This window comes from Agelaius phoeniceus, chromosome 8, assembly GCF_051311805.1.
Source record: "Agelaius phoeniceus isolate bAgePho1 chromosome 8, bAgePho1.hap1, whole genome shotgun sequence".
Classification (NCBI taxonomy): Eukaryota; Metazoa; Chordata; class Aves; order Passeriformes; family Icteridae; genus Agelaius; species Agelaius phoeniceus.
In genome coordinates, this window is record NC_135272.1 from 29,549,572 (window position 1) to 29,830,411 (window position 280,840).

General features: G+C 48.0%; 12 protein-coding genes across 23 annotated transcripts; 5 read left to right on the plus strand and 7 right to left on the minus strand.

Annotated features, from left to right (window-relative positions):
- Positions 1 to 15,094: 15,094 nt before the first annotated feature.
- MKNK1 (MAPK interacting serine/threonine kinase 1) lies at positions 15,095 to 37,452 on the minus strand. 6 transcript variants are annotated; one of them, XM_054638105.2, is made up of 14 exons: positions 37,352 to 37,452; positions 36,365 to 36,476; positions 33,798 to 33,886; positions 30,640 to 30,738; positions 29,869 to 29,966; positions 28,381 to 28,460; positions 26,888 to 26,961; positions 23,951 to 24,055; positions 20,921 to 20,976; positions 20,270 to 20,365; positions 19,317 to 19,511; positions 18,537 to 18,701; positions 17,901 to 17,941; positions 15,095 to 16,940 (listed from the first exon to the last, which is right to left on the minus strand). In XM_054638105.2, exons 4-14 carry the CDS (start codon positions 30,734 to 30,736, stop codon positions 16,712 to 16,714), a joined length of 1,236 nt encoding a protein of 411 aa, XP_054494080.1. In that variant the 5' UTR covers positions 30,737 to 30,738; positions 33,798 to 33,886; positions 36,365 to 36,476; positions 37,352 to 37,452; the 3' UTR covers positions 15,095 to 16,711. The 6 variants fall into 6 exon arrangements, with proteins under 6 accessions (XP_054494080.1, XP_054494079.1, XP_077038595.1 ...); XM_054638104.2 differs by having other exon boundaries at positions 17,901 to 17,944; XM_077182480.1 differs by having other exon boundaries at positions 17,901 to 17,944; positions 33,798 to 33,892.
- A 7,847-nt stretch (positions 37,453 to 45,299) lies between these two features.
- On the minus strand, positions 45,300 to 67,742 carry MOB3C (MOB kinase activator 3C). 4 transcript variants are annotated; one of them, XM_077182485.1, is made up of 6 exons: positions 67,189 to 67,742; positions 66,517 to 66,572; positions 65,878 to 66,041; positions 59,009 to 59,508; positions 50,019 to 50,221; positions 45,300 to 46,859 (listed from the first exon to the last, which is right to left on the minus strand). In XM_077182485.1, exons 4-6 carry the CDS (start codon positions 59,424 to 59,426, stop codon positions 46,830 to 46,832), a joined length of 651 nt encoding a protein of 216 aa, XP_077038600.1. In that variant the 5' UTR covers positions 59,427 to 59,508; positions 65,878 to 66,041; positions 66,517 to 66,572; positions 67,189 to 67,742; the 3' UTR covers positions 45,300 to 46,829. The 4 variants fall into 4 exon arrangements, with proteins under 4 accessions (XP_077038600.1, XP_077038598.1, XP_077038599.1 ...); XM_077182483.1 differs by having other exon boundaries at positions 65,878 to 66,048; XM_077182484.1 differs by having other exon boundaries at positions 66,517 to 67,742.
- Positions 67,743 to 72,465: 4,723 nt separating this feature from the next.
- Positions 72,466 to 81,353, minus strand: ATPAF1 (ATP synthase mitochondrial F1 complex assembly factor 1). 2 transcript variants are annotated; one of them, XM_054638545.2, is made up of 9 exons: positions 81,103 to 81,352; positions 79,976 to 80,084; positions 79,388 to 79,438; positions 78,633 to 78,695; positions 77,964 to 78,014; positions 76,128 to 76,175; positions 75,140 to 75,235; positions 74,441 to 74,548; positions 72,466 to 73,236 (listed from the first exon to the last, which is right to left on the minus strand). In XM_054638545.2, the coding sequence occupies exons 1-9, from the start codon at positions 81,309 to 81,311 to the stop codon at positions 73,042 to 73,044; spliced, it is 930 nt and encodes a 309-aa protein (XP_054494520.2). In that variant the 5' UTR covers positions 81,312 to 81,352; the 3' UTR covers positions 72,466 to 73,041. The 2 variants fall into 2 exon arrangements, with proteins under 2 accessions (XP_054494520.2, XP_077038601.1); XM_077182486.1 differs by lacking the exon at positions 72,466 to 73,236 and adding an exon at positions 73,450 to 73,533 and having other exon boundaries at positions 81,103 to 81,353.
- Positions 81,354 to 81,596: 243 nt separating this feature from the next.
- Positions 81,597 to 97,583, minus strand: EFCAB14 (EF-hand calcium binding domain 14). The gene is made up of 11 exons (XM_054638325.2): positions 97,188 to 97,583; positions 96,125 to 96,273; positions 93,078 to 93,223; positions 91,357 to 91,455; positions 89,604 to 89,714; positions 88,964 to 89,044; positions 87,900 to 88,091; positions 87,095 to 87,175; positions 86,153 to 86,264; positions 85,206 to 85,337; positions 81,597 to 84,374 (listed from the first exon to the last, which is right to left on the minus strand). Exons 1-11 carry the CDS (start codon positions 97,361 to 97,363, stop codon positions 84,199 to 84,201), a joined length of 1,455 nt encoding a protein of 484 aa, XP_054494300.2. The 5' UTR covers positions 97,364 to 97,583; the 3' UTR covers positions 81,597 to 84,198.
- A 164-nt stretch (positions 97,584 to 97,747) lies between these two features.
- LOC129123623 (cytochrome P450 4B1-like) lies at positions 97,748 to 110,039 on the plus strand. Its single transcript, XM_054638130.2, has 12 exons — positions 97,748 to 98,555; positions 102,423 to 102,567; positions 103,218 to 103,262; positions 103,793 to 103,920; positions 105,421 to 105,545; positions 105,661 to 105,812; positions 106,420 to 106,526; positions 106,975 to 107,165; positions 107,902 to 108,035; positions 108,185 to 108,249; positions 108,457 to 108,539; positions 109,293 to 110,039. Exons 1-12 carry the CDS (start codon positions 98,376 to 98,378, stop codon positions 109,459 to 109,461), a joined length of 1,524 nt encoding a protein of 507 aa, XP_054494105.1. The 5' UTR covers positions 97,748 to 98,375; the 3' UTR covers positions 109,462 to 110,039.
- Positions 110,040 to 116,817: 6,778 nt separating this feature from the next.
- LOC129123673 (cytochrome P450 4A10-like) lies at positions 116,818 to 122,898 on the plus strand. The gene is made up of 12 exons (XM_054638230.2): positions 116,818 to 117,003; positions 117,834 to 117,975; positions 118,660 to 118,704; positions 118,789 to 118,916; positions 119,337 to 119,461; positions 119,556 to 119,707; positions 119,912 to 120,018; positions 120,188 to 120,378; positions 120,677 to 120,810; positions 121,234 to 121,298; positions 121,960 to 122,042; positions 122,730 to 122,898. Exons 1-12 carry the CDS (start codon positions 116,818 to 116,820, stop codon positions 122,896 to 122,898), a joined length of 1,527 nt encoding a protein of 508 aa, XP_054494205.2.
- A 6,576-nt stretch (positions 122,899 to 129,474) lies between these two features.
- PDZK1IP1 (PDZK1 interacting protein 1) lies at positions 129,475 to 136,499 on the minus strand. The gene is made up of 4 exons (XM_054638231.2): positions 136,353 to 136,499; positions 132,502 to 132,610; positions 130,535 to 130,633; positions 129,475 to 130,009 (listed from the first exon to the last, which is right to left on the minus strand). The coding sequence occupies exons 1-4, from the start codon at positions 136,417 to 136,419 to the stop codon at positions 129,937 to 129,939; spliced, it is 348 nt and encodes a 115-aa protein (XP_054494206.1). The 5' UTR covers positions 136,420 to 136,499; the 3' UTR covers positions 129,475 to 129,936.
- A 14,149-nt stretch (positions 136,500 to 150,648) lies between these two features.
- Positions 150,649 to 161,988, minus strand: TAL1 (TAL bHLH transcription factor 1, erythroid differentiation factor). Of its 2 annotated transcripts, XM_054638726.2 has the most exons (5): positions 161,837 to 161,988; positions 160,367 to 160,516; positions 158,697 to 159,125; positions 157,859 to 157,950; positions 150,649 to 153,746 (listed from the first exon to the last, which is right to left on the minus strand). In XM_054638726.2, coding segments are annotated over exons 2-5 (942 nt in total). In that variant the 5' UTR covers positions 160,369 to 160,516; positions 161,837 to 161,988; the 3' UTR covers positions 150,649 to 153,327. The 2 variants fall into 2 exon arrangements, with proteins under 2 accessions (XP_054494701.1, XP_054494700.1); XM_054638725.2 differs by lacking the exon at positions 160,367 to 160,516 and having other exon boundaries at positions 161,837 to 161,980.
- A 3,390-nt stretch (positions 161,989 to 165,378) lies between these two features.
- STIL (STIL centriolar assembly protein) lies at positions 165,379 to 184,533 on the minus strand. Of its 2 annotated transcripts, XM_077182488.1 has the most exons (17): positions 183,848 to 183,928; positions 183,452 to 183,627; positions 182,718 to 182,825; positions 182,276 to 182,391; positions 181,983 to 182,170; positions 180,797 to 181,044; positions 179,885 to 179,968; positions 179,685 to 179,771; positions 177,891 to 178,038; positions 176,654 to 176,763; positions 175,759 to 175,873; positions 173,929 to 174,975; positions 172,524 to 172,674; positions 171,577 to 171,802; positions 169,531 to 169,723; positions 168,686 to 168,936; positions 165,379 to 166,894 (listed from the first exon to the last, which is right to left on the minus strand). In XM_077182488.1, exons 3-17 carry the CDS (start codon positions 182,807 to 182,809, stop codon positions 166,075 to 166,077), a joined length of 3,876 nt encoding a protein of 1,291 aa, XP_077038603.1. In that variant the 5' UTR covers positions 182,810 to 182,825; positions 183,452 to 183,627; positions 183,848 to 183,928; the 3' UTR covers positions 165,379 to 166,074. The 2 variants fall into 2 exon arrangements, with proteins under 2 accessions (XP_077038603.1, XP_054494385.2); XM_054638410.2 differs by lacking the exon at positions 183,452 to 183,627 and having other exon boundaries at positions 183,848 to 184,533.
- On the plus strand, positions 184,524 to 199,189 carry CMPK1 (cytidine/uridine monophosphate kinase 1). The gene is made up of 6 exons (XM_054638798.2): positions 184,524 to 184,721; positions 193,485 to 193,631; positions 194,503 to 194,655; positions 196,154 to 196,230; positions 196,316 to 196,412; positions 196,889 to 199,189. Exons 1-6 carry the CDS (start codon positions 184,647 to 184,649, stop codon positions 196,928 to 196,930), a joined length of 591 nt encoding a protein of 196 aa, XP_054494773.2. The 5' UTR covers positions 184,524 to 184,646; the 3' UTR covers positions 196,931 to 199,189.
- Positions 199,190 to 231,172: 31,983 nt separating this feature from the next.
- Positions 231,173 to 232,339, plus strand: FOXE3 (forkhead box E3). The gene has a single exon (XM_054638592.2). The coding sequence runs from the start codon at positions 231,173 to 231,175 to the stop codon at positions 232,337 to 232,339; it is 1,167 nt and encodes a 388-aa protein (XP_054494567.1).
- Positions 232,340 to 247,808: 15,469 nt separating this feature from the next.
- On the plus strand, positions 247,809 to 250,373 carry FOXD2 (forkhead box D2). The gene is given in 3 exon segments (XM_054638543.2): positions 247,809 to 248,750; positions 248,753 to 248,796; positions 248,798 to 250,373. Coding segments are annotated over 3 exon segments (1,329 nt in total). The 5' UTR covers positions 247,809 to 247,960; the 3' UTR covers positions 249,293 to 250,373.
- Positions 250,374 to 280,840: the final 30,467 nt, after the last annotated feature.

Sequence of the window (280,840 nt, forward strand, 5' to 3'; positions counted from 1 at the left end):
GAGCTGGATGTCCCTGGAAACGGGGAAGATTAGAAAGAGCAACAGTGAGTGTAGCTGCACTAAATCTTTTGGACACTGCTAAGCCAGGGCTGAAAGGGGGAAATGAAAGCAAGGGGCTCTAGTGGTGAGGGAGAACATGCAGGACATCGTAAACACCTTGCTACCTGCTCCCTTGCTTCTGGGGAGCAAGGCCAGCTCTGGGCCCACATTTAGGCCTGGCAAACATTTCTGGGGTGGGCAGGACCCCTGTGGTCAGTGCAGCTGTGTCTGCTCCTCAGGACAGGATCCAGTCCCTCTCAGAGGTGCTGACAGGCAGCTGGGATGTGCCACAAAAAAATCCCCCTGGCCCTGTCTGACATGCTGAAATGAAATGGCTTTTGCCATTTCTCTTCTGCCATTTCTTTTGCCAGGCTCTAGCAGAGCTGAGGACTAAATCTGCTCTTTTCCCAACCATTCTCCCTCACCCAAACCACAGTGATCAGGTTTTTGTCCTCATTTTCTCTCTCTGTAGCAAACCATGTACCAACTGATCGATCTGATTCTGCTGCTTGTAAAGACACAGAACCCTTATTGCATCTAGTGATGTACAAAAGCACATGTGCTGATCCTAACAGTGCACCAAGCTTACCTTGGGGCAGCAGGAAAGGCTTCACTAAGCCTTTTTACCAGTCCCAAAATCTATTTCTACTCTTCCTCCTTAAGTCAGAAGCTGGGAGGGAGCTCAGCAGGTTTTCTCATTCTGGTGAGACAAAGAAGGAGCACCAATCCAAGGCCAGGTGCTGAGGAGAGCAGGCAAACACAGGCACTGCTGACCTGCACACAGCACACACATCTTCCTTCCTGCACCAGCTTTTGACACTTATACAAATGACATTAATTAAAGGAGAGGGTGGTTCTTTTTTTAAGGTTTTACTAGATCTGGCCTCTCCACTTGTTTCCCATTTTGCATTGACTATCCAGATGCCCAGAGCAGAAAAGGACGAGGTTCTCTAACAGCTCACAAGACCCCAGTCAGTTTTGGAGAGAGGTTGTGTTCTTACAAGTTTTTAAGGAATCAGGCTGCTAGGCAGAGGAGGGGGAATGCTTTTGCTGAAGAAAGGGCAAGAGCTAGCCACTGTTAAATGAATCCAGGTGGAAAATGAGATGGTCTAGGCCAGGTCAGAGTGAGGCAGCTCTGCAAATGCTCAGTGCTGAGGCAGCCAGGCTGATGGCATCGGTGGGAGACAGGAGCTGGCACAGGTACCCTGCAGGCAAACCGAGAGCAGGAGAGACAAAGCTTCCTGCAGCCGCCGTAAGGAGCCAGCCAGGGCTCTGCCAGAGCCCTTAACAGCCCATAAATAGAGCTCTTGTGTGGAGAGACAGCTCATTCCTCCCGCTTGGAGCTGCCCTCTCCTCCCAAGGACCTTGCCCTTGGAGATGGAGCCTTGCTTGAGCTCCTGCAGCGGGGCCTGGGGAAGGAGGAACAAGGAACAAACAGTGGTGAGAGCTTTGTCAAACCTACAGCAGTGCTGCCCTTGAAAGGCTCTTGGGGTTTGGGTGAGCTGGAGGGGCTGAAAGGAGGAGAAGCTGCGAGATGGATAAAGAGCACAGCTCATCCCTGAGGCCATGGGGGCCCTGCACAGGCCAGGACTCCCCCAGACCCTACAGAGCTGCACCTCCTTAGTGCTGCCCTGTGATGGTGCTCACAGGGGTCCGAGGATGAGGGAAGAGATGAGGATCTGACCCCATGCTTCAGAAAGCTTGATTTATTATTTTATGATATATATTACATTAAAACTACACTAAAAGAATAGAAGAAAGGATTTCAACAGAAGGCTGGCTAAGAATAGCAAAAGAAGGAATGATAACAAAAGCTTGTGTCTCGGACAGAGAGTCCGAGCCCGCTGACTGTGATTGGCCATTAATTAGAAACATCCACACGAGACCAATCCCAGATGCACCTGTTGCATTCCACAGCAGCAGATAATCATTGTTTACATTTTGTTCCTGAGGCCTCTCAGCTTCTCAGGAGAAAAAAACCCTAAGGAAAGGATTTTTCATAAAAGATGTCTGTGACACTGACATTGCTTTGCTAGAGTGAAAAGGTGACAGTCATGTTGTGTTGGGCTGTGTAAAAACACAGGCTAAGGTGGTGAAGAGAGGATGTCCCAGATAAAACAAGGAGGCAGAGGAAGATTAATTGCTGCACTTCCTTTTTTGAAACTGGAGGTAAACTGAGGCACAAAGCAGTTCCCAGGACAGGCATCCGTGTGCACAGCTCAAGTTAAGGATGCTAGGGAAAGCAAACATTCTTCATGCCTCAAAATCTCAAGGGAATCAATCCAAAAGAAAGGAATTCTGCTTTTGGAGGCTGCATTTTTAAAATACTTTGGGTATTTTGTGACATTTCAGAAACCGCAGCACGTATGTTCTTCACAGACTCGGCCCCTGCCAGGCCTCCAGCTTCTGTCTGGAAATAAAACAATGGGGGAAATCTGCATTCCTCTCTGGAAATGTTCCCACAAACAGCAGCACAACTTTAATTAATATAATTAGCACTCATAATATATTCTGTTCTTACAGCTGTGACAGCACAGGCACCTCGATCTATACTGCTGCCTCTCTGGTGTGAGCTGGGACGTTTTGTCCCTTTTCAGCATGCTATGCCACTGTCCCAAAGGAAGTTCCTCCTAAATGTTTTTCAAGGGAAAGTCAGGAAAACAGAAGATTTGATATTTCACAGGAGCCTCTGGTTCCCCATCCCAGCTTTAGAAGCAGCTTTGTTAGATCCAGCCCTGACCATGGTGCTGAGCAGCCCCAAGATGTTTCCCAGTCTCTGAAGTGGACAAGCAGGTGCCACAATCTGCATCCCTGGAAAAGGCTTCAAGAAACCCTGAGCTGGGCTTCCAGCTGAGGGGGCTGAGCTGTGCTATCAGGCAGGTTCACACATTGCTAGACAGATCAACAGGGATTGATTTTTATGGGCAAGCCAGATACAGAGAGCTGAAGAGTTATTAAACTTATTTTCCACTTCCCCTTTTCAAAAGACCCTGCCAAGTTCTGTGGGTTTTTAGGTTGGTGGGTTGCTCAATCTGTGACTGAACAAGGTACCCGATGTCCTCAAGGGCAGCAGGTTTATTTGGAAGCAGAGGCTTAAAATATGTTTGTTAGGGTGACAGAGACAAAAATGGCAGGGAACAATGGACGGGAAATGTGGGAAGAGTGCAGGCAGAGGCATCCCCAGACCTTCCTCTGTCACCTTTTCATTACAGGCAGGCTCACAGCTGTGCCCTTTGCACTGCAAGACACAGCTTTGGGACCAGTGATAGCTCTGGAATAAATTCTGAGGAAGGACCAAGGGTGCAGATTGAAAGACAACATGAAGATGTGCCCGATGGGCAGGAAGCAGAAGGAGCCATTATCCCTGTGGAGTGTGCAGAAACACAGCAGCCACCATTAACTGCAGCCAAGTGTATCATCTCCTCATGTGCTCCTCTCCTGCAGACCCAGCAATTCATCTCATCCTACACCTCCAAACATCCCATAGCTGGGAGATGCAACAAGTGACATCTCACACCACAAGACATCATTAGTCTGACTGCCTCCACTCAAGGCTGCTCATTTTCTTCAATACAAAGCAGAAACATTTAAAACCTTGATGTGCAGCCATGAGAAAAGTGAACTGAGTGCCCAGCACATCTGACAGTTCCCCTCTTTTGCACACTTTGCTAATTCATGCCCGTTGATGTTATGTGACAATTCTCCCCCTCGTTGGCCATTACTTATTAGCCACAGAACCCACTCAGCATCCTCACTGATGCCCTGTGAGATCCTGGCTGTTCCCTCCCCCAGAGAGGCAAACACCCCTCTCACAGCCTCACTATTCCCTAGGCCAGACTTTGTTCCTCCCTCATCCTCCTGCTCCTTTTGCTGCTGTTGTTTCAAGAAATAAATTGAACCGAAAATTAGATTGTTTCTGCCAAGAGATGGTGTCAGCACCTCTGAAGCTTTTATGAACTCAACGTCAAAGAGGATTCCTGCTGGGAATGGGAAGATATCACTTTGCTGTCATCAGAGGACCTCCTGGGGAGAGCTGAGCCCTGAGTGTCCCAAAAATTAAGAGCACAAATTGATGTGTGCTCCCTTGCTTCACAGAACCCGTGCGTCATATGAAGTAAGGGTAGCTGTTACCACGGTAACTAATCTAATCTTTATTTTAATTTCTGCTGTAGTCAGATCACAACAGATAGGAAATAGCTGTGCTCAGAATTGGGGCGATTGTATGTGCAAACACACACACAGAAAACATACAATTGCATGCCTGGCTGTGACTAAAGGTAAAAAAAAAGACCTTTTACAATGGGGGATACACTTTTTGAGAAAACAGAACCAGATTTGACTTGATCTCAGAGATGCACACAACACAGACAGCTCCATGCACAGCTCTTGTGTGCAGTGTAACTGAGCCTATTGACATCCTAGGAAAAGGACAGGTTACAAATTCCATACCTTCCTTCTGAAGAGGGACCTTAGCCCATCCTAAACTGCCTGTCAGCTCATTCTGCATCCCATTCCAGAAACAAGGCTTCTTTTGTAGAAGAAACCCAGGGAAAACTCAGTTGTGTCCGAATGCAAAGGTCTGATATCATCCCTTGAGCATGTTCCCTGGGATCCAGGTATCTCAGTGATGTCCTGGTTTCAGGACACGCTATCCTCTAGCTGGGATAGAGTTAATTTTCTTCCAAGTAGCTGGTATAGTGCTGTGGTTTGGATTTAATACCAGAATAATGTTGCTAACTGATGTTTTAGTTGTTGCCAAGCACTGCTTACACTAAGCCAAGGCTTTTCTGCTTCTCCTATCACCCCAGCAGTGAGCAGGCTGTGGGTGCACAGCTGGGAGGGGACAGTCAGGACAGCTGAGCACAAGTGGCCAGAGGGATGCTCCACGCCCTGCTCGTGAGTCATGCTCAGCATATAGAGCTGGGGGAACAGGGAGGAAGGAAGGGGAGATGTTTGGGGTGCTGGTGTTTGCCTTTCCCAGTTACCATCACACATGCTGGAGCACCCTGCAACCCTGGGGGTGGCTGAACACCTGCCTGCCCATGGGATGTGGGGAATTAATTCCTTGTTTTGCTTTGTTTGTGTTCATGGCTTTTCTCCTTTGCCTGTTAAACTGTTTTTAACTCAACCCATGAGTTCCCTCACTTTTACCCTGCCAGTTCTGTCTCCTGTCCATCCCACACAGGGGATGTGAGCAGCTGCATGGAGCTGAGCTTCCCACTGGGGCTCAACCATGGCAGTGGTCACCAGTCAGGTGCCACCTTAGGCCACTGTCACCACTACAGGCTTCCAAAATGACAAGCCAGACCCTCTCCCACTCTGAGACAGTTTCCATGACATCATCAACATAGCTCCATTGTTTTACATTAGCTTAGTTTCATCAAAGGGTCCTTTTACAATGACTCTTGAGCTGGCCTTTGGTTTGTTGCTTCCTTTTACCTGGAGGGTAGGATTTCCCATGAAAAGCTCCCAGCCAGAACACCATATTCTGACACCTCTGCTATCAATCCAAACCTAGAGGGCAGCTTGCCAACTTACAACTTCAGGAGACAGCTCACAGCAAAACTCATCACCAGCATCAGAAACATCCCGATTCAAAAACAACATCAGCTGAAATTCAGCCTGTCTTCTGAGCCATGGGGCTGCAGGAGGGCTGTGCCATGGGTGAACCAGACAGCAGGGAAACATGGAATAGGAGGTCTTCTATAAATTTCATAAAGGCAGCTAACATCTCTGCCTTCTCCTGACTGAACAGCACACATTAAGTCCTTAAGCTGCTGCTTGCCAAAGGCTGGGGGTTACCAGCAGGAAAAGCACAGTAATTACATTTCTTCCTTCAACATGTCCTCCTGGCCTCTGACTGAAAAAAGATCCACAGTTACACAGGATTCAGCTTGACCCAGAACAGCTCTTCTAATTCTCAGCATGAAGCCAGGATGTTCCAACATCCAAATTAGAGGATGATGGCATTGTCAGCCTTCCCTGCAGCTATTACCAAGCCATTCCCCTGTCCTGAGGGCCAAATCTCCTGTTAGCTCAGGGGGAGGCAAGTCAGGACTATGCAACAACAGGTTCCCTAAAGATAAAGTTCTGCTTTGAAGCAGTGACTTAATTTGGGCAGAGGAGAGAGGTGTTTAGAGAGAGATGGATGTTTGTGCCTGGAACAAGAACAAGCAGAGGAGCAGCTCAGAAAATGATATGATTTTAGGTATTTTTAGTAAGGTAATGCAGCAGTAAGAAGAAAACAAAGAAAAAAGAGCAAGAAACAACAGAAATCAGTTTGGCTTCAGCCAGCTACAGTGGGATCACACTGATGCATCAAAGCAAGCTCCTGGTCACCACCTCTATGGGCAGGCAGAATAAACCCATTCCTATGATCCCACTGTCCAACAGAAAGCCTAAGCCTGGAGTGGGACTGGGCACACCCCATCCCAGTGGATTTTAATCCCACCCCACCAAGACAAGTCCCTCTTTGCCCATCTGCTCCTGGTTGCTGCTGGGAACCCTCCCATCACCTCTGATTGCAGAAACAGCAGCTGCAATTCAATGATGTGGAGACACTCTCAAATGCTCCTCTTGGCAGCCATCTGGCCTCACATCACACACATCCCTGCCAGGCAAAGCAAAGGGTATTTCATCTCCTGCCTGCAGTAGCTGAAGGATGGGCTAAGACAGGAGCAGGACTGATGTGAAACAGGAGACATTATAACCGAGCAAGAGGCAGGGGGAGCGTGCTCAGCAATACATCCATGCAAACAAAAGGGGCTCTGTCTTCCAGAAGCAACAATTGTGAGTTTGCATTCCCTGAGGGCCCATTTTGAACAATGCTCCGTGAGCTCTCAATCACTCTTTTTGTCTTTTTCCCCCTGTTTTTCCTTACCATCATCATTTTTGCTCATCTCAATTTCCGTTCTCCAGGCTTTGAGTGCAAACACAACAAGTCAGATCTTTAACTGTTCTAATTTGGTGCAATTCCCTGGATGTCCATATAGCAAGGTTGATTTAATTCAGCCTTGTATCTTCAAAGGACCCTTTAATAGCAATTACAGGCCAGATGAGTGGGATTTTATTTTCCAATCAAGCCAGGTTAGCTCAATTCAGAAGTGCCAAATTTTGCCCAGCTGTGCCATTCAGCTCAGAGTTCTGCATTTTGTACAAGTGCTGGCAACATAACAGGAAAGAAAAGAGAGAACAACACTTCCTGAGAGCAGACTCTTTTGGACCCGTGTTTGTACAGTACAACTGGGACCTTGCCATGTGTGAGATTTTTAGATGTATATTTTTAGGTCAGTATTTGTGATAAAATCCCCTTATCAAATTAAGCATCTCGTGCTACATGCGCGGGTGAGAATTTGACCCCAAGAGCTAAGATGGTTATCTTCCCTGTGTGGCAGAAAACATCACAACATTAACAATGTCACACTCGGATGCAGCACTCGGTGTAATTTTAGTTCAGCTGCAGAATTCACTGGGCAGGAATTTGAGATGAGAATTTTGGTGTCAGACAAGCTGCTGGCTCAGGAGAGGCTCATCTGAGCCTCATCAGCTCAACTTTCTGCCTGCTCCCCACTTGTGGCTTTACTGTCCTGCAAAGGAGAGGAGGGACCTTGCAGATGCCCTCCCTAGTGGGACTCTTCAGGCATCCAGAGCTGCTGAGCCCTGGGCATCCAGGCAAGGACAAATGCAGAGAGGACCACAGCTTAAACTGCCTATCTGAAATATGTCAGGGTGTGTCTGTATCTGAACAAACTCAAGGCAAAGTGATGTCAATGTCATTTTAAAGGGGATTCAGCAAAGTGCAAAAAGGCACCACATAATTATTTTTTTTACGTCCCATCTCTATCACATGGACCATAAATCATCCAGCCTTTTAAAAAATAATAAAGTTGGCAAAGAAAATAAAGGGTTTCTATACAAGCCTTTATTCATTAAAACATGGCAAGAAACAGAGCTGCCAACAGCTACACCTACACTCATCCTCTGAATTAGGTCTCTTCAGCAAGTTAACATCCTTCCTCCCATCCAGCTTTCCTGCTTGCAGATATTGAGGCAGAATGAGGTTGCAAAGAGATTTCTATTACCATCACTTCCTTCCATGCACGCTTCACTTTCACACTTTGTTCTTCCAGGCAGGGCTTGGGTTTCTTTTATTTTGTTTATCTTTTCTTGCTCTCCCGCTTAAGTTAAGACAACAACATTTTGTTCTGTATTGCCACGGCTCTTCCATGGTGATTTGTTAATAATGTTGGGTTTGCAGTCAAAGGACTGGAAAGATAAAAAGCTGGCAAGCTGCTTCCCTCATTAGGGAGCAGCTCTCAAGCGCTCCAGTGCCAGCCCATTAGCTGAATTATTCAACAGAAGAAAAAACACACGACAAATAAAAATAATAAAAAGCTACAAGAGTAGGGAGGGAAGGGCAGTTCACCGACTTTGGTGCAGCTGTAAAAGTTTGGCAGCATTCCTCAAAACTCATTTTGGGATTAAACCCATCGAAGGAGCTCCGGCAAGGCTGAGTGGCTGCACAGCAGCAGACAGAGGCTGGCATTCATAACTCAGATATAGGACTGTATTGTTGCTGTCTTGAACTGATAATGAAGAAGCCCAAGGGGGAAATATTTCCAAAACCATAATGTAAGGGATCTGTTTGTGTGCAGTTTGTGAGTAACTGGTGGTGTTGGAAATCTTCCATATCCAGCCACAGGCTTTAAGCGTTGAAACAACTCACCATGAGGAGTCACAGTAATAGTCTGTGTGTGTTCTCATTGTGCAAAAAATACTGTGTAATTCAGGGGAGCTTAACCACCCACGGCAGAGGAGAGGGCTGCCTTGCATGTGCCAGTGGCAGGAGGAGATGACATGTGACATCCTGGGCCACAACAAAGCTGTGAATTGGACCACAAACTGATGAGAAGGTTGAGATTGCCCAGCATCTGTTCTTGTGTAACCTAAAAAGAGAAAGTGCTTGATTCAGGCACAGAATTAAGCAGGGTGGTGAAGACCCTGAGGATCCTCGTGTTGCTGGGAGGCTGCATGGAAATGGGCAAACCTGGGGTCTCCATCTCAACTCTTGAGGGAGATGAGAGGTAAAACAGAGCTGGTAACCTGGAGATGCCTCCAGATCATGGACCAAGTCCTCCCCTGCAGAAGTCAGTACTCAGACTGGAGGGCACAGAACAGCATGGAGAACTGTCCATACTCCAGAAGCAACCTGGACAGGGAGAAGTGTGTGTGTTAAAGATAAATAGGGACTGTGTGACTTAGATATCAACTGGCAATCAAAAGGAGGAGAAATTTGGATTTCTCAAAGGAAAAATACTCAAATATTGGGAAGAAAACAGGAAAAACACAGATGAAATCTCTGACTTTTCTTACAGCTTATATAATTTCCTGTAACTAAGCAAAAGGCATTGAGTTTTATAAAATTTTCATAAGTTATAAACATCTGCTTATTTTAATTGGCATGTGATATTAGGAAGGTAAAACCTGAGTCTAGAGGACAGGAAAGCACATCCTTTAGCTACTGCAGAGCCTGAAAGAGCAGCACTGCTTATGCAGCAGGCTGCCACCCACACACTCATTCCCAGGCAGGTTCTTCCTTTCACCCAGAAACACTGTACAAATAGATTTGTGTATATTTTTGTGAGGAGATTGGTCATACATACATTCTGTGCAAAAGGAACTTCGGTGATGTGAGCCCCTGAGAGGAATCTGCACAGAAGCCAGAATTCCGTGCCATGGTCATGATGACAGGACAGGATCTAACAAATGAGGAGAAAGCAGGAACAATGGAATTCATAGAATTCCATTGGAATGGAAACAATTAAATCACTTTAGCTGATGACCCAGACAGAAAGAGAAGCCAGGCAGTGACATCTGGTGATGACACTGAGCCCTCATTTAGAAGAGGACCTGAATATGACAAGCATGATATTAAAGAGCACCTCAGTAATGTAACAGGGCTGAAAGAGAGCAGCAGGCAGCCCTGCTCTTAGGGAGCAATTAGAATTTTTGCTGGGAAAACTTGACCTCTGGTCTGTTGCTCCCAGAGGCGAGGAAAAGATTGGATAAACAGAAGCAAGCTAGTGGCTGCAGATACCAAGATACCAGAGAAATCTTACACCGTGTGCTGAGAGATTTCTGTGGAGCAGGGAGGCATCAGGGCACTGTGCAAGGCAATGGCTTGCCTTGGTGCACACAGCTGGAACCAGAATGGGGGGGTTCCCACCCAGAGGACTCAGGGTATTTTCCTGGACACGTGAGGGCTCAGATGGAATGTGATTACAAGGAGTCACATTCAGAAAAGAAGACATATTTACAGAGGAAGATGAGGTTATTGCATGGACTAAGGGGTGGAGAGGCTACAAATGTGTTCTGGTGTTCCCTTCAGGCTCTCCTCCAACCTTCACAGACCAAAATTTATGGAACCTTCACAACAGCCCAAACGTTTCATGGCATCTGGACATGGCTTTGAAGGTGGGAAAGGCAAGTAGCCCTGACTCCCAACACACAAGCCCTGTAAAAAAGGGAAGGCATGCCATGAGAAACAGGCTGAAAAGATGGAGCATCTTGGAGAAGCTCTGGTGCCAGCTTAGTGTATTCCCCAGAGATCCCCTAAAATCCCCATCCTTTGGGGTGATAGGTGTGGAAGGAAAGCACCCCAACACCAGCAGGATCACTTTCAGTGACAGTGTTTGCACTGGTACACTGATGATAGCTGATGTCTCCACATCAAGGAGATGAGCCCAAGTTGCCATCAGATCCTAAAGATCCTTTCCTAGAGATCTTCCTCATCACCCCAGTTTTTTTAAGAATCCATAGCAAAATTCAAATTCAAATACTTGGCTGAGACTTTTGCAAATTTCTCCATGGAATCAACAAAGCAGGAGAGGAGCTGCTGGTGCTGAGGAGTGCAATGGCTTTGCCATTGATTGCAGTGGAGGCCTTGCTGCTGCACACACCTCGGGCAATGCTTCTGGCAGGAGGAAGTGTGCTGACATGTTCCAGCCAAGGGTGATTAATCAGCAGCCAGTGTAATTGAACACTCCCACTGCTGCTCAATTAATCTGATCACTCCCCCTATAAATCCCCATCTGCAGCCTGTGACTGCAGCAGAGCTCATTGATATGCCAGCAAGGTTTCCAGTCAGGATCAGACAGACTGTTCTGGCATTTCCAGCCCAAGCCTCAGGACTATGTTCATGCCACCAGCACAGATAGCACTGCTGGCTTCCTGCAATGGGGAAATCAGCTGCTCCAGCAGCACATTTGGTGAAAAATAGTGGGATGAAGGCCTTCAAAGCTATCCAAGTTGTTTGAATCTAAAATGAAAAGAAGTGGGATTGTCAAACCTTTAGGAACCTCATGCTGTTTCCTCCAGAAGTGGGAACCTGCTCTAGTTTCAAGTAAATTTTGAAGTAAATTGCTCAGAACGGGGCAGTTTTACAGCTGCCCTTCCCTTCATTGCAATGGATCTAATAAGAGGTGCAGGGATGGGAGGGAAACACTCTGTGCTGATGAAAAACCCCAAAAATGGCTTTGCAGGGCATCATAGCACTGTGAGGTGCTTGCAGGCCAGTCACAAGGAAAAGCTGCATCCTGATGCTGCTGGAAGAACATGTGGGGGATAAAGTCCATGTCACCTTGCCAAGCCAGGGGTGACATGAACTTTTCACAAAATACAGAAAGAAGTTTGGATGGCGTACTCCTCTTAGCATGGAGACAATTAGGAGATTGCTGTAAACTCAGCTTGAAAATACCCAAAGTAGGTTAAGAATTCTCTGTAGAGCAGCAAGGATATGACACAGCTCAACACAAGAGGAAATCAGCCAGTGTGGGAGCAACCCTTGCTGAAGTCAGTTGGAAGCTTTGTACCAGAGCTTGGTGCTTAGGCTGAGCACAGAAAGCATTTACTCCACAAACGTTTTCCATGGCAGGGAAATACATTTTCCTCTGGAAGCAGGGAAATACATTTTCCTCTGGAAGCAGCACATGCCCATGGATAATGTCACACAGAGCACACCACTCACTTGTGAATTATCCAATGGAGTCCACTCCTGTTCATCCCAGAAGTGCTGAGTGCAGCCTATTCTGCCCTCCCCTCTCCAGTACTACTTGCCTCAACCCCTCTGCTAGAGAACAAAAGCCAATCTGCTTCATCCACCACCACAAGGAGTCCCTGGATTGTTACTGTCACCAACAAAATCCCTTGGGAAAGCTTGGTGACCCTCAGGAGCAGTCCCACAGGTCTCCAGCAAACAACTATGTGGCTCCAGGGCTTGTTTCTCCACCTCATTCCACAGCAGGCTGCAGAGGCCATGGCAGGCTGCTGGAGCATCCCCTGGCTAAGCAAGTGGATCTAGAGCTGCTGCAAGAACATCAGGGTGGGAAATGGGATGAAAAAAGGAGCAGGAAATAGATGAGGCAGCTCTGCCTTCCCCACAAGTAGTCTGGAGCTGGCTGCAGGCACTGCACTTACAAAGGCAGCTGACAAGAAAAGCTCTCAAGTCCTGAGGGTGATGATTTTGGGCAAGGGAACAATGAGAGAAGCAAGATTCCCACCCATATACACACACAGTGCTGTCTCAGAACTGGCCACAGGACTCTGATCAGATGTGGTGCCAGTTAGCTTTGTTCTGGATCAAAGAGAAGGCAAAACCATGAAGCAACTGACTCCAAGCTCCTCTGTACCCTCTGCTCTGCAGTGTCCTTGCCCTTGGCCCTGCTTCTTGCTTAGCAAAACATTCCAGGAGGCCCAATTCCCCCTTCCCTCCCACTCCAGGCTGAATCACAGCAGAGTTGCTGAACTGGGGCTGCTTGTCAGCCTGCCAAACTTTGCTAACCAATCTTAGTGTGAAAGCAGCTGTGACAGACAGCAACAGAAAATCTGGTGTCAAATTAATTAGCTGGAAGGGACCCAGCCAAACACTGGTACTGTGGCTCACAACCACTGGATGAGTCAATTCTCACTCTCCTCAGTATTACAGATGTTGGGCTGGGTGCAGAGCCCAATTTCCCAAAGCAGCCCATGACAGCAAGCTCCCACAAGACAATCTAAAGATGAAGCATTTCTTCTGGAGTTGGGGCTTTTTTTCTACACTGGAAGGGAATTTGTGTCTCAGTGACATCTCCCTCCAGACTTGAAAGAGTTTTCTTTTTTCCCCCAAAACAATGGCAGTGAAATGGCACCACTGGTTTTACAACTTTTTTTGTTCTTCCCAGAGAAGTGAACTTCTATGGTTGGAGAATTTTAAAAGTGCTGATGGAATCTGGCAGGGGTAACTAAACACACATGAGGAAGGGAAGGAAGGGAAGGAAGGGAAGGAAGGGAAGGAAGGGAAGGAAGGGAAGGAAGGGAAGGAAGGGAAGGAAGGGAAGGAAGGGAAGGAAGGGAAGGAAGGGAAGCCTTTCAGTTACCATGGCAGTATGTTTCCATGGAAGCCAAATGATGATGATTTGGAGCCTGTTGCTGCCACTGGAGTGGTCCGAAGAAAATTATTAGTTTTGAAAATTAACAAAGCTACTCAGTACCTTGAAAGCCAGCCCACCCACAGCCCTCCAAATAACAAAGGCATCTTTGCATCCCTGACAAAGGATTCAATAAATATGTGGGGAAGGAAGAGAGAGCAGAAAAAATACCACACAATGAAAAACGGGAGCTTCCTTTTATGCAACCAACAATGCAGAAACCACCCTGGCAAGCACAAGGCTGAGTGTACTTTGTGAAATATTGCACATAAAGGTCAGCAAAATCCTACAGAACATCCTGTAGGATTGGCTCCTGAGGGGACTGCTTTGAGACTAGAGCTGCTTGGTTGCCATTTGTTTGAAATTATTTCCCTATAAATCATGCTGATGGCTCTCCCCCAGTTTGCTCCCCACCTCCCAGAAAAACCTTGGGGATGGAAAGCAAAATTTTCTTGTGGGTTGCCTAATCAATATTAAAGATCAGCTTAGCTGCTCTGATGTTCTCCTTGCTGGTCAGAATATCTTTTTGAATTCTTGAAGGTCACCTTGTGCCTTCCCAACCCAGTTTCCCCACAAGAAGACACTTTTCCATCATTTTTCAGAAGCTGGGGAGCCCACACTAGCAGCCTGGTGTAGTTTATCACATGCAAGTGAAAAAACATGGCACAGATTCAGCCCTTCCCAAAGGGAAGGCACAGGGATTCAGTGATGAAGCATTCAGGTTCCACAGGCTGCCAAACAAGAGATTCACAGGCAACACAAGCAGACCCAGCACTACCTCAAAAGCACAGATCAGAGTGATCTAGTGACCTTCCACGTAGAAGCAAGAACCTCTTCCTCACTGACATGAAAAGAGCATTGTGAAAACCTTCCAAATGAGGCCCTCTGGGGCTAACTCACCTGAAGAAAGCTGAACTCTCAGTGAAAGGTAAAGATCAGAGGGAAAGAGGCACCTGTTGGATCATCAGCTGCATCTGACTTCTCATTTCAGAGCAAAGAAAGATCCAAGACCTGCCCTACTGAAACATCACTCCTGTACCCCTGCCAAAAGGTCTCCTGTGCTCTCTGCTACCTTTCTTATCCAGGAGGAAAAGGGAAGGAGAAGAAGATCATTTTAAAGCACAGTTCAACTACAAGCATTTCCTTTAAAAGAAAGGCAAGTAAACATAAAGGGCCTGGCACCTGGTTTGGGACTCCTGCTCTGCTCAGATTGCACTCAGGGCATGAGCTGCACAGAGCACTGGGGAGTGCTGCATCCCACGCCTCCAGGAAAACAGCCTTCCCCATCCCAGAGCCACAGACCTCCAAAGAAACTAAAAAATGACTCTGCAAGAGGCACTCAGAACTAGACTACACATGAGAGCAGAACAGTTGGCTTAAGTTAACACCTCTTCCCTGCTTGGGGCACTTTTCTCAGTTCCCAAAAAGAAATCTGAGACCACAGACTGATAAATAAAATAAATCAATAGAAGAGGGAGGTATGCCTAGTCCTCAGAGACTTCAACTGTCTTGAATTCAGTGTCACACAAAGAAGCAATTCTCTTTACTGTGTCAAAAATAAAGAGAGGAAAAAACCACAAAAAACTGCCAAATGTGTTAAATACATAACTTAGGGCATTTTAATTTAAAAAAGCAAAATACATTTCATCATTCATCGGCTGTTATGACGTATAAAAACTTTTAAATAACCACTTTAATATTAGTCACAAAATACTGCATGTTTTATAAAAATAGCTATATGCACTGATATTACTGATAATGTAAAACCACTCTGAATAGGCCATGCAAAGACATTCAGCTTTGACCTTTCAACTTCCAAGTGCTTGTTGCATCTGCTACTTTATTCCTTCTCAGTCTGCTTGGGAGGGTTTTGTGCTGGCACTTGGGGCCTCCTCCTTTCCCCCTGCACACAAAGCCCTGGAAAAAGGTTTCAAAAAGGGCTGACAAGTTAAGGTGCATCATGGGCATCTCAGTGGCCCAATTTTCACAGCTTATGTTTCACAAAGTGCTCAACATCTGTGTCCTTCTCCACCGACCTCCCTTTGGTCACTTAAAATCTTCAGCTTTTCAGCCAAAACCCTTCCAAATTATTCTTGGCTCTGTTGCACCACAGTATTGAAACTGAAAGTAAAAATCTAGGCACCCAGCCTGAGATTACTACAGGAGGCAGAATTCTGTGGCTGCAGCACCATTTTTGTACAGCTGTACTCTGCTTGTGGCATTTCTGAATTATTCACACACCAAAATTCACTGATGTCTGTCTGTTCACATTAGGAAGTCCAGGTTGGACACACAAAAGGTCATGGGAGAAATACAATTTTACAGAAAGGAAGGTTTAGCTGAGGATAGCATTAATATAATAAAACCCACATTAGTATTAAAAAGCCTAACAGTAACTGTAAACTGTTACATAAACAGTCTGTTACACTGCAGATCTCAGATTTAAGAATGTAACTGCTTCAAAGGGATATGATGGACATCAAACTCCAGAAAATTAAAAAACAGATGGTATGGAGTACATCAGAGTTAAGGGCAAAGATGTGTCAGATAAAAACCCCACCCCTCCCAGTTTTCACTCCACATGCTGACACACAAATTATCAACGACATAAAAAAAGCTGCAGAGCTCTCTCCACCTCTAGAAACATGAGCACCTTTACAGTCCCATCTCGTTCCATATAAGCCCAATGAATGTACTGGAGACAGAGATCCACCCAGTCATCACCTTCATTCCTGAGTCTACAGAAAGAGAGGAGGGCACTGTTGGTTGAGAACAGCCCCTACTGCTGGCAGTGACAGCAGCACCCTCAACATGTGCCATCAAGGACAGCAGCCATCAGCAGGGACAGGCTTGATGCTCTCCCTGGCAAAGTGTGGGTTTTTCCTGATGTTTTCAAGTTTGCATTTTAAACTGTGCTCTTCTAAGAAGAAAATGAGGAAAACTTAGTGATTTATCACCTCAGATAATAATACAGCAGCAAACTCATCTTCTGTAGTTTGGAAAAAAAACCCAGTTGAATTATCTTAATGCACTACTAAATCTGACAGGCAAAAAACATTCCCATAAAAAGCTGTCCCCTTTAAGTTACAAGTCACATCGCAAGAGCAAGCTCCTAATCAAAGTGTCGGAAGCAGAGCAGCTTTTATCAGCGCTGAAAATCCAAATAAGAACACAGACTCATCCTGCCCCCGCCACAGCAGCACAGAGCTTTAGAAGGCTTTATGGGGAACTGGCTGGAAGTCGCTGGTTTTGGTGGCGTGTGCCAGGGCCCTGCGCCGGGCCAGGCGGGATTTGGAGGGAGGGGACAGCTTCATGGAGCACACGGCGTGGGCGGCGCTCTCCTGCTCCGCGCTCAGCTCGCTCTCGTGCTGGGACAGCTGCCGGTTCAGGGCGATGGCCTCGGCAGCAAACAGGGTCAGGTCCTTCGTGCTGCTGTTCCTGGACAGGGGAAGAAAAGAAGGAAGCAGCTTCAACACAGGCCCTTCACCCACTCGCCCTCACAGCACAGGATCTATTTCCAGGCGTGTTTATTTCTTCTACCAAATCATTGATACAGCAGGCAAAATGACCAGTTAATATTTGCATTTATCGTCACTCAGAGGACCAGCAATGCATGACAAAAATACTCTGGGATTTTGGAAACAGCCACAGTTCTACTCCTCCTTCTGCCAAGGACTTCTGATTATAAACCCAAGAAGCTAACTCAGATGTCATCCTTAATTTCTACCTAAGTTCTCAATTCATCCTAATTTCATCCTCAGTTCTTAAAGGATGGGCATATGAGGCCATTCTGTTGTCTTTCTCCAGAGAACTGCAGTCCCACTACAACTGCACCTGTGCCTTAGGGAAATGCTTCTTTATGGTGATTTCTGCACCTGAAATCACCAGCAGCAGACAGAGACAGAAACAGATGTGTGACTCAGGCTCTCTGGCATACAGACTCTCCCATCAAACCACCTGCAATGAGGCTTGCCCTGCTCACAGTAGGTGGATATTGTGAGTGCCACAACTACAAGGAAAGTCAGATCCAGGTCTGTGTTTATGGTGACTATTCACCCATCAGAAAGCAGTCTCTTTGGGTAACACACTCCTTTATGCCTTTTTCTGCCTCTCCTGGGCAGCAAGCTGACAAAACCATCATTATTTCCTGTCTAAGATGAACACTGCACTGCAGGAATTCCCTCTAATGCTTTTTCCACAAACAAACAAGATTTGATCATAAAGAAAATTCAGAGCTTTAATATTTCTGATGTTCTTAACCAAATTAGTGTGGCACATTTATGAAGCTCCATTCTCAGCCAGGGATGTTACCTCCTAATTTGTCAACTCCTCTCTCCTACCCATTCTTTCAGGAATGATTCTTGGCCAAGTTTACAGATGTTTAGAAATAAATCTTACCTTTGAAGAACTTGAGGGGTGGGCAATCCCCTTTCAGGAGCCTGCTAGAAGAAGCATTGAAGAGAAGTTATTTACATATTAGCAGCTGGGAACCAAGCTTTCCCAAGAGTGACAAAAAATAAGTGACTTCCCCAAATCTTTACAGATATTGCAAATAAACTAATTCACTGTGGGCAAAGCATATTTCATAATCTGTCTCCCCTCACAAGAAGATTTCACAGCTTGCAGGTATAAGACTAAAGCTTTGGAAGCTCTCCAGAGGGTCTATTCCTTCTTTCCTGAACAGGGAACTGAAACATAAGAGGACACTGCTGTTCTTTTATAACCATATTTACCAGCATTCTGCATTACTGTATTAGCACAATAATTTGTGTACTGCAGTACTTGCTATTCACAAGAAAGCCATTTAAAATGCACAAAGCAATAATTAAACAAAACAAAACAAACACTTAAGGGCTGACATATTCATCCAAATATTTACTATGCAGAAAAAAATAAAGCCACTGTGTATCATTTAATTAATCAAGATACAAGCACTGAAACACACAAGGACTCAAATAAAAGTTCAGAGACAGGGAACAGCTTATTTGTCACTCTGGAAGAAGAATAACTCTTTATATAAAGGGGGATACATACTCCTTGAACCCATGAATGCTGCAAAACTTGAGCAGCACTAAGTCGTTCTTTGGCATCACAAACCAGAAGCTTTGAGATGAGATCTTTGGCCTCAGAGGAAATATGTGACCAGTCCTTGTCAGGAAATTCATATTTGCCTTCCTGAATGCTCTCAAAAAGCTTGTTCTGGTAAAGGAAAAATTATTCAATTGAAATACACTGCAACCAGAAGGTTTCTCAGGTGAGACTTCCCACTCACTTTTATCCACCTAATGTGGAGGGCAGGAACTGAAACCATCCAGTGTCCTTATGCAGTCAATGGAGAGTGACAGGCAGCTCCAGAGAGTGGCTCAGTGCAGCCTAAGATGGACACAAAACACTGTCTGCTGAAAACCCTTCCCCCCCTCCCAAGAGGGCAGCTAAAATACTCCATTTTTAGAAAGTAAATTCAGGCCCTGCATGGCAACCCTCCCAGGGCTCAGCTTTTATCTGAGGAATTGCAGTGACTACCATAAACCAGATCAAGGACTACAGAACAAGGGAGGATTCCAGAGTGGGGAAGAGGGTGAGGAAAAGCTCTGAAATCTCACAACAGGAGGAAGGAGAGGCAGTTGCCCAACCTTACTTTAGAAACTGGTATCACTCAACTTCTCTACTGAAGAAGAGTAGTGACAGCTCATCCTCCCAGCCACCTGCCAGCATCAGGCAGAGCTCTCCACTGCTGACACTGCAGCAAGTTCTGCACCCAAAGCTCAGGGGAGAACTCTGCTCTCCCCACACACCCAGGACATGCACACTCACCTGGCAAACCCTGCAGACTTCTCCTCTGTCCCAGCCACAGTCTGTGCCACAGTTGCCCACAAAAGGGGGGTAACCACTGAGCATGATATACAGAATCACCCCCAGGCTCCACAGATCACACCTCTTGTCATAGAATGTGGCCTCCTCCATGAAGACTTCCACCACTTCAGGTGCCATGTATTCTGCAGAGCCACACTAAGAAACCAAATTCCATCAAGTTTACAAAGGGACAGTCACATCAAAACAAGACTCAGGTTTATCATTTTCCACTCTTTATACCAAGTGGCTTGGTGGAAAAGCAGAAATTAGGCATCAGAGAATACTGAAATTCTTTAGCAGCACCACAAGCTGTTCTACATGGCTGTGAACCTTTAATCCAAGGTCAAAACATTAATTTATATCTTTCAGTTTTTTAAGTCTTATCCATTAGTTATCAGACAAGTGTATCAGGGGAATAGATTTCTGTAAGACTTCTGCAACACTGTCAGATTTTTCTTTCACAGTAAATGGCAAAAGCACAGGACTGTACTTTTTCAAACAAATGTGTATTACAGAGCTACACACTGATTAGAGAGCTTGCATTCTCCTTAACTCATGGCTTGGCTACAGAACCAAAATATGGGGAAATGAACACAAAACTAAGGTTCAAAGTCTGTCCACAAGCACACAAAAATGGGCAGAAAAAGTTTCTCCATTTGACTGTATAAGAGATAAGCAGGACCAATGTGTCACATGCTGGCCAACTGGAGAATTAACACTGAGCTCCTGTGCTTTTGTGTATTTGTTCTGTAACTGGGAGAGCAAGACAGCATTTACCACACATACACTTGTTTGAAATGAACTGCCCAGCACTGGCTGTAGTGGCAGTAAGCCCTTTGGAAGGTCTCCTCTGGAAATAAGAAAACTGGTTTATAGTAGAACAAAGAAAGCACAAAGCCACACCAGTCTCTCACCGGCGTTGTTAATTCGGGAGTAGTTATGGGAGTACATGCACTGTTGAGCTTCACCCCACTGCCAAGATCAAAGTCACATATTTTTACTGGTGATATCTAAAAAATATAAGAGGTCAGGAAGACTGGGATTAATGCAAAATCTATGAATATGTACATATGTGAAGTAGAAAACCCCAGGACAGAACACAAATCCCTAGTGAGACCCACTCCCTTACAGCCACCTTCAGGCATTCACCTGCCCTGCCCCAGCTGCACCCACACCACCAGCACCCGATCCTGCTACATTATTCTTTTATTTGGTTAGGCAAGTGCCAGTACACATCAGGGCACTTTGAAAACTGGTCATTTAATGTGACCAGCTGGCCTCTAAATGCTGCTTGTCCATCTGGGTACTGGCTCAGAACAGATGAGGCACTAGGGTGTCACTGCTGTCCCTCTACAAGGCCAGTTGGCTTTTTATCTCTTAGCCAGATGTTCACATTTTCACAGCTCAAAGAAGAATTTAGTCTCTTTCAAGCTTCAGTTCTGTTAAATTTAGTTGAAGTTTCCTAATGGGTTCAAAACTTTTCAAGAAGAAAAATCCACAAGGACTGTTTTTGGGAACCAAGTTAAAAAAATTCAGTTTGGAGAGTTAAGAGACCAGAGTAGCACCTTTTCTGGAGATTCACACAGGATGTTTTCAGGCTTCAGGTCCCTGTGAGCAATACCTAAATAGAGTACAAATGTTCATTAGAAAGGATACTCTGCTGTTTTATTCCTCATAACTTCTCTTTTTTAGAAGGTGGCCTGGGAAATATTCTAGGTCTGAGTCTGTTACACACACCTGCCCCTCTTAGATATAATAATTTAACTGTAAAGTGCAACTGTTAAATGTCACTGTTGCATCCTGCTATACCTTTATCATCCTTAACTGGACAGGAGAGTCTGTCAAGCAAGTAAGAACCTAACATCAGAACATTTTGTTAGCCCAAATTAATTATGTTCCTTAAAACCAGCTTATTGAGATGACTGACCTGTAGGAAAGTTTAATGCTTTACACAGTTTAATGAAATTATTTTGGTGCCTTTTACAGTGAAGTTGTTCTTTCCAGGTGGATCAATTGGCTTGCTGAACTCCTACCAGCACAGACAGTACTTGAGGCACTCTCCTCTGAAAAAAATCCCCTGACTCCCAGATAAAAATATTCCTTTGAGCTACAGACTCATTGCTGAAGCAAATGAAAAATTAAAGTTTAAGTTAGAGATGCTGAAGAAAAGCTAAAGGAAAACAGCCAAAAGGCTTCTTCATTCGACTCCTATCAGAATAGGCAAACCTAACAGGGAAGCACAAAGTTATCTGTGTAATCCACATGCAAGGTGGTTCTCTGTCAAAGTTCTTCAAATGCCTAAAAACACAATTTCTGGAAGTTCTTAATTTAATATGATCAAACTCAAATGGAAGGTAGAAAATGAGAGGCAAAAAAAAAAATCAAATCAAATGAGCAACTTGGCTGTAATTTAACTGCAGTCTAGTCTTGATTTAGAAACTTACACTCCAAGAACACCTTATATTACTTCAGAGTACAGGAAGGAAAATTCCACCAAACTCTAGGCAAGGGAGCTTTTAGTGTCATTTCTTCAGCACACTCCACAAGATGTGGCTTAAAATATAACAGCAGAGCCCCAAGCTAAAGGAATCAGTGTTCATACTGACACAGTGCACATGGCATGGGCACAAATGATGGCACAATGAGCCCACTGAGGTGGCCTGAACTGACCTTTGCAACAAGGCTGACCAAAGTCCCAGCAGTTGGCTTGGCTCACAATGGGAAAGCCAACAGTGTCTTCTTGTATTATTGTGTGAATTCAAATGTCTGATTATGTAACATTTGATTTTGCAGTTGCACAGAGCACTGAGAAAACAACCGCCTTTAAACACCTCTCCAGTAGATTATTAGCAATAAAGCACACACATCCCAAATGGGTGTAAGGCAGGATTATCATCCAGCTGAGTTTTAAACTACTCCTGTCAAAAGAATTAGTTGTCCTCATTCAAATTTTTTTAAAAGCATTTAGCTATAGGACTTCACCATTAAGCTGTGCAATAAAACTGCTTTAATTTCCTGTTTACTTTAGTGTTCTGTACCCTACTTACTAATTATTTTAATGTCACACGGAAGAACCATAAAGAGAACAATAAAATGAAAAGGGGATGTAGCTGATTCTGCAAGCTATATCCCTGCTGTCCCAGCTCACAGCAAACAACAAGAAAGCAGACTGCTGCTCTACAGCTATTCTAATCAATCACCCTCCTCTTGTTTGGGAAAAGGGGAATTAAAACTAAAAGCTGAGAGAGAACTACAGAAAGGTATTAGCTCAGCTGATGTTAAACCTCTTGAGTGGGCTACCTGGACTTGCAGCTGTTAAAAAACCCACTACAGCCTTGCACATCAAAAAAGTTTTTTTCCACATATTCAGCCTAAGTTCCCTGCTTCTTATATGTCCCATATCTCAAAGTCAAAATCTTCTAAACACAGGTATTCAAGAAATACATTCTCTGAAGGTTTAATGTTGAATTATCACATAGACAGGCTATGAAGATTACAAAAACTCTTGATCCAAGCTAAGTTTGGTTTACATTCAAATTCACTTTTTGTAACAGTCACAACATGTGACAAGATCCACATTCATCAGGCTTACCCCTTTTACTCCAAGCATTGCTACAATTTTCTTTTTAATGGGTTCAACTTGTTGAGGTACCAGTGCTGTAATTCTAACTCAGCATATAAACGGTCCTGTGACTTGAAAGTATGGACTACAACTAAACATTTATTGATCCAGGGCCAGTACTAAGCAATTTAGGCAGCAAACCACATCTGCTGAGATCTACCAGGCTAATCAGAATGGCAAAAAGGAAAGAAAAAATGTATCAAAATAAATAACCCATAAACAGTCTCCAATTACATGCCATTCCATTCAGAGCTGGCCACTGTATTTGAAGCTGCAAGGCCAGATAATCACAACCTAGGAAAAACTTCAAAAGTATCCATCATATTCAGCCCAAAAATAAACTCTGGGATGACCATAATGCATAGAAATTTTTGAATTTAAACCAAAGTATTCCCAAGTCAAAAAAGCAGCAGAAAAACACTAACGCAAAAAAAAAATCTCTATAAACATAACTGCTTTAAATCTAAGCAAATTGCAAAGGAATTGAGGACATCTTCAAATAAAGACTATGCTTCACTTAGGTCTCCTCAATTTAACAGTGGGAGTCTAAATGTGGGGGGCCAAAAGCTTCTGCAAAGCAACAGGTCTTGTGACCAGCAGAAATTCTGAGTAATTACAAAAAAGTACCTCTGTTGAAAAGATGAGGAAATTAAAATTTTATTAGAACCCTTTTGAGTAACCCTTACATGGTGGCTTGTGTAAAGGAACAAATAGACTCAACCCTAATGTTAAGTGTCTCTGGGTGATGATTCAAGTGTTCTCCTTGGAAAGCCTGTACCATCTTAACACTCCTAATTACTGAAAATACTGAAATATAAAATATGAAAATAGCATCATAGAGGAAAACAGCTTAAGTCATCTGCCATTGCTGTAAATGGGAATACCAGCAAAAGCTGGCTACTTAGAGATAAATGTGCTTTATAACCCAAGTGTATAGTATTAACTAGTAAAGATGGAGGCAGCCCTCTCTCACCTTTGGTGTGAAGAAAGTCCAGAGCAGAGGCAATGTCTCTCACCACTTTGCTTGCTTCTCGTTCATTGAAGTGCTTCCTCTTTTGAATATGGGCCAGGATTGAACCTGTCAGGGTAACAGGTGAAAGGGAAAACCTCAGTATGAATGCTGAGCTAGCTCCAAGCACCATGAATCCATAATCTCATTTTCACACTTTATAGCAGCCTTTCACAGCAGGCAACTTCTGTGGAGCAAAGAGGGGAATGACTAAGAAGAAAAGGCACAACTGAGCAGCTTCACCACCTAAGTGTGCTAGAACATAGTTTTCAAACAGTGCACCTTCTAGTTTAAGCACAGCATGAGAGACAATCACTTTTTACTGCCCCAGGACATGACTGGCCTGTTTTCCACACACTGGGACAGTAGAGATTTGCCAATAGTACCAGTAAAACTTAAACATCGGCTAAGGAGATCCATAAACACTTCAGCCTACCCCAGGTCATGGATGGTCAAACTCAAATTCCCCTCATTTGCTATAATGTCACCACTGAAACCCTGCACTGAAAGTCAAGGATACATGTTTTGTGCCTCAACATCATCAAAGTAAAAGGAGATCTGACCTTTAAATACACATCAAATTCCCCACAGGCATCAAGACAAGGCTTCTGCACTGACTTAAGGTAAAATTTGCCCAGGGATATAAAATCTGACAAAAGACCTTTAAATTAAAACATACTGAAGGGCTGGAAGCTTGCAGGCAGAGCCTCACTGGTATCCCTTTAACAAAGAATAAAGGGAAGTTTGATTCCTCATTTTCATAAAGTGAATTCAATCATTCATCTCAAAAGATTAAAAATGTCTTTAAAAAAACCATGTAGTCCACAGAGATCCCAGCTCCCTAAGCAGCCTTACTATTGCCTTCTATTTTCTTATTCAGAGAGGTGTATCTGTAAAAGCAATCAGGCAAAGAAACTCAAGTAGTAAAAGCCATTTGTTATTAGCCCCAGTATACTCAATGTTTTCTATCTCAGGTGATTTCACTTTTATGCTCTAGTTCTAAATGTGGAAGGAAATCTCCTACTTGGTAATTCCTATTCTAATACCATCAATGCTACTGGCACTCTTCCACAGTGAGCATTCAGAGAGGGAAGAGAAAGGACATTCAAAAAGAAGAGAGGTATGCTCAGATATGCACAGCCAAGCAGTGTCAGCTGGGTGGAGGAAGGCCACTTTGAACCAGGTTATCAGATTTCAAACACAGACATTTTCCCTTGCTAAAACCAACACCACCTAGTTTGCTACAGATTTCTTGAGCGCACAAAGTTCAAAGGGGTTTCCTGGTGTAGTTGTTCTTTGCACCTTTAGAAAGCAGTGAAAGTTCTTCAATGTTTCCAGCCCTGTGGAAAAGACCCCACACTTTGTAGGAAACAATATTGAGCTACCTGAAGTGCTCATTTCACTCAGCAGGTTTATCTGAAATTACCCTTCTGAATAGAGCTGATGTTCAAACTCTCTCAGATAAGAATTATATCAATATCAATAAAAACACACTTTACTGACTTTACATTCAGCCCACGTAGAGAATTCTCATGAAGAAAGAATAGCAGGGCACTAGTTGTTCCTACCTCTCCAGTACTCAGGGAGAAAGCATCATACAGCACCTCTCAAAATGCATTTCAGAGGAGAAAAAAAAGAGAAAAAACTCTTAAATCATACAAGTTCAATCTAATCAGCTCAATTTTAACTCACTCAATTATAAAATGCTGTCAGACAAGGATACTAAAGGGACTCTGGACATTCACAGTGAACTGAAAACAGATAAAATAGGAGCAGAGCTCCTTCAGTTACCACAGCTACTGGAAGGCGAAGTTGAAAATGGAAAGCCCAAATTATGCTCCAACACTGTAAGAGCAGCCTCTGAGACTGGAGTTACTGAAGTAAGACTTGCATTGAAGATTAATGTTCTCATTCTTGCCAGCCTTGCCACTCACATCAGAATCTGCAGTGCATCAGATCTGACCCTAATTCTCATTCTTTGTCTTCAAACCACATACCTAACCCTTTAAATACTGATTTTTTTTTAAGAGAAAACTAGCATCAACCCTAGCTGAGCCTGTAAAATCAGTAGCTAAGAGGAGAGTATCATTAATATCCTCTCAGCAGCCATGCAGGTACACTGACAAGCAGAGACTTACAAAAAGGGGGTTAACTAATGGAAGAATGTGGAGATGAAAAAAAAGACAAATGCAGATTCATTCAAACAAGCCCTATTACAGCTAATTTGTCAGAGACATCTGTGCATTAAGAAAAAGTTTTATGGGAAAATACAATAAAAAGATGCAGAATTTTGAGAAAAGTTAAACAAAAGCTTTTACTCAAGAAATATACACATCCCTCTCTTTCAAAAATAGTTCTGCATCTATGCAGAAAGAATTTTTATTTCTTGCACATACAGTTTGCTCCTAGAAACCTTCTTGACCAGAGACAATAGATGATGTTCTCTGGGCAGCAGGATACTCCAGAAGCTCAGTTCTCCTTTGAAGGGCTGGCCACACTAACTCCTGGTTTTGCACAGCCATGCAATTAGCAGGTACTGTCATTATACTCCCTGCAGACAAATGTGGGAAAGCTGCAGCAAGCACTTCATGGGCTTTCTCATTCCCCAGGTGAGTGGGAAGTGCAGGAGCCCAGTGACCACTCAGGCTCACTTGATGGGCTCTCAAGCACCCACAAGCACAACTGGCTCTCCATAACAGCAACCCCAGGCACAGGCAAGATGATTTTCATAACAGAGTTCCAGGCAATTAAGTGAATCCTACATCAAAGGAAAATTCTGCCAGGGTACACAGACGCTGCACTAAATTCTCAAGCATTTTAAGTTCTTCAATTATTACTTTAAAACAGAGGCAAATAGGAGCCAAAATGATTCAATGAGCAAAGAGAGTTTCTGCACAGTACCTCCTCGAAGCTTCTCAAAGACCAGGTAGTATCTTGTGTCATCTTCAAAAAATTCTATTAACTCCAAAATGTTCCTTTAAAAAAAGAAACAAAATAGAGAATAAAAGAAACAAGCATGGAGTGCACACACAGCAATGAAGAGTTTCAGCCCAGAGTGGATAACTAGGAAGTGCCAGAAGTAACCAAAAATACAAGTTCCAGTTAATCAAGTTGCTTTGGTTGCCTGTGACATTAAAACCACATTTCCAACTCCCACTGAAATTTAAGCATGGGAAAGAGGCCAAACACCACACTCAGACAAGATTGTGAGAGCTCTGCTACTGCTCAATTGACAGGAAGATAACTGGTAGTAGGTTGTATTTAATAATTTAAAACACTGCATTTGTGCTGCAGGCAGAAATAAAGAAAAAATAATTAAACTGGCGTTCTTTCTCTCTGGAAATCACAAAGCAAAACACAGAGGGCTCAAAGGAGACAGGCATCTGTCAACAAGATATTAAATCCAGCTCCTTAGTTGCCATTTTTAGACCAACTCTTGTTTGGCTCATGTAAATTCTTTGCAGCACAAATACCCCAGGTTGCTTTGAGAATGTCAAATGTGTGAGTCAGAATTTTTTACATTTAATGGTACACTCAACCCCTGAAATTCTGCATGTGGTCATGTGAGTTTGAGTTCATCAGTTGTGCACTGGAAGACTATTTACTCTTAACCTCACAAAAGAGGAAACTTGTGGTCTGCTTCTCTACAGCACAACATAAGCCCATGAGTTTGGTAAACAAGTTGGTTTTGAAATTATTTCTGTATGTTATATTAGGCACTTGTTTGAAAAATTCAATATAAGCTGCACAATTGTAATATATACACCCCATCTGTTGTATATACATTCTAGATTAACAGAGACATCTAAAAGTAGCTCCAGAACTGCCTCAAACCCATCACAAAGTTCCCAGTGCCTGCACAGCTTTTCTTCCTCTTCAGTCATGAGTAGCAGCTTTGCAGTTGCCTCATCCTGTGGCTGCATGAAGTCAGCACACATCCAAATGAGAACTGTTAGCTTTTTGCTGATCTAAGAGTTCCAGTGCAAAAGCAGGAAGGCTGACACGAGGAGGAGGGCAAACCACACATCAGGGAAAGGAATGGTGAGGTTTCCTTTCCACAGCAGCTGGTATCATATCAGCTTTTGCTGATGGTGAAATCACAGGGGAGAGTGTCAAAATGTTAATTTCTCATCTGGACAAAAGCCATGCATCACTGAAGCACAATCAAGCTACATTGACCTGGCTCTAATTGAGTTGTGTAACTATTAATCTGTAAATAGTTCCCCTAAATTTCACAGGTAAAGAAGGGGAAATTCTTAATCTGAGTAAGTCAAGTCTAAATTTCAAAGTGGTTTTAAGGAGACTGCTGCAAAGCTTCTAAACTTGTCACATATAAAAATTTGAAAACAAATAATCAAAACACTCTAAATAAACAAAGACAAGACCATACTTACTTGTTACCCTGGCACTGATACAGAGTTTCTATCTCACGAAAAACCCGACTCCGACTATGCCCAGCATTTTTTTCAATGATCTGTGAAAAAGAGTTTTAAGAACTCATATTTGAAAAATTACTGCAGGAACTATGCATATAGCTCTGGAATTAGGTAACTGTTCCAAGGTTTGAATCTAGGGCATGCCCACTGGAGAACAACACTCCACCTTTGTTTGTTTGTTCAATTTCTCATCTGGCATTTGTTTACAGAGCAGTGTCAGCAGAGCTCTGGAAGGCATTCAGAGGACAAGAGAAATTAGGTCAGGAAGAGAAGAAAGGAACTAAATCCATACATTACACAGCCAGTGACCAGTTACCACAAGCTTTTTCTTGCATAATTTTATCTTTGCAATGTGCAGAACAGGATATCCTCTTGAGTTCTACCAAGAATAGATTTGAGTCACATCAGACACTGAACAATCAAAAAGAACAGATTTGTTATTAGAGGCATTTAAGCAACAAGTACCAAATTCACCATAAAATAAAAGTTCATAGTGTAAACTTTATAGAGACCCAGTAATAGAACCTAAAGAAAACATACATTCAATCTCAGAGCCATGAGAAGTCACCTTCCTTCACACCATCCTCAGGTTGAAAGAGGACAAGAGGCTGAGCCTGAATTATTGCTGCATAAACTGGAAGCTCATGATATCACCATCACCTGTATCCAGGACTGGTTTCTTATTTCTGCAGCCTGAGCTCTCTGGTGCAGAACAGGCAACCATCCATCAGTACTACACAGGCCTCTGCATCTGATCACATCAAATTCCTAATGCAGAGCTTTTTTTATTTCAACCTTTAAACTTCAACAATTTTACAAAGTACAGAAAAAATTCCAGCATCTATAGAACTACTTTTTCAAAGGGGCTTAAAATTTTGTGCCTATTTTTGAATAGAATCAAACATAAAAGTTCCCTATTGCTGTTATTTCTGTTTGTAATTAAATGGGGGACTCAGGATAACAACAAATTTGTCAATGAGCCCAGCTTTTCAGTGATATTACAGAACGAAGACTGGCCTCTATCAAAAATTAAAGACAGCTTTACATGAACCACTGGCAGCACCTGATGCTCTCTGAACAGCACCCAAAAGCTTGCACTGTTTGGGAGGCCATGCTGTATAGTGACTCAGCCTCTTCTTTCATAAGAAGACACAAAGGTAGACTACAACTAAAGCAGGGCATGAGAGGAAAGCTTGCCCTGAGATCCAATCACAGTGATTTACTGTTTGTGATTTCTACCTGCAGCTGATAAACCAGTTCACTCTGGAGGCACAACACTTCAGATGTCAGGTTTTCTCAACAGTTATAAAACAGGCTCATTTCAAGCATCAAAAATTTCCTAGAAGGAGTTGCTATTACCCACTCTATTGCAGGTTTTCCCTGAGATACTCAAAGGGAGAGGACACATCACAGACAGAAGTGATGCTGCTTTTACTCTCTACTTACTTTGACTGCATATTCTTTCCCAGTTTGGAGACTGACAGCACCCTGAACTTTAGCATATGCTCCCTCACCAAGCAGCTCAGCAGTCAGCTTGTACAAGTCTGCCAAAGAAATCCAGAAGAAAGGACACATCCATCAAAGTGAATTTTGAAAGTTATTTTAATGAATAACATCAAGACAAGCTCTATATCTGCTAAGCTTCCCTCAAATTTATGTAGCATTAAAGCAGACATGCCAGTCTTAACTATGCTTCCTTTTTCACCTCCCTCTTTCAAGTTCAAGAAAAATTAGAAGTAAACTTTATCACAGGATCATAATTGCTGAGATATAAACATTTGTAGTATGAACAAATATGTAATCTCTAGGATCTCAGCCACTATACCTGTCTTCATGTAAAACTCAAACTTTTTTTCAGGTGGAAGACAATTATTTGATCAGAAAATGCTGCCATACATAATCTGCTTGCAGAGATGGTGTTTTAAGTATAACAAACTTGAACATTTAAACCTGGAATTTGTTGCTGCTATCATTTTTATTTGAAATGTATCTTCCATTGCTACTTGCCCACTAAGAAGTTTTATACTGCTCAGTTTTCTCACTGAACTGTATTTTACTTACAAAATTTCACAGCATTTGTGCACACATCTATTCAACCAAAACCTTTTGACATCAGCACTGTTCCTACCAAAAAATGCACTGTCTAGCTAAGAAAACAGAAAAATATCAGAAGCAAAGCAGACTGTAACAGTTAAAAGCTTTTCAATTGTCACCAACCTTCAAACTTCCCAGGGACCTGATCTGTGGCTCTGGTTCTTTTCTTCTTTTTCCTTTTCCCACTGTCTGCTATGGGGACAGGCTGGCTGCTGACCATCTCTGTGTGGCAGAACATAGAGGTGACTTTAACAATCAATTACTTCAGGAGAAAATGCACATGCTCTTGTGTGTTTATGTTCTTATCTATCCAAAAGTTTCTCTGCTTTTCTTCATCATAGGCTGCCACCTCTTTTTCAAATATCAGAGGAAACCTAAAAAGGCAATTCAGTTAATAGTTTGGAGGTGTTGATAAATAAATGTAAAAACAGGAGGGAACAACAATGCATCTATTCTGAATCCTTATCTCACAGCACAGTAAGGCAATGCACAGAAATAACCCACAACAGAACATGTGCCCTGATACCAGACAGCACTTGCAGCCCTCACAAGGGCACTCCTCTGAGCTATTCTGCTGTTTTACAAAGAGATTTTTTTTTTACAAATCAGCTCAAGGAAATGAGCCTCCAAAACAGCAGGAACATGTGGGGAAGTTTCAAATCACTCAGTGAAACAAAGCAACCACAGGAGCTAAAGTATCACAAGAGCAATCTAGGTCAGTTGATGCTGCCAAAAGGCCATAAAGAAAACTATTTCTCATGGAACCATAATGCACCTTTCTAAACCACAGATCAGTGGGTAATTTATGCTCCAAAGCAAGAAGTGTTTATGGCATTTATATTTTTTTCCTACATTACTAGCTGCAGATTCTACAGGAGCTTAGTCAGAGGTAACAATTCACTGATGCAAGACAATATGGCAAAAAACCCACCTGCATATTGTTATTGAAGGCCTAAATAAAAACATGGCCATATTTGTACAGCTAACCTATCTCCAAAAAGTTAAATAATTCCACACTGAAGTTCTAGGCAGGAGCACTTCACACCAATCACATCCAGCTAAGTTTGCTTCAACAGTTTAAAATCTCAGCTGAAAATCTTCAAGGCAGTAGCAAAGTGCGCCTAAAACATTTTAAGCCATGAGGAATTCTAACTAAATTTACTTTTAGTCATCTTGTACTACAGAAAAAGCCAAATCAATATAAATAGTGAGAAATAATTATGAGAACACTAGTAATGAAAGAGCAAGTCCCAAAAACTGTTGTCAGTTCTCTTTTAACAGAGATTGTGATGAGCAGTTTTTCTGCCTTTCACTGTTTCTAAAGTACTCAAAACATGGGAGAAGCTCCAAGGCAGAAAACATTCCACAACAATCTACCAATACATTAAATACTTTTTCTTTGCTCCATTACATTTTTCTTGTTCTTATCTGTCAGTAATAGCTACTGTGAGTGTCACTTAGAACCCACATGTCTGAAAATTCAGGGTGAGCGTTATTATAAAAGTCCTTTCTCCTTAACAACTTAGTGAAACACTTCAACATATATCACTCAAAGCCTCAAAACAGTAAATCCTCATGTTCAAGTCTTAGGCAGAATGTGTTCAGAAATCATCATGATGGATGTTCTATGTGACTTCTTAAACACAGTAATACAAAGCAAGTTTTACCAGTTTCTGAAGAAACAGCTTCATTTTAACTCAAACTGAAACACATACAGTTTCAAATTTTAACATAAAAAGAAGGTGAGCCTTTGGCAGCAAATTCCAGTTCTCCTCTTTTTCAATCCAACCTGCATCAGGAGTTATTGAGAACTGGGACTAAAATGACACACCTGAAGCTGCTCAGAGATAGGGCTGCTCTGCTTGAAGGTGGTGCTTGATTTTCACAAGGTGTCAAACAGGCACCTTTAGTGACCTGACCTTCCACAAACTATAGCTAGGCAGATCCTATTCCATTTCAAATATCTCAGCTTCAGAGCTTGAAACTAAAAAATCTAGCTTTGGCTAAAACTCTAAAAATACTAGCTTTGAGTAAAATATTAGCTTTGACTAAAAATCAGCAAAAACTCCAGAATGTGAATCCTGTCTCTCAGCACAGCTGACATCTTCACAAACAGCTCCTGCACTCTACCACCTGGCTCTGATATTTACAGTCAGCTGTTTATTAACTCACTACATTATTTCAATTCCCTTTAGTCTGACTCTATTCCTAAATTACAGAGAATTGCTTCCCTGAAAACAGGAAGTTCAGTAGTTATGTATACAGAAACCAAATTGCTGAAAAGTTGACATTTTTTACCTATAGTCTTGACTAAATTTGGCATCACATTAAAACATGAAGTGTTAGTTGTATTAGATTCTTATTACTGCTCTGGTCTGCTATTTCATATCATTGTGAAGCTCACTCCTGTCAACAGAGCTCATCCTTTAAAGGTATCACAGCTTCTCTCCCATTACTCATTTGTTATAATGAGCCAGTACTTAAGTAACAGCTGGTCCTACAAGAAAATGCCTTTAGTCCAGCCAAACGCTTTAGAGATTTTTCAAGCTTTCAAAGAAATGGGTTTTTTTTTCCTGCAGCTGTACAACCAAAAGAATTTCTGGAGACGCCCAAGGCCAGTGTGCCTCAACCATCCAAGCAATGCTGAGGTGTTCTGCACACTGCAGGAGTGCTCCTGGTGACAGGCACACTGTGGGCTCTGAGGCAGCTCACCCTGCCAGACAGAGCTCGGGGACTGCATGGACTGCTCTGGAGGGAAATGGCCCATGGACACATCAGGTCCAAGGTGAGTGTCTTCAAATTCTGATCTGTCCTTCTACAGTCAGGTTAGGATTATTACTCACAGGCTAATGTTACCAGGAAACTCCACAGTGTAAGTAAAATGAGAGCTGCAGTTTTGTTGAAGCCCCTGAATTTTATTATCATCATAACTCAGCATTGAGGCAATATTTAATACACACACTATTCAGAGCCTGTGTGGGAAGGTAGTTACAGCCTTTCTCTTTTGCTGTAAACGAAACTTGCAAACAAAGCCAAGAGAAGAAGAAAGGGAACAATTACCACAAGTTTCACTTCATTCAGACCTTAAGTAATCTTTCATCTTGCTTCCTGACACTCCATATATGAACATGCCAAAATCCACTACTCAGACCTAACTCCCCTCTCATTCTAATCTGCTTCCCAAAGGAAGGAAGAGTATATTTGGAAAACAAGCACATGTGTGTAACAGGAAGCACTTGGGAACACAGAAGAGGTGCCTTTTTCTATTTAGAAGAAAATACCTTGTTTGTGTGTTTGAACTCAGTGGAAGAAAGCAGAGTCCAGGCACCACCACCTGCTCCAAAACAGGTCCTGCTTGAGCCAAGTTGTTCTGGAGCTGAAAAGAAAGATCATCACGTTACCACTCAGAAATCCTGAAAATGTTTTTCCATACATTTAGGTAGTGCCCAGAGCCTAAAGACATTGCAAGGACCTGTTGTGCTGGGCTTCACGTGAACATGCAGCAAAAGCACACCCCTACAATTTCACTGGAACAAAATGAAAACAGACTTCAGTCCAGTTTTCCTCCTAGCTCAGTGTCTCACATTGTTCCTGGACCCTTCCTCCTCCATCAATGCTGATTCCTACAGATGTGGCTCATAATGAAACTGGACACACTCAGCAGGTGCTGATTCTGCAAAAACCATCTAGTTGCAGGAAGCTCAGAACAACCCAAGCTGCCTTTATATAGCAGCTACATAGTGATTAATTGTGTTTGTAATGTTACACATCAAGAGATACAATTTGAAGAGGAAGAATGTGCAATGATGTATGACAGTTCTGTGTCAAATCAGATTATTTTATACTTGTTCTGTTTTAAGTACATTAATTTCAAATTGTAAGAAGTGAATACTCTTACTTGATTTTTGCACTAGTTTTCCACAATTCATTCTTAGCTGTCAGAGTTACCTTCTCATTCCACCTACAGCACAACTTTTAATTTCGTTTAGTCTGAGTTATCCATGAAGGGAGAGGAACTTAAAAACATTCCATCATCTTCTCAATAGTACACAAGAGCATTAAGATTTTCAAATGAACACCCAAAAGTTCACAGGAAACCCAAGCAATCCAATTTCATGAAAGAGCAAGTCTGACAAAAGTTATTGATCCAGTCTTATCACAGCATTACTGTAACAACCCACAGTGTCACAGCTGACACCACCTGCTTGAAACCCTTCATACTGGGGAAAAGGTTACAGCAACCTTTCTTTCTCTTTATGTCCCTGCTTCCCCCTGTCACACTTCCAGGAGATCAGTGTCACAGCACCTCCTGCTTGAGCAATTTGCAGAGTAACTCTTTGGTACTTTCAGCTAACACTTCCCTTGCAAACTAAGAGGGGTTCTCTGAGGTTCCCAGTCAAACCCTCCAGCCATGGGTGGATCTCACTTTTCAGGATAGCACATCAAGTTATTTCAGACAGATTCCTCCCATCCCATTTTCTCACTTCACCAGGATTACTGCTGGGGAAGCAGGGAGAACCTTGATGGAGAGGAGAGCACGCAGCTCTCCTTTCCCTCTCGTGTTGGGGGAACAGCTCATTTTGACACACATGCTGCAGACATGAGACTTGCTGAAATCAGCCTGTGTTTCCCCAGGCAGACGTGCATTTCTTTAAAAGCAGTAGTTATCACTCAGAATGGCAGCAAAAGAACTGTTATCATCCCCGCTGGAAAGACAAAGGCAAACAAGAGAAGTGTCCTGATCCAGCTAAGACATAACAAGTAAGGAGAACAACTTAGACTGAGCGTGGCTTAAAAACACTGTAATCTTTTTAATTTCTTGTTCAAGGACAACGTGTCTCCAAGGCAGCCACATGGATGGGAGGATATAATAGGGTGTATTTCACAGGGCTAATGAATAACTGTGAATGGTGAGCTCTGCTGGGAACAACATGGCACACACACTGGTTACTGCACTAAAGAACATCCTCTGTCCTTCCACAGCCAGCAGAACAGGCAAACAGAACATTTACTGCTACTAACCACTGGCAGGTAGCTCATATCTAAGACTTGCCATCACAGGGCAGTAAGAACTTAGCAGTAAAGTTATTTTAAACTCCATCACACACACATTCTAAATGAGAAAACTCCTAGCAATAGTGTGTTGACTCAACTACTTAAAGGCTCTCCAACCCCTAGAGCACTTTTAAATTAAGGAGATATCCAATGTAAGTAGGTTCTGAGGGCCCTTTACTAAACAGCAAGCTGTTTACTCTCTTCTACATCTGATGGCATGAACAACTCTCAGATTATCTCTGCATCACCAAGTAGTTCCTCTAATCCCCCTCAGCTCCCTTGTTAGTGTAAACCAAAGATAAAAACTTCTTATAAGACAACTTTTCTTTTCATACAGATACAAGATAAACATTTCCTGCTCTTGCTCCACACCCCACAAATGATCAATCAGATAATCACATTTGTCACTGGAAAAAAAAGCTACACAACATACAACTACATCAGCAAGCAGCTGTGTTTGGATAAGCTAATCTAACTTAATGTTTTTCTAAACCTTGAAGCAAGACTGTTTTTTCTTTATTTTCCCTTCTCTGTGCTTTCAACCCTAAAATTAAGTAATTAAACTCCACTGCATTGTCACATTTGATGTCACATAAGACTTGTACCAATGTCCTAACATTTGTTACCAGGAAGGTACTAGAAGGAGAGAGGACATTCCTCACAGCAGTAAATACTTTTTTTGAAAGCATTACAGAGCACTGGTACCATGAAATAATGTCATAGAAGCCTTTTGGTTGTAAAAGACCTTTAAAGAACCAAGAAAGTTTCAAATGCACAAGGCACCCCACTTTACCTGGAGGGCTGCCAATATAAAACACCTTTAGAACTGAAGTGAAAGAGGTTCAGCTCCACAGGAGTGTTTTGCCTTGCTTCCATCCAGCACCTGGGAGGCATGAAGAGGAGCTCTGTTTAGGTAAAAAAAAAAAAAAAAAAAAAAAAAAAAAAAAAAAAAAGGCAAAAAGGCAAACAGTAGTTCTTTGAAGTTATGAAGTTATCAGAACATACACCAATCTTCCCAAGCCCAACTGTGAGTCATAACACTGGATGATAGAGGGTTGTAGAAGAGGTCAGCTTGTAACCGGGAAAAAAAAAAAAAAAAAAAAGGGCAGTGGCTTATTCCCCAATAAATCTGACAATTCACAGACAAGTGCCAGTGGCGTCAGGGAATGGGCTGATTTTTGGCTATCCCAAGTCCTGCTGATGCCAGCAGCCGAGCTGTCCCGCTGCTTCTCTCGCCTCAGAAGGTCACCCTGCTCGAGCTAATGCCACAAAGTACACATTAGGCAGATTTTCAGTGCTCCTCGGGGCTCACAGCTGTCGTTTTATGCCAGAGGAAAAACACAAGAACGAAAAGATTTCTCGTGATCACACGTAGAAGTTGCTCCGTTCGCCTTTGCCTGTTTTCCCACTCCAGCAATGTCAACCGAAAGCAGCTGCAGTAGGAGAGTACACACTTACCACTCTTTATTGAAAAACGCACTAGGTATGAAACACAGCACTTTAAACCTTCGGGGAACAGATTCTCAGCTCCAGACACGAGGAAACTCCCGCATTCCTCGGGGAGAGCCCCCAGACCCAAAGCTGCCGGCCGGAGGGCTGAGGCACCTTCCAGCCGGGGGCTGCCGCCGCTCCCGCGCCCGAGCGCGCAGCCCGCCCGCACTCCGGACGAGCCGCAGGAGCTCCCGCGGGCTCGGACCGAGCCCCGGGGGCCTCCCCTCCCTGGCCTCCCCTCAGCTGGCCGGGCCGGGAAGCGCCGTGACCGCAGCCCCCCTGCCCTCACCTCCATGGCGGCCGCGGGTCCCTCCTCGGCGGGGCGGCACCACCCGCCCCCGCCCTGAGCCTGAGGAGCGGCGGGAGCGCGCCTGCGCGCGGCACCGCCCCCTCACGGGAGCGCGCCAGGCGGGGCCGCGGCTCCTCTGAGGGGACGGGACGGGGAGCACCAGCGGGGCAGATCAATGGGACGATGTCAATGGGGTACAGCCTGCTCCCCAGGCTGGGCTGGCTGCTCGCCGTCTTCTGCTTCCCCCATGAGCAATATCACAGCATCACTTCGGCTGGAGAACCGAAGATCGCCCAGTCCGGTCTATGAGCGATCACCGCTGTGTCAAGGGAGTGCCGCGTCCCGTCTTTCCTTAAACTCCTCGCCGTCTTTCCTTAAACACCTTCAGGCAGGACAGACTAAGAAGGAAAGGAAGAGTAAAGTGACAACAGCCAAGAGCTTGGATAAAGCTTGGGAGGCACAGCATGGAAACCCTGGTGTTGGACAAAGAGTCCTAAGGACTCCGAGAAGGTGGTGCTGAAAACCTCCTCAGCAGCAGCGCTGTGTCCCACCCTCACTTTCTCCCATCCCTTTTGGGATAATCAAAGTCCTTCTGCATTTTTTCTACTCTTCCCTGAATAATTTAGATGCAGCCTATTTTCCTCCAGCTAATTCCTTACCTCTGCACAGCTGATCTCTTTTTATATTAGCAGTGAAACATATGTTCCCTTTGTGTCCAATACACTACAGAAGAGAGACGGCAGTGTAAGAGCAGTGGAGGAAAGACAAGCATGCCACTCAAATACTTGAAAAAATATTTTTTCACAACTACGATTGAATTAGGCTTTTAGTCTGTCAGTTTTATCCCTTTTTAGGTTGTTATTATTGCCAGAAAATAGATTTGATTGGAAAAACAATCAGGTTTTCTTCTCAGCAGAGACACGAGGCACCTGCTCACCTGCTTTGTATAATAGCTCCAAGAGAAGAAATAATAGCAGAAACCTTACTTTGGAGTTTACAGATGAGTCCAGTCTTTCAGTCTTACAAAGAAAAGTTCTGATTTACTTCACAGGAAGTAAAAAGCACAGAAAGTAGGAGTTTAAAAGGCTGAGGAACAGAGAGCTGTCAGTGCTATTTCCCACTGTAAGGCTGAGCAAGAAGGTGGATTCATTTGTGGAGAGGGTGACAAGAAATAGCTCACTTCCATGTTAACTCAGACTGGCATTTTATAAGATTATTCACAGTTTGGGTGACATTTCAGCTCTCATTTTAGTAGTAATGAAATATGTAGTAAGTGAAAATATGTAAACTTGGTAAATTTAGAGTTTGTGTTAAAAAGAAAAAAAAGAGTAGATGAACTCCTCTGAGATACTAATCACTATCACTTGTTTGTGATATAGTATCGTCTCCATAAGGATTTCAAACATCCATGGAGATGCTAGTTTTGCTGGGAAGTGAGAGATGTTGATGCCTAGAGGCTGCAAGCATTGCACTGTGTGGCTGTAGATATCAGAACAAAAATAGGAAAAATTTGAAGCAGAATCTGAGCATGCCTGGAAAAAAAAATCCAAGTAAATTGCAAGGTTATCAGGACTTTGGAAATCATGTATAGATGTTCTAGCTCATTTTAGTTTGCATTTGTGAAGATCTGGGAATTTTCACACCATGTTACCCCATTTCACCTGGGAGATGGAAATTGTCAAATAGCAAAAAGCCTGTAGGAAAATGGAAATAGTCCTTTACACCTACAGAGCACCAAGAATCACCTTCAAGGTGCCACAAAGTGAGAACAACTTCTTTTAGCTATACTGGCCCAAACCTTTCAACTCTGCTGCCACATATGTGGTTAGTAACTTGTTGATAACAATATTTTTCACCCAAAGCTGTTCAATTCCAGTAGTGTTTGCTGCTGCTGAAATGGCTCAGGCTGAAACACAACATTCAGATTAGTTAATCAATTACAGCTTTAACCCATCACCATCCCAGCACTGCACATTTTCTGGATATGCAGCTTGATATCCTCAACTCTCAGAGCCACCAGCTCAGCAGGTCCAAGGCAAGGTCAGACATGTGTTACCTCCTCTTGCTGCCTTCTCTGCCAAGGGGCCAGGAAGATGCAGCACAGTTTGAGAGAGCTGCCAGTTGCTCCCCTGGCTTCGAAGGACACAGCTCAGAAGCAGAGCAGTGCCTGAGACAGCCAAAGCTCACAGGTCACAGGAGGGGATGGGGTCAGTGCCATCAGTGGCTCCTCTGTGGGATCCTCTCCCAGGATGAAAGCATGCTTTGTTCTTGCCACCAAGCTGGCAGGATAAACAGCAGAACCATTGAAACCTGTTTTCTGAGGGATGCACTCATGCAAGTTGGTGCAGTATCTGATGTCTAAGAATGTGCCAGCCCAGGAATATTTGTGCACAGCAAAGCCAGCGCCAGCAGCTGCTCCCCACAGGAATGTCTGGTTGCCAGTCCAGGCTGAGGATGCTCCTGTTTCCCTCTCTCCCCTCAGGGAAGGGATTAGTAGTCTTTGCTCTCCACTAGCTGCCCACCTATTTCCACAACACCTCAAAACCTTTTATCCTGGTACAGGCCAGGATCAAGTCTGTACAACTTCTCATGTTAATCTCCACTTGAACAGAAGTAAAGGGTAGACTGTGGTAAGACTGTGGAAATAGCTCAAATCCAAGCAACCACATTCAGACTCTCAGCATCTAGAACTGTATCAATTCAGGGGAAGTAATGCCAAACTTTTGTAGAGTATTTTCAAATTTAATTAATTGCGGTTTTTAATTCCCATTCACTGCTTCTCATTCCACCTTTTTCTGCTGGGTTAAAGGGCTCTTACAAAAAACAGCATGTTCTTACTGTGGGAGCAGATGTCTCTTCTCAAAGCAAGGTGTATATACTGGAGTTTTTGTTTTTCTGTCCCTTTTGTTCTTTGAAAAATAACCCAGCTGCACAACACACTTAACCAGAGGGCAAATCTTGTTTCAATCTAGTCTGTTATAAAGCAGGAGGGGAAAATAAAATAAAAAATAAAAAGTGTTTTGGTTTTCATTTTGTTGTTTTTAATAGAATAGGCACGGTATTTCTGGGAAATGTTTATGCTAATATTTTAGGGGTAAGTCTCGTGTAAAGTGAAGAAGAAAGCTCCTCCTCAAATGGTATAATAAACTTATTAGCTACAATAAATTGTTCTTCCACGTGATTTTTCCTTTTATTTTTTAATAGCTTTTCAAGTGCATGGCTGCTTTTTACCCATGCAGCAAATGCAGCAGAGAAGAGCAGGAGCCATCTGTGTTGGCTGTTAGGCAAAATTAAAAGTAATTACCAAACCTACTTTTGATTTAGTAATTTTACAATGGATCACAGTACTCTGGCCTATGTTTTACTGCTGAAATTATTACAAGCCTTGACTAGAATTATTCTGCTCTTATCTGCCCACAGCCAAGCACCTGAATCTATATTTAAGCACCCGCAATCTATTCTGATTTTCGGGACACACAGCATGTACTGTTCTCTCTGCTGTTCAAGGAATCTGTACAGGCTCAGTTTCTCTGAAAATTTAGGCAGTTAAACCAAGAGAGAGGCTTATGCAATCACACTTGCCAGGATCAAGCTTCTGGGTCATTCCTTTGTTGTGAATGTCCCTTCTTCACCTCCACCCCCCAAAAAACACCAGGAAAATAGAGAGAAAGCACTGTTCCTCACAGGAAACCTTAGGATTCACATGTAGTGGATCAATAGCGTGGGATATCTCTACCACCTGAGACCAGGTTTCAGTGTTCCATCTGGCAAAGCTCTTCACATCAGGGGACATGGTAAAATTCTCAAAATGGGCACTAAAAATTTCCATGTGGATGTGAATGCCAGGCTGAAACCTGCTTTTCCTGCAGCCAAATCCATGAGGAGTACTCACAGCTTCACACACTGCCACCCCACTGCCCTCTGGGACAGAGATCCTGAACTGACTCTGTTTAAAGGGACCTGGAAAACATGTGGCCTTCTAGAGAGCAACAAATCAAACCTTTTGGACACAAGCAGCAAAAAGCTCGTGCCCACTGTACAAGCTGGTCATGAGAAGCTGTTACTGTGCAGCCTGAACTGCCCCATCTACCCCCAGCAGCTTCTCAGCGGCAGCAGGGACTTCCATCAGTCCAGACTGCGTTTCATCCTCAACAGTTCCTCACTGGACAAAAGGGTTGAGATCTGGTGATGTTTCATGCAGTGTTTTGATGACATATTCTTATTAGAATGAGCAGGGCTAAGCTGTCTCATGTCCTTGGGCTCCCTGGGATATTACCCAGATGAGTAACAACCTCTTTGGCCAATTTTTTTGGATGCTGCAGTTTTATCCCATGACACTGTACATGCCACATCTCTCTGAGCTGTCCAGAGGTTTAGGCAGTATTTCTACATAGATAGAAGCCTTGAGACCAGGGATGACCAACGGTCCAGAAAGTCCATTTGATAAGGGAGGGTTGATAACTTCACCCTACCCAACTGGGTTCCTCAGATGGGAGAGATGCTGCTGTACAAGTGATCGGCACTGAAGAGGGAAGCTTTCAGAGTCTTCTTTTTTGTGCTTGTGCAGGAGAAGGAGCTTCTTTAATCCTCCTATTGCTATGGGCTTGTTACAAGATAGTGTAATATAAAAGTGTCTGTGAGTTTTAATGAATTTGTAAGTCATAGCACAGAAAGGGTGTCTTGGGGAGAAGATTGTTGTCACTGCTGGAAACAGAAGTGGGAAGATGATTTTCCCTCTGAGTGGTGACATTTTCAAATGCAGAATCCCAGTTTTGTCTCATGTTCCTCATCTATTTAGGTATTTATTTTTGCATCAGAGAGCCGTAATACCCAGCAGATTGCTGCTGGAGGATTACCCAAATAGCAGTGAAGCTTCTCCTTCTAACACAGGCTGAAGAGTCGTAAAAGTTGAAGAATCCTGAAAATACGGATCCTCTCTCCTCATAATTATTGTTCCTGGCAGCAGATTGTTAAATGCATGCCACCACTTGCTAAATATGGAGTAACCTGTGTCCAGCAGACAGCACCTGGACCCAGCTGTTCTGAAAGAAAAGTCCTACATTCCAGGATTCCTACAAAGTCACAACATTTCTTTGGGTTTTCTGCAAAAGACATGATTCAGGAGAATAAGTGCCAAATCCATTAAAAAGCAGCAGTTGTGAAGCTGCTGTACTCAGTATCCAATGGGTATTGCCTGAACAGTGCTCTCCCAGTTATCCTGCTGCTGCTGCTGAGGAAGCTGTGGCTGGCCCCACTGGTGAGCCAGCTTGGATGGCTGTAAGGCTGGGGGAGCTCAGGCGCTGGGAGAGACTGGAGGTGATGGGGCAGTCAAAGTGTGGCCAGCACTGCATGACTACACAGGCAGTGAGTCCTGCCCTGTGGTGTCAGCAGCAGATGACATCACCTGGAATCCCCAGTGGATAAACAGAAGGTGTCTCATTGGAGATGAATGGATTGTGCTCCACTGAAACCTTCAAGAAATTTGCAGGCAGACCACATTTTTGTTTCCCTCACAGCATGAAATTCTCTTGTGTGAAAGACCTCATGGTGCTCTGTTCTCTGTGCAGACATGACATTTTAGGGTCTCTTCACAACAGGGACCTGAACGCTGCACTCTTGCTTCAGGGTTTTCCTGACATTTATGAGTCGTTTGTCCTTCCCTGACCTGCATGAGGGAACCTGGCCAACCAGGCTGTGTTAGCAAAGCCAGCACTCCCCAGAAAGTAAAAGTTGCACACATTCAAGAGAAGCACTCTTGTAGCTAATTATGAAAGTCTTTTGAGTCGTGCTATCTCAGTTCCAAAACAGTGAGCAAGGAATTAGCAGTGTAGTAAGTGGGATTAACCTTACCTAGTGTTATTAACTAATCTTATCCCTTTCTGATCCTGAGTGGATTCCTGGTCATCTTCCAGCATGGACAGATTTTGAACCCTTGGAAACAACAGATTCTAGTTGTCTCCTTTTTTGCTCTTCCCCAGACTTTTCTTACATTTGACAAACTTTTACCAAGAGAGGAATATCTCAGCCTAGATCACGTCGTGGTTATTGTGAGTATTGTCCAGCCTTAAACTCAGGAGCCACCACTCAGACCAGCAAACCCTCCACCACCACCCCATGTCCTGCCAGGGTAGGTCAGCCTTGATCCCTACCTATGCCTGGCCAAAGGCAGTTTGCTTCACTGGCTGAGCCTGAGCCCTCTCCATGCCACATCCCTGTGGCAACTGGGACAGCAGCCATTATGCTCCACAAAGCCCTTTTTCTCCCATCCAAAGCTATTCCTAAATTCCTCAATGTCTGCAGATATTGTCTAGCACAGTCTGCCCCATGCCAGCCTCTACTTGACCTGGTGACCAGCACCACAGCCTTTTGATCAGTTCCAAAGGAAATATTGGCTGCAGAGATGAAAACCAAAATTCTGGCAGTAGCACATCTGCCCTTCCTCAGAGGAATCCAGGAATTCTGCATAGGGACAGGTGAGTCCAAGCATCTGGCAGGCAGCTGAGCAGATGAGTCATTTGAGGAGCTGGGGCTGACAAGTGATATGTGCATATTTAATGTATCCCAGGATTCCTGTCTGCTTTCAAATTGCTCAGGGATGTTTGTTGAGGCTCTGGGGATGTTGGCGCTTCACAGGCACACTTGAGACTCATGAAAGGAGCAGTTTGACTCTGATACTTATCTCAGCACTTTCTGCTTCATAAATATCTCAGGCCTTAAAGTCTCCAGGCTGGGAGGCACTCAGATGGATGAGGACCTGGGGAATAGTTCAGTGTTTTGGGGAGAAATAAAAAGATCTTTCTGGCAGTGAATGATCTCCCTGTCTCCTTTCTAAACTGCTTCCAGAGTTATTGAGGACAGTTGTCACAACATAATCATGAGCTTTATTTCCTTGGGTAAACCAGATTAAAAAGGGAGAGAAATTAAAAAAAAAAAAAAACCGAACACAAGACCTTTGAAATTCTTTGTAAATTAGTGCTTGAGATGGGGCTGTGAGTTGATCTTTCAAAAACAGTGTTTTCTGTTCCCCAGGAATCTATAGGAGCTCCACGGTGTGGAGGAGATAAACAGGAAGCACTCCCAAAGCAGCAAGGTTGAACTCCTCAGGCACAGGCTTGAAGCACACTTCCCTTTTGCAATTCACAGTGAATAAATTACTTGGTGGAACTCATTGCCTCAGGACTATGGGGAGGACAAAAGTAAAAGCTGGCTTCTGTGCTTCATTTATTTATGGAAATTATTTACACCAAGTCTTGTCTAACCAAGGGAGGTTAACACTTTCTCTCTGGGTACCTGTTTGCTGACTGCACCATTCCCTTGGATTTTGTTTTCCATTGTCTACTTTGAACCTCCCAAGCTGCAAATTGTTGCTCTTGGTCACTGTGTCACAATATTCCACTGCTAAGAGCTGGACTTTGTTATCCTTGTACCTCATCTGGAAGTAGGTGTAGGCTGCTATCAGCTCATGCCTTAGACCCTGCTGCTGAAACAGCTTCTCCATAATTCCCAACCTTCCTAGCTCCCAGAGGGTGCTGTGCATTGAGTCCAGCCAGGCTTCACTCCTCAGGAAAGCAGAAGTTTCTTGACAGAGCTGTTGTTGACTCGTGCCACACAAACAATTTGTGCCTGCAGCTCTGATTTATCTGAAGAGGCAGGAACACGGATTCCAGGACCTACATGCCTTTGCAAAAAATAGTGAGTGAAGCTCACCACTGGGGATTGCTGGGCAAAAGCCTTCAGGGAAATTCTGGTGCAGGCCGGCAGGGGGAGGATGCTGGCCAGCACCACTGGCCTGGGTTAAGCTGCTCACTGAGATGCAAGCCAAGGTCTCAGTGTGGCACTGAGATCCATCAGAGCTGCAGCTGTCAGGGGAAAACCACTCTTCAAGTTATCCTTGTTCATTAGGCCTGTTTAATACAGATGGATCAGGGAAGAATGAAGTACAGCAGGCTTATGAATGTTTCTTTAATTAGTAACAGAACAAATATGTTTGGAGTTTGATTATTTTACACAGAGAATATTGGAATGATGCATCAGGTGGTTTTGTGTCCATTTTGCTCTGTTTTATTACCATGTAAAAATATACATCTGGTACACAAGATTAAAAAAATATTTTCACAACAAAATAAGTGCTTTGAGCACTAAAAATTCACTTGTGCACTTTAATGTTGGCCTAAACATTTATATTTTCTAGCCACATCCCCTCCCTACCCCAAAAGTGGGCAAACCCCAGACTATAAATATTATCTGTGTCAGATATAGAAAACTTTCCCAGAAAAAGAACAGGAAATACAAAGATAACAATTCTGTGGCTCAGACGAATTGATTTTCACTCCCCCAAAACAATAAAAAAGGAAAAATAGAAATCTTTTTTGTCAAAATTAAAATGGGAACACAACACTAATTATCAGACACTGCAAGCAGAAGTGGAGGAAATTTTGAGACATGATACCTTTCAGGGGAGTAATGGCACAGACCAGGAAGCAATAGTATGCTTGCAGATGGTCAAAAAGGTTTAAGAATCACAGAATATTAGGTTGAAAGGGGATCTTGAGAGCAGAGTAGGGGAGATATGAGTTCTTCTTCACCTGCTGTAAGGTTGGGTCATGGAAAACCAGCAGTTTCTACAACCAGCATTTGCCCATCTTGAGCCAAGACAGCACCTCAGGAAGTGCTGACGTGTTGAAAATGTTGTTTTCTGGCAAGAGTCTCTTTCCACCAGTTTTTGAGACTTTCTCAGGTAGTGTGTGCTGATCACACTGAATAGTGACCTCGTTCACCTCCTTGGTCATGGGGCACTTGCCATTAGTCCAAGAAGTACTGGATGCATCTTAGAACATCATCAAGTCCCTTCTTCCAAATGTGAAAAATCCCTTGAAGGGAAAAATGGTCCCTCCTTTGGTAAAGCATGAATTAGGGCAGAAGGAGACATTCACAGCTCATGGTTAAAAACAGCACATCAACAACTAACCATGTGAAGGCAGTGGGATGAAATGCCACCAGCTTTGCAGGGCTGATCTCAGGTGTTTCCACAAACCCACTGCCTGTGGGAAAGGTAACACCTGGTAGCCAAGGTCACACCTGCTCACAGGGCAGGAATTGATAATGAAATATCTGGAGATCAATGTAGCTGAGGACAAAACAAGAGGGAAAGTTGCTGAAAGTTTGATGTCAGATTGAGTCTTAGAAATCAGAGTGTGCAAAAGTAAACCAACTTGTCTCATTCTCCAGTAAGTCAGTAGCTTTCTAAAACAGGAACCATACAACAGGGATTGGTATCTATTAAAAGAAGAAAAATCTGTCCAGAGGCTCTTGGAAAACTTAGGATTCAGTCCTGGCCTGAAGAGGCACTTCTGCAGTGTTCATAGGTCAGTGAACTGGAATGCCCAGAGCGAGTCCTAGGGAAGAGGTCTCCCACCACAGGTCTGTCTTGTCCCACCAGACTCTGAGTGAGCCAGCTGAGTTCATCTGCCAGAAGACTTCAGTGGCAAATTCGTTCTGTCATTTCTTTCTGCATTGAAGGGGGAGAGAAAAGAAAGAAACAGTAAGTGCAAAAGACAGGATGGAGTAGTGTGATGTGTCAGGCAGTTTGGGAGATGTCCAAAACCAACCCAGGGAAACAACCGTGGGAGTCCTGGAGAGCCTTCTTGTGTTTCCCATGACAGCCCTCCTGGGAACTCAGCTGCCTCAGCAGCTCCATCCTGGCACTCTCCCCTGCCTCTGTGGCACAAGGTTATTTTGGCTGTGCTCTAGCCTTGAGAGCAGTCCAAGGAAAGAGCTCTGGCTGAGAAATTGAAAGATGAAGGTCCTGCTCCTGGCTCAGCTGCAGAGCAGCCAGACAAGCTGATGACACTCTCAGAGCCCTCTTTGCAGCCTTAGGAGGTGGGACATGGAGCAGCTCCCTGCTGTCACTCCAGGAGCTGACCACAGCTCAGCCAGAGGACCTGTGGTTTCAGTAAGGGATCCCACAGTCACACTGCAATGCAAATGAGTGCTAATAACAGGGCCACAGGAAACCTCCAGCTCTGCTTAGGATTACAGACTTTTCTTTAGCCAGAATGGCATCTTGCCAGCCACATTGGGAAGGTGTCCAGCTTTCAGCTGGTGGAAGATGGTATTTGTCCTTGCCTTGAAAAGCTCAACCAGCATCTTGTAAATCCTGAAGTGAGGAAAGTGTGATTCTGGTTCACTGGGTTCGTGGCTTGTGAATCTGTGTGCCCACAGGTCCCCTTGTGCACCCCACAGGAAGGTTTGCACATTAAAAATAGATTGGAAGGAGGACTGGTCCGTGGAGAAGGAAAAATGCAACTCTGAAAAAAGAGGAACTAGGAAAGGACGATGACCCTTGAGTAACCCTAAAAAGGTCCTTTAGTTATATAACCAAGAGAGACAGAAGCAGCAAACTCTGATTTTCAGTGCTGAGAACTTTGTTTTTCAAATCCATCAGGGACAGTGGCAAAGAGAGGGTTTTCCTGTAGGAGTAACATACAAAATCACTTGAGCACAGAACCTGGCCATCGAATGAAAAGTTGGTGCTCTGCCACAAAATCACATTGCAAACAGGAAATGTTTGCAAACATCTTGAAAGGAAAAGAAGAGGGTGAGAGGACTGTGCACATCCTCTTGCAACAGCATTGCACCCACCCCACTAGCACAACACCAGGCACAAAAGCAGCCATGAACAGGGGGGACTGCAGTGACCAGGGGGCTGATAAGTCACCAGTGAGCTCCTCAAACCAGCCCCAAATGTCCAAGGCTTTCCTCACACCCAGGAAATCCCCACAGCTCTGCTTTAGTGCATAACCAGTGGAGCCCTGCCAGTGCTGCAGCCCAGCACCACGAGCTGCCCTCATGAAGGAAGCAAGTGCATGGATTCTCTCTGGCCCCATCTTCCCTGATTTACTGAGAGAGTGAATCACTGCCTTTTGCTAGTTCTGCTGTACAAAGGATCTCATTCTCAGTTCCCAAGATTTGCAGCTAAGAAATCACATCCCACAGAAGCAGAAACTTGACAAAAGGGAAATTGAAGCAGCAAAGGGAGGTTCAGCCAGGAGAAAGCTTAGAAGTCTGTCATGGGATTCATGGCGACTAACTAAATGCAAGGTTAGGACAGCTGTCTGGGCTGATGGGGCAGCCTGGTTGCAGGACACTCTCATACACACCTAAAGCAGCTCAGTGCCTGAGGGGAGGAGGCCCTTCCTCTTCCCTGGTCCTTCCTCTTAACCCTGTGGTTGGTTCTGCTTGAGGCTTGGATGGCAGGCAATGAGACACAGATAGACCAGGGGCAAATGTGTCTCATTTCCTTGTAGTTTAGCAGAGGTTGCATCACAGGGAAAGAATTTGTTCACCTGAGATTTATGGAGACCCATCAGTCATCTCATGTTGCATGTGAGTCACTGGCATTGAAAGCCTTTTTAGCAAAGTCAGCCTCTGCCTTGGCTGCCAGGTGTTAATTATTTACATTAGCAAGCAGCAGTCCAAGGGGATGACACCACTATGGACTGTATAGCAATGCTGAGGAGGTTTGTCATGAGGAACACTGACAGAGGATAGGCTGATGGCTGAGCTGCCATTTTCTGGAGCTGAGGGCCATTTTGATAATGTATGTTACAACTGAATTCTACAAAATAATTAAAGTCGATAGTATTGTCATTCAAGTCTCCCCTAATTAGACCATCACCTCTGCATCCCCTTAAATCATAATTAGAGCAGATAGGCTGAAAATTGACTGAGACAAATGAAAGCAGAGGAGCAAAGTGCTTAGCACTTAGGGGCAGGGGCATCTCCCCCACCTTCAGATCTTAAGCAAGCAGCTGGGACTCTTCTCAGCTCTTTCTTGGATTATTATATCCTCTTGGTCTTCCCTGACTCTCTGCTGCTGGATATGGCCTTTTCTGCAACCCAGCCCTTATCACAGCATGCAAACTACTGGGTTTCCTATTAATTCTTTCCCCACTGCAACATCCTCCCTAGGTCAGACTACACTCAACCTTGTCTGTGACAAACTTGCTTCTCTTACAAAACCAACTATGTGCATTTTCTGCTTTATGAGCCCTGGGCTGTCTGGCCTCTGCTTCCCACAAATCCTGCTGTTGTCAAGGGCTCTCACCTTCTGCCTGGCTAATTGCTTCCCAAGGGAGGCTGTAGGAAAACTGGGAGATCCAGTGAGGCTGTTGTCTGAAGCTGTGTGTCCTATCAGGGCTTGCCTTTCCTGCAGCCTCAGTGTAATTCACACTAGGATCTCAAGCAGGGAATGCTAAAAGAAAAACTGTGGAGAAGATACTTTGGCTCAAAACTGACTCCTGAAAGCTACTTGGGCACAACTGGCTGGAAACAGTTTGATGTGCAAATTGCATTAGAGCTACCAAGTCACTATGGGGACACTACTCTGCGGTGGTCCTAGGGGTATTGAAGTTCAATTCACAGACATGACAGCAGAGGCAAAGGTTAAGAAAGGATCAGTGGTTTCCTTGGTGCTGCTGGGAATTTCTCTCTCAGAGCACCAAGGTGATGGTCCCAGGACAGAAAACATGACTGTGTGTCTGAGGTAGAGTGGCCAAAAGAGTCCAGAGAGGGTCAGCACTGCTTGGAGTCCAGCCCCAACCTGAACCTACCAGTGCTGTATCCACACCACTCACCCTCCACCTCCCCATGCCAGGGCCATCCTTACCAAAGGCTCCAGCTCCCTGTGGTCAATGAGGCTGAACTCCCTGATGAAATAGTAGAAGTGCTTGTAGCAGGTGTTGACGTGAGCCTCAGCGCCCATGTTGATGATGCTGTCGAAGTGGTGGATGTAGACATGGACAAAGACACGGAAGAGGCGGGTGAGGATCTTGGTGCAAACTTGCTGGAACTGCTTGGGGAAGGGAACACCTGCAAAGCAGAAGCAAATTGGAAGCCATTTGAACATTTTTAAAAAAGAAACCAGTTAGCATTTAAAGTCTCTGTCATGCTTGACAGGCAGTCATAGATGGCAAGGAAGGACACTGTGTAATGCCAAGAGTGACACTGGGGCAGTGTGCCATTGAGCTCTTCCCACACATTCCCTCATTTCCCAGCTAGCAACTTCTCATGGGCATGGGCTCAGGATGTGGAGAGTTGCCATAGGAGAGAAAAAAGAGGGGTTTTTTTGAGGAGGCTGCAACTCTCCACATCTGGCTCAATCCAGAGCAATCTGGCAGAAGATCCTTTTGCCCCCTCTCCCTGCCTTTCCCCTACAAGCCTGCACAGGCACGATGTAAGTCAAATTGTATTTACCCAGGTCCATGAACAAAGCCAAACCATCTGCCACCAGAAAAGATACCTTCCTCTGAACCCAAAAGCATGGCTCCTACTGTTTTCCTTCCTCCTCACACCCTCAGACATCACTTCTGATGCATCAGCAGAAATGGGTGGGGTCTCTACCTTTTTCCTGATCCTTATTTCAATAAAATGTCTCAGGAAGAAAACAGCCCATCTTAATGATGTTTGGGTTGTAATTTCATTGTGCCTGTATAATCCCGAGATATCCTCATAGGATGGGACCCACCACATCTGGCTCTGTACTTTCAGCTTTGTCCTGTACAAGGACACAGTGTGGGATATTTCCATCCTTTTCAAAATACACTGCTATCACAATGAAAATCTCAGGGTGTGATACCATCAGTGCCAGCAACCTTGGGGTAAATCTCTAAAGGGAACATGGCTTTGAAACACTAAACTTTTTGGGTTTTTTTTTTTGTTTTTTTTTTTGGTTTTTTTTTTTTGTTGTTGTTTTGGTTTTGGTTTTTTTGTGAGGAGGAGAATGAAAGAACTGATATTTGTTTTCCTGAGGCTTCTTCCTCTCCCCAGAGCAATTCAATGCAAATACACAAAGAACAAAATAAAAACCTCCCTTCCCACGGTTATACCAGCCTCCTCCCTTAGCTTATTAATGCAGCACATAACCTCTTGAAAATCCTTCCAAACAAACTCTGCTCAACCATAGCCAGCTCACACATTTTGTGCACAGGAAAGCATCAGCAAATCTCTTAGCTAAAAAATTAAAAATGGTAATTTTATCTTTGAATCTTTCTCACCAGCCTTGCTAGGCAATTAAAGCTTTTTTTTTTCCCCAAAGGCTCCTGGCAGTTTTGTTTCCCAGCAGCAGTGCCGAGCCCCTCTCCTCTGTGGGTGGCAAATGCAAAGGTTCCATCCTTCCCACATCACGTGTGGAGCTTGTTTTCAGTCACCAGGGTTGGGCAGGTGTTGGGTTTGGAACTCATAAAATAATAATAAAATAATATTATTTTTGGTCTAAAGCAGAGTCACCCTGAGCACAGCCCAGTCTCCCTTTCCTGCATGCACAGTGTTGAGCAGAGGGCAGGGCTGAAGCATCTGAGCTCGTGCCACATCTGGATGTCCCAGCCACCCCTTGGAGAAGGACACAGATCTTGGCTCAGCATCACACAGAGGTGGTTTTGAGACCGATTTGTGGCCACATCTGCATAACCACAAGCACACTGCAGCCCCAGAGCTGCTCCTGCAGCAGGGACCTCAGCATGACTTGTTTCACCACCAGCTCTGACAGATCCCATTAGGACTTTTCAGGAAAGGTGTTCACATCTGGCAAAGTACAATCCTATGCCAACACCTCAGAGATGTGACTGCAGATCTGCTTCTGCCCAGCACCCTTGGGTACAGAGCTCTCCTTTCCTGCTAGTCTGACACAGGCAGGGATCAGAGAGCTCTCCAGCTTCCCCTGCAGGCAGGAGGGACACAGTGCTTTATCAATGATTTCATTTGAGCTTTCTGCCCTGAGTGAGGATTTGCTGAGCAAATAAAAGCTCAACCCAGCCCTGGGCTGAGAAGGAAACAAGCTCAGAGAGTGAACAGCAGATCAAACAGATCTCAGGCTCCCAGGGCTGACAGCACCTATGGTGCAGATCCTGCTGTCAGATGGGCCACCTCCAGACATGGCAGATGGTGACAAGTGGCTTTCCACAGCTTTTGTCCTGAGGTTAGCCAGGAATTGTCTTGTCTCATACATCTGTCACCAGCAAGTCCTCATGGACATGCTGGCAGCTGAGGGACTTAGAGAAAAGACCTCCAGCTACATCCTAGCTCCTCCAGAAGCAGCTTTTGTATCAGGGAACAGAGATTTAGCTTAAATCACAGAGTCAAAGAATTGAGTTACAACGAATCTTTAAAGGTCAGCTAATTAAAATTTCATGGTCATCAACAATTATGGAAGTTGTTGAACTCCTAAAGTAACGATGTATGGAAAGATGCCATGAGGCTGCCAGGACCTCCAAGCTCACTTCTGGACTACTCAACCACTGTGTTTCACATGAACCAGGAGCATGGGAAGCTCCCCGGAGCTGAGGCTGAGCTGCCCTTCTTTGTGTCCATCACCAGGTGTCAGTGTGCGCCCTCCCCTCCAGGCACGGCCAGGCTGCAGCGGTGGCTGCCTGTCACTAATGGATTTCTACAGCTCCCATGCCAGGACATCCCCCTCACTGGGGTCCTTTGGGACGGCTTGAGTCCGGCTCTGATTCCTTCTCCCCGCAACACCCTCGCTTGCACACCTGCCCAGGGAGGCACAGCAGGGTCCTGCTTCCTGTCCCCATGCTGCAGCCATGTCTGTCTCCTGTGCCAGGACCCTCGATACAGGCCAGAGATGCTTGACTGGACCCTGCATCTGGCACAGGGCTCCGTGCCAGCTGATCAAAGCACTTCCCCTCGGGAAGGAAGCAGGGCGGATATGTGACATGCAGATTGCCTCTGCCAGCAGTGGTGCCTCGCTGCTGATCTCCTTGGACTTGGAAAGAAACTCACAGTAGTCCCAGCAGGCGCTGGCCATGCTGGTGGGGAGCTGGAGAAACACCCCATCCCCTCGCCCAGAGATGAAAGAAGAGGCTCTGCAGTAAAGGTTGCATCTGAGAGCAGCAGAAGGATCTGGCATGGACACAGCTTGCCCTGGGTCAGCGCTGCTGGCGCAGCGGATGTCCAGCAGACAGCACATGTGACATCCTCTCCAGCACGGGAGGGGACACTGCCAGGGCAGGCTGTGCCTTCTCAGCCAGCACATCCCAGCCAGGGGACAGCCATGGCACAGGGATCCCTCCTGCCCGTGCAGGTGCTCAGCCTCACACTGAGCTTGCTGCCATTCCCACCAGGGCTGTTCTGGCTCCTGGGAGGGATCTCTGCAACAGCGACTGTGGAATGATGAGGCCCCTTCCCCACATGTGGAGGGGGGCAGCTGCTCCCCCCAGGGCTCCCACCAAGGTGTGGGGCACTGGTGGCCCTTGCTTAGGGGACTTGCTCCATCTCGAAGGTGGCACATCGTGACACCAACCAGGGACAGTAGCAGATGGATGAGACAGAGGGATGAGTCCAGAGGGGCAGGCCCTGCATGGCTGAGATGTCCTCTTAGCAGAAATACACTAGGCCAGGGGAAAGTCAGGTTGGACCTCCAGGCTGGACAAATCACCCCAACAGGGTGACACTGCTTGGGTTTGTCACCCTCCCCTGCCCTGTGCACATGCAGTGACCCAAAAAACACCATCCTAGCTCATCCCACTGATAGTGGTCTAACTGCCCCAGGGAAGCAGAACATCACAAAACCCACCTGGGCTGATTTAAAAGCACTGAAATTACCTTTACATTTAGTTCCCTAGTGCTCACCATCCACCAACCTTGGAGAAAGCAGCAGCAGCCCACAGTCTGGCAGGCAGCAGCCACCCTTTGACTGCTCTTGCATGATGTTCAGTTTAGATATTAGGAAGAATTTCTGCTCCAAGCCAAGGCAAAAGCTGTGAGTACAGCAGGTACAATTTCACTCCAAGCAGAGTGACTCACAGCCCTGAAATGAATTGGCACCTTTAGTTTGTCTTGGACCTTTTGCTTGAAAATCCCAAGATATTATTTAAAGCTCCAAGGAATCTGTTTTCCCCACTCTGTGCTGATTGCTTCAAAACATAAGGAAAGCATGTGTATAAGGAAATGAAAATGAGAGGTAACAAAGTGCCTGTGCTTAGGGTAAGGGACTGCCAAAGAGTCCTGGATCTTTCCTGCCATCTCCTATCCCCAACACTTGTGCCCCAGCCAATTTAATTTTTTCATGATGAATCAGTACTGGGAAGCTATTTTGCTTCTTGGCAATTGTATTTTTTTTCCTCTGCAAATGCAGTAATTCAGTGAACTTCGTGATGAATTGTTGTTGTTATTTCTCAATTTCATTTTGGCCACCGTGGTGTTCAGTGATTCATTTTTCCTAAAAATAAGTGTTTAAAGCCCTGTTTAAAACTAATGGCATGATGGCAGCTGCAAGCTGGTGTGGTATTAATTTTGGAAGAAAAAAAGCAGGGGAAAAAAACCTCAACAAATTATGTAAAAAAGAGCCAGCTGAGAGAACACCGATAATTAGCTGAATTCTGAACATTTCTCTCCTGTTGTTATGGCAAGAAAGTATCAGATAATTTTGCACCAGGTTTTCTCTGGTTTTTATAATTGCTTTGGGACTATGCTTAAATGACAGGTTTGAGTTTTGAAAAGCTTTCCAAGAACTGTTACAAAACCTCCTGTGGCCGGTGCTCTGTCGAGCCACAGGCAAATCTGGCAGAGAGCACGGGGTGCTTCCGGTGCTGGGGCTGCTCCAAACCCTGTGCCTGCACTCATCTAACAGCAGCACCATGGGGCTTCAGCAGCCACCATGGTGCTGATGGAGCACACCTGGCCTCGTGCAACCAGCCTGATGCTGGCCTGGCCAGCGCAGACACAGCCATGGGGCCTGGAGACCCCACCCTGCCATCCTTCCTCCTGAGTACGGCACTGGGACCAGGCAGCACAGGGCATGATGGTTACTGGGAGGAGAGGATATTTTCCAGGTGGTAATTTGTTCGTGGATGTCCACTCACTGAATAAATCTACTGATATAGTTTTACCAGCTGGTGAAAGTACTCCTGTAGAATCATTTATTCTTCTCCCTGCATGGAGAAAATGCTTATTCTCCATTTAAATGTATTTTTCAGGACAGCTACATTGGTTGGAAGAGTGGAAACAAAGCACTAGCACACACCAAATGATATGGGTTGTCTGGGAAAGCTGCTGCTTCTGTAGATTTATAGCCATCAGGTTGGCAGAGCTCATTCCATGCAGGGATTTGTCTCATCTTAACTGGCTGACAAACAGGTTCCCACTCCAGAGAAAGGATTAGACAGTGGGATGGAGCCTTGCAGGTAGATTTCCCTGGGCATGGGGAAGGCACAGAATCTCTCCCAACCCTTGCTGTGGAATGCAGGGGCCTTGGCAGCCCCCCTAGACCTGCTAATAATCTCCACCACAGGGATTTTCTGCTGGTGCCATCTGAGGGCTGCAGTCCTGCTGGTTAACTCTGCCAGGTCACAAACTCTCTGCTGGTGTCAGGCTCCCTTCCTGCCATGTTGGGTGCCAGCTGTCCCTCTGCCTCACTGCAGAGCTGGCAACAGCTCTGTATCACACAGCTTGGCTAAACCAAAGGTGTTTGGCACTCTGCTCCTCTCCCACCTCTGACTTGTTAGGGAGGAGCAGATGCTTTAATGTGCAAATCAGCCCAGCTCTGCTCTGGTCGCTGCAGCTGTGACCATTTACCCCAGCCAAGGTGTCCCCTGTGGTGCCTAAGGACCCTGTGAACCCACAAGTGAACCATCTCTGCTCATTTCTAGCTGAGCCTCTCACTCTGGGGTGAAAGATTTCCCCCCTCTGACCCATGAGATACCTCTCAAGTGTCAGGAGCCTACCAGCAATCATGAGCTGCTTCAGGCTGTGTAGCTCTTGGATGCAGGAGGATGCTGAGGTTAGCCTCCAGCAATGTTTGTGAGTTTGGGAACATTTGCTGCTTCTAAAAACAAATTTAAAATGAAAAAAGTCTGTTTTGTCTGCGGTCAGGTGGCCTTAGCCAGGGAAATCTTTGTGCTGGGACAGCTTTACTGCACATGGCAAAGAGGGGCCAGGAGGGGAAGCTGAGCTGCACACAGCTCATGAAACACCTGCTGAGACAGTGGGCAGCTGTGCCAGGAACCTCTCCAGCACAAGCAGGAGTGAAAAAAACCTTCAAGCTAAATCCCATCTCTGCTGCTAACATCCAAGAGTCTCACCACAACTCCAAAGCATGACATTTGTAATTTCCCCTCATCACCTCATCAAGCTCATTTCCCCTCCTTAAAACAGATCACATCTCCTCTGTGTCCTCTCAGTGCCTAATTCCCCTTGTCCTGGGTCTTTTCCCAAGGGCTTGCTCTTTAGGAGAGAGGTTAAGCACCTCTGTTTGGTCACCCTGGCCACTGTCCCCGAGCCCCACATCCTGGCCAGCCTCCTCTGTCATCCAGTGCATTTCCCTTCAGCCAAACACTCCATCTTCTGAAATACCAGAGCTGCCAAGCAATTACCAGTGAGCAAGGCAGGCCAGTGAAAGGCAGATAATTGGGGACACACTGATGACAAAGTGCCACCAGCTCCCTCCTACCCATGCCTCCCCCAACAGCCTTTCATGTGTTTTAGAGTGCCACCTCAGCCTGAGTTCCTTTTCGCTTCTGTGAGGCCAAAACCACCAAGACATGCTGACACAGGGCCTGAAATCATTCAGGGGATACAAGGGTCCCCACAACAAAAGGGCTTGGAAAAGGGACCCCAGGTACAGCCTTGGAAGAGAAGAAAATGGATTTGACCCATGTTCATCTACAGTCATCCTGGATCTCACCCAGAACTGCCCCTAAACTGAAATGAAAGGAGAAATGGAAACCAGCCATCCTTCTGCCACAACTCAGAGGGAGAAGTGCCAGAAATGAGGTGAAAACCACCAGGACCATGACTGTATTTGGCTCTTGTACCTCAGAGAGAGAGATGTGGGAGAGCAGGGGGTGCTGCAATGTCCCTCCCATGGCTGGCTGCTTTTTGAGGTGTTAGTACTCCCTGTGCACCTTTACTTCCCAGAGCAGTGTCAAGCAGCATCACATCCCAAATCCTGCCTGAAAGGCCTGAAATTGGATCAGGACACTCCTTTCTGGCTGGAGGGAAAACACAATAAATCCATATCTGTGCCTCTGCTTTTAATGGCATGCAGATCTTCTCCTTGGGGACAAGCCACATCAGGAAGAGGAACACCTCCCCTGCTCCCTGTGGCTGCTGTCTCACCCCTCAGCAGCAGCAAGTCTGAGCAGCCAGAATGACCGGGGACTTTGCTGTCCCCAGCAGGGCTGGGACTGCTGTCCCAGAGTATCCTGCACTGACTGTCAGCCAGCCACACCTCCAGCCTCCTCCGTTCACTGGAGGGCATGGACACCACTGTACCCTCGAGGGAAAGATGCCTGCACAGCACAGTGAATGCCCTGGTGAGTCCCAGGGACTGCATCTCCCACACAGCCCAAAGGCATCATCCTGCCTGCCTCCAGCATGAGCAGCTGGCACTGTGCTCCCTGCCTGCCCCAGACCACCAGTGAGGGGAAGAAGCAGTGAGTGCCTGCTGGCCTTGGTTTCAGGGATTTGTCCCAGCCAAACTCCAGGCAAATCCAGAGCAGTCAGATCAGATCAGGGGTCTGGAGGAGTCATCCCATCCCAAAGCCAAAATAGTTTGGCACAACCAGGCTGCAGGCACTGCCTGCCCTCTTGCTTGCAGAGACTCACGACCCCTCTCAGGCTCCCAGGGCCAGAGACTTTCCTTAAAAAGACACAGAGTTACACGTACAGCACAGCCAAATGGGGCTACAACAGTGAGTAATGCCAGTAATCCCACACAGACCATTTTCCTCAATATTTCCCAGCACATTAATGAAAATCTTGACCATAAGCTGCACTGATTTCATAAAGCTCTGTCTGCTTGGCAAACAAAAAAGGTCAAGCAGACTTGCAAAGCTATGCCTTTCCAGCCCCAAGCCCCTTAAATATTTTTTTTTACACTCAAGTAGTTTCATGTTCCGTCTGAAAAACAACCTCTCCAAGGCATGACCTGAGACTCTGGAAGCCCCATCAGCTCCAACCCTTGAACTCATCTCCCCAAATGACAAAAAACAGCCAAGTAGCAGCTAATATCAGCCTTGGCAGCTGCTGAGCATTGCAGGTCAGCAGGAGAGGAGTTAGTTTGAAAGCTGTGCTACCTTTGGCAGCTCTTTTTGAAGAGGTGTATCATACACCCTGGGCCTTGGCAGTGGCAAGGCCACAGTCTAGGGACATCTCTGCTCAAGCAATGCCTCAGCTACCTAGCAAGATGTGAGGTCAAATCAGGGCTGAGATGGAAAGGGGCTGAGGAGTGAAGCAGCAAGGGTTGGACCTTGAGACCATGAACCTACACGGAAAATCAGAAAGAAACTGAGTTGGTTAGTTGAGAGAAAAGCAGGGATGTGATGACCACCTCTAACCAGCTCTGCAGCTCAGCCTCTTGAGGAAAGGCAAGGAAGCTAATGACCTACCCAGCCTTCATTTCTCCCAAACACAGAATAAGTTCAAGCACAGAAAAGGAGAACATTGTGTTCCACATCCCCTCATAGTAGGGTGAGAAATCCCAAACTCAGTTTGAGCAAAAGGCTGTGACACTGAGAAACACCCGGAAAGGGAAACACCACAATACTTTGAATCACAAAGTTCATCAATACCAACCCTGATGTGCAGCTTGGGAACCTGCACCAGTTACAAGCCCAGCTTTCCTGCAGGGAACCAGAGCCCACTCACCTATCCTGGTGGGGAAGACATCCTCGTTGTTAATGAGCATCTCAATCCAGTCCATCAGCATGCACATGTACTGTGGGGCTGACAGCTTGGTGGGCTTCTTGTACTTGCTGTCATCCTGCCACCTGTACTCGTACTTGAGCCCCCCGGACATGATGGGGCAGCTCCTCTCGGTGCAGTACTCCGACATGGTGCCGTAGATGAGGTTGATGCGGTTGAAGAAATCCACCACGTGCACGGCGATCCAGTCGTTGATGCTCTCACCTGGAGGCAGCTGCACCACTGCCTTCAGGTCCAGCCCGGACTTGAGGGAGGCCTGGGCTTTCTTGTACAGCTCAAAGCGCTGCGTGCCCGGCTCAAACTTCTTTCGGGGACGGAAGGTTTTGTCTTTGTTGAAGACTTGCTTGAGACACAGGGCCATTGTGGGCAGGGCCAGCCAGGGTGAGGGCAGAGGCTCAGAGCAACATGAAACCCAGGCCTGGGGTCTTCAGGGATGGAGGTTTCTGGGAGGAGAAGGAGACACATTTCAGTCACATGTGAAGACAGCAGCATGTGTGGACACACTTGCAGGGGTTCGCAGGGCTGACCCCACTGCTCTGACAGCACGTGGGGACACAGATTTGGAGTGAACTTCTGGCCCCTTCACACCCACCAGGGTGAGCTGGAGCAGCTGCTGCCACCTCACACAGCAGCTCCTGGCACTGGAGAGGGTAAGCCCTGCCACATGCACCCCATGCAAGGTTTGATGGCAGACAGATCCCTTCCTCCCCCCTGAGCACCTCAGGAGCTCACCAGGCTCCAGCCAACTTCTTCCTTCTAGGCTTTTACCAACAAGTGCTGCAATAAAGTGAGAGCCATGATATCAGCAGAGCTCACCAGTTCAGACAGTCCCACTCTGGTGGCCTTTCCCTCTCCTGCTAAAAGGGAAGGATCTCTTTCCCAGGGACTTGTCAGTACAAACAACCCCTGACCCTGCAGCAGTGGCTGGCAAGCGAGGCCCCGGGGACCGCGCTGCGACCGCAGCTGGCTGCTGGTTCACACAGCCCCAGCGCCAGGATCAATGGGAAAAGGGGGGATTATTTTTGTTGTTCTGCCTGGTGTGTTTGTCCAAAAGAACAAAACCCACATCCGAAGGAGGGAAACGCAGCCCAGCACAGCAGAACAACACTGCCAGGATGCCGCCGGCTCTCCCGGCATGCACACAATGCACACGGCAGCCCTCGGGTGGTGCAGCTGATGCTCCGGGGGACTCCAGGGCTCAGCAAAGTGCTGAGCTCACCCCTTCCTGCACAAGAGTAGCAGCACAGATGAGGGCTGTGTTTTCCTTTTCCTCCCTGAAATCCAGTGGAAATCCCATCTGCCCGAGGCTGTCCTGGACAGGCTGGAATTGTTTGTTTTGTTACCTGCATTAATCACCAGTGGTGTTAATGTGAGGCCAAAGCCTCCTTGTGTTAAATGCCTTGCTGAGGCTTAGGAAAGAGAAAGTCTTCCAGCAGCCTCCCCCTGATGGGAAGAGATGGAAAGCAGTTAAGATAAAGGAAGGAAAATATTTATGGGAAAGGGAAGTGACTGACCCAAAGTCACAAGCAGGAGGGAATGGTACAAACCTTGGATGAACATTCATCACTAAAAAGACAGCTTTAGCCAAAAGCTTGCTATTTAAATTCTGTTTTCTAAACTCAGTCTTGAGCCCAAGGCCGGTCCTATTTTGTGATCAGCTAAACATCTCTCAAGTGAAACCCTCTGCTCCCTTTAAGGCTCACCCCAGGGTCATCACTGGAGGGAGCAGCACCTAGTGATCATCCCAATGCCTGCAGGGATTTCTGCACTGCAGCCAGCATGTGTAAAACCCTCTCATGGATGCACACCCTGGTGCTGGTGGGAAGCCCAGCATGAATGCCATTAGTGCACAACCACAGCCTTTCCCACAGGCTGCAGCCAGAGCTTTGCCACGCTTACACAGCTCACAGCACCGTGTGAGCCCCGTTCTGCTGTACCCAGGTACAAAACCTGTGTGGTTTTAGGTGCTTTCTGCCCCCCAGAGAGGGTCACAGCCACCACACAATGTTATGCAGTATGACTTCAACACCAGAGTATCTGCAGACCTTGCCCATCTCATGAGGCTGGGTGGGATTTCAAGGGCCACATCCCTGTCACCCTCATTTATTTTTGGGCAATGACTGGGGGCTGTTTCTTGGATGCTTTTTCTTCCCTGCTCCAAGCAACTGGCTCCAACCATGACAAAGAGTTTATTTCCTACTTCAGAAAAGAGCACAATCTCTCCAAAATGCCAGCCAATGCAGCCAGCATGATATCATGACTCCTGTCTGTCCCTCAGGAATGGCCTGTGCTACAGCAATCCCTATGGATCCCATGGGAGGCCAGGGGACTCTGGGCACAGTGAGGCTCTAAAGAAAAGCCCTTATCCAGGACTTCCTGGATTCCACATATTCAAGCACATCCTGTTGATAACACCTCTAAAAAAAGCCTTCTGGGGAGTTTGCAAACACATAACGCTTTCAAAAACATGTATGCATACATACATATATATTTATATATAACCACTGCAACAGGGCTCCTAATTTGGTAATGTAGGAAGTGCTGGGATACCCTCAGGCACTCAGCAGGCTTTGCCCGTAGTGCAAAGTAGGAATGATGGGGCTGAGCAGTGACTGGCCCTGCAGCCAGGTTTCCCTGGAGTTTCAGCAAGGGAAGTCATGCCAACAAACATTTCTTTATGTCACCATTTCTGCTGGCCTTGGGTCATCTGCTCTGCTTCAGGAGATGCTGCTGTTTGCAGACTCCTCTCTGCAGAGCCTGGGCTGTTCCATGGTGATGAGCAGCCACCCTGGCAGATGACATCCCACCAAACATGTCACTTGCAGGGGCTGACAGCAGTGAAATCAGTTCTCTTTTAGTGCCCACACTGCAAGTCCTCTGCAAATATTGAGCCACTGGGAAATAAACATTTCATCTGCTGAAGTCAGACCTGTAACTCATCTACAACTGCATCCCTGCATCATCCACAGCTGGATCTCTGTGTTACCCTGCAAGCTGCTCTCACTCATCAGGCAGGTGGGAATGTGCTTCGTGGTTCAGCACCATCTGAATAAAACACCAGTTCAAAAAAAAAAAAAAGAGCAACAAGATTGCTAAACATCTGCCAGGTGTTTTTCTACCATTCATCTGTTCAAGTGGGAATGGAGAGTAAAACCCATTGCTGCCCAAGTGCTTGGAGCTGACCTGTCCCTGAGCCTGCAGGATGCCAGCATGGCACCACAGCCTCTCTGCTCCCCAGGCAGCAGTTTTCTTTTCAGGGTCCTCACTACCACCACTATCAAATCACCAAGTTGTTAAAAGACCTTGTTAATCTTCACTGGAGAAAAATGTTCTCCAGAAATTACATTTAGCACAAAGCCAAAACTACACCCTGGGATTTATGACCTGAAGAAGCAGAGAGAGGCACTGAGCCAAAGAACACATTTGTTCTCCACCTCACTTCAGAGCTTTCGCTGCCCAGAGAGATCAATGTAGAGGGAAGCATGGGAGCAGTGGTGGCCAGGACCAGGAGATGAGATCCCAGCTCTGGCCCTTGCAGATGGGACACTGAGATGGGATGCACCAGCTTAGAGCAAACAGGCTTTGCAAAGTCACCAATGCCTCAGATTCCCCTCAGGCAGAAACTCAGCACCCTCCTGTTTGTTGGGAAGAAAAGCAAAATCCTTTGTGAATGGACTCAGACACATCCTGAGTCTAACTGGTGAAAAAGGGCTCCAGCCAATGCAAAATCAGATTTTCCCAGTTTCCACCTTTATGCACACGACTGGTGCTCTTCCACCATTGGCCAAGTATTTGGGGCAGATCCATGTAAAGAGATGGAAAATGGGAACTCTTCCAAGGTTTATGGTGCAAAGTTCAGCTGAGTCTGATGTTCAGGGCTTTCGTGTTCCTAGAAATCATGCTGTGGTCCACTGGGGCTTGGGGTGGGGCAGGACACCCGTCCAAGTCCTAATCTCTGCTCACCCTGCCTGTTTTGGGAAATCCTAAGGGCGAAGTGTTATCCAGTAAGCTTAGGCAGCAACTTCCTACAACATGATCATACAGGTCCCGCCCCGGCCGGCGCCACGGCAGCAGCCTGCAGCTCCCTGCCTTCAGCTCCCACATGCAAAATCAAAGCTTTCCAAGAAGAACCTTGGCAAAGGCTGCAAACCCTCTTCCCCACGCCACAGTTCCCATCACAGGCTGCTGCTGGCACTCCAGGGGTCCACAAATCCCTTTCTGAGGCACCTGCAAACCCCCAAACCAAACCTCATCCTGAGCTTTGAGTGGACAAGGAGTGAAGCAGGTGGAGCTGGAGACTTGCCCTGCTGTCACCCTGTGTCCCCACAGAGGATGGTTGGAAGAGGATGAGCGAAGTTTCTGGGAGGACAGAGACTGGCATTTCCCATGGGACATCCACACTGTGGTGTCCTTAGTGCTCACCCCCCATCCACGCTCCCAAAATAGCCTTGGCTTTGAGGAGCTTGGCTACAAACCCAGCTGAGTGACCACAAATCCCATCCCTGTCCATGAAGGCTGCTGGGCTTCAGTCCTAGCCCTGGTTTTTCTGCTGGCTTCAGTTCTGCTGGTTTTAAAAGCAGCAGCAAAAGCAAAATTCAGTGGGGTTTAGCAAGAATCAGAAAAGCACAGGGTTCAGCTGTGCAAGGACAAGGCAGAACCACTGCTGGGGAGGTAGCAGGCACAGATATCTGAAAAACTGATGTCCTAGATTGCTGGCAAATCCAGAGATGGAAGGAAATTAACTGGATAGGAGGGATGCAAGTTCAGGGTCAGACTTAGGCGCTAATTTCAGGTTTGAGGGCTGGTTTTGTTTTTTATCTAAACTAGCTTGCTTTCTTTCTTACTTTCTTTCTTTCTTATCATTTGAAAACCACAGAGGAACACAACAAGGCAAAGGCTTTGTTGTAAATTAAAAACAACTCTGAAGGATCTGTTTAGAAACGACAAAACAAAAGGGAAGAGCAGGCAGAGCTGTGGGAGTGTGGCTTCCTCCTCACAGTCCTACAGGCACGGGGGCAAGGTCACCAAGCAAAACCTCTGCTTTTCTAAATAAGCTTTAGTCAGAAAACCAGCAGGAAGGATCAGAGATGCACTGTCAGGCTCCAGGATGGTCACAGTGCTGCTCTCTGCCTCAGTGTCCCCAATTTCAAAACTGATCTCCCTCCCCAGGCTCCCTTTAAGGGCCGCAACAGCAAAGGCTTCAGGGGAAAAAGTGCTTTGCAAGTGTCTCTGGGAAGCACTAACAACCATGAAGGGTAAGGAGAGAGGAAAGCTCTGACACCAGCACCTCCCATGCTCCAGAGCCAAGTGCATCCTCCCTGGATCCATCCCTGGCAGAAGCATCTGCCTGGAAACTGCTGTGTTATCAGCACACTCCAACCCCCATGGGCAGTGCCACCAGTGGGGAGCACAACGAGGGGTCCAGCACTGTGGCAGCCTGCAGGGAGACTCCAGCTCCCACTGCTTTGGGAAGAGGCCAAGGAGGCAGAGCACAGACCTGTCCAGCTCCAGGCACCTCAGAGCAAAGTGTGGGTTCATTACCACCAGCTCTGCACATCCCCCTCGGGCTTCCCCAGGGGGTCTTTGGGGCACCCCGATATCTACTTCTTCTCTGCTTTAGGGGATTCCCTTCTCTCCACCACAGGCAGTGTCAAAGTCCCACCCAGCCCTATCCCAGGTGGAGGAGAAGGACAGCATGAGCTCAGCCACCATGTGCCAGAGCCCTGAGACAGACAGCCAGCCTCCAGATGGACAGTCTGCCCAGAGACCTGCAGGCCCCAGCTGGCTTTTCCCTGCTCTAGGAAGCCTCACTGCCCGGCTGGGGAGTCAGCAGCCCTGTCTCTGAGCTTCCCCTCAAGCCCCAAAGAAGTCCAGATGCAGTTTGGTCTTCAGCCTGTCCTAGAGCATCTCTGCAACCAGGGCTGCTCCTTGGAACTCATGTCCCAAAGACTTCTCCCAGGCATGCCTGAACTGCAGACACTGCAGCCCTGACCCAGGGAGGGACTGTGGGCAAATGGTGCTTCCAGGGAAGGGAGCACATTCCCTCTTTTTATAAGCCTTTCCAGCCTTGTCATCATCTAAGGAAGGGGGGCTGCAGAAGGAGGCTGTTGGGGAGCAGAGTCCTGGGGCACTGGCCCCACTCCCTCTGTGCTTCCTGCTGGAGCCAAGCCCCAGCTGGGCTGTCCGTGAGAACGGGGTTATTGGCTGCTGGTCCCAAATATAACCTAAACGATAGAAAATTCCAGGAAATGAGCCAAGACAAGATGCCGGGAGGGGGATCAAGGCCCAGCACATGGGCTGGGGGAGCTTCAGAGAAGCCCTGGGCTCTCAGCAGCATCTCCCTGCTGCCAAACCTTCCTTGTGCAAACTCCCCTGGTGCCACAGAGACCCATGAGAGCATCCATGAGCACAAATCCCTGGAGCAGAGCAGGACTCAGGCCCCACACTCCAGCTGGGGACAGCTGCCAGCGGGAAGCTGTGCTGGTGCTTCCCCTAACTCACATGGTGCTTGGAAATCCCCAGCTCGTGAGAAACGGACCTGGATGGCTTCCAGGAACAGGGCTGCTTACACCCGCCCTACAGATGTCCCCTGCTGTCCCCCTGCTCTGTCCTGCTCCTTGCCCTGCCTCCCTGCCACACCACCAACAGAGCAGCAGCTCTCTGGCCCAAAGGCACCAAAAAAAAAGTTTTTCCCAGATCACACAAGACACTTCCAAGCAGAAAAGCAAAGCAGCATCTCTCCAGGTTAGAGGCAGCATGTCCAGTTCATTTTAGGTGTGATACCCAGTGGGGCTGGGGGCTTGTGGGGGTACCTCATTCCTGGGAGCTGAGATCTCTCTGCTACTAGCAGTAACTTGCTGTGAGCCCTGAAAAGAAGTGTCCAATGGCCTCAGTGGTGTCCAACAGCTCTGGTTCAGTCCCAAGGGTGATTATTCCGTTGTCAGAGCCGCAATTCCAAACATCGGGAGCTCCAGGCCTGCGAGCTCAAGGAAGAAGACGAGAGGAGATAATCCAGCTGCAGAAAACCCATCTCCGCCGCTTGCTCTCACCCAGTTCCCCCGCCCACAACTTTCCACCCTCCCTCCGACACCGACACCGGCAAAACCGCTGCGGGGGCTGTCCCGTTCGGGAAACGCGTGTGCTGCCTTCCCCTGCCTGTCCCCCTGCCCCCGAGGGACCCCTTTCCCTGCGCAGCGCCGGTCATTCGCACGGATCCCTGCCCAGCATCCCCCAAACAGGGGATCCCTGCCTGGTATTTACACACTGGCTGCCGAGCTGGGACACCCCGGAGGAAGGGGAAGAGCCTTCTGCAGGCGTCCATGGCCCGGCTGGGTGAAGAATTGCTCTTTCCTAGGCTAATGCCGACCCCGGTCTTGCCCATTCCGTGCTTAAAAGAACCCCGGGAGCATCCTCAGCAGTGCGGTGCTGGCTTTTCACCTCCCAGGACTCACCTCATTCCCCGGCACGGCGGCTTCCAGTCTCAAATCCCTCCGCTGCACTTTGTGCTCTTATTAAGGAAAAGGAAAAAAAAAATTAAAAAGTTACAAAGTCCAAGCCAGGCTCTCTGTCGGGACTATTGGCAGTTTGGGGATCGCAGCAGCAACAGCAGCAGGGAGAACCGCCTCGCTCCAGCGCTCACGGGGGTTTCGTTAGAGAAGCCGGGGCCGAGGGTTTTTCTCCGGTCAGTGATGTCACATCCTGACCCTGCCGGCAGCTCCAGCTGTCCCTGGAAAACCCGCTTGGAAGCGGGCCTGCCAGCCCCCAGCATCCGCCGCCGTGGGCTCGCCGGCTCCTGGGTGGGCACTCACTCCCACCCGCACCCACGCTCCATTCCTGGATGCTGAGATCCTTCTTGGCGGGCAGCGCCGTGCCGCTGGCTGGCTCCGGCTCTCACAGGACAGCAGGGAGCTGGGGAAAGGAGATGAAATCCCGGAGCGTTTTCCCCTCCTCCCCCCATCTTTTCACAGTCCCTCTCCCTTCATCCTTCCCCGCTCCGCACGCACACACACAAAAACACAGCCGGGGGTTTCCATGCCAAGCCAAGCTGGATGCCATCCAAAACAGAAATGCCGGAGAGGGGAAAAGAAAGAAAGAGAAAAACTTTCTCTGCACAGAGCACTTACTTTCCGTTTCTGTCGGAGGTGGGGTGAGTTCTAAGCGCGCTGCGGTATTTAAATCCTGCTCAGCAAAGGCAAGCCCGAGCCAGCACGCTCGGCGCCGGCAGGAGCGGCCAGCCAGCGTGGGATGGCTTGGCAGGAGCCGGGATCTGCTTTGGGGTCAGAGTCCCGGGTGGGGCTGGAGCAGCGATGTTGATGATGGGTGATGCTGGCGGGTGTCGCGGCAGGGGCAGGCAGAGCGTGGCCCTGACACTCGCGGCTCCCTTCCGGGCACGGTGACGTGTCGCTCCCTGGGGATGAGATGTGTGATGCTCCGGCCTCGCTGAAACGTCCGCGATTGTTTGGCAGCGGGACAGCTCTAGTGAGGGAAACGCTTCTGGCCTTTCTTACGTGTGCGTTAAACTCGGGTCTAGCCAAGCGTTTGCAGGTGATGGGGAGAGCTGGGGAGTGGGGCACAGGGCAAGGAGGATGCGGCTGATGGGCACATTTACATAAAGCTGGAGGGTTTAGGATGAGGGTTTGATTCCCTGGCAGCAGGATGCATCTCTCCAGGATCCACACTCCTTTCCCCAGAACACAGCTTCTCAGCTGCAGGAGATGCCAGGGCTTGCTCTTGAGGCACAATGTTCAGAGGCAGTCTTTGAAAGTAAATTCATTCAGCAGCCTCCCAGACCAGCCAGCCACGAGGGAGCTCAGCCCAGCCCTGCAAGGCATTTGCTCTGCTTTCCTCCCTCTCTCTGTGAGGTTGGTTTGGTGCAGGTGCAATAGGAACTCTTTGGCACCTGCAGTAGCATGTTAGTAGAAGTGAAGACGACACTGCAGGGCCCATTTAATTGGGCAGCAGCCAGTGGTGGATCAATTTTGATTGGAGCTGAAGGGAATTGGAGCTTGCACACCCCAGAAGGCCCTTGCTTTTCTGCCTGTCCTCATCTGGGACGTGGCTGAAGGGCAGATCCTGAACCAGGTGACAGGAGAAGGACACACCAAGGACATGCAGGATTCCTCTGTGCTCTGCATCCACTACAGCATGAGATGGCTGAGGGGTCTCACATCTGCAGAAAAGGTAAAACCTTGAGGTGAAGTGCCCTGCACAGCTCTTGAGGCAGAAGGGAAGCACAAGCTGTGAAATTCATCTGTGCAGCTGCTTCCCACCACCACCATCACCAGCTAACCCAGTACAAGAGCCATAACCTCAGAGCTCAGCTCTGTGTGGGCATCCTTCCTGGACCTGCAGGCTGAGCCTTTTCCATGTCATCCTTGCCCTGCTCATGAGTGAATCTCTCAAAGCCATTGCAGGTAGGTCCAAGTAACATCTGTAAAATCAGGATCAAGCTCAAGTAATCCAGCAGACTCTTCCTGGTCACCAGCAAACCAGCCACATTCCTGACTCTAGCAGGTTCAGGCAAAGTCTTTTCCCATCCCTAGTGCTGGATGCTCATTACAGCCACCCCAAGTCCCAGCAAGGGCTGGGCAATGCTGCTGTCCTCCATCCTGGGGACCTGGGATGCAGGAAACAACAAAATGTCCTCAGACCTTGTGAGTGTGAAGTGGAGGTCTGTGGAGCAGATGTAACTCCCAAGAGCAAATGCCAAGCCAGGAGGAAACTTCCAACTGAAATCCCTGCAGAAAATGGGCAGAAATCCAAAACTGAGGGGGCTTGGCCGAATAGCAAAGATCCCAAAGGCAACTCATAGCCAGGATTTACATCCAGGCAAGATGGAGCCAAAATACTTGGAGGGGAGATGGGGTCCTCCCACCCTCACCAGTCTGGAGCCAAAAGAGAGGGGCCAGGAGAACAGCAGGAGGGCTGGAGTCACATCAGCTGCAGCCCCACGAGTCCACAGGGGTGAGCAGCACCTCCAGCTCAGGGATTTACCCCTCACGTGAGGTTTTGGAAACCTCAAAAAGCAGAGAGCCCACGGTCCCAGAGCCAGCCGGTATCCCAGCTGTGGGGAGGGGAAGCAGGAGTCACTTGGGAGAGAGGAAAAGGTCCGAGGGACAGCTCTGGGGAAGGAGGGATGTGTTATTGTGAAGAGGGCATTTGTCTGCCCTGGAGGAAGGAAGAGGGGAGTGCTGGCCTCGCTCCTGAAGGCAGGTGCATGGCTGGATTTATCGGGGGAAGGAAGCAGGGACGGAAGTGAGCCCGGAGCACTGGGCGGCTCCATAGGAGCTCAGGGGCAGGCACGGGAAGAGGCCCCGGGCAGCGAAGCAGATTCGCAAGGCTTGTCAGGACACAGGAGGGAGGGGGCAGCCCCCTGCCAGCCCCAGCACCGCTCTGGGCCCTCACACAGTGCCCTGATGGCACCTCATGGGCACTGCCACTTCAGCAGCCGGGGAGGTGCTTGTTCCCAGACAGGGCTGCAAGGCTGTGAACGCCTGTGCAGAGCAGAAGACAAAGCAGAGGGAGCAGTGGGTTTGCTCTGGTTATTCCCAGAGGGGAACAGGACGTGTCCAGAAAACAGCTCTGCAGCATCGGGAACAGTCAGTTCCTCTGCTCTGCTCTGCTCCACCGTGTCCTGCACAACCTCAGAAAACAGGGAGTGAGAGCTTCTTCAGCCGTGGGTCAGAGGGCACTGGAGTCTTGCCATTTTCTAAGGCACAGGGAAAAAAAGCCAGGCACAGATGAAAAAGCACTGGAGTCATCATTTTAAGGGAGGGTAAGAACGTCATCCATCAATCTGCACTTCCTTGATTGCTTTGACTGCCACCTCCTCCCTTGGGAGCAGGAGGGCTCTGGGTTTATCTCCCCAGGGTGACAGGGCTGGGTGGGCAAGACAGAGGTTTGGGATGCTGGTAACAAAGAGCCTCTGACACCAAAACTTGCTCCACCACTCCCAGCAGGAACTCCTGCCACATCCCAGGCTCTCCTCCAGCTGGAGGCAGACCACAGCCAGCACTGAGGGGGCTCCTACAGCACCTTGCTGCAGGATGCTGCAGGGGCTGAAACCCTACTAAAACCAGACACACCTATCTTGGGAAGGTGCTGGCCCAAAAGACTGGTAATCAGCAAAACATGCTGGGAAACTACTGCAGGATGCTTGCCCTCCCCAAGGCAGCTCAGGTGGGATCTGGGACATGGGGCTGGTGGAACCATGGGCTGAACTCAGTGCAGCCCAGCTCTATGAACCATACAGCAGCCTGAGCATGTCTATGGTTCTCAGCACTCAACTCACAAAGTTCACAGAGCTGAGCAGACAGGCTCAGGCAAGCTGTGTGAGTGCCCAGAGCTCAGAATCAGGAGACAAACCTTCCCTCTAGTGGCTGGATGGCACATGAACCCAAAGCCACCTTCTCCCTCTCTTACCTCTTCCCCCATGCCAAGCCTAACAGCATTATTTTTCACCAGCCCTAAGGCTCAGCACAGATCCCAAGGGCATCAAATCTTACAAACTCTGTGTGAGCTTTTACTGGCTTAAAACTGGCACAGCTGCTGATTTGCACAAAGCCAGACAGCCCCAGTTCAGGCACAAATGTGTCCCAGGCACTGGAGAAGCCACACAGCCACAAATCACCACTTGTTTCTGCAGCAAGGGTGGTTTGTAGGGCCAGATCTTCAGCTGGGTTTCTCCCCCTTGCAGCAGTCATTCAGTGGAGCAGAGGATTAGATTCTGCTGGACCTTTTTATTATGGGTCTTCATCTAAATTTTAGGCTCATCACTGGCCATTTCTGCCTTTTTTTAAGTCCCGGAAAAGTTCTTATTTTAGGAAAACATCCCACTATGGGTTTTAAAAAACACCACTCAAAATGACAGGTAAATCACTACAGCCTTATACCTGAGAATTTGATCTTTTATGCTCAGAAGGAGGCTGAGGTGTAGATTTGGAAGCCTTAGATTTCACTCTCATGGATGTTACATTATAGCTACATTAAAAATGAACGCAGCAACTCTGACTTTTTCAAAGCTGGAAGTGAATTATTAATCAAAACAGCCCTTCTATCAGCTAAGGAAAAATGATAAATGGAGCATGAACACCATAAACCAGAAGTAGAAATGCTTTTTAATTAAGGTGATTCGCTGTTCAGATTATCACAGTCCTATCCACGCCTCCTCTGATTAATTATTCCCCCGCTCTGCAGACTGCTCTGTGCACACTCAGTGAACAGAAACCAAAAGACATTACCAGGGAGCAAGACCATCTCCTTTCAGCAAGGCCCCAAGAGATTTGTCTCTTCTAGAAACATCTTGCAATTTCCTGAATGGACAGGAGTTCACATCCAACATCTAAGAGTTGGTGGTAAAACAGACCTCAACATAAAACTGCACTGTGTAGCTTTAGTGCTCAGCTGAAGTGTTCATGTCATAAAATCAGAGAATGGCCTGGGTTAGAAGGGACTTTCAAAGGCCATGTAGGGCAAAGAACGGGCTGAGAAAGTACAGAGTGACAGTGGGCATTACAGCAACAGGATCCTACAACTACCCAGCAAAAAGATGCTGCAAGAAACCTTCATTACTCATCACAGCTTCCTATCAGGTTGTGGGTAATGAAGAAAATTGATACCAGGCAAGCCTTCCAACAGAGACAAAGTGCAGATCCTTCTTTCCCCCCTTTCTCTGGCAAAGGAGGGGATGAATGCCTGCCAGCTCCAGCAGGCTGACAAGGTGCAGTGTGGCCCAGAGCTAATTAGTGCTAAGGAGGAGTTAGTGCTGGGGGTCTGATGTAGACATGGAAGGTATTTCAGAGTGGCTCCTGGAAGCTCCTGGCTGTCCCGTGTCCCCCTGTGCAGTGGTGGCAGTGCTGGTAACCCCACCAGGCTGCACATCACACTGCTGCAGTGTCCTTGTCCATGGATGCCTCTGCTGGGAATGACACAAGAGAAGCTCAAAGCATCAGCTTTGGGATTCTTTTGCTGGGGGCAGGTTTAAAACCCCCAACCTGCTGCAGTCTGCAAAGCCAGGCTCTTACCAACACTGCTAAGTTAAAGCAGCTCTGCATTTTCATATCAAGACATTTTTTTCACTTGACAAACAAGAAGCTGGCTGGTGACTCTCTCTGTCACTATGCCAGTCCATCTTTCTTTTATTATAGATAGTGCCTTTCCTGAAGTGGGAACAAGAGTTATTTTTTGCTCCTTCAAATGTCATTTGTGAGTTGGCTGACTAGATGCCAGCCTGAGAAAAAATAATCCTGTAAAACAGGCAATAGTTCCTCTACACAATTAAAAATATACTAAAAAAATAAACCCATGTTCATACTGCGCAAAACCAACATCTTAAATACAGAAACAGCACGACAGGATACAATTAATAAATCAATTAAGAAGCAGAAAATTCCCAGAACAAATCTAGTGACTCTGGTTTTTTAATCCTGAGAAAAGCTTAGACCACAATAGAATCTGTGTAAGAAACTTCACAAAGAAACAAAGAGGTGTCTGTCTTAGACCATTGCTCCTATTCTTTCTTCTTGATGGACAAGCCTGTATGAATTCCACACAGATTAAAAAGCACTGAACCATGCAATTATAATGGTGGAGGGCTTTTAAAATGCATTTACTGAGAAGAAACATTGGTTGTAATTTCTTTCCTGATGTCAGTACAGCCGTTACATAGCTCTCCTTTTGTCACTTTATTTCAGATTTCCACAATCCAGCGGGCAGCAGGAAGTTACAAAACTGGGAAAATGGCTCTTTCTGATGAAGTTACACTGAAGTACTGGGCTCCATTTTTTAGCAATTAGTTACTGTTGTTCAAATGGCCCAAGCCCTCATCTTGCATCAGTGCCAGACAGGCGTGACTGTCACTCTCCCAGGACGTCTGCGACTCCTTCTGTGGCCAAATCCAAGCTGTAAAACAGAAGACACTGGACCACCCCTCCTGGGACCCCCTGCTTGGGCTGGCTCCTTTCACCACAGGCGAGGTTCTATGACTTGTCAGAAGCTTGCCCAGGTCTCAGTTCTCTTCCAAGGCCACTTTGCTCAAGCTCTGCTATAACTGCCATGTATTTGAATTCACTGGATCTGTGGTTGAAGGTCTCCACTAATGCGTAGGTCTCGGAGCGATCCGTGGCGTAGAACAGCTGCACCTGGTTGGCCAAGCACTGGGCATCATGGACCACCTGGCAGTGAGAACAGAGTGTGTCACAAGCACTGGGCATCATGGACCACCTGGCAGTGAGAACACAGCTGTGTCACAAGCACTGGGCATCATGGACCACCTGGCAGTGAGAACAGAGTGTGTCACAAGCACTGGGCATCATGGACCACCTGGCAGTGAGGACAGAGCTGTGTCACAAGCACTGGGCATCACAGACCACCTGGCAGTGAGAACAGAGTGTGTCACAAGCACTGGGCATCATGGACCACCTGGCAGTGAGAACACAGCTGTGTCACAAGCACTGGGCATCATGGACCACCTGGCAGTGAGGACAGAGCTGTCACCATCAGGGTGGGGCTGTGCCCGTGTCCCACTGGAAAAGAAATGCCACACTCCTACTCACCACGTGGCTCAACTCCGAGCCACCTTAGTTCAGCAAATCTCTTAACAAAGCACCTCCCTGTGGCTCCTGACCTACCTAAACACTCCAGCACTGTGTGTTTCAGCAACTCTCCTGCTGTGCATCTGCCTCAGAGGTCAAGTGTGGCTTTTGTGATCCCTGCCCACTCCAAGATGCACCAAATCCTCATTTTTCCCTTCTTACAGCTGACCTACTTGCAAAGATTGATTGTTTGCTCTGAGATCCAACAGGGAAAAAGAAAAGCATTACCAATTACTCCACTCATTGTTTCAGAAGGGGTGTCAGGAGGTCATTTAGAGGAGGGCTATTTTAATCATTCTGTTCCACCACTACAGTGCCCAGTGCCATCAGTGCAGGCACTGGTACAGTTATGCCAACAATGGTGTGCCCACACAGAGGGAAAGAGCACAGGTGTGCACAACCTGAACACTCAATTCTGAAGTCTCCTGCTTTGACAAAGAGGATTAAGCTTTAAACCCTGTTTTAACTTGTTTGCAGATAGCAACAGCTTTCATGTAAATTTGCTTCTGTTAGAAGGAAAAAAACCCAGTAGCTTTGTTCTTTTACAACGATCACCTGTAATACCCAAATTTAAAAAAAAGAATGCATGAACTGAAATCACCAAAGACTGATGATTCCCTTCTGGCTTTCCTCAGCCTTAAGTACATTAGGTTAAAAAAAGACAGTGGGACCATTCTTTGGCAAAGGGTCTTTGAAAGGCTTCACTGTAATTTAATTTTAATTCAAAACTGTAGGAGGAGTTGCAGCATAAAATGAAGGAAGCCAATGAGCAAACTTCTCTTACCAAGAACTTGGAGTCCATTTCTGCTGTCATTAGCACTATCCCTTTCTCCTTCTGCAGATCAGGATAATGGTACAAGACCAACTGGCTTGGAGCAGTTTCACCCTGGGTCTGAAGGAGAGAAAGAAACCTGTCAGTATCCCATAAAAACCTTCACTCCACTGCAGATCTGGGCGCTTGATTACAAAACTTTGAGTATTAACTGCCACAGAGGCAGTTCCTTCCCAGGGCTTAAGGGTCAGTTCTAATTAGAAGTTCATTATTCTTGGTATTTACAGAAAACAAGGGATTTGCAGAGTTAGGTTGTTTTTTTAACTTGACTAAAGACCATTTTGCATTTAAAAGAACCCACCATTTTTAGGAAGGTATTTAATCTTACAGCATCTACTGCTATTTTAAGTAGCTTGCACAAACAATTCTAAAAAGCTTGGCTCTTGCTCATGTTTTGAGTCTACTGAACTTCTACCTCATTATCCTCTACACTACAGAGACACTTAATGCCCATAACTTTACTAATTTACCTGTAAGTAATGTACAATTAAACCATAATTAATAACAGCTATTGTCATGAGAATTCTTTTCAAGTTAAGCTAGACAACCTGTTGGCTAAACTACTGAGTAAATAACATATATTGCAATATATTGATACTATCTATTTCTGGATCCTAAATCAATTTTGAACTTTTTAACTCAAACACTCACCTGAACATTTATCAGGGAAGTGAAGTGTAATTCTGTTCCAGACCACTGCCCCACAAAGAACTCATAGCCTTCTTTTCTTGGCAAAGCATATAGAAACTGCAGAGAAATTATAAAAAAACCAAATTTCCCTTACATAGAACAAAATGATGCCTGTGTCACACTGGCCTCAAGCATTAATGCTTTAGTGAGAGAACCACAATAGAAAAAAGAGTTTCTTTGCCCCACCACATGTGACAGGACAGCAAGAATCAGACTCCAAAGCATACAATAAAGCAGAATTACCCTATCAGTATTAATTCATTAGCAAATATCTTGACAAATATTCTTGTCAGTATTTTGAGACTTAAAAAGAAAGGAGAATGGACAACATTCAGCCTCTGACTTTCTTGTTCTCACCTAGAAAACTAACAGCAGAAATGGTCAAATATAAGGTAAGGAGCAGAGCATTTAATCCTGTCATTTTATCAGCTGCTGCAGAAGAGGCAGCAAGCATCTTCTCTCTGGACACTTACAGCCTATCCAGCTCCACAGGTACAGACCTGCTCGTTCTACCCACCAAGGGAAGGACAACATGGGAGCAGAAAATCTTGCAGGACATCTGACTGAATGCCAGTGCAGTGCACAGAAATGCACCTCAGGCTATAAATAACTTCCCAATCTCCAAGTGGCTCAGGAAGCCAGATACATTTGATTTTCCTCTTGGCAAGTGAAGTAGGTAGGACTAATCCATCAGCCCAGTAAAGTCTCCATTCCCTGGGAGATTCTGTGCTGCTGCTCTCTCAACCCTCCATCTTTTCTATCTAGATCAAACTGTTTCATAAATATGAATAGACACTGCTTTATCTGAGCACCAGGACATGTGTTTGAACACCTGGATTTTACTAATCAGGCTGATACAAGGGGTATCAGCACAGGAAGGTCAAAAGTTAATGGATCAGGCTCTGAAGAGAAGCATTACAGCTCTACAGCCACACACTGCTGTACGTACCGATGGACACTTCTGGGCTCTCCTCCACATCAAATCAAACTTGTCTGCCTTTGGGGAAGGAGAAAGAGAAGTTCAATTTCAGTAACACAAATGTGGATGCAGAGCTGCTCACAATCACTTCATTAACCTTTAGAGGGCACAGCTTCCATCTGGAGAAGGTCCCACTGTGGGGACAGATGGCAACCAGTGCCTGGAAAGCTGCATTTAGTTCTTATTTACCTAAAAGTCATCAGCATCCTGTTTTAACAAGGCTGTCTCTAAGATGCAGCAGCAAAATCCTTGGATCCAGAGCTTCATGCCTTGGATGTGGGGGCCCCAAGCCTGAGGCTTACATCCTCTTTCAGTAATTGCTGCACTGCATCATGTAGTGTCAACAGCTGAGCGAGACAACACATCCCTGGCTCCAAATTGTGGATTTACATCATTGTCATCTGTTCTTAGTATAAAAATGCAGCCCATCTATACACTCAATAACATACTTATTGCTTAGGTTTAAATTAAAACCACAACCCTATTTCAGCCCTGATGAAACCTGGCAATTTCATTCAGTGTTCTCTGTGTTTCCCCAAATCTGTTGCCTAATTTTTTTTTGCTTCCCAGCACTGTATTAATATCTACTCTTATGTGTTCAAGAAAGAAAACATGTGCCATTCATCAAGAAGAAATTCCTTCATGTGTACTTTTGAGCATGGGAGAATTATGCAAGGCCTTTCTTTCAGCCAACAAAAAGCTTCTGGCAAAAGACAAAGGGGTTTTTTTTTCCCTCGATGACACCATGAACTGCTTCCTAATGTGCCTGGGATCTGGTTTGCATTGAAGTCTTAAAAAGCTTCCAACATTCCTCCTAAAACAGTGCAGCAAAGCACAGCGCCAGCCCCACTAATGAAAGACCTACATTTTAGCTGGAGTCCCTGGCTTTGGCCCTCTGCTACAGTAAAAGTGCAAATCAAACTATTTTCACAACATCCACATGTTGGGAAAACTGAAACATGAGGCTGCTTGACTTCAAATCCCACACTTCCACTTTCAGAGCATTCAGCACATCACACATCTAGAACACTCCCTCCCACTGAGTTCAGCTGCAACAGAAAGGGCCAAATACAATCACAAATCAGACCCCAGATCTAAATGAGGTTCCAAGAACTCAAGGAACACACAGTTGTGAAAAGACAGATTTAAGAGATCACAATTACAGAATGACCCTGAAGAAAAAAATAAAGAGAAATCCCCAAAGTGAAAAAAGTCTCCTTCTGCCTAATGCAAACTAAGAACAATTAACATCTGGAAAAGTTATCAGGAGTAAGAAGCATGATCTTATCTCAGGAAACACCCTGCAATCTCAAGAAAGACAGTGCTGCCAATAACTGTAAATGTATGAAATAAGTCCTAAGTGATTAGCCACATGCAAGTTACCAGCCAAGTGCTCTTGGACTGCCACATTAACCTTGAAGCAGCTGCCTGTGCCGTGGGGAAGAGGGAAAAGGAACAAGCAACTCTGAGAAAAAGAACTCTAAAAATACAAATGCTACTTAATAAACTTTAGGGCCTTGCAAAAAGTGTTGGAGGCTTGTATTAAAATAAGCCTGGAAATTCCAGCCAGGTGTGCAGAAAAAGGTCCTTGATTTATTGAGACTCCTCTGAGTGAGAAAAAAAGGGATATGCATTTCTGAAAACAAAAGCCTTTGTTTGGGGCAATAAAATCACTCAGCAAGCAAGTCTGTTCTTGAAACCTCACTTTCCTTTACTGACTGCTTTTAAAAGCAGCAGAATCTCAGTTGGAAAGGAAAGCTTTCTATGCTGGCTTTTCAAGTGCAGAACTATAGCAGAACTACTTACAGGGATAACAGCATAAACTGTGTCTTTTGCAGAAAAATACTGATTCCAAATCTGTAGAAAACAAAGAAGATGAGATACAGTTAAAGTCCAGCATTTAGCAGTAATGTTAAATGCTTTAAAACATCAACTGACCTTTGTAAGCACTTTGGGAAGTCATTTTTCAATCAAGCCTGACTGATTTTCCTGCTAATGCAACATACTTCTGCAAAGGTTCCAGATGTACCAAAGGACAGATTCCAAGCAGGTAACAGAAATCAGCAGTGGGCTCAGAGGTGGCTCAGTATTCATTAACCATCAGAAGCACTTCTCACATCTTTCCCAACAATAACACTAATGACTTTTGGTTGTGTTTTTTGGTGGTGGTGTTTTTTTTTTAATAAAGAACATAGAAAACATTTCCAACAGAAGACAAGTCTTTGCATGATGCTCCTCTGTGTTAACAGTCTTTTTCTTCACCACAGCAGGATGGCTGTACCTGTACCCCCTAGGAGGACTTACCTAGATGGAGAAAACTTTATCTTTTCCTATGGATACCCATGTGAATATGCTTTTTGTAAACATACATCCACAGCTGTGTTTTATTTTTCAGGCTAAGTAAAATTTCCATCCTTACACACAGATTATTAAGCACAGATGTCAAGCAAAGTTTATTCCATTTAAATCCATCACCTGTGTTATTTCCTCTGCTGATTTTTCTTTCACCATCTCAACATTAAGAATTGAATCAAGTGTCTGCAAGAGAAAGCATAAATAATCTGGCATGACGGCTGTTCTCCAACCTTGTAAGAATCCAGAATGAATGGATGCAATTACAGAGAACAAAATCAACCTAGGGGAACTTGATTCCATTTATAGTGTTACTTAGTCCCTCTAATTGCCAAATAAAATACAGCAGCAACACACTGAGAAGTGGATTCACACACTGAGGCAGAACAGATTCTTTCAGGAGTCAGCACATGCTTTGCTCCAGTTGTGCAGATCTCTACTGAAGCTGCAAGAGGAGCAGCTTTTGCCTTCAGCCATCTCAAAGATGTGCTCTTTGGCAGATTTACACTGAAGAGTCATCAAAATACAAGAATGTGAAGTAAAATTCTCTTGTCCCTGGGCTGGCTGATCACTACAAATGTATTTCCATGCTGTAAAAAGAGCTTAACCCTTTCCATTTAATGTTCAGAACAGATGCCTCAACTGGAAGGAATTTCCAGGGTGTCACAGAGAAGCACAGGGCAATAAAAACCCAGAGTGCCAGGAGTTCTAAGGTTGAACGGGGTCCCAACAGTTAACCAAGATCTTACACTCAAATGAAGCATAAGGAACACCAGAATTATGTCAAAGTGTTCTTGACTGAAACTGGCTGTGGCAATGCAAGTTAATCCACACCCTTGCCTTGCCACCCTCCTAACACTTGGGGTCATTTCTCTCACCTTATCCTTTGTGAATCCTCCCTTTGATGTCTTGCTGCCCAAGCCTTCTGCCTGCAAGAAAACATTCTTCTTTAGTTTTACAGCTAATATCATTGATTTGCCTTCCCTGCCACACATAACCTGCCTGCTGACAGAAACTCCTGAGTGGGAGCTCAAGATACTTGAAGATCACTACAGTGTATTTTAATAAAATAAGTGATTGATTAGGTGAAGTAAATAAGATTAGTAACCTAATATGAATTATGAATTTCAAGGCCACAAAGGATTAGTCAAAAGGAAACTATTATGCATTTTGGATCCAATATTATTGAACTGTTTTCTTGCTTTCACTAAAAAAATGATAAATGCAGGATTGTGTCATTCTTCTGACCAAATTAAGCTGGAACTAATCAAACAAGGTTTCAAGCAGGGAATTTACAGTCTAAGAAATAATACAGAGGAGTACAGAGCAATGCTTTTAGCCACCACACAGTGAAATTTCAGAGCTCCTACTGATAGGGATACTTCCAGTTTGTAGCATTACTCTGACCCCATAAAAATAGCATTAGAGCTTCAGTGCATGTGATTTACAAAGAAAATTGTCCTTGCCTTTTCCTCCATGCATCTGATAAACTCTCCTTGTTTGGAATGTCCCACGGGCTGCTTTTTCACTTCACTTCTTTTTTCCATGCGGGATTCAAACACATCTGGATTGGACCTGAATTGGAACAGGGACTGTTAACAGTACAAGAGAGCAACAGAACAGCTCGAGTTGGAAGGGACCCACAAGGATCATCCAAGTCCTCCTCCCTGCTCCTTGTCCAACTGGACATAAATTCATATAACTAAAACATTCCAGTTTGCTTTTAAATAACCTTAAGTTTTTAATTATGATGATAAACAGGAAAAATCAATGCACAGTTAAGAAACTGTGAAAGCTGTTGCACAATATCTCCTATGACCCAAGGCTTTGGATTTGTTTTTGGCACTGCATTCCAACAAGACCCGGTTGGATGAGGCTCTGAGCAACCTGTCCTAGGGGAAGTTGTCTCTGCCCATGGCAGGAGGGTTGGAAGTGGCTGATCTCAAAGGTGTTTTCCAACCCAAGCCATTCCATGGTTCTGTGAGTGAGGCTGTGAAGTCTTTTGCTTCATTGATTTATACTGCTAAGTAAGGTAATCCATCTTTATCAGGATAATTCAAAACCATGATTCTTCTATGAGCTGTTCTCATTGGGCCTTGCCAGCAGATAGACTTACATCTAAAATAAGACTCAACTTCTGCCTACCCACTTTCTGTTCAAATCCTCCTTTATAATAAGACGGAAGGCTATAAATTGGAATACTCTTTGACTGCTCTGACAGTTTCCAAAATTGGAGTGCTCTTTGCCTGTTCCAAAGGTTTACAGGTGGAGAGCACTGCTGGGTGACTAACATCCTTTGGCCTTCTAAAATGTTTACTATGATACTGATTCATGTTCTTAACTTAAAATTTTAATTTAATCTTGGCAAAACTATCTCTAATCAAGCTGACCACGCTAGGAGACAATCCTCACTGACCTGCTGTCAAACACATGTGAATTTCAAGGCAATTGGCCTAAACTAATCGAGTTTCTCAAGAGGGCGAAAAGCTAAAAAAGGACATCTCTCCTTCAGGAGAGCGCTCCCCAGGCCCGCCCGTTCCGCAAAACGCAGCCCGCCCACCCCGGTCCCGCCGCCGCCTCCCTCGGGGCCCACCTCCGCAGCTCCTGGATCTTATGCCGGTACTTCCCGTAGAAGGGGTTCTCCTCCAGCGCCGCCTCTCCCGATCCCGCCGCCGTTCCCGATCCCGCTGCCGACCCCAGCAGCCCCCGTGCCGGCGGTGCCAGCAACCCGAGCGGCCGGAGCGCGGCTCGGCTCCGCAGGGCCACCCCCAGGCCCCAGCCCTGGCACAGCGGGCCCGCCATGGCTCCGCTCCCCTCAGCCCGCCCCGCGCTCCGCCCTCCGCTCCCCTCAGCCCGCCCCGCTCCCCTCAGCCCGCCCCGCGCTCCCCTCAGCCCGCTCCGCCCGCCGCTCTCCCCTCAGCCCGGCCCGCCCTCCGCTCCGCCCTCCGCTCTCCCCTCAGCCCGCCCCGCGCTCCCCTCAGCCCGCCCCGCGCTCCCCTCAGCCCGCTCCGCCCTCCGCTCTCCCCTCAGCCCGGCCCGCCCTCCGCTCCGTCCCACCTCCCCCGCCAGGAACCGGCCGGAGCCGCACACTGGAAAGGAGCTTTTATTGAGAGCAAAGCCGCGTTACATGCTGGAGCGCCGCGGAGCGAACAAGCGCGGTGGGCACGGCCCCGCTCCCGGCTCAGGTGAAGGGACACAGTGGTCACCCAAACCCACAGGTACAGCCCGAAAGCGAACCCAGGAATCACGGCACAACAGCAAATCTCGGCAGGGCAGAGCTCTTTTTGTTACAGTTTGCTCTCACAACTTCATTGGTTTTGATTTCACTCAGATATTGCATTTTTCTCAAGGACTCTCTGCCCAGAGCATCCAGCCGCCCCTCCGGTACCCATCAGCAGCTGCACGAGTTAGGGCAGGGAGGGGATCCAGACGAGTGTATTTACTACACTCACAGCTTTTCATCTGCGCTGTGAATAAACACGGGAGAGAGCCCTGCCCACACCTGGCATCAGGGCTCTGGGAAGCGTGCGGGATGGAGAGCAGTGGCATAGCAGAAACCTCGCTGGGATGGGACCGGTGCCCCCAGGCTGCAGCACAGAACAGACCACGGTACTGAGGGATGCTCGGATTTTGCCCAAGTGACAGCACAAGCCCATCCTACAAGTGACCACAGCAATTAGCCATCGACCGTGCCCTGACATGCAAGTTAAGAAGCAGCCCTGGGCAGCCGTGTCCAAGCAGTGTGACCAGCTGAGCTCCCTGGGCACAGGCAGTGCAACAGCACACATCAGGTCTAGCTGGCATTTTCACTACTGCTGCTTGCTGAATAGCCTTCTAAAAATAAAGCAGACTGCAACAAAACAAAACACTAAAAGATTCACAGGGCGGTACTATAATCTTTTAAATTTTAAGGTAAAGTTAAATTTCATACAAATAAACTTCCAAAAATATTTTGCAAACTCTGGCATATGGCTATGATACAGTATGTACAAATAAAATATCAGAATGGTTACATTTTATTGCTTTTTTTCTTTATTTGGTTAAGGATTTATACAGTAATGTATAAAAGGGTATGGGAAGTGGCAAGAAGCAAGTGCTGGCTTCTTGTCCTCTCTGAAGCCAAGGTTGGTTGGTTTGGTTTTGTTTTTAAATACGGTGTTTTCAAATGTCACATCAAAAGCATTTTGGTAGTGGGTGGCATCTGCATTACTCAAACAGGATAGAAGAGCAACAGTGAAAGAAGCCTAAGAAATGGGTAACAGGGCTCCAATTTATACATTTCTTTGCTGATTCATACTTCCAAAATACAATAATTGATAAAACATCCAGTCTAAAGTAATATAAAAGTCAACAATTATGAACTGACTTCCTCATAAGCTGATGTTTCACAGCGAGGTGGGAAATTTCAACTCACTAAATCATGCAAAAAACTCTTAACAAGATCAGTGATATTTGTGAGCAAAATTACCCAACTTGGCCCTCATCTAGCCTGCAAGAGAATCCCCTCTGCAAAAGTAATTTTTCTATGTTCCAGAAGGTAACAAATACATTCTGAATTTAGATCCACTACTATGAACAGATCTAAGTTCCTCTAGTAAGGAAACCTCACTTACAAACCATGTGTCAGTACAGAATGATGATGGGATTGCACATGCCTACACAGTTTTTTTACATCCTTCTGTTGGCAAGGAGACAAAAAATAAAGGTACCAAGAAGGGATCACGGTCACAACAGCCAGGAAAGAGCTCACAAGTGTTCTCTGGGCCTTCCCACCTGCTCACACTCCTGGAGTGTATCAGAGCACCACTGAGATATGAACTGCTCAGGTGCTGCTCAGCAGGCTGCACTGTAGGCTTTTACCTCTTAAGCATCTATTAAAGCTATTAAATATGTTCATTTAAAAAAAATAAATAGACAGGCTCATCTCACAAAATATAATCTGAATGCAACACAGCAAAGCCTAAACAATGCTGAAGTGAAAACTCAAGCACTCAGCAAGTTAATTGCTCCTGTAGGCTCATGATATAAAAACACTTTCAACTCTTCCCTTTAAAAATACATCCTGCTATAGATGGGCATGACTTACCCCTCCTGCTTTCCTCTGACTGAGGCCAAATTTATTCATGGATATAGTTAGTAAAAATCAGAAATTTAGCTGAATCTCTTAAACCTCCATTCCAGGCTCAGTCTCTCATTATAAACAGATTACTACCAACACAGCCCCTGACACAACTTGTCCTTAAATATGCATAATTTACTCTATCTCAAATATTTACAAGCAGAAGCAGCCCATCTTCACAAGACAGATTTCCCTTCTGCTCTACATAAAGTGCAGCTCTCTAATTTAAGGCAAATTTCAGTGAAATATAAAACCATAGTTTTATTTTAGTATGTACACATTTTAAATTATAAGCAATAACTCCCTTGAAAAGGAAATAATGAGAGGAAAATGTTTCCAAGTTTGGGAATTTTCTTGATTTTAACAAAGTCCCAATATTATGTCCTATCGACATATAAATTTGTAAATTTCTTTTCAATAAATGCAACTGAAAAAGAGGTGGCAATGTGTACAGTAATTTAGCTCCAAAGATCAGTAAAACACTGGGAAAGTGCAGCCATAGTTTTTCATGTCTGTAGCTTCCTTTAGCTACAGTAACATCCACCAATATCACATTCCTAAACATATACCCTATAGACCTAATGCTAATCTCAGTTCTTTTAGTGTGTATTTCTCATCTCCATCTGTGTCAAACTCCTTAAAGCTCTGTGATTCTTGGGCTGTGGAGCCAAACAGCTTTTGAAGGTCTTTGTAAGAGAGTTTTCCATCAGCATCTGCAGGTGCTTTTTCAAACAGTTTCTGAAGATCTGCAAAGAGAACAAGGACTGAGAAACAGCTCCTCTAAGTGCACAGGAATATCCCATAAGGTGCATTCCCAGTTTTACAGCACTGTCTCTTAGTACTCAGTGATTGCAATCATTACAGTGATTACTCCTCCTGAGTGAGGAGTTTGCCTCCTATGTTGCCACAAGCTGCTGGTAACAGTATAGGAGCAAAAAGCATGAATATTTCTGGATTAAATTACACTAAATCTGAAGAAAGTAATCCCCATTTCGGGCTACAACTAACAGCCCATTTTACAACCACTAACTGCATACAGATGCAGTTATCCCCCACAAAAGCAAGCTCTGAATGACTGTTGCTATACCAACAGGACAGATGATATAAAGGGAAAAGTGTCTATTCACTTCCTGATGCAAAGAGCTGCCCTTTCAGGAGCTGAAGAGACTGAACAGCAAGATCCAGAAACCATTCATCTGACCAGGCTTGTTCTCTTGGAAAAAAAATACAGACCAGAAAAAAGCCCCAGAACATACACACTCAGCTACTTCTGTTTCCTTCAGCATGTTAATTCTGCCCTTGACTTTCCTCCCAGTCTCTGGGGCACTCAATGTAATACTCTGGTACTCAAAACAATTATAAAATCGCTAATAATGCACACTCCTGCTTAAATATCACTTTCTTTTCTTTTACATGCTCTTCTTTCAGTTTTTTTCTTAATTGCTTTAAAAAAAAAACCAAACATTATCCTCAAGCTTTTAAAATTGACCTCACACCTCCCAGAATGTTTATACTTATCCTTTCCTAAACATTTACATGAAATACTCAGAAGAAAAGGTCAGCCTAAATGGACATACCTTCGATGCTGGAAATTCCTGGTAAGGACAGATGGCTCAGCTGCCCATTTCCCTCTGTGTTGTCACCAGCTGACCTTGAAGCCACCCTTGAAAGGTCTGTGGGCTTTGCTGTAGTACTCTGACTACTTTCAACTGTTACAAAACAATTCCTGTTAGTCTTACTAATTCCACAAAATTACAGCTACCTAAACCAAATAAAAATCCAATAAAACTGTTTTTTTTTTAATTGCAGCAGCTCTATGGGATAAGAATATTTCAGAATGTAGCAATATTGTAGCTGCAATGCTTCAGAATGTAGCAGTGTTGCCCCTCTTTAATTGAAAGAATCTTCCATTATGTACTAGGAGGTGTTTATTTACTTACTATTTATAAACTCCCATACAAAGAATGACTTGGGAGTGTTTTCTGCTCCCCACTCTGAGGGTGCTGAAGAAGATTCATTAAGCAAATTGCATCTGCCCACCTGGGTTGCTTTCACCTTATCAGCACCAATATTCCCCAACAACAAGGTATAGGTTTCCAAGCACCTGCTTGGAATGAACAAGCAGCACAGTTCTATTGTAATGAAGTATTTAAAAGTCTGATGTTCAGCCAAGTGCAGAACTGAAGTCAGCAGAGGCAGAGACCTTTCCTCTCTGTTACACTTACATTTTGAAAAAGCAAAACCAGATGTTACTGGGAATAAAGTTCTACAGTTAATAACTGCCTGCCCTTAAACATCAGCTATTGATCCATGTGAATCCTGCCATACACCTTTTAAGTCACCTTCAAACTTTTGGAGTCATACACAGTTTTCTGTTTTAGCAACATCAGTTTCCTACCACTTTAACTAAAAAGCCTTCATCATAATCTTAAAGAACAGTCTAATTATCCACCTTAATTAGTAATTCTTTGAATTACACAGGGAAGCTCCAGGTTTATGGATTACTGTTACAAGACATTCTTACCATTCTTTGATGCCTCAATGGGTCTGTCATTTTCTGACTTGCCTGTGAGAGCACTGATCAGCTGAAGAGTCTCTTTTAGTTTTGATACCTGAGGATCTCTAGTTCCTGCTTCCTGCATATGTACCAAAAAAAAAAAAATCTTAAAATGCACCTCTTCAGTAAATGTAGAAGACCAGAAAGTGTAGTAATTTAAAATATGTCAGCACTTCTGACTGACTTTGAGGTATCCAGGCTGATCAAGTTTAAAATTATAAACAAGATTTAAAAACAATAAATAAATAAATAAATAAATAATCTCTAAGAAGATACAATAAATAAATTCACATGGTCTGTAGGAAAACAACAGAATCAGTACCTCAGCCTGAAAAACAGGCAATTATTTTGCATACACTCATTTCAAAAGCATCTGATGTTTACTTTCTGTATTTCCTACAGAAAAGAGCAAGACACTGGAAAGCTGTAATATAAAACAGTCAAGCATACTTGGAGTGAGCACTTATACTTTAACTAAACTGCATCATTGCTTCAAAGGGTCATCTGCAGTAGTGAATACCTCTGTGCAGGAGCCACTGCATCTCTGCTACAATAAAACCCCCATATTTTTCAATCTGCAGGTCCCTCATTGGTACATTCCCAAGGACAGGTTGAGCTCACATCAGTACAAGCCCAGAACTGACAGTGCAGCCTGCTCACTCACCCACCTAACTGGTGGAAACTAAACTCAGCAGCATCCCCTCCTATCCCCAGCCCACAGTTTGGCCATTCAGCTGTACCCACTCCCAGCCAGTGATGGATCATTACTGAGAGGGGCTTTCAGCAAGTCCTTGACTCCACTAGTGCATCTTTGCAGACCTTTGCTCAATTAAGGTCCATTTAAAACATCTTTAGAAAGACAATTACATGCTCTACTAATCCAGTGTAATATTTATTTCCTTACTTTACCTTCAGTTGTTTATTTGACGGAGTTTCACTATCTAGTTGATCTTCATTTTCCACTTTTAGAGAGGTAGTTGCATTATTCCCCTAGAGAAAAAACAGAGCAGAGTTTATTCATGTGCTTTTTATTTTCTACAACAGAGTTTCTTTCCTTCAAATTTGGCAGACATTAAGCAGAGATAAACCAGGGCAGATAGATTATAGAATAAACATGAAGTCATAAAAATGGGTCATATAATTTACCACAGCAACTTCAGCATGTGCCTTTATTGTTAAACATGAACAATAGTACAGAACATGTTCTCACAGACTGACCCCAGTGTGGCAAACAGAAAATACTGGAAGAATTTATGAAAGAGAATTTATGAACTTATTTAGGAGTTTGTTTTTTTTATTATTATTGGGTTTGAGAGGTTTCTTAACAGTTTTTTTTTAGAATTTAACCACTGTTGAACAAATGGAGAGTCCCACTTAGCCTCTCAGTGGGTCTTAACATATCTATGCCAGAGTGATTCCTAAAACATAGCTCAGTTTGTGAATCCTGCCTCTTAAAACAACCACACAACTTTTAAATGTCACAGTATTTTGGACACTTTCCTGTAGATATTGCAGGAAAGACATTAAATACTGCTTCTGAGAACACTCTTAATGCTGGTTATCTGTTCAGGAACAAACTCCAGCCTTTTATAAATGAACTCTTAAATATCTCATATTTCACTTTGATATTTTCTTGAGTTGCACTGCAAAGCTGTATCTGCAGTGTAAGGGAAGTAGCAGCCCAAGGAGACACCCTGAGCCATCAAACTCTTACCACGATGGTGGATGAGTTCTCTCTTTTCTCTGGGTTTTTCACAACCAGGGGAGAGTTTTCCAACAGCGTAACTTTCCAGCTGAGGTTGCCAATGGCTGAATCCACATTTAGAAGCTTGATGTCATTCAACTTTTGGTACATCACTACAGTATTATTTAGCTGTTCCAAAGCTGCATGCAGTGCCTGGCTTTCCTGAAATATAAACAGAGCACATGTCAGTTTACCCAACCTCTGCAGCAACTCCTGCTATTAACAACATGACTGACCCAGTTTAACTGGGCAGACTTCAGGCTGCCTTTACACTGACACCACTGAAAACATCCAACTGGAAGCCTCCAGAAAGTTATTCTAAATTTCTACAAGTTTGAAACTGAGATTCTTCCCCAGGGCTAACCTCTTTGTTGCTAATATAATCACTTCAGCTGTGCAGTGAACACAGAAAGCCTATTCATCCCCTTTTCCAGGTCAAGCTTTGTAAGCACAACAATGATTTTTCCCAAGAAAGCATGTACTGGGCATATTTATATACAGGATTCATTTTTGAGGAAGATATTGACTGTATTAAATGTAAGTAAATGCAGTCATTCTGTTCCAAGCCATTCAGCTAAACACCTACACATTAACCTTTTTTTTTTTTTTTGGTTGCTGAATTACTGTTTTCCACACCTCATTACAGTGAGAGTGACTCAGTACATGCCACTCCCAAGTTTGCTCAGATTAGCAAGTGGCTGCCATAAAATCCACTCCACTAAAAGCCTTTAACTTATTTTCATTTACTTTAGCAAAGCACACCTGTAATTTGTCAGATGTTGGTTTCACTCTTTTTACTACTCACCCAGTCAGAATACAAAATACCTCTCTCTCAGACCAGGGCACTTTCCTGTTTGCACATACACAGGAACAAACTAGAGCAAAATTATCTTATTATTTGCTTTAAAGCATGCTATCTGCATTGTCTTGATAAAAAACATACTTTTTGCACACTGCAGTACTGCAAAACACACGGGTAAGTTACATATCCATGACACTTGTACCAAAATTCCTTATGCAAGGGAGAAAAGTACCTTTTTGCAGTATTCTGTCTGATTTCCCTCAGTCCTTGGTACAACAGTGGAGGGAAGTGAAGGCAGCTGTTTTAATTCCTTCTAAGGAAAGAAGTAGAAAATTGTGTTACAAAATCCCTGTGAATAAGTGTTTAATAAGTGGCAGACTGTAGCCAAGGATGTTACAAGTACAGCCACTCAGTCTGCTGTGCATGCAGTATCTTAAATAGGCTAATAGTTAAACACTTAAGGTCCAAATTTATTTTCATTAAACCCCCCTAATTAACTCTTCCCCATTTAATGAAGTATTATGATACACATTTCACTGGTACATACACACTGCCATATCTGCAATGTTTTTAGAGCACCCACTGACTGAATCAAGCTTAATTATGTGTCTAATTCAGATTTTATCTGCAAGAATTCTTGTATTGCAGTTTAGCTGAAAAACTGTACTTATTAGTTCAGTTTCTTAATGCCAAGTGAGAGGTCAGGATAAACACAGTGAGTAGTTTCTGCTGAAGACAGTCTGTCATTTCATCCTAATATAGATTCTTAATTCAACCAAAAAACTATATCAACACTCTGACATCCCCAAACTTCAACCATTTCTCTAACTTGCTTCATATTGGGCAGTGTGAAAGCAGTGCATTTTTCTTACCACATCATTCTGGAGTATTTCTATGGATTTCTTGTATTCCTCAATAGCTGTCTGTATATTTTCAACATCATGAGCCACACTGGTAAGGGTGCTACCTATGTTGGCTACAGTCTGCAATAAAAAACATGACAGAAAGCTCAGCCTTCCCCAAACTGCACTGTCCCAAACTACCAATCAGCTAAACACAACATTTTGTTGGTGAAACAAAATCAGGCACGTGACTTCAAAGAATTTGGAAAATTTTTGCACCCAAAATTGCAAACTACACCCAATGCAAGCTGTGCCCTGGAGGACCTCAGGACACCTTCAGCACTAGGAACAAAAGCCCAAGAGGAATTCCCTCAGTAATCCCTAAGGATTTTAACACCAGCAGGCATCCTTATTTCCAGGAATGGTACCTACAAGGAAAAAGGCTCAAGAAAACCAAATCCCACATAAGAAAGACAATCTTGACATAGGATCACTTAGGTTGGCAAAGACCTCTAAGACTGAGTCCAGCTGTTAACTCAGCAATGCCAAGTCCACCACTAATCCATGTCCCCAAGCTCTGATCCATGTCCTTTAAACACCCTCAGGGATAGCAACTGCAGCAGCTCCCTGTGCAGCCAGTGTTTGACAAACTCTTCAGTGAAAAAATTTTCCCTGTAATCCAATCTAAACCTCCACTGGCACAGCTTAGGTTATTTCCTCTTGTCCTATCCCTTGTCACTTGAGAGAACAGCCTGACCCCCCCACCTGGCTGCAACCTCCTTTCAGGGAATTGTGGAGAGTGATAAGGTCCCCCCTGAACCTCCTTTTCTCCAAGCTAAACACCCCCAGCTGCTCCTCCTCAGACTTGTGCTCCCTGTCCAGCTCCACTGCCCTTCTCTGGACACGCTCCAGCCCCTCAATGTCCCTCCTGAATTGAGGGGCCCAGAACTGGGCACAGGATTCGAGGTGTGGCCTCAGCAGTGCCCAATACAGGAGGACAATCACTGCCCTGGTCCTGCTGGCCACACTGCTCCTGACAGCAACATGCCTTCAGACTTGCTTCTGACCAGGACACAGTGAAAATCCAGCCTGCTTGTAGCAGCAAATAAGGAGCTTAGGAAGCAGCTTTGTACTCCTCTCAGAAAAAGAAATCCTGGCAGCCCCATCAGCCACACCACACTCATTATACATTAATTATACATTAATTTTGTAGGGGTAGGAAATGAGATGTGGCAACACATAATGCCACAAAGACTGGACTAACATTAGGTGTTAGCCCAACATAAATGTTTATTGCTAAATAAACAGAACAGCCATGGAATAACCAGGCACATTTCAAAAAGCCATTCTTTTAACCTAAATAAACAGGACAGTTCTTTGGTAAAGAATGCTCAGTAAGGCACACAGTCAGACATTGTATTAACAGAAAACATTTCATTTTCTCATTTAAAAAGCTAAACAAACCACCTGTTTGCAAGCAGTTATAAAACTTTTTCCAAGCGTCTCACATGATATTAATATTAGCAACTTGAAGGAAAGTAACCAGAAAGACCAGCTGCAAGGTGCACCTGGGACAGCAGAATACAAACAAATGCATCTCCAAAAGGGATCAACAAGATCTTTAAATTTTTTACCCAGGACCATACAATTTATGAAGTCAAATTTTAAAGACAAATTTTCCTTGCAACTCAGGTAACTCCTGCTGTCAGTGCTGTCCCCAAGAGCCCAGCTGCAGCTTAACACACAGAACACATTTAGTGATAGCCACATTCACAGAACTTACCTTCTGAAGTTTCTCTACTGTGAGGGGAAGAGAAATCAGGTCAGCAGCAGATTTTATATTGTTTTTGAGATGATTTACTGTTGAGGTCAATAGTGATATCTAAAACCAAAGAGGAGTACTTAGAATTAGGCAACACAATCCTGATTCTGACCTCTCCCAATGCTGATGGCTTAATGTGTAACCTTAAAACATAAGGCAATACAAAATTATACAGGTACACACAAAAACCACCCCTGTCTCTAGGTTAGAAATCCTGTCTAGGCTACATTAAAAATATTCTGCCTCTTACAAAAGAGCAAGGCTTTATTTAACTATTTTTTAAAACTAAATGAAAGCCACAGAAAACCCTTCTTTTCAGTAAGGTACCCTCTGCCAGTTTTACATTCATCCTCTTAGAGAGAGGCTATTGCCCAAGAAAGACTTAAAAACTTGTGCAAGCAGTCTTCATGTGTAGGAAACCATCACCCACTTCTGTATTTAGCAATGAAACTTGTCTGGCAAAACCCAGCAAAGCCATGCAACCTCTCCAGCTGAGTGATGGGCAAAGGTGCACCTATCATCCAAACCCTCTGCTACTACACCCATGGAACAGAGACTAAAATTCACTTTCTTCTGGTTAAAAAAAACAAAGTTGTTTTGCAAGTTGAGGAAAAGATCCTAATTTTACATTAGGTCAATGTAAACCAGCTGGCATGCAGACTCTCTAGCTCACAGCTGTGAACACCAGCTGAGATTATTCCCAGCAGCATATCCCAACAATTCACAGATAAAAAAACAGCAAGAAAATTTTGATCCCCTGAAGATCTGGCTCAGAGTGTAACCAGACCCTGAAGTAACCTGAGGGCCTGCAAGAACCACGTGCAAGTATCTTTAACAGCCAGGTGCAGATAAGAGCATTTTAAGTCTCATGAAAAGCCTGAATAACTATAGCTAAAACAGTGAGATGCTAAAGAAAGCAAATCAAATTTTCAGATGTGCCCCAGTAAGGACTTAACCACCACAAGGGACTGAAGAAAAATCAATCTAAGCAGGCACTTCAGTACTCTAACAAATTAAACCAGAGCACCTGGGTCAAGAAGAGTTCCCCCCACACACCTCTTGATACCATTCACTGTGAGCAGCTCTGAGCTTCTACCCTCCAGGGCAGAAATTGCAGTAAAAGCCCTGCTGGATGCTTCATTTGAAGTGTGAGTTAATAGAGCAGCTGAGCAAAGAGCTCTCTGCTAAATGGCTTAGCTCTAGCCCCACCAACAGAGCCAAGATTTACACCAGCTCAGAGGCTGAGTGTGTGTTAGCAGCTTTTATTTTCACAGGACACCAGGCCTTAGTTTGTAGCAACAGGAGCTTGCTCTGAGTCAGGTAACTCTTTTCCACGCTTACAAAACATTCTCAGAAATTTGAAATGTCAAATCTCTCATCATAAACATCACAACTATTTGGCAGGAAAAGTAAGAATTGCACAGTTCTTGGGTTCTTTTAAATTCTGCCTGAACTCCCTCCACCAGTTATGCAATTTCTTCTCTTGTGATCAGTCTCCAGCCCAGCTGGATGCTCAAGCTGTTTTTTCCTTGTTTATAATGAGGTTTATACTCTATTTGAACTTTAAAAATAAAAGCTATGTATATGGCCAGAGAAGTCCTTAGATAAAATTAATTTCTATTAAAAAGAACTGAATGGAATATTTTATTATTTTTCAAAATTAAGGACTGATTCCCTCTCACCTGTTTATTGATCTCTGTGATATTGATCCAAATTTTACTCAGCCCCAGTTCTCCAGTCTCAATTTGTTCTAGCTGCTTTTGGTTCTGCACCAAATCTTCATTCAGTTTAGGAATTTCTTGGAATGATGTCTTTTGATTAGATTCCACTAAAAGAATGAAGAAATAATTAAAAGCAAACCAAAACAAAAATCCAGGCAAACAACACTAAAAGGCATAAAATAAATTACAAACAGCAACATCCACAACACTGAAAGAAAGCAATAACAGTTTCTATATACAGGTTTATTGCCAGTCTGGATTCAGTGTTCGCTCAGAATGACAGCTATTTTTTGTTTTAAGAGTACCAATATCTGCAGAGAGAACCCAGAGAGACTGAACTAAATTTAACACTTTGCATAGTCCTGTCATTCTGGCAAACCTCAGTAGGTCTTTATTTAGTGCAGTTATTTTGCATTACCTCCACAGGGGAACATGAAATAGTAATGGGCCTGTGAATAAAGAGTTGCCAACAGTCCCAGGGCAAAGGAGGCAGGTGAAATGAGCCTCAGTGCCCTTTTCAAGCCTGCAGAGGGGCTGCTGACAATGAAGTGAATTCCAAGGAGATTAATGTAATTAGTTGCTCTGTATGACATAAGAACAACTGAAAAAATAATGTATAAGCTTAGGCACAAATGCCTGTTGGTAAACAAATCAGTAAACAAGGTCCTTGGAAATTAAGTCAGTTATTACTGCAATTAATATTACAGGAAGGGGGAAACATGCAGCTCAAAGCAATTCCAGTGAGCCTCAGAAATGCAGCTCTTCCAGATCTGCAGTGACTAAGCTGTTTAGCTGAGCTGTGAGGCAATCCTAAATCCCTAGGTCTGAGAAACAAATAAGCAAAGGTTTTGAGATGAAGATGACAGAGTTCTCCAAAATCTGCATGTCCACCCTGTAAGGCAGCACTGGAAGGCTCCACAACAATCAGCCCTTGTTCAGAGCAGACTGCCAAGAGCAGAGGCACCTGGCAGATCCCAGAATAAACTTCCAGTGCGACTCATCCAGTCAAAAGGAGAATCCCAAACACACAAAACTGGAAAGCTGTGCATATTCAGAAAGCCACCTCACTTCTCTTTAAGCAAGTTCTAGAAATACTTTCTAGGTGCAAAGAAATCTGCACTGGATCATCCAAGGTCCAAATGCTTCTGGGTAGGTAAGACCTTGAAAGGTGTATTTTAGTCAAAACAGACTGAGACCTAATTTGTGCATTTGACACAAGCAGCTCACACTAAGTCTCATGTATTCATAGGCTCTTGTAGACAAATTATTTTCCATTTTGTCACTCTCACTGGGAACAGTGGGACTCCACTTGAAGAGTTTTTTGGAGCACTAGGAAGGAAGGTTAAATGCCCCATGCTCTTAGCATCATTGCTGACAACTGAAGGGAAAACACTACATGACTTCCTCCTGTTCCAAACATACTTAATGCAAAGACATCTTGTTTATAAAAAGCACTCATCCCATCCTTACTTTGTGCAAAGGATGGCAGAACATACCAAATACTGTCACAAACACCTGCTCTTATAGGGAAAAAAGTCTGGATGAAGATTCAGAGAAAGGTTCCTTTTCCAAACTTGGTGTACGACAGATGGGTCACCTGCCTTTGTTTCTCTGTTCACCCACACATTTCACCAAGGCAAAATGTTACCTTTGAGAACCAGGTTGTTCTTGCTGCCTGCTTTTTTTGTTGTTGTATTTAAATTCTGTGCCTCATCACGAGGCTCCCATCCAGCTCCTAGGCATGGTATTATGATGGCAAGGAAATCTGACACGTTTATCACCAGGCAAAGCATTAAATGCACAGCTTTTCTATCAGAGCTATTAAGAGGGAAACAAGGCCATCTGTAATTGCCAGACAGGGAGAACACGCTCAGGGAGAACAGCTGCTTTAACAAAGAGCTCTGTGTCGAACAGGAATGATGAAACTTAGCTACACCAAAGCCAACAAATGCTGTCCTGGTGCAAAACTTTTACCAGCAGCACACCCTTTAAGGGGAGCAGTTCATGAAGAGCAGCAGGTCCTGAACCAGAACACAGAAAGAGCCACAAAGCAGCACCTGGAACTGAAGGTATCCTGCAGAATGGGGGAACAGCAAGCCTCTCACACCCAGCCAGCCTGTTCCACCTTGGCAGACAGCTCCCACCTCACACGCCTGAACAGCAACACCCAAACACCAACACCAAAGAATTTCTACACACACTTCCTCAATGCCCCTTTTAACACAACCAAGACAACTCCTTGGCTCACCTTTTTCAATCTACACAGGATTTCAAACACTACCAACATAAGGCACCAAAGCAAATCTTGTGCCCAGAGGTGAGTTACAGAGAGCCAAGAGCATACCTTACATGCACATATCACCATTTGTTATACCTCAGCCTACAGAAGTTATTATATTGAAAATGTTGACATGGGAATCTTGACATGGCCAGAGAAAACCTGAGATTTACAGGCAAAACACTTCATCTTAACTCCACACTTCAAAGTATTAAACATATTAACTCCACACCACACATAACCCAATGTAAAAGTTGAACAAGAACAGGTCCGTGCAAGCAAAATAAACATTCAGAGGACACAGAAAGAAAATAGTACTGAAGCAACATTCAAATGGCAGTAATTCCATAGCAAGTATCAGAGGTTTTTTTTAAAGAGTTCAAGACAAGACCATAATTTTTCTTAATTTTTTTTTCAGAATTCCCTAGACTGCTTTGACAGGTCTGATCAGAACTTGTTCTTTGGAAGAGAGCACTCTGAAGACCAAAGTCAGGAATTTTAGAAATGTATCCACAAGCAACTACAGGCCCACCCAGTCCAGTGTCCCTGCTCCTCAGAAGATACAGAGCAGGCAAGAATATCCAGCATTCACCTTAGATTCACCAAGTTTCTGTGTTCTTGGCTCAGAGCACTCCTCAATTCAGATGTTATTTGTCTACTCTGTATTTTCAGACTTTGACTGAGCAAGCAACCAAAGAAAACGTGAAATAGTAGCTACATTCATACTTACTAGTTCGAAACTTCTCCTTTATTGCATCCAAATCCTCCTTGAGAGCCACCTGCATCCAGACTAAGCCAACACACGCGACCACACAAGCAGCAAGAACGACAAACGCGCATAAAGGGTAACAGAACCTGCAGCACCGCAGGTAGTCTCCCCTGCAGAAAACAAAGTAACAGATTGTGAATATACCGCAGTGCCTAGAAATGTGTTATTTTAAATGCTACAAAGTAAAGGACAGCGTTATAAGAGCACACATTTTGGCTGACAAGGGCGAACAAAGAACACTTTCAGGAATAAATAAGGCTATAAGGTCAGGTCAGGGCTGTTACTCTCTATTCAGTTTACCCTCAGCAGGCACATCTAGCATATTTAAAAGCAGCTGTCAGGTTTCCTTTACTAAAATATCCTGCTCTGCTGACATAAAACTTATGCCAGGCACATCTGCTTGATAGCTTGAAAAACACGCTTCAAAACACGGAATTACCATAATGTTACTTCTAGAGCGTTCTAAATTCTGAAAGCCCGGGTTTCCCTGAGACATGCCTACTTTCAGGTATGCACAGAGGCCCATTATTAATGCTGTTACTTAACTGAAAAGCTTATTTACTGGCAAAAGCACAGCACGTCCCCGAGAAAACCAGCACTGTGCCAGCCCGCAGGACGGTGCCATGCTGAGCACACACACACACACGGGTAACTGCGCCCAGCCAGCATCTCCCCCGAGTTTAGTCCACAAGGGCTTGTGCTGCGTAGAGCACAAAACAGGAAAATAATTCAAAAGCCAGAGGATGGTCCAGTGGGAGCTGTCTCTGGCCGTGGCTTGGAACTAGATCTTTAAGGTCCCTTCCAAGCAAAGCCACTCTGCAACCCGATGATACTTTATTCCCAGACAGGCGACCTGCGGGGTCGGACACGCTCAGCGCAGCTCCGGGTGTCCCCTGGCAGTCCCCAGCCTCACACGGCCCCTCAGAGTCCCAGCCGCGATCCCGACCCGCCGAAGGCAGCGCAGCCCCGCCGCGGAGCCGGGGCAGGACCCGTCCGAGCAGGGCCCCGCCGGCCCGGGACTCACTTTCCGCAGCGGCCCCGCGCCCCGGCGAACTCGTCCTCCTCGGAGCTGGACTCGGAGTCGGAGGCGGGCGGCTCGGTGCGCAGCAGTCGGTGGCCCGAGCCCTTCTTGGCGGACTTCTTCCTGCGGCCGTCGGCGGCCAGGCCGATGAGGGCGTTCAGCTCCTTCCGCTTCTTCATCCTCTTGTGGGGCGGCGGCGCGGCCGGCGGCTGGCTCCCGCCCGCCTCCTCCTCCTTCTCCTCGGCCGCCGCCGCCGCCAGCGCGCCCCGGCTCGCCAGCCTGCGGGCCGGCGGCGGCTACAGGCGCTCCGCGGGGCCGCGGCTGTTGCTCCCCCGCCGGCCCCGCGGCGGCTCGCCCGGCCCCGCGGCCGCCGCCCGCCCCGCCCGCGCCATGGCCGCTCGGGCCGCGCCGCGCCCGCCTGCCAGCAAGCCGCGCTCCCACTGGCCGCCGCGGGACCGCCCCGCGCGGGCCGCCGGGCGCGGGCAGGGCCGCGGGTTCGAGTCCCGCCCCCGGCGGGTGGGACGGGCGGGGAAGGGGTCGGTGAGGCGCGGCGGGGTGCGGCCCGGATGGGGCCCACCGGGAGCTGCTGTACGCAGTGATAGCCGTGGCCGGGAAGCGGTGTTGCCCGGCAGCTGCCTGCCCTCCACCTGCCGTGCCAAAGCTGCCACGATACCCATGGCATTGCCAGCCCGGCCCGGCCCGGCGCGGTGCGGCATTCCCCGCGCTCGCTGTCCCGGCCGGCGCTGGAATGAGGCTCACAGTGCCGGCAGCGGGGAGGGAGACAGGGAAGGAGAGCGGGAGCTGTCAGCCGGGATGCGGGATGGGAATGGGTGGAGATGAGGGTGAAAGCTCGTGGGGCAGGATTAGGGGATGAAGACCTCGGGAGGAGCAATCCCAGGGTACGGTCTCTCCCTCTCTCTCCAGCCTGAGGTCCCGGCGCGGAGCCAGCCCGTGCCGCGGCGGGGGCCTCGGGGCCGGCAGGAGCTCCCAGCCGGTGCGGCGGCGAGCGGAGCGTTCCCGCGGGATGCTCCCTTTCCCTGCCTTTCCCTTCCCTCCCAACAAGCGCTGCCGTGATTTGGCAGCCGCTCGGACTCTGGACCTGCCTCTCCGCCCCGCATTGGCTGCCGCGGCCGGTGCCGCCGGGGCGCTGGGGGACACCGGAGGCAGCGGCTGGCGGCTCTCACCGGGACCATGAAGCTCCTGTGGCTGGGCGTGGATGTCTCCAGGGTCCTGCACCTGGCCGCCGTGTTCTGCCTGACCTGTGTGCTGCTGAAAGCCATCCAGCTGTTCCACCGGCGGCGGGAGCTGCTGCGGGCGCTGGCCGACTTCCCCGGGCACCCGACCCACTGGCTCTTCGGCCACGTCCACGAGGTGGGGAAGGGAGAGCCGGGTCTGCGCTGCCGGGAGCGGGAGGAGAGCGGGGAGCAGCTTTCCCGAGGGGCGTGTGGGAGTGATGCTGGTGGGACTCGTCCGGGAAAATTGCTGGGCGGGTGGCATCCCTTTTCCCTGCCAGACCAACGTGCTTTCCCTGCCTGTGATGCCTTGCGAGAGCACGGCTCACGCAGAGCTCCGCAGGCTGCTGCAGACTGCGCGGTGGAAAAGGGTGGTGGCTGGCACGCAAGTAAGGAGAGCGGCAGCACGGTGTGGCATAGGCAAGGTCATGCTCGGCTGGAGGCAGCCGAGCCGCGCTGCTCTGTCCCGGGGCAGGCTCCAGTGTCACCTCCCTGCTCCCCTGACAGCCAGGGCAGGGCCGCTGCCGCTCTCCCTGCGGCGCTGAGCTGATGAGATGCTGGGCAGATGCTCGCTGCTCCCGTTATCCAGAGGCACTTCATCTCCCCTGCCAGCTTGCATCGGCCTCACGGCCAGGTGAACCTGACAATTGATCATTCTGAGCCACTTTTCAGCCACAGAACACATCACAGGCATTGCACCCAGCACAGGAGCCGTGGATCTTCTTACAATTGCGTTAAGGTCATGAGTAACTAAACCCACACAGGCGAGCCTTGTTCTGGTCACTGGTGTCAGGGATGATCATTCCCTGAGCTATGCACTTGCCCACACAGATCACCATGGCTGCCTTGGCAAACAGATTTTCACAACTCAGCAGCAGCCTCATGAGCTTGCCTGATGCAAAAGGCTTTTCCATATGTGCTAAAGGCTGCCTAAAATCACTTTGCCCTCTACTGGGTCCTGCTGATGTCCTGCCGTGGCCACCTCTGTGGCACATTAAATAGCTGGCACCCTGAAAAGCGTCTGGGAAATCAGGAGCAGAACTCACAGGACTTGTCTCTGTGCTGTGGCAGTGCCAGTTTTGCTGTGCTGGACAGGACAAGCAGTCTTTTGGCAATGTAAGCATGAAGATGGGCCAGTTCAGAGCTTTGTTACACTGCCAGTTAGACTTTAAAACTGCAATTAAATAAAGTATGTTCTTCTGTTTGTTAGTTGTGACTATTTGCCCTGGAAGGAAATTTAACCATTTGTGCCAATCACTTGCTGTCATCATGCCTAGGTTGCTCATGCTTCAACTTTTACCTCAGTCAATCTTTGTATGAGAATTCCTTTTTTGAAGATTTAATAATTTGCTGATTAACGCTGCTGAATTCCCCAGAGCCTAACAGTTCACAAAGCCAGCAAAGAAACTGGCAGTGCTCTGGGCACACACTGAATACAAAGTTTGCACACACCTCAAGAAGGACCTGTGAGCTGTATTCAGGGAGAACACTGACATTTCCTGTTCTGCTGATTTAACTGATTATTTCCTTGTTTTGATCCAGGCCAGTTTAAAATCTCAAATGTATTTGTCATGCTCTGGGTGGATCTCCTTTGTTTTAAAGCATTCTCTGGGTATTAGTGTCTGCTTATCCAAATCACTCAGTAGAAATGACATTAAAATATCAGGAAGAGGTTGTGTGTGTGAGCTGTTCAGTCTCACTGCAGCAGCACGATTTAGTTAAACCCAGACTGCCAGCCCTGAGCTGACCAAACTGATCCCCACGGCCGGGGTTGGTGGGAGGCAGAGGAGGGCAGGGTCATTGCCCTGCTGGCCCAGGGAGGGTGTCAGTCGGTCCCTCGGCAGCCCTTTGTCCGCTTGTGCCCTGCGTGGGGAGGAGCCAGCCCCCTCTGGCTGCCCGCAGCACACCCTCATGCTCGGATTTCAGCTCCTGTGTTCTCTCTTTCATTTGCTATCAGTGTGTAGTCATTAAATGTGCCCTTAAGCCTCTTCCTGGATGCTTTTAGTGTTGGATCCATTTCAAAACTTGCATTTCAGCATGAGATCAGGCAATTACCTTCCTTTGTTAGACCCAAGTGGGGTTTATACTTTTCTTTTCAAGCCCCCAGGGGAAGAAGAAGGAGAAGTAATGGTCTTTCATGCAGAGCTGGGTATCTAGAGCTGTGATTAAGGCGTGAGAGCTTTCTGTTCCTCTGCAGCTCACAGAACTTAGCACCCTCTGCTCCAGGAGTGCTTGGTGCAGCAGGTTACTCACCTTGAGGGTAGCCTCTCCTCTCAGATAAACCCATTCAATCCTCTGCCAGCACAGGGGTCGTTCTTGATAGCACAAGCTAAAGTGCTGCTCCAAAACAAGGTTGGGTGCAAAGGCTTCTAGGATTAGGACTTCTGCCAGTGAGATTTGCTCAGCATCTCCCAGTTACTTTCCATTAGGTTTTTTGTGATTCACAAAAAGAGAAGCACAGGCTGCTGTATCAAAGGGACTTTCACATGTTCAGGTGTCACTTTAGCTAAAGGCACTGTGCCAACCACTGCTTCTGCTGGCATTTGTTGAAGAGGTGGGTGCTGAGGAGAGCTGCCTCCTTTTGCCCCAAAACTTGATCCCTGAAGTCAGAGAAATTGATGGTTCTATTCATTAAGTTCAAAATCTTGAACATGAGCGAGGGAAACTGACCTTTCTGTAATAGCTGGTCATAGCTCATAATTCTGCTGAATGTGGGAGACACATGGGATGTGCTGCAGGGACACCCCAGCTTATGAGGAAGGGGGGGCTCAGTCTTGGAGCTGAACCTGGACATGGCCCTGGCAGACACCCCATGGCTCAGGAGTGTCCTCTCCAAGACAAGCCACACATGGCTGGATATTTGATGTGGGTCATTATTTGGGTATGAGCCATGTCCTGGGTTGAGAAATAGCAGCCAGACTAAAAGCAGAGCTAAGATAACTCAGCAGTAAAGCAACTGAGCAAATATTCACTTGATACAGCCAGCAGGGTAACTTTGAGGCTGATTTCTGCACCAGTGTGCTGATTTAATTAATCTTCAAGCTTCAAGTCACAGCAGCAGCAGCAGCTATGTCAGACCCAGCTTACCAAAATCCTTCCCCCTGCATATTGGCCCAGAGTAGTTTCTCTTCAAAGAAAAATTAATCTTACATGGTTTTGTCTCTGTAATTTTCTTCCTCTGCCTGTGATTGTGGATCTTTCCACTTGTTTTTTGTCCATTTCCTGTACACAACAACACTGACTGTAAAAGCAATAAAGCAGAGATTACTTTGGAGTGAACCTGTCATTGCTGCTGCTATGAAAGCTGGTGACAATGCTGCTCCTCAGATTGCATCTTCCAAGGACAGGAGATAAATCTTCCCAGGACCACCAGCTCTTCATTGCCTGTAAAATTCAATTCCCAGAAATCAATGAATTCTTAATGTAATGTTATTAACCAGTGTTCCTTTCTCTGTACTATCCATTGGTGACTTTGGAGTAATTCTGTTCAATTTTTCCTGGACACTGGCCTTCTCCACTGAAATGTCTGGAGGGGGCTGTGGTTTCCCACAGCTGCACTGGGGCTAGCAGAAATGCTGTTGGCTGCTCTGTTTTCTCCCAGCTGCAGGGTGCTAATTGCTCAGCCATGTGCAAGTCAGAATGCAGTTGCATGCCATAAAATGCAGATGCTCTCTGGGGCAAATCTGTCTGCTATGGGCTGGCCATGGAAAAAGAGCTGATGACACATATGAGCTGATAGGCACCACCATGGTGCCCAAGGATGTTCTCTAGCTTAAGATCAAGTGATAAGGAAGAATTATTTTATAGGAGCTTTAAAAGCAGCAAACATCTCTACTTCCCATGCTTTGCAAACAAGGAGGAAAAACACCTTGTTTATCCTTACCTGGTTTTGTACTCAGAAAGACATTGAACTTTTAAGACAGTGTATTGGGAGATTATATATATATATATTTTTTTTTTCCTCCAAATCTGTATATTCTTTCTCTTTTTTATTCTCCTGAACTAGTTTCTCAAGGAGGAAGAGGTGCTGGACAAGGCAGAGCTGTGGACACAGAAGTACCCACTTGCTCACCCTATGTGGTTTGGGAGTTTCTCAGCATTCCTGGTTATCACTGATCCCGACTATGCCAAGGTTCTGTTGGGCAGAGGAGGTGAGAGATTCTGGCTTCAGCTAGGGAGCAGCAACCGCAGCCTGCGGGTTTCCTATGCCAGCCTCAACATTTACAGCAAGGTGGGGTTTCAGAGAGAGGTTTTCTTGCAGAAATCATTTAAAGGTGTGGAGAGATACCGCTCCTTCATGCTGTGCCCTGGGTGCTTCAGGCACAGGGCTGCCGGACTGACCTGACTCCAAATCATTGCTGGAAAATCAGACCTCCTCAAGTGCTCCTTGAAAATTTAACTACTCAGTGCCTGCTCCCAGCAAGGAGAAAACACTTGGGAGCTTTCTTCTAGGTTCAGAGTTTTGGCTCCTACTATAGAGAAGTATCTTTAGTGCATCAAGAAGAAAAGGTGCTGAACAGTGATGTCTGTGAGGGTTAATCATTTATCACACTGCACAGACTTTGGACTACCAGTATCCTTTTTTTTTCCAGTGTGAGCATCTGCTTTTATATGTATTTATTGCTGCTGGCAGAGACAAAGTTATTTTGTGTTGAAATACTGGGAGTTCTGCAGGGATGCCACTGATTTTGCTTCATACCCAAAAATGAGAGCCTAGAGGGAGCTTTCAGCTGCAAACCTGGATTCATGCTATTGAAATATTTACCATTTTATTTTCTCTTTCTTTATTTTTTGTTTACAGATCCCAAGGATAACATCAGCTATAAACACCTTGTCCCATGGATTGGTATGTATTCCCAGGGCTTTGCCTGCAAGGAATGATTCTGAAGTTAGTCAAAAACATGCAATAAATAAACAGCATTGTTCCTGTTCCTTGATGGAGTTATAGGTAAAAGCTTCAGGAAATTATTACATTTACTGGAAAAGGTGCTAAGTAGTTCTATTTATTTTCAAGGAAGGAAAGTTCAGGCATAACATATGTATAAATACTTACATGTCCATAGATAGCAAAGACTGGTGATGGGGGAAGCTTAAATTCATTGGAGAACTAGTGAAAAATGTATCTGCTGTTCTGAATTTCTCTTTTCCAGTAGTGTTGGTGTTTCTTCTCAGAGACACCATTGTGCCATTTTGGTGAGCAGGGCTTTGCTCAGCTCTGGGAACCCTGGGGCTGATGGCAGCATTTGGAAATACCCTCTCACAGCAGCTCAGATAGCAGATTAAATCACACTCTGTGCAGGCTGAGGCTGTGTCTGCAGACAGCTGAGAGCAGCCTGCTTGTGCCCAGCTAAACATGCCTTGCCTGTGTTTCCCCAGGGAATGGGTTGCTGATCTTACATGGGCCCAAGTGGCACCAACACAGAAAACTCCTGACCCCAGGCTTTCACTACGACGTCTTGAAGCCGTACGTGGCCCTGATGGCAGAATCTACAAACGTGATGCTGGTAGGACTCATGATGCTCCTCTCTCTGCCCTGTTTGCTTTTCCCCATCCTGTCTGGTTAGGAGGTAAATGCTGGAGCAGGATTTTCTTTATCTGGTAGTTGTACACATTGTGTCCTGGTGATCAATATTTCTGAGTCACCCCAAATCCCTGCCCTTGAGCTGGAAGGGATGAGCATCCTTTGGAAGGGATGAGCAGGTTGAGCCTCCTGCAATGACACTGTCTCTGGTACTACTGCCTTGGGATCTGTGGCTGAGAGTTCAGGATTGATGTTACTGCCATCCCATGCATGATCTCAGTTCCAACAGCAACTTCTTATAAGGTGTTTGTCTAAGTAAAGAATTGAGGTAGAATACGTTCATAATAAATCTGCCAAAAATAAAGTTTGGAGCAGAGCTATACTGTGACCTAAGGTTAAAGGGTATTATTTGCTGTCAACATACCCATGACTGGACTGCAATCCCTGCCATGGCTCATAAACAGTGAAACTGCATTGTTCTTCAATCCACTGGTGCTGGGCAGGATGGAAACCAGTAGGAATTACAGGAGAAGGGCACCAGGCTTGGTGCAGGTGAACTGGAGGAGTCTGGATGCTGGATCTCTTCTTTCTCCTTCACCTTCCTCACTCCAACCTCCCTGGCAGCTTCAAACAGATCCTGGTTGGATTCCTCCTACTGGTCCAGGGAGCAGCCAGGAGTCGGGTGCTGGAGAGCCAGGAGAGCTTTTGCAAGGCTCAGAAGTGCCTGGGAGTTTGAAATTCCCTGTGCACAACGCCAGTTGTCTGAGCCCGTGCCACCAGGTGGCAATCGTAGCCTGTGCTACTGACGTGCATCGGTCCCCATAAGCCTGGCTTGGTGCTGTGGAGCTCAGATGTCACCGTGCTCCTCCCTCCCCTCCCTTTCTCAGCTTTGAAGCCCACTCGTTCCTTACAGCCTCGAGGGGATGGAGGATTCATCATCACTTCGTGTCTGCTGGGGAAGAGAGGCAGGATTTATCGTTTCTCTGTGAAGGGTTAAGCAAGAGCTCCTGTATTTCTTGCTGGCAAAACACACTGGCACAGAGATGATCTGACAGAAAAAAACCTTGCTCCAAAGTTTGTGTCTTGGGCACAAAGCTCAAATGTGCTCAAGAAGGCACCCAGTGGAACCCAATGCCAGTATATGCTGCTCCTGTACAGAAAAACATGCTATATCCTAAGAAAGATTTGGCTAACTCCCCATCACCCAGAAATGCACCTGTCATGGGCTTCTCCAGGTGCTCTTGACTCAGGATAGGGTGCAGCAGGGCTCACCACCACCAGGATCCAAGAACAGCAGCTGCCTGAGGCAAATCTCATATTAACCATCCCACTCTGGGATTTTGCTGGCAACTAGAGATCCCCTTCTTTTTTTTCCATTTCTTTGGGATGTATCTCTGTCTGAGTACTCATTTAACCAGGGGGTGACTGCAGATCATGCAGGGCTGACCCTTTTCTTCTCATTTCGATCTCTTTTGTGCCCTAGGATAAGTGGGAAAAGCTGATAGCAGATGGGAAGCCAGTGGAGCTCTTTGAGCACGTCAGCTTGATGACTCTCGATAGCATCATGAAATGTGCCTTCAGTTGTCACAGCGACTGCCAGACCAACAGGTCAGTGCTGGCTGCCCCAAACCCTGGCAGGAAGTTTGCAGCTCAGAAGGGAAATGGGCAAATTGCTTGTCACTGTGCTCCCAAGTTTACAAGCTTCCTATCCCCCTCTCTCCAGGAAAAACACCTACATCCAGGCTGTCTATGACCTCTGCCACATGGTGCACCAGCGCCTCCGCATCTTCCCCTACCACAATGACATCATTTACTGGCTCAGCCCCCATGGGTTTCAGTTCAGGAAGGCCTGCAGGATCGCTCATGACCACACAGGTATTCCCTGCTGGCATCCTCTCCCAAAACTTTGGGCAGAGGCAGTCAGGTTTTCTCCTTGCCTGTGCAGTGAATCCTGCCCAGAGGCTCAGAGCTGAGATACAAGCAGGGCATCAGCTTGCAGTCGTGATCTGATCTAGGCAAGAAGCAAAGGGGTCTCTCAGCTCCTGGATATTTAAACTGGAGAATTGGATGAATTGCCCTCTGGAAATGCTCCTGTAAAATGGCCAGAGACTGGTGAGACAAGGAACGGGCATTGCAGGCAACATCTGTGCAAGGAATGATTTTCCATTCTGAGCCAGGTGTGATTTAAATGCACGAGGGGTGTGTAAAAAAGGCTGAGAAGTCCATGGTGAGCAAAGAAAAGGATGACAATATCCATGGCATTTGTGGCCATGCTGCTGGAAAAGCCAAAGTGCCTGGGATGCAGAAGCGCAGGTCAAATGCATCATGGACTGAGCAGTGGTCATCTCCTTGGGTGTGCTTTGCATTCAAAGCACAAAGTTTGAGATGAGTTTTTGAGATGCAAAACTTTGAGTTTTGCATTCAAAGTTTTGCAGCTTGGCATCTCCTGGCCCTCCTGAACCTTTGACCCTTTCTCCCCCAGACAAGGTGATCCATGAGCGAAAGGAATCCCTTAAAGATGAACGGGAATTTGAAAAGATCCAGAAGAAGAGACATTTGGACTTCTTGGACATTCTGCTGTGTGCCAAAGTGAGTGGCAAGGAGCACAGAGTGCAAAAGCAAGTCAGTCTTTGCAGGGGTGCCACAAGCCACCAGAGACCCTCAGGACTGCACAAGCCATTAAAAAAATTAGCCCAGTCCCACCCAGTTGAGGTGATCCAATTTTCCATTGCTGAAGTGTTGGCAGTGTCTTTTTGGGTATACAGCATGCAGAGGGGTTCTGTAGTCCTGGTGGTTTAATATGGGGGGGTAAAGAGATTTAAAAGAAGGGAAAGGAGCTCTGAATTCAGTGTAAACAGGCACTGATTTTGTTTAATGTATCCCACAGGCATCATCACACCCCTTTTGCAATAGCTGAAAGAATATAATGGCCCCTACTGGGATATTTACATATTTTTATATATATGTGTGTATGTTACTGTAATATATATATAAATTTTATATGTATGGGCCACTGAGAGTGTGTCTGCACTGTTAGGATGAGAATGGAGCTGCACTGTCTGATGAGGACCTGCGTGCTGAAGTGGACACCTTCATGTTTGAGGGCCATGACACGACAGCCAGTGGCATCTCCTGGCTCTTCTACTGCCTGGCAACCCACCCTGAGCACCAGCAGCGCTGCAGGGAGGAGATCCAGGGCATCCTGGGGGACCGGGAGACAATCCAGTGGTAAGGCTGCACCAATTCCTCTGCTGGTCACTCCTTTCCTATTGCTGCCATTTCTAAGTGAGAGATGTCTTCAAGGCTCCAAAGCTGGGGGTGCTAAAGGTTGCTGCAGGCACAGGAACTTCACAGATCCTTCAGCTAAGTCTGCCCCCATTGAAGGGACATTCTGGATGCCATCCCAAGTCCTGGGCCACCAGCACTGCTCTTTGCTCTCTCCTGTTTTCTCACCACAGGACATCATAGATGTGCTTTTCACTTTTCCCTGTTGCTTTGCACTTGAGCTTGTTCAGTGGTTGTTCAGGCTGTTCAATGTGGCTGGGCATTGTGGGTCCCTCTGTTCTATTTCAGGGGGATCTGCTCAGGGGCTGGATGGCTGTGGGTGAAGGGACCTCCCTGTACAGGCATTGGGGGAGATATGGGGCTCAGCCTGGCTGTCTCAACAGGGAGGTCCTGGTCAAGATGCCTTACAGCACCATGTAATAAGGGACCTGGAAGGGACATTCTGGGTGCCATCCCAAGTCCTGGGCCACCAGCACTGCTCTTTTCACTTTTCCCTGTCACTTTGCACTTGAGCTTGTTCAGTGGTTGTTCGGGCTGTTCAGCCTGTGGCTGGGCATTGTGGGTCCCTCTGTTCTGTTGCAGTCTGCTCAGGGGCTGGATGGCTGTGGGCGAAGGGGTGAGGAGACCTCCCAGCACAGGCAGTGGGGGGATGTGGGGCTCAGCCTGGCTGTCCCAACAGGGAGGACCTGGGCAAGATGCCTTACAGCACCATGTGCATCAAGGAGAGCCTGCGCCTCTACCCGCCCGTGCCCGGCGTGTCCCGGCAGCTCAGCAAGCCCATCACCTTCCCCGACGGGCGCACCCTGCCCGAAGGTCTGTACACCCCCCTCCTGCTGCACAGGGCTCTGCCCTCAGGCACCAGCTCTGTCCTGCTGGCACAGATGTTCAGGCTGGGCTGTGCAGATGTTGGCTTGTTCCTTTGTCAGTGAGGCCTTGTCTCCTCCTCCTCAATTGTTTTCCAGGCAGCGTCACTGCAATAAGCATTTACCTCATTCACAGAAACCCTGAAGTATGGAAAGATCCTTTGGTGAGGTTTTTTTTCATCTCCTAATAATTCTTTCCCTTTGTGATGTGCCTCTTCCTGTGTACCCTTCACCTGTTAGCAGGAGAGAAGAATTCTCTCTCTGCTATGGGGTTCTTCATAAATTAAGGGGTGTCACATTTCTCAAGAAACCAGTCAGTAGTGTGTTCTTTAAATAATCACTTTTTCTTGCTGCATATTCTTCATTTCCAGGTGTTTGACCCTCTGCGTTTTTCCCCAGAGAATGTCTCTGGCAGGCACTCTCATGCCTTTCTGCCTTTTTCTGCTGGAATGAGGTAAAGGGAACTGAAAACTGAAGGAGTGGTGGGCAGAGACCACCACCTGCAGTCCTGGCCCTGCAGAATTACACAGTTAAATAGTTAAATGGGGATATAAGTGTTTGTGCAACAGAGGGGTTCTGATACCAGCAGGCAAAATGGGAAGGCAGCATTGCCAAGCCCCTTCTGGGGACAGGGAACTGGTCCCAAAGCTGTGGAACATCCTGCTGGCATCCTGTTGGCATCCTGCAGCATTCTGAGCTCACCTGCTCTCCTCTCCTTGATGCAGAGACCCCACACCACCCTCCTGCCCTTTGATTCCCTCCTTCCCCCCTCCTCCCAATCCTTCTTCCCTTGCTGACTCCTTCAAGGCCAGCACCTCTCAGACCTTCCCTGCTTGGAGACCCACCACCTCATCCCTGCTGGCCTGTCCTTTGGCTTCCCCACCTCCCTCCTTCTCCATGACCACACATCAAGCTCCTGATGTTCCTCTCACTTCCTCCTGCTCAGCCCATGCCCCTGGGGCCCCCTGGGCTCAGAGGGGGAGGATGTCTGCTGGTGTGGGATGGGCTGGGATGGGCTGTGGGGTTTGCTGTGCCCAGCACTGGATGGAGCTGTGTGGGGTTTGCTGTGCCCCACACTGATGGAGCTGTGTGGGATGAGCTGTGGGGTTTGCTGTGCCCCACACTGATGGAGCTGTGTGGGATGAGCTGTGGGGTTTGCTGTGCCCCACACTGATGGAGCTGGCTGAGCTGCTCCCTTTCCCTGCAGGAACTGCATCGGGCAGCAGTTTGCCATGAACGAGATGAAGGTGGCGCTGGCTCTGACCCTGCTGCGCTTTGAGCTCTTGCCCGACCCTGCCACGCCTCCCCTCAAGATAACTCGGATCATCCTTCGCTCCAAGAACGGGATCCACCTGTACCTAAAGAAAATCCGCTGATGCTGGCACACATCCTGCCTTCACCAGAGGGAGGGACCCAGCAGATGACAGGGCGGCATTTCTCTGGGGTAGAAGTGCAGGGCAGGATTTGGGGATGAGCATTCCTGATTTCTGTGCTTCAGCCACCAGCTGAGAGCCCTTTTCAGGCGAGGCCCAGGTGGCTGGGGTGCCATTGCACAGAGCCATCTGCTCCAGGGCACTGATCTGAGAGCAGCCAGGCACGGCCACGCTCTCTGTCCCCTTGCACTGCCATAAGAGCGGGCCTGGCCTGGTCTGGGAACACCTGCAGGTCCCACCAGCCTCCTTCTTACCAAATCCTGCCTTCACACTCGTGCCCTGGCCAAATCTGTGACCATTTCCAGCCCTGCTCCGTCATCAGCACCTTCCTCAGTGCCTAGAGGTGAGCCCTCCTCTCCTGCAGTGGGGACAGCTGTTACAGACCTCTGTCTCTCTTCTCACACTCAGTGGGCCTCTGATTTGCTGAAAGCACTGATTACAGTCTGGGCTCTGAAATCGTGCCCAAACTGCAAAATATTCTGTAATTTTTGTCTTAATAAACCAATAATTTTTCCTGCAAACAGCAGCTGTGTTTTTTATATTGCTGGTGCTTGCCTGCCTCATCACAAATGCAGTGTAAAACTCCTTTAGAAATGGAAGATGGAGAGGAAGCCCACGAGCACCAAGAGACCACCCTGAACAGGCAGGAAACTGCCTGTGGGTCTCCAGCCAACACAGCATCTCCTTCCATGGGCAACCCTTTAACAGGGGCCCAATAATCAATCATCAATCAAAGTTCTCATTGTTAGAAAGTGTGTCTGTGGGGTGAATTCCCTCTTTATTTTTAGTATTATTTTATTTTCTTAGGCTGATAAAATTATGAGAGTTGGTACACTGGAGGACACTAGTGAGCTGTCCTCTGCCTCTGCAGGAATCATTATTGGGATAGAATATCACACATCAAACTGTGAAATCCCAAAAGCTGGGAGAAGGCTGCTGTGCAGATGACTTCATACAGGCTTCACCTGCAGGGTCTGGTTTGCAGGGGTGTGCTGGGACAGCCCAGGAGAAAATCCACTTGCTCCAGCTGCCTGTCCCCTCTTCAGACACGAGGTGCAGCTCTCGAGCTGAAATCAGAATTATGCAATGGAGAGAGACAGAGTATGTCAAAATGTCAAAAGTTATGAAACTATGAGACTCCACAGGCCCTTTGGAGGGCCATGTCAGGATACAAAATTATTTTGATAAATTGAAAAACTGCTGCTGTGAATGGAATGCGAGCCCATAAGCACAAGAGCAGGCACAGGCATGGCACAAAACCAAGAGAAAAAATGACTGACAGGCAGCAATTTCTCCAGTGGATGTTCTGTACACAGAGACACAGAAAAGGTAAGATGAATCAATAAGATCCTGCTCTTGCAATCACAGCAAACATCATACTTGGATGCATAAGCACAAATATTTCTCAAAAATTTTTCACTTGTGTCTCTTTCAGCAGATGAAATGAGACAGTGTCCTTCAACTCTGTTTGGAGATTTAAGTATAAAAGCAACAGCATCTGCTCCAAGCTTACATACTCTAAAGTGAAAAATGAGAAATTTTTTAATCAAAATAACTGAAGTTACCAGAAGTAAATTGCATACATCTCTCTATTGAATGCAATTTTCTTACAAAGACAAGATTTGAAGAAAATAGCATCTAAAGAGGAGTGGATGAATCTTGGCATTCCAATGTGAAAGATTAAAGCATGGGCATCTAATGAGCAAGAGCAAAGGCTGAAATCATGGTGTACCCACTGAAAGAGAGTGGGTTAGAGGGGATCACACCAGGGGAACTTGACATACCTCATGTAGATACATGGCAGCTGCTAAATTGCATTTGGGTAGATACACACTGCACAGCATCAAGCACTCCCTAAGATTTCTAAAGCCCTGGATATAGGTTATTTGGAGAATCTACAGAGGTTCTAAAAGTTGGTGACTGGTTTTACTGAATACTCCAGAAGGCCAGAGGAGGTAATGGATGTGGTAGAAGGCTGGGGAAAGTTTGGTTTGGTTTTTGTGAGTGGGTTGAATTGGGGATACATAAAAAGCTGCACTTCTGCTGTCTCAACTGGACCATCCAACACATCAATGTTCCTGGCCCTGGGATAGAAAAGCCTGACTGCTCCTGTCTTCATCCTGTTCAGTCATTGTCTCCCTCCTGACTTCTAGGATTCACTAAAAAGCTGCCTCTTCATATCTGAGGAGGAAAAGGGAAGATGTCCTGCAGCATTCTCACTGTCCTCTCATGCTTGTGGCCTCTTCACATGAGAAGGGAGCAGAGCCTGGTTTCCCCTGCAGTCACCCAAACCCAGCATAAAATCTGCTCACAAATCTCTCCTGTGATGGTGCTGTCACCCCCTGAGGCCAGGAACCAGAGACACTCTGTTAAATGACACCCCACATGGCAGCCCAGCTCACAATTTCCCTGATCCACAGCATGCCAGGCCAGCCAGCCTGCATCCCACATCCTGCATCCCACATCCCATATCCTGCATCCTGCATCATCCTACATCCTGCATCCTCTCATGTCCTGCATCACAGATCTCCCATGGCTGAACTGGAGAGCAGGGCTGAGGCTGCAGCAGAGATTCTGGAGCTGCTGTGCCCCAGTGCCAGAGCAAGCCAGAACCTGATTCCTCACAGCAATTCCCCAAATCTACCTTTCACCTCCCACGTATTAGAGATGTGGCACTAATAAAAACACCTGGTTACACGGGATGTATTGCTACAAGGGCAGTCAAGCTGCAGAGCGTTTACCTCCTTATTTTATCCTTCCCTACCTTTTGCATAAAGGGTAGCTGCAAAGATAATGGGCTGGCCTTGGGCTGAGTGATTCAGACCTTCAGATACCCATTGGAGCAAGAGCTCCTGGTGGTGGCTGTACAACAAGGGTCAGTCTTGGTTTCATTTAAAAACATCTTGGGTTTTTCCTCATTGCTTGCTTTTCCGACAGCAGCAGGGCAAAGATGCCACCCGTTCCTGCAGTTATTCCTCTCCCCACAGGCTGTCACCGGCGCTGTGCAGCCACGTCCCGGTCACAGGAAGGTCTCTGTCTGTCTCAGTTCCGCGGTGGCACTTTTTTGGATGCTTCCAGGCATGTTGGAAGTGGCAGGACCAGCAGGGAGAGCAGCTGGCTGGCAGCACCGGGAATGCAGTCCCTGCACAGGACCCACGCTGCTCTCCAGGCAAATTTACTGTCAGATGGCACCAGCAATTTCATCCAAACTCCACTGGGATTTTACACTGGAAGCAGCCTGTAAATTAAATAAGTATTGCAACATATTTGTCAGACAGCTGTATTAAATGCTTCCAGATATACATTCATCCTCGAGACACGTGTGGTCAGATGGGATCCAGGCTGCTTGCATTACTCTGCAACACTTGCTGGGCTCTCGCCATGATTTTCTCATCTATCATGTGTTTGGAAGCTTGAAATGTTATTATTTTTTTTGGCATTACTGCTACATTTCATCTGTCATCACGATGTGCTGCAGGAACACACAGGGACAGATGGGCCTGGACTCTTCTTCCTATCTGAATAAACACAGGCACAACCTGTGGGAAAGCAGCTGCTGCAAGGTCAGCCTCTGGGGCAAAGCACCCATTTGCCACCTAAATTTCACCTGCTCAGTAAACCACTTTTTCTGCAATGAATTCTGACTATGTGAGTTAAATCAGTGAGGAATATCCTCTCCCTCTTCTGCTTAGGTGTCTCAAGTGAGTGGAGAAATCCCCAAGACCCAGAAAGCAAATTCCACAGCCTGCTGAGTCCATGGTTGTGGTGTGGGATGGAAATTCTCCAGTGTGAGTGGGATGTTTCATGTTGATGGCCTGAACTGTTGGGACCCCATTGCCATCACATGGACATCCACAGCACTAAGGCAGCCCTCCAGAGGCTCTCTGCAAATGTTTAACAACTTTCCAAGTGTCCTTTAGCACCCAGCTGCAGTTTCACCAGTCTCAAATGTTCAGATGGGCAAGCCAAGCTTCTGTTCCCCCTATCAGAAAACCCTTGTACCTGCTTTTTCATGCTGAGATCTTCTTCTGGAGTCCTCCATCACCAAGGCTGTAGATTTTCCTGGTGCAAACAGATGGTTCTGGCCTTGTCCCAGGCCCTTACAATGATCAAACCAATACTGCCCTGTTTCACTTTTCATCATTTACAGCTCTGCAGCAACTTTGCCTTTTGAACTTTTCATCGTTTCTTCCCCAGCAAAACCCGCTGAGTTTTCTTTCCCAGGCTGTGAGTGTTCATGGTTTCTCTTGCTGTGAAACCTCTGAAATACATGAGAAAGGCTTTTCTCTCCCCTCCACCAGTGAAATATAGAATGCAGAGTCTGCAGGCTGGGTTAAACCCAATTTTGCTATCACCAAAGATCAGATTCTTGCTCCAAATCCCCATAAATGGGTTTAGCCAGTTTGTCCCCTATGTTCCCTCCATATTACTTGACATCTCATATGAACTTCAGGGCAAACCATATCCTTTGTCTCCACCAATAAAACTAAAAAAAATCTAAAGCAGTGAACCAGAGTTTACTGGTTAATTTATAACTATAAGGAAGGCAGTTTGGTGAAAATTGACCCTGTTCATGGTCAAACTCACTCTCCAGGGACTTTGTCAGCACCGAAAATTTCTGTGTTATCATAAAAGTTTCATGTGAAGCTGCACCAGAAGCTCCATTCTGCCTGGCCCCTCCACCTCTGGGTTTTGGGGGTATTTATGTATTATTTTGTAGGGGATTGCTGAAAGGTGCCAGCCAAATCCGGATGGGTCAGTCTGATAATGATGTAGGTACCACCAGACATTCCAAGCAGCTCCACTGGCACTGATCAAAGGCTCTACCATCACATATCCCTCTTTTCCTTGTGCAGAGCTTGTGAGGGATCCAACTACACAGCATCATAATATTTATGAATGTTCTGCAGGTCTTCACAAGAGAGTTTGTCACGTCAAAGTGGGTCCCTTATGCTCTGGCTATACCCAAAGCCCTCCCTAGGACATGCCTAACTTGATTACAGCATTCTGCCTCCTAAAGATCAACCTTTAACTCCGCCCTGAACTTTCACACAGACACAGCTGGTTCAGTACAAAGAGACACACTAATTTCCATGAGGATGGCCAAGTGTGTGAAAAGGTAACGCTGCTCAGCATAGTGCCTGCCAGGGATGTTCTCCAAGGCAATGACAATGAACCTCAGATAAACAGTGGTTTTTCCAGCAAAATGACCCTACAAGCAGAAAATGTGGGACATGGCATATTTTAGACTAAAAACTAAAGGGAAGTGCCCAAACATCAGAAGTTCTCTGTCTCAGAGATGTGTTACATTGAAAGGAAGCACTCACAGAGTTCAGCAGCCCCTGTGTTATAGCCTATCAGACTATCAGCCTCCACAGCTGATAACCCATTTGATCCTCATAACATCCCAAGACACAAATGGGACATTATTTCAGCCCATCTGGGGATCCTGATTTTTACAATATGCATGGAAGTCACCCACACATGTCAGATTTCCAGCCCCAGCTCTCCACCAACTCCCCATTGCCATTCCAGGTTTCTGGGCCTATGGGGAACCCAGGTAAGCAGCAGGATCTGCACAGGGATTGCAAGGAGGGTCCTACCTGGGCCCAACCAAGCACTGTATTGGAGAGGTAAATGCAAAGATGCAGAGCCCTTTTGGAGAAGGTGAGATGCCATGTGGGCAGAGGAAGGAGGGCTCACCAGGGCTGTAGAGGGAGCATGGCCCTGCCATCACACCTCCCCATCATGTGCTCTCAACCTTGCTGCAGCTCACCCCACTGCTCTGCAGCTTTTCCTCTCCTTGCCTCATCTACTGGCCATGGTGACTCCTCTGGACAGCAGTTTTGTCTCCTGGCTTGTCCGTGGAAGGAGCCCTTGGGGAGCAGGGCCTCATCCCTTATGTGCTGCTGGAGTGTTTCCCATTCTCTGGCTTACAACCATCTCATGCAAGTTGATGTTTTAAATGTCTTTCAAGTTTCTTGACATCAAGGAGTTTCAGTCACTAGTACTTCAGTAAATTCCAACAGTTTTTGTTTTAGTGTAGATTGTCTTAGTGGTAGATTTTCAGCAAGTTTCTTGAATCTCAGGGATACTGCAAAGCAGGGTATGTTCTGCTCAAGGTAGTAGTACCCTATTCAAGTAGGGCAGTGCTTTCACAGGTGCAGGTGGCTGACCCCATGCAGCCACTCATGGAGAAGAGGTGGCCTGTGTGCTCCTCACTTCCAGTGGGCAAATGAAAGCTTCGACACCTGAGCCCTCTGAGGGCAGCACCGAGCCCAGCCAGAGCCCCAGCCTGCCTGCATCTCACCTCCTCCCTCCTCTGGCTTCATCCACCTGGGCATGGAGGACTGTGGGTCTCTCAGGATCTTTAGCTGGTCAAAGTGACCCCAAGAAATGTTAAAAAGTTTCTTTTCCCAGCCTGAGCGCTTGAAGAAGGAGTTGGAGCTCTTCAGTTCTCGGTCTCAAGGTTGTTTATTGTATCTTATCTATAAAAAATTTTCTCCTGCCCTGCCGAGGTCCATCCAGCAGGACAGTCCAGGCACTCTGCCTGCCCCTAGGGCAGTGTTATCTCTTTATACTAAAAGCTACATGTACAATATTTACAATTACTTTCCAATACCTATCACCTATGTTAGACAGTGAGCTTCTACTCTAAACCAATCTAAAAGTGCCAACATCACAGCAGAAGATGGAGGCCAAGAAGCAGAAGGAGAAAGGCTGGACATGCCCAGATCCCTCCATCTTGCCCCCTGGATCCCCATTCTAGAAACCCCAAAATCTACTTTTTCACCCCATGATAACTTCACTATTTTTCTACCTAAACTGTTGTGGCTTGCAGATCTTCATATAAGGTTAGTAATTTACTCCACGGGTCATAATCAAACCCACAGGTGTTTGGGCTCTGTGCCAGGGCTCCTGAGCCCCCTGGCAGGGGTCTTGGCCATCCTGGACAGCCAGAGGGACGTCCTGGGTTCCCACATGGGTGGGTGTGACAGCACTGCTGGGACTTCAGCAAAAGCAGGGAGTATTCAGGGGCTGGTTGTTGTCCAGGTTGCAGGGACGGGCTGCAGAAAGCAGGTCAAAGGGGGACCGAGTGCACTGGCTGCCGGCCGAGCTGACGCAATGTTTGCCCTGATGTTCCAGCAGCTATAAATTGCTGCCAGCTCCACTTCACCAGCCTCAGCTCCTGCAGAGGAGGAGGGAGAGGATTTTGACCTGCACTGAGCTCCCCACCTGGCTCAGGTGTGAGAGGAGCAGGTGAGAAACAGGGAGGAGAAGTCAGCGTCCTGGCCCAGCATGGCATCTCTGCTGGACAACATAACCAGACCTTCTGCTGCCATCCTGCAGCTGTCTGTGCTGCTTGGTGTAGCCTTTGTGCTGCTGAAGGTGCTCCAGTTCTACTGGGAGAGGAAGAAGCTCATCAAAGCTCTGGAGGCATTCCCTGGCCCCCCGAAACACTGGCTCTATGGCCACAATCACCTGGTAAGGATAGCTGGGCTCAGTCAGGGTGGGTTTGTCCCAGCTGTGCAAGGTATCAGTCAGGATGGAGAAGGACTGAATGGGGTGTGCCTGTGACCTGCTCCTGTCTCTTCCTACAGGAGAGAACTTCTGTGCAGGGAATGCCAAGGCTTCTGCAGGGCAGGAGAAAAGGGTGCTGGATATGTGGTGTGCATCATTTAGCAAAAAAATTCATGGTTTTTCAATCATGTCATTAAACAAAGAGTCATGGGACTTCCATAAAGTTATTTAAAGATGAGCAATCATAACTATTGTCTCTTTGCTACATTAAACCTTCCACCAAAAGGAGTGTCTTACCCTATAGCTGCTGAAGAAGACATGGCCACAAAAGCAGGGTGTTTTAATGCAGCCATTTTCATCAGGCTATAGTGCAGATGCTTTCACACTGCATGCCCACCTTGCACTGCTGAAATTGGGGAGCAGGGGTGTGACAGCTTTGGTCCTCCTGGCCTGTCCACCAGACATCCTGGCATTGCCTGTGCCAGCTGCAGCCCCCAAGTGCAACACGGAGCTGCTCCAAGCCCAGGCCGTCCTAAGGTGTCTCAGATACCACCAGCCCAGCAAGGGACTCTCCATGGAGCTGTCTTGTGCTGCAGGGATTTGGTGGCACAGGCAGCTTTGCCTCTTGTGCACAGTCCCTTTGCAATGCTCCTCCTCTCCTCCACCTGCAGCATAAAAGCCCCTGTGTGGCAAGTCCACCCACTCTTCCTTCATTTCCCAATAGAGAATTCTACTCTCCCTGGCATGCCCCTCTTTTTCTGCCTTTATTAATCCCTGATTAACTCTCATTGCAGTTAAAATCTGAAAATTTTTTACACCAAGTAGTGTCATGGGGAGAAGAATATCCCTATGCCTTTCCCAGATGGTTTGGACCAGTCGAGCCATCTATAATCATTCACCATCCTGAATATGCCAAAACCATACTTGGCCGAGCAGGTGAGTCTCTGCCTCCAGTTCTGAGATGTCTTTGACACTTTCCTACCAAGAAAATACCGGGAAACTTGCCTGGAGTTATCCCCTCTGCCAATTTCCTTCACAGCTATTGCAATTCTTCTTTTGCTCCTCTTCACACACTCCCAGGCTGCCCAGATTTCATGGAGCAGTGTGTATTCCTGTGCAAAACAGAGACCAGGTGCCTGTTCCTTCCAGTTTCCTGTCAGTTCCCAGTTTGAGGGTCATCTGTCTTACTGTCTCTTATGGCATCTACCACCACAATATTTGTACTTCCCAGTAAAAGTGTGAGCTATCATGGCAATGGCTCTCAGAAAGCATCTTAAGTCTTCCCCTCTGCTCCCTTCTGTGCATCATATCAGTGGTACATACATGGCCTTCCCCAGTAACTCCCATCCATTGTTCTCAGTTTTGGAATTTTCCATGGCTGTTTCTTTTCCACACACATTTTCTTGTTGTAACTTTCCCTGTTTTTTCAAGTCCTCTGCAGTCATAATTGTAGACGATCCCTTTTAAACTCAACCTCTGGTGGTACAGTATTTAAATGAGATTAATTCTATCATGTGATTTAGAGGGCAAAATCTAATGCAAATTTATCCTGAATTTTCTCTTTTGTTGTGTTGAATTCATCAGTTATTCATGCATTTCTATGTTTGTTCCATTTTACAGATCCCAAGGCTAGTGCAGTCTACAAACTCCTAGTTCCCTGGATTGGTAAGGCAAAAGCAGTAATAAGGCTGTCAGAGGTGTGATCAGAGCCTGCAGGAACTGATTGTGCCTTTGCTCTTTGTGCTTCAGGGAAGGGGCTGCTGATCCTGGAAGGAAGCAAATGGTTCCAGCACAGGAAGATGCTCACCCCAGCCTTTCACTACGATGTGCTGAAATCTTACGTGACCCTGATGTCAGACTCAGTCAAAGTGATGCTGGTAAGAATCCCCACTCCTGCTACTTTTACCTTTCGGCCGTGAAACAATGAAAATAAAAAATTAGTAAGAGAAAGAGACAGCACTTAAAGAGTTTCTACTTTCATTGAATTTTTGGAGTAGTTTTAGAGTTCTAAAATTGCTCTCCTCACCTTCCTTTGGACATTCCACTTATTCTTTCTCTTTGTTTGCCAATAAAATCAACCACTGTAAGGATATCCTTTCATACCCTGATGTGCATCCTTTCATACCTGGGAAAAGAAATGCACAGAGAGTTAGATTAGATTCACAGAATATAATGAGCTAGGGCCTCTGCTTCCAGAAAAGAAAGCAATTAGCAGTGTGGATCTGGGAAGAGGGACAGGAAAAAGGACCTGACCACAGATGGTGGTCTGTCTCTCCTTACCCTGGCTCTTCCTCCAGGATAAATGGGACAAGAGGATCACAGAGAGGAGGTCAGTGGAGCTCTTTCAGGATGTCAGCTTGATGACACTAGACAGCATCATGAAATGTGCCTTCAGCTTTAATTCCAACTGTCAGACTCAGAGGTCGGTGCCTGAGTTTCCAAACCCTGGGAAAGTGAGTGCTCCTGTTTCACCACTCATTTTGCTGACACCAGCTTTGCCCTCGGCCTCCTTACAGCAACTCCAACAATTATATTAGAGCTGTTTTTGACCTGAGCTACCTCCTGAGCGATAGGATCCGGAATTTTCCCTTCAGGATTGCCTTCTACAACTTCACTCGCAATGGCCGCACGTTTCAGGACGCCTGCAAGCTGGCCCATACCCACACAGGTATTCCTGCCCCTTTCTCCCAGCCCTGTCTCCCAGCTGAACCTCTCTGCCACTTGTCCCTGGAGTGGCTCAGAGTGGGGTTACAGCATGGACTGGCCAGAGGGTTGTACCTTAAACAGAGTCCAAGCTGATGGCTGAGCAGCCAAGCACATGAGGGTGCTCTGGAGGGACAGGATGCACAGATCTGATCTCTCCTCTGTGCAGATCAGGTAATAAAAGAAAGAAAGATGTTGCTCTCCAATGAGAAGGAGCTTGAAAAGATCCAGAAGAAGAAGCACCTGGATTTTCTGGACATTCTTCTTTGTAGCAAGGTAAGTGTTTGAGATGATTGCACCAAATGCCAAAGAACAGAACTGTGTGGCACCGAGGGGGCATCAGCACAAGAAGGGGAGCACAAGAGACACCAAATCATACAAGTCCTTTGGGTGTAAAAACAAAAGACCTGTGTGCTTGGGAATGACATGCTCTCCTCTTTCTTAGGATGAGAATGGAGTTGGACTGTCTGATGAGGACCTGCGTGCTGAGGTGGACACCTTCATGTTTGAGGGCCATGACACAACAGCCAGTGGCATCTCCTGGCTCTTCTACTGCATGTCACTGCACCCTGAGCACCAGCAGCGCTGCAGGGAGGAGATCCAGGGCATCCTGGGGGACAGAGACACCATTGAGTGGTGAGCTAGGCCTTCTTACTCCTTCATCTTGAACTCTTTTAATTTACCCTTGAAGGTCTTGGACATAGTCCCCCCCCCAACATTCTTCTCCCTAAATTGGAAGGAGAAGGATTTGATGGGTGGACTGTTCAGTAGTTGAGGGATTGTTTGGAAGGTGGCATCCAGTGGGTGGTGGCCAATTGTCCAGATCAGTGACAAGTGGTTTCCCCCAGGGGTCTGTACTGGGACAGACCAGTAACACCTTTGTCAAAGACATAGACAAAGGGATTGAGTGCATCCTCAGCAAGTTTGCTTTCAGGGAGGATCTTGGGAAGATGACCTACACCACGATGTGCATCAAAGAGAGCCTACGCCTGTTCCCACCTGTTGCTGGTGTGTCCCGAGAGCTCTCCAAACCCGTGACATTTCCTGATGGACGCAGCTTGCCAGCAGGTCTGTTGAGTTTGTCCATCCTTCATGCTGCTGTCTGTGACAAGGGGGCCTTCCTTGCTCTGTGTGGAGGGGCTGGAGGGTCTTCCAGACTCCCTTCTCTCCCTGTAGCCGTATGGAGCTACCACAGCTTGCTCCCACAGTGAGCCTGGAAAGGGTGGCCAGACAGAGTCCAAGGATGTGCTCCAGAGCTCAGAGGGGACTGTGGAGTGTTGTTCCTGGCCAAGTGAAAGTGACACACTGATAGAAAAAAAAGGGACCCAGCTCTGAGATCTTTGTTTTTGATGTGTGAGGTGTTCAGGAGATCCCTGCCAGATCTCCTGCAACAGCCCCTGCAGAGCCCAGGGAGGGAGAGCATCCCAAAAACACCTCTCCTGCATTTTCACTCTGAGCTGTCATGAGCTTTTCCTCACTTTTCTTTTACAGGCTGCCAGGTTGGATTGAGCATATTTGCTATTCACAGGAACCGGGATGTGTGGGAGGACCCTGAGGTATTTCACCTTGATAACAAGAAAGGGAAGATGGTCTCTGAGCCCAGATCCCTTGAAGAAGGCAGCCTGTGCCTCCCTGCTATGCTTTTTTTATTTTCCCCTTGTCATTCCAACAGTCCACATCTAAATACAAAGTTCAATCGAGTCACCAAACACCCCAAAGGCTTTGAACATGACAAAGGGCTGGGAAAGGGTGTTCAACAGTCTCTCTTTGTGCATGGGGACACAGAGATGCTCTGGCTGCTTCCAGCTGCCCTGCACACATTTAGAATGGTATGACAATTCCCAAGCCCCATGAGAGAGTGTGTGATTTGAAGAGGAAATTTTAGAGGCTTCAAGACATAACTGGAAAATTTGAAGAAGGCTGCATAGCTGCCTCTCTCCAGGCTGTCTGGAGAGCCAGGATCGGGCATCTCTGGAATGGAGGGATCCTGGAATGGATGAGAAAACCCCTGCAGGCACCTTGGGCATTGCAGTGGGTGACCTGGGCATGTCCAAGGGGAGGATCCACTCAGTGGCTTTGTAGAGAGATGACTGCCATCTGCAGCTCCCCCAGGAGGAGCAGAGGCCACATCCAGCCCTAACCTGGGCACCAGGGAAGGACCTGGTGCTGCTCAGATCACACCAAACACTGACCAGATGGTCCTTGTTGCTCCCACAGGTTTTTGATCCCCTGAGGTTTTCTCCAGAGAAGTCAGCACAGAGGCACTCCCATGCTTTCATGCCTTTCTCTGCTGGATCCAGGTGGGAGATCCTTCATCCCTCTCCTTCCTCTCAGGCTGCCTTGCATGTGAGACCTAGCTCAGATGTGAGCTCCTAAGGCCAATCCTCCCTCAGTCTCCACAAGCCAGGCTGGCTTGGCCAACTCAAGCAGGCTTTCCATAACAGGATCTCCTCTAACAGGATTTCCATGCTCCATCAGCTCTGTGGTCACTGTAGGATTTCACACATTTTTTCCTGTGGCTTTGTGGAGATGTTTAGATTTTCTGTTGCCTGGATTGGGAACACCACCCCCTTGTTTAGGGGTGAGTCCCAGAGTGCCTCAAAGCCAAGGGGGCCAAGTCTCCATGGGTCCCATGCTGTATCAATAGACAGATGTAGGATACTGAGGCCTCAGTAGCTTGCAAGAGGATCACCTCACAGAGCCAGAAATAACCTTTTGGAGGTGTCTGGGCTTTTATCTGGATCCTGGCTACACTTCCTATGAAGTAAGACCCTGTTCTCTCAGTCTCATATCTTTCTTCAATGTTTAATAGTAAAATAAATAGCAATACCCCGCCACAGAGCTGGGTGCATCAGGGGCATACTAGATAAGCCGTAGTGTCATCCTCACAGGAGCTGGAGGTGCCCCAGCCCTCACATGGGGTGAGTCCAGCTCGGGGGTGGCTGGGGCCAAAGGCAGCAATCAGAGCATGTGTCCCCTCCCTGCAGGAACTGCATTGGGCAGCAGTTTGCCATGAATGAGCTGAAGGTGGCCCTGGCATTGACCCTGCAGCGCTTTGAGCTCTACCCAGACCCATCCAAGCTTCCCATAATGATACCACAGATCGTCCTCAGGTCCAGCAATGGGATACACCTGCATTTGAAGAAGATTTTCTGATCCCACAGGGTACCGTGGCAGGTGGGAAAGAGCTCTCCCAAGGGACACCCTCCACCCTGAGGTTTAAGAGGGGATCACCAAACAGACCCACAGTGGAGCTCTCCCACATTAACCCCTGTCCCACCATCATCCAGAGGGGCTCGCTGAGCCCACAAACACCAAACCCAGCAGGTTCTGTTCCCCTCCTTGCCAGGGGAGAAGCACTGCTAAGGGAGTTCCACAGCATTGCTGTGGCTCATCCTTCACCTCCAGGGCATCCTCCATGTCCTGCTCACCTCCTCATCTCCAACCTGCCCTCACACTCTCCCTGACAGGACTGCTGTCCCCGGCCTGTAGATTTGTCCCATTGTCAGTTCCCCACTGGGCTTGGCAGTGAACAACACCCAGCCTGGTTTGCAGGGATGCCTAAAGCCTGGGCACTGCCCCAGCACAGCCCCTGCCCTGCCTCCAGCCTGGGTGTGCCTGGCCAGGAGGGCCCTCCCTGCATCCCCACACCACCCTCCCAACAATTCCTGCTCTGGGGCTGGCACTGTGCCCCCCATTATGGAGATGAATGCTTGTGGTTCTTTTCTGCCCCAGCTCTGAACTTCCTTGAGCCGAGGGCGCTCAGGAGCCAGCACAGAAAATGCCACCAGCTAACCTGAGGAAGCACTTGGCACACTGGAAACAGCGTGTGACCTGCATTGTTCTCCTCTCTGAAACGAAAATAAAGCCTTGTGGGGATGAGCTCCAAGCATGACTTTGTCTTCCTTTGCATTTGGAGGCCCAGCAGGGTGCAAGAGGAGTCCCAGCAGGCCAGAGGCAAGGCTGTGCAGTGCTGCCAGTGTTTTCTCAATCCACAAGCACTATTTCTATGCACCCTGTTGAGCCTGTTTCCACAGATCCCACACCATCCATCACCTCACCTGTGACTCCAGACGTTTCCAGTAAGGAAACAACTGAAATGATCTGTGCTCAAACAAAGCAAAACACAAATACCACAAAACTGCTGGTGGTAAGAACAAAGTCAGCTTGCAAAATAAAACAAGAAAAGATGTGAGCTTGCCTCAAACCCTGTCCTGCAGAGACTGGGAACTGACTGCTCAGTTCCAGGGTGGCCCAAGGGGTGCAGGTGAACACTGGCCCTGGAACTGGGTTTGTGGTGGGGGTACAGGGAGCCTTTCCCCAGCACCAGTCCAGGTGGACCATCGGGATGAGCTGCAGGTCCAGGGTGTGCAGTGGATCAGTAGGTGGCAGTGGGAGACCCAGAAAAATCCTCCCTGGTCCCTGGTAAAGGCCCCGGGCCTGGCAGGCAGCACAGCCAGGCCCAGCAAGGCAGAGGATGTGTCCTGTCCCTGGGGATGTCCCTGTCCCCCCCCTCAGCAGAGCAGCCATGCTGTCAGAGTCCCCCGTGGGTCTGGGCATTGCCCAAAGCCCAGGGCGAGTTTGTCACTGCCCCGAGGGCCCGGGCACCCAGCGGGCAGCAGGGGACACTGAGGCACCAAGGCCTGCATGTGAGCCGTGCCATGGTGACAGACAAGGCTGTGCAGCTTTCACCTCCAGCGCTGGCATCACAGAATCACTGCAGGCACCAACACATCCAAACCGTGTCTGTCTGCCTGTCTGTCTGCCTGAGCAGCTCTCTGCTGATGGCCAGATCACCACAGTCAAACCTGAGCATCTCCCCATCCACTGAACTCCTGCAGCCCTCCTGCTCCCCATCTCTGCTGCCTGCTGCATGCCCAGTTCGAGAAAAAACATTGTGCTCAGGCTGGATCCAGAGCTTTGTTTTGGCTATGTGGGTACCAAAAGGGACAGGGATGCTGAGATTAACCAGCAAGGTGCAGCTTGTGTTTATTTTGCAAGGCAGCTGAAGACCAAGTCCCTCTTCTCCCAGCCCTCCCCTTCTCACCCTCAGAGGGAGGCTGGGTGCAGGTTGTGCAGATGCCAGTGCCACCACCCTGGCACCGCTGCTGGGCTCAGGTCTGAAAGGTCAGACTCCTGCTGTGCTCCTCCCCAGCTCCAGCACAGCCAGGCCTTCAGAGGGCAGTGGTTTAAAAACACCTTTTTGTTACTGAAAAATCCTATTTGTCAGACATTTGAGCCACCCATCTGGGAAGAGGCAAACCACCTGGAAGCTCTGCTCATCTACTCTCCAGCAGGTGGTCCAAGAAAGGAGCTTTGGGTGCTCTTGGCCACAAAGACCCATCCCAGTCTCCTTGGTGGGCTCCAAAAGAAACCTGGCGGCACTTAGAGGTGTCACTGCAGCATCTTCTGGTTTGGGAATGGGGGGTAGGACCCCCAGCTGCTGCCCACCCCATTAACTGTACAGTGCCCTGTGTTTTGGGGCCATCTCCCTGTTCACTGCCAGGACCAAAGCTGCCCATTTGGTTTCCAAGAGTCCTTCTGATTGCTAGATTGTTATGAATGGCCAACCCCAACCACTTTCAGCAGAGACTTTCTCCAGGGAAACTGCTCTTGGTAATCTGCTTGGGAGAGAGAGGAGAAACTGCTGACATTTTTGATGCAAAAAAAATGGATTGTTATTCCAGGCAGTTGTGACAGTAATTGAGCTAAGCAGAGCCAAACACTTTAAAATCTCCTCCTGTTAAGATTCATGCTTAAACCAGGTTTGCAGTTCGAAGGGCCAAAGCTTTTGAGGGAAGGTCTCACAGCACCAATGCACCGTGAAGCCCTAATGCAGCAGGAGAAAACTCTTCCAGTTTTCAGCTTAGCCAGGTCAAACTGAGCAGCACAAACATCCCCCCACCTTCAAACCGTGGCAGTTTCTGGACAGCAGCTTGTACAAGATAACCTCCTCTGCCAAGGCAGCCCCAAACGGCTGGGAGAGCAGCAGAGGAGCAGTGTGAGAGCGGGGCAGCAGGCAGTGACACAGATCTAATCGCCCATTTGCCCCGAATATCTCCGTGGCAGGCAGTGACATTTCTGCGCTGTCTCAGCTCGCTCCTCCGTCACCATGGCTACAGCAGCCGCCAATCCAGGGCGAGCCCTTCCCGAGTACCACAAACCCTCTGGGAGATGCTGGCAGAGCCCGCCCCTTTGGCACGGAGACACCTCGGGGACCCCGGGACAATCCACAGCACCAAAAATTTCCCTTTTCCTTTTTTCCCATCTCCTTTTCATTTTCTCTTTTTCTTTTCCTTTTTTTTTTTTCTTTTTTTTTCTTTTTGAAGCACAAACAATGGAGCTAAAAGGTTGGGTATCAGGCCGATAATCATGAATGACGTGTCGTTATTACACACCACACATCCATTATCTCCCACTCCAGCCATGTCACAGGCGGCTGGAGGAGGGCAGATAACGGGGTGCCTTCATGCAGATGGCTTATTATCAGGATGTTCCAGGAGGGGCTTTAAGACAGTTAGTGATGCTGTTTGCCAGTTAAAGATTAGAGACCCCAGAGAATAATTAACAATCCCAAAACCCAGTTTTTCTGCTGGATTCTTCAGCTTTCTCCCCCCTCCCCCATTCTCTTTAATCTATTCACTCTAGCAGGTGTAATAAAGTGATAAGGACAGGCTCCGGGGATGTTTGTTTGGCTACTACGGGTGTATAAACCCACAATGGATGGCATTTTTCTTCCGGCTTTCAGGGGCTTGAATCGAGACCAAAAACTTTGCAGCCCCCTTGCCCACACACAGCCACCCCTCCACGCCGTGCTCCTGGATTCCACCTGGGTGGCTGGGCTTCTTCCCCACCCAAAGGACCACCCAAAGGCTGGGACAGGCTCCCTTTTTTCCTCTGGAGATCCAAATCACACCTCCTGGGTGTCAAGGTGCCCAAGGCCGGGATATAAACCTGAGGTTTGCTCAGGTGCAGGGATAGAGCTGCTTCCAGCAGCAGTTTACCTGAATACAGCAAATCTGTAATTAAACTATTTTGGGATAGTTTATATCATAGGTGTCCACCTGCCCAAACTGCTGCAGTTACAGCTGAAACATCTCAAACCTTCATAGCTAAAGAGCCTCAGGAGAGATTGGGGAAGCATCAGAGTAAAGGTGGCTTCCAACAAGATATCTCATTATCTGGGGTTCCAAGAGATGCGTTGCACCCTCCTAGGTCACAAAGAAAAGTCGTGATACACCTTGTAACAAAGTGGAGATGCAAAACCCCCCCCACCCTGAATATCTTCTGCCCCAAAGGAGACCATCCTGTCAGCAGCAGAACACAACCCTGGAGATCTTCCTGAAGCCCAAGGCTTCAGAGATAATGGCATTATGGAATGGGGGGGATAGGATGGAGAACTCATGGTGTCCTTACCCTTCACTGGTAGGCATGGGGAGGCTTGTGAAGGACACCTTCATCCCCCTGTGCTGTTGGAGAGAGGTATTGGAGGGGATTTGGCCCTCAGGCAAGTTAGCTTTGGGCCCTTCAGAGAGGTCTGTGAGGCTGTGGGAGGTGCCCCTCACCTGGGGGTCTCAGGTAGAGCCCGGACTCTGGAGGACATTCCCCAGCTCACGGGGGCTGTGTGGAAGGCACGAGCACTGGAACACCAGAAGTTGTCTTCCCAATCACGCTCATCCTGCCAGGGAGGGATGAGACAGCAGTGTGCCTTAAAGAGCATCCCCACCCTATCAGCAAGAGATGAGATATCCTAATTATGGCAGTACAGACGAGGATCTGGGCTGTATCAGCCAGCACAGAAAGGTAAACAAGAAATATAACAATGGACCCTTAACACTCATTAGCTGTGTCAGATAATACCTCACTTTTCCCCCTTTGGGGCTTAAAATCTAATTAAGATTTTCCAACAATAAATTTCATTTATGCTCGCTCCCTTTTGTTCTTTTTAGGATCACACCGAGAAGCGTTTGCGAGCGACTGCACAGCTCGAGGGAAGGCAGCTTCAGTCAGCCTCAGCTTCTGCTTCACACAGACAAGGGAAACTGAGGCAGGACAGCACCCTGGGCAGTGCAGAGGTGAGATCCTGCTAGGACATAGCACTGGCCCCCGCACAAGGTGCTTTCCCCAGGGAAGGGAACTCCAAAGGGGCTCTGGTTGTGATAAGACCAAGCAGGAAAGCTCCTGGGCAAGCCCAGCAGTGAAGCCTTGTCCTTGCTCAGACTCACAGCCATGGCAGGGATCTGTGGGGAAAGGGACACTGAGATGAGGCCCTCTGAGCACACCTACACTCCAACCCCACATCCAGGCATTGCAGGGTGAGCAGCTCGGGCATCTCTCACACATTCACTGTGTACACAGGGCAGGGAATGAACTCCTGTTGTTACTCATTATAAGGATGACATTGTTAACTTCTTTTGCAACTGAGAGGTAAAAAATTAATGGGTTCCCTTCCTCTTGCCACACCCCCAGCCCAAGTGCTGACAGGGCAGGAACAGGCAATGACTAATCCTTAAACCCTGCTGAGTACAGCAGTACCACTGAACCTTGGGGAGCTTGGTTTTCTCCAAACCCACGTGATGTTTGGCACCTGTGAGAGGAAAGTCAGGGGAGCAGCATCCATCAGGGGCACAGCTGGGGTGCTCCAGGACCCAGTCTGGGGCTGGCTCAGCCTCCAGCTACCCAAGGGAGGATGGTAGATGGCAACAGCTCTGATGTGCTGTTGGGGATGCAGCCATCCTGCCTTCATATCTGAGGGCTTGACCCCTCTAACCCTTCTGCCTGTTTTCTTCTACTCCCATCCAATTTCTCAATGGGAGCTGTGATTTCTCAATGCCAAGGCTTTGAGGGCATTTTCAAAATACTCGCCTACCTCAGGCTCTAGGGAAAATACCTTTTGAGGTGGGGCTGTTACTGGAAGACATCTACCTGAATTTTTGTGTCTCCACTTGCTAGGGACATCAGCAGCCTCAGCTGTGGGAAGTGCACAGCAGAGCCCTAGAAATACCTCACTCCCAGGGGCTGCCAAAAATGCCCTCTTATAAATCTCCCACCCCAGTGCTGCCCCAGCTGGGCTGCCCTTGGTTGCAGAGTCTTTCTTCACTGGTAAGGAAGAGGACCCTTCATGCCACTGGAGTAACTCATACTCCAGGAATGGCCAAAGCATCAGAGGTCTCTCATTTCAATCTTCAAATGCCACAGCTTAGAAACACTTGTTGCTCCCATGGTGGCCCTGGCACTGCCCCCACCACAGCAAGAGGCAGACCCTGGTTAATGAGCAGCCTGGCAGGAGCAGGTTGCACCATGGCCAGCTGCCCCAGGATAGCCAGCACTGGCCAGAGTGGCCCCCAGCCACCTCCTGGCAGCATTGATCAGTGACTGCCATGCCTCCAGCCTGGAAATGGCTCCCAGTTGGCTGTAGGGCTGCACACTGGGGTCAGTGGGATTCAGGGAGTGCTGCCTTTCACCCATTAAGCAGCACTGAGAAGTGCTGGGTTGTTTCTGTGGCTCAGTAACCCCACCTGGCAAACGGAGGGGAATGATGCTCTCACTTCCCTGTAAATCCCTTTGAGGCTTTGGGGCAGTCCAAATGCTGAGCATTCCCTGATGTCCTTCATTCTCCCAACTGCCTGAAGGCTGGGAGAGCTGTGAGATGCCAGAAAGTCCTTTGGCTGATTAGCAGAACGACCCTCTTGGCTGTCATAGGCAACAATTCTCTTTATTGCTCACCGGGAAGATATGTACAGAGGGGGAGGCTTGTTCTGACATTAAAATGCATGGTGTAGGTCATAAAAAGGAGGGTGAACTGGGGAGAAAAGAGTAGGTTTTCCATCAACAGCTCCCTGGAGGGCAGCTGGGAGCATGGGGATGTCCCAGGCACCCAGCAGGATCCCCTCTGTGTCTTGAACAGGTCAACACCCTCCCGGGACTTGAGACAACCAGGTGGGGTGACCACCAGGCAGGAGAGGTGGCACCTCCAGACCCCTCCTGGGAACTGATGCCTGTGTGGACAGCAGCCCCAGAGGGACAAGAACATGTTCCACGGGTGGAAAAGGAGAAGATGAGGAGGTGGTGGTGCTGTGGAGAGGCCAGGGCCCCTCAGTCCCGGGGATGCCAGTGCAGAGGGTCTCTGTGGAAGCGCCCATCGCAGCAGCGGGAAGCGGATGGAGGGCAGAGGAGGGTGGTGGATGGGTGCTGCTACATGGCCGTGGTGATCACCTTCTCCTCGGGCTCCACGGTGTTCTCGTAGGCGTGCTGGTTCTCTTTGGACCTGCACCAAGAGGGACAAGTGCAATGCTGAACTCAATCCCAAGACCAGCATCCCCAAAGGCACCAGTGGTGTCCTAACCCTGCTGGTGCCAGCTGTGCACAGAGTGAGGGGTGAGATGGGGACCACAGGAGGGGTCACCCTGAAAGGACCAGAGCCAAGTGTGGGGTGGGAATTGCTCTAATTGTTAGTGAGGGCTGTTTTGGCTGTCACCATCCATGTGGTGACTGGTGGTCACTTTTGATGGTTTCCTCTTTTGGAAATCTGTGACCTAGCACAAGAAAAATGTGGTGTAGCAGGTTGTGAGGTGGTGGATGGATTGTGGGTCTCAGCTGCAGGGATAGGGAGAGATGAGGGAGAAGGGGATACTCCCTCACTGCCTTGGGCTTAGCCCCTGGAAAGGTTAAAAGCCCCAAAAATAGGTGCATGGGACGTGGGTGAGACCACAGCTCTGCATGTCTGAGCTGTCCCAGGGGAACAGAGCAGAGCCTGGGAGCCATGGGGAAGAAGTCTGAGCAGGTCCTTCACCTGAAGTCAGCTGCAGCTGATACGTATCTGCCTTCATGGCCGTTGGACATGACAGCATCTGGCTTGTCCTCCACGCTCACCACGTTCTCAGCACTTTCCCTGCAGGGAGGGAAGAGAGGAGTTTGCAGGAGCACCAAAGGAGCTGTGCAGGGCAGCAACCCCTTACTGGTGATGACACCACAGAGACAATAAACGACCTGGATGTGATTCTGTCCTCACACACCCTGCTCAGCCTCCTTCCCAGCAGGACAAGGGCAAGGACAAACACCCTCCCTGCAGGTTTGCAGAGGCTGTGCCAAGTGCCAGCCCCTGTCCCCACAGCAGTGGCTCCCAGCACCCTGCTGGCAGTCAGCAGAATTCATTGTCAATACGTGGGATTGTTTCCTCCTGCTAACTGGTTTTTCCAGTCTACTTCTGTGCAATCTGTAACAAAATAGTCCCTGTGGATCCCGATGGACACAGAGAGAGCAGCCAAGGCTCCGCTAGTGCCTCAGCCCTGGTGCAGGAGGGCTGTCCTTGGGCACATCCATGTGAGCAAAGCAGAGCTGCTCTCTCTCAACAGTGAGCCTGGATTGCTTGCAGAAGGAGGCACTGGGCAGGGATGGGGTGTTTGGAGCCAGACTCCAAAAGCTCTGGAATGAGCCTGTAGCCTGAGCAGCACCGCGGGTTTAGCGGCAGAGGGTGGGTGCAGGTCCACCCTGCATGCACGGCCCTGCCTCCTCCAGCACCTGCCCAAGGGCAATTTCAGAGGCTTTTCCAGGGAACAGCCTGGCACAAACAGGCAGTGGCTCGAGCTGATAGCTGCTGTCACAGTGACAGCACAGAGCTGGCAGGGCTCCAGGCTGCCGAGCCTCGCTGCTGCTCTTCTGAAGAAAGGCCAGATTAATTAAAACAAGGCACCTTCCCTCCTCAAGCCCTCCTCAGCATCCTCTGCCTCCAGGCTGGGAAAAGGCAGCCAGGCACGGGCAGCAGTGGGAAACACCACTCCTGCCTGCCACTCCATGGGCTGGGGGTTCCTTCAGTGTGAGGACAAAGGTTCCTCTTTGGGAAACAAAGACCACAGTGGCAAATCAGACCACATAAATATATATATATACACATGTTGTATCATGCATTGGCTCAGAATGCATCCCAAAGGGATCTGCTTAAAATGCCTCTGGGGCTAAAGCTGACCTACAGATGCTCAGAGTGTAAGCCAGCTGCCCACCTCCCCAGCCTGGAGAGGCTGCAGGAACATTCAGGTTCAAGAAGATTCCATCCTAAAGCAACCCCACCAGTGCAGAGGGACCAGGAAACAGATGTGGGGTGCCTTTGGTCTTCATCCCCTGTTGCCTTTGGGCTCAGGTTCAAGATCAGGTTACTGCAACTTAGCCAGCTGGCCTTGCTCAGCTGAGCAGGAGCAGCAGCCTGTGACTCTGCTTGGCCAAGGCAAGAGTTAACCCATCCCACAGAGCCTTTTTCAGATGAATAAAGACACCACATTGGCCTGTGCCATGGGCTCCAGGTGGAGGGTACTGCCAGTGCCACTACCTCCCTTTTCTCCCAGCTCCTCTCAGTGTGTTCTCACAACTTGGTTCTGTCTGCTTTGCAAAAAAAGCTGGTTCAGGCCTTATCCCATGGACACAAGGCACATGGGAGCTGCACCCCCAAAAGCCATGGAAAGCCAGGCTGGGCCAGGTCCCTGAACACGTTCCTATGTGATCCAGCCACGATGCCGTGGCTTTGCCATTCCCAGCCCAGTGCTTTCTTTTCTCATGGCAGCATTTGTAGGGTGCAAGCTCCCACCTGGCAATCAGTAACAGGGATCACAGACCAGGAAAGGGACAAAAGGACAGGGAGATGAGGACAAGGAGTCTTTGCTCTCCCAGCACAGCCAGCATGGTGTTCCCAATGCTGGCACTCACACAGAGGCTGCTGGAAGGGACACGTGCAGCTCAGCCCAGCTCAGAGCCATCTCCCACACTTACACTTTGTCCTTACACCAGAACCTGTTGACCACGAAAGCGATGGCCACCAGCACTAGGAACACAACCACTGCAATGACACCCTGGGACCACGGCTGGAGGCTGCCCCGGGCTGCAGGGAGAGAACAGGACACGGTTAGAAATTCACCCTCAGCCCTCATCTGCCCAGCTCCTCCTATCCAACTTCAGCAAGCTCCAGATGAGAGCTTGATCCTGCAAATCCAAGCAGAATGTTGGTGTGGGTGCAGGCAGGCTCACCTGGGTGATAGCAATGAAATAAAGTACAATTAACAGAATTTTCACTGGTGTTTGCATGTGGAGTGTGGTGCCTGGCAGCTTTGGGGCCCCATATCCACTGACATCCACATACAAATACATAAACATGCACCCTGGGGGGCTGGTGACCCTGTGATGAGGGAGAAAAGGCCTGGGGGACATGGAGGAAGGGAGAGAAGGAGAATGTTTGCCAAATGAAGGAAGGCAGAGGGGTTCCAGCAAACTGCTTATTCTCTGTCCCCAGATGCCACAGACACCATTCCTGGGATATTTTCCAGATACTGACTGATAAAACAAGGACTCTGTAGCAGGGAGAGTGTTAGATTGGGTTGCCACTCCCACTGCAAAAAGTTGTCATGGTGGATTTTGGTAAAATGCACCATCCAACAAGTTTCCAGAGCAACAAATGATTTATGACGGAAATTGAAGGCTGAGGCATTCAGAGGAATAACCTCAGCACAAAGAACAGGTGGGGCTGGCAGGAGCCCAGGCAGCATTGGGGTGGAGAGTGGGAGCTGGCTGGGATAGCCCCCTTTCCCCCAGGGTTGGAACAGACTGACAGGTTCATTTTTCTCTATCCAGACCTAAGCAGGAATCCAGCCACGGGTGGGAAGGCTGTGAGACACATTCCTGGATGTGGGCAGGATGCAAGGGCAGGCAGTGAGAAGAGGAAACCTTGTCCCAGCCCTTGCTGGGATGGCTGCTCCTTGCCTCCCACTGGATTTTGGACAATGGAACATTCAAAGTAGTCAAACCCATCCTAAAGTGCCGTCACATCGGCACTAAAGGACACCTTGTCCACACAGCCTTTGAGATTTAATTGGTATTTACTCAGACCCAGCTTTTCCTCACCTGCTGATCAGAACAGCAACCCCTGCACATGCCCTGGTCCCTCTGCAGGGGCAGCTGGGGCAGGTGCAGGGTGACACCTGCCAGCCCCAGCAGCAGCCTCAGGACACTCAGACCCAGCCAGGGACACCTCTAAGGCTGAGCTGCCCCAGGATGAGCAGTGGATGCTTCAGTTCCCCTCAGGAACTCTACACTGAATGGCTCCTCTGTCTCACAGGAGACAAGCCTCTGCTATAAACAGAAAATAATCTTTACTAGCAGTGGTAAGAGTAGGCTGCATGCTCCACACGTGCCAACTCCTACCCCACAGACAGCTTCACACTGGCTCTGCTGCTAACAGCTCTCTTCTCCCTCTGATTTTGGGGAGGGAGACTGTCCTTTGGTAACATCCCCAGCTCCTGGAGTCTTTACTACAAGAGACTTTAATTTAAAAAATAATAAATAAAACAACAGCCAACCTCAACCCCCAAAACACGGCTCTTTTTTTCCTCTTGGAAGTGCAATCAGCCTGGCCAGCTGACTGACCAGCAGTGCCAGTCTGGAAAGCAGTGGCACTGCTGGGCAAGGGGCTGTGAGAACAGCCCTGAGTGGCATCTCTCAGCCCCCTCTCTCCACAGAGACATTTGTCGTGTTTCTGCAAGGTCCCAGGGCAGAAACTCAAGCAGGAGGAGCTCAGATGGAAATTCCCTCTCATATCAGTGTGTTTCCACTGAAACACCATTGGATCAGCAGGCTGCTGCTGCTGGCAGCCAGGGGTGGTGGCTGTGGGGAGAGCAGATCTCAGTCCCCTCCTGTCCTACCTGGTGGTCAAGGATGCTCCTGCCCTGCTGCCCACCACTCACCTCTGTGAGTGCAGCCCCAAACACACCTATTGCCTCCTGGCTGAATTTTGGCTCACTCTGCATCCTCCCTCACTCTGCCCTTGGCTGCTGGCCACATTTATTTATTAGTTGTAGTTTATTTTTCCTGCCAGACCCAGGGTTTCCAGCCTAAGCCTGGGGGGGTGGGGGAATGGTCAGGTCCAGCCCTTTGTGAGGTTCCTGCTGGGGTTAAGGAAGTTCAAGGGCAGCCAGGGAATGAAGTCAGCAATGACTTAAACTGCCAAATTTGCATCTTGTGATCTTCCAGGAAAGGAGGGGGGAAGAAAAGTGGTAGCAGACCTCCTTGGAGCAAGCATGCTCAGGAGGTACTGGATGGTTTTGTGAGTGAAATCTCACTCCTGTGGCTGTTTCCACCCAATTCCAGAGCATCCAAAGCCAAAAGGGAAAACACCAAACCCAAATCAAGGGTTTCTGGATTTCAGAGATCATGTAGGGCCTGGCTGCAGGGGGAGATAAGGACGGTAGGGGAATGGCAAATGCCTTTGCATTGGGCTGAAATACCCGCTGGGAAGCTTGCACGGGCATAAGAAAGGAGGAATAGGGATCAGGCAGGAGCAAGAGCTTGATAGGATCTGTTCAGGGAGTAAAGGTTTGGGTCCCAGCCCTCCCTCGGGGGCACTGCCTGGCTGCAGTCCCACCAGCACACCTTGCTGCCCTGCCAGGAGGGATGGCTGAAAGGATGAGTCTCACCTGTGCAAACAGGGCTGTGTTCCTGGAAAAATGCTTCACCAGGGATGCCCCTCCTGGGTCAGCCTGTCCCTCGAGCTCTGCCACCTCCTCTCTGTGTTTCCCCACAGTAATGATGGGGTTTCCCCCCACAAACAAGATCTCTGAGGCCAAGCTAAGCAGCGTGGAATCTGCAGCCCTGGCAGATGTGTCTCCTCACATCTGCAGCTACAAACCAGACCAAGAAAAGTGCTGGTGCCAAAATAGGCCACTGCACTTGTTGCAATTCCATTTCCACACTCAACAGCTAATTTGAAGACACAGACCTGTTTTTTAATGCATCTTCTCTGAGTGTTTGGACAGCTTTGGCTGGCCTGCCTTTTTTGCTGTCTAAGGAAGCTGTGCCAGGCTCCGAATCCTCATTAAAGGATTTTTTTTTCTTTACTCTTTCCAAGCAAAACTTTCAACCCTGCTGACAATGGACACTCCAGACTGTTCAATCCTCAGCAAGCTGGTAAACAAACACAGGAAGAGCGGTCAGGGCTGGGGCATCAGGAGGAGAAAGAGGGAGGGAATTTTCCGGGACTTGGGCAGCACCAGATGAGTTTTAATTACTCCTCATTATTTCTAGCACTAGAGAAGCCCTTAGTGATTTTCCTAAAAATAATACCCTAGCACAGGAAGTTTCTCTGTTAAGTCTTTGGGAAGAGAAGAGGAGGTCAACTTGCTGAGGAAAATATTTGCTCCTTCTCCTCAGCAATGATCAAAATTACAGATTAACAGGAGGATCAGAGAGCGCAGGGAGCAACCCAGAACAACACTTGCTCAAGGATAAGAGTGAGAAAAAAGAAAGAAAGAAAAAAGCCTTAAGAAAACAGATTGCTCATCTCGGTGCACAGTCCTGCCAGAGGTAAAGCAGAGCAGTTTATCTCTCTGTAAGCACCTCAGATAAACCTCAGGTGGCAGTTCTGCAAAACAGGCAGAGAGTCTCTATATCCCAGCTCCAGCAAAACCTCGCGGACACCCACCCATCCAGAGCTAAGCTCAGGAAGGAGCAGGGATGAATTTTCCCTCCCGAAGACACTCTTGCACTGTAGTCCCTTGTCCCCCACCAGCAGCTCCCACCTGCCGGGGGCTCGCTGCCTTTCCCTGCCTCTGTTTCCCGAGAGGTCAGGCCCTTACCTTGCTGGCAGAAGGCAGCTGGCAGCTGCAGGAGCAGCCCCAGGAGCAGCAGGCAGCGGGCGGGCATGGTGGCAGCGGGGCCGGGCTGTGCAGGGAGAGCCGGGCACGGAGCAGGGAGAGCTGGGCACGGAGAGCAGCGCACGGAGAGCCGGGCACGGAGAGCAGCGCACGGAGAGCAGGGCACGGAGAGCAGCGCACGGAGAGCCGGGCACGGAGAGCAGGGAGAGCTGGGCACGGAGAGCAGGGCACGGAGAACAGGGAGAGCTGGGCAGGGAGAGCAGGGCACGGAGAGCAGGGAGAGCAGGGCACGGAGAGCAGGGCAGGGAGAGCAGGGCACAGAGAGCCGGGCACAGAGCCCTGCCGCAGGAATGAGCGCCTGGTCAATTATCAAACGCCCCAAGGAGGAAGGCCGATGCTCTCACCTGGTTATTCAAATCCTGCTGCGGGAAGGAGGCGCCTCTGCGCCCTGTCCCGCCAAAGCCGGAGGGGAATTCCGGGCGCGGTGACTTGAACCTGACAGTCCCCTTAGGTGGGGCGTGGGAGGCAGCTCAGGCACAAAACAATTGCATTGGCCCAGGAGAGAAAAAACGAGACCCAGGTGGGTCAAACTCTTCCCCAGTGAAGAGGAGCGTGGTGTCCCCCAGGTCCCCTCCCCACAGGAGGAGAACAGGGGGAGCCCAGCAATGCCCCAGCTCTGACATCCCTTCCCACCCTGTGGGACCCCCACCTACTTCCCTGCTTTTTCTTTTCAACAAGTGTCACTAATAACCCAGCAAAACACATTTGTGACTCTAAGACATTCAATTAATAGAGCAGATTCTGTGCTGGGCACTGCCTCTCACCTCCCACACCTTGTTTAATGGTGACACTATTAAACAGAGCAGCATTCATTTTATTGAGTCATCAGGGCTGGCCCCAAAATTTCTTCAGTACCAGGAGAGGTAGAAACAGCCAAAGAGCTGCAGCAGGCCTCAAGGCTTGCCCTTCACAAAAGCTGCACAAATGCTGCGGGACAGAGAAAGTTGCAGGTCCCGAGTTAAGCAGTTTTCCAGTCCATGTCAGGTTTGGATGACTGGCAAGCTCACCCCACAGGAAGAATAAAAGATATTTGGCTTCACAGCTGAGAAACTTCAGTTGCTTCTGAAGGAAATTATGAAGTTGTGAGCCGGGGGTTCCGTTGTCACTCTTCTTGTGGTGTGTCACAGCATCTTTGAAACCCCACAGCAGCATCTGAGCCCCCGACTTCTGGGTCTGGTGATTTCCATTCCAGGGACCCTGCCTGGGTGCTCCAAATAACACTTTATCCCATGGGACCCATGTTCAGGAGTGTGCAGCACCCTCAGAAATGCACACTCATCAGAGGAAGACTGCCTTCCTCCACCTCAACTCTTTACCCCTGTATTTACAGTAATATCATTTATCCTGAACACAAACCAGGCCTGACTTTGAGCTGTATAATATGGAAGGCCAGTTCCCAACTCTTTCCCAAATTCCTTTCCACAGCCACGCCCCCAGCTGCAGTGTGGGATAACCCCACTGCCAACCCCACTAATTTTTCCTTGTGAAATCAGTGGTGCAGGGACTTTCCTACGCACCCAGCAAGGAAGTGTCACAACAAGGGCCCATAATTAGGCCCTGTAAAACAATCTCATCATGTTACAGAGGAAAAGGAATGGCTTGTGAATGACTAAAAACGAGAGTGAACTTTGGGTTCCCCGAGACCTGGGGAAAGCCAGTGGGAAAGCGTGCGGAGCTCTCCATCTTTGCTGCCTGCCCGTTGCTTTTCTCTGCAAAAGCCCAGCAAAAGCAGCCTGGCTGTTTGGAGCAGAAGCTTTATCAGCAGATCAGAAGTCCTAGAGGAGCTGGTCCTGCTGCTGCCCCTGGGAAATTCAAGGTCTGGGACATTCTGCTGCTGCTGTCCACTCCCTGCCACGCCTGGGGCTGGGTCCCCGGGTTCCTCCTCCACTACTCTGGGTTGTGTAATCACCCCAGGGCTCTGCACAGCACAGCTCCAGGGACTTGGGGTGATTTCCCAAAGACAGGGAGGTCTCAAGGATCCATCCAGGTGCTATGGTGACAGGAGATGACAGGCCGGGCCCTGGGATGAAGGCAGGGCTCCGTGCCTTTCATACAGTGGTCTTGCTGTCAGCTCCATCCTGAGGAGCAAATAATACTTTACCAATTGCATGTTCCCACATTTATATGACATTTAAGACAAGTCAGTGATTTTTGTCTCACTGATGAGGCCAGGGAACCACCCAGTGCTTATCTCAAAGCTCCCCTGTGCTCCAAAGCACGTTTAGCCATTAGGAAGGAAGGGGCCTCTGTGACAAAGCTCCCGTGGCACCTCCTGGTTGCATGTCCCTGGGTCTGGCCTGGGGGGATGAGAAGCTGCAGGTCACTGTAGCAGCCTCACTGCAGGGGCAAAGTCTGAAATTCCAACAAATTATTTGCCAGCCAGGTTTTCCTTTTGGCATCCTGGCCGTGGCTTGGGAGCTGCAATGACAAATAACTGTGTGTTTCTTCTGCTGGCTGATGGAAATCTTGCTGTCTCTCTCATTTAAGCCTCCAGCAAAACCCAGCCATGGTGAGACAAAGCCCTACAGGTCCATTTTAGAGCTGAGGGAAACTGAGGCACAGAAGGACAAATCACCCTGGCAGCATTTGGTCAAAGCCAAGTGGAGCCAGAGCCGGGTCATTGCTCTTTCAAGGACCCACGTGAGCTTGCCTGTATAACAGATTTTGCACAAAGCAGGGATTAGAATTTCAGGCTTTACACTCATATACTCCAAAAATTGGTGATTATTTCCCCTAAAAAAATACATAATTTTTAGGAAAAATTAATATTTGCTCAAAGCAAAGTTCCCAGATGATGTATCTCAAAGCACAGACGCCAGTTCCTCTTTGAAAAACATTGTGGGACTCTGGGTTTTAATGGGAATCGTTTTCTTTCTTCTTCACCTCCTTCACTTCCTTCCTTCCTCCCTCCTTCCTTCCCTCTTTCATCCTCTCCATTTCCTCCCTCTCTCCCAGAGAGAGCCATAAAAATTAAAAAATACTATAGGAGAGCAAACCTGAACATTCCCTAAAGAAGATTGTGTTTTTTCATAGAAAAGTAATTATAAATTTTTTACATTTAAATAGCTGCTATAAAACATAAACCCCTCCCCAAAAAAAAAAAAAAAACCAACCAAAAAAACCAAACCAAAAACCCAAACACAAATCAAATGTAAAATTTCTTATTTCTTTTGACATCTACCATCCAAACCAAATATTCTTTGCTTGTGCCAGGGATCTCTCATGTCCCGTTGACACTTGTCTTTCAAATCCTGCCTGCTCTGGATGCTGCCAGAAGAGAGCCAGGAGCTACAACCACTGTGAAAAGGGCATTTTCTTGGCTCATGTACCACTGTGGGTAAAAGGCAGCAGAAAAAGGCAGCTCCTGCTCTGGGTTTTCATCTATCACAGCTCTGTACCCCGCTTCTCCTCTTTAAAAATGCCTTTAAACTGCCATGAATTTTCTTATTTATGTGTATTTTCTTATTTGTGTTGAACACCCCAGTGCCAATGGCTTGGCAAAGGCATCCATGACCTTCACTTGCCCTTAAGGCCAGCTCAGCAGCCCCACTGTGGCCCGTGGGTATTTCATGGGACATTCTGGATGATGTTTTTTACCCCATTTGATTTTGGGGTGGATCTCTGGGCAGCATTCAAGCCCTCCACTCCCTGGGCAGGGGCCTGATGCTGCTGCTCCTCCATCCTAGGGCAGCTCAGGGGTCTCTCCCCTGTCCACTGCCCCCCTGAGCTCCCTGCTCCTCTATCCCTGGCATCAGGAGCTGCCAGGGCTCTGACAGCACCTTCACATCAGCCTCAGGCCACACAGCCTTGGAAAATCAGGCTGAGAAAACACCAACAGGATCCACCCTGCCTCGGAGGGCCGGGAGGAATCAAACCAAAAATCCCTGCGACAAGAAGAGACCCCACCTGCCTCTGCTTTGCCTCATTGCTGGGGGATGAGCCTGCATCTGTGACTCCCCCTGGCTCTCCCATGTGCTCAGAGGGAATTCTGCACCCCTAATCACCTCTGAGCACGGGGGGAAAGCGCTGCTGCGTTGCTGGAGTGGCAGATAGGAGGGTTCCCAATGTGTGATGCTCAGAGAGGGAGAAAGGAGCTGACTTTGCTCTGGATATTCCCTCCTGCCCAGGGATATCGAATGGAATGAATAATTCGCTATCCGATCATCTCTAATCTTCATCCCATAAAATCAGCAGCAAGCTGGGAGGGTTTTTGAAGCCTCCAGCTGCATTTGCTGATAAGACATGAGGCAGGAAAGATTGGAAGCCCATAAAAATGATAATCTCAGGCTTCAGTGTAACTTGGTGGAAGGGTTTTCTCCTGTCCTTTCATTAAGGATGGATTTCATGATCTCCCTTAAATAACAACAAGCCTCCTCACGAGGAATCTCCTGCCTGAAAACTGATTGCATCGTCATTAGGAAATAGGAGACCAAGAAGCCACGAGAAAATAGATGGAGCATAGCTGAGCTCCAGGCTAAGGCCGAGGGGTGGGAGGGAAAGAGGGAATTGGAAGTGATTTCTGAGCACAGAGAGGATCTTTAGGCACTGGGGCCCTGCCTAGGAGAGTCAGGAGCTGGCACCACACCAGGCTGCTGGGCACAAGCCTGACGTGAGCCTGGATGTGGAGCAAAGCCTCCTCTTCCTCATCTTTCAGCTCCTTGGCATGAAGAGAAATAACCATGTTCCATTTCAGTGTGATTTGATACAGCAACCTCTACACCAGCCCCAAATTCAGTGAATCTGGAGAGAAGGGAAAGGAAAAAAACTCAGCAACCATTTACATTTGAATCTCAACTCTGATGGATGAAAGGAGGAGAAGGGAAAGATGGCTGGTCTGGTGAGGGTGGAAAGTTTCAGGAAATAATTACCTCAGATGCCAGAAAATTAGGAAGAGAAATAGGAGAAAATTAAAAGTGTAAACTATAATCAGATGTTAAATTGCTTTTCTTCAGCTAATTGAAATAATGTTTTCTCTGCTACCCACCACTCTACCCCTTTCAGATGCTAATCCCTATCAAACATGGACTTACAATTACAAATTCATAGGCATTTTTTCCCAGGAGCAGAAATTGCTTTGCCCTGTAACCTCTAAGATGAGGTCTTAATAGGAATTCACGAGCAGCCTCTGGTAAAGCTTCATTAGCTGGAGAGAATAGACAAGGGCAAGTTGCAGTGCTCCCTAACCACTCTAGGGAAAAATTAATTTAAATTACTTTGTAAAGTAACAAGGCCAGATAATGTGTTTCCTTCTTGGATTATTGTTTTCCAACACCCTAATATGGGGGCAGATTAGGTTACTTTGTCTGTCTTGATGGTGGTCCGTGCTAAATTGTGATTTATGGAGCGCAGAAGCCTTTGGAAACACTGACCCCTTGGGCCAGAGCTGGATGGAGTTGGGGCAAGGGCCTGGCAGGGTCTCACCAGGCTGTTGGAGGGCAGGGGAAGCACCTCCAGCACAACTTCCACACAGCCTGGGAGAGAATCTCAGCTATTAAAGGTGCCACTCCAGCTTTTCCCTGGCTGGAAATTGATCCAAGAGTCCTGCCGCTTTGGGGCAGCTTTAGGTTTGTTTCCTGGAGGCCATATCCTAAGCAATGCTGAGTTCTGTGTTTCCAAAGGTTGGACCAACATGGAAAACCTCTTCCAGAAGTCCCTCAGCAAAAGCTGCTGCATGGAACTGATTCCCGGCCACTAAAACCTAAAACACACTAAAATATGCTGAAAATCAAGCCTGCAGCCCCAGGAGGGAGAGGCTGTGGTTTCATACATCCCCTCCAGCCCTTGCCAAGCCCTCCCAAACAGAGCCATAATTCTCTTCCCCTGGCACCAGGCTGGGTGCTCTTCATGCTGGTGTGGGTTTATGGAGCTTTGCAGAGAGCCAGGCAAGGGGAGATGTGGTGATAAAGCCTTGGCAGAGGGGCTGGGACTCCTCTCAGCACCCTGGGCACTGCCAGCTCCAGGCATTTTTCACCTGAGCCTTGTCACACAGAATGGGCCAGTCTGGCTGAACCCTGGGGACTGGAGCATCATTCAGCCAGGAGACAAAGAGTGCAAAGGGCCTTTGGGCAGCAGACAGCACAGATCATCTCAGCTGATTAAATAGGTTCCCAGCTGATGTGGGAGTCCTAGGAGACCAGCCTGAAGCTGGGAAGATTTATGGGCAGCTACCTGAATTGGAGAGGGAATGTGTTGATTTTATTCCTGGCATCCGAAGGGATCACTGCTGTTTTTCAGAGCAAAGAGGGCTGGTGAAAGATGCACCAGGACAGAGGGGTGGATAGGCAGGTAGAGGGAACCAGGGGCAGAAATCCAACCCATCTAATAATTTACTTGTCCCCACTTACCTGGGGGAAGATAAAAACCCTCATGGCACCACTTTCTGTCATTCTCCCATCCAAAACAAGACTATAACCCCCAAGGATGCAGGTTTACACCTTCCCAGCTTCTGCAGTCTTGAATCTTTTCCCTCCCCACCAGCAACCCACAGCTGTCCAAGCTCTGACAAATTCTGGACCACCTTTGCTGCTGACAAGCCCTGTGTTTTGATAGCTCCCAGCACAATTAATGTGCTCTTGAGTCTTAACTTTGCTGTCTCACAACAGGCAGGACCAAGCATCCTGAAAGGTAGAGGAGCACCAGGAGAGGTCAGGTCCCATGAGCAGGATAGCCCTGCATGACTGTCTGGGTCCCCAAGGGTAGAGAAAAGCCTGCATTCAGCAGGGCACCCTGCTCAGCACCACCTGAGGAAGGTGATTTCCATCCTCCAGCCCCACATCCTCACTGGGAAAAGGAAAGGGCCCTGGGCAGAGGGAGGAGCATCCCCAATACAGGAAACCATCCTGAGCATCCTTGAACTCCGGGCTGCAATCAGCCAGAACCCTGCCAGCAGGCACCAGCCCTATTTCCACGGTCAGCAGCAGAGGCAGCAGGTTTTCAGGTGCCTTCTCTCTCCTCTTCCCTCTCAGAACCAGGGCAAAAGCCTGGAATATGAAGGGGGAAAAACAACGGGACCATCGGCAGTAAGTGAAATGAACCTAATAACCTCCACTTCTTTTCAACGAGCTCCAGTTGTTGCTTTACAAGTGTACTCCAACCCTGGCGAGTGGCAAACAAAAGCTCCCCTCTCCTTCTCCCTGCCTGTTAAACAGGCTTTTTATTTCAGCGAGCTGCATCTGCTGGGTGGCAGCCGCGATTACCATAACACAAGGGTAGGATTTGGCCGGAATGCTTCCCCCTCGACTCTACAACAGGCGGGAGCCTTGGGCTAGCAGGAAAATAAAATGAAAAATAAAGGGCAGGGAAAAAAAGATTGAATGCATGAAGTCACTTTTCTGGCTGCCACCCAAGCAAACAGATGCAGGTAATGGAGGAGAGGGGGGAAATCGTCCTTGTCTCCTCAGAGCAGCGACTTCTGCTGCTGGGAAAGGGAGTGGGAGGGACATGGAAAGGCCAGAGGGATTTCATGTGAGTCCAAGACCCGAAAAAGGCATTTCTCAGGGTGTTTTGAAGTTAGAAGAGCTTTTTGGGAACCTTAACCCATTCCTGAAGCTTTGGAGGCTGCCGGCCCCCTCAGGATGCTGCTGCAGGCGCTCCGAGTACCCTGAGATGGGGACAGGGATCCGGGGCTCCTGAGGAGGGACAGGATTGATGGGAGAGGGCTGAACAATGCCAAACTGTGCCGATGTGCCACAGCAGCTCAGAACAGGCTCCTCTTGGACCCAGCCCTGAACAGGTTTTGAGGACAAAAGGTGAAGACCCCTGGGAGATGCCTTTGCCTGGGACTGAGGAGGAGAGGCTGTTTCCAGGACTGGCGGGACATTAATTAGAATTCAGTAATTAGCAGGGCATCGGCACTGCCACCGGCGCTCCCACTGGGGAGTGTGAGTCTTCACAGGGTCACCTCATCTCTGCTGAGTCCCAGGAGACTCGGCTGCCTCTGCTCCTCTGGCAGAACCAACAGGGAACTGGTGACAACAGGCACAGAACCCCCTGGCCTCACTTTCGAGGGAGTGGGAACCTGCAGACAGCACCGAGACCCCCAAAGCCTGGCCGATCTGGGGTAAAAGCAGCTGTCCCAACCTGTCTCTCTGCCTTTCTACCCCAGAATACAAAATTCTGCAGGAAAATAGCTGCAGTGTTCAGATACAGCGGGTTTAACACAGCGATCATCGGTGTGTGGCCACCCCAGGAAGTCCTGCAGAGGGTGAAGAGGGCAAAAGGAGAGGGAGGAACGGAGAAGGGGAGGAGCAGAGAAAGTGAGGATGGGAAAGGACAGTCTTTAACACACTTTATTTGTGAAACTTGAGAAAACACCAAACCCCGTTACGAACAAACCGCGGGGCGGGCGCGGCGCTCCCTCGGGGCCGCTCGGGGCGGGGGGCGGCGCCCTCTGGCGGCAGCGCCGGGGGCGGCAGGGAGGGTCCGCGGCGGCTCGGAACCGCCCCTGTTCTGCTCCCCTTCGGAACCGCCCCGGTTCTGCTACGGCTCCGCTCCGCTTCGGAACCGCCCCGGTTCTGCTACGGCTCCGCTTCGGAACCGCCCTGGTTCTGCTCCGGCTGCGGCTGCCCTCCGGAACCGCCCCGGTTCTGCTGCGGCTGCGGCTGCGCTCCGGTTCCGCGGCGGCCGGGCCCGGCCCCGCGGCGGGAAGCGCCGGTGCTGCGGTGCGATTGATGTTCCGTTTATCTGCGAGCGGGGCTTCCCCCAGAGCTGTTCAAAGGAGGCGCCCGCCCGGAGGAGGCGGCCCGGGGAGCGCAACGCCCGCCCGGGCTCGGTGAGGGGCTCCGGTGGGACCCGCGGGTGGGACCCGCGCGGGGCAGCTCCGCTGCGACCCCCGGGACACGGCACTGGGGAGGCGTCGGCTGCGAGCTCCCGCTGGAGAGCGGAGCAGCGGGCAGGGCGCTGGTGCTGTCACGGTGTCCCCGCTGGAGGGGACAGACGCGCTCCCGCTCACGCCGCCTTTCTCCCCGTCCCTGGGGTGTGTGGATGTACGGCCTTATCCCTGTCCCGCCGCACCTGCACGCAGCGATAGAGGGGAGCAGCTCGGAGCAGCATGGAGCCAGCTGGAGGGTGGTCCCAGGGATGGGCAGGGAGCTGAGATAGGAACAACGGCTGCCACAGCTCAGCTCAGCCTTCCTGCCGCCCTGGAAACACCCCGGGAAAACATCCAGTACCTGCCTTGGATGGTTTGGTGCCATCTGACCCAGAAAGGAAAAAAAAACAGCTCAGGGTTTGCAAGGATGAAGCAGGGAGCGGCCTGTGAATGAATTCTGCTGATGGCAGCCAAAAGCAAAGCCACCCTGGAGTTTTGTCTGGTGGGGACAACAAGCAGGGCAGCGTGCAAGGGGGGACACATGTGCGAGCACGTCATGGGCTTGGGTGGCCTGAGGACACATGCAGGACTGCATGTCCACATCCATCCAAACGTGTATGTAGGACTGCCCACAAATGTGCATCCGTGGATGCACCCACAGGAATGGGACATGCAAGAAGGAGTGTTTGTGTTTGTGCACCATTACAGAGCAAGGGCACATGGGCTGTGCATTCCTGAGCAGATCAGTGCACACCCACCTGTCCTGTGCATGGACAGGTGTTTGTGGGGTGTGTTTGTCACTCCTTGTCACACAGGTGGCTGTGCTGATGTGTCACTGCCAACCCGCCTCAGTGATGTCCCACACTGGAGCCTCACCCAGGCTTGTTCCCTGCCCTGAACCAACATGAACAGGGCACCAGCTCACCAACAGCACCCCTGGCAAGCACAGAGATTTCCCCACCCAAAGCAGGCACTTCCCACGCACAGTATCCACAGTGGCACACTGCTGACCCCATCCAGGACACTCCTGCCAGCCTCCAGCTCTCCTTTCAGTGCCATTCCTGGGGATGGAGCAGGCTGGATGCTCACAGCAGCGGTGCTGTGACACTGGATGGTGGCAAGACATGACTGGGACAGTGTGGATGTGTTTTGTTTCAGCTACAGCAGCTTGTGAAGGGATATTTCACAGCCAGCAAAGTGCTCTGGAGATGGGACAGCTGCTGAAAGCATCCCCTTGCTCCAGTCCCCCCAGGCAGCCCTGGCCTGGCAGTAGGTGAGACCACAGCTGGACCCTTCAGACATGCAGGATGACTCCACTTCTGCTTTCTGTGTCCTCTGGGCAAGCCCTGGCAGCAGGGTCCTGCCTCAGGGGCTGTGCTGCAGGTGCTGACAGTGGTGCAAGCAGAACAGCTGCAGGATTGGACACGTTCCCTTCCCTTCCCAGGCTTTGGCCGTCTTCCCAGATGGACATCTGGAGTGGGACACTGTTGTTCCCTGCCACAAACACGGGGTGAGCAGGGCTGGCAGGCAGCACGCTTCCCCAGCCACTCTAGGCGGGATGCTTGGGTTTCTGGAGCCATTCACTCCCAGCAAGCCCAGCTCCCTGTCCCACATCAGGAAGGAGCACGGCTTGGCAGCCCCTCGCACAAAGACCTGCCACCTCCAGCCGGCTTATTTCACAAGGTGCAGCCAGGATGCTCTGCCATGCCTTTCCTGACACCCTTGGCATGTCCTCAAGCCTCTCCTAGCCCAGCCAACAGGTCACCTCCTTCCCTTCTTCCCAGCGCTCCTTGAGCCGGCAGAAAGCCGCCCGCCCCGAGGAGCGCGGCACCGCCGCGGCTTTGCCGACCCCTTTGCCAAAACCCCTTTGCTGCAGGACCCAGCCCCACCTCGGCAGGGCCAGATCCCGCTGGTGCCATGCGGGATTTACCCGAGGGATGGGCAGGGAGAGGAGCTCCCGGGCCCCCAGGTGCTGCCGGCCGGGCTCACATCAAAGCGCCGGGGCTTTACCCGGGCTCCAGACGCTCCCTCCCATTTCCTGCTGGATTCTCGTCTCGCTCCCTGTGCCCGCATCAGCAAAACAGAGTGTAAAAATAGAGGCTGGGCTTCACCAAAACACAATGGTAAATTGTTCCCCGGAAAGGTCACTGGGGAGGCTGAGAATAGCTCCAAGAGCAGGGGAAAAGGAATGTCTACCGGGGGGAAAAGTTTGAAAGTGCCTGCTGGACCCACCCCGGGAGGTTTCCTGCATCCTCATCAGTGGTGCACGTCCCCGCTGTGGCCCCTGTGGCCTCAAAGCATCCTCATCCTCTCCCATCCACCCCAGCCTTCTCTCCCATCCCAGTTTTGAGATGGAAACTAAAAAAAAAAAAAAAAAAACCAAAAAACAAAAACCGGAGAGCAGTAATAAGGTGAAAGGAGAGGCAGCAGGAGAGAAAAATCAGGACTGGGAGGAGAGAGAGGAACCTGCTCTCTGCTCATCTCCATGCAGTGTCCCCTGGGCACCACTGGCCGGCTGCAGCCTTTGTGCGGCTCTGGGAATGTCAGGGATGAGCCCCGGGATGAAGGGCGGACCGAGCAGTCCCAGAGAGCCATCAGTTACTCCCTCCTGTTGTCACCTCGCCTGTCACAGCGGAGAGGAGGAGCTTTCTCATGGGCTGCCGGGGTGGGAACGTTTGGGTGCTGCCGTTTCCGTGAGCATATTTGATTCAATGATGTGGGAATGCCCCTAATGAAGCAGGTCCCTGCTCCTGGCCTCGGCTGTGTTCCCAGGCAGGGCTGCCAGTACAGGCTGCCCTCAACATGGCTTTGCCAGAAAGGCTGTAATTAAAAACAGATAATGAGGCTGGAAAATGGTAGCTGCCCAAATTCAGAGTGATTTTGGGGTTTTGTGTTTCTTGTCTCATCATTTTGGATATATGCAATCCTCCCACCTTCTCTCTGGTTTTTAATTCAATTTTATCTCAATGTCAAGTCCTGCTGTTCTCACTCCCCAGTGTCATCCATGCACTTGTAAGGGAAATTTCCTGCCACTGGAAGCCTGAATGTCACTCAGTTCCTGGAATACATTACAAAACTGGATGAACAAAACACATTAAAATGCATCTGTTTCAAGTTTGTGAAGAAACTGATATTTCTGGTTTCTTTCTATGAAGAAACTGCTATTTGCCAGAACATTTCCTGCCCCACAGACCAGAACCCCCATCACCTTGTGGTGCCAGCAGTGAGGGATGGGCCCCAGCACTCCCAGCTGAGGGCAATGCCACCCATGACACCCAGTCTATTTTCCTCCTGCTGCACCAATCCCTTCTGTGCAGTGGCAACCAGGACCTTAGGGTGCTTTCCCCAGCTTTCTGCTCTGTTTTGCATGAACAGAAAAAAAAAAGTGTTGGTTTGGGGTTTTTCCCCATATATTTGAATCCACAGAGCGTTGCACATCACCCTTTGCAAAACAACATGATTGTAGAAAGAAATTAGCATTTCATGAGAAATTAATTAAATTTTGGAAGACAAGAATGGGAAGGGCTTTTAAAAATTACTTTTAAAAGCTCCAAAACACAAAGGCAGGTGAATATCTGCTACCTTCTGTGACATTTGCATTCTGGTGGCCAAGCAGCACCAAGGTCTGGATGCTCAGGAGAAAAAGATGATGGAAGAAAGTTGCTTCTTCCAGCATGGCCAGCACAAAGCCACCAGCTGTGGACACAACCCTGGAGCCTGTCCCAGCAGAGCAGCACCCAGGGTCTCCCCACCACCGGGGTCAATCAGGAGTGATGCACACTGACCATCCCACCACGGAGCAGGTGGCACTGGAAGCCTCTCAGCCTTTTCCATAGGTTGTAGAACCTATAAATGTGCACAGAATTGTTTGAAGCCTTCACCCTGCGGGTGTTTGTCCCTTAAGGATGCTTTTTCCTTTGTTGGTTGCAAAATACTTGTGGCCATCAAGGATGTTTTACTTGAAGAAAGCAAAAGAGCAGAAGGGGGAGGTGAAAGGAGAATTGTCTGGGCAATGGAAGGCGGGAGGGAGAGGGGCAGGTGGTGGGAGGCAGAGATAACTGGTGGGTGAGCTATCAGCCCTTGCTGGGCTGGCAGCACAGCAGGAGACAGGGGTTAAACCAGATGCACAGCCATGATCTCCCAGCTCCAGATAAACACCCAGCGGCCCCACAGTGCCCACACCTGCCCCACGCCTGTCCCAGAGCCTGGCATGGAACCAGCCCAGCCCTGGCTGCTGGGGCTCTGCTCAGCCTGGCTGGGGAGGGGACAGCCCCACCTCCCTCCTCTGGGGCTCTGGACAGGGCTCCCCTCTTCCATCTGGGAAGAGAAATTTCACCTAGAAACCTCAAAAGCAAGCGTCGGCTCCCACGCTAATGGGGAGGAGGGGTTAGCAGTGAAACTTTCGTGGGGAGGCTTTAAAAAAGCAAGGGATGCTTTAAAGGGTTTGTTTAAAAAGGCAACCATCTGTAATTCATAGAAATTAAAGAGAAGAAAATATTTGTGGTACCATTTCTGTTCATCTGTTCTGTGCTCAGTACGGTGTCAGCCACCATCAGCAGCACGGTACTGTATACACATATAAATAAATAAATAAATAAATAAATATATACATATGTATTATATATATATATATAATATATATTTATAAATATATATGTATATATATTTATAAATAAATATATATACATATATATATTTATATATATATAATATATATATGTATAAGATATATATACAGATAGATACATATATATATGTATCTATATATATACATACATATATTTTAAAACACACATACATACATATATATATAAATGTATATAAATATATATCTCTCTATATATATATTTTTTAAAACACACACATGTTCAGTGAACTGCTTAGCCCGTAAACACTCCCTAATTAGTGCTGAGTATTTTTAAAAGCACTTGTGCGCGTGGCCGTGATAATTTCTTTCTAAAAAAGAGGAATTACTCTCACTGCCTGTTAAACCATGGCCGAATGCCTGCCCTGGTGCAAAGGGAAGTAGCGTGGCCCCCAGCAGCCCCTTCCTTGCGCAGTCAGCCTGGCCAGAAGAAGGGAAAAGGCCACGGGAGCCTTTGGGGGACCCGCAAGTGCCAGCTGGGCTGAGGAGGGGGTGGCTGGTAACGCTCCCTGCCGCGGGCATTGCTTCATCGCCCGCCTTCCTTCCTGCCGGCCCTGCGAGCTCTTCCCCCGCCCAGGCCGGACCGTGTGAGTCAAGCAAGTCACAAAAACACAATTAGCAGATCCTTCTGCAACGTTTTTTTGCTGCCCGTTTGTGTCTTTGGCTGGCTGGGAATGGGCCACGCCGGCTTCTTCACCCCGCGGCATTCAGGGATGATGGATTCGAGTGGGGAGGTGGGACAGAGGCAGACAGCGAGTGGAGGCTGCTTTGTAAAACTTTATTTAGAAATATTCTTGATATATTCATTATATATATATATTTATATATACACACACATTACAACAAATGTGTTTTCTAAATAGCACGTCCACAGTGGGTTGAGACTCAGGGTACCAGGTCTGGTTACTTCATTTCTGCAGAAAAAATGCAGAAATCCAAGGGGAGGGTGGCAGAGAAAGGGATGGGGCTGAAAAAACCAAAATCTGTAAGGCAGGAATTCACTCACACGGTACGACATTGCCCCAGGGCCCTGCTCCTGACAGGAATGGGGGTGATGGGCCACACAGCGAGAGGTGAAGCAGGCAGGAGGAGAGGTGGGCAGAGGAAATGTACCATTCAAATCACAATTAAAGTACAACTGTACATACCCCGGGGGACCTGTGGCACTCCGTGCACGGTGCCTGGGGCTGTTTGGGGGTGCTGACAAGGTTGTACCATTTCCCCAACTGTGCAGCTCCCCAAAAGACACAGACAGGACCTAATGGGTTTGTGTGGAATGAGGGGTTTCTGAGTATCGGTGAATTATTTTCTCGCGTCAGGTTAATAACAAGGGTGTGAAACCCCCACATACCCCACCCAGGGTTATTTGGGAACCAGGAACGGCTTTACCTGGGTGACAGCACCCCCCTACTCCCTCCCCACCCCGAGGGCACCCTGGCAGCCCCCCTGCTTGTCTCTCCTAGCCCTGGCACCAGTACCAGTCCAAACCTCTTCCTCAGCATCACCTCCTCACCCCCAGCACCTTCCCTGGTCCCCCTCTCTGGTAAAAACCCCCTGCACAGGCAACCCAGACCCAAGAATTTTCCTCCTTTTCCCCAATTCAAGATGGGGGAGATTGGTGCTTTCCAAAAAGTTGGGGGCTATGCTGGAAATCCTTGCATGGGCCAGGATCCCTTCCCAGGCAACTAATTCTGCCTGACATGCCAAACCACATGCCAGACTCTTACCTATTATTTACAAAGAGGCATCAAAACCAAGCAGGGATGGAAATGACAGGGCTCTGAATTAAGCCTGGATGGGCTTGCAGACATCCACTCAAATTCCCTGTGTTCCCTTGTACCTCAGCATCCTTGGGAAGGCACGAGTGTGGTGGAAGATGTCACCACTCAGAAAGATTTATTCCCTTCCAAAGGAGGTTTGTGTGTGGGTTTGGGTTTTTTTTTCTGCTGTATCATGGGAGAGATTTCTGTGCCCTGACATGTGAGCAGAGGGAGAGGATGGGTTTGGGGCAATTCCTCCATCAGGCTCAGGAGATGGGCTGGTGAAAGGTGGCCTGATGCAGCAGTGGTGGCACAGTGTGGCTCTCAGCTCCCACTGCAGCAGCAGCAGCCTCCTGCTCCCCTGTCCTCCCATTTCCCAAACATCCTCCTGCGGGGGCAGCAGGGTCAGGGGACCGGCCAAGTCACAGAGATCAGCTTTTTCTGAGCACTCAGGAGTGCAGGCTAATCCCACCACTGTTTTTACTGCTTCCCCCAAGATTCAGAGAGGCTGGGGACTGCCACCAGCCTCAACAGGTGAGGACCTTCCTAACACCAGAATAAATCCAGCACTATTGTCCACACTGTGGGCATTGGCACAGCTGAACCACCATTTCACAAAATAAAACCAAAAAATTCAAAGCATACCATCAAAAAACCTTTTTATAACCCTATGTACACGCACACGGTTGATACATCATTGACTCCTTTTGCCCATTTTTTTGTTTGCTTTTTTGAATTTAAAAATCCCCCAGTCCAAAGAGATACTTCACTAGCAATTATTTTCTTCCTTTACCAACTCTGAAATTCATCTTTCTCGAGAGAAGCTCTGGTCCCACAGAAACCACTGGGAAAACTCTAGGAGACCACAGCAGGCTTGAAATTCACCTGCTGAGTGTTACCAGCAGAAGGATCAGGGACTGGGAGGGTGGCAGAAAATACCTATGTACCTTTTCGTTCAGTGGATACTGCATGACAGTGTTAAACGGAAGTAATCCCACATCATAAATACAACAAGCCCAAACAATCCAAAATCAGATAGAAGAAAAAGGAAGAAAGGGAAGAGGGGAGAAAAAAAAAAAAAAGAAAGAAAAAAGGAGAGAAAAAGAAATAGTCTAAATCCTTTTAATAGTTCTTTTGCTGAGGGTATTTTTTCACCTCTTTAAAAAGATACAGTCAAAAGCTCTCGGACAACAGGAATATGTGGTCAAGCTCCTGCTCAGACCAGCTGGATGTGCTCAGGCTGGAGAAGTGCTGCAGCACTGGTGTGATGCAGCAGTTCCCAGCACCACGCGGAGCTGGAAAGCGCCGGCGGCCTCGGCGGGCAGTGGAAGAGGAGTTCCATGTCTCACCCAGATGGCTGTTTGAAAAGAGACGGTCACCGAGTGGTCTGGGAACCCTCTAAACGTGGAGAGGCGCCAGCCACGTCTCCTTCCCCTCCTCAGAGTCCCATCCCGAGCAGTTCTGTACAACGAAGACGACCTCAACTCTTTTCTCCTCCGTACGGTCGCGTACCTAAACCCCGAACGTTCATCTGGGTTGGTCTGGTCCTCAGCCAGCGTGCCGGGCTGGGCAGAGCGAGCTCCTGGGGAAAGGCAGAGCCACAAAATCCCCCAGGCACAAGTTCCAGCAGCTGCACAGGCCCGGCCTCTCCCCTGTGGCTCTCGGGGAGCAGCGTGGGGGTCATCACCGCTGCGCGTTGCCTTCTACGGGGAGGATGGCGTGGTGCAGGCCGCGCGTGTGCTTCGAGTCCAGCGCCTCGTGCTCTTCCGTGAAGCTGTCCGGGCTCGCCGCCCCGTCCAGAGAGCTTCCACAGCTGGAGTTGGGAGACAACATGTCCTGCAGGAGGTCTTCCTGGACTATCCCCGAGTCTTTGTTCACCTTGCCCCTTTGGTTTCCTTCTTCCTCCTGGTCGTTGAGCAGCTTGGCCAGGAAGTTGATGTATTTCATAGCCAGGCGCAGGATCTCGTTCTTGCTGAGCTTTTTGTCGGGCGGGTGGGTGGGGATGAGCTTGCGCAGCTCTGCGAAGGCCCCGTTGACGTTCTGCTGCCTCCATCTCTCCCGGCTGTTGGTGAAGATGCGACGAACCACCTTCGTGTGAGGGCCTGCAATGCCAACCAGGCAGAATTAGGGGCTGGGCTTAACAGGGCAGGTGTGACTTTGCTGAATAGGTCATTGCTTTGCAAATTAACTAACTGACTAATTTGAGTGAGGTTTAATCAGCAAGGCAGTGAAACAAGAGTTCCCAGCTAAGTGGAAGCTGAGCCCATGAGCTGAGAAAGCGGTAACTTCTGTTCAGTCCAGTGGAAGGGAAAAATGGAGTTGCATCTCTTTAGATGTCTCCTCAGATATCGAAATTTACCTCTCCAAGGAAGAAGGCTTAGGCCATGATATGTGTGCAGAATTTTAGTGTATCTCAACTCATCAACAAGGGTAACTCAACAACAACCGTCCTATTTAAAATTAATCTCACTAGATGGCTTTATTTTCTCTTCCAAAAATTGTCTGAAGGACACACCATTGGGATGGGAGGAAATCAGCTTGAGCAGAGGCTTTGACAGCTCTAAGATCCAGAGGTCTTCCCTGCTGAGAGAGACCAGAGGGTTGCCAGCAGCCCTCTGAAAGAGATGGGGTGGTGGGAGTTGTCCCATAGCAATGAGGACAGGTAGGAAGTGCCCACGCTGACCCATGGAGTGAAGGCAGTGCCCTGCTGGAAGGGTGAGCGCTGTTTGGAACAGCTTCACAGCTGACCTGGGGGCTGCCTGCTCTCTGTCATCACTGCCACAGGGCAAAAACTCCCTCTGACACTGATTGGAGAAAAGACTCCGAATTGCTGGAGGTGCTCATTTGACCTAATTACATGTGACCTCCAATTACACCTTGAAATTTTGCATCCATGTTTGGGAGAGGGGATGGTACACCAGATGAAGGCACAAAGCACACCAATTCTCCTTTCAGCACGTCAGGGCAGCTCCTGGTGTACATGAGAAAAGCGTTGTCTCTGTGCTAGAAGAGACCCAAAACCACATTTACTGAAAAGTACAGTTCTGCAGGAGCAGCAGTGCTGTAAATCAGGATTGCAGGTCCTTGGGTCCATGGAAACCAGCTCACATGAGGGAACACTACCACAAGATGCTTTTATTATTACATCCTTCCCATCATCTCCTCCAGGAGACATCAACAATGGAAGGTCACATCAATCTCATGAAAATCTGGAAGAATGACCAGGGCAGAAACTCCCATGGGATAGGAAGCATCACATACAATGAAAATCATCACAGAGTGGGAAGCAAAGCCTTGCAGGTAACACACTGGTGAGATTTACCCCAAAGGACTGTGGAATTCTCATTCCCCCATCTCTCCCCTGTATCCCCCACTCTGTGACACCTGCCTAACTTCTCCCTCCTGGTGGGAACAAGTCCCTGGCCATGGTGAGCAGTTCAAGCCACAGTTCTGACATCACCCAGTGGAACCAGCCCTCCAGGGCACATTTAAACACCTTTATTCTTTTCTCCTGAAACTCTTGGCTGCCTTGACTGTGGCGCAGGAACCAAACAGATGTGACTTTCTATGAGTATCCTGGCCAGGCTGTACCTCAGCAAATCCCACCCAGCACAACAGGAGAAGTGGAATCCCTTGTTCCAGCTGATCAGATACCATCAGATGCCATCACACTTTCCTCCCTTTGGGGGAAGCTGAGTCCCTGCAGCCCAGCACACCCCTCAGAACCCCCTGCACTGCAGGGTTTGCATGGGGACACAGTCCCAAGCAGCCAGTTAAAGCTGCCAGCCTCTCCAGTGTGTGAGCAGCCACACAACTCACTCCTCCTCATGGTGTGTGCAGAATAAAGGCACAAACGGCCCCTGGGACAAGCAGGGGGAGGTAGAAATGGCAAACACCTCCCTGACCTCTAGGACTCCAGTGTGATGCTTTAATAAAGGCAATATTCACCCCCAAGCAGCACCCAATGCCCTCTGTATGAATTAAGGTACAAGAGCTCATGCAGGGGGAAGGTTTCTTGTCCCTGGTGTGTGCAGCCTACTGTGCCACAGGACTGTGGGGAAGGTGGCAGGGACCAAAGGCACCTCAGCAGCACTGCTAATTAAGCAGTGGAGAATGTGCTACATCCTACTAAAATAATATGAGATTTTTAACACTTTACTACTCCTTCCAGACAGCACACAGCAACTGGTTTTGAATCCAGAGAAAGATGGAGCTCAAAAGCTATTTACTCCCATGAGGGTATGGGAAATAACCACACCTTGGATACTGCTCATTAAAAAATGTCCTCAAGAGGCTTTCAGTCTTCAAATATGTGTTTCTGTTCACTGAAAGTTGATGACTAAAAGGCATCTATTCATAAATTGGTCAGAAAACAGAACCCCCCCCCTCCCAAAAAAAACACCTGTTCATTTTCATCCAGAGGCACCCAAATCAAGCTTTAGTATATAAAACAAATTCTGACACCACTCAAATTCTCGATTCCTGCACAAACGGAATTAAACATATCTTTTAGAAAGAGATCAGACTTTGGCCAAAACATGTCAAGCAGTGGAGGAAATTAAAATGCCCCATAGCTGTGTTATAATAGAAAATCTACTTGTCATTAAAAAAATTTGCCTCATAATTAATTCAAGCAATCAGATGAGAATTTTTGCCTGGATTTTGTTCTAATGGATTGACTGATGCTTTTTTAAAATTAGAAATATGAGGGAAGTTAATAAAAATATGATCTTCCAAAGTTCCAGGATATACTTTTTTAGAGATACTTTTTTGCATTTTTATTTTCACTTCTGGTTATTTTTAAGGAAGATATTAAATGGAACAAAATTTCCATAAAATAGATAAAGAACTGCTGCAAAACCCCCACCATTTATTCTCTCACAGAAAAATCCACAAACACAAAGAGTCTGGGAAGACTTTCCTGCCCTTCTGCAGCCCCCAAGGGCTGAGGACCCTCAAGAGTGATGCTCCCGTGTGCCCTGGATGTCACCCAGCAGGTGCCCATCAGAGCAATGAGCAAAGTGTCTCAGACCACACAGGAGCTTCAGCATGGGATGCACATCCCTACAAACTGTTCCTGCTTACACAATATAATCTGATACCCTTTTTCCCCCTCAAAAAATCTTGAGTCCAATCTTGGAAATTCACACGAACCAGAACCTGCAGGACTGAGCCAAATCTGTACAACTGCATCAAAACACGTGTTCAAAAACTTGGTTACAACCAAGTATTTTTGTAATCCTTAATACCTAATTTAATAGCAAGTGCAAAGCTTTAGTCAGACACCGAGATTTGATGGAGTTTTCCCCATAAATGCTAAAACCCAGAGAAAAAGCCCTTCTTGTGCCGGGGCTGTAGCATCCCCTGTCCCACGGGGCTGCAGTCTGAAAGGAGCGGGAGGGGAGAGGATTCTGATTAATGCAGATAATGCCCTGAGCCTGTCATTTCGGGACGCATTATTTCAGACTGATGCAGGTTATGATTCGATCTTAGATTAGCTGGGTGGAAGCGAGGGGACAGCTAGCTGGAGAGGAGGAAAATTAATTGTCCAGCAATTGAAATACAGTGTTTCCAATCGCTAAAGATAAAACACATTTCAGCGAATCTCGTGTGTACGGGCTATTAACTGCAGAGATAAACAGACCGGCCTTCCACGTGCAAATCGTTCTTGCAAGTGTCCCTTTGCGTGGGCAGCAGCACACCCCAAACCTGCTGCCAGGAGCAGGCAAACCCTAAAACGCGGGTAGGATGCCCAGGTGTTGGTTTAAAGGCAGGTTATCCTTCCTGCCCAAGGCTGTGCTCCGCAGGGCGAACGCCTCCTGGCTGGAAGGGTTTTACAGGCGCAACATCTCACCGCAACGGCCCTGATCCGCACCTCAACAAAGACACGCATTTATTGTCTTCTTTCGGATTTAATCTCTAAGCAATTCGCAGAATAGGGATGTAATTAGCCACAGGCTGAGCTGCATCGCTGGGTGCTGGGTGAAGGCAAACTCGCCGAGCACGCTGCTGGGGACGGCTGTGGGCTCTGCTCACCGGAGAGCCCCCCTGCCTCCCTGGGCATCCTACTCGCGTTTTACTGTTTGGGGGTTTAGTCCTTTCATTATTTGGGGGTTTAGTCCCAGAGTGTGGCATTGTGCAGGAACTTTCGCCCCATGGCAGATAGAGACCCCCTTCCCGCCCAAAATGCGGCGCAGGGACGAAATTCTCTCACCGTCGGTGATCTCCATCTCGTACGGAGAGGGTCTCCGCTTCACCCGGTTGCTGCCGTACATGGAGAAGGAGTCCGGCTCGCCGAAAAACCCGCTGCAAGGAAAGGCGGACAGGCCGTGAGGACACACCGACATCCCCCCGGCCCGGCCCGTGAGGGGGCTGCCCCAGGGTGGGCGGGAAGCGGAGCTGCTCCGTGACCTCGGAGCGAGCTCAGGGCTCACGAAGCCGAGCCCGGGGTCGTGCGGTGACACCACACGCGGCCAGCCGGGGACACGCAGCGAGAGACGCCAGCCCTGCGCGGGCAGGGGGACGTGAGCGGCGTGGGGCGTCCAGGCTTGCGGATTTGGGCAGAATCCCCCCATTCCTGCGACTTCGTGCACGCTCGGCCCCCGACCGCAGCTTTCCCCGGGAGGCGAGGCGGGGGTCTGTCCCCGCACACCCCCGGGCTCTGTCGGAGCCTTGCTGCCCCCTTCGCTCATTTGCGGGACTCGTCGGAGAACAGAGAGGGCCCGGGGAGCTCCGAAGAGCTAAACCGGTTCTCGTCCGCTTATTGACGGAGCCCTTCGCTCTACCCAGGACTTTACCACCGCAAATTATTTTCCTTCGAGGAACGAATTTTTCTTTTCTTTTTTGACTTTCCCCCCACCTTTTCCCTTTCTCTCTTTGCAAAGTTTACATGCAAATCCGCGATGATTTTAGCGACCAGCCCCGCGCAGACGAAGGGATGCTGCTGCTCCTGCCCCCGCATCTCCACCCCGCGCCTCCCGCCGCCCCAACACCGCGCGGGACACCCCTGGGACACCGCTCCGGGCTGGGGATGGGACAGGGGGCACACGGACCTGTTGATGGTGGCCAGCGGCTGGCCCAGGTTGTAGAGCATGGCCCTGCCGGGAGGCTGCAGCGGGAGCGCGGGGGGGCTCAGCTGCACCATGCGGGCCTCGCAGGCGGCCTCGGCGGCGCGGCACGGCTCGGCTCCCGGCGCTCTCTGCATCGCCTCCCCCGCCGCCTCACGGCTTTTTATGTCCAGGGAGCCCCCCCTGCGCACCAGCTCGATGACGGGCACAGGGGCGGCGGGGGGCCCGGGGGAGGGCCGGCCCGCCTCCTTGGCCGCCCCGTTGAGCAGCAGCTGGGGGTCTGCCGGCGCCTCCATGCCCCCGCGGCTGCTCTCGGGCTCGCTCGTGGTCTCCGCTTCCGAGTCGTGCCGCCGGGCGGGGCGGGCATCGCGGGGGTCACTGGGGGGCGGCGGGGCGGGCGGCCTGTCCATCGTCCTGCGGAGAGAGGCAGCGCTCAGGGCCGGCCCCGCGCGGGGCTTTGCCCCTGCACGGGCACCGCCCGACGGGGAGAAACGGGGGAGCTCCTGATCGCCCCAAATCATTCAGGGTTTGCTGGCGGGAGGGGGGGCCGTCTGTCCGTCCACCCCGCCGAGCCGCTCCGTGCCGTGACGTCACGGGGCGCCCCGGCCCTGCCGTGACGTCACGGAGGCTGGCGGAGCGGCGCTTTGACGTCTGGCAGCGCCCCGGTCCCGCACGATGGGGACGGGCCGGAGCCCCCGGCAGGCTCCCGGTGCCCCGCGGGGATTCGCAGCGGCACCGATGGGCAGCGAGGGGGCTCGGGCAGCGCCCGAGGGTGCGGGTTTTAAATTGTGCGGCCAAATTGTGCGGCCAAATTATGGCGGAGGCCCAGCACCCAGCCTCGTTTTTCTGGGGGTATTTCTCCCCGTTTTGGGGTCCCCCATCCCCGTTCGTTTCGGCGGTGTTCGCTTCCCTGCGGAGCCAGCCCGGTCACCTCCCGGCCTGCCTGTAGCGGCCTTAGCCTCACGGGCGGCCCCTTCTCCGCCCGTGGTTATTTTTTATTGTTATTTATAAACTATCGAAATATACCTGGAGCCACTTTTTGGGGGAGAGGGGGTTAACCCAGCCCTAACGGAGTCAATCCCCCCGCGCATTCGCTACCGCAGGAAGGAGGAAGGGGCCCGGCCGCGGCCGCACGCACAGCATTGTCCCCCTTCTCCCACAGAACAAATGCTGTCGCGACAGGGCACCTCGCGCCTCGGGCAGATATCGCGATTATTTCTATGCTTTATCTCCCACATATGCCCTCGTTCGTTTTTGGATTTTTTTTGTTGTTGTTGTTTTGGTTGATTGGTTATTCTTTTCTGTATAAATAAGGAGCTTCACGGAGCAGAGAGCTGCCACCCATCCTTCTCGCTCCTTTGCCTCGGGTTATTTTTTATTCCGTTTCTGATAAACTGAGTCGCGAGGAAAAAAAAAGAAAAAACCAAAAAACCAAAAAAACCCCAAAACCAAACACAACCAAAACAAAAACCCAATTGGTTTGGGGTTTTTTGCCATATATCATTATCTCTCTGGAAAATAAAATTTTAAAAAATTACAACCACCCAACCTAAAGCATAGGTTCTCTGCCTTCCCTCCGGCCACCTTCCCGCCAGCCCTGTAGAAAGAAAAATCTAATTGCCTATTCCGATATTGTATAGGAAGAGATTACTCACATGTGTCATATTTAAGTAGGGACACCGCAAGTCTCTCCTGTTTCAACAAAAGCGCTCTCAGTGTCAGGCTGAATTTACTCCTCCCACCTCAAGGTACTTACGACTTTACAGAGAGGAAGGACACCCGCATCGGGATAAAACTGCTAAATCCTGGGAGGAAGAGAAGGGGGGGAGAAAAAAAAAAGAAAGGAGAGGGTGGATCTCGTGGGTCCGGATTGCCAGAGATCAGTGGAGGGAGAAAGGTGCAGGGGAGAGGGAAGGAGGGGACAGCACCCCGGGGAGGCCCCTGTGAGAGGGGACAGCGGCCACCCCCGGCTCTCCCCCCGCCGCCGCCGGAGCCGCCGCCTCGCACACGGGGCCACAGCGAGCGACGGCCATGGCCTGGCGTGGAAAAATAAAAATAAACAGAGAAAAAAAAAGGCGTGAAAAAAAGCGCCCTATATTTGGGGCGAATTGGGCGGTTTTTTGGACACATTGCAAGCCCGGTCCTTCCCGGGAGGAAATCACAGACGGGGCCGGACACGGGGTTGTTTTTCTCCCGATGGGCTCGCACGAAGCGGCGACGGCGGCGGCGTTTCTCCCACGTCCGGCTGGAAAATTTAATTCCTAAAGGGGCAAATTAAATTCCTCAAGGGGCCGGTTACCGGCCGAGGAACCGCGAGAGCCGGCACCGGGCCGGCGGCGGAGTGAGCCCGCTCCCCGCCGCCCAGCCACAGGAAGGCGAGGCCGGCTCACCCCGCCAACGAAATCGCGAAAAATTAGGTTTTCCCCTTCGTAAAAAAAGGAATAATCCCGATGGCGTCTGTTCCCGCATTTGTTAAAAAACGAAATACGCAAAACCGCAAATATATCAGCAGAATTTTGCCTTAAATTGGGGTGGTTTCGTTTAGAAAAAAAATGGAGGGGGGGCATTAAATCCCCGCCCGCTGGTTTCTGCTTCGCAAAATCCTTTTGTTTTCCAGCAGCCGATCGGCAGGAAATTTCCAACCCAAAAGCGCACCTCTCCCGCCGGCCCTTTGCAGGGAAATCGCCCCAAAGCCAAGGGGCGGGAGGGAGCGGGATATGGGGGACCCCGGTCTCGGGGAGAAGCGCTCCGGTTCTGGCCGTGGGCCGGGCCGTGTCTCGGTGTTTGTCCCTGGGGAGGGCCGGGGGAGCCGGGCCCGGGGGGCGCCTCGCCCCCAGCGCCCCCCAGCCCGTCCCTGGCTGCCGCAGCCCCGGGGTCCCGGCGCCCTGGGGGTGCCGCACCCCGCAATTTCAAAGGGGGAAAGTGGGTTCTCCTCACACCGACCCCGCATCAAAGAATAAAACACATTAAAACCCAACCGCGGAAAAGGTTTTGTGTTTTTTCTCGTCTCTCATGTGGGGCAGAAGCCCCCAAAAGTTCCCTCGCTGCCCTCCGAAGCCCCCCAAAACCACCTCCCGCCGCCCCCAGCGCCCGGACTTGTGCGGAGCCGATTCCTCTTTACTCACCATTTGCTTTTCATTGGGAAAAGTGAGTGGAGCCATTTTGTGGCCTACGCATCGCGGCTATATTTGTAGTAAGTGTTGGGTGGCTTCAGCTGGGTAGGCTCTAATTCCACATCACGTCCAGTTTCCTATTTAGTATGGAGAGCGGAACACTACTGCAATGTGGCCGAGAGAGATAAAACCCCAGCAGTGGCCCGCCTGCCCTGATAAGCTTCTAAACCCATTATTTATGAAATGATTCATTATTATTTGGCAATTTTATCGAAGGAAAGCGGAAAATTATTGCAGGGATATGCATAGGAATAACTCCGGAATGCATGCCTTCTAGCTTTTTATGTGTGTGTGCTTAGATGCTCTTAAAAAGACACTAAAAAAAAAAAAAAGAAAAAAAAAGAAAAAAAAAAGTAATAAAAAATTGCACTGTGGCTGCCCGCATCTGAATAGTGATTCTTTATTTTAGTCCTCTTGGAGGTTATTATGCTCCTAGTTTGTTTTTTTTTTTTTTCCTTTTTTTTTTTTTTTTTTGGGTTTTTTTTATATTATTATTATTAAATATGGAACACCTACTCCGTTCTTAATTAAATTTAATGAGCCAAAATAAATTGTTAGAGATGTTGAGAGAGGGGGAAAGGGTGTGGGCTGCTTTGGGACAAGAGGAGGTAAATAAAGCACATCGAAAGGAGATGTTTTGGAGAAAACCGGCCCCAACCCCCAGCCTTCTCCCCCAACACTGTGCATTTTTGCTGAAGGGCTGAACTGGGGCGAGCTCCCTGTCTCGTCTCCCGTTCTGGGGTGGGAAGAGGCCGAGCATCCCTGCCGAGCTGGGGGATGCTGGGAACCGTGAGCGGAGAGGGTGCCGAGCCGGCACCTCGAGAAATTTGGGATGTCAGCGGCGGATCCTGGAGGAGAGGGGCTTGGGGAAGGGAGGAAAGGGCCCTGGCTCGCCCCGCAGCAGTGCGGGGCAGCCGGCGGGGCTGGGGCCGGGCTGCGGGGGCCGGAGCTCGGGACGGGCTGCGCGCCCCGTCGGGGCAGGGCTCAGCCAGGCCGCGGAGAGCTCCGGGCCCGGGCGGGCAGGGACCCCCGGCCTGGGCAGGGACCCCCGGCCTGGGCAGAGCCCCCTGCCCCCGGAGCGCCTCGTGGGGACGGAGCGGGCAGTGCGGGGGTCGCGGTGCCCTGCGCGGCCATCCCAAAGGGACGGGAGGCGTGAAAACCTCCCCGAAACGCCCGAGGCGCCCGGCATGGACAGGGGGGAGGCAGGAGTCGCTGGAGGGTCCCAGATCCGCTCCTCAGGGCACCCGCGGGTAGCGCGGCCCCACAGGCAGCGGCGGGGAGCGGGTTTGGACAGCTCAGGCACCGGCCCGAGCGGGAACCCGAAAATCAACGAAATCACGGCGGGCGCGGGGCGGCAGGGAAGGGGCCCGGGCTGAGCCCCTCCCGGGACACCCCCGGTGCTCTCTGCGGGGCTCGGGCCGTGCGCGGGGCCCCGGGACAAGCGGCGGCGAGGCCCGGCCGCACCTGCCGTGGAGCGGGGCCGGCGGCGGGGCCGGGGCGCGGGGGTCGCTATTGTCTCCCCGCCACCTGCGCGCCCTCCGCAGGGGGAAATGCCGGAGCTGTTATTCTTCCTTTCACTCCTTCCCCTCAGCCTCCCGCTCTGGACGCGGCCGTGGGAGAGGTTTCCACAAGCCTCGGCGGGGCCGGGGCCGTGTCCCGGGCGGCAGGAGCCCGCACGATGCCGGCGGCGTGCGTGGGGCGGCGGGGCCGGGGCGGTCACGACGCGCCGGAGAGCCCGCCGTGCCTCCCGCCAGGAAACACGACCATGTTCGAGCCGGCTCCTCTCAGCAACAGGAAGCGTTAAAGATAGAACAGCCGGGGCTGGGCGGGGGAGATTAGGAAGCCGAGCATCTTCTGAGCACCGAGGGCCATTCCCAGCCGTGCCTGTGCCCGCTGCGGTGGGAGCCGGGCCGTGCTCAGCCCACCTCCGGTCCGCATTTTGACTTTATTGAAGAGGGATCAAACGCTTCAGTCAGGGTGGGGAGTACCAAAATGATCCCAGTAAAGAGGTCAGTGATGCTCCAAGCAAGCCCAGCAAATTTTCAGCTAGCACTATAAATATCTTCCCTTAATTGTAATAAATAATAGCTAGAAACAATAGAAGAAGAAAAAAAAAAACAAAAACCAAATCATTAAAGCCTTAACGTTGCCCCATTAGCTATGCCATCACCTCACAAGCCAGTTCTAGAGCCTGGGCCTCAGTGCTCAGTTAACAAAGCCAGACCTGGCTTAAAGGTTTGGTTTTTTTTTTTACCTCAACTTGCAGTGGATGCTTCAGGGAAAAAAAAAAAATCCAGACATCTTGAAATTACTCAGCACCACACTATGAAAAGAAAATGCTGCTTAAAGGGAAGGGTGTTTTTTTTGTTGTTTTGGTCCAGTAAATTAACATTTTGCTTGCTTGGAGGTTGCTATCCAGGATTATGTGCTTTGTGTAACTTATTATAACACCACACCCTTGGCCTGAGCTGTGTGCAAGTAGTTTGGCTTTTGTCTTTAAATTGTTTCTAGCCCTTGAGCATTTGAAGAAAGTCTTTAAAATATTAACCAATACAGCTGTCATCTTCCTGTGTTTCCAGACATTTTACAATAGGAAACAAAGAACAAAACCCTGCAACAATAGCTCAGAGGTATGAATTGCCTCATTCATCTCACTGGAATGTTCAAAAACATTAACTATTTTTTGACTGATTCAGCAGAAAATGTGCTGGCAGATAATAAGCTTATGCCTGATCCAGGGGAGATTCAGGGACGGAGAAAGGTTTTATTTTTCAGCACAGTAAAGTAGCACCTTTCCTGAAAGGAAGCAAATATCCTTGTTGATGGAAGAGGCTGCGTGAGAGGAGAAATTCTGGCTTAAAAGGAGCTGCTGCCTTCCTCTCTCTGTACTGGCTTCAAAACAGCACATGGTTTATCTCAGCCCAATTCTGTAATAAATTAATTAGCAATTAGTGCCCACTCAAACATACCAAGAACACTGCAGTCCTTAGGCTGTGACTGGGAAAGGCCCGGGATTTCAGTAGAGGGTGTTTTAATCTCTGGTTTAACACTCAGAACAGGAAAGGCAAGGTCAGCACCAGGCTGAACTGCTGTTGAGACAATGCCATCACTAAAACAAAGTTTGTTCCAAAGCCTGTGAGAGAATGCTGATGCACCTAAAAGGCCAGTGAGAAAACACATGGCTCTACCATAATTTCACCATCCTCCCACCAGGAATGGTGGGAATGGGAATGAATCACTACTTCCAGCCAATTCTTCACCTTTTGCAATATTATCATCACAAGGTTATGGAAAAGAGCTGCTTCATTAATAGACTGGAGTGCTTGGTGACAGAATATTTATGTGTTCATTCAGAACAAAGTAAATTATTATTTCTGCTTACCCCACCACCCAGTATCAGATTCCTGATGAGTTCAGTAGCAGGTGAACCAATGAACTTCAAGTTAACCATTTTAACAATGACTGTGTCTTAAATAAAGGCAACATTAGTCAAGTGAAGATTAATTTTTTTAATGGAAACTTTGACCTTTATCAGCAGTATGTAATTTTAAATAAATAGAAAACAGAGATGAAAAAAAATTACAAGTCTTAAAAGTGCCAGCTTTCCCCCCTGTCCTTCAAAGATTTCATGATACACAGAGTTAGATGTGCCATTTTGGCTGAATTTGAAATAATTTTATACAAAGTAAAGCCAAAGTTATATTTCCCTTCCCCACAGACAAACCCACAAACAGGAATCCAACCACTTCAGCAAACTTCTAAAGATTAGTGCTTTAGCTCTGTTACCCCTGCTCTGCCACACACATTATCAGTGGCTCACAGTTGGCACAAACATGGAAAAGTCTGTTTTTAAAAAAGTCAACAAAAGAACACTTAAGTAAAAAATCACCACTGTTAAAATTATATTAAAAGTACATCTTGGGCTCAGGTTGATTCACCTTCAATATGCTTTAAAATCACACTTAACTGTAAACAAAAGTGCACACACATGTCTGTGCTGATCAGCACTGCCTCAGCCAGGCACTTTGAGGTGGCTGTCCCTGAGCTGGCTGAAAACTCAGTTCTGCAAGTTTTACACTGCTACAACAGAGTGACCTCTTCAAAGAGAGCTCAGTCCGTGGTTTCCTGTACTCTTTTACAGAGAGGGCCCTCTGATTTGAAGCAGTGGTTGCAGCCATCTCAAGGGATGTTCAGAACAGCTTTGGTAATTGCCTGAGTTGTTTGACATCAAGAATGGTGCCAACAGAATTGATGCTGTTTGACTGGTTTAACATTTCAAGGGCGGGAGTGTGCAGATTTCCACGAAAGGCCTGAGTATCTCCTTCATCTTTCCTGACAGGCTGTTCAGTGAATTCAACCCTCCCAGGTAACAATCTGGTTTTTGATTTTAAATCCTTCAGGAACTGAAGTGAGTTTTCATTTGCTTGATCTGTTCTGGGAGGAAAAATTTCATTTGTAATGTTTCTTAACACAGGGCTGTTTAATTCTGGTGGAGAAGCATTAGTAGCCAACTCTCTGTTGTGACTTTTTAGGTGAATGGGAACCCTTCCATCCACTCTTTTGGGTAATTCAGTCTGCTGGCTGAAGGTGTCCAATGCAGGGGCACAGTTTTTGTCTGGCATGCTCTTGCTTTTGACAGTGCCAAAATTGCCATCTTGAGCCTGCAGTTCCTCTTCATCCTCACTGCTGTCACAGCCCTGTATCAGCCCATATCGCTTCATGTACTTCTTGGTTGCAAAGGACATGTTGTTGGGTGAAATTAAACTCAGACCCACCATGCTCTTGTCTGTATTTGTTTGCAAGATGTCCTGGAAGGAGAAATCTGTGGGAGGATTCTGGCCTGAGCGACTGAGGGACAGCCGGGATAACTGATTTTCACTGAGATACTTCAGGGCTATGGCGTTGGCTTCCATGCTCAGATCAACAACGTTGGGACACATGCTGACATTGGCAAGTAACATGGAATTTAACCCAGGCACCACTGCTTCAGGACTTATGCACGCCAAGATGCTGAAATAAAGCAGCAAAAAGTTACCTTAGCATTACAGGAAAAGCATCAATCTCACAATTTTGCTCACTGCACTGATTTCTCCTTTCTTCTGAACACAGCCCAGTCAGGACTGAGATCATATTATCTGCACATAATGAAAACCAGCCACTCACCCCCATAAGCATCCAAACACTGCCAGAGGATGGATGATATTCCCTGCTCCTTCAATACACAGTGCCCTCATATGAAGAGCCACCCATCTCTAGCAGGTTACAGTGCTGGTTTTGGTTTTAAAGCACGTTTGAACTCTTGGTCTTTTCTCACCAGGGAATGTGACATTGTGTGTCTGATCCTACAACTCTAAATTCTACCATTCAGCCCAAATTTTATAGCTAGAAATACAAGCCAAATGACTGAGACCAAGAACATCTTTCCCAATGCATGGTAATTCCAGGATTTTTTACAGAAACTCTGACATAGCATTTGTTTCCAGAAGCCTACAAGGTTCTAGTTTTTGAAGTATCTTCAAATGAGGAATGTTCATTTGTTCTGTTGCCTGGTGCAGCAATTTCTTGTGTATATATATATATCAAGTGTTTAAAGACTGAAAGAACAAGCTCTGCTACACCAGTAATGGTTGTAAACCACTGCATTTAGTTCACACATCATATATTAGTTCATAAACCCAAGCTCCTCAAGAATTAAGAGGCTTCCTATTTCACTGAGCACAAATTCTGAAGTTTACCCAGGGAAAATAAACTGGCTCAGCAACAACAACCACTTATTATGCTATGGAGCTGCACTGTTGTTTCCTTCTCTACTGAGCTGTAGGCCTTTTCTCAGAATTGTTTATCAGTCTTGAAAGTGGCAGAAGGAAGAACTCCACCCCACTCCCCAAGTTTGAAGAAAAAAACCCCAAGAGTTCCAGTTTTGCCTTACAGGTTCACATGTTAGCATGTTATTGACATTAAAAGAACACTAACAGACTCCAGCCAGGGAGGTAGTCCAGAAATCCCAGAAAATCACCCAATAAAATACAAGTGTAAAGGAGAGAATAGAGGTTAGAAATTGTATGACTGCAAACAGCTTTTGACACATGGCTGAAGAGAAGATTAATTAGGAGGTGGTTAGATTTTTTGTTTACATAACAGCTACACACTAGGATCAAGAAGACAATAAGGATGAAAGTGAAGCTGTACCAGGCAGTCAGCCTATGCCTACACAGCTATGCAAGTAAATTCCTGTGCCTAAAAACCCTCCTTCAGAAGTTACTTCTCTGTTCCTTCCTCTGTTTCAACAAGACTGTTGTTTCCCTCCCCAGCACTTTCTCTGCTCAAGGCACAGCAATAACAAGCAATTAGGACAGAATCAGTTTTGATGTGACAATTTCACATATACAGGTGAAGAGCAAGACAAAGGTAAAGAAGCAATGACAAAATACACAGCTGCTTAATGTTCAGTCTCCCAGGTCCAGAGTTGCTCTGGAATACTTGGACACAGACCAAAGAATTGCCCATAGCTTCCTTGTTATTCTAGGGAATTGCCTCCACAACCCTTTAAGAATCACCAGATGCTCTGCCAGCAAGAGCTATCTGTGTTCTAGTTAAATATTCTGAGTTTTTCTAGCAGAGCTCTTAAACCTATCTGAAATGCCCATAGCATGAGCCAGTGTTTCAGTTTTGCAGGAAATGCAGATGAAGGTGCACCCAAATCCCAGTGGCAGTGAACAGCCTTCTCTTGACTCATTGAGCCAAATCTTCATTTTCAGTTGGATCTGCACATTACTGCTCAAAATCACCAGCATTTTTTACCTGGCATTGTCCACTTTGTGTGTATTTTCCTTCATACTGCCAGGTGAGTCCACTGTCACTCCAAGACTCCTCAGCTGTTTGAGTGTGGCACTAATGACACTCTCTTTGTCCACCCCTCCTGTGTCATTCTCTGAAGCAACTTTTGCTGTATCAATATCCTGATATGTAGGACCACCATCAACCACAAATTCTGATTTTAAAGGCAAGTGATCTTGCTCTTCTGAGGTCTTTAAGAGGTGGTTTACTTGGCCCTACAGAAAAAGGAGCACATGGCAAAAACATAATGACATACAGGGACTGTCAAATACCAAATTCCTGACTACACAATTTCAGATACAACTTGATGGATTAATAGCTTATTCTAACAAAGAAGGCAAATTCAGATACAGTTCAGATGCAATCACTTAAACTCACAGCAGTGTAGTCAAACACTGGAACATCTTACACTTCAAGCTTTCTAAAAGAGTCTGTTCTGAATTTAAACACATCACATACTGATATTCCAGATGAAAATATCTGCCCTTTAAGGGACTTGAAGGTAAAATGCTGTGTTATTTTAAAGGCCACTAATTTGGGAAGTTATCAGCTGAGGTCCTTGAATTAAAAAAATATTATTTATTAGATAATAGAAAGTAATCCACATATACATGAAAGAGAAGTACAAAACAACCACTTAAACATTTAAAAAAATTGAAGAACCACAAACTCGGAGTTTTCTGTAGAGCACAATGCGAATCTGAAAACCACAAGCAGCTTTCATTCATGCCAATACCACATCATAAGTTCAGCAGGGTGCTGTTCTGACTGTTGCATTCAGTGCAGAATATAAAAGGTGCATGAGTTACCAGTAAGTCCTGGTAAAGCTTCAGCTCCTCTGAGGGCTGCTGAGGCGGCAGCGAGCTGGGTGGCTCCGAGCTCTGCTCACTTGTTACCACCACCTGGCTCCTGGCTCCCTCCGATGGCTCTTTCTGTAAAGACACACTGGCACTTTCTTCCAAGGATGAACCACGAACAAGTGCCTGGGAAACGTTTCCAGTTCTGGAAGAGAACACCAAGATAGATGCATATTTCCTTGAAACAGCATAAGCATCATTATCACTATATGTACTTTGTTCATGAACATCAGAGGAGGAGAACAATTGATCCTAAGGGGTTTTAGTTTTGCCTGCTGCTCAAGGCTTTGCTCCTTTCTGCAGTCAAAAGTCTCAAAAGTCATTTGAGGACTGAGGAAATGGACCTCCAAGTGAGCAACTACAACAGCCTGAGTAGTTTTCCAAAAGTTGACTTCAAAGTGGCAATGGCATCCCCAGACTAGAGAAAACTCACTGACACACTATGACTTAAACCAGATGAAAGGAAAGTTATTAACAATTTGGAATTTATGTTTCCAGCATATCACTTATAAGCCTTTAGGAGCAAGTATCTTCTGTATGCCATGACACATGACTTATTAAAAAAGCTGCTTTTACCAAGGTACATAACTTCCCATGGGATTCCTGTGGCAGTTTAAAAACTTCTCAAAGACTGTTACGAGTACACACATGCACACTGAGTATCACAAACCGAGAACAAACACCTAGCTGAAATATTTTTCAAAAGGAGATGTGCAAGAGGAGCTATAAAGGTTAAACACTGAATGAGTTACAACACAATGCTCTGCACCCCCTCATTGGTGTGTGCATTGCTAAGCCTTTAGAGACCAGACATATCAATACTACTATCATCCCAAGAAGATCCTCAAGCAACCCTCCTCCCCCTTCCTGTTCCTCCTGAGGAGACAAGTGTAAGATAAGGGAATTTCAGAACTCAACTGATCAATTGCCTGTGTTGAAAGTGATAAGATGTAAACCACGTGACATACCAGATAGTCAATGTAGGTTATCAGCTACTGTTACACTAGCAATTATTCATCATTCCCAAAAATGTACCCCTCCTCCTCCTCAAAGGAATCTGGGTGATGCTCTACATTCTCACTATAAGATACTTTACAGCTGTTTTACTGGTTTATGAATCCAAGTTGAAGAGAACCTTAAGATGGCATTGTCCAAAAATACAATGTTCATAAGACTGATCTGAATCCATAACATTTCTGATATGTTTGCAGACAGCACTTCCATCAAGGACTATGAGGAGTTAAGTTATAGCTTCATTACCATCATTTTTCCCAATATGACTATTTTAGGAACCTAATTTAACTGGAAGGGCATTCCCCCTCCTTTGGCTTTTTATACTTAGGCAATATTAGATCACTAAAGTGCTAAATTGTTGAGCTATCCCTACGTAGAAATATTATGCATATAGATAATTAAAAATATTTTAAAAACCACTTCCCAAATTAGTCTGAGATTAGCCACTGCACTATAAAGCAACTGAGCTCAAAAATAATTAACAGCAGTGAAGTCAGTATCTGCATGCACCACTCACAAAGTAATCAGGCATAAAATAAAGAGAAATTCAGGGAACAGCCACATAATCACAAACACCTCATCCCAAGCCCCTCAGAACTGGAAAGGTTCTGAATGCTGACAAGGAAAAGGCACTGTAGGAAAACAACTGAGTATAGCAGCATCACCTTTTCCAGCCAGGATTTAAGGTAAGAAAAGGTAAATGCTGCCAGCACAGTGTATGCTTTTTTAAGTTAAAGGCTTTTGCCATCAGCTGCTGCTGACAGGTAGTTAAACCTGCATGACTGATAAACACAGACTCTAAAGGCAGATGTCTTTTCGTGAGCTGTACAATTCAAAGCATAATTAAAAAATAAAGAAGGGAGAGAACACAACAGCTGAGGTCAGACTATTTATAACTCCTGAAGGAAAAAATATTACAGAAGTAATAACTTACATAAGGCAGTTCAGCACATTATGTGAGCACAGGGTGTTTCTGTTACTTACTGGGGAGAGCTCTGATTAGTTCCTTCTTCTACAAGGTGAATACTCTCTACAAAGCTGGGCATGTCAACCACCCTTAAGGATGAAGCAATACTTGTATTACTTGCATCTTGTTCAGCATTAATTGAAATGTTTATGTCCTCCTTAGAAATCTCTCCATCTTCTTTTTTCCCTCGTGGTATGGAGTTGCCTTGTTTTTCTGAGGCTGTATTCCAAAATAAACTAGCACCTAGGACAAAATTAGAGGTTTAACTATTTAGAAAGAGTCATTAGTTTTTTTGAGACTCTGGCTTTCTATAGCTAGTGGAATAATTCTCTCCCATTCATGTTTCTTTCACCATTTAAAAAGTGATTTACAGTTTAAATCAGCTCAAAGTTGCCAAAACATCATTCAAGTCCTCGTTTCTTCCACAGTATACTTGATGAAAATAAATGGTTGCATTAAATAACTTTAATGCATTGACCTTGAGCCTGTTTCAAAGTTTCCAGACTAAGCACAACATTTCCATGGATTTAGCAGGAGCCAATATGTTAATATGCAGCTGTACAGATACAGCTGCATAACCCTCCTAAACTAAAGCAAATACAACCTCCTCTTCATGCATGATTTACAAACAACATCAAATATATATATATAGGCATAGAAATGATTACTTTTCAAAACAGTGTATTAAATAAAAAAAGATGTGGAGTTACATTTCAACAAGACACCATTTTAAATAGAACACCTTTCTATTGGAAAAATAACTCTTTCAGTGATGGCAATCCAAGACAAAAGTAACTCCAGCCTAAACTTGCAAATAACACCTCAACAACTTAGGTGTTTTTTGGATCTAGGCACATATTTGCACAGCTTCTTTCTGCAAAAACATTTCCTCCATGCCCCAACAAACCACAGAAACGTCCAGAAAGCAGCGGTGCCAGTCTGTGTTAAAGGAATGAAGCGTTACCTGTGCTCACGGCAACGCTCACGCTTCTCCTGGGCTGCGGTGGTGGTGAGGTCTGAGTTTCCATGGAAACCAGCTCCCCTGCCTTCTCCGCCTTCCCCACCGCCTCCGAGGAACCCTCCTGGCGAGCCTGAGCCTCCAGCAAGCGCTGGATCTGTAACAGTCATCACAGAGTCAGGATCTGCACAATAAAATATCAGCTGTGACAGGCAAAAGTGAATTAATTGGGTTCTGCTAAGATCTGGATTCAAACGCAGGCTGTGCTGCCACGGCAGTCTGAACACCTTCCAGTTGTCAGCAGTGCACACAGCATAAATCAAAACACCAATTTTGATGTTGGCAGAGCTAGCAAAGAAGATCTTAAAGCACATTGGCAGAGGCAGCACCAAGACAACTTGGGTAAAGCCTGTTTGTACCACACTTGCTGGAAGTATTCCTTGCCTTTCATTCACACACAAAGCCTATTAACCGACTTACCAGCCAAGCATTTATAGCCAACTGTCCCTACACCAACTTTGTATTAATTACAAAGCTAAGCAATTAAATGATAAAATTAAGGTTGCCAGGCAATCTTCTCTCTAGGATTTTCATCCACCCTGTTCAATGATTAGCTTGCAGCTCCAGGGAGAAATACAATAACAGTGAAGGCTGCAGTAAGGAGGGGTTTCCCTCATGCACAATCCATGCTTTAGGAGCTTGACTTTACAAACAGGAACTATACCAAAACCAAATTCCAGCTGTCATTTTCTAGTTCAAGTACTGGAAACTTTTCTGTTTGTACTGTTCATCACCAGCAGCAAAATTTAAACTCTGGCTCTTCAGCCCCAAAATACAGGGCCAGAAGGTTGATCAAGGGACTGGTATTTTGAAGAAACTTAACCTGGTGAGGCAACAGAGCACAGCAAGACCCCCAAAATCCAGTTTTTTAGCACAGAAAAGACCTGATGAACCAGGAATTGATGCAGACAACTTAAGTTTTCAAAGCAACAGCTCAGGGAGCTGCAGGTTTGAAGGTGGAAAAAGCAACATATGAGAACATTCTGTGCTTCATTATTTACAATAATTACAAAGCCTATAGCCTATGCAATTTTTTTTTTTTTTACGTGTACAAGCAGGTAAGTAGAAAAGCATTTATACAGAAAGTGTATCAGTTTGCTTTTCCTTCATGTTATGGAAATACCATCAAAATAAATGCAAAATTTACTTATATCTAAGTCAAATAATTTTTAAAGGGACATCAGTTGGTAGAGCTAATGGAGTCCCCTCCCCATGCCCAGACTGCAGCTGGTATGACAGGCTCCCTTGTTCCAACACGGATAGACAACAGTTAATTTAATTCCTTTGGCAGGGGAACTATCAAAGCATAATCACTGAGAGGGCAGAGGAGAAAGCTGACATTTCCACAGACCTGAGCTTGCAGTAATTTGAGTTGTCTGTCCTGCTGGGTGAGGAGCTGGAATGCATCTGGAGATAATCCCATCATGCCATTATCTGATGCTGCTGCAGGAGCAGGCGTGTGCAGGCACGGGGAGTGGGCTGCACAGCACTGCACACTCGAGGGGCTCGCACTCGATGCCATCCTCATTCCAGCTGATAAGCCATTGTCAAGAGAGCAGCTCCCTGCTTTCCCAGGATATCTCACATTTATAGGGCTGCTCGTGGCATACCCTGGGTTGCAGCAAACGTTTGGGCAAATGATATTTTGATGGAACACTGCACAAGGATTTTGCTGAGCCATCTCCGGTTGGATTTCCGCTCTGTGATTGGGGCTCATTTTCCCAACTCCTTGCCATGGGTTTATGGGATTGTACTGGAGAGAAGCAGGACACTGACAGCTGCATGCTGGACAGGAAGGTGGCACTTGAACTGGCACCTGCAGATCTGGTGGCTGTCTGCAGCTCTGTGGTGACAGAGCAGAGTTGTGGAGGACGGGCTGTGTGACAGCAGCAAGTTGCTTGGAACCAGATACTGATGTTCTCCTAGGCAGAGACTCTCCCTGTGGTGTGACACTCTCAGGATTTAATACAAGTTTTTCCAATGGCTTCCTGGGGTGGTGCACTGATGTATCAGGGGAAGGCCCACTACAAGGAGTTGAAGGAGAAGATGATCCTGAACTTTTTCTTGATTGAGGGGAAGCCTTCTTACACTGCTGCTGTAGTAGAGCTTGATTTCCTCTGCAAGGCATTGAAGCTGGAATTTTCTGGTTTATAGGATTTGGTAAACGTCTCAAAGAGGGATCTCCCATATTAGCAGGAAAGTTCTGACTGTCTTCAGAGTGCTGGCTGGGGTGACACGTAGGTCTCATGCAACACTTCTTTTTCATAGGCTGATTTGGCACTGTGGGCAGACTTTTAGCACCTGAAGTCCCCACAGGTTTAGATGATTGTCCTGATTCTATGAAACTCCCATCCAAAATAAGTGATAGCTCCGGCACTGAAGGAAAAATTCTGGTAACCTGAAGGGACAATTACACACATGTATGATAATTTAAAAATATTGTCTGCTCTTTGAATGCAGAGTTTCAAAGAAAATGTTTTCATTTAAAATCAATATATGATAATTAGCAGCTTCCAAACCAATCACATGTTAAACACATTCCTTAAAGGCTGGAGAATCCAGAAAAAGCAGCAAGATCTCTAGGATTATTCTTAAAGGAAAATTTTATATAGTGTAATAGCCTTGTCTGCCAAATGAATGCTCCATGTCTTTTGGGAGTACATTTCAGAATATGGATATTTCCTTTCTAGAGGTGGACTTTGTGTCCCCTCTTACTATTCTCAGATCCAGGAGATAGCTCCAAGTGAACATATTTTATACACAATTATCACATCCTTCTAGACCTATTTGTGTACAAATACTTATTGTATTTGTATACATTTCAGGGAAAAAAAAAGGACAGAGCAGATCTTTTGGGTAAATGAAATAAAAAACCACAAGAGCTGACTGTCTATCTCAGACACTACAGCTCTTCCATTCAACAACAGTGAGATTCCTAAAATAGAAACTACTCTCTCTGTTTCCAAATCACAGCATGTACAGGAATTTAAAGTGTCTAAAATCCTGGAAAAATGGCAGATTAACTACAGGAGTGGGACTCACAGTTAATTTCTTCAATTCTGTTTTCCCTTGCTGACACTTTGAGAGAGAGAAACTTTACCCTCTCCAGTTCCCTTACAATGAGTTTTGCTGCTCTAAGTGTCACATCTGAGATACCCAGAGCAACTATTTATTTAGTTACCTGTTGACTCACTGGGTGAGGACTTGGAATTGGTCTGGGGGATAAATCCTCATCTTCCACACCAGAGTCATGATCACTTGCTGACAACTTGCTGGGTGAAGAGCCTTGGGGAGGACTGAAACCAAAATAAAACAAAGTGAAAATGCTTGCTTGTGAGAATTGGCAGCAGTAATGTGAAACTTCACATTTTTCTAAGAAGCAGTTGCCATCCATCTTCTCCCTGGTTAGCTGGGGAGTTCACCCAGGAAACACTTCTAAGATCAAACAATGAAAACAGAAAAGCTGCTTTTGGGCAAGAAGATACAAACCCTCCCTCCCCACAGCACCACACAAACACACCTTTTAAGTGACATTCTAACAGCAAAGCAGTGATATATAGCAAAAAGATAGGAGGTGCTACAGTGAAAATTGTAACATGGTTTGAAGGAAAATAAAGGCCATCTTCTAGTCATAAATAAAAATTTGAAGGATAAGCCAGGTTCTTAAAAATCGCTATGTTTCAAACTATCCAGGTCTTGGAGCTCTGAAAAGTGGGAAGAAAAAAAGGAATATTTTTTTTTACTTAAGTAGATTTCAATTAGAGATTTGCTTCAAAGGACAGAGCTCACTTAAAGCTTAATAGAGTGAACTAAGCCTCATCAGTGAGGAAGCCTTTTTAGAAACATCCACTGTATAAATTAAAATCACCAGTACCAAGTAGGTTTTTTTGGAATACAGACAGCTTGACCATCTTACTTGAAAAATATTAACTCTAGGAATAAATAAAAACACATACACAGATTTTAATGCAATAGAATGTATGCACAGCTCAACTGACACATAGCACAGATCAGATCAAACCCCTCATCCAATAAATATTTCATTTTTGCACATAAATGGCATCTCAGAGATTTACCTTTTGATTGGAAGTTTCTTGCAAATTCTGCTGAAGAACTCAGTTTCTGCATTTTGGTTTTCTGCACTCAACTCAAACTGGATAGGGCTCTTGTCTGATGGTTCAACATTCTGGAATGAGATGTTCCATATTTGTGAGGCAGGAAACCTTCAAACTTTCAATCACTGAGGTACTACTACCAAAGAAACAGCTTTAAGGACATTTATATGATTATTTGCTGCTTGTCCCCTACTTTGAAATTTTTCAGCACTACAAGGAAGCAGACAACTTCCCTTCCTGTTTAACACTGTTCCCCTGCTACTCTGTAAAGTAGTTGGGCTAATTATAGCCATGAGCAGATGCTTCCTCACTGTAACTGCTCAGATACTCCTCCAGGGCTGCCACCACTACAGGAAACAGCAAACGTTCCTGTACTGCCTCACACACCACAGCTGGGCAACTCCTGGAAACAACAGAAGTGAGCTTCTGTGGAGAGATCTGTCATCTTAGAAAGCTGAGCTGGCCCTAGGCTAAAGGGAGAAGGCAGGCCTGACAAGGAAATTCAGCTGGGAAGAGAACTGAGTACACAGCACAGCACACGCATTACACTCACTGCTCCTCTGACAGAGCATAGCAGCATCTACTGAGCAAATTAACAGCTCAACTTCAGGTTCTGCACAAGCCTAGGCAAACACACAAGGAACTGAGATTTCCTAGAACTTCCTCAAACCTTACTAGCCATCTCCCAGACTTCTATCATCAAATTCTTTCAGAGAGTTACTTTGCGCAAAGATTTTCCATTAATAAAACTGATGAAATTAGTAACCTCTGAATTCCTTTTTGCATTCAACTTCAAGCAAAGCACAACACTCAGCTTTGCTCTCCAGCAAGCATCACCCAGAGCAGCTGTTAGATGTGGCCAAGGTGAACGCAGCACACCAAATGCTGCAGGAAGTCTGAGTCTCTGCTCACAAGGCCAGAAGGTCACTAGTAGGAAGGAACACTAAGCAAGGCCAACACAGCATGATATACTTAAAAGACAGATGCTTAATGCTATTAGAAAAGTGAGCAGTGCTGACTTTGGAAGTCATTTCTCAATCTGAGGGCCAAACTGAATTTACACTAGTGCCTAGGAAAAAGCAGCTTTATAGAGCTACATCATTGTCAAACACTGCAGATCCATTTGGGTCACATCATAATGACTCTTTTAAGGCAAATTTTGACGTAGCACGATGCAGGAGGAAAGCAAGACACTTACTTTGAAGAGGTGAACTGTTTCATGGCAAGTTAGGATCTGAAACCCCAGCTCAGTCTGCCCACTGCATGGAACACACTCATAAAACTCTGGTTCCTTGTGTGTCAATGAATAAAGCACAACAAGAAAACTCCTAGATTCTGAAAAAACCCTAGAATAGAAGAAAAACACATCTTTAAATAACTTAAACATGAAGAAGGCCTTTAGATTTTCAATACAGTGAGCAAATTTTCACACAGTTTAGCAAACTGGTGAATCACAGCATTTTGAATAGTGCTTTAGCTATAGATAGTTAGCAGATGGATTAATGACTGTAGCCATATGCAAGAACCAAAGAAAAGTAGAGAAATAGGAATAATCCAAGTCCTTTGAATTTCAAACCTTTACAATCACTTAGTAGTTTAAATGAATTCCTGGAAGAGTTCTAACATAACAGAGAAGAAAACATCTATAAGAATGATATTGTGTTTTATTTTCTTTTTAGTTTTCAGTTGAAGATGCATTATAAAGACACTTAATGACTCAGTTACCTCTAAACATTAAAAAAACATTCATTAGCAAAAATATTTATTTTTTAGGAAAATTGTATTTAAGGGTTTTTTTTCTGTAAGTTGAGAATAGTAACAACAAGCAGCATTTAACACAAGTCAAGGATAATGACAACAATGTGTGTTTCCAGTAAAAGGTAGTACTAATTTCAGAACAGTTTCTTTTAATAGCACTTGTAACATGCTTGTTTGTGAGGTTTTTTAATTGTTTGCTTTTTCATTAAATAATATACACAACAGAAAAAGCAGTAAAAACAGGATGCTTGAAAAACACATTCATGCAACTTCAAAATTTACTTACAACTTAAAGAGTTAAAAATGTATGATGCACAGATTAAGCAGTTAGCCTGCAGAGGTTAATGCTGCTTGCATGGTTCATCAAATCTCCCTAATCCACTTCCATGATGGCATCAGTGAAAGTTAATGAGAGTCAAGCATCCAACTTGCCTATCTAATAATCTAATTGGTCTCTTATCTGTGTTTGGACATATTTCAGTTGTTAAGGGAAAGAAGTCTATTTTGTAATTGCAGACACATCTGTTCACCAAACGTGGTTGCATTTCATAATTTAAAAACCAATGTGGTCAATCAGAAGAAGCCCTTATGCATACAGCATAGAGTCTCATTTACCTGAGGTGCAGTTTCAAACTATAAACACCTAAACTCTCTCCCAGCTCCATACAAATAGAACTCAGCAAATGTTACAAATGAGAAAATCTAGACAATGAGGAATGATTATCCTCTAACATCACAATGAAAAAATACCCTAGAATGCAAAAACTCTTAAAAAAACCTGAACATTTAACAGGAAGTCATAACAGGACAGCATAGGCTGCAAATCAATATGCTTCAATATGTTGGTCAGGCACAACCAGGAAGACAACTTATCTCAAAGAAAATACCCCTAAGAAAAGCTCAAAAACAAAATCCCACCACTGTTTAAACTACTGTTTCCTGCTTGTGGCTTCTTATTTAAACTAAAATGCAGTGACCTCAAGGATATTAATGTTCACCCTCTTCTGACTGAGGTATCAGCTCAGCTTTCCAACATTTCAGTCACAGAAAATTTTTGTGCAGAAGCCAAAACCAAAAAGAACATTTAAAGCATTCAGCCTTACCACTATACAACATATAAATCACAGAATTCCCTCAAATATCTTTGAGCAGAGCCCATGCTGTCATGCATTTCTGTGGAATACTTTTTTAGGCAGCCAATAGCTTCTATGTTTTACCTATAAAAGTGACTTGCCTTTCTTGAATTGAAGAACTGAACAAATATCGCAAGCAACAGGCCCAGACTTGAGGACTATAGATGTGAGTAACTCCACTCAGCCAACTAGAAATAAGAAAATAATCTAATTAGAGACAGCTCTGGTACCAAATTTTTGCTATGTAATCCCTCAGATACATCTCAAATCAATGTGTGTATTAATCTGGACAAACACTTACACTCCAACTAATGGCAGAGCATAAGCCTTGGGATCAGACTCAAGCAGTAAAAGCAATTTCCGTGTTTGGTCCATAGTAAGGTAGCTGAAAGAAAGCAAAAGTTGGGTTGTTTTAGTATTCTGGAAGACAGTTTTTTACCAAAAAAAATTCCTTGAGTGACAAGTAAAAGTTTAGAAAATACTGTAAGAAAAGAAATTTAGGGGAAAAAAATTAAAGATTAAAACTGCTCTTACTCCACACACTTAACAGCAACTCCCCAGCTTTTCAGCAATTCCCTGTGTATCAAAGAGTTATCAAGGACAAAATTTACATAGTTCCATTTGTAGTATTTTAGTGAATACTAGAATTAGTGTTTATAACAAATCCCCAAGGACAAGTCATGTTAAATTTGAAGAGTAACTTTCAGAGAGGCATTCATGAAGTCCCTGTCCAAACAAAATGACATTCAGTTGCTTCACACTATTTCCCTGATCTATCCTTAGTTCACCCTATTAAATTAGTTACCAGTCAGAACGATGACTTCCCAGCACCATCTCAGAAGCACAATTAACAAAAAGAAAGCTTTGGTTTGCATTCATCTGCTTTTCATTGTAGGGTGTTTAAAAAGCTGGAAGCTGTTTATATTTATTATGTTAACTAGAGGTGTGTTCTCCTGCCCCAGTAGGAAGATCCTTTCACTGAAGCCAAAATCAAGAACTTCTACTCAACCAGTTAATGTTTTTGCTCCACCCCATTTCCTGTTTCTTGTTCATAACTTTTAATACATTTCCAAGGCCAAAAGACATGCCATTTTTATGTCAGTTATTTTACTAAAATGCAAAGTACAGTTGAGAGCTCTCCTACCCACCTCCTTTAGGAAAGGCAAGAAACTGACAGGCAACTTTGACAGCTTTAGCACCACCCTTTACTCACCCACATTTGTAAGTTCCTTGAACTTGTGCAATATTCATAGGACTGGTCAAATTTCTTGCTAGGGCTGTTGGAATAATTGGGACAGACTTCACAGGGGTGTATTCCAAAATATTGGCCAGAGTAAGAGAAGCCCAGTAAAAATTAAAGTGTAGATTATCCAGGTTTTCTGTGAAAAAAATGTGAGCTCTAACAGTGAGCAGTTTAGAAAGATCCAGAGATTCTTTACTGCACAGACTCTGCTGCAGACCCTAGAAATAAGAAAAAAAGTTAAATACACTGAATTATTTTCTATGATTACCATGATTCAAGATGTATTACACTAGGAATTCAAATAATTCATCACAGCTATTATTGCAGTAGGTACTATACAAAAAGCCATTAGCCCAGGTCTCCAAAGCTCACTGCTCTACTGAATAGAATGAATAATGCAGAATACACTTAAAAATTAGCTAGGCACACCTCAGCATTGTTTTATGATGTATTAGAAAACCTGGGATTACTTAATTATATAAAAATTAATATAATAACAGAAAACTAAAAGACTCAAGCTGATTTACCAAAGTTTTCTTACTTGCATTTAAGAAATATGTAATTTAATATCTGGATGTATCATCATGAAAAAGTTCAGATGTGAAGCAGGCTTAATTTGTATTATAAAATACACACTATAACAACTAGAGGGAAAAGTCTAGAGGAATGGAAAGTGTATTTAACAGACTACAGCAGAGCACACATTTCAGCTATGGCTGCCAGCCTACACAGGGCTCCACACGTTTGGGGCGGGTCACTTGCCTAGCAACGCTTCAGCAACAACTGCCCAAATACTGCAACTGATTAATGACAGTTTTGAGGGGAATAAAGTCAAAAAAGCTGTTTTCTCTCATTTAAGTAAGTTTGCTGCCATCGCTTTTGTTTTGCTGGTTTGACCAGCTGAAAAACTTTGGTCAGTCAGCAAGATTTTCATCCAAGATTAAAGACTATGTGATCCTTAAACACCTGTGAGGATTAACTGATTCTACCAGTTTCCAATAACACTCAAACAGCTCATTTCACACAATTAACTACATAGTCTTGGTTCAGCCCTAACCTTGCTGTGCTGGAAACCAAACTCTGTGCATAATCCAGTGCCCTGCCTGGCAGACAGTTCACAGTTTAAGAGACCCAAAAGTTGCTAAGAGCTGCCTACCTTGAAAGCCAAGCTGATATCTTCAACACTGTGCACTATTATATTATCTGAACAAGGTTCCCAGGCATTAACTGTACATGGAATCAAGAAGTCTCCAGGAAGGGATGCAGTTGGAATTTTGCCTGATCCACCAGCAACTTCTCGGCCAGGATCAAAGCGATCTACTGTCAGCGTTATGCCTTCTCCATCTTCAAAATAAAGAAATCAAGTTAGAGTCCCAGAGCAACAGCTCAGCTTAACTACAGCTTAATCAACCAACCAACACTGCCTGTCTACCTCATGTTTAGAATTACCTTCATCTACTGCCAGGGTTCCAAGCAGAAAACAGGAAAATGATTTCTTTTCATTCTGCTTAGCATGGCGATAGGCAAGCCGCAAGGTTTTCTCCACCAGACATATTTTGGGGTTTCTAAAAAGAGATAATAAGCAAGTTTAAGTCACAAATTCTTTTTAATGCTTGTTTTTAAGAAGTATCACTTACCCATATAGGAAGAAAATGGAAAGAAATTTTAAGTTACTCTAAATTGATGCACCTTCAAGGCACTAGACTGTTACACAAAGGAAAGGAAACTGAAATCTTTCCAGTGAAAATCCCTATATGCTTATAACAAACACATTGCTTCCTTTTCCTTTGGACCTTGCCATAGAACAGACTCAAAAGACAAAATGAGGCTTTGCATCACATACTCCATAATTTATTTTAACCTTTAGGTTGCCCAAAGAGGGTACCAATACCTGTAATAGGTGATGTGTGTGCCAATGACATCGCCCATGGGGACTGGGTCCCAAAGTGCACACTTGGACAGAGGGAAACTGAAAGGGACCATCCTTTTGGGAACAAATCTGGGAAAATCAGAGATGAAAAAAAATGGTTTAAGGTACATTGTTATCTTACAATATTTAAAAGAAGGAACAAAGGCATGCCAGAGTAAGAAAACCAAGAAATAGGATCATAAACTATTGGTACTTTTTTTATTTCAAGTCCAGACCAACAAAGCAGAAACTTTGTCCTACGAAGTTGTCAGAGTTACAGTCAACACAAAACCTTTACTGTCCAACTGACAGTTTCTTTGTGCAACCTTGGAAGATGTGTAGGCCAAAATACAAGCTTGCAGATAAAGCTTAAGGGAAAACTACTTGGATAAGAGTTATCACTAATTAGAAACTTCCATGGCACAAAAAAACTGATTTAGCAAATTTAATTCTAGATCAGCTTCCCAAAGCCCTGTTTTAGTCTCCATATTTCAAGTGAGCATTCAAACCACTTAAACTTTGAAGACTTCTGAAATAAAGCCTTGGCTTAACTCAAATAGTATCGTACAAATCTTGCAGTCAGACTTCAAAGAGCCCTGAAGAAATCAGTATGCAATCACATTAACTTATTTACACTATCAGGATTAGATTTTTTTGAGGTACCTAAACAAAGTAACATACAAAACAATTGACAGCCCATATAATTTGGCAATTACCTCAATATCTTTTAACAAACAAGCAAGAAGTCTCTTGATAGTTATTTCAAGCATGAAACTTTGCCAAGCAAAGGTGCTTCCTCTGCATTTCAACTTGCCAAGAAAAAACTTTATTTTTAAGGCAGACCTCCAAGGAACTCAGCCACGATGCTTCCAGCGGCAGTTAATTAACTCCCCTTAAAAACCAAATGCGCAAACAAGCTTTAAACTAAAATTTGTAGAAAGGGACATTTTTTTAAAGCACTACTGTTCCAACCTGGCAAGCACGAAGCAGAAGCCCACCCCCCCTCCTCCCACAGCTCTGTATACCCCGAGCCGCACTTTCAGAGGGGCAACGGGCAGGGTGTGCTCGGCGGGGCCGGGGCGATGCGGGCCCTCACGGCGCCAAGCGGGTACCTCAGATCCGGGTAGGGCCGCAACTCCGCCCGCTCCTCTTCTCCCGCTCTCCAGCACGGGGCCCGCCCGCTGCAGCCCCCAGCTCGGCCGGGCAGCGGCCGTAAGAGAGGAGCGGCACCGGCGGTGGCAGCTCCAAGCCCGGCTCGGCCGCTCCCGCCGCGTCCCGCTCGCCCCGGCGCCTTCTGCGGCCCCGGCCGGCCCTCTGGCCCCGCCGGCCAATCAGAGAGCAGAACCCGCCCCCTCCGCCCGTCTCGACCCAATCGGCGCGCGGCGGGGAACGGCTCGCTCGGCCAATCAGAGCGAGCCCCGGGGAAACCAACCGCCAGCGCGCGCGCAGGGGGTTTAAAAATGCCAGGGGGCGGAGAGCGCGCAGGCGCAGTGCGGCGATGCGGCGGCGTTGCCATGGCAGCGGGGCCGCCGCCGCTGCTGAGCCGGGCCATGCCATGCCATGCCATGCCGGAAAGGGCTGTGGCGGGGCCAGCAATGAACCGACACGCCCGGTCCCGCTGGAACGCCGCGCCGGCCTCCGCCTTCCCCAGCCGGGTTTCAGGATCGTGAGTCCCCGCAGAACCGCCGCTGCCAGCCCCTCGCCCACGTGCCCGCCCCGCCCCGTCCGGGACCCGGAAGCACTTTCCCTCCGCGGGGACAGCGCGGCGGCAGCGCTGCCTCAGTCACAGCCCCGGTCACAGTCCCGGCCTCGGCCCCGCCGCTCCCCGCCCGCCCTCCCTATCGGCCGCCCCACGGCCGCCGCTCCGCCGCCGCTGTCCTGCTGCTGCAACGCCGTCGCCTCCTTCTCCTCATGAAGCCCGTCGTCGTCTTCGTCCTCGGCGGGCCCGGGGCGGGCAAGGGGACGCAGTGCGCTCGTATCGTGGAGGTGAGGTGCAGGGGGTGCGGGACCCCGGCCGCGGGGGGCCTGGGAGTTGTAGGATCCCTCTGTGGGGTCCGGGACCATCTTTGAGGTGGCCTCCTGGGGGCCGTGTCCCACAGACGGGGGTGGCGAGACCACTGTCTGCCTTTCGGTCTGGTCTCTTGTCGAGTCTCCATCCATTCCTCGCTCCTTTGAGGCGATAAATAAAAATAACTGACCCACATCTCCCCTTTAGTGGGTGAAGCGGTGGGGCAGCCCCCACTCCTGCCCTTCCGTTCCCCTTCCACCCCTGTCAGGCCGCCTGGCCCTTTCCCTTCTCCTGCCTTTTCCTTCAGCCCCGCGGGATCACACTCTGCTGGCGGTGCCTGCGCCGGCATCCACCCTGGGGACACCATTGGGGTTTTTACATCCACTTGAGGGACACCATTGAGGTTTTTACATCCACTTGGGGGACACCCGCTGGTGGTCCGGAGGCCGCTTCGGTTCTGCCGGGAGCGCGGATTGCCGGCTGTGCCGTGGCCGAGGGGCGGCACGGCGGCCCGGCAGGATTCCCGGTGCCCGGGCGCTGCTGCCTTGTCGGGCCGGTCCCGCAGCCCATCCCGAGTGGGTGGCTCCGTACACGTCTGCACGGCCACGTCGGAGCTGGGGCCTGGCAGAGGAGGTGGGTGAGGTGACTGATAGCTATTGGGAATAGTGCGCTTCAAATGGATCAAGGTCCACGTCTCCTGAGGCCTGTCCCATAAATGGTACAGCTGGTACAGCAGGCATTGCAGGATGTTGGCTTTTTTACCCAGTGCCATCTCAGTAAATTGTGGAAGTAATATGTTAAAAATAGAACAAATTTTTTTTTTTTTTTCTGTGACACAATGTGATAGAGGTCAAAGGATATCCTGATCCCATAGATCGTTCATCTTGTTCCTTCTTTTTAAAGAGCCTAAGACTGACAGTATAATTTTACTAAACTTTCAAATTTTCAGTTTTCCAAATATATTTTTTCCAGCCTTTTGAGACGACAAATATGTAAGAAAGAACGGTGGATGATACATGGTGTAGTACTGTCCTTTTAAACACCAAAACCGCACGGATAATTACAGTGTATCCAGGTGGATAATTACGGAAGTAGTTAGGGATGAATGCTTCCAAACATGTGTGTATGTTGGATTTGAAACAGCTCTTTTATCTTTTTTTTTCCCCTTTTTTTACTGAGCAGTTGTATGTACTTTTCTTATTAAGAGCCACATAGGATCAAAGCTTATGCATATCCTCACTGAAAGATATGGCTTAGAACTGTGGTGATGCCCATGTTCCTGAATCTGTTGGTGGGAAAGTACCCCAAAACTCCTGGAACAGCCACGTTGTGTGTGTCCTCTGTTCTGGTGGTGGCCTGGGAGTGCTGTTTCAGTTTATCCACGCTGCTGCTACATCCCAGACCTTGGAGTTGTATAACTAAGTTAAGTGAATTTGGTCCAGACTAAAAAATGCCGTTATGACTTTAGTTCTGAAGGATTTAAACCTCAAATTACAGACTTGCATTCAAACCAGCATATTCATTAAATTAAATTGTGGCATGGAAGGTTCACAGTGCTCATAAAGCCTTTTTGGTAAGGTCAAATTCAGCCCCTGGCACGTAGAAAACAAATGAGCTTAAACTATAGGGGAACCTTGTAGGCTGTCATTAATGGCTTTCAGCAAACCATTAGTGTAGCCTCAGGGCTGAAGTACCTTATGTGGCTGCTGGCCTGTGTTTAGGAGGATAAATGCCTATGGCTGGATAGGCTGATATAATTGGATAAAGACCACTTTATTAGGAGGAGTTCAAATGAGCCATTGCTATTCAAATAGTGTTTCTAGCTGGAAAGGAAAAAAAGGAAAACCTTGCTTATGCAGTATTTTTTTTCTTCTCTAAGCCTGGAAAGAGAAATCCAAATTCGAATAAATGCAAATTTGCTTTAATTCTGCTAATCCTGTTCACTACATGGAAAGAAGTTTATTGAAGTCAGTGAGCTGACAGTAGAAAGCACTCAGACCTGTTGAATGCAAAGAACAACCTTCCTGCTGTCTCAGACACCTCCAGGAGAGTCACTGGCTAAACTGGGAGGCAGAGAGGGTCTGAGGTAGTTTAAAGAACAGTTGGACTGATGCGAGTGTGCTGGAAAACTTTAGAAAAAGGGCACATGAGCAGGGAAGTGTGGGTGAAACACAGCAGAGGTACTGGAGAGCAGCAGCTTTTCTAAGCACAAATCCTCACCCGTGGCCCCTGGCAGCCCCCAGAGAGCCCTGCTGCAGGCAAGTGAGCAGCCTGTGTGCAGTCAATGCTGCCTTTAGGTTGAAAGCGTATTTTTATTTATGTTTTAAACCCTGTTGGCAGTTTGCCACAGAGAAAAGGGGGCTGTAGCTGAGTAATAATAAACCTCATTCATCCTTGTTGTAAATGGACGGAATAATATTAGTTTACATTTGGAATGAATCTGACCCAGTATCTTACTGTAGAGCTGAAGGTTGTGCTGAACAAAAAGTCAGTATGAGCTATAAATATGTCTTGGTTGCTATTCATACTGGAGATTTGGGACAGAGCACATCACATGTGGAAGAAGTCTCATTTGGCTGAGGTGAGCTCTTGTATGAATTTAGCATCAAACTATTTTTATTAAAAACCAAGGATGTCTGTGTTTTGTAGAGTAAAGGGGATATTATGCACTAAGTACCTGGGAACAATTTCTCAAAGAAGTTTTGTAATTTTTTTGCAGACTGTGCTTTGCATTCCCAAAAAAGGGAGATGGGTATCCCATGTTGTAGGTGAAATATGTATTTGTTAAATACTAGCGTAAATCATAACTGCTCAATATGTGTGTGCTGGAATCCCTAAATGTGGAGAAGGCATGTATGCACGCCAAATTTCGACACAAATGGAGAAATGATTTGAGGGAAGACCTAATAACAAGTGGAAATGGGTATTGACACAGTGTAAGAAAGGGAACAGTGGGTAAGTGATTAGGATTCTTTATCTCCACAGATAAGGTTGGATGAGACAGCTGAACCAGACTGGTTTTCTCCGATACGGAGGGAAGACTCGACTCCTGTATGTTCCACAGACACAGAATTGTCAGGGAAATGCAAATGCAGCAGAACTGCTGCTGTTCTGGAGCAGTTCCTCCTATTTAGAGAGGGATGAAGCAGAATTCCCTCTTAAGTTCTTATCCTCTCCCTTCCAGCTCTGCAGATTAACTCCTGAAACCTTCCACAGCTTTGTTAGGTGGAGCTTGCCATCATCTGGGACTGTTGCGTAGCTGTCATGTGAGGCAGAATATTTGAGCTATAGTTGAATGATGTCATTTGAATGCAGGTTCTTGCAGTAACCTTCATGCTTTCCACAGTGTCTCTTCTGTGACTGTGAGATAATGAAATGTGCTTTATTGCTGACTTCTGAACTTTGCGTATAAAATCATTACGGTAAAGTCAAGGAAAAAAAATGCGTTCAGCAAATCTGCACAAAATATGCTTTCTTATGCTTAAATTTTAAATCCTTATAACCTCTGCTTGAGATGTAAAGCTCTTTGGTTGTTGGGAAGAATAATAACCAAATCATTTGTCTTTATTCCAAGCAAGATTTGAGTTGTACTTTCTTGTCTGATTGTTTTGGCAAGGTGATCTGTAGAGATTTGGGCTATGCAAGGCATTGCTCTCTGTGTACCTAAAATATAATTCACCTCTACCACAGCCCTATCCTGTATGTTTGTGCTTAAATCTAAAATTGATTCCACAAATGGGATGCTGAGCCTTCTCGGTTTTATAAGAGCATAAGTTGATATCCAAATAGAAAAAGCTGTTAAGTTGCTTTGGGATATATGATAAGGAGATTTCCTAGGGTGAAGAAAACAATGCAAAGAAGTATTCATTGTATCAGAAATGCTCCTCTGAAAGTAGCAGAGGATTTAGATTTTGCTGTCATGTGTTAATTGTCTTCTGGAAGTCTGCTGAGATACAGCGTTAACTTCCTTGAAGTAAAAACAGGGTTTAAATTGTTTGCTTTAAACTCAGCTTCTGAAATCTCTTTAATGAATGTAATGTATTGGTATTCTACTTAGCCTTAAGTTCTCATAGTTGATTTTTAGAATATAAATTTATATTTCTGAACTTTGGAGCTTTTTTTAAAAAAACATGGTGAGTGTTTAAATCTAGCCCCTGAAGATTTATCCCTGAACATTTCCATTTTGCAGAACACTAGGCATTAAACTTTGGACTTTCCTGAACATACTGGGTGCCTTGTATTGAGTCAGTGTTCCTGAAGCACCTGGGGTGCTGTGTTTGCCCCCCTCTCCCTTGGAGGTGCTGTCAGTAGTATCTCCATTGTGTGTTTTGGTTTGTTAATGTGGGGTTTTGTTTGTTTTTGTTTCCCAGAGACCATAACATATTTCAAACTAAGGAAATTTCTTCCATTTTTTAAATTGGAATAAGCAGACAGAAGGTCTATTACTGCATTGTAACCTGTACCCCAAAGATTTAATTCTGTGTGCTAGTAGGACAGACAAAAGCTTTCAAGGCTAAAAAAAAACCCTGAAGGCTACAGGCTTTGCACAGTTCTGTTTTTATTTTTACTAGTTCTTGAATGGTGTATGTAGCAAATTTTGGTTGTTTATTAAGGTTGCCCAAGATATGACAGGTCAGAACTAGGGCAATAAAAGTTTGTATTTTATTTGTTTAAATCTTAAGCCCTGTGACTTTCATTTTAAAACTAACAATGATAAGCCAAGATAGGAGTCAAGGTCAAAGCAGTAATTTGTGTTTCTCTTGCTTCTTGGCTTCTGCCCTGTTAAGGAAGTCTCAAGCTGTGTGTTTAGTGGGGATATTTGTTGCAGGACCACCAGGGCTGAATCAGAAATAAACCTCGTGTCTCTCGGAAGGGGCTGTGGAAGGAGTGCCAGCGTCAGCTGCTGCTCGCCTTGGATCCTTCCTGACTGCCCGAGATTGCTGGGCACGCTCCGCCTGCTTCCAGCCTGATGTGACTCATGCATTTCCATTCCTTTGCGTCTGTTTATTGTATTTACTGAAAACAAAGCCTGTTCTGTCTGCAGAGTGAAAGTTGCGAATCCCGGCTGGCAGAAGGAAGCTGGAAGGGCTGGAGGACAGGGGAGGGAAGGGCATCCCGGGGAGGCTGCAGTCTCGGGCTGGAATTTGGAGATGTGGAGCTCACAGCTTTCGTGTCCCAGTTTGTCCTGCTGTGACTGACCAGGCAGAGGCAAACAGCAAGTGCTGTTCTGCTCTGCTCTAGCCACTGCTGCTGTAATGGGACTGATGGAAACTTGAGCTCACCTTTCTATTTCACTGAGATTTTTTAAAAATTATTTTTATGTTTTATTAAAGCAAAAAAGGAGAATGTCTTGAGTGGTGTTGAAGGCAGCACTTTTTCATTCACAGTTGATTTTTGTAAGTAATATTTGGAGACCCATACTTCAAAAAATTAATTTTGAAAACAATGAGAACTTGTGTAATAAATAGATGTGGTGCTTGCACTACTCTTGACAGTTTTAGTCAAGGTGGTTAGGGCACAAAATTTTCTTTTATTTTAGGTGAGAGAAACCCTCAGCAAGTGTCCTGAATTGGAGCAAATCATTGCAGCACCAAGAGCTTGCACTACTTGTGTAGTAATGAGAACTTGTGTAATAGTAACTTACCAATTTAATCTTTTTTTCTTCTTCTAGATCACATCAGTCTGACAGCATAGCAGAAAGCATTATCTCTGAAATACATTTTAGAATAGTTAATTCTATATTTTCCTTTTTCTTCTGTGTAATACCAAAATCTCTCCAGATTTTAAGTGCTTGGCATCCTAGTATTTGGAAATTGTTTTTTGTCCTATTTTTTTTTTCCAAGTCATCCTTTCATTCTGACATTATATGCCTAGTAAGAGCTGTGGAAACTGCTTTTTCATTATTTGGCAACCACAGTCCTGCTCCCTTTTTGATTGCAGAAGAGAGTGCAGGAGTGGCAATGAGTCACATTCTGGTGATTGCATCAAGATGTGCTTGGCACTGCTGGGAAGTGCCAAGTCCTGCTGCCACAAGGCAGGCCTTGTCCAGACCTGAGTGTTTGACCCATGTTTTGTGCTGTTACATCACAGTCTCTTCTGCAAGCCCTTGGCATTGCAATGATTTGCTGCAGCCCAGGACGCTTGCTGAGGGTTTCTATGACCTAAAATGAAAGAAAACTTTGTGCCCTGAACATCTTGATTAAAACTGGCAAGGGTAGCAGGAGCTCCACATCTCTGAAGCCTTCTGTGTGTGAAGCAGCAGCCAAGCCATTCTCCCCCCTTGTTTGCATTGTTTAAACCCTTGTGTTTTCTTTGGCTCTTGGCTCAGCACATTTCACAAATAGATGTTTTGCCCCTGAAGGAGAGGTTTGTTTTTCTTACAGCCTGGTTAAGCCATTCTGAGGGTTAGTCTTGAATATAATTTATTATTATCTCAAAAAAGTCTATTTGTACAAAAGCACTTTTAAACACTTCTGTCTTTGCTTTCCAATTCAGCTGTTAAAAACTACTTTAGTTTGCTCTTGCAAAAGATGGAGAATTCCAAAAAAATTCGGACTCAATTTTGTTTTCATGCATGAAAAGGAAAATGCCAAGGAAAATTAAATGGTTTGGTAATCCTCTAAAACCTAAGGGATTATATTTTCCTCCTGTTTTCTTCTTTGTAGAAACCTGATGCTAAAAAAATCATCATTCTATAACTTTAGCAAGAAGAACTACATGTTAATTTAGCATTCAGCAGAGTAATGTTTCTTGCTTATAAGGAACAATTTATTCTGGTTTATGGCTTCTGTAGGTTATAAATATTTAGATTTGCAATTAGTTAGGCCTATCCAAAAGCAATGTACATTAAAGCAAGAGTACAGTGAGCTTACAGAGGATGTCTATGAAGCTTTTCCTTCACACTTACTTACAGCAAAATCTTGCTTCTGTTTTTTGCCAACTGTGTACAGTTTTGGAGATTTAAGTAATTATATCCCTTCTTAAATTATGACTATGGCAGAACTAACTTTCCATGCTTTTGTGGGTGAAATTGGAAAGCAACTGAAATGTTTTAAAGTCACTTAGTGGGTTGTGTAATATTTCTGTTGTACTTAGTTCAGTAGCCAAGTTTTTAAATCCAAAGTTCACAGCCTTGCCAAGTGTGTAGTCACATTATTATGCCTCTCAGACACCTTGTTTGAAATTTGCTTTGGATGTTGCTGCAGCCAAACTGATAACCCTGAAGTTTTTTGCTGCTGCTTTTGTTTTGTGTAAAAACTTCCCGATAAGAATGTATGTGTGTGCTCTGTTTTGGATGTATAACTGGCTTAGGTAATACCAAGGAGATGTATTTATTGCCTGTTTTGATGGACTTATATTTGGTCAAGGAGAATTGTGCACTTTGTTAGTTTTCTCGCAGTGTTAAATGAGCTGAGAAAATGATTATTTATAACCATGCATTTCTCTTTGGTAGGAATATATTTGTGTACTTGCACTAGGTATCTATTTACAATGATAAATGCCTGAGAAATTCATGTCTAATAAATACTTCCATCAGTTTTTTTCATAAGTAACTATTTTAGCTGTAGTTTGAGGTGAAAGAGCAATTGTGTGTGCTGCTTTCCTGCACAGTGCTATCATATTGATGGATCTGAATCTGATCTCTCTGTTTACTCTGTGTGGTGTGGCAGAGGGTGGAACCAGTGTAGCTATTGACCTTCATCTACCACGTCATCCTTAGGAGAAGTCACTGCTTTTCCCCAAGGGCTGCTCTCTGTGGTCATCCCAGGGAAGGAGGTAGCAGGGGCAGGAGGACTGTTTGTGCAGCTGCTGTGTTATAGGTGATTTCACCAAGGCAGGGGAGGAAGCTGGTGCTAGAACCACAACATGAAGATAGGGATTTCTGACTTAGCCTGTGCTTGGGACATTCCTCCAGCTCCAAAGGAACTGCAATCCCTCTATGTGTTTTCTTTCAGTATGTAATTAAACAAAATTCTTGTCTTGTCTTGTTTCCAAACATAAAAAAAATTGTTTTTGAAAATGGTACAGAAATACCTGACCAAAGCCCTGTTGAGCATTTTACCCAAGGATGTCCAGTTCTGGGCCCCTCACCTCAAAAAGACATTGGGGTGCTGGAGTGTGTCCAGAGAAGGGTAATGGAGCTGGTGGAGGATTGGAGAGTGAGTCCTATGAGCAGCAGCTGAGGCAGCTGGGGGTTTTAGCCTGAAGAAAGGGAGGCTCAGGGAAAATCTTGTCATTCACAACTCCCTGAAAGAAGTTTGTACTAAGGTAAGAGTCAGCCTCTTCTCCCAGGCAGCCAGCAACAGGACAAGAGGAAATGGCCTCAAGGTGCAGCAGGTTGGACATTTGGAAGAATTTCCTCATTGATTTGGTTGTCAGACACTGGAACAGGGAGGTGGTGGAGTCACCATTCATGGAAGCATTCAAGAAACGACTGCATGTGGAACTTAAAGCATTGGTGTAGTGTCACTATGGTGTTTGGTCAAAGGCTGGACTTGATGATTTTGGAAGTCTTTTCCATCCTTAATGACTCTGATTCTTACTGTGTGTGTTGTGTGCAGAGTGTGCTCTACTGTCAGATTGCACAGTGAAGATGGAACAGATCTGTCACTAGCAAGATGCTGCTCCCTGGGTTTTTCTGTTGCAGTGCAAGGATAAACAGGGCTGACACTGCTGAGTGGTGTTGGGTTTGCACAAATGCTCTGCCTGAAGGGAGCCTGTGTTTGCTTTGCCCGTTGCAGAAATACGGCTACACTCACCTTTCTGCCGGTGACCTTCTCCGGGACGAGCGGAAAAGGCCGGGCTCCCAGTATGGAGAACTCATTGAGAACTACATTAAAGAGGGGGAGATCGTGCCAGTTGAAATAACAATCAGCTTGCTGAAGAGGGTAAGGAAAAGGCTATTTCCTTGCAGGGTCACTCCTGCAGAGTAAGCAACAAAGCAGTGGCTGTGTTCTGGCAGAACTGCTTTTCCAGTGTGAGCGGTATGAATGGGCAGACACGGAGCTGCTTCTCTCAGCAATCATTTGTGATTCTCTCTGACTGCTGGAGAGCTGATGGCCTCTCATACCTGGGGATCTGTGAAAATGGGTTATTTTTATTTTCCTTAATTTCTTAGTAGCTCTAGGAAAAGCAGTGAAACTGTATTTCTTATTTCCCTGCACTAGCTTTTGGACCTCTTGGTCTATTCAGTCATATTTGATTGGAGGTCAGAGGCCTTAAAGGCACTAAGATTTGTAAGTTTTGTCAAAATAGATAGTCAGGTGAAGGAGAAGAGCACCTACTGATGTTCTTGTGAAAGGAAAAGCTTCAGCCTCTGCTGGATGTCCATGAAAACAATGGGAATATCTACTTTAAGTCAAAAAAAAGGCTGCTGTTCATGGCAGTAAATTTATCTGGAGTTTTTCCCTTCAAATTAACTTTAGATCAGGGATGTTCTGATGTCTTATTGTGTAAAGACACTTCCGAGTATCTGGTAGAAAATAAGCTTTAAATCTGGGATTTATTACAAGATTTGTTTGTTATGAGATTTTTGAGCTTTGTGAAATAACTGATTCAATTTGAACAATAGTTCTGTTGGTGCATCATTGAATTAACCAGTATGCATTGAAAGTGAAACAAAAAGCGCATTTTGTAAATCTGCAATAATCCTAAAATAAATGCTTCTCAACTTACCGTGTCAACATCTTGGGGGTAAATTAATAAGTAGATAAATCAGCATATGTGCAGGAGATTGTGAATTGAATTATCTTTTATCAGGCTATGGATCAAACAATGGCTGCCAATTCCCAGAAGAACAAGTTTTTGATTGATGGATTTCCCAGGAATGAAGATAATCTTCAAGGCTGGAATAAGACTATGGATGGAAAAGCGGATGTTTCCTTTGTTCTCTTTTTTGATTGTGACAATGAGGTAATGAAGTGTGTAATTCTGTAACTTCCTTTCTTGCAATATTGTGGGAATCATTCAAGAAGAACAATTAAACTCTGACAGGGAGAATGGACTAATGTGAAAGTAGAAGGAAAACTTGGCCTGGGTATTTGAAGGATTTTTTGGCAACTTGTTTTAGCTGATGAAAAGCTGCATGTTTATTGAAATAGACAGGTAATGACAACTGGTATAATCATATGTGAATAAATTATATTGAGGAAGTACTCCAGGCAATTGCATTCTTAAAGAAAATTTATCAAAACTTTAAATACGTTTTACAAAATTATTTGGTTACTTTTCAGTAAATATTACTCTATTTACTCTTAGTAATTTGTTGTTTAGTCCAAAATGAACTTGGTACAATGTCTGCTTTAATTCTGAAGTGCAGCAGCAATCTTTATTTTCATAGTTATGAGCTGTGCTATAGGGTAGTCAGTAATCAACATTTTATTCAGTAAGTCATTAAATTACAAGGGCATTTTGACAGTGATGCATTACATTCATTTAACAAGTGCTGTGATGTGCTGTCTTCTTAATTTGTCAGTGCCCTTGAACATAAAAACTGTTATGAGTATCCCAGCACCTTAAGCTGACTTTTTTCCTCTTACCTCTTTCCCCAGCTTCCTGAGATTTTGGTTTTTTGGTTTTTTTTAACTTATTTGCAATCATTTTGTAATCTTAAAGCGCACATGAAGGATTACTATTTTTTTGCTAAAATCTTCAAGAAGACTAAGTTACTTTTTTCACTTGGTGGGGCATTAATTTTGTGATTCCAGTTTTTTACTAGATCTAAAAATACACAATGCTTAATGATCTTTACTATGATTGTATTGTGGAGGAAAAATAATTTTTAACCCTTGTCCTCTTGCATGAGTTAGATAAAAGTATTCAGGGAATGTAATGTGTCAGCTTTGCTTATTTAACTAAAGGTTTAAAAAACTTAGTTCATTGGGACTAAGTTAATTGGGACACGTCTAGCTATGGTTAGTTCTTTATTTTTTACTTAGATTTTGAAGTCTTCATTATAGCAATGTCAGGTAGGAACATTTTAACTGACAGTAACTTATTATTGTCAATTTGCCTTACAAAATTCTTGAGAGAACATACAGTGACTTTCCTTCAGTGCAGACATATATTAATAGTCCCATTTGACATGCTGCTTTTCAGAAAGCCTGAACACATCCTTGAAAATCGGGTAATTTTCTTTTTTTATGTCTCAGGTTTGGGATCCAGTCAAATCACAGAGCTTGATGCTGCTTTTACTTCCTCTGACCCCAATCCCGTTTTCATAAATTGGGTTGTAAACCATCATCCTTCTCTAGAAGAATCTACCCATGTGACTTCTGGTTACATCCACCAGTTCTGGGCTGTATTTTGTGTGCCAGGCCAGTTTAGATTTGCAGGATTTTTGTTAGTTCCTGCTCTCAGGATGGCAGCTGGTGTTCCTGGCTGCAGTCATGCTTCTGATGTTTTCTTGTAGATCTGTATCGGCCGCTGTCTTGAGAGAGGCAAGAGCAGTGGTAGGAGCGACGATAACCGGGAGAGCCTGGAGAAGAGGTACTGTCCTAAAAACTTCTCTGGTCCTTTCTCTTGGTATTTTTCTTTGTAATGTGTTTTTTTTTCTCCCTGTGCTTTCTCTTAGAATTCATACATATCTGCAGTCTACTAAGCCTATCATAGATTTGTATGAGAGAATGGGAAAAGTCAGAAAAGTGGATGCCTCTAAATCTGTTGATGAAGTAAGTATATATGCCAAAAAACCATGGGGATCACAGGGTGGAAGGGTGCATATTTCTGGCATTCTTCTGAGATGTGTGTGCATGTGATTAGCCTGCTAATTAAGCACTGATGTTATTACTCAGGGATGTTGTGGAGCTCTTGATTTGACTCTTGAAGGACCGAGTAAGATGTGAATAACTTGAGGAAATTTATCTGTTCTGCTTGAGTGTGAACTGGACTAAACACATTTCCAGTGTTTCTGTGTTTAACAGGGTCTTGCCTTTTACATTTTCATGAGCTTTTATTCTTCTCAAGTAGTGTTACTCTTCTGTCTGCTTCCCAAAATTGATGCCAGTCTCACTGTTAAAGAATTACTGTGAATGTTTTAAAAAAACCCTATATATTTTTGAAAGTACTGTCAAATACTGTTTAAGTTGGTTTAACTTGGAGTAACTGTTAGATGAATGCTTCATAAAATTCTTTTTTATCTTTTTAGGTTTTTGAAAATGTTGTACAAATTTTCGACAAAGAAGGCTAATTCCCAGCTTGAAACTCCATTTAAACTTGTGCTTGAATCTTGCTTGAATAGCTGCTACTGCAGTCCACTCTTTGTAATTATTTTAAAAGATTTTTTTATTTTTTTTCACATATCTAATGATGATTGGTAAAACAGTTGATTAGAAATGGATCTGTTTTTTAAATAGGAAATCATTTCTTGTGGCTATAGTGTACAAAGTTCAGGGTTCTCCATTAGTGCAAGTTCAGTTACTCACATGGCAGAAACACAGTTAATACATCTTTGTAAAGAAACTGTTTATTCTGTCACAGTTCTGTGCCTATCATAGGCAGTCCTTCTTCCTTACTGCTGTACACCTACTTTCTTTTTAAGATCAACTGAGCAGCAGCATTAGGGTCAATGAAGGACCCATATACCTTGGGGTTTTTTGGATGCTTGGACCAAATTTAGCAGGTTTTTTTTTTTTTTTTTTAAGTATAATTTTGCCCAAAATTCCCTTATATCCCCAGACCTGAATTCTCTAAGTCAAGCTGCAGTTAGTGTGAGAATCTGTTTTAGCAGTTGCCAAGAAACTATTAAATATGCTTTTCAGGAACAGACATACAAAGTACTTTATGAGAAGTGGTGCTTCCTTATGACTCTGGATGTAAACTGTCTTGCAAGTTTTTGGATGACATGGTCCTGGATTTTTCCTTGTTTTAATTTGCAAAAGATTAAGAAAGTCAGTCTAATATTTCAATACTCATTTATTTTAAATGATAGTTCTGTTGTTAACTACAGCATAGTCTTCACAAGATGGCAAAGTTCTTAAAAAGTGTACAGTAGGCAAAATCTGACAGTTCTGTCTTTTGTAACAAGTGGAAGGGTTTTTCTTTATTATTATTGAAATACTGTGTTACCAAATGCTTTAAGGTTTGTTACCTGGGGAAATATTTTTATGGTTAAACTAGTGAATATGTTTCCCTAAAAATGTGTAATTTTAATAGCTGTTTGTTTGAGAAGTTTGTAAGTTATTGCACTTTTGTTACAATGTGGTCAGCTGAGGGGAAGATAATTGCAGAAAAAAGTTTCATACCCTGAAACAGAGTCCTGCTTCCCCGTGTTCTTTTGAATAAGCCAGGTGGAGTCAGCAGGAGGAGCTGGGGTGAGCAGGGAACTGGTTGTAACAACCTGGTTGAAATGTTTGCACAGATGTGGTGCAATTTTGTCTTTTGTTTAAGCTTTCCTGTCCCCTGTATAGTATGCATAGGTCTGGAGGGGCCCAACCATGCATTCCTTTTGTGCCCAAAGCTTCCACTGATGGCATGAAGATGAGAGTGTTAACTGATTTTAGTGCTAGAATGGTTGTTCCTACATTAACTGACACTCTAATTGCTTTGTGACATGCTAATTACACAGAATTGCAATTTGGAAATCTTGGTGCTCAGCTTTTCTTTAGTCATGACTTTCTCTATTTAGGAGAAGGTTTAAATTAAGCTTAGTTTTTAATTAGAATCAGATGTGTTGGTCCTCATCTTGCAGTCAGATTTGTATTTTCAGGAATTCTCACCTCACTGAGGTTGTTGATGCTCCTGGACTGGGCAAGAGATGGGTGCAGAGCCAGGGGTACACTGCAGTAGCTTTTCCAGTCTGGTAGGAGTTCAGGCAATGGACTGGCCACAAATAGCTGTTTACTACTGCTGAATATATGGACCATGACTGCTTTTGTGAGTGTGGGAGGCCAATGCTCTCACTTTATGAATTTCTTGTTTAAAAAAATAAAAGAAGAAAACCTGGAATTTAACTCTTCCTGTATAAGTATGCTGACATGGATAGGATCCAGCAAAACTGCATGTTTTAATATGAAGGTTAGAATCAGGGTTTTTCAAAAAATATTTCAAACTGGGTTCTTTAATCCAATTAGAGAGATTTCATTAACTCTTGCTTCTAAGTTACTGTTTTTTACAAGTTCTGTTCAGAATTTTCTCTCATCATACTCTTTTCTGTGTATTTAAGTGCTGAAACAAAAAGATCCCAACCTCCGAAGCAAGTTTTAGAAAAACTCCCAACAATATTTGGCAGTATTGAATTTGGAGTGGATTGTAATGTGTCTGTGCAAGGACTAGATTTTTTGTCATTTTATTTATTGAAGATGCCATTAAATGTGTTACCACTTCTTTCAAGATGGACTTACGATTGAAATAAAAATTAAAGGCAATGTGCAAATGTGTTGTGTCCATTTAGCAGCAAAACTGTATAAAGAATTTGAGGAGATCCAATAAACTTTTTTCTGTGGCTTAATGAGTGCTTGCCTTACAGTTATCTGTCACAAGGGATATTTTTCAAATATATCCATCTTTATAAAGTAAGTATTTATTAGAGTTAAATACTTCACGTGGCCACATGCACAGGTATGTGTACAAAAGTTCAGTTTTCACCATCAAAACTGAAATCCTGAAGATCCTTCTAGGCACAGGAGAAGATCAAGCCTTTGCCTGTGCCATCGATACCTTTTCTTGATTATACATGTTTATCAAATGACTGTGTTCATATAGTTGTGCAGTGATCATTTATTTGGCACATGTGCAAAGGAAGAGTGACTTGGAGTGGTGTAGGAAACACAAACCTATTGTGCACCTGCTGTTGGAGACATTTTTGGCCTGGATTTCTCACAATTCCTTGCTCAATCAGCAGCTGATCCCCTGACTGCCATTCTGCTGGCTCTGCAGCACATGTGTACGTGCTATACTCCAGGCTGTTCTTAAAGGAGAGTTGCACAGCATAATATTCTCTAGAAAAGAAACTGAGAGGCTGCCAGGCTCATTTTAAAATAACTCATTTTATGTTAAGGTCTGCTACAAAAGAGGTTGTTTTGTCATGTGTAGCTTCCCATTAAACAACTTGTTGAACTTAAAATTATAGAATCATTTGGGTTGGAAAAGATTTCTAAGGCAGATCATCCCTTCCAACTTGAAACTTTACACTGGAAAGATTTGCAGAGCTGGTCTGAAAGGGGTGGGGAAGAGCAGGGGATTTTTCAGTTGTGCCAGGTACCTTTCTGCTGGGAAATCTGCAGAGAGTAAACTTTTGCTGAAATCTCACCCTGAAGTTGTAGCATCTCCTCAGGGATGGCCTGAAAGGGGCAAAGCTGCCCATTGGATTTGCACCTTTTGGACAGAGATTTTGAGTTAAGTTTCCCACTTTGAGAGTAGGAGCAAGCAGAGAAGACCATAAACACACACTTGAAGATGGCCTCAGTGTAAGATATCCCCCGCTAGGAACAATTTTTCTTTAATAAGAAGAGCTGGCTCATGAGGGAGTTCTGAGGTCTTGTGGAAAATCCTCTCTCTTACAACAGTGGGGACATGTGTGTGCTGCTGCCCAGGCTGAGCTGGGGAGAAGGGGAGAGTTAAATGGAAAAACCACTCAGTTCAGAGTGGAGCTGCCAGCTGTCGTTACCGGCTGGCAGTTCCTGGCTGCCAGCATTTAGGAAAGTTGCAGCTTAGGGGATTACTTTCCTCCTCTGGTGTGAGCTCCAGAACCAGTTCAGTCCCTGTTGTGGCACAGATGTCTCTGAAGGCTGTGATCTCTGACAGCTCTGCTGGCCTTCTGCTCTGGGGGGCAACAGTTGGCTCCTTGGCACAAGCAGGTTATTTCTTCAAGCCGTGGTGCAGGAGGACTTTGAGACCCAGGGCTGTGCCCTTGCCACAGTCCAAACATCCCAGGGTTAATGAAAACTGCGAGACAACGTGAAGAGGATCTGCCTGATCAGGTAACAAAGGAGACAAAACATTAGATAATATAGAAATATTAATACATGGTTTCAGATAGCAGCAATGTGCACACTCTTGTGATCTGCAGATCTTTATAAGCCTTCCAGTGGAGATAGGGGAGCATGGAAGAATTTAATCTTGCATCTCTGCTATTTTTCACGGATTGCTTAATTTAAGATGGTGGGTTTCAGCCTGTGTATTTGTAGAGTATTTCTGTTGGTAACAATAGGTGTCTTTATTGAGTCTTCTAATCTCCTCAGCTGAGGTATGCTCTATCCTCTTTGCTTTCTGCCTTTTAATGCCTTTTCCTTACCTTTCTGAATTGCAGATGCTCTTTGGGATAGGGAAGGGGGTCCTTTTGCCAATCTCTATGTGCTTACTAAATAAAGAAAACCTTTAAACCTTCCTCTGGAGCAATCTGAACCTGTTTCTAACATGAACTTGGTACATAAGCTGTTACAAAACCAACATAAAGCACATTGTTTTGGTTTTTTTTTTTTTTTCCAGCTACAGGAAATCTCTGTGTAGTAGCTCTGCTCTTTTCTCCTGTGTGAGTCAGATCAGCTGTGCCTGCCTTGCTTCAGCACAGTTCTTAGCAGCAGCTGCATGAGAAAACCTCCTCGGTCACTAGAAGTTAAACCAGCAGTGATGAGTTGTGCATCAGTGGAGGCAAGTGAGATGGTGGAAGAGGGGAGAGAAGATGCTTAGAGAAGCTCAGGTCAATTCTGCTTCACTTTTAAGATTTCAGCTTTTGATAAATACCTGTTCTACAGGGCAGCAGTGCTTGTGGGGTCCTGCTATTTCATCATTGTGCTGTATAGAAATTATTGCAAAAGCACTCCCTGCCTACAAGTTCCTCATCTCCTCTTGTTGAGCCTGCCACCTTTAATGCCAGGGGTTGTGGAGACAGGAATTTTTCTTCAGGATAACACTGAAACTAAACTGGGCAGGATGACAGCAACATGAGCCTTGCATGTGAGGTAGGAGATGCACAGTGTATTTCACTGTGGGCAGCAGTGCCAGGCATTTTCATCATCCTGGCTTATAACTGTACTCAGACAGCAAAGCAGAAATCTTCTCTTCCCCCTCAAATGTTTGGCAGAAAGCTTGCTTTTGTCTAAAATGCTTCTTAAGCCCTGTGTGAACCCTTCAGTCCTAAACCAAATACCAGTGTGAGTTGTGCTTTTTCTATCCAATTTGCAAATAGGAGGGTTTGGTTTAGTTTCTTGTAATAACTGCTGCAGCGAGACAACTCTTGGAAAATACAAGGCACCATCCCAAAAGATATTATCTGCTTTACTCTGGAGGGCTTTTTAGCACAATGCTGTTTCTGTGTGGTGAGAAATGGCACAGATTGCTGTGTGACTACCAAAGTGTGATGGGCTGGGTATGGTACATGAAAATGGTGTCTTGGACAACTTCTATTTAGTACCAAGAGGTATAAAAAGAGATTTGGGGATAGAATTATATCAAGTTTTAGGATTAAAGCTTAATCTATGGTTTTTGGGAGGTCTTTAGGAATTATCAGGATCTATCAGGGTGTATGTAGGATGTAAAATCTGTTGGTCCTCTCTCCTGGCTGAGCAGAGGGCAGCCCTTTAGGTTTCTGTTCAGGGCATTATTACTGTTGTCCTCTTAAACCAGAACCAGCTGAAGTTCCCAGCTATGATCACTAAGTGTGCTGAGGTTTGTAGTACATTTAACTCAAAATACCTCTGTTCTTTCTGAATACCCCCTCCAGCTTCATTTGGATGTGATGGAAATCATCAGGGAGAGGGAAGACTGGCACAGTTAAAGCTGCTGCTCCACCTCATGTTCCACACACAAATTTTTATGAGAGTGAGATACTTTCTGGGAACTGCAGTGGCTTCCTTACTTCCATTTTCCCTTCCAGGCCATGCATGCTGGAGCACAGGAGCTCCCAAGGCACAGCAGTATCTCCATACCCCAAGAGGGGAGGTGGTAGCTGGGCCATGGAAGAAACCTTTTGGGCAGAGAAGACAACAATGGCATGAAACATCCTGGGTGCATTTTTTAAATGAAAGTATAATCAGGAACCACTTTTTTTTTTTTTTTTTTTTTTTCTGGGTAATCAAAACATCTGTGGAAAAGAAACAGGGATAATTTCACCATGTTCTTTCTAATTTAAAATTTTCTGTGGAAAGAAAGTGCATTTGACCACTTCCTTGCAACAGCGAGCACAGGGGTTTAAGTGCTGTTCCTGAAGCAAGCATTGCTTTTGGCTTACTATGTGTGACTCCTTGTGAAGCTTCCCTGGGCTCTTGGATGCTGCTCTTGCCAGCAAGAGCAGATTGCTTCCAGCAGTAAACATCCCACAAAATTATGTATGTTCTTTAAGAGAAGTACCAAGATTTTCTGCTAATTGCAAAAATACATAATGGATGCTTTCAGCATCTGTTATTTATTCTCTAACCAGCTTTCATCCAAAAGTAACCTTTAAACAAACATTAAGATTGAGAAGTGTAACTGTTTCAATGTGTCACACATTTCTACTCCCTCCAGTTTAATGATGTTTGAAACGTGTGCTTAGAGCTGACTTCTAGTAAGAGGCAGAAGTTGTTTATATCTCTAGCTCGGAGACGTTCACAACATGGAGAGGGTGGTGCTTGGTGCCAGAGATGATGGATGTCTCTGTGCTCTTTTTTGGGAGCCAGAGCCCAGCAGAGGATTTTTCTCACACGACAGTTGCTTCGATGCACCACAAGGAGGGGTGCAAGCCTCGCGGAGAGCAGGATGCAGCCTGGAAGGGGCATTCATGGGATGCACACTATGTTGAAAGACCTGATTTTTAGTTTAAAAGCTTGACTACTTTTAACGGTGTAACTCAAAAAAAAAAAAATCCTTATAAAGAAATAGATTTTTGATTAGTTTTTTGTTGCACTGAGATGGATATATGTTGGTAACTTGACAACAGTCATTGCCATGCCTCTTCTTTTTTTTTAATTAGTAATTTTATTTAATCTAATGAGAACAACTAGATGGGGACAACTTAATTATTTTGGCTGTTCTGTGCAAATAGCATGGACCAAAAGGTAACTTTCTCAGATAATCCTGAGTGAGAGTTTGCCACTAGTGAAGGAGTTTGATACCTGGTACCATGGCAGAGAAGTATTTCTGGTGTCTCTCCGTCCCAGAGTGCCTCAGAAGTGAGCTCTACCCTGGGATGGCAGAGGGGACACTAAAAGTGAAGCTGCTGGGAAGAGCTGAGTGGTAAGCACCTGATTCCCTTCCACAGGAAAATTTTAGAGAGAAAAGACAGTAGCAACACAGTCAAAACCTTAATTGCTTTGTCAATTGATAAATGTTTTTTGTCAAAATCTTCTCGTTATTAGAAGATATTGATATTAATATTCTATCGTTCCATAGAATAATAGAATAAATATTCTATTAATGTTATATTTATTATCTATTGTTATTCTATTGTTATTCTATTTATATTCTATTATTCCTCCCAAATGACTCTGGTGGAAAAGCATGGGCTAGTTTACTCTTCAGGCATGGCTGTGCAGATGCTACCTGGGTATCCTTCAGCAATAACAAGCCCATGCTTTCCCGAAAGGACCTCAGAGTAGGAGAATGGGAAGAGACAGAATGGGGTTGGCATCTTGGCTGGTGCAGGGCAGAAATGAGAAGTGTGGAGGTGCCAGCAGGGTTAGACTTTGTTTTGACAACACTTGGTGCTGGGGCATGGCCAGTAATTCTGACCGTGGGGCATGAGCAGGACTGGTACCAGCAGGCACCCCCTGGGCAGGCTCAGCACCTCTGCTGTTCCAGGGACATCTGGGTCTTGTGACACTCCCCAGACAGACAGACAGACAGCAGAGCAGCACTGCTGCCTGGGCACTCAGCACTAAGGAGTTTGTAGCCCCTTTGCAGCAGATCTGTTCCTCTCTGCTCAGAGGTGTTCCCATCTTCTGAGCAGCCTGTATTACAGGCCAGGAGATCAATGTACAAAGGGACTCCCAAATTTGACAGAAGTACACTGTACGTGAATGGCAAAAGGAGAAATGGCCTGGCAAAGAGCAACTGCTCAAATTTGACCAAACTGGCTCCTAGCTCACCACAGTTAGCAGGACAAGGTCCCTTAAGAAGGGCAGCCTTACTGGGGTTTAGGAGAATTCACTGCATCTCTTCAATTTGCCTCCAAAGTTAGTCCAGATGTTCAAGTCAGGATGTTAATTCTGCTGGTTTTTTCCAACGGCCTGAGAGGAGAGGGTTTTTTCCCTGGGAAAATTTGCAATTTTTAGGGCACCTGCTGATGCTGGTAGAAAAGTGCTTCGAGAACAATTTATCATAATTGTGGGCAGAGAGAACCAAAACTAGCTTGGGTGTCCAGTTGTCCTTGAAGGATGTGATATCTGTCAGCACTCATGTCCAGCCTGCTAAAGCCCATCTGCACTGCAGAGTAAGAGAGTAGATAATTTTGTTTCAGATGACATGTGTTTTTAAAAGTTAAAAACATCAGTTAATGAAAAGGATAAGGCACAAATGACATAAGCATCAATAATAATTTAAAGTCTTAGCCTTAATTTCGAAAATTAGGGGGAAATGATGCATCCATTAACTGGCACTGTGATAGAGCATGCTCTGGAGAAGGGAGATTTTGGGTCTTTTTGAGAGCGTGGGTAGGTTTCTGCTGTCTGAGCAGGCACAGGGTCACCACAGCAGCTAATGAAGGTTGGAGGAGGCATATGAAGACCCTTAATTAGCTGGTTGTTATTCTTCCATTATGAGCAATTGATTAACTGCTGCCTTATCTAGGCTGCTGCTCCCCGAACTGCACAGTCCCTTAACAACCGAGCCCTGGGGGAAAGGGGGACACGAGAGCGCCCACAAACAGCACAGGAGATGCTGACAGCGGGGAAATGGGTAAGGTCTCTGGCAAACACCCACATGTGAGAGTCCTTAGCACAAACGCTGATGTGCTGCTAATTGCTCTAATTGGTTCCAGCAGCGAAGCCAGCCCGGGCGGGTGAGGACCGGCATTTACCAAGCGGGCTCCTCCCGGGCCCTAGGAGTCCGCGTGGAGCTGCGGGCAGGACATCGCACACGGGCAGGGAGAGCTGCTCCTGCAGCCCCAGCTTGGGATCCGGCCGAGCAGCAGAGGTGAGGGCTCTCGGGTTGGTTTGCTTGTTGCTGAATCCGTGTGTTCGGGGCAAAGCTGCTGGGTTCTTCGGGCTGTGTGAGTGTGGTCTTGGCCATACCAAGGAGATCCCTTTCTCAGGGCGTTACTGGAGGCAGGGTGGTCACTGGAGCCCAGAACCTCGGGATTCCTTAGGTAAAGGTCCTTATCAAGATCAGGTCTTTCCCATGCTCCCAGTTCCTTTTCCCCACCAGTAAATGCCCTAAATTTCCCAAGCTGCTGAGGAGTTACTTAAGGGGAGGGACTTTGGTGCCCCAAAACCTTCGTGACTGGAAAGCCTGCCAGGCACTCAGGGAGCATGAAATCCGGTTAGAAATGATCTGAAGCTTGGTTTTGGTTGTTTTTTGTATTTTCTTTTTTTCTTCTTTCTTTCTTTCTTTTTTTTTTTTTTTTTTGGTTTATTTCCTTCCAGTAACCACAAGGAGTAGGAAAGATGGTTTGGTTTTTTTTCTCTTTTTAAGTGGACTCAGATTTCTGTATCATCTCTTGGAGCTTTATTTAAAGGGAAAAAGTTCTACCCAACTCCCTCTGACTCCAGTATTGAAAGCTTTAAGGAAGCATGGCCAGCTCTATTCAGTGAGAAAACTTCCCTGGCTGTCTCTGTACTGCAGGCTTTAAATTTAAGTGGAGAAAATGAGTAAAGAATAAAAGTGAAAGAAATGCTGAAGGTTAAATGGTACACACCTGTAGCAAATCAGTGAGCCTTGCTTGCTGGAGTAGCTGCCCTGCACAGGTTTAGCAGACCTGTGGCAAGATCTGCCTGCTCTGCCCTGCCCACAAATCAGCAGCAGGTGTGATGCTGAGAGGTCGGTCATTTTTGGCTGGTTTCAAGTGAGAGCCAGCTCTAAGTTATTAACTTACTCTTAATAAGTAAGTGAGCTGCATGAGTAAACCCTGACCCCTCCCCTGCAGGTGACAGAGGTGAGACAGAAGGACCATAACCCACCAGCCTTGTTCTCTGTTCCGTGTACAGCTGATGCCATTTTCCCTTTTCTGCTGCAGAACAATGTTTTTATCACCTGAGAGGCATAAGACAAATGGGAACTGTTTGTCCCAGTGCTGAGATGCTGCTGTGGACCTGCAGGCTGTGCCTGGCTGCAGTGACAGACCCTCTGCTCCTCAGCAAACTCCTGGCCTTGACCCTTTGTGCTCTTGTCTTGTGATGGTGGGAGCAGAGGAGATGGGTTCTTTGTGTGCCTGAGTTGGGTGTCCATTAGAACATGGCTGGGTCCAGGGGGCCAGTGCCAGGGAGGAATTCTGCTGCTGGCAGACAGCCTGACCCTGCCTTGTGCAGGGTGGGGACAGGGCACCAGTGCAGTGCTGGGCTGTGACTGTAGGTGTGAAACCCTGCCTGGGGATGGGTGGGCATCCATGGGGACATGGACCCCTGTCTGGGCCCTGCTGTCCCCATCCCCACACACAGACACTGGTCCCCAAAACCTGCTTCTTTAGGGGTGACATTTCTAGAATCCCATGAGGTCCTGGGGGTGAAGCAACCACCAGCAGAGTCCAGAAGCCTTTCTGGAGGTAAATAAAGCCCCAAGCTCTCCTATTATTTTAAAGAAGCTGCCTCCCACGTGTGACCTTGGGTGTGTGTTGATGGGAGCCTGCTGAAAGGGTTTAGTCTGAAACCAAATCCCCTCTCTCTCTGCCTTTCTCCCTAAAATGGGAGCTGTCATCATCCTGCTCAATCTTTTAAGTCAGCCTGAATGCTGATTGTCTCTTTTTGCTAAAAGGAAAGAGTCTGGGATGCTGCATGAGGCTGTGGCTCTGTTTCAAGGTGTGCTGTCACTGGCTCTGTGGTATTTGCCTGATCTCCTCTGCCTTGTTGCTCCAGTGAAGGTGCATTCCTGATGAAAGGTTTCCTTTAGTGAAAGTGGGGCTGATGGGAGGGCTTGCAGACCTGTGAACAGACCTGTTGTTGGGGTCACTGTGGTCTCTTAGAGCTGTTGGTAGGGAGGGGAGGAATGACAGACACCCAGGGTGTCTGCAGGTCCCCCACACTCTGTGGGTGAGAGGAACCCTGAGGTCACCCCTCTCCTCATGGGTGAGAGCACAGCTCTGGGGTGGGTGAGGATGAGGCAGGCAGAAGTTGGGGTCCTGCTGCTCCCTGATAGAAAACACAGCCATGAAACAGATTGAAATACCCATCATGAGTAACAAATGCACCAGCAGCTGCCAGGAAGCTTTTGGGGATGGACCGGCATTGGGATGCTCTCTGCTGAGGCCTGGCTTGAGAGCGTTGGGCTGATTCAGTGGGGAGATGATCTACCCCAGGTGAAGCATAATCCCTCTGACAGGGATGAAATAAGCTCTCACAGCAAGTACCTTTCCCTGCTGAGTGGGGTGTTCTCCCTTTTTGGCCCCAGACCACAGCCCACTTGACAGGCCCATCTTTAACCTGTCAGTCAAAGGGCAGGGAGAAGGGAAGGCAAACAGGAAGAGCTCAGTGGAAGGGCAAGTTTGAGTGACCTGAGGATGGGGTGGGGACACAAATCACTGGAGCGTGGGTGAAGTGAATGGCTCCAGCTCTGAAATTCTCAGTCTTTCAGTGAACACAAGGAGGGAAAAGCTGTCTGGCTCCAGGACAATACCTGGTGACTTGTGCAGAGGAAGAGCTATGGCACCGACCAATGCATGAGGCTGATGAGAAGTGATCTGGGTAGGTCATTCAGAAAATCTGGTTTGCTGGCCTGGGAAGGACATAATCACCTTGGACTGATGTTATCTGGGAGGCTGTGTTGAGGAGGAGGCAGTGAAATGGGCAGGCAAGCAAGACCCTCTGCCTCAAAGTCAAGCCTTGAGATCCCAGGGAGGGGTGATGCTGGTGGGAGAGGGGATTTGAGTCACCTGTGTTGTGGTTGGTAACTTGATCCTCCCTCCCCCAAAAGGAAATTTCGTCAAAATGTGTAATTTTTAAGAAAAGTTTTAGTTTTTATCTATGTGCATACCTTTGAAACTAGAGGTTAACATATCATAGATCCTGTCTGGGAAGGGTTGAGGCTCTGGACATCACTGTGTCCCATCACAGCTCCCAAATCCTACAAGATCCCAAATTGTGGATCTCAGTAGGAGCTAGGCATCCAGCTCCTGATTAGTGGAGCTGAAGTGACTTTCCCAAAGATTCTGGGGCACAAAAGGTAAAAGCCTCCAAACATCCCAGCCAACATTAAAGCATCTTGTCTCCTCCTTAGCCTGTGTTAACAGGCAACAAACTCATGGTTCTTATTAGCACAAAACCTTGTTCATATTGGCTGCTTTAATACTGAAGTTGGTGTCTTTCTAACTTAATCACAAAAATGTCTTGGTTTATTATTATTTTCATTGACATTCTTATTTCCAGATGGCAACGTCATGAATAGGAGGGGCCTGTTGAGTAAACAGCTATTGCCTTTCTTTGTGAAGAGATTATGTTTTGTTGTGCTTACAAAAATGACTTCTGCTGCCATGTGTTGTCCTTTAAAAGCTAAAGAATAATAAACGAGCAAGAATCTCAGATACAGTGCCCATTTGGAAGGAAAAATCAGGTTTGGTATTGTGTGCGTCGTTCAATTTATTTTATGTTAATTTGATCTTTTTCTTTTTTATTTTGGTGTAGCCTGATTAGTTCCACATGTTTTCCCCTAAGGATTGGACAGTAAAACTGCTTGTCTGAGTCATCAACAAGATAAATAATCAGCAAATCCAAGGTCTCATCTCCTAAATCATTCTACAGTTGCTCGTGGCCCTCACAGAGCTCGGTTGCTTGTGCTCTCAAGTCAGCAGTTCAGTCCCCAGCCTGGGCTTTCACTGCTCCCAGGAGACCAACAAACCTCTGATTTCAGACCCTCACATCAGCTTGTCTTGGCACATCTGCTGGAAGAGCACGGGGAGCCGCTGGGATCCTGTGCTCAGGGCTGGTATTTACAGCCAGGGCGGGGGAGCCTTCCCAAAATGGGCACCCTGGAGTGCACACCTGGCAGCTGTGCCACCCCCTGCACAGGGCTGGGGTGTGAAGATCCTGGGGCATCTCCTCCCCACTGGATTTGCTGACCCACAGTGCAGGAGGTGCTGAGCTGCCCCCCAGGGATGCCACGCTGCCCTCTGTGATTTAAGAGGCTGATCCTGAAATGGGCCATCTCAGCATCCTTATCTTTGCCAGCTGCAGGTATCAGTCCCAGGTCCAGCTGGCCTAAACATAACCCCACTCATGGGTCCTGTAGAGTAGCCATGAGATAGAAAATGAGAACGTGAACACAGGCCCTGGGGTCCAGCTGTGTGTGAGCATTGAGAGGTTTGAGATGGACACACATTGAGAGGTTTGAGATGGACACTGCTTCTTCATATGTGGTGGTTGTCTGGTTTCTGAGGGAACCATGAGGTCCTCAACTTGAGTAAGAGAGAGGTTGGACTTCAGTTCCTCTGTCCCTGTGCGTTATTTCTGGCTTGGATTATTTTTTAAGCAGTGCCACTTGTGTCTAGTGGAAATCATATCCAAAGTGTAACACCCACCACGGTTGGAGGAGTTGTACTGCTGTCCTGGGAATGTTAAAGGAGCTGAACTGGATGGTCCCTTGTCTGGATGTGTTGTTTTTGTTGGTTTATTTTGGGGGAGGGAATATGATTGCGTTTTAAAATGAAAGAAAGTGCCAAAAGCAGAATGAGAGACAGCTCAGTGGTGATCTCTGAGCTTAAGGAAAAACAGTGTAAACCTGGAACAGTCTTCAGAGTGGGCTCCAGGCTTCTTAGCAGCAGAGTCACAGTTTCTGCTGAATTGGAAAAATAAAGCAGTGCAAATGCCTCTCGTGAGAGGTCCTGGCCCCTTGGCTCGAGTCAGGCGTGTTTGGAGCAAATCTGATGCCTTAAAGAGACTCCACAGAGCCCCAAGGAGACCACTGGGGATGCTGGGCATGGGGATGCAGAGCCCTTCCCTCCTTTGGATGGTGTTGTTAAAGGAAGTGAAGCTGAAGGAGAATGAGTGGATTGTACTTTGCTGGAAAAAAAGGTCACCTTAACACACTGCATGTGTGATGGTGACACCTGTAAAAGCTAAATTGGCTCACTGAGCTGAAGCTGAGCAAAGCTGTGCACTTTGGTGTACATGTCCCCATCAGGACTTCAGCTCTCTTGGCTGTTGTGGTGGCAGTTTTGGACATGGGCATCCAGAGCCCACTGAGGTCCTCCTTTGGCAGGTGCCTGGCCCGGATGCTGGGTGCAGGCACTGCTGACAGTGTGGGCACCTGCTTGGCTGGGGATGTGACCCAGATCTTGTGGTGGTGCTAAGCAGGAGCCAGAGCATTGCCCTTTGTAATTCTTACATTATCCCAATTTAAACAATGATGAGAAACTCAATGGGCACCTTCCTGCAGGGACTCACCTCTAGTCTCTGGTGGTCAGTCTTTGGTCCTCTCCTTGCTTCCTCTATTTTTCCAGGAAGCAAATTGGTTGTGCAGTTGAGAGCTTTATTTTTGTAGGTCTTGCTTTTTTTTTTTTTTTTTTAAATTATCAAGATCTTTCTGCTTGGGGAATAGTTTCCTCAGAGAGCACACCGTGTGTCCATGTACAGCAGGTACCATGGGGTGTCAGCATGGGGCTGGGGTGGGGAGCTTCACCCCAGTTCTGGAGTTGTCTGGGTGCTCCCAAGAGCTCATCAGCCACTCTGTGCCAGGGGAAAGGAGCTGAGCCAGCCCCTTTCATGGATATTTCCCATGTAAATGATGAACTACCCTGGCAAGACAACTTGGAGACAGCCACCAAGTCTCCTTTTTTTCCCTAATCGTTGTCTTATACTCAGTATAAGCTTTCTTCCTTCTCCCTGCCCTCTTAGCATTTGAATTTGGGTCTAGGTCTAGCTTCTCAAGAAAACAGCTGTCCTCTCTATCAGCTGCTTAGACTCTTCTCATCTTCCTATTCCAGCTCAGGAAAAAATGGATTGGTTCACATTCTTCTTTTGGGTCTAGAGAGTGCCTCCATGTACAGTGAATATTTGGTGGTGCAGAAGAGTAAAAAAGCAGCAGAGCACTGGAACAAGCAATTTGGCAGTCAGTGCAACTGGCTGGCTTGAATTACGTGTTAAAGTTTTGCCAGTTGTCAGTGTGTTGAGCATTTTGTATCATTATAAGATTTTAGGAGTCCCAATGCAGATTTTCTATGTTTTGCTCTCTGAGATTTCTGTGGTTTTTCTCTTGTAGAAAGAAAACTTGCCCAGCAATTTGCTGCACACATTTATGCCCTTCTTTTTTTTAATGTACAGTGGAAACAAGCATCTGAAATCATTCTTCTCCTTCTGACAGCAACATCTGTAAGACCTTAATGCTGGAAGGAGGCAGGAACCAAGAGATTTATAACCCCCTGCTGAAATATTGGAACGACCTTATTTCCCGGCAATTAGCTCTGCTCAAAACATTTTTGTTTCCTATTAGAAGCAATCTACTAACATTTACATTGATGTGTTTAATAGTTGTTGGCCATCTCTGAACTCAAGCAGGCAAGGCAGGAGGAGAGGAGAGGAATATGCTTTGTAAACCCTGAGAGTATTTGTGTTGTATTGCATGTTATCTGTTATTGTATGTTGATAGTGGTGAAGATATCCAGATAGTGGTGCTGGCCCAAAGCTTCCCTTCTACTGCAGCATATTAGGACCAGCTCCAGCAATTGCTGGAGAGTGGATCTTGATCAGCTGCAACCCCTGAAGAGCAGAGAGGTGAGGAAAGAAGAGGAAGGAGCAGCACCTACATGCAAGATGGTGTGGGAATGAGTGAGGTGAAATGGTGAGGAGCTGGGTTAAGGAAAGGGGGTGAATGAATGGATCATTCCCCTTCTTCAGTGGATGCATTGATCTCCAGCAGAGACAGCAGCTCCTGACCTCTCTGAGGCCATCAGCAAGAAGCAGATTGTTGAATAGGTGGCTGAGTTTGGGTTTGTTTGGGTTTTTTTATTTTATTTTTTTTTAGGATATTGAGAGCATGATGTAATGGGATGAGACTGAGAATCAGATATTTTAGGTTGAGTTGCAACATGAGGAAAGCCTCGTGTCTGAATGCATTGATAGCCTGGGTTGGAAGCGGTGGCAAATACTGTGGCAGTATTGTTTTGTAGGATCAGGGGAAAGAAATGCCTCTTTTCTCCTTGGCTTTGAGCTTCTTTGAGATCAGGAAGATTAATGTGTATCTAGATGAGGTCCCGAGTGGATCTGAAAAAGATGAATTGTTTAATTGTTGGAAAATGCAATTTTAGGGATGTTGAAATAAAGTTGCACTTGAAATATTGGGGATGTTTAAGGACAGTGTCTTGTGTCTTTGTTTTGAAATTAACATGCCTTGAAAATGGAAAGAACATAAAAATTACAATTTTGGATATTGTTAAGTGAATGTGGGATGTCCCTCTGAGGGGCAGCATGGAAGAGAAGATTCTTGGGGAGATGCTGTAGCCCTGCAGGTGATGGATGAGCATCCTTGGCATTCCACAGGCTTTTGTTGTCTTTGCTTTCTGGAGGTTTCCTTCACCATGAGATATCGTTTCAGGAGTTTGCTCCAGGATGGGCAGCAGATGGTGTCAACTCAACTTTGCTGAAGTCATAGATGATTCACTCACTTTGGCTGAAAATGAGCTTTTCCTGGCCCAGCTGCTCTCCCAGCTATGCCCCAGTTCCCCATCCCTTAGGCTGTGTGGCTGAGAGTGTTTTATAAGGCCAAGAGTTTAGCTGGATACCCAAATGGTCTGGGTTAAAAACTAATCCCTTTTGGGGGTGTGACAGTGAACTGCAGCCTGGAGCTGCAGACATTTGGGATGGTAACTTCTCAGCCTGGCTCTGCTTTGGGAGAGTTGTACATGGATATTCCATCATGCAGATGATCTCTCTCCATAAATCATCCCAATGGCTAATCCTCGGTCATGGATGTGTTGACATAAATATTTACCAGCACAACTAGAGGTGAAGAGGGTCTTTTGATGTGTGCCCCAAAGTGTACCAGCTCCCTCTACCACCCTTGGGACATGATTGGTGGAGTTTGGGGCACCTCTGCTGCATCTGGCTGGTGTGGGGGTGAGGGCTGGTGTCTCTCCTTGTGTATCACATCCAAGCCCACCTGGTTCCTTAGTCTCCATGGATGGCTGGAGCATGAAAATGCAAGCTGAGGGCTGAGGCATCAAAGCTGCAGTGCTGTGTGGAGACACCAGGTGCTGAGATGAGCCCACCTCTCCTGCTCTTTGCCACAGCCTGCTGCAGAGGGAGGGTGCTGCTGTCAGTCATCAGCCTGTCTCACTCCCGACATTCCTGGCACAAGTCTCTTCAGGTTTGCCTCTTTGTGCACAGTCTGGTAATTCCTCCTGCAAGGAGTTTATTTGTCTTTGCTTTTTCTTTCTGAGAGGCTGGACCAACCCCCTGCTCCCCATCCTCCCCTCCTGAGGCACAGCCTGAAAAATTATCCTCCTCTCCAGCTGCAGACAGAGTCCCTGGCACGTACCTTGGGCTGTCCTGGACAATCCCTGCCCAGCCAGCTCCCTGCAGAAGCAGGAAAACTTATTTAAGCACCAGCAGGAGCAACACTGTGGCTGAACACCCAAGGGGAGAAGGGAGGCTGTTCAGGAATCCTGGTTCACTCAGCAAGGGATAAACTGGCCATGGATCAACTTATTCTTTAAGCATCAGAAGGTGAAGGGCTGAAGCAAATTAATGTAGGATCTGGTGAGAGGCAAAAACTCAAGTGACTTTTATGGTAGAGGTTGGTGCTTTTCTGAAGGGGACAAGTTGCCTTAAGAGCCTCTTTAATACGTCTTTCCCTGTGGAATTATTTCCAAAATATCTACCCCACAGAGACTACTTGTCCCCTTAAACAGTGCTGTGGGCAGGGGAGCACCAGGGAGGCTTTAGTCCCTTGTTACCAGGTCTGTGTCCCCCAGACTGTGAGTGTTGTACCTGTGCTGTGCTGCTGGCACCATAGCAAGTCAAGGCTGGGTTGGACTCTGGCAGCTTGTTTGGTTTGGATCTTGTTCCCAGAGCTTCATCTGGTCACAAGGGCTGTGCAGCTGAGGGGAAGGATGCAAACTGTGTCCCACTCTTGGATAGCTGGAGGTGTTTGGGGAAGGTGATGTGTTCATCTCACTCATGGCACCAAGGACTCATCCCATGCAAAACTGTTCTGCTTGCAGTGGCCTGGGAGCAGCTTCCATGTGCTCCTCCTGGAAATGGAGGGTGCCCTGCCTTTCTCCTCATCTGCTGGACAAAGGGGCTTTTCAGCAGTGGAGATGCCTTTATTCAACTGGGTATTTTAGCTGAAGGATGTTTCTCTATGCTTTGGGTGTTTCTTTGTGCCAGAAACTGTCACAATGTGTGGGAAAGTCCCCTTTTCCTGAAGGACAGGTTTCTTTTCACCTCCCAGCTGCAGGCAGCCTCAGCACACAGATTTATTTAGGGCCAGGGATGTGTGTGTGCTTGTGTTTATTTTATTTTTTTTTTGAAAGTACAATGTTGTGGCGGCCAACAGCTAATCCGAAATTTGGGATACCTGACATGGTAATGAGAAAACAAACCTTCCTGCACTTAAAATGAGTGACAGGCCAGGGTTGGCCCCAGCAACCTTCAGAACTGGTTTGACCTTGCAACCAGATCTCCTGGGCTGACTGACAGCTTTTTACAGCCACATTAGGGCTGAGCTGACCTTGTTTATCTGGGGATTCACCTGGGAGACAGCAGGCATGTCCAGGGATATTAAGTCTCAAGCCGAAAATGTTTGCTCAGGTATTAGGGGGAGAGTTAATTTAGACTGGGTGCCTCCTATGTGGCACCAGCCACTGCTCTGAGGGACACTGTGCCCCCTGGCTGATGACAGGTTTAGACTTTCTCTAGAAAGTGGAATCTCCTTTGAGTGGAGCAATGGAGAGCCCCTCAACTCGCTCTGAATTTCCTTTCACATGTAATATTTTTGGGGTTTTGGTAAAACAGAGCCCAGGTGAAGGCGCAGGTTGATTTTCCTGCAAAGGAGTCTTGCAGCTGGCACCACAAATGCATTGGACCACATGGGCTCACTTTGGTTTTATAAAATATGGCATGTGTGAGCTGCCATCTGTCCCAGCTGGGGTTGGGATCCCCTTCACCTGGTACCCACCAGCTCCTCCCTCCCATGCAGGGGATGTACTTGCCCTGCTGCAGTGACTCAGGAAGAGGCTGAGGACAGCAGCTCTTCACCTTGGCCTGTGCAGAGCCAGCAGGAGAGGACCAAGCCCTGGAGCTGCCCTCCTCCTGCACCCCAAGGATGGCCAGGAGAGGAGCCCCCTGTAGATGCTGCTCTCCCCTGTTTGCTCCTGCCTGCACATTTGGGAGCACCCCAGGGATGCTGCCTGCAGCCTGGTCCATGCCCATGTCACCTGGGGAGCTGAGCCATCCCAGCAGATTCCATCTGGTGTGTGTGACTGGCTGCAGCCTTTGATTTCCAGCAGCACACACGTGCTCTAGGCAGGTGCTACAGCCCTCCTGCAGTGATTCTGGGTGCAGGGACATTTTGGGATTCAAATTTTTAGAAGTTATTTCTTTGAGCTTGCGGGCAACTAACAGCCTCAATGTGTGAATGAGTGCTTGGGTGGTCCTGGCTGGGTCCCATCCTTCAGGAGCACAGAGCTTTGCTGTTCCCTGGGGTCAGGCAGGCACCTCCACTGCTGAGATTCTCCAGGTTTCCCTCTCCTGCTGTTTATGATGAATCACAACCAATCCCTCCTTTTCAGATTCCTCTGGCAAGTTTCTTTTCCTCCTCCCGTAATAACTTTTCAAGAGTGAAGGTTCCATGTGCTGGCATCCCACAGGTGGGGGTCTGGTCTCTGCTGGATGGGGTTGGGCTCAGGGCAGAGAGTGGCTTGGGGGAAATCTGGAGCTGGTAACAACAATAGATGTCCATGGTGTGACATCCCTTGCAGATGGAACCCTTCCCTGTTGTAGGGAAGATTTTATTTAGTTATATCCTTCTTGTTTTACCTGTTTGTATTCTCTTCTATCACCTCTTGCATTTCTTCTGCTCAGGTTTCACCTCAGCATGCTTGTTTGGGATTGTTGGGGTAATTGTTTGCTCACTGTATTGCATATTTCCAGCTTGGCATTGGATTTTTGGTCCCCAGCCAAGGTAAGAAGGTAAAATGCCTGTCTAGTGTGAGAGAAGACAACCTTGTCAGGATTCCCCATAACCAGCAGAAAATGAAATCTTCAGGGAGGAAGGCTTTAAAGCAGATTCCTCTGCAGTTCGTGGAGGCAAGGGATGCTTTTCTTTGACTGTCACAGTTCCACAAAGATTTTGAGACCGGATAGGACAATTAAAAATCCCTCATTATAGGCTTGACTTTATCCAAATATGACATGCTGTGCTCAAGTGTAAAGTCAGTTGCTGCTCCAAGGGACAGCCAGCAGCCAGCAATGGAGCCTCCTGTCTGTGCACCACCCCAGAGCTGTGTCCCTTTCCTCTGGACTGCTGCTGTCCAACCCAGGGTCTCAGGTGCCCAGGGAGCCTCTCCTGAGGGCCCCAATGTCCCCAAGCAGAGAAGGGAGGAAAGCACAGATGAAAAGCTGCCAAGGAGGAGTAGGATGTGGTGATGCATCCCACAGCTGGAGAAAGAGCAAGAAGCTCACTGGGTTATGCAAGTGCCCCAAATCCTGAATATTAATTTCTCTTCCTGGCCCACCCTGCTTGGCCTCCCTCTGCATCAAGTTCTCTAAAGGCAGAGAGCTCACATAGGCAGGAAAGGACCTTTGTATTAACCTGGGAAGGATGTCCATACCAGCTGGTGTTCCTACGTGTTGCTTCTGGGAGCTGATGGGGAAACATCAGCTGAAAGTGCCCTCTGGATGTGTGGATCCTCAGCAGAGCACGAGCACTGCTGTTGGTCCCTCCTGAATCATTCCACCCTCAGCAATGAGTCCAGCAAAGAGGGGAAGCACTGCAGCAGTTTGGCCTGGAGGGCTGGAAATGTGGCTGCTGCAGTGTGAAGCCTCCCTGTGCTGGGGGAGGCTGGGATCCTGCTGCTGAGCTATTTATTTAAGAAAAAAAATATTATCATTTCAGGCGTTGGCAGCATGGGGTGTATCAGCCATTGTATCAAAGATGTGGTTTTAATGCACTTTCCTCCGCTTAAATGCTATTTGCCTTCTCCTTCAGGCAATTGAATTTAAGAAAACTCTGGTTGCCCAGGTTTTGTTGAACAAATTGGTCCCTGCACACACAATTCCCAGGAGGAGCCAGCTCTGCAGAAACTCTGGGAGCTGTCACTTCAGTGCATGGCTGGGATGGGCTGAACGGATTACCCAGCTCTGCATAGTCTGCTCTTTTATCTGTCTCAAAGCAGTGGGAAGCCAGGAATAACCCCTCGGGGTTCCTCTGAGCCCGGCGGTTTCTGGAGCCCGGGGTCAGATGATTGTTATTGTAGCCAAAGGTGTTTAACCCCAATTGATTTTGACAAGCCCTATTAGCCAACCCCACAATTACTTATCGGGTTTGGAGAGGAACGTTGTCGATTTGAGGCTGGATGTTCTAACCTGAGTGCTGCTGACAGGATGCCATAGGTAGCAAAGCTCTTTCTGCAGGAATCCATGGAAAAGCTCCCTGTCAATCTTGGGGGCCAAATTCTGGCCCTTCCCCAGGGCCCAGCGGCTCTCAGGGACATCAGAGTCAGCCCTAAAAGTCAACGGGTTGCAATGAGATGCATGAAGCCTCCTACTGTGCAAAGTACAGAGCATCTCTGGGTTGGGCTTGTTTGTAGCACAGCTGCCCACATCCCAGCCCTGGGGAACTGTGCAGACACCCTGGGCCTGGTACAGAGCATGTCAGAGTCTCCTTGAGGCTGCTCAGAACAGGCTGAGGGTTGTTTCTGCTCCCCTTCAAAACTGACCTGTCCCCCAGCTTGTCCCAACTTGTGGAGAAGGGAGCTGAGGGTGCCTGGTACCTGTGGCTGCATGAGCAGGACACTGCTCAGCATCTTTGCATGCTCAGAACCAGTGTTTACCCCATGGGATTGAGCTCAGAGCCCCAAAGCCCTGCAGGCTGGAGCTGCTGCTGGGCAGGCAGAGAAACTGCCTGGAGATTTGTGTCTGTGAGCAATATCAAGTGATGAGTTCCCCGAGGCTCATATCCCAAAGACGCCTGAGATCATTTGGATGTGAATGGGGGTTATGTGCCTGAGTAATCTCAGAGGATCTGGGCTTAACAGCATTGCTGAATTTTTTTTTAATAGTGCAGCAACTGGGGAAATAAAACCATCATCTAAAAAAAAAAAAAATCATTGCATTAGCCCGGTATTTTAACGAGGCACTATTGCTCTGCAGGTCAGGTGTTTGCAGCCTGCTCATCACCCATCCCCGGGCACAGAAATGGGACTTGTCACTTGAACGGGTGCTGTTTAGCCCAGAAACTGCTTTCGGGCAGCAGGGCTTTCCAAGCAGCCTCTTGGAAGCCCTGCAAGTCTCACACTCGCTTTTGGTTCTCGGTTGCCTGGGGAGAGCAGAGTCCCCTCTCGGGGAGAACAAAGAGCCGGCATCGCCTGCCTGGCCGGGGCTGGAGCGAGGCCTGGAGCCTGCCCTGAGCTCTCCGGGAGGTTTTGGAACAAACACCTTGTAAAACGCAAATATTTGAATAGCGACGTTCACGGCTAATGTGCCAGGTCGAGGAACAACTTGCTTATGCTTTTTGCTGGCTGTTTGAAACTTAAAGGGTGAATGTAAGGATTTTCCAGAGACAAAAGCATCGAATACACCATTTACATACTCATCCCGCAGTTAGTGAGCAGGATTATGAGCCATTTATTTAACAAAGAGACCCTAGTTAATCAGCAGTCTATTTATTGTTTCTTCATAATTTGGCAGTAATTCATAACTGCGTCTTGTTTTTCATTATGGGCACAATTGCACTAAGTGTGCTTGCTCCCCATGTACCATCTCTGAATTTTTTTTTCCCTTTGAAAATTGCTCATGTTCTTAAATAAAGGATCATATTTAAAAGGAAAATATTTATTTCAGATGATTGCTTTCAAAAGAACCATTTCCTTGCCCCGTTTTGGATTATTAAATTATTTTCTTTGTTTTATTGTAGGCCTTTTTTAGCTCAGCCTCCAGAAACCTGGGCAGCAGAGGAGGTGGCTGTAGGTGTTGGACAGCACTTGGGGTCAGCTTTGGTCATGGATGTCCTGTATAACTGGGTCAAGTCACTGAATGCCTCAAGGTAAAGAGGATTTTTATGCTGATTTTAGTGCTATTATCAGTTATTTGGCAATGTGTCTGTGGTGTCTCTGCCTACCTGTGGGGTGTGAAGGAAGGCTGAAGTTGCTGTGCTCCTCCCAGGCTCACCAGCCTGCTCTTGGCTCTGGCAGGGTCCAAGCCTGACTGAAGGGACTCCAGACTGGAGTTTGGAGATCCCGTGCCCCAGCCTGCTTGGCTGGTGTTGTGGTTTTCACCTGGAGATCCTGAACCACCGAGGTGCTTTTATCCCTCCTTGGGCACAGAAGTCATTCCTCATTCTCCAGCTGCTTGTCTGACCTCAGGACTCCTGGTTTCCAGTTGTGTGAGGAGAACGGGGCTCTTTGCCTGCTCCCACTGCCAGGCAGGGAGCTGAGGCAGCCCCATGGCCAGGGAGCCATTCCTGGGCTACTCAGTGCCAGCACCAATCAGCCCATAGTGACCTGCAAAGCCTTGCCCTCAGTGTTGTCTCTTCTCCCACCCACTGCAATATTCAGGGGAATGATGATATCAATGAGAACTCTTGGTGGTGGCTGGGACAGAAACAAATTACTTTCCCACTAGGAAAAGGTCATCTGTGAAATTTCGTGGACAGTTCCCCCCACTTGTTAAACACCCCCTTCACTTGGCTTTTTTTTCTTTTTTTAAAAAAAATTTATTATTATTATTTTTTTGGTGTGTAATTGCGTGTCAGACCAAGTGCACTCAGAATGTGAGCAGGGTCTGATACAAGGAGGGTGAAATGAGATAATCCATGTTTTCATCATCCATAGGCCTCTCTTTTCACGGGCCGTGGGCCGTACTTTATTAGGCTGAGCAGCTCTGGGCCTGCAAGAAAGAGGAGCCCTTTCTCATCCCGATGAGAATAGTGCAGTGAATGGATTCCAAGTGTTTACTCAGCATTTGTCTCGTGGTTTATCAAAGGAATGAGGAGGAGGTGCCGACAGACCTTTTGTCCTGCTGATGTGTTATGACAATGTTCCATGAATATGCAGAATGGCAGAAGGGATTAGAGCCAGTACAATTCCCCTCCGGCGCTTTTTTTTTCTTTTTCTGCCTTTTTTTTTTTTTTTTTTTTTTTGCCTGGGATGTTCAGGGGTTTAAGAGTGACCTGCTCACAGTCAGGGCACTAAACATCAGATTTTCCTGCAGATAGGGGTGTAAAAATCCCACACTTGTCCAAAGCTGTTAGCATCTGACTTGAAGGTTGGGCTGTCTTAGTCACTCGCTGCTCTTTATGAAATTTTGGCTGGCAGGAACTGCCTGGCTGAAAGCTTTGTGTTTTGGGAGACATGGAGATATTGGGGCATAATTAAAACTTGAGTCAATCAGTGACACGTGAAGCCCAGGGCCAGTGGGGATGTGACTGCTGCTCTCTGCCCTGCTGCTGTTGGTGCAGGCTGGCTGTGGTACCTTGCTGAGCTTTCCTGTTGCTTCCCAGAGTCCTGGCCCAGGAATCTGGGTGTGATTCAATCAACAGTGCTGATGTCAGGCATCTTCATGTGCTGTTTTAGATGGGCATTTAATGAGATAACCCTTGTAGGCACCTCTGAGGTGGTGAACATTATCTCTGTTCTCAGTGTGGGGTACAGGGGGAAGGTGGGAGCAGACACGTTGTTTCACAGCTGTAAATCCAGCCTTTGGTGTTACTGACTCCTCATCTTGAAGTAACTGAGCCATGGCCAGCAGCTATCTGCTGGTAGAGTGGTTTTTTAGGTGCAATTATGCAAAGATGTCCCATAGAAGAAATGACTCTCCATTGGTTTCCTGCAATCTAAGAATCTTTTCTGCCCTGATGATTAAATGGTCTGCTGGGGAGTTCCCCAGATACATAAGGGGAATTATGATTTTGTGTCCATGTTGGGCCTTATCCTGGGGAGAAGGGTGTTGGACGTGGTCTTATTCTTCTTGTTGAAGTCAACAGACCAAAGCACTGCTGAGAGCTTTTAAACACACCTGAAATCTCCCCTAGCCCAATCAGGTGGTTTAACATGTAAACTGATTGTTCTGGCCCTCCTGGTGCCCTTCTGGTCCTGACATTCTGTTTGGATTTTGGTTGCTCTGTGGAGTATCTGGAAGACAATTGGTCTGAGTCAGAAGAGAGGTGGGATGCAGTCTGCTCTCTCTCATTGAGCCCGTGGGAATCTCCCTGCCTGTGATGACACCTGCTTTGGGGACATCCAGTGAAGGCCATTGGGGAGAAATTGATATTATATCCTCCTCTGCAGGGATATTTGGGCAGTGATGCTCTGAAGTTGGTCAAGGACACCAGGCTGCTCTTGGAGTATGGGCTGTGCAGGGCTGAGGTCTAGAACCTGCACAGAGCATCCCATGGCAGGCTTAACCTGTGGCTGCAGTTGCCACTGTTTTTCCCCAGAATGGGTAAGAATGGGGGAGTTTCTTCACAAGCATCAACCTGAACAAGGCCTGTGAGACCCTCTGGGGCATCGAGTTTCTGTTTGCAGAATGAGGCATTTGCTGAGCAGGGGGCTGGCAGGTTTGTAATTTGAGTGTGTGTTGGGGAAAAAGGGAAGAGGCAGAGCCTCCCTGCAAGTCCTGGCACTGGATGTGCAGAGGTACCTGCTGCTGCTGTGGCATGCTTGTTCCCCCTGCTGCAGTCCCTCTCCACCCATTGGGAACACAAGCAGTAATTAGGTTAATGGATTTTGATGCAGTGATCCCAAGCCCAGCTCTTGGCTGGTGGCCCCATGACAGCAGCTGGCAATGGCTCCTGCTGATGGAGGGTGTGAGCTCTGATTTGCTCCCTGAGGAGGCTCTTGTTTGGTCTGTGAGGAAAAAGTGAGTTCCCATCTCCAGAGGCCAAGGGCCATTGTCCAGCCAGAGCTGACATCCCCTCTGTGGGTCACTGGGGTGATGATGGGGCACCTCAGCCACCTCAAGTTTAGCTCTTAGGCCAGCCAGATTCTGGAGACTGGATTAAAATAAAGGAGAGCATTTTACCCCATCTGCCAGCTCTTGCCACTGTCAGCAACAGACAATCTTCCTTTGGCCTATGGGGGTGTGCACAAAAGACCACAATTTTCAGATTATCCTTTACAATCTAGACTCCTTAGTTGTGTAAGGAGTAGAGAAACAAAAACAGTTAAATGGGGGCAAATCCTTTCCACTCTGAGAAATCTGTGATGAAAACACAAGGGTTGGCAGGCCTGGGAAGAAGGCCAGCCTTGGTCTCACAGGACATTTACAGCACAGACATGCCACTGCTGAAGCAGCCTTCTGCTCTCTGCTCATCTTTTATCCTCTGGAATTATGTTGATGGCTGAAAGCTGCACCTGAGTCCCTTTTCCTTAGAAGTGGGCCAAGCAGTGGAAGAACAAGCCTAAAGCAGACACCAGCCTCTGGATTTTGTGGGGTTACAAGACAAAGCCATTAGGATTGGTTTGCAACCAGCTAATTCTGTGGTGGAAGCTGCTGAACCTCTGGTGGGATCTGCCATGCTGATGGCACCCCATAACTCCATCCTGGTGGATAAACACATATCTCAAATACCTCTGTGTTGCTGTGCTGCTCATCTGGGACTGGAGGCAAGTCCTTTGACTTCTACTCCACCTGAATGTGTTTGGGCCCTTAGGACTCCTTTTGTCACTGATGATTTTTTATTTTTCTTTAGGAACTTTATGGCATGATGTAAGTGCCCAGTTATTGTTTGCTTGGATGGAAGCTGGATTTCTAACTTTTACTAACTTACCCCAGAGTCTGTGCTGGAAAAATGATGACCAGAGTCTATATTTTCTTTCTCTTTTGATCCAGTCCCAGATTTGGCCCAGGTTTCCTCTGTCTCCCTCTACCTCAGTTTCTCTCCCTGTGAGGTAGGGGACAAGCTGCCCCTTTTTAATCTTTAAAGTCTACAAAGATTTGCCACGGCTGCTGAGGAAAACACAAGGCAAGAAAATTTGTGCCAAGTTTGTCCACTCCAAGTTTGCTGTAAAGAAAATGGATAATATTCCACACAGTAGTCCTGTGATCATCAAGAAGGGCGTGCAGAGAAAGGGAAAGGAAGCAGGGAAAATCTTTTTCATGCAAACAAAAACTAAATGTATTCAATATATTACACTGTGTATGGGGGAAAAGCTTTCAGAGGTACCAATCAGATGCATCTACAGAATAGATGTAAGATTTTTTTGTTCCATCAGAGAGTTTTTGGATGGTGGTTGTGATGATGTCACTGCCTTGCTGCTTTGCTGCAGATGAGTCAGTCCTTCAGGCTCTACTTGCATTAAGAAATGGGCAAAATAATTTCTGACCTTTCCCCAAGGGCATCCTGTACTGGACATCTTTTAAAGAAGAGTTCTTGTTCCTGAGATCCTGAGGTCTCCAATCCTTGCTCAAGGCCCTCCTTGAGGCTGAGATGATGTGAAGGCAGAGTTCCTGCTCAGCTGATGAGGGAGGTCAGTGTCTGGTTTTGCACCTATCCTCTTGGGTAACCAGGATCTGAGCCAGGTTCCAAGCCCAAATCCATCTCCCTCATTGTTTATACCCAGGATGGCACTACCAGATGGAGTCAGCCTTGTTGCAAACCTTCTAAATGGACCCTGAGATCACTGCCTGGGAGCTGCTGCCTCCCTGCATCAAATACTGCCTGTGGGACAGAGATTCCCACCTCAGCTGGAGGACTCCAGTGTCCACAGCACTTCAGCAGTGGCAGATGGAAATGAATTCATTAACTTCTGTGGAGCCCCAAATTAAAGAAATGCCTGTATTGATTCTCCCACCCCCAAGCAGCAACAGGAAGGGATGGTTTTGGCTGGAAGGAATGGGAGGCAAATGCTGTGATTCATACTTGTCCAGTCTGATTTGAGTCTGAATCACCTCTCTCCCTGCTCACTAGGAAATGATGTGATGAACACCAGTCTCTCATGGTTGGAGACTATTTTCCTGTACCGCTCTTCCATGCACTTTGAAATCATTGCACAGAATCTTAGATTTTGGTCATTTGTGGAGTGGTCTTAAAGGCAGATAAGGTTGTCAGAACCTCAGCCAGCTTCTCCACCAACACAGACACGTGGTGAGCTCTTTCCATTTGGGACCAAAGGGCTGGGCAGTGGACAGGTGTGAGGATCTTTATTTTTCCTCCCAGACCACCAACCTATGGCTTCACCTCTGTGTCCTGCTCCATCCCCACCACCTCATGAGACCCTGTTTGCTACACAGCTTCATTCACCTGGTCCCAGCAGTTTATGGGGTGCCCTGTCCCCCATGCTGAGTTCAGTGTCCCCCCTGCACTACCAGCAGGGGCTTCCCAGAGGTGCCTGGCTGGGCTGGGGGGATTAAGGAGCCTTTGTTTCAAAAACATTTTCAAGTGGTGAGAAGAAAAACAACCTGCAGGTCGGGCTGCAGGCAGATCAGGCTGAAGGTGCAAGACAGGAGGGAAATGTTTGGTGACAGAGGTGTGCTCCTGGCCTGAGGGGAGGGAAGAGGCTATTATGGTTGGAGTCAATGAAATCACTGCTGGCGGGAGCATTAAAAAGAGGAAAAAGAGAGCAGATAGTGAGCCAGCAGAGTGGGATTTTAACCATCTGCCCAGGCTTGCAGCTAATTGGTCTGGTAGCCATAAGGAGTAGCAAATCAACAAGGAGAAGGGAAAGTTTTGCGCCGAAGTCCTTGCCTGGGAGCTCTGCTGTGCAGCATCTGGGGCAGGTGGGCATCAGTTTCCTGATTTCATTGACAAACCTGAGCCTCAGCAGGCTTGGGGAGCTGGCTGGGCACGGGGTTTGGGCAGCAGGAAAGCCTCTCACATGGCAGCCAGGAAGCACTGGGAAGAGGCAGAACTTTTGGGGAAGGTTTGGGATAATACATGGGATCAGGGGGAGGGAAATAGTGTGGCAATGCACAAAACAGTCCTGCTGCAGTGCCCCTGTCCAGGACAAGTTTTCCTGCCAGTCTCTGTCCATTCTTGTGATCCTCAGATGGATTTGTGCCCTGCTTGAAACCGCAGGTTGGTAGGGCAGGTTCACCAAGAGAGATTTTTGACAAATGCTGTACTTGTATCACAATGCTGTAGCCTCTTTGAGTTTCTAGAGTATTTAATATTGCTTCATAAAGCCAAATCATTAAATATTATTTACTAACCCCATGCATGGCCCACACTTTGCTCTTCTCAGTGTCTTGAAGCCAGGGAGAGGGAGCAGCTCAGCCTGGCCCTGTGTGTGGTCTTCTCTTAGGCTGGGTTCTGGCCATGAGGTATGGACCTGGGGCAGAAATTTAAGGAGTATTTTGTTCCAGGAGAAGGGAAAATTAAATATTTGTTCACCCAAATATCGAGGTTTGTCTTGAGCAAAAAAAGCAACAAAGTTTATAAAAGTGAAATCACCAAAACTCCATACCAAAATTTGCCCCCCAAGAGTTTCAACAACTGAAGTCCCTTGTAATCTATTCTGTTTTCTTTCAAATTTAAACAAAATTATGCTTCTGTTAGGAACATTATTTTTGATAAACTGACAACAACAAAAAAAAAAAAAAAAATTTTTTTCCCTCCCATGCCCATTCTTTTTTCTATAGGAATAAAAGTAAACTTAAAAATATTACATCTGAATGATCTTAGAAGAAAATCTGGGCTGGTTGTAATGGGAAAAACCCAAAACTTGCCCAGAAAGGTGCAAAATACTTCAAAACTTTCTTTTTTTAGAATTTTCCCCTGCTGTTCCACAGTTTTTGTACATGCTTTCACCTATACTTTTTGGGAAGAAATTATTTTGTCTGGACCTTACTGCGCAGTTGCCTACAAATACATAAGAGACTCAAAGGGTAATTCTCAGGAAGAATTTATTTGCTTTGGTTATCAGTTTCCTGCATCTTGAAGAAATGGAATAGCTCAGGAAGGGTGTTTATTTTGTGGCTCCTTTGACCCCAGGCACTGCCTGGTGTCCTGGGCTGGTTTTTGGGTGGCTGCTGGTCCTGAGCAGTGTGGTGGCCCCGTTCCTGGACAAGTGCTGTGGTCACAAGCCACCCAGTGAACCCTCCAGGTCTGCTGTTTGCTCTCATTGCTGTTCTCCATCAGATGTTCCTCCCCTGGGAGTGGCACCCCACGAGGGAAGTGTCCCAGGAGGAGAGGATTGCTCCAGAGCTGTCATCACCCCATGCAAATGTGCTGAGCTCTTACCTGGCTCTCCTTGGTGCTGCCTAGAAATAGGACAAGAGGCAATGAGCAGAAAATGATGCACAGGGAATTCCACCTGAAAATGAGGAAAAACTTCTTTACTGTGTGAGTGACTGGGCACCACAGCAGGCTGCCCAGAGAGGGTGTGGAGTCCCCCTCACTGTGGAGATATTCAAGAAACATTGTGGATGTAATCCTGTGCTCTGGGATGATTCTGCCTGGGCAGGGAGCTGGGACCAGATGACCACAGTGGTCCCTTCCAGCCTGACCCATTCCATGATTCTGGGGGCAATGTGGTTCACCTGCTGGTGGCAAAGCCTTCCCACTGCACTGAGTACCTGTGGGGAGGCTGTCTCAAGGTTCTCCATCTGGGAATTTGGAGCATGGGTGGATTCAGACGTGAATACACAGGGGGTGGGAATGGGCTCGAGTCTTATGTCAGGGCAGTGCTGCTCCTCCAGCTTCCAGCCAGGGAAGTACCTGAACATTTGGTTGTTGGTAAGTGATGGGGTAATTCAGGGCCATCCTAAGAGCACCATCAGAGGGTTTTGTGTCATCGAAGCATCCCCTAGGGGCCACTGCTGGCTCTGAGGCTGGAGGGTGCCTTGCATTGTTCACTGTGGAATTCCTAGGGAGAGAAAGCAGAGAAGTCCTTGCCATCAGGGTTCCCACTCCCTCTTTTTCCCTGCACATCCCAGGGGGACTGAGAAACAGATGACTGGTTCACAGGTAATTGGAGGGCTCTGGAAATAGGGACGATCCAAATGCAACTGTGCCCAGTGCAGACATCCAGGCGACAGTTTTACTCAGGACAGGACAGAGCCACTGGTCTCTCAACATGGCTACATTAAAGATCATAAAGCTTTCACCCAGGTACTCCCATACTGCCTGTGGTTTAGCAGAAGATTGTTTTGTTTTGGGGGAAAACCACACAGTTTTCTAACCCACGTGATTGCCAAGTGTAGCTGGGGCATGTGGCCTGGGTACCACAGATGCAATTCCTGCATGGGGGGCTTGAAACAGAATCTGGCTGAGGGTGCACAGCCCCATTGTCTGCAGTGAAGCAAGTTCACCTGTGCTATAAAGTTATTTGTGTGTACGACATTTCTAGAGGAGGCTGCAGCTCCAATGCAAAAAGTTCAGGAGCTGGAGGTTGAAATCTCTTTGTGTACTCAGGATGAGCTGATGCAAAAGGCAGCAGATGCTGACAAAACTTACACTTGCTTAGTAAATGTGATTTATTGCCTACTCATCACCTCATTTTAAAGAGAGGTCCAGATCACATTTGTTTGGTAGCCACTTTCATTATTGTCTTCCACTTTTTAATAATTGATCTGGGCCAAAGAGCACCCTGAGTGAGAAAGCATATGTGGGAATCAAAGTCTGTGTGTTCTGGCCTTCCTTATTCCATGGTAAAACACAGCTTCCTGCCTGTGTGCTCCTGCCCAGCTCTGTCCTGCTGTTTTATCTGTCTTTCAAAGCTATTTTGACATCTGGATCTTAACACACTGACGTTGAGAGCTGTTTGAATGGTCCCATCAGCTTTAAGGTAACTACTCACCAGCTGGAGTCTGAGCCAGCCCACAGCCCCAGACGGGGCCAGGGCTTCTCCCTCTGTGTGTAAAATGACATGAGACCAGGGCCTGGGACTGTAAACACTCACAGCAGTTGGGTCTCCATAGCCCATTGTCCAGATGAGATGTCCCTTCCTCTGCTAGATCTGATCTCAGGTGCAGGCAGCTCCAGATCCAGCCATACTGGTGGGTTTTCTTTTTCAACTCATTTTCAGTTGTTAAGAATAAAAGCAAAACAAACCAAACCCCAAAACAAACAAAAAACCCCACAAAACCAAGCAAAAACCCCCAAACGAACAAGTGGGAGGTAGTGAGTGATAAATAAGGGCTGTTTGATACGATTGAGAAAAGCTGCTCCTTTTTTGCGCTCCATAAACCTTTTTCCTCCCAAACCCATTCTTGCCAGATCAGAATACATTAAAATCCTTGCATCAACATGAAAATCTCACCAGCTAATATTGGCAAAGCCAAAGGTTTCCATCACCCCCAGTTGGATAACTTTCTCTGTGCAGTCTGGAGTGATCTTTAGTGACTCCCTTCTTGGATATCCGTCCTGTTGCCCTCTCCAGTGAGTGGAAAAGTCAGATCCTCAGGCTGAAATTAACCACCTCCATTCAGATACTTGCTTGATTTAAATGTGCGCTTCAGGAGAAATATAAATTTTCTGTTCTTTTTCCTTTGGCTCTCACAAAGTGAATGAATGGTCCCAGTTGTGCCTTTCATTTGCTCTCCTCCCTGAAGATCTGTGTCTGGAGAAAAGAATCCTTCACCTTTTTCCACCTGCTCTCTGTCCTCCAGCCAGCACCAATATTCCTGTTATCCTCATTTGGCAGAGTGGACACTGAGGCAGTTAGCTGAAACAGCACTGGCCCCTGTCAGATCAGGACTGGACCCACGATTCCCTGCCTGAGCCCTGGAGAGGGGAAGAAGAGCCACAAATATCTGCAGGAAAAATAAAGCACAAACAAAACCACATGCAGGCACAAGAAGGGGAATGAGCAATGGTGGGAGATAACCTGGATGGTGGATTTAAAACCACTAGCAAATGCTTGAAGGAAAGAGCTGAAGCTCCAAAAGGCTGAGCAGCTTTTTAGTTCAAAAAAGGAAGGTAGGAGGATGATAGGACCTGGTCAAGCTCACCTGTTTGCCTCTGTGGAGAAAACCTTTCATTGTGCTCTGCTCTTGGAAATACTTTCACACAAGTTGCAAAGCTGAAGACTTCAAGTTTTACTCCGGTGGGACATATGAAGGGATCTGCCACTGCATTCATGGTACTTTTCCATCTGTGTCCCCAGGACACGGACACATGGCTCTGCCTAAGGCTGGGAGCTGGTTATTAAAGTTCCCCCTGCCTTCTCCAACCCATCCTTAAGCAGTGGCTTCCTTCCCTGCTCTGGGCCAGGGGCTCCTTGGGCAGGCATTTGGCTTGGAGGTGACTCTCAGGAGCAGTGGGTGAGCACAGTGAGGAAGCTCACAGGTTTTTGGTGCTACTCAAGCAGTCAGCCGCCCCTCAGCTCTGGCAGCGGCACATGCCGAGGAGGAGAGGCTGCACTTCTGCCCAGCCAACTCGCTCTGGAGAACTGAAGAGGTTTTCCTGTAGGGAATTCTGAAACTAGTGTCTTCCTTCAGCTTCATACTCTCTGCAGTGATAAAGAGATCCTTATTTTCCCTGTCCATCTCCAAAGTGTCTGTCCCTGTCCCCCGTCCTTCGCCCACACTCTGGGCAGCCCTGAGCTCTGCGGACCATTTCCCTTTCTCCTGGGGAAAAGAAAAAACCTTTTCCCAGGATTTTCTTACCTAGGAGGTCTCACCAAGATGCAAAGTAACTAAACCGACGGGCTTGGTTTCGGAGAGAGCCCCTGGCTCTTGCTGGCGCTGAGCTGGGGCCACCACCTCTGAGCGCTTCTCACGGGAGGAAAAGACAACGAAATCCAAGCGCAGGAGGGGTTGCGGAGGGAGATTACCTGCTCCACTGCTGGAGGCTGGTAGCGGCACCTAAGTCGCCCCGGGCTGGCCGTCGGGACTCGTTTTGTTTGGTTTTTCTCCTGGGAGGAAGCAGCAGTTCCGAGCACAGCGAAGCGCCGCGGTGAAGGGCCGGGACGAGAGGCGGCCGCAGCGCTGGCCCCGGGACCCCCGGGGGAGGGACCGCTCGGGGGCATGGCCGTGGAAGGAACCCCAGGAGAGGCTGGGGGATTTAGTCCTGGCACTCGGGACCCCTCCCCGGGGGCCTCCTCCTCCCGCTGGGGGAGAGGGGCCGGGCGGGCCGGCACCGCACGCCCCTCCGGGGGGGCGACCGCCCTATATATTGCCAAGCGGCTCGGGACCGAGCTCCCCATCGCAGGGAGCTGCCGCCGAGCCTGTCCCCCTCCCCTTCCCCTCCCTCTCCCCTTCCCCTCCCCTCGGGGGGGCTCTTTCTCCCGCCGCTCCCCCCCATCCTCCGAGGAGGAGGAGGGGGAAGGCGAGGGCCGTATATGAACGCGGCCGGCTTCCCCTGCCTGCGAGGCATGTGCACGCTGCCGGCGCCCAGCCCCGCGGCCGCGGCCAGCCCCGGCTCCCCCGGGCCGCCGCGGGGCTCTCCGCAGGCGCCGCCGGTGAAGCCGGAGCCGCGGGGCGCTGGGGGCAGCCCGGCCCCGCCGCCGCCGCCGCCGCCCGAGGAGCCGCCGCCCGCCGCCGGGGGCCGCCGGAGGAAGCGGCCGGTGCAGCGGGGCAAGCCCCCGTACTCGTACATCGCCCTCATCGCCATGGCCATCGCCAACGCCGCCGAGAGGAAGCTCACCTTGGGGGGCATCTACAAGTTCATCACCGAGCGTTTCCCCTTCTACCGGGAGAACCCAAAGAAGTGGCAGAACAGCATCCGCCACAACCTCACCCTCAACGACTGCTTCGTCAAGATCCCCCGGGAGCCCGGACATCCCGGCAAGGGCAACTACTGGACACTGGATCCGGCCGCAGAGGACATGTTCGACAACGGGAGCTTCCTGCGGCGGAGGAAGCGCTTCAAGCGCACCGACATCACCACCTACCCCGGCTACATGCAGAACTCGAGCGCCTTCACGCCCCCGCCCGCCGGCCGCCCCACGGCACCCACAGCGCCCTACCCCAATGCCCTCTGCTCGCCCGGCTACGGCCCCCAGCTCTCCAGCAGCGTCTTCCACCCCTACGCGGCCGGGGCAGCCCCGCCGGCTCAGCATCCCAGGATGTTCAGCATCGACAGCCTCATCAGCGGGCAGCAGGCCCTGCAGCCCTCGCCGCCCTCCGAGCTGGGCCACCCATCGCTGGGCTTGCCCGGGGCCGAGCTGGCTCCTGCCTGCTCTGCCGGCAGCTCCGAGCCCCCCTGCTTCCAGGCACAGCCCGTCAGCCCCGGCTTGCTGGGCCGGGCCGGCCCCAACTCCCTGGCGTACCCGTACGCCGCCTCGCCCCCGCACCTGCCCGTGGCCCAGGGCAGCTACTCGCCCAGCAGCCCGCAGCTCTACGGGGCTCCCAACAGACTGGCCCTGCCGGCCATGCGGCCCCCGGCCTGCGCCGAGCACGGCGAGCAGCTCCTGGGGCTCTCCGCCTCGCCCCTCGGCCAGTTCGGCTCCAGCAACACGTACATGAGGCAGCCCAACTTCCCCGCCGGCCTGGAGCGCTACATGTGATGGACGGGGCTGAGGGAATGGGCCCGGCATCCCCGGGCTCCCACCGGCGGCTCTGGACAAGCGGACTTCTCCCTCCCGTGGGGCTCAGCTGGGGTGGATCGGGGGTCCCGGGCTCCGGGCTGTGTGCGGACACACGCGTGTGGCAGGACTCAGTTCCTCTCTCTCTCTCTTTTTCTGAAGCGGAGGAAGGTGATATCTGCTTATCTGCTCTGTTCCTTCCCGGAAAAGGAGTTCTGTGGCTCTGCCAGGCAGGGCTTCCCATGCTTGTCCTTGTGCCCAGCCTGCAGCATCGCACCCCGGGGCACCCCCAGGGCCGGCAGGAGCACACTCAGGAGGGGGGTGCATGGTGTAACATGCAGGAACTCTCTCTCAAATGGGCTTTTTCCTCTCTTCCCTGAGTGCCTCCCGTGTAAGTGGAATGAAAGTTACCAAAAAAGCCCCCCAAACCACTAAATAAGTTCACTGGATTTTAAATGAATATTTAAGATGTTTATGATTTCCTTTCCCTGTAGGAAAAGAAACCCCAACTTGACTACTTCTTTTTACTATTTTTAAAAATTACTTTTATTGTTAGAAAGGACTTTTTTAAAATAAAGCTTTTTCTTCCAACATGACCAGTGCTGATGTTCCTCTGGCTCTGGACAGATCTTGGCAAGAGGAAATTATAGTTTTGTAACTGGTGGGAGATGTTGTAACTTGTGCTGCTGTTGTGACACTGCCACATCTTACATTTTTAGTGATGCTTCTTAAAGCTCTCTCTTTTATTATGATTTTCTTAACACCAAATGGTAATTCCTGCATGGCTTGCCCACAGCAGCTCTTACTTGACTTGATAGTTTCCCATTTGCATAAAGAGAATGTGTCTTCCCTCCAAGGAATCCCATGCAGGTGAAATTCTGATTTAGCCCATCAAATTAGGAGATCACAGTTTTTCTTCTTAGCAACAAAATCAATTAAAATTCTAACCTGTTCACTGGCTGGGCTGCTGCTATTTATTTGCAGGACTCCCAGCCAGACCACCTGACAAGGTTTGAAGGGAGAACTCCCCATCCCCAGATTTATATTTTTTAAAAATGCAAACATTCTTTGGGTAAAAGTGCCAAGCTAGGATTTCTCTCCTTGTTTTCAAAGGTGTCTTCTGAAGCAGAGCAGTTTTCTGTAGTCCCCATGGCATTCTCCTTTCTAAGAAGTTGGAAGTCATCTGGTCTTTGGTGTAAAACAGCATCTCATTCCCCAGCTGCTGGGCAGGAACAAAAGCTGGTGTGCTGGCAGGTACCATGGAATCAGCTTTTGTCCACAGCTTGGGACTTGTGGCCTTTCATTCTTTCATTCCATGTGCTCCACAGAAACAGAGTGGGTTTACTATGAGAGTAGAGGGAAGAAAATGCATTTTCCTTCTGGGTTTCCTTAAAATTTGGCCTCCATCTGTCTCTAAAAACTGGTCTGCCATCTTCAGCTGAGTTGCTGAGTGCCATCTCTGGTCTATCCAGCTTTACCCTTTCAGCTTCCACCCTGGTCCCAGCAGCAGCTTCTGTGCTTTTCCCCTGACAATAACCCTGCTCAGAAAGGGCACTGTGAAAGAACTTAGCCCTTGAAATACTTTGGCTCTCTCCACACAATATCTATAGGCAGACACCTTCTGTCTCATGGAAATTTGCAACGTGCCTGCCTGTGACAAATTGTCTGCAGAGATCACCTAGGGGGGTGCTGAAATAATCACTTGCAAGGACAGTCAGCAGAAAGGACATTTGTCATAGCTCACATTCATTCCCAGGGCCCGATCCTGCAATGTTTTGCTAACAAAAGAACTTTTGGAGTCTTGCCTAAGTACCCAGGGTGTCAGAGCCAGACATGTGCCAGAAGCACTGGGTCTGGTGGCTGATGGGGCTGTGACTCCACTGGGTTTGCACCCTGAGCAGGAGGGCTGCTGAAGCAGGGCAGAACCAGCTACTGACCTGGAATAAAACCAATATTGGCTGCAGGGGGTGGGCAGGAGATGCTGGGGTTCTGCCTGAGTGGGATGCCCTGGGAAGAGTTGGGCAAGCCGTGACAACTCAGACCAAACTGAGCTGGCTCATTCCCGGTCACCTTGGAGACAGCAGGGAGCTGGAAAGGGCTTTCCAAACTCCTGGTGTGTCTGGGTGTTAACTCAGGTGCTGGTGGAGCCATGAGGGCTGGGCTGAAGGGGGCTGGGCTGTGACTTGCTCCTGTCCCCCAGCTGCCTGTGCCCTCCTGCTGTGGGGCTTTCTGGAGAGTGGCATCCAGCTCCAGATTTAGGGATGTGTCTGCAAGAGATCCACCCCGCCCCTGTGCTGTGCAAGAGGGGGAATCTTCAGCCAAGGAGGCTCTGGTGTGAGTGAGTCCCCACAGTGGGCTCACTCCCTCCAAACCGGGCTTGGAGAGAGCAGATCACCCCATCCTGGTGTGTTGGGACAACCCCTGGTGGGCAGCACTGGGTTTCACATCTTCCCTGGAATATCCCTGTCTGCCAGACAGCCCAGAGCCCCCTGAAAGCACCAATAAACCACCCTCACCGTGGGCCTTTCACTGCCAAACAGCTGGAAGACAGGGGGAACAAACCCCTTTTCTTCTTTTTCCTGTAGATATTAATCCTCACATGCACAAAACTCTGGCAACTTGTATTGTGATTGTCATTAAACTAATGCCTTAAGAGTGTGTTCTTGGTTAAGTTAATGTATCCCTACGAGGTTTTTAAGCTTCCATTTCAAAGCTTTGTTTACAGTTAGGGTGAATCTAGCAAATGAGTAGGATTAAGGTGTCATGTAAAGCATGAGCCTTGCTGGGACAGAGTAGTTTTAAGCTTTGTAAAGTTTATACCTGAGCTCTTCATCTGTTTTAGTGTCTCTTCGATGTCCCTGTTGAGTGAATAAGAGGGATTTGAATGAAACAGGAGTAATTGTCACTCAGATTTCAGTTGTGAAATCAAGTCTCCTTGGAAATCCTCCCCTCTTTATTTAGGGAGTTAAGGGAATATTATGTCATGACAGTTGTAACAATCTCGAGCTCACACAAAAGACAGAGGGTTGTTTTTTTTTTCTTCACAAAAAACTTTCTGTAGTTTCTGAGATAGTGGAAAGAATGTCATACCTCAGGGTGATGGCAAGAGGTGCTCTGGACATCCCCATGGTGGGGAGAGCTGTCCTGAGCCTGTGAGATGCTGATGGGGGAGGTGGAATCCATCCCGAGCACCAAAGAGATTTAGTGGTGATCTGGGCTATCTTCTCTGACTTCTCAGGGAATAACTCCTTGCAAATCAGGCTGATTTCAGATAACCCAGGCTGCACGTTCAGAAGCACACAGCCAAAATGAGCTGCCACTTTGAAAAGATGTTTGTTTTTCCCTGGGAAACTCTGGCTCTGCAGGGAGGACCAACTGAGCTGCTGTGTCTGTCTGTGCCCAGCAGCATTCTGCGCTTTTCACGCTTCTACCACCTTCCTGCTACTTCCAAGAGGTTCAAACAAGCAGCAAGAAATGCTCTTTCCAGATGATACTCCCAAACTATAAATAGTGTTTTCCACCCTGTTGCAAACAAACGCAGCACTAGCTGGAATTTTAGTTGAAACACATTTCCTGAATAACTTATCAGTCCCTCTGGTAGTGTTAGGTTTTTTCTGGATGCTGCCAGCTGTTCACTGACAGTCTCAGTGCTGGAAATGTTGCACCATAACTTGCTGTTACTCTATGCAATACTTGGCCCTTTGCAAATACACAGCTTGAAGACATTCAGTGGTGTTTCTTGGAGGTCAAGGCTGAGTTGGTACAGTCAGGCAGTGATGGGGAGATGGGCAGTAGGTGCAGTGGGACCAGCTGAGGTTGGTTTGCCAGGTGATAATGAGATTTTAACAAATTAGCATCTGGGGGTCAGCACTGCCTAAGCTCATCGAGGTGTTGGGAGTCGACCACCACTTCTGCTATGTAAAGTTTAGATCCTTTACATTCAGAAAGTTCCTACAAGGATAGGAGCAGGTGATGGAGCTGCTGTGTTTGTACAGGGCAAGAACAACGCCGCGCTGCCCTCCGCCGCTTCACTGCGGGGCTGTAACGCCAAGGAAGGGGCGACACGGCCCCGAGTGACAGCCAGAGTGCTCAGGCCATCACTGACCTCTGGAGGGACACCCAGAGTGCTCAGGCCATCACTGACCTCCAAAGGGACACTCAGTGTGCTCAGGCCATCACTGACCTCCAAAGGGACACCCAGCGTGCTCAGGCCATCACTGACCTCCAAAGGGACACCCAGAGTGCTCAGGCCATCACTGACCTCTGGAGGGACACCCAGCGTGCTCAGGCCATCACTGACCTCCAAAGGGACACCCAGTGTGCTCAGGCCATCACTGACCACCAGAGGGACACCCAGCGTGCTCAGGCCAACACTGACCTCCAGAGGGACACCCAGTGTGCTCAGGCCAACACTGACCTCTGGAGGGACAGCCAGCTGTGCTCAGGCCATCACTGACCTCCAAAGGGACACCCAGCACGCTCAGGCCATCACTGACCTCCAAAGGGACACCCAGCGTGCTCAGGCCATCACTGACCTCTGGAGGGACACTCAGTGTGCTCAGGCCATCACTGACCTCTGGAGGGACACCCAGCACGCTCAGGCCATCACTGACCTCCAGAGGGACAGCTGGCAGTGCTCAGGCCATCACTGACCTCCAGAGGGACACCCAGTGTGCTCAGGCCATCACTGACCTCTGGAGGGACACCCAGTGTGCTCAGGCCATCACTGACCTCCGGAGGGACAGCCGGCAGTGCTCAGGCCAACACTGACCTCCGGAGGGACAGCTGGCAGTGCTCAGGCCATCACTGACCTCCAGAGGGACAGCCGGCAGTGCTCAGGCCAACACTGACCTCCAGCGGAAAGCCCTGGGAAGCCGCTCCCGGCTCCCGGGGGGTGCTCAGCTGCTCATCCCGGCAGCATCCCGGCCTTGCAGGTGCTGTTCACGGCTGCCGGGGGTCAGGACATTGGGGAGTTTTGGGGTGCAGTGCGATGAGAAACAGTGGAGTTTGTTTAGGGACAATTGTGAAACACGGTGGGCTGGATACAACCTCGGGGCTTAAAACACACTTGCTCATTCTGAGGAGGTCTCAAAGGAAAGGGTTTCTCTGGCTATAGCTTCTTCTACCCTTTTCCTAAGCCATCGCTGGGCACAGGATACAGGATTGGGCTGTGCTGGCTGTCCCCTGCAGCAGCTCTCCTCCCTAGAGTGAAAATAGGGAAAGGAGCAGAAGCACAGTGAGAATCTGCATCCTTGATGGAAGGGGAGGGGTTGGTGATGACAGATCACTCCTCTGCAGCAGCCAGTCTCATTGGCAGCCTGACTTTGTGTTTGAAATGTGCTGCACGATGGTTGAATGGCAGGGCTGGGGGCTGGCTTGAGCATTAACAGCACCCCAAGTGCCAGGCAAAGCAGCAGAGACTGAGCATTGGCAGCACAACACCTACAAGCTCCTGGGAGAGACCTGGGATGAAGTCATTTCACAGCCTTTGTACTGTGCTTGCTGAAGTGGTTCCACTGCAGCAGTTTATGAATGCAATGAATCAACTGTGCCATGCCAGCACCAGCAAGCAGCTCTGGCTTGTGGCAGCTCAGGGTGCTGCACGGAGAAAAGGTGTCCCTGAGCCACTCACACACCTGGGAAAAGTTCATTTTCCATTTGCATCAACACTGCTGAGCCAAACCAGCAGGGTGTGACCTCTGCAGAAAATGGGCCTGATGGTCTCAGACATTTTGGGTGCTTTCCATCTGCACCAGAGTCATCTCATCTTGGTTTTAAAACTCTCCTGCTAATCAGGTGTTGGAAACCAAATTTAATCTGTAGATCCATTTTCAGGAGGTTTCAAGTGATCTAATCTGGCTGGAGCAAATGGACCTCAAAAAGCACAAAATTGTCCAAGCTCACTGACCTCCCTGGCTCTTTGCTCAGAGCAGGCCATGGGTTTCAGAAGAGGAATTAGTTCACCTGTGCAGGTCAGGCCGAGTCAGGTCTTGGTTGTACCCTTTTCACATGTTCTCTGCTTGAAAGACAGGAGTCTGAGTAAAGCTAGGGAGCTGGGGGGACTCTGCTGTGCCTTATTATTTTCAGTTTCAGAAAGATGCTTATATGGAGCTGTAACTCCCTGCTGAGAGCATCCCATGCAGCACTCTGTAACAGAAATGTGTTTACCCATGGGAAAACAGGAGCTGCCAAGCCAATCATCGTCCAGAGCCTTCACCCTCAAGAAATCCCAAGTTCTGCCCTCCCAAAGACACAATTAGGAGGGAGCATTTTCTCGCCAGACCCCAAGCGCATCCCCGCAGAGCTTCGTGTTCCCTAGCGGTGGCTGAAGCGGCCGCTTGGTGAAGATGCTCCTTTCAGACCGCCACGGAAGCGATGGGAGCGGGCTGCGGCTTTGCCTCCTGCACTGTGGGCAGCACCCACGAGGTGGCAGCCAGGTGACAGCCAGGCCAGGCCCTGTGGCCAGCCCCGCCGGACCCCCAGACCAGCCGCAGACCCTCTGCAAGCCGCATTTGCTTCTGCCTGGTTACTCATTGTTAGGTTTTCCACAGTGTTGGTTTAAGCACGTATCCGTCCTCCCCCGGCTCCGAGCCCTTTCTTTCCAGGCTGTCTGCTGCTTGGATTCTGCCCAGCTGATGCTCACCCTCTAAGTATAATTGCAATACAAAGTAGTTTCAGAATAGCGTGCAATAGTGGCTAATTATTTGGAACAATTATACATAACAAAGACAGAGCCAAGCAGCAAGAGGGCTTAATTGTCTGGCCAAGCATGAAATAGCACAGGATTATCGCTCACAGGGGGAGGGGAGGCAACACAGGAGAATTGCCCCATAGAATAGGCAAGAATCCAGCCTGCTCTGGAAGACAAAGTTTATTGAAGAACTTGAAAATTCCCCGTTGAAGCATCTTCTGAGATGGCAGAGAAGACATGAAAAGGATAATGACCCAGAATATGGGCTTAAGGCACAAATCCCTCCACTGACAGACTCCAGGCCTGCAGGCTCTTAAGAACATGCTTAAATTTTAAGCACATGAATAGTCCCCTTTGACGGCTCACGTGCTTAGAGTTAAGCTCAGGCATAAGTGTTTGTAGGATTGGAGCCCAGATTTTTACTGCAGTTAGGCTCTTCTCAGTAATGACAGGAAATAGGAGATGTATAAAGTGCAGGAGCTCCCAGGGCTGTGCCATGAAACCCTCTGCTCCATGTGAGTGACAAGAGCCTGCAGTGAGCCATGGACACATCCACAGCTTCCCTGCCTTCCATGGAGTGTGGGAGAGAACAACAACTGTGCAGTGGTGAGAGCAGCATCTCCAAGTCATGAGGGGAGCCTGAGAGCCCTCAGGTATGGGTGAGAAGGTGTGGAGGTTTCAAAATGGAAAAAGGTGACCATTAAAACCTAAAAAGTGCTGCTGGAGTTCAGCTTTACTTGACAGCATCAGAGAGGAACATGTTGGAGAGTTTCTGAGATGGTGTGGAAAATGAGAATAATTTTCAGTAAAAGTGATGAAAATGTAAAAAAAATCCTGCAGAATATGAACAAATCAATGCAATAACAGCTCCTGTCCAAGTAATCCCTGCTGCAGCATGCACCTGCTTTTTCTGCAGAATAAGGTTTCTCTTGTGTGTGATCTTTCCTGCTCTTTCTCCATCTCTGAAGGTTTTGTTTTTTGCAAGGCTTCCCATTTTTACAAGACAGCTGCCTGCTGGGGAGTAGCACTTGTCCCTCTGCCTGAACCCAGATCACTGTTTTTCAATTGTCTTTAGGGCTGGAAGAGTTTGTTTTTATTAGTGGGACAACAGCCTTGTGCTGGTGACTGCAGATGTGCTGTAGTGGAGGTGGCAGAAAAAGAGAAAGGTGTGGGATACAGATGCTGTGAGGTTCAGGGAGCTGACTGAGCCCAGGAGCTGTCCCATGTCCCAGACCTACAACCATGCCTGAAGCTCTGGGTGAGGCTGCCCATGCCAGCAGCACCATGTGAGAGCAGTCCAGGATGGGAATGTAGCCATGGAGATTTTTCTTTGGGAAAAATGAGTGCACATGAGGATCTGCCCCACAGGAGGCCAGACCCCCCTCCCCACTGTAGGCTGTGCTCTGCACACCCCTGCCAGCCCCCAGGGGCTCCACAGGGATGTGCTCCACAGGGTGGGAGCTGCTGGTGGAGGAGGTGGCCCCACCACCGCCTCCCTTATTGCACCTGGGGCCTCAGCTGTGGCTTGGCCATGGGCACCGCGGGTCCAGCCCTGCTGGCAGCCACTGGAGGGCATTATCTGATCCATCCCGCCTCCTCATCCCGCCCTATGCGCCCCTCCCTGCCTTTCCCAGGCACACACGTGTGCTATGGAAACACCCACATCGCCTTTTCCTCCTTTGCAGGGCAGGGAGGGGGGGACTGGGCAGCTGACAGCAGCTCTGGGGAAGGGTCAGGCCAGCTGGTGCCAGGGTGGGCTGGGATGTCCCTCGAGCAGCCAGGACCTTCCCAAACCACCCCGATGCCTCAGTGCATCACCAGCCTGCCACGGCGTGCCTGTGCAGCAGCTCAGAGCAGCAGGGCACGGGTGGAGGATTTTCTCTGGAGCCAGAGGTTAATTATGCTTTATTGGATAATTTTCAGCTGCCAGTGCTGGCAATGAAAGGGATTTCCTCTAGATGGCACGCTTATCTCTGCACTGGAGGGAAGCCCACCAGCCTGCATCCCCGCAGGACCCCAGCCATGTGTTTTCAGGGAACGTTCAACTTATGTCCTCTTCTATCACAATTTGAATGCTCAACAGCTAGACTATAAAAAAGCCTGGAAAATGGTAATAAGAAAAGGCATTTCATATTGAGCACTGCTGGGATCCAGTTAGCTGGGTGATGCTAAATATCCATCTTGAAGAAATCATAGAAATTTCCAAGTAACATAAAGCCAGATATGAAACATCAGCCTTTCCTTCATCAGCCCTCAGTGTTGTTTCTTCCATGTGAGTGATCCATTTTCCTCTTCCCAGCAAGAGTAAGCAGCAGTTTACCTGCAGTAAGTGCAAGAAGGGGGGATGTGTATGTGAAGCCTCAACACCCCCAGAGTGGCTGGATTAATTTTAATCTGTGTCTTGATAGGTTTCCCCTCTCTTGCCCCTGTGCAGCTCAGGGTTGCAATTTCTTCCAGTGGTTTGAAGAAAGGAACTGAAGTTCACACCCATCTGGAGCTGAGATTCACCCTTCTGTGCATATTCAGCCACATTATTAAAGTGGTGCAGTTAAATAATTTCTCCACCTGGCAGTCCTTTACTAAATAAGGGGTTTGGTTCTGCCTCTGCTTCTCTACATGCGTGAGATCTCTTCCCATAATTAATGTTGCAGTTGTTTCTCTCTGTTTATTCAACTCCTTCCCAAGATGGGAACAGGGAAAAGGAGCCCTGTGCTATATTTCTGTGCAATCTTATATAAGGCCAAGAGGCAAAATGTATTTAAGAAGCTCTTTGCAAGGCAGCTCCGTAGATATCAGCATGTTCATGCAGGGCTGATTTTTCAGAAGGGTACAGATGGACCAGGATCTGATTCCCAGCTGGACATTGCTGAATACTTCCACAAAGACTCCTATCCCCAACCATTTTATACATGAGAAAAAAAAAAAAAGAAAAAAGAAAAAAAAAAAAAAAAAAAAAAAAAGCTAAAACCTTTTTATACTGATCAAGCTATATTCCAGTAATTTTCCACCTTCTCTGTCATTCCCTCCTTTGAAGGTCCTCTCTGTATTGCTTCTGGCACCCAAGTTGAAGGTCCTCAACTGGCACTTTGGCAGAAATGGACTTTTGTGACCTCAGTGGGTGAGGTGGGCATGAGCTGCTGAAATGCTGAATGCAGAAAACTCAGCATCAGGGATTTCCTGGACAAGTTTGGCATGATCAGATGCTAACATGGAAAACCTGGATTCAGAAGCCTCATCATGAGTTTCTAAATCCTTGTGGGTCTGGCCAATTATTCAAGTTCTTGCATTGGTGCACCCACTTTTGGAAAATCTGATTCCTTCCCACATATATCTCTCACCTCCCAAAAAACCCCAGAAAATCCTTCCTTCTATTTTCAGGGGATTTTGGAAAGAATGAAGTGATTTAGCAGTCTTGTTTTCACAGGGATATTTTTCCTTGTGTGGTAGGCACAGTTACCAGGCTGTTCTATACACATTGCCATGTGCCAGAGCATAATTGCCTTCCACATGCATTGGCCTTTGGCTAATGTGTTTTTTATGGCAACCAGGAGAGCTGACTTTGGTGAGTCTCAAAAGTGCACCTGGTGGTTTATGGCTTGAAAATGCTGTGTTCTTTTGAGTCATGTAAGTGTGTGTATCTCTTTTCATGTCAGATTGATGAAGAATGGTACGAAAAAGGGGCTTAGAGCAAGTCAGAGTTAATCAGCTGAGTGTTAAGCTGTGTATGAGCTTGCCTAGTGGGCTCCAAACCCACATGGGATGGGATCTGTTATGAAGAAAGAGAAGGAGGCAAAGTTTTGGAACTGCAAGCTCAAAACTAAGGTCCTGAAGTCAAATCATAGCACTTAAATGAATGTGGTTTTACCATGTTCCCACTCATCTGAGGAACAGAAAATACAGGGATAATTGTGTTCCAAAGTTTCATGGGGGCTCAGCCCTGCAAATAGTGATCCTGGGAAAAGCCTTCATTCAAATCCAGGCCTTTTTTGGTGCAGATTTTGAGACACCTACATTTGAAAAGTCAACAAACCCGAGCTGTCCAACATCTGAACGCTGCAGGGATGGATATTGGCACTTGGCTCTGGGGGTTTTCAATCCGGGAATTTCATGTATCTCTCACTATCTGTCACCACCATTCCCACTGACCTCCCTGTGCTGGGAGCTCGTGGTGTGCAGGCTGCAAACTGATCTTTGCAGCTGGGAGCTGGCAGTGAGGGGCTGGAAAAAGGGCTGAACTGCAGGGAGCACTGAAGGTCTGAGCCTTGGATATGGAAAGAGGAGAAATAATATCAAAGGAAATCACATAAGTGGAAAAAGAGCCCCCTGGGGCAGCCCAGGCAGCAGCAGGTCCGTCTTGTTCATGTTTTCTAGAGAAGCTAGAGGTCAGCCAAGCTTGATAACGAGGTAATAAAGAAAAATCCATCACTGAGCCTTGGGGGACTTGTAGATGCGGTTCTCATCGGAATAAACGAATTTAGATGCTGCTCGGCAGAAGCAGCAAGAACGATTACGGATCACAAACCCAACAGATCATCTGCAAGGGTGTGGGAGCAACGTGGGCTGGTCTGGAGCTGAACTTTCCACAATTCCCAAGAGTTTCACTTCCCGGGGCTTTCCCCCGCTAAACCCCCGCGCCGGGAGATGCTCTTTGGGTGGGCACGGCCGGTGCCAGGGCAGGAGCAGCGATTGCACCCTGCGCTGCTCCGGGCTTCGTGCTCTGCCCTCCGGGTACACCCCCACCAAATAACGCCCTGGGCCCACGGTCAGGGCAACTGTTTCTCCCTGTGAGGGAAAAAAAAAAAGCCCAAACAAACAAACCAGAAAACCAAAGGAAAACAAAACACAAAAAAGGCTCCCGGTCGTTGTGGCCGATTTCGCAGCTTTGAGGATCTCCGACCCGGGCGGAGACACTGGGACACCCAGGGGGAAAACCTCGGCCGTGGGGATCCACCTGCTGAAGCCGTCAGCAGGGCATCAGACACCGACCCCACACGCCTGGATCAAACACCTCATTAAGGCAGGCAGGAAAGACAGTGAAAATCAATTTAAAGGAGAAAAAAAAAATCATAATGATCGGTTGATGGCCTTTATTTTTTATTCTTTCCCTACTTTTGAGACTTTTTAAAGACTCTCTCCACTCCAGCAGCACTCATCCCCACGCACGTTTGATACGGGAATTTAACGTGAAATGTAAAGCAGAGTTGGCTTCAAACGGGAAGCGAGGCTGCCTGTAAGGAAATACTGCAGAGAGGAGAGCAGAAAAATTAAAAATCTGCTCAAGGGAAAATGTTTCCCTCTCAGCCTAGCATGCCCGGGCTCAGCGGGGCGATGACAAAGCAATTTTTTCGTGTAGATCAATAGGGTTTTTCTTTCGGGAGACCACATAATTTCTTACCCCGGCGAACATTAAAACGCGTCCGCTGCTCCGTGTGTGGATGCATGGCCGGGAGTGTGTGTGTGTGTGTGAGTGTGTGTGCACCGTGTCTGGGATCCGACCATCTGGTTTGTTTCACTCCAGGGTTTCCCTTTTCTAAATCGTCTCGGGACGGGTGTAGTTTAGGTACTTTTTCTCGTTTTGATTCGTTTCTGCAGCCGATCTTGCGTGGCAAAGCCGAGGCTGAGACCGACTCGGCGAACAGAAGCCGTTCGGAGACAGAGAGAGCGGGATTCATTCCCTCTCGTTCCATTGTGGATCATCCCCCACTTAAGCGGGGACCACAATGTGCCTCGAAACAGGCAGGAATGGTGTCGGTGCCGGGTGCCCGGGGCGCGCTGCTGCTGCTCGGGGTGCGCGGTGCTGCGCGGCAGAGCCAGGTCCAGGCGGGAGCAGGACAAGGCACCGGCCGCATCCCATCAGCAGCGCCTCGGATCAGCCCTTCTCGCCTCCCCCGTACACTTTCCACCTCATCGGGGTCCCCATGACCATAATTATAGCAGCAAGCGGCTCCACCCGAGCTCCGCGTTGCCGGGGGCTCTCCCCGAGGTCTGCCCACCCCTGCAGACAGGGGGAGAGCGGGCGGCCGGGGCAGGGCAGGGTGGGCAGGCTGCAGACACCCGCATCTGTTTCACTTCGAGCCGTGCGGGACCAGCCTGCGGACGGAGCGATCGGGGGCCAGCCGAGCATCTTCTGCCCCGGAGCATCCCCCGGGCGGTGTCCCCTGCCCCCGGCCGCTCGCAGCGCGACACTTTGCTGCCCCCCCTGCCCTCCCCTTCGCCGCCCTGCAGAGGCACAAGGCGCAGCTCCCGGCGGTTCCTCGCTGCCATGAAATGCACCAAGTGGAAATTCAATCGCCCCGTTGTGTGTGTGGTCGAAATCTCTGGCAGCTGCTTCGGAATTTTTTATGACACTTTCGTTTATGTAGGGGAGGCATAACTATTATTTTACTTAATAAAAATGGAAAGCGGCTCGGGTCTTTTCCCTCTCCGTTCTCTTCCATTTGTTCTTCCCATTGCTTTTCCACCGGGCTGATGAACGGAGACTTTAAACAATGATAGTAGGAAAGATGCGGCATCTTTGAGGCATTTCTCTGTGTTGGACAATTATATATACTTCTATATATGAAAAATAATATATCGGGAAAAGAAAGAAAATAAATAGTGATACAGTTGAATACATATATGTATATGTATATACACGCAAACTTATGAGAGGGAGATAGATGCGTATGTGTTGTGAACACAGGTTAGGAGCATCGAAGAAGTATAAAAGTGAAAGCTCAGGAAAGCTCCCCCAGAGCTGAGACGCGCCCGCGGGACACACTTCCCACCTTCCCGAGAAACTCTCAGCACGTTTTCCCCTCTACTTTTCCACTCCGATCGAGAAATTCTTCCCGATGTCCGCGCTGGCGGCGAGGAAGGAGGATGCGACCGACTCCGCGCAGAGGCTCCGGCTCTGAAATCGCTGCTTGCACTGGAGATGTGCGGACGGAGGCGTCCGCTTCTGCCCTCTCCTCGGGGTCCCACCGAATTCGCCGAGCCTGTGCACCGAGTCGTTAGGGCTTGAGTAATTGTGACCGGCATTTGGAAGCGGGGCCGCGCAGCTGTTTGGCCCGGCTCCCCGGTATTAGTGCTGGAGATTTTATCACCAAATGCTCGCACCTGTTAACGGCAGAGCCTGGCAATTCATCACCGCGGATTCTCACACTGCCGAGCGTGGCCCTGGCGGGGGGACATCTCCTCGTGGTACCCCCTTGGAGGAGCCCATCCCCTTCCTCCCTCCCCAAGCATCCTCCCACGGGAAAGCAGATACGTGTTTGCAGAGCCTCCAAGGGAAAAAACCAAACCGAACCGAACCAAAACCTAACAGCGCGAGCGTGGTTCAAAGCGTCCGCGATAGAGACAGGGACAACCTGCTGTCACAGCCACCTACGGGCCACGGGCTGGGCAGCTTCAGCCGTGGATGCGCTCCCCGGAGTGCGCCAGCGAAGCGCAAGGGGGGCAGCGGGGCTCTGCCACCCGCGGGGACCCTGCGGTGGCTCCCGGGGCCCTCGTGCGCCTCTGTTTAGCAGGAAATTCTCCCGCTTCGCCCGCAGCCCGCGACAAGGTGGGTGTCTGCTGCCCACGCCCTCCTTCTGCAGCCGTCAGGGAAGCGGAGGCAGAGGGTCCCGGGGCCGCAGGATATTCCCCTTCCCGAGGGGTTCCTGGGCCCGGCCGGGCCGGCCGCGTCGGGCGGGGATGCGGGACTCGGGAACGGTCCCAGCACCCCGCGGACACGCACAGCCTTCGCTTTGGTTATTGCTGGCAGGGGGAGAGGCTCGGCAGAGCGCTGCCTCTCGCCCTCCGGCCCGCACCTGCTGGGCGCAGCATCCCTTCGGTGGGAGCCCTCGGAGGAGGCGGGTTTCCAGGCAGGGTGCTCCGGCCGCGGTGACGTGTCGGTGACGCAAGCGCGTGGAGAAGGGGAGCGGGGATCCCCAAATTCACCGGACCCCTCAAGGGGGCCGAAGGCTCGGTCCTGGCGGAGTGAGGGTCCCTGTCGGCGAGGCTGCGGGAGCTCCGCAGCTCATTTCCCGGCTTCGGGGATGGGCAGCCCTCGGGGGGGCGAGCGGACCCTCCGCGGACCCCCGGGCGGAGGAAGGCGACGGTCGCATCGCGCAGGAATGGGGTCTGAGAGCCTCCAGCACCGCGGGGCGCTTGGGGCGGGGAGGGGCTTTATCCAGCGTCGATCGCCCCCCTCCTACAGCAGCCGGCTCCAGACAAGCTGGGGGCATCCGAGCGCCAGGGGAGCGGGCAGCGCCTTTCCTCGAAAGCATCTCGGGCGGGGGACACGCTCCCCGGGGACCGGGCCGGGCAGTCCCTCATCGTGCCCGTGGGGGCTGCGGCGGGCGCCACGTGATGCCGGGGCGGCCGTATAAAGGCCTGGGGAGCGCCGGCAGCAGGCGCAGTGTGGGAGCGTTTCCACCGGGTCCCAGCTCGGGAGGGGTGGGGAGGGGGGAGCCGCCTTCCCCACTTCTGCCCTCCCCCCTCCCTCTTCCCCTGCCCCTCCCTTCCCCCTCCCCCTCCCTCCCCCCAACCAGACAAGGAGCCGTCACAAAACCCACTTTTTTTTTTTTTTAACCTTCCCCCCCCCCCTTTTTTTTTTTTTTTCAATTTCTCTCCTTTTATTATCATTATCACCATTATTTATTATCGCTGCTCCCAAGCGCCCTGCCCGGCCCACGGGCGTCCCGGTCCCCCCGCCCCCGCCCCGCGCCCCCTCCGCCGCCCCTCCCTCCGCAGCCACCACCCCGCAGCCGGCAGCGCTGCCCCGCCAGCAGCGGCGCGGCGAGCGGGGCGCGGAGCGGAGCGGAGCGGCGGCGCCGGGGCGCGGAGTCCCAGCGGCGGCCGCAGCCCTCCGGCACGGCCCCGGGCCCATCCCGGGAGCCGCCGCTAGGTGGGAGGGGGAGCCCGGCCCCGGCCGCCCCGGCCGCACAACAATGACTTTGGGCAGCAGCGGCGGCGGCGGCTGCGGGATCATGTCCGAGCGCTCCCCGGAGGAAGAGCCGCTCTCCGAGGTGGAGGACGCGGATATCGACGTGGTGGGCCCGCCCCAGGATGGGGGCAAGTACAGCGAGGAGGAGGAGGAGGACGACGACGACGAGGAGGAGGACGAGGAGGACGGCGGCGATCCGCTGGGGCTGGCGCTGCCGCGGAGCGGGGCCGCCAAGGCGCGCATGGGGGGGTCCCCGGAGCGGCTGTCCCCCGCCGGCGGCTCGGAGCCGGCCTGCGCCCGCGGCGCCGCGCCCGGGGAGAAGGCGCCCGCGGGCGGCGGCGGCGGCGGCGCGGGAGGGAAGAACCCGCTGGTGAAGCCGCCCTACTCCTACATCGCCCTCATCACCATGGCCATCCTGCAGAGCCCCAAGAAGCGGCTGACGCTGAGCGAGATCTGCGAGTTCATCAGCGGGCGCTTCCCGTACTACCGGGAGAAGTTCCCCGCCTGGCAGAACAGCATCCGCCACAACCTCTCCCTCAACGACTGCTTCGTCAAGATCCCCCGGGAGCCCGGCAACCCGGGCAAGGGCAACTACTGGACGCTGGACCCCGAGTCCGCCGACATGTTCGACAACGGGAGCTTCCTGCGGCGGAGGAAGCGCTTCAAGCGGCAGCAGCAGCTGCACCCGCCGCACCCCGAGCTGCTGCTGCGGGCCGGGGCCGCCGACCCCGCCGCCTTCCTGCCCGGCTTCGCCTACGGACCTTACGGCTACAACTACGGCCTGCAGCTCCAGGGTTACCCCCACCACCACCACCACCATCCCGGTGGCGGAGGCGGCGGCGCCGCGGGCGCCTTCCCCTTCCCGGCGCCGCACTGCCCGTTACCGGCTCCGCCGCCTCCCGCCGCCGCCTCCGTCTTCTCCGCCGCCTCGGGGCTGCCCTCCTTCCTGGGCGGCGAGCTGAACTGCAGGAAGTCCTTCTACCACCCCCAGCTGAGCCCCACCGCCCTGCCCGCCGCCCTCCTCCAGACCCTCAAGCCGGACCCCTCGCCCGCCGGCGGCGGCAGCGGCGGCACCAACCACCCCTCCCGGCCCTCTTTTTCCATAGACAACATCATCGGGGGGGCCGTGCCCCCGCCGCCCAGCACCAACCCCAGCGTCGCGCCCGCCGCGCCCTACCCCGCCGGCCAGGCGGGCCCCCCGGCGCAGGTCCTGGCCGTGCTGAGCCCCGCCTTGGCCCCGGCACAGCCCCAGGTCAGCCTGGCACACGAGCCGCTCCTGCAGCCGGCCCAGAACTTTTCCAGTAAAATCACAACGCTCAGCAGCTGTCATTTTTAAAGTGTGCTGGGGACTGGGGAAGGGGAGGGGGATGGGGGGGAGAGTCGCGAAGCAAACGGCCCCTTTCCAGCTCTCCCCCGCTCCTCCGAAACTGCTCCCCTTCCCTCTCCCCGTGTCCCCCCCCCCCATCTCCTCCTGTTGTGTTTTAAGGTAGGAAATTTTTTTTTTAATTTTTACTTAATTTCCAGGCTCAGTGGCATCCAGATCTGTTTGTCTCTCTTTAGTCGGAAAAAAAAAATAATCCAACAAATCGGGAGGGCGGGAGGAGGGAAAGAATAACACGATTTGGTCCTACAAGCGCCAAAGCGTATTTATAAAGTGGCCGTAACATAAGCTGGGACCTGGGCTGCTTGAACACGCAACGTCGTGTGAGGGGCGGAGGGGGGGCATGTGAAGAACGAAGCGGTCTCAGGGTCGGAAATGTTTCCTTTGAGAGGTGCGGGTTTTCCGCGGGGGTCCCCCAGATCGCCTGGGAAAGCGGCCAGGGGAGCTGCGGACGCCCCCGGTCGCAGCGAGCCCGTTTTCGTTCCTGCCAGTCTCCGTGCCGGGTGGTTTTGCCATGTGTGTCCGTCTCTCCCCTGCTCTCAAAGAAAATGTTTTAATGGTCCGATCTTATTTTTAGTTTCTTTGAAGCTTCGGGTTTGGTTTTAAAAGGCACTGTTTAAGGTTTCTTTGTTTTTAAGAAGAAAAGTCGGTGAAACTCAGGACTGAGGGGTTTTTTTCTTTCTTTCTTTTTTTTCCCCCCCCAATTAGACATTCAAATGCACGTTTAAAAGAAAATCGGATCCGTCAGGAAGTTTGGAGAATTCCCATACTGGTTTTTTTTTTTTTAATCCCCGTTTTCCCACCCCCTCCGTGCGTGGGTTTTTTGGTGTATTGGTAATTATTTGTATATAGATTATTCGGGAGCTAATGAGCGGAGTCCAGTTAACTCTTCACTGGTTGTGCATCCGTCATATCTATTTTATTGAGAGAATCTGTGAATAATTTGATGTGGAAAAGGCAACAGAATTTTGTCCACCGTTGGTGTAAATTAATAAATGTTTGTGACCTGGTTTAAAAAAAAAAAAAAACAAAAAAACAACAAAACCAATCCAAATCGTTCTTTGCCATGTCCTTTGTCACGCTGAGAGCCGAGAGCCCCGCTCGGGCCTCGGGGAAGCCAGAGGCTCCCAGCCTGGGGCCGGCGGCAGGCGGGCGTTCGGCAGGGGCCGAGCAGCCCCTCCGCGGCCGGGCGCGCAGCCTGCGCGGGGCTGTTCCGCGCCGCCCCTGCCCCGCTGCGGGTCCGCGGGCCGGCGAGAGAAAAGATCCCCGGATATTTTTTGTTGTTGTTGTTGTTGTTGTTAATTTTATTTTTTATTTCTTGGATTTTGGTATCTCCCAGGGGAAAAAAAAAAAACCAAAACTAAACAACAAAAAAAAGCCAAAACAAAAAACCCCAAAACAACCAACCAAACAAAAAAGCCAAACAAAACCAAAACCAAAAAATTATCCCGCGTGTTTTCAGAGGGAAGGAGGTGGCGGCCGGGAAAAAGGTTCTCCCTTCTTCACCCCCTCCGCCCCCCCACCTCTTTTTATTTTGTTTGGAAAAGTTGACACAAGCGAAAATAAGTTGGAGGGTTTTCCCCCCGCATACACGTCCCCCTCGGGCCTGCAGTATCTGAATGACCGAATGAAACTTGATCTCTACCTAAATTTTGCAACAACTTACAAAGTAAATAAACATCTTAAAGCGCTCCCTTCTCTTCCAAACTTCTCTCCCCCCCCTTCCAATTTATTTTTTTTTTTCAGGGACCAAACGTGGCTCTTTGGTTTGCTTGTTGGCAGGGACCCTGATCGAAAGAATCGAGGCCTTTCTGACCGGGCAGCCAGCTGAAGGAGAAGGAGAAAAAGGAAAAAAAAGCTGAGCCGTGCGAGGCAGGGAGCGGGGACGGAGCCGCTCCCCGGGCACGGGGCTTTGTGCGGGGCCCTCCGGGGCTCCGGCAGGAGCAGGAGCCGGGCGGTGTGCGCCGGGGAGCAGGGGGGGATCGGCTTTTCTTTTCTCTTCCCCCACCCATCCCTTTTTTATCCCCCCTCGGCTGCCCCTGTCTGTGCCACCTCGAACCTCCGCGCAGTTTGTTGATGTTGTTCCTGAACGTGCCGCCTCCCCGCAGCGAGCGGTCTCACATCTCGCCTTCACACACATTTGCTTTTGAAAAGCGATCTTCGTGTCCGGCACTTGGTTGTCTCCCTTTCATGTCCAGCTCCTACAAAAGGGGCTACAAGACTCGACATGGGAGAAAAGAGGAGGCCAATGAATCTATTTTCCAGATTGCCAAGCACATGGTTGGAAATTGAAGGGGCTTTTGTAGCATTTCCCCTTCCTCCCTCCCTCCACTCTCCTTTTCTTTTGCTTGTGTGCAAATTGTTCAATTGCTCTGGCAGGGGTGCTCCTGACAAGCTCATTACTAGAAGGTGCCAGACCCCTCCTCTCCCTCTCCCCCGAAGTCTTTGATGAAGTTAAAATGCGCTGATAGCTGCTCTCGGGGCTATCTTTGTTCAGCCTCTTTTAATAACCGAGCCTGCTTTGAGGAGACGGGATCCGAGGGAAGAAAGCGATGTGCAGCGAGGCTGGGTGGTGGTTGTGTGCCTGGCAGAAGGGGGGCTGGTTATTTTAACATAAAGTAGCGATTTTTAAATAATTTTTGGCTTGTTTGTTCGTGAAGCGCAGGAGGAAAAGGAGCCAAGGGTGCCAGGAGCGGATAAGAAATGGCAGTGGATGCCCGGAGGGATGAAGGAGGCGTGTGGCCCCTGCAGTCCCGCCGGTGCAATGGGTTCTCCAAGTTGGTGGTCTCGGGGCTGGAAGGGATGGAGGGGGGTCCTCTGCAGGGAAGCGGTGTTTCCCTGGAGAGCCCCCTGCCCCCACACGCTCAGGAGAGGGGGATCGGGGGGGCTCTGGCACTGGGACACCTTTCCCCGGCTCCGTTCGTCTCCTTTCGCCTTGCGGAGTCATTGAGGGGTTTTAAGCCGCGGTGGCCGGACAGGATTGAAGCTGACCTGACTTGGGGAGCGGGGGATTCCCGCCCTTAACGTGGTACCCACGCAGGAGGGGTCGCGCTCGGACCTGCGGGGGCTGCGACTGCAAGCGCCGTCGAGGTTTTATTTTGGGAGGAAGAACCCCAAGCGTCTCTAACATTAGAATTTTGCCCATTCCCTGAATTTCCCTGAAGCACCGCGGCTCGTTCCGCGCCCCGATCAGTCTCACGCCGCCTGCAAGCGTCTGCGTGGCTTGGGGAGCGCCCCCGGGATGCGGCTCTGCCCGGAATTGGGGGCGGCCGGGAAGGACCCGGGGGTCTCCCCTGGATCCGGAGTGCCCTGGCCGGGCTCGGCTCGGGGGTTTCACGAGAAATTTCGCCTCGGCAAGGCGGGACGGATAATGGCCCCTAATTACGGGGCTGGCTGGCTCCGCGGCCCCGATCTTCACGGGACGTTATTTTTAAGCGTTCAGCGAGGATCATTTTTCACGCCTCGCTGCCTAAAGGAGGGTTTTATTTATTTATTGGAGGGGAGGCGAGGAGGACACCAGCAATAACCGAGCACTGAAAGGAAAATAATTAGCTGTTGCAGTCGCTGCTTGGGAGTCCCTGGCCAAAAAGGCGATTTAGCATTTCCCTTTTCCTCCCCTCCCGTGCGTAGGCTCCGTAGCCCGGGTTCTCGGGGCTGCTTTTGGGAGTTGGTTTTGTCAGTGCTAAACCCCGGGGAAAACCCTCCAGGAGCCCGATCCTTTTCTGTACGTTTGGGTTTTTTTTTCTTTCCCCACTTCTCCCTCTCGGATCGGCGGCTGTTTCCGAGTAGGACAAGGGGGGTGCAGATTTTCCTGACTTGCTTTTGGCTTTGGTCACGCATTCATGGAGATTTTCTTTTTCTTTTTCTTTTTTTTTTTTTTCCCTAATGTGCCCCCACTCCTCTGCTTTCTATATGTCAGATGAAAGGCTTGTAGCAAAACCGCGACGCTCTCTGCGTAGTTACTCCGCGGCGGATTTCCGTGTGTGCGCAGCCCGGGAGAGGCGGAAAACGGGGGATTCTCCTCGGGTTTGTCGGGGCGGGATAAAACGATCCTGCCCCGGAATATCCCCGTCGGGACCACAGCGGGAGGGCTGCGTGTGTGTAATTTCTTTCTCTGCTTTCGCTTAACTGAGCCCGTGTTAAGCGGTGCGGATCCCGCGGAGGGAAGCGAGCGGCCCTTCCCTCGCCCGCTGCGGGCTGTGGGTGCGGGACCCCGGCCCGCCCGGCCCCGCTCGGCCCTCACCCCCTGCCTCTTCCCCTGGCACCTTCTGCTTCCCATTACTGCTGATTTGGAGAATTAGGAAAGGTCAAGATCTTATTCCTTTCTCCGGTAGTTTTTTTGTTTTTCTCTCTTTCTAGTTTCTCGCGGCCCCGAACAAAAATAAATCATCCTGGATTATAAAAACCACCTTATGACATCAAGAACATCTTTTCCAATAGTTTGATCCTTACTCCAGGACTGCCCTGGCCTTTCCTTGTGACTGCGCAGAAACTCCCGTTTTCACGGTGAATTTAGGATTTAATATTAACGTCCAATCCCCTGTGCCCCAGTGCCCGACCTGAAAACATTGCCCTGCAGCATCTTCTTTCCCTCCCCATCTCTCTTTCGTTTCTTTCCTTCCCCGAGAAGAATGTAGAGAAACGAGAAGGTTTAAAAAAAAAAAAAAAAAATTCCCGTTTTCCGATCTGGAGAGGGCAGGGAGAGCTGTTGGCTCAGCCGCGGGAAAATTGCTTTGGAAATTAAATTGGTGCTTTTGAAATCTCCTGGAGATGTTCGCGGTAGGTCAGGGACCTGTGCTTGCCCCTGTGTCCGTCTGTCAGGCGAGGAGAGGGGCAGGGGCTCTGCGCTCTGCCCTCACCTCCCGCACTACGGCTCGTCTGACCTTCCTCCTCCTCCGTCTTCGTCCTTTTATTTATTTATCCGCTCTATTTTTTACTTTTTATTTCTCCTTTGTAATTTCCCATCTTCTTCCTTTCTTCCCTTCTTTTCATCTTTCTATAATTATTTTCCTCTTTCTTTCGTTTTCTTTCGCTTTTTCCTTCTTCCACATGTCTAATTTTCTTTCTCTTTCTTTCTTTCTTTCTTTCTTTCTTTCTTTCTTTCTTTCTTTCTTTCTTTCTTTCTTTCTTTCTTTCTTTCTTTCTTTCTTTCTTTCTTTCTCTCTTTCTCTCTTTCTCTCTTTCTTTTCTCTCTCTATTTCTCTCCTTTCTTTTTCTTATTTTCTGTCTCCCCACCCTGTTAAATTTCTTTGTGTTTTGGTTTTTCCCTTTCCCCTCTTTAACCATTTTATTTTGGTTTGTTTTTCTTTCTCTCTCTCTTCTTTTTCATCTTTCTCCCTTTTCATTGTTCTTTTCCTCTCTCATTTACTCTTACCCCGTTTAACGGTTTCCCTTTTTATTTTTCTATTTATTTTGCTTCCACTCTCTTTCTCCTTCTTTTAATCTTTCTCCCTTTCTATTTTCCTCCCTTTTCTCTCGCTGTCTTTCCTGCTTCACCCACTTCTTCTGGGGTACATCGAGGGCCGCTTTCCCACTCTGTCCCGATTTCCAGCTGTGTCCACCCCCGGGAATCTCTCTCGGCCGCAGCGAGGGGGGGGTCTCCGCTCCTTTGAACCAGGAGCGATTCCGGGCTCAGCGTTTCCCCTGCCTGTGCCCGGTGGGCTGCGGAGCAGCTCAGGGCGAGATTTTGGAGCGGGGTACCTGGAGCCCACGCCCCTCACCCTTCCACGGGCCCGCCGGTGCCTTCCCCGGGGAGGTCGCTCCGGGACGCGCCGGCCCATGCGGGCTCGCAGGGCTCAGCGTGTGCCGGTGCCGCTCTCCCCTGGATAGGGGCTCCTGTGCGGCACCGATTCGCACTTTATTAATTTCTTAAATGAGATGTACATGGGCACCGTAAGCCCGTGGCAGCAACAGGTGACGCTGAGGTCCAGGACGGGACAAAACCTGCTCGCGGCAGGGTTTTATCTGCGCTTTTCCGATCCTTCCTCATCATTCGGATGCTAATGATGTCCTCGGGTTGAACGGTACCGGGATGCGCCCCGAGATGGCCCGGGAAGGGGCTCAGCCCCACTGGGCAGCCGGTACCGAGCAGCCTGGAGCCCGGCGGCCTTTTGGGATTCCTGCTTCCCAAGCGCCCTGGCTGCCCGCGTCCCTTCCCCTGGGATCCGGGGAATGAGGTTCATGAGTGAACCATACTCATCCCTCCCGGCCACTGCAGCGTGAAACCTGCAAGGGATACAATCTCCCCGACGAGGGGTCGGCAGGGAGACCCAAGGGCTGCAATGAGTTTGTCCGTCAGTTTCTCCATGGGAGACTTCGTGTCGGAGCCTTGGGATCTGTCTCAAGGCCGGTTTAGTGGTGTTTCTCCCGCTCTCGGTCCTTTCTGGTCACCAAGGCTCGGACTCCATGACGCAGGGTGGCAGAGAAGCGCTTTTCGGGGGCGTCTTTATCCGTTTCATTTATATTTCGTTTTCCCTGCTTTAACTCGGCTTTTAAGTGAAATTAGATTCCTCTTTCGTCAGTACCGCGGGTTTGAAACGGCTTGAAACAACACCGGCGATTCCTTTCACTCTCACAAAAATTCCCAGATACTTCACTTTTCCCCGCCGACGGAGGCGAGCGGAGAGCACTCGGAAAGCCCATGGATGAGCCCCCGCTCACCCCCCGCCCTCGCAAATCACTCTTCAGCAGTGAGAGAGAGCCTTCTGCGGGGCACACGATCGCCTTTCATTCCAGCTGCACTCCCTGCAAAGTCCGTGGGAATTTTCCCCCCACCCGGACGAGATTAACTGGGGGCCCCCCCATAATGTCCACCCATCAGCCCTCGCCAGAGCGAGAGGGGGGACAGAGGACAGGACCTCGGGTCTGGGGACTCTCCACAGCCGGGTGGGAGCGGAGCCGTGCTGGGGGCCGGACCCCGGCGGGCCGGGGATGGAGGTGCCACCGCTCACTCTTTAAATTGAAACAAACCAAACAGAGATGGAAAAACTTCCCCCCTCTGGGCATGGCGCCGAAAAATTTCAGGGTTCAGCCAGACAGGCCCCCCTCGCCTCGGACCGCGGCTCCCCTTCCGCGGCAGATCCCAGTGGGGCGCGTAGGGGCGAGGGGAGCGAAATGGGAATCAGCTGGTGGGGCAGTGCCGACCCCCTCCCTTCGGCCTGCAGCGCTCCTGCGATCTCCTCTTTCCAGGAGAGAAACGTGGCCACAAAATAAAGGCAACAAAAGGAGCGCGCAGGGCTCGGCCGAGGGAGCCGGGGCCGGGCGGGATGCAGAGCCGAGCACCCACCGCCGGCCCTGGGACATGTGGGGACAACCCCTTCCCATGGCGAGCAGAGGCTCCCAGAGGCGCTCCCCCAACGCACCTTCCCACCCCTAACCCCCTGAGATTTCACCCGTGTTATTCCTAAAATGCTCTTTTCTCTTCTTCCCCCCCATTTTTTTTTCTCTCTCTCCTATTTAATTACTTCTCTTGCAAAACCAGAGGCCTCTGCCACCTAACGCGGCACTGAAATCCACGTCTCCTCTGTGATTTACGACCCAAATCCCAATCCCATGACCTTTCTCTTCCCCCCCCCCCCGCCCCGGGTCCCCCACCCTCGGTCATGTGGGACACGAGTAAATTTATCCACCCTAGTGGAAAGGCCTCTCCCTTCTGCAGTTGCTCCCTAGAAGCTCGACACGTTTCATAAGGAGGATAATTTCGGTTTCCCACCTTTCTCTCTCTTTTCTCCTTCCTTTAAACTCAGTTTTAATTTCGTTTTCTCCCCTGTCCCATGAGGCTGCCATCTCTCCTCAGGCATGCTCCTACTCTGGCCATGTCTTTCAATGAGTCCCTGCCAAGAGGGTCACTTCAGAGGGACGTTTTTGGCGGCTCTTCAGCTCAGGAGATCGTCAAAAAGAACATTTCTGGCCTCCCTGGAGCGGGAGCGAGCTGAGCCCAGGCTGTGTCCCCAGCAACCTCCGCTCTCCCGGGGAGGCTCCCACACCCACGGAGCCGCACACGTGTCTGGGGACAGGACCCCTCTTGGCCCTGCGGTGGGGACACCCACCCGCGGCCTCCTCTCCGTCTGTCCCGCGGCTCCGGCCGGTCCTTTCTCACCATCTCGGCTGCTTCTCCCCCCTCCAGCTCCCGTGGGGCACTGACCGCACCCTCCTCGTGTCCCCCCGGGAACGGCGACTGCCACCCCCGCCCGCCCCGGCCGGCCCGAAGCGCAGCCCGGGCGCGTTTCCCAGCAGCAGCCAGAGGTGGGAAGCTCTGTCCAAGCTGCGGGGTGGTCCCCGCATCGCACCCTGGCCATCTCTGCTGAGATGTGGGTGGCAGCCGCAGTTGTGTGCGGGGGAGGGAGGCAGCTCGGGGGGCTCGGGCAGGCCGGGGCCAGCCGTGCCTCAGACCCCGCGGCCCTGCCCTGCCGCACCCGCCGCGGGCGCTCCGAGGGGCAGCTCGGAGCATCCCCCAGTGTGGCCCTTTCCCCGGGCGGACACTCGGCGTGCTGCGAGTGTCGGGGCCGGCCGGAGGAAGCCGCTCCGCCGCCGCAAACCGCGTGTGAACCGGCTGCGGGCGGCGCCGCTTCGGGTTGCGCTGAATTCTTCCCCCTCCACCCCCTCCTTTTCTTCTTTTTTATTTTTTCGGCGCTGCCAACAGTGGACACGTTTCCCTTTCTTCCCGGAGTGGGGATTTAGCCCAAGCGCAGGCAGGTGTTGGGCACATTTTGGTGGAGGTAACGAAACCACGGCTCTGAGTGGAGCGGTCAGGTCTTTCCACTCTGTCCTTGCTCGGCAAACTCTCGCCCACGGGCTCACAACGGAAAAAAAAGGCGAGAAATTGATAGAATTTATTCGTTTCCCGACCTCACTGAGAGATCGGGAAAAATATTCTGGAAAGCGTCACTGAAATCCTGCAAGGCTCGATTTCAGGCGCTGCTATCAGCTGTCGACGAAGAAAAACGGGCAGTATTTCTGTCCTATATGGAAATTAAACATATGGAGCCTCCCGCCAGATCCAGATGATATTATGGTCGACATTCCCAGAATTTTCCTTCCGCTTTTGCACTATATTCCTTGGTCGCACTTATTTATGTGCCTGGGACAGAGAGAAGAGAAATATTCATCGAAAGGGAAGGGCGTCTTGTGATAATCGGAAATAGGGGGTCCTTTTTAAAAACACCTTTTCTGGCCCCAAAATTCGTGGGAAAAAAAATAAAAAATACGAGAAAGCACCGTAGCACAACCGATGAGAAATAATAAAGGCAAATTAATCGGAAACGAACGTTTCCCGCAAAAGCAAGAGGCGCAAAGCGGATTTCCAGCGCGGGGCCGGCCCGAGGGAGAGGCGCTCACCGCCCAACCCGCAGGTGCCTCGGCGGGGCTTTAGAACCTTTAGGTTTGGACCCTTTTCCCCACTCCCGCCCAGTGCTCGGGGCAGGGATGGATCCCTGCTCCCCAGCCCCGGGCTCCGCTCGCCGTTCCCGCCTGGAAATTGCGCACTTGGGTCATTTTCGCCGCATTTCGGGGCTTCCCTCGGCCGCGTTCTCTGGGAAGGTTTGACACAAACCAACCTCCCGCCGCACACAGTTTGTTTTCCGCTGGGTGCCCGTGTTATTTCCCGGGCTGCCCCGACGGGAAGGTGCGGAATTTCGCCGGGTTGCTGCCGGTTTTTAAAGGAGGGAGAAGAGGGGAGGGGGGTAGGGGGGGCAGCGGCTGCCGCCTCTATTTTAATGTCATTATAGTTGCCGTGGCAACCCATTGGATCACTCCTCCTGGAATGAACCTTGTGACAATGGTTGGTTTGCGAGAAATCGGTAAATGTGCAACCGGGGGACACAGCTACATTACGGCGAACAACAGCGAGGGTTTAACATGTGACCCTTCCAATTATGCTGATGATACCTCGGTGCAGCTGCCTCCGCCGTGCCGCGGAGATGTGGCTCTTTGGGGGGGTTGGAGAGGGCTCCCGGGGCTGTTTCAGGGCACAGCCCGGTGGGGATGGGGCCGCAGCCCGCACGGCTCCTGCACTGAGAGGGGATCAGCATCCCTGCACCGGGATGGAGAATGTGCTCCCAACCACTAAAATAAAAAAAAAGAAAAAAAAAAAAAAGGAAGAAGAAAAAACTTCTTCGGGGGAACGTGGGGAGAGTTCAATATGTGGAGGGGCTCTGGCTGCAGGGCTGTGGAATAAGGACCTGCTTTGGAGGGTGGGCAGAGACCCCCCGGCCCCGGAGCACACGGTACATCTGTGGCACGGCTGCAGGAAGGAACGAACGAAACCTGCCCCCTCCCCCGGAAAAAAAAATAGTTACAAGCCTTAAAATATGGTTCAGAGAATTACAAGTAATCAGAGCTGCGGGGGTCAGCAGTGCAAACTTTTTAAGACTAATGTTTATTTAGAAAAGTGAGTGGTGTCTGCGTTGCTTTTCTAGTGCCCCAGCACAAAAGTCCTAATGGCTTTTGCAGACTTTCCATCACAAACTCCTGCACAGGACGCAGGGACCACCGCCGAAAGCAACCCCGAGCTGCCCCTTCCTGAGGTATCATCGGCACAGGGTTTATAACCCCCTCGGCCGCCTTTCCACGAGTCAGTGGCGATATTTTCTGCGCCCCCTCCTCAGTTTTGCCCCTCTTTCGCGTTAGTTTGGTGTAACCCGAGCCCTCCCTAATAGCGCGGAGGAGAGAACCCGGGGGATGGGAACGGCTATCCCCACCTCCCTCCGCAGTCCCGTTCAGCCCTGGACGGCTGCGGTCCTGAAAGCAGCGCGGGGCTCCAGCCGAGCTGGAAACCTCGTTAGGAAGAACCCGGGGGCAGAGGCAGGAACCGGCTGGGGCGGGCTGGCCGGTGTCCTGAGAGAAGGCAGAGCTGGCAAATCCATTCTCCCGTCTCATCCCTTCCAGCTGCTCTCCTGAGAGCCCAGCCACAGCACCGGCCCTTGTGTAGCTTTGGGGGTCTCTGCTGAGCCCATCCCAAAACTCATCCCGTGGATGAAACATGACTGCCAGTTGGGATTTGACTGCCTTAGCAGACTCGAGGCTGGGTCTCGGGATGCTCCTTTTGTTCTCAGGACTGGAAGAATAAAACCAGCAACTTTGCACACCTCTGGGGACAATTCCCCCTCGACTTTAAACAGGAGCTGGAAACAGGGGAAACACAGACCTGGAATCTCACTGGAAGCCAGTGGCCTCTGCCCTCGGTGCCTTGCAACAGGGTGGGGGAAAATCCCCTGTGTTCAGTTCCTTCCCTCCTGCCCTCGACAGGTGTCAGGACCTGGGAAAGATGGGCACGACAAAAGGATGTTGTCCCCTCTCCTGTCATCAGCGTTCACAGCTCATCACTGAGCAACCAGAGCAGCTTTGCAGTGGGATGTGCAGGAGAGAAACAGGGTGGCAAGAGGAATGGGATGGAAGAGGGAGAGAAGGGGGCTGGATCTTGCTCCCTTTCCAGCCGAGTGACTGTCTTGTCCTGATCCTGAAAAGGTAAGCTTGGTTTAACCCCTTCTTTGGTCTGCATAGGGGAAAACACATCACTTGAACCTGGGAAGGCTGAACCAAGACATGGCAGCTGAAAGTGCCTCTGGAAACACACACCTGAGGCCTGATCCTGGCTCTCCCTGTCTGAATCAAGCACAGGTGCTCAGCTCTGTCAACCACGTCCAGGGTTGATGTTGCAGCCGGTGCTGCAAGGCTGAGTTTGATGGAGGGAGGACATCATACACATTAGTGCTATTTCTAAACTGCTGAAATGTGCCTGACACTTGAGGGAAGATCATCTCCTCTCTCCCAAGGGCTTTCATTTGAAGGGCTTGACTCTGCTTTCAAGCAAGTTGATAAGACATTCTGGCCTTCTGACTCCCATTATCTCCCCGAGGGCCCTGCACCTCCTGGGGCGGTGCTGGAGCACCCAGATCAGGTCACTGCAATTGCTCATGGGGTGGAGAACCCCCAGGCAGGACCTGGCACTTCTCTTCAGGATTTGGAGACCTGGTGCAAAGCTGGGCAGTGAGAAGGGGCTGGGTGATAGCAGCCCCTTGCTCTTCTGTATCCCTCTATCCCCCTTACAAAGCAAAAATGCTGGGAACACTGTTCATCCCTAAATTTGGAACAGTCGGGCTGGAATCTTTTGGATGCATTTGAAGAGGGGAGGCAGGGAAGAAGGATGCAGAGAGGGGCATGAGAAGGAGAAAGAGCCATGGCATGAAGTGGATTTGTCTGAATCCTGACCTTTTGTGGCTGTCATCGTCCCTGTACCCAGGAGATGCTGCAACCACAGATGAGGCAGATGAGGCTCAGCCATGCCAGAAGCATCCCACAGGTATCACAACACTGCAGCCCCTTGCCTTGCCCCTCTGTTTGAACCAAAGCTGTACTTCTCCCTGCTAGGGAAGGCTGTTTCAACCAGCTTCTCCTGCAGCTGTGCTCTGCTCCCCCAGGAGCTGGGCTGGAGAGCTGCATGTGCCATCAGGGCTGACAGGAGAGATGCAGCAGGTGCCAATGGGTGCCCCAGAGAGCCCATGGGCCAGTGCAGCACAGCCCCTCCATCCCCAGGGGCTGGGGCCATTCTGATGCTCCAGTGGGTTTTTTCATCTCCCTCCTCGATGTCAGCAGAGCACGAAGGCAGGGGAGAGGTCAACCCCTCTGTTAATACACGTGTTTTAAATAACTGGTATTTTTATTTCTTCCCTTCGGTGCGGTGGGCTTGGCACACATCTTTGTTTGCACAATTGTCCTGCCCACATGTTCTGTTGCCCAAGTAAGGAGAAAAAGATCCCGTGTGTGATCTGGAGGTGTGCTGTGCTGGTTCTGACACGTAAATATTAATCAAGAAACAACAACAGAGAGACAAAAAAATCCCTCCTACCCTTGAACCCCCTTCAGATCCCTTTATTGTCCAGGCATTTGTTGCACTTGGACTGGCTTTTCACTTTCTCCTCTCAGAGAGGCTGGCTCCAGCAATGGTCCCCAGATTCCTCAGCTACATCCTACTGAGGGAAAACATTTATTGAAGTTTTCAGCTTATTAGGGAAATACATATTTCTGCTTCTTTTCCAAACTCCACTGACATCTTTTCGGAGCCAGCCCTGTGTGTCAGCATGGGGGAAGGCGAGGCATTCCCTCTCTCTCCTCTTGCAGCTGTATGAACTTTGAGTACCCCAAAATGCCATGGAGAGGGAATTCCTACCACCACCATGTGCTGCATTGGTGGACAAAAGCAGTGAGTATGTGTGTAGATTATTTTCCTCCATGAAGCTGTGCTTCAGCTCACTCACACCTCTGAGGAAACACAGGGCTCTTGGACACACCATCCAGCTCCCCAGACATCCACAGCTCAGATGAACTTTGCCAGGGCAGCATTGGTGAGGTGAGAGGGCACAGGGAGGTGTCCAGTGAGAGAATTGGACAGCCTGTTTCACAGGAAGAAGAAGAAATACCTTTCCCTGGGTTATCCTGTAAAACACACTCTCCCATGGCTCTCACTCTGCTGGGAGGTTCTCAGGTGGTAACAACCAAGTGCTCAAGTCTGGATGTGGCCTTTAACTTCAGATGTCCTTCAGGCTTCAGCTGGCAGAGAGTAGCAGGGAGAGAATCATTCTGTGCTCACTGCTTCTTTTATTTTCTTTCTAAGCATCCATCCCTAGACACTGCTGGAGGGGAGATTCTGGAGCTTTGGATGAAATCCCACAAATTTTCATGGAAGCAGAACAGCAGGAAGGCAAACAGGAAAGAAGAGGAGTAATATACTAATCTCAGGGGCACTTGTTGCATTTCTCTCTTCTCTCTGCTGTGCTGTTTCCTTTTCCTCCAGCCACACACTACAGGACCACGCCAAATGAATTAAGGGATTAAACCATAAGGGAGAATTAGGATCCTGCTGATTTAGAAGCAGAAAACCAGATGGGCTCATTGAACTCTAGATGATGCAAGAAAATCTTGGGTAGAGCTTTGGATGTAGGTCACAGGATAATTCAAGTTATTGGGAACCTCAGAAGATCTCTGGTCCAACAGCCCCAAAGCAAAGTCAGCTTAGATCAGATTGCTCAGGGCTTTGTCCAGCAAAGTTTTGAATGTCCCCAAGGATGGAGATTCCCCCACACCACTGGTCCTCTGTGTTGAACCATCTTCAGGGTAAATTTTCCCCCAATATCTAATCCAAGCTTTCCCTTCTGCAAGGTGTATTTGTTGCCTGTCCTTCCATGTCTGTTTGTACACCAGGGAGACCTCCAGGTTCATCAGGACCCATTCAGGGCCTGTTGTACCTCCCTTGCAAACCAGATTGTTGGGCACAAATTTCCTACCTTAGACAGAGGTTTGTGGGCCTTCTGAGCACCTTGGATTCTGCCAGTGTGAGCAGGCCTGGGTGGGAGGTGTCACCTCTCCATGGCCCATCAGTGCTGCCTTTGAATGGCTCTCACCTGTGTAACAGGGTGAGGATTTGCTGTTACTGTGACTGCAGACATCCCAAGCAGCATCCAAACATCCCTCCCATAACCCAGGATCATCCAGGAGGTGGTGGGTCTGGAGAAAAAGGACATGCGGTGGCCTTTGTCCTGCTGCATCCACCTGGGGAAACAAAGGCATGGATAATAAAGTTCACCTGTTCACCTTCATGGCTGACAGCTGAGCCAAGAAATTCCTTTTCCCCAGTGCCCTGAGCACTCCTCCAGACTGCCTGGGGTCACACAGCATGAGGCCATGCTCAGACACAGCTTTTGGTGACAGGCTCACGGGCAGGTGGACCTCTTCCAGTACATTTTGGCAGCTGGGAATCATCTCAGTGAAAGACAGAGCAGTGATGTGTTTGGCTGTGCCTTGCAGGAGAGAAGTGAAAAATAAAAAAAAAAAAAAAAAGAGAAAAAATAAAAGAGAAAAGACAAAAAGGAAAAAAAGTTGTCTACAACATCCCAGCCTGTCCCTGATTCTAGGAATGGATATGAGGGCTTGTTGAGGGAAAAGGTAGCCTGACCCTGTGCAGTGAGAAAGGGAGAGGCAGAAGTCATGAAACAGGGCTCTGTTTGGACTCAAATTCGATTTGCATGGTTAAAACTTGCTGATCCCATACAAGGTTCTCCTGGCTGGGAGCTGAACTTGGTTCCACAGCCAAGCTTTCTTCTTTTCCAGAGTGTTCAGCATAAATCAGACTTTCACAGCCGTCTTTGAGTGCAAGGAGCAAGAAATCACATTTTGTCTCCTGTCCAGAAACTCTGGGAGAAAGGAGCTGTCAGAAACCCAGGAACCAGCCCAGATCTGCTGACATGTGCTCTGTGAATCCTTCTGCCTGGCAATGCCTTCACCCATCTGCAGTCACAGCTCCCTCAGCTCCCATGTGTGCTGCTTTTCCCAGCCAGGCTCCTGACACCCAAGTGGAGCTGTGCCCTGAGCAAGGGGTACCAAGCCAAACCATCTTTTGGGCTGGGTTACACTCTGCCCTGCACCTCACCCAAGCCATTAAGAGGGTTTTAAAACAGATCCAGACCTGGTGTGGTGCTGTGTTGTGACCATTTGCACTCCCCTGGGGTCACACCTTTAGGGTCTTTTTCCCCCTAAAGGATCAGCCCAGAGAAGTCACCCTTCCATGTGCTTCTCTAACTCCCTTGTCACTAGTCTCACTAGGAATTACTTTCTGAATATTTAGGTAGAATTTTCCTTGCTGTACCTTTTGCTTCCAGGAGGATGGTGGCTCCATTGCCTCCTTCTTCTCTGATTGAACCAACCCATCTCTCTCCACATCTTCCAGCTTGGCAAGGTACTGCTAATTTTCCTTGTAGAGCTTCCTAAGCATTTGAGGGAGAGGGGCAAGTTTCCACAAACACTGCATGGGTCATGTCCATCTGAGCATTTCCTGGCAGGAAGGGAGGCTTGGGTAGAGGTGGCTGCAGAAATTCTACCAACACCTGCAGTGGACCAAAAGCTCCACTGCTGATCCTGCTGGAACAGAGGGGTAAAGCCTCTCTGCTAGAGCCATTCCCTGCTAGTGAGATCCATACAGTCCATTAAAATTAGGGATCTTATTATGGGCTATATAAAAAAGGTAAAGAGGAAATGAGAACCTTATGAAGGGTTTCTTATGTGCGCAGATGGCAAGGGCATCTGAGGCTAAGAAAGCCTTTCCAACAGGCTTTTTCCAAACACAAGTGCTTACTTTACAGGGTTTCCCCTCTTTTAAAAAGAGATAAATAGATACAGGAATACCTATTCTGCATAATTCCTGCTTGCTAACCAGCCACACTGTCCTTGGGATGGAGAAATAGACCCTAACCCATATCATGCTCTGTCCTGGTTTCAGCTGGGACAGAGTTAATTTTGTTCCTAGTAGCTGGTCCAGTGCTGTGTTTTGGATTTAGTATGAGAATAATGTTGATAACACACTGCTGTTTTAGCTGTTGCTAAGTAGTGCTTACCCTAAGTCAAGGACTTTTCAGTTTCCCATGCTCTGCCAGCGTGGAGGTGCACGAGGAGCTGTGAGGGAGCACGGCCAGGACAGCTGACCCCAAGTGACCCAAGGGATAATCCATACCATAGATCATCATACTTGGTATATAAACAGGGGGGAGTTGGCCAGGAGCCACTTATTGCTGCTTGGGGATGGGATGGTGAGCAATTGTGTCAGGCGTCACTTGTTTTTCTTGGGTTTTAGTCCTCTCTCTTTTTGTTATGTCCATTACTATTATTAATTATTTAATATGATACAGTAACTAATTTTGATTATTAAACTGTTCTCAGCCCATGGGTTTTACTTTTTTCTAATTCTCATCCCTACCCCACTGGGGTGAGGAGGACTGAGCAACAGTCTCCATGGTACTCAGCTGTCTGCTGGGGTTAAACCACAACATGCTCTCAGGAGAAGTCTCCTTTTCCCTTAGCACCAAATTCAGCTTTCAGATGCACTTGTAGGTCATACTCAGCTCTCTCCTGAAGCAGAAGGAGCATACTGTGTTTGCTGCCTCCTGCAGCCTGGCTGAGGACTGGGCACACATCCACCAGCACACAGGAGTTATTTGAGTCTATTGAATAGCATCAGGAGCACGGAGAGCTGGCCAAAACTGGGAATTCAACCTTCCAGCAGTGGCCACTGCTCTGCCTCTGTTGCAAAGCAGCAGAAACCAGGGACCTCAAGCGTGAATGGATTTTGTGTCTGTAGCAGAACCAGAGACCCTCAGAGTCTGGGCATCTATTTGCTTGGTCTAACCACCTCCTGGGACATTTTTAACCTGTCTCATCCTGTCCCCACATGCATGACTGTCCTGTCACACAGCAGTGCCAGAATGGGAAAAGGTCCCAGAGCTGCTCTCTGGACCTGCGGGATCCTGTGGGAACCCTTGGCTACTGCCTTAGGTCCTTTAGGGGCCCAAAAACCAAGCAGAGACAGAAAGCATCCTTGGAGCAGGATTCTTATTTACACAGAAGTATAATCTCTTTCTAAAGGTGTTGTAGGAGAGTGATTCACACCCCCCTGTGCAGGCTGAGAGCTGAAGCACAGTGAGGCTAAGTGCCACGAGCAGGGTTGGGCACATAACCTGTGGCAGAGCAAGAACAGCAGCCCAGCAGTGTTGTGAGCCCCTGTCACCTCTGCTTGTCACCACTGCTCAGTGTCAGAGCTGTGGCCACCTTGCCTCCTGCCCACCCAGCCAGGCAGCCCACTCCTTTCTCCTTCAGACTCTTAAAATAAGACTCGCAAAGCCTCGAGCGTGGTTTCGATTTCATTAATAAATCCCTGCTTGCACTTGAAGCTGCTGTGCCTTTTAAAACATCATCCATGGCTCTGGTTACACTCCTGATGAAAGCAGGCATGGCCCTATTAGTTTTCATGGCAAACAGCACTGCCACGTCCTGCAATCCTTTAGGCACTTGCTGTAACCCAAGTTTCACAGGAAAGGGAGGGGGCAAAAAAGGCATCTTGAAAGGCAGTGTCCTTCTCCTTCCCTGCAGACCGAGGGCATTGCACACTCAAATCCCTCTCAGAATCAGCTTTCATTAATCAGTACCATTAAAAAAATTGTTTTAATTGTTTTTAAATTGTTACCAACAATTACCTGCTGGCTCTGCAACTCCCACCTGATGCCTGTGTCCCTCCAGCCCTGGGATGGGGCTGTACCAAGGGGCGGGAATGGGCATGCGGTGTGGAGAAGGGAAACAGGAGCTGCTTCAGCAGTGAGGAGCAACAGCTGCTCTGGAGTGCAGTCTCCTCTTCGTGGCTCAGAGAGGAGGGAGCTGGGAAGGAGAGTTAAGTGTCCACAGCCAACCAGTGTGAAAAACCCACCCCATGGCAACAGGTTTGCTCTGGGTCATTAATCCCAGACCTGCAGATGGGTAAATCAAGGCACAAAGGGTTTAATGCTCACCAATGGTAGAGGATGGGGAGATCAAGGGGAACTGTTCCAAAACTGCTGAAGTGAGTTTCCAAATGCCTTCAGCATTGCTCTGTCCCTTAGGCAATGCTTGGAGAGCTTTGTGGAAGTGAGTTTGCAGCAAAAGCAGAGAGACTGTGCTCAAACAGGCCAGCAGGAAACCAGCACAGAGATGCAGGAGTGTGGCAGAGATAAAGGAAATAGAAAAGGGGAAAGGAAAGGAAAACAGACAGAAGGAAGATGATATTAAGGAGAAAGAGAATAATGAAATGAGAAAAAAAGGTGAGAATAAGGAGAAGAGAGGGAGGAAAGCGAGGAAGCCCCTTTGCATCGCCTGAAGCAGACAGGTGCCAAGGGCCGTGATCCCTCCCTCCTGCCCTGGATCACACATCTCCACCTGTGTCCCAGCATGTCCCCTGCCCCACAGAAGGGCTGGCTGCCCTGCCCACCCCAGAGCTAAGCCTGGCAGCTGTCAGAGGGGCGGGATGGCCAAGCCCCGGCCTGGCTCTCGCTGCTCACTCAGAGCAGCCGGGAGAGGGTGGCAGGTGAGCGAGGCACAGTCATTGCTACAACAGATGGTAGAGGCATGACATTACATGGCAGGGCTATTATTTATTGAGTGCTCGTGTTTGTCATGGCTGAAGATGACATCTTATTAAAGAGTCATGACACTGGGCGATTTTTTTAAGCCTAGGGGCCAAGAAGGCTAATGAACAGGGATAGCTCCAGGAATAGACAGAGGGAAGTGCTGTTTTCAGGTCACAGGCAAAGCTGACTAATGTTTCACTGACCTGATTTCTGGGTGATTTCCAGGCACATCTTGCTCCTGCTGATTAGGGATGGATGCTTCTTGCCATGGCCTGACAGTGCTGGCTCAGGGGGAAGCTGCTCTCTCAAGAGACCCTGTGGCAAGGGAGCAAAGCCTGAGATGTGTCATGAGAAAGCTCCCACCTATGGACAGCCAAACACCAGCACTGTTGCAAACAAGGGCATGTGGTGGGCAATGGCTTTTGGACAGGTTTCCCCAAATCTCACCTTGAAGGAGGTTTGGAGGGGAGCTCTCAGAGACCACAGGGAATAGCTGGGGGAGTGTGGGAAGCAGGACAGTGTCCCTGTGGCACTTGCACTCCCGTGCAATGCTTGTCAGGACAGCTAGACCAACAGCAGGGCTGCCTGGCTCATTCTGCCCCTCTCAGCCGGCCCTGGCACCAGCTCTGCAAGGCTTGCACTGCTCAGCCTGAAACAAGAGCTGTGTCCCTGCAGCTCCCATGCACCGGCTCCTTATCGCTGACCCGCTCTGTCAGTGCAGATGCTTGACTAATGTTCCCTTGTAAAATGTTGTGTTAAGCACATTCCAGGCGCTGACATTAAATACCCGGGCCAGGGCAGCGCTGAGCCAGCCCCAGCCACACGCCGCTGCTGCCGCAGCCAAATTTGCTTTTTCTGCCCCGTCCCCAGCTCCCCCTGCCCTCCCTCGGGCACAGCCAGCGTGGGCAGCGGGGGAAGGAGGCAGCGGGCAGGACCGCGGCTGTCTGGCAGATGAAATAATAATTACCCCGGCAGCCTCCGGCCTCCCTCGCATTCCTCTGTGCTAACAGCTCGGCTTATTTTGTTTTCATCCGCAAATATTGACTCGTCGGGTTCTTTTCACCTCGTGCCTATTAAAAAGGCATTGCTCAGAGTATTGTTATTGAATTTGCTCTGCAGCTGCGAGAAGCATCCAGCAGCTTGAAGGAATTCACCCACACCGTTGTTAGCGCAGGCCCTGAGGGCCGTGTGCCCTCAATACCCTCCAAAACTGCTTTGCCTGCTGCTCTCCGACAGACAGGACCTGGGTCTGGCTCGGCAAGGATTCTGTCCAGCCTTTCCTCCAAGGGGGAGATCAGGATGGTGCTGGGGATGAGGCAGAGCCATGATCTGCTCCTGGGGGATGCTGCTTTGCTGCTCGGTGCCTCAGTTTCCCTGCTCAGCCTTGTGATTCCTGACCATTTCCGTAATGGGCTGGGAGTGTTAATTATAGACATGCGATTTAACAGCCTGACCTTTTGTTGCTGCAACTTGTCCTTCAATATTCCCTTCAGCTTGAAGAGGTGGGAGTTGTTTCCAGATGCCTTAACGTGGCTGGAGCAATAACCAGAAAAATAAATCCCTTCATTTCTCCCCGAGCTGAATTCTCTGGGTAATTAGTGAGCGTGACAGCAATGCTCACACAGCCCCGGCGTGAGAGTCTGGGATCATGACTGGGGGGATGTTGATGCCTCCCCCCCTTCAGGGGGTGTTTGGGGTGAGGCACAGGGATGTACAATCCCTCCCCTCTTTCCCCACAGCGCTCAGCCAAGGGCAGGGGCAGCGGGAGAGCAGCCTGCTCGTGAGGAAAGCCCCTGTTTCGGCAGCTGTGCTCAGCTTTGGCATCTCTCCCAGAATAAAACTGACTGGCACCACATTCCCAGGGACTGCCCTCTGTCCCCAGCCCTCCCTCCAGGGGAAATCCCAGGGATGCCAGCACTCTGTGGGCGGATCTCACCTGATTCCCAAATGGGAATAGGAATTGAGACAGGTGAGAAAGGTTGAAGCATCAGAGGACACCCTGAGGTGGGTGTCCTTACTGAAACCTCTCCCTGTCACCTGTGAGTGTCCCAATGGACCCTTCTCCATCAGGGGTCTGACAGATGACTGTTCCTGTGGGTGGGTTGGGCTGTGGTGACCCTTGGGATCCTCAATGTCCACATCTATGGCAGGATCCTTTGCTCAGCTTCTCCACCCTTCTAACCTCCCTCCAGATGTCTTTTTAACCTCTTCCAGCACGAAAAGAGCCAGCAGGTGAAATCCCAGCTCACCAACCCTGCCCAGACCCCAGCAATAGCCACCATCCAGGTGTGGGACATCATGAAGAGCTCTGACCCTGTGGTGGAGGGATGCTGTTTTTGGGGGAGGGATGGATGGTGTGTGGCACATGATCCCAAACTCCCTGCACTGAGCAGGTTGCCTCCTGCCTCATGACCAGCCTGCACAGAGGAACGCGGCCGCCTCCTTCTCCCAGCGCCTGTTTGTGGAAAGCAAATGTCAGCGTTGTCATGCCCAAGTGTTTATTTTGGAAACAGCCGGGGGGGCCTGGCCAGCAGGCACAGGGGACATGATCCTCCTTCATGGCAAGGAGGATCAGCCACCAGGCAGCAGCTCCTACCACGCCCCAGCGAGGATGTGGCTTGGCCAGAGGGCTCCTTTCTGCTGCCCTTGGCCTGCACCGCATCAGGTCTGTCACAGACACTGGCCAGGCTCAGGGAGGGCACCGTGCTGGGCCCTGGTGGCAGCCAAAGCCCAGGGAACACAGACCTGCCTGGGGTACCACGGCACCTCGGGGTGACCCGTAAGGGCGCTGGCTCTGGCCAACACCCAGGGTCATTCCAGGCATAGCAGTTCCATGTCCCTGCCCGGGGTGCGAAGAAAATCATCTCTGAGAAGTGTCCTGTTCTCCTGACCTTTGCTCTCCAAATATTTAGGATCCCACAGTGCACAGTCACAGGCCTTGTTGGGCTTCAGTGTGATGCCATTTGCCTCCTGTCTCAGCTGTCCCCAGTAATTCATCTCTGGCTTGCTGATCTGGGGATGTGGAAGATCCTCTAGCACCACCAGGCTTCCCTGAGGTGAGTGCAGGCACCAGGGCACCCTCCCAAGCTCTGTCTGTCCCTTGTTCCCTGCACACCCACATTTCCCCCTTGCCACAGGCTGATGGTCACCAGGAATTGAGGGGACCATCCATGGAGGGCAGTCCCCTGCCCCTGGCAGGGTTCACTCTTCCCTCCCCGGTTTGCATCTGTCACTATTCCAGCAGTGACAAGAGAGAGCTCAAGCATGGCCAGAGTGAGCAAACCCTGGCAAAGTGTTGGACTTTGCATTAGGGAAGATGCTGGGAAAGTGTATTTGGGTTCTGTGTAACAAGCAAGAGGAGAAAACTGGGATTTACACAAGTCAGCAGTAAACCAGAGAGGCAAGCCCAGACCCCAACAAAGCCTGGGATTTTTTGGGCAAGGACTGGTGGCTTTGGGCAGGCTCAGACCTGAGCCCTTGGAGGGTCTGAGCTTGCTGTCAGAAGGTGGCATTAATTAAGAAGGATGCTCTTCTCTCCTGGGGTGGTTGTGGATTTACTACCCCTGTTTCATGAGTTCTCTGGGGTATCTCTGCCCAATGGTTTTTTGGAAGAAAAAACCTGTTTGGACAGGTCTGGGCTGAGGATGGGGACCATCAGAAAACACTCCCGAAAGAAGAACTTTGTTTGGACAGTTACACCATCTCAGTGAGGAGGGAGAGTGCTCAGCTGGCAAGTCCTTGAGGAAATGGCACTGGCTGCCACTGAGCATTAGTGAGGGTGCAAGGGGAGAAGAGCTCAGGAGGAGGAGGATGCTGAAAGTAGGAGGGACATTTTGAAAGGGGCCACAGTGGCTATTGAATTTTCTTTGCTCTGACCAGAGGTACAGCTTATTGTACATCCTAAAATCCCAGGCCTGGCCATTTTGGTTGAACATCCACTTCTTCCACAGAGGACATTCCTATTGATAGCTGATGCAGTAAAGGAATAAGGATTACTTAACCACAGAATATTCAGTGCTTTAGTTGAGACAGAGCCATAAAGGATGTGCCCATCAGAGACCACTGAGCCAGAAGTCCCAGACAGACCCTGCTGTTCAGAAGCCCCTTTGCTACTGCTTGCCATGGGCTGAGGATGGCAAAACACCCAAACCTCAGCTTGCATGGTTTTATGATGAGATAAAAGTCTGTGATGCTTCACTGACAAAAGGGCATTTTAAAAAGCTCTTTTAAAATGAAAATTTATGAAACTAAATTATCACTAATTATATTTTCACACTTCTTTTTAAATTAGAGGTGATTTTTCAGTGTGCTGGTTGAAATCTTGATAGAAATTCTTTTATTGGCCAGACACTACATTTTCCTAGCAAAATCTGTATTTCTGATGGTTTCCAAAAATAACAATAATTTCAACACAAAATACCAATGAAATACCACAAAAAAGGTGCCAGTTTCAAATCATGTGAAAAAAAAAAAGTGAATTTTTTTATTTTTCAGATGGATTTGTTTTCTTGAGAGATGATGTTATTTTCTTGAGAGAAAAGAAACCCCAAATGATGGCAGCAGCACAGCTTAGATTTTCAGCAGATGCAAGCCAGGTCATCCCCACAGGGGCTGGCCCTGTGTTGCATGGAGGGAGGATTTAGCCCTGTGTGTTTATATGATGCCCTCACCCCTCTCCATTTGCTGCTGACACCACTGGTAGCGCTCCTGCCTGCACCAACAGGGCTGCAACTGGATGCTGTAGAGCAAAAACCCCTATGGAGACAGAGAGAAAATCACAAGTAAATGAAAAATGGAAATTGAAAGGTGAGGTCTGAGGAGAGGAAGTGACTCATGGGTTGGGAATGAGGGATAGGGTCTTGGGGAGGCTCGGCAGCTCGAGCTTCAGTGACCCCCGACTGCGAGGAGTCGTGGGGAGGACGGAGGAGAGGCCAGGCATGGAGCAATGAAAGGAACAGTCGAGCCCAGGGAGAGCTGTGAAACCCTGGAAGACAAGTCCATGGCGGTCATGCAGAAAGGGGAGGAATACCCAGCCTTTCCAGACTGTCTGAGATGTTTATCCTTGTCTCTGCTTGGAGTGGGGGCTGTGTGAGACACGACGAGTGGAGACTCGAGGGAAGCCAGGAAAGCCGATGCATCTCCAGCAATGGCTTAAAGCTGTGTGCAAACTCCTCATTCTGCATCTGCTGTGCTGCGTGGGGAAAGGGGCAGCATTTCCTAGGCCACTGTAGCATAAAGGAATGGGGCTATGTTTGAAATATGTTTGAAATAGTTTGGATATCCCCAAATGAAGCCTCTGACCTCCTTCTGCAAAAGCCATCACGTGTGTGCAGTCAGGGCTGGGCGAGGTGGCGAAGGATGTGTGGGTGCAGTGGTGGCACACAGGTACCACATCAAACATGCCAATGTGGGGGGAGTTAGGGCTCCTTTCCTCACCACCCTCCAGGAAATCTGTGTCTGTGTGTAGTGGGGTTTTTGGTGTATTTGCATCTGGTTGTAAAATAACCTATTAGGATGCCTGCTGTGCCTTGGCAGATGGTGCCTGAGATATTGCAAAGACCTTGTGCCCACAAAATGGGACCAGCTCAGGAATCAGAGAGCTTCTTGCAAAGGTGCTGCAGTTGGCAGCTGGAGACCAAGCTGTGTGCTCACCCACTGGGGTTCTCTGCCTGCCCTAACTCCATCTCCCAGGTGCCTGCACCCTCCTGTCCCACTCCACATGGCTCCCATGGCATCCTCATAGCTCTGAGATCACACAGAGGGCAAGCCCAAAAGGCATCCTTGGTCCCTGTCTTTGGAAACACTGAGCTGTCCTTGGCTTCCTTAGAGCCTGATTTGCATAGAAGGGAAATACTTGGCTCTAACTGACTTAGTCTGGGCATGGTTTTCAGAGGGACACAATGCTTACCACGGAGTTATGGAGCAAAATGACTTTTTCCACCACTCAGGGGAAGGAACTATATACATATACACACATAGATAATAGATATCTTCTTTTGCAGGTAAATAAAGCTCTTCATTTCACCCCACCATAGTGAAATAGACTTTAAGCTATGATAGCAGTTTGTGTCATTTATTCTATGAACATCCAGATATGTCTCTGCCATTCATGCATGGTTTGAGTGAAGTATTTCTAGGAGCAAAGCAGGCTGGAGATGCTCCTTTCTCAAGAGAATGCAGCAGTTGCCTGGAAACCCTACTGGTTTCTGAGTTGCCATGTGCTAGGATATGAAAAAGATTTAATTCAGGGTCTGTTCCCTCAGAGGTATATAAGACAACCTCAAGGAAAAGGAGCTGAAGGGGATCTCTTGGTCCTTCAACCTTTGTATCCAATCATTGCTTCTGGGGACAGAGAAGGAAGAACCCTGTTATTTGGAACATGAAATTATTACTCCAGCTACTGCAGCATGGAGGTGCTCTATTTCTCAGGTTTTAGCACATATAGAGAAAAGCACAGTTTTTAATGATTTCCTCTGTGTGGAAAGTCCCAGAAATACCACACAGAACCTACCAAAGCCCTGGCTGGGCTTCCACTGTCATGGAGTGGTTTCCATGCTCACGTCCAAAAGGCTTGTGGCCAACCCAGTTCAAACTCAGCATGTGATGGAGCTCAGCATGGAGAGAGCCAGTCAAGGTATGCTCAACACTTCCCGTCTCTTCTGATAGATCTGCAGCACTCATGAACTAAAACTGAGCTTTTGCAAACTGTCTAAGGGAATTTCTCTCTTGCTTTCCTAGGCCAGCACTTGGATGAGTCTTGGCAGAAGTTTCAGTGTGGATTCTACTGGGCATAGTACTGGAGACTTTAATTGTTATAGGAGTTGGCTTGGAGTCCTCTATTTCTTGAACGTTGCTGAGACAAATATTCTGGCCAAGGAATCAACCCAGGCACCCACTAACTTGGAGGCAGCACATGGGGCCAAGTGCTTGTGTGGAGCACTGTGGGATCCTGTTGCATTCAGCCTGGCTGTGCCCCTCCAGAGAGCCAGTAGGTGCCATCACTTTGGATACTTAAAGATCATTTCAAGAACCCAAACCCTGCAAAACAACACTGCTCTGGAGCCAGGAAAGCAGTGCCCCTGGTGCCATCTATCACAGCTTGGTGGCCACACTGTGTGTGTATGTGTTAGCCCCATGCTGTCACAACAGGCCTTCGACACACGACATCCTCATGTCCACGTTGGAGAGACATGGATTTGAAAGGTGGACTGTTTGGTGGATAAGGAACTGGCTGGATTGCTGCAGCCAGAGGGCTGCAGTCAATGGCTCTGTGTCCAGGTGGAGGCCAGTGACAAGTGCTGTCCCTCAGAGCTGTGTCCTGGCACTGGCACTCTTTAATATTTCCATCAATGGCATCAATCTCCATCTCCTACAGACCATGGGATTGAGGACACCCTCAGCAAATCTGCAGGTGACACCAAGCTTAGTGGTTCAGGTGACACTCCTGAAGGATGGGATGTCACTCAGAGGGAACTGGAGAAGCAGGCCCACGGGAAACTCATACACTTCAAGAGGTCCAAGTGGCAGGTGCTGGTCACTGGGCAATCCCAGACGTGGGTATGGACTGGGAGAAGATGTCACTGAGAGCAGCCCTGTGGAGGAGGACTTGGAGGGGTCTAGGATGAAAGGCTGGACATGCACACAGCACAGAAGAACAGCCAAATCCTGGGCTGTGTCCAAAGCAGTGTGGCCAGAGGGTCAAGGGAAGGGATTCTCCTGCTCTGCTCTGCCCTTGTGGGGTCCCACCTGGAGCACTGCATCCAGTCTGGACCCTGCAACATGAGAAAGTCTTGGACCTGCTGAAGTGGTCCCAAAGCGGCCACAAATGTGATCAGAGGGATGGAACAGCTCTCCTATGGAGACAGGCAAGAGAGATGGGGCTGTTGAGCCTTGAAAATCGAAGGTTTCAGGAAGAACTCACTGCAGCCTTCCAATACTTGAAGGGAGCTTGTAAGACAACAGGTGAGTGACTTTTTACACAGGCAGGTAGTGCCAGGACAACAGGGAATGGTTTTAAACTAGAAGAGAAGAGATTTAGATTAGGCACTGGGAGGAAATTCTTTGTTGTGAGGGCGGCCAGGCCCTGCCACAGGCTGCCCATGGAAGCTGTGGATTCCCCATTCCTGGCAGTGTTCAAGGACAGGCTGGCCTGGGCTTGGAGCAACCTGGTCCGGTGGAAGGGGCAGGGGGTTGGAACCAGGTGATCCTTAAGGTCCCTTCCAACCCAAACCATTCTGTGATTCTATGATTCTGGAATTCTGTGATTCTAAGATTCTGTGATTCTGTGATTCTGTGATTCTAGGATTCAATGAACAGGCCCCACCCCATAACAACAGGTCCCACCCAGTGACAACAAGCCCAGCCCAGACCCCTCTCCAATATAAACCCTTCTTTCCACAGCAGGCTCAGCTGTGCAGCAGAAGGTGCTGGGCAGGGGTGAGGATGGAGGGGTGTGCCAGCTTGGAGGGGGGAGAATAGGACATTTGGGTTGCCAGCAAACCTTGTGCAAGTTGTTGTTTTTTTTTTTTTCCTGCTTGTCCTCCAGTTAGGCAGGCAATCTCACTCTGCTGCTTGGAAAGTAATCTCTGGAATATTCACCAGGGATGGATTTGTTGATTGTAAAATTAAAGGAGGCTTTGGGATTAGGGATTCTGACCTCTGATCTAGCTCTTCCTGAGGCTATGACTGCAGGTTGGTGTTTTAGCTGGAAAGAAGAAATTTTTGTGCTAGCAAGTAACAATAAACGAGCTTAGTACAGCTTTGCTATGCCTCTATTAGAATGACTTTAAATGTGTAGCCCTAATTGGAGAGAGCACCAGGTTAAAACTCAGTAAGGGAAGTTTATTGAAAGTTTTTAGAATTTTTTTTTCATGGAAAAAAAGTGTTTTACTTACTTTCTGAATCTATTTTTGATGGAATTAAAAAGCATGAGCTGAACTTTGTGTTTAAATGGCATTTCCTCTTTTTCTATACTAAAGTGGTAGGGGAAAGGTAAAGGAGCATGAGGAAGAGAAAAAAATTGATTAAAAAAGATTAGCCCTTGTCTCCTAATCTTTTTGATAAAAGCATTTCTAAAACATTTTTAGAGAACAATCATTGTTTCTTCTTGAAGTACATGGGTTGGAAAGAGTTGCATTGTGGTGGGATGAGCCTTTCACTTTTTAAAAGAAACTTTGGCACAATATCTGTAGTTTAACTGAAAGATTTTAAATTGCAGTCATCTTGAATGCTCAGAATTCCTTCCATTATCTTCTGAGAACTCTGCCATCTGCGTGTGTGTATATACATATATATATATATATATATTTTTTTTTTTAAGGCACAGCAGTTGAGAGATACTGCTGAAGAGACATTCCTTTATCTTCTGATGATCCTCCAAAGCTGCCTGTGCTGTAAGTCAATGATGGAATAATTGTAGTCTGGATAAAGCTTTTAGTGCTGAGCATGAAAAAATAAGCAATGGGAATGGGGCTAATTTGTCTCTCCTCTTGGAGAAGGAAAACTCTTGTGGCCCAGTTGCCATAGTGTCAGCCAGAACTGATTTGCAAATGAAGGGTCTGAAACTCTAGATGAGTGTATGGCTGCTCCAAGAGTTCATCCCATAATTTTCTCTGTGCTTTTGTCTGCTTTACTGCTCCAGGGTAGGGCCAGGTGCCAACAATATGACAGCAAGGGGTGAACACTGCCAGCAAATCCATTTTGGGCTTAGCTATGAGTATCCCAGGTGAAAAGTGTTAGCTAACTTAGCCTGACTGAAGTGTCACCCTCCATCTCCAGAAGGTGACTTTACCTGGGATATCATTTGAGGAGGGGAAGGATCTGCCCTGGATTGTTCTGCCCATTTGCAGTGGGGTGTTGCCTTCATCTTTTGAGACTCTATTACCAGGGCAGTCCATGCTCCCTGTACCCACCAGGATTTGCTTTAGAAAGGTGTTCTTGATGGATGGAGTTGGATGGTTGGGGTATGGAGGGAGAGGAACATTTTGGCCATTTGTAATGAGTCTGTTTTGCCTTCTGCCCAGGTTCCCTGATGTGCCAGCAGCTGGGACTGGTGGTCCCTCAGGACAGCAGTGCCTGGCTATAAATTTCACTGGGATTGTAAGGTAAGGACAAGATTTGCTCCCCAGGAAGAAGCTCCACCAGCTATGCAGCCACCTTATCCTCGTGTGTCACCATCTGCTGTGGGCTCTGAGGTGAGAACTATTTGCTTTTCTTGGAGAGATGAGCTTAAAGGTGAAGCTCATGTGTTTATTGCTATTGTTGTCATGTGTTTATTGCTATTGGTTTGTTGTGTCCATGTGGAGCTTATTGCAGTGTTATCCTATTCATATCTATTCACAGTTTTGCTTTGGTGTTTCAAAAATTCCTTCTGGCTAAGTTCTTTGTGGTGTTGCTTAGGGTGACTTTGTCCATTTCTGATGAGTAGTGATGCTCTTCCAGGTTTGAGGACTGAGATGTGGCATGGACGGCAGTTACTTTGATTTACATTGTCAAAGGGAAGGTTAAAAAGTTGATGTATGTTCTGTAAACAGAATCTGACGGGAATGTGAAAGTGTTTTTGCTGAAAAGAAATGTTCTTTTGTTTTGCTACATTGTGCAGACCTTTTAAGAGCAGTCTTTGGAAACCTTCTGAAGGTAAGGGGCTGGATGTATTTGTGTTTCAGCTGTCCCGTGTGGTAGTGCAGGCTGGTGGGATAGGAGAAGGTCACCTGCAGAATCTGAGGTTCCATGGTGAACAAACCAACTGAGCCCCATGTGTGAGTCTGATTTGCTTGCAAAGATCCAGAGTAGCAGAAGAAGCATTTCATAGGATGTGGGTTTGCTGTTGAAGCCTCATTTTTTCAGTTTTTCATATTCAAACATGCTGTTTTAGGACAAGTGGATGATTTGCTACAGGTGTTCCCTGTGGGATGCTGAGTGAGCAGTGAAGGGGATCAGGCGTACCTGGGAGTGTAACCAAATATCAGTCCAACAAACCAGCTCTTTTGGCTCTGTGAAACCATGTCAAACTATTTCTTTTCTTCTTGGGAAAGCGTGTTTGCAGCATATGGGATTTCTGGGAATTCTTCCTTCTTCCTGGGTTCAACCACAAGCAGAGCAGAAGCTGTGCTCATCTAAAGTGCCTGTCCATGCAGCTCCACCCAGAGCCTTCACAGGCTGTTCCCTGCATGTGAAACCAAGGCCTGGGATTGAGCAGTGTCTAATGGCACAACAGTAAAATCAGTTTCAAGCTGAAGCTGCTAAAAGATGTAAAGAATAAATCTGCTCCTCCTGTTAGCTTCATGTTCTGCTGAGATATTCTGGAATATCCTCACTCTGTTGTTTATCGGAGTCTCTGGATAAGGCATTGGACATTTTTTTAATAAGGAGTGAAGATGCATCAGTGGGACTGAAGCAGGCCTGGAAGAAATTTGGGAATGATATGGTTTCTGTTTGGCTTGTTGTGCTATTGTTTTTTTCCTTTTGGTTTGTTTTTGTTTTCCCCTGGATGACTCACCTCCTTGAATAACTGAGGGTCAAAATAAGTCTGTTCAACTTTATATTGAGTTTTTGGATATCGTTTAACCCTGTATAATATATAAAATAGGTTTTTATATATTAGTAGGCTTCATATTAGTACAGAGACAGTAATCCTAACAAATCCCTTTTCTTTCTGTTAGTAAGCAAAATAAAGACTAAAATCCTCACTGATTTGGGGAAAAAAGTCCTGCAGATATTTCTTGACCCTGCTTCATGTCCTGGTGTTTGTTACCAGTCATTGGCACAATCAGAGATCTTCATTACAACAGCTGAAACCAGAGTCTCTGAAATTTGGAGTGGTATGTTTGACCTGGTGTTAATTGTACTTGTCAGTGGTCTGTAAGTGGCAGGGTGAGGGCAGATGTGTTATAGATAGCTTTCCTGAACCAAGATTCAGTAGCAGAGCAGGATTTGGCTTTCATAAAGGGAATCCCTGTATCTGGCAACATCAGCTTCAGGTCCTGGAAACCAGCACCCACAGAAATGGGCAGTACTGGGGTTTGCTTGGATGCTGGGAGGCAGCAGCAGATCAGGTATTGTGGGGGCTGGGGAAGGAGCAGCAAGGCTCCTGAGGCCCTTGGCTTGGAAGCAGGAAAGCTGGGATGATGCCTTGTTTTTGGGCAGGATGTCTTCTGCTGGGAATGGGGTCAGCTGCCTCGCAAACTCTTGACCTGCTCCCTCTGACATGTGAGCTCCAGATTGCATCTTGGAAATGTGCAGCTTCCACAGCAAGGCTGTTTCTGGTCTTTTTTCTGACATGTAAGAAAATTCTGCTGTAACAGAGAAAAATAAGGCTTTTATGAGCAATGAATCCAATGCAATCATGGTTGTGACCTTTACTTTCTTGTTGCTTTTTTCCAGAATGCATTCACCTTTCCCTGGTCTCCTAATGATTCTCTGGGCAGCAGTGTGCATGAGATGCATCTGGTTCTGAGCTCTTTGTGGGGTTTAGCTGATCATATTTCTGTGTTTGTGGGACAGCTGAAAAGTTCTTGCTTCCTTTGTCTTGATGAACATAAACTAGACTTTCTTTGTTTTTCTCCTTTGTTTCGCCCCCTCCCCACCC

Excerpts from the sequence above, each read along its gene's own strand:
- CMPK1 (XM_054638798.2), top strand. The coding sequence starts at position 184,647 with ATGAAGCCCGTCGTCGTCTTCGTCCTCGGCGGGCCCGGGGCGGGCAAG. Across the intron at positions 184,722-193,484 it reads AGTGCGCTCGTATCGTGGAG|AAATACGGCTACACTCACCT; the intron begins GTGAGGTGCAGG and ends TGCCCGTTGCAG. Across the intron at positions 193,632-194,502 it reads CAATCAGCTTGCTGAAGAGG|GCTATGGATCAAACAATGGC; the intron begins GTAAGGAAAAGG and ends ATCTTTTATCAG.
- MKNK1 (XM_054638103.2), bottom strand. The coding sequence starts at position 30,754 with ATGTTCTGCCACACAGAGATGGTCAGCAGCCAGCCTGTCCCCATAGCA. Across the intron at positions 20,977-23,950 it reads GGACTTTCTTCACACCAAAG|GTATTGCTCACAGGGACCTG; the intron begins GTGAGAGAGGGC and ends TACTCTATTTAG. Across the intron at positions 16,941-17,900 it reads ACCCCTCAAGTTCTTCAAAG|GAACAGCAGCACGAAGGACC; the intron begins GTAAGATTTATT and ends TCCCCTGTCCAG.
- TAL1 (XM_054638725.2), bottom strand. Across the intron at positions 157,951-158,696 it reads CCGCTGGCCACCATCAACAG|CGGGTTTTTCGGCGAGCCGG; the intron begins GTCCGTGTGCCC and ends CTTTCCTTGCAG. Across the intron at positions 153,747-157,858 it reads CGAGATGGAGATCACCGACG|GCCCTCACACGAAGGTGGTT; the intron begins GTGAGAGAATTT and ends TTGGCATTGCAG.
- LOC129123673 (XM_054638230.2), top strand. The coding sequence starts at position 116,818 with ATGGCATCTCTGCTGGACAACATAACCAGACCTTCTGCTGCCATCCTG. Across the intron at positions 119,462-119,555 it reads TCCAACTGTCAGACTCAGAG|CAACTCCAACAATTATATTA; the intron begins GTCGGTGCCTGA and ends GCCTCCTTACAG. Across the intron at positions 120,379-120,676 it reads GACAGAGACACCATTGAGTG|GGAGGATCTTGGGAAGATGA; the intron begins GTGAGCTAGGCC and ends GTTTGCTTTCAG.
- EFCAB14 (XM_054638325.2), bottom strand. The coding sequence starts at position 97,363 with ATGAAGAAGCGGAAGGAGCTGAACGCCCTCATCGGCCTGGCCGCCGAC. Across the intron at positions 96,274-97,187 it reads GCGCGGGGCCGCTGCGGAAA|GGGAGACTACCTGCGGTGCT; the intron begins GTGAGTCCCGGG and ends TGTTTTCTGCAG. Across the intron at positions 89,045-89,603 it reads AAATACTCCAGAATGATGTG|AAGGAATTAAAACAGCTGCC; the intron begins GTAAGAAAAATG and ends TTCTTTCCTTAG.
- FOXE3 (XM_054638592.2), top strand. The coding sequence starts at position 231,173 with ATGAACGCGGCCGGCTTCCCCTGCCTGCGAGGCATGTGCACGCTGCCG.
- PDZK1IP1 (XM_054638231.2), bottom strand. The coding sequence starts at position 136,419 with ATGCCCGCCCGCTGCCTGCTGCTCCTGGGGCTGCTCCTGCAGCTGCCA. Across the intron at positions 130,634-132,501 it reads TTCTGGTGTAAGGACAAAGT|GGAAAGTGCTGAGAACGTGG; the intron begins GTAAGTGTGGGA and ends CCCTCCCTGCAG. Across the intron at positions 130,010-130,534 it reads TCAGCTGCAGCTGACTTCAG|GTCCAAAGAGAACCAGCACG; the intron begins GTGAAGGACCTG and ends CTCTTGGTGCAG.
- MOB3C (XM_077182485.1), bottom strand. The coding sequence starts at position 59,426 with ATGGCCCTGTGTCTCAAGCAAGTCTTCAACAAAGACAAAACCTTCCGT. Across the intron at positions 50,222-59,008 it reads TGTCTTCCCCACCAGGATAG|GTGTTCCCTTCCCCAAGCAG; the intron begins GTGAGTGGGCTC and ends TCTGCTTTGCAG. Across the intron at positions 46,860-50,018 it reads ACAGGGAGCTGGAGCCTTTG|AAAGAAATGACAGAACGAAT; the intron begins GTAAGGATGGCC and ends CCTTCAATGCAG.
- LOC129123623 (XM_054638130.2), top strand. The coding sequence starts at position 98,376 with ATGAAGCTCCTGTGGCTGGGCGTGGATGTCTCCAGGGTCCTGCACCTG. Across the intron at positions 102,568-103,217 it reads GGTTCTGTTGGGCAGAGGAG|ATCCCAAGGATAACATCAGC; the intron begins GTGAGAGATTCT and ends TTTTGTTTACAG. Across the intron at positions 107,166-107,901 it reads GACCGGGAGACAATCCAGTG|GGAGGACCTGGGCAAGATGC; the intron begins GTAAGGCTGCAC and ends CTGTCCCAACAG.
- ATPAF1 (XM_054638545.2), bottom strand. The coding sequence starts at position 81,311 with ATGGCGGGCCCGCTGTGCCAGGGCTGGGGCCTGGGGGTGGCCCTGCGG. Across the intron at positions 79,439-79,975 it reads TCAGATGCATGGAGGAAAAG|GCAGAAGGCTTGGGCAGCAA; the intron begins GCAAGGACAATT and ends GTTTTCTTGCAG. Across the intron at positions 76,176-77,963 it reads CAGTTTATGCTGTTATCCCT|GCAGACAAGTTTGATTTGAT; the intron begins GTAAGTAGTTCT and ends CCTTCCCCAAAG.
- STIL (XM_054638410.2), bottom strand. The coding sequence starts at position 184,302 with ATGGCATGGCATGGCATGGCCCGGCTCAGCAGCGGCGGCGGCCCCGCT. Across the intron at positions 182,392-182,717 it reads ACACACATCACCTATTACAG|AAACCCCAAAATATGTCTGG; the intron begins GTATTGGTACCC and ends ATCTCTTTTTAG. Across the intron at positions 176,764-177,890 it reads AAACAGTTCACCTCTTCAAA|AATGTTGAACCATCAGACAA; the intron begins GTAAGTGTCTTG and ends ATCTCATTCCAG.